The sequence below is a fragment of the Diceros bicornis genome, chromosome 8 (assembly GCF_020826845.1).
Source record: "Diceros bicornis minor isolate mBicDic1 chromosome 8, mDicBic1.mat.cur, whole genome shotgun sequence".
NCBI lineage: Eukaryota > Metazoa > Chordata > Mammalia > Perissodactyla > Rhinocerotidae > Diceros > Diceros bicornis.
In genome coordinates this window covers 15352552-15640909 of record NC_080747.1, presented here as the reverse complement: position 1 = coordinate 15640909, position 288358 = coordinate 15352552, and the positions used below count along the sequence as shown (strand labels likewise).

Genomic DNA, 288358 nt, shown 5'->3' with positions numbered 1-288358 from the left:
GAAGGGTATATTAGAGTTCTCAAGTCCTAGAAGAAGACTAACTCAGCCCGTTCTTTTTAAGTTTCTGTTGAAGTTAGAGCTTACCACAATGGCATTAACCGTTCAATTATTCATTCATTTATTTGTTAAAAACATTTGCATTAACTGAGACCTTGTACCAGGCACTGTGCTGCTTGCTTGATTAAAAATGATGACAAATCTCAGTTTCCACCTTCAAGGTCACCCATGTTTTGTTTGGGATTAGGCATTCAGGTCATTGATGAAGGCTTTTTCACAGTATGCAGGATCATGCCCCTTCAGTATCATCCTTAGATCTGGATAAGAAGGGTCTTTTTCCTGAGTCTCTTTCTTTAGAGATGCCCCCCCCACCCCAATATTACAGACAGAAACAAGTAAATATATTTAAGAACTCATGGATGCCTCTGTGACTGGGGGTCCAGTGCTCAGCCCTATTGCAGCACAACCTAGAAACCCTAAACATCTGCTTTCATGACTGGCCCACTTTAGGCCCCAGAGAAATATTTCTCCACTCCTCTGCACCTGTGTCATTTAAGTGAAAGGGACTTGCATTTGAGTTCTGTAAATGCTTGTGGTTGTCCTGCTTCTGATGTGTGAGATGAATACTGCTGCTTTTGAGTTCAGGAAGGACTTGACAGTGATTAAATAAGCAAAGACAAATTGGTTAACTGGTCAAATTCTTTATCTGAGACAGCATGAATATAATATATTTTTGCATATCAAAAATATGTCCATTTCTTGTATATCCTAATGGTCCAAAATGTATTTCATGCATGTGTGTGTATGCACATATAATACATAATATAAAAGGGATATCGTTATGCTATATATTTATATTATTAGTGTAATATTATAATCATTATACTATTGTAATTTGTTTAAAATTAAAAATTAAATGAAAATTTCAGCTTTGTTTAATTTAAAATTTGCTATTTATTAACCTTTGTATTTAGCCTTTTAATTTTATTGATATTTTAATATTTTATAATAATCTTTTTTGGAAAACATGAAATAACTAATATTTCCATTTTTAAAGCTGTTTTATTTTTAGTGAATATATATTCAGATTGTGAAAATTTTAAATACAATTCGTTAAGCTGTTAAATTATCTGTAGTTGAACACACATTATATGATCTTGATTATAGCAATGTAATTAATGATTTTACTGAAATAAAGAAAAACACAGGACATTATATACATTTCCACTGCTCTTTTTGTTCTTCCAAATACCTCCAGAGCATCAATAGAATATCTAAATATTTGCAATAATTTAATTTGTTAATTTTTAATATTTTGCTAAATTTTAGTTATAAAAACCATAGCCTTAAAGATATCAAAGAAAATAGATATTTCCATTAATACTTATTAAAGTGATATTGAGACATTCATTAATGTGGGCCTTAATTTACGCTTTTGTCCCAAGCTATGCAAATGTTACACACTTGCCTGTTCAGATTCATCTATGTTAATTTAACAAATACATTGCCTGTGTGGCATAATATATTGCCTTGGTATTGCGCCGTGGAGGACACATAATGAGGAGTAGAACAGAGACCCTCCCTTCAAAGAAGTTATTATTTTGTAACAAACAGTGGTAATTAAAAAGGCAGTTATCTGTGCAGTATGGTGATATGGAGATTAAAATACAGTGCACTGCAAGGGCGCAGAGAAGGAGGTTCAGGGCAGGCTTTCTAGTGTAAATTGTGAAATACAGACCTGAAGGACGAGTTCAAAGAGCTAAGAGAATGAGAGGAGGTGAAAATATAGTCTCCTAGATGGAAGGGAGATCATGGTAGAGCCCTGGTTGCAGAAAAGAGCTAACTCTTTCTCTAAGAGAAAATAGAAAAATATTCATTTATTTTTGGGTATATTGTACCTAAATATCTGTTTAAGTTTTTCACTCACTTTATACTGTTTCTCCAATTTGGTAGGCAAAGACGAAAACCACAAATAGTAATTTCTATAATGAAAACAATATCAATAATAATACTTGCCGTCTCTTATCTAGTACTTACTAAGTGCCAAGGCTTCGTATGTGAATATTTTTCATACCCGAACTTATTTAACCCTTACACCAATTCTAATTTTATTTATTTATTTTTTCACCCAAAGCCCCAGTAGATAGTTGTATGTCATAGTTGCATATCCTTCTAGTTGCTGTATGTGGGACGCGGCCTCAGCATGGCCGGAGAAGCGGTGCGTCGGTGCGCGCCCGGGATCCGAACCCGGGCCGCCAGCAGTGGAGCGCGCGCACTTAACCGCTAAGCCACGGGGCCGGCCCCTTACACCAATTCTAAGAGGTAGGTACTACTATTATTACCATTTTACAGATGAAGAAACCAAGTTACAAAATGATTGTTGCTTGCTTAAGATTCGGCAGCTAATGAGTCGCAGAGTCAGGATGATTTAGAACTAGGTAGTCTGGCTCCAAATAACAGCAACATCGACAATGATTTTTAAAATATTTTATAATATTTATATAATATTACATAATCTATTCACATGTTATAAATATAAATTTAATATTTTTATTATTATTAACAGGACCAGACATATGCTAAATACTTTACATTTTCTATCATGTTTAAACGTCACAATAACAATTGCTATCACCTTTCTTCAGATAACAGCATTAAGCCTTAGATAGACTAAGTAATTTATCCACAGTCACACAATTAGGAGGTCATATAGCTGGGAATCAAACCCACTTATTCTGATCAGACCCAGTCTAAACTGTCATCAAAGTGAGAACAGTTTGTAAGTATTCTTTGGAGTATGGTTGTGTGGAATTATAGAAGTTTCTTGGAAAATTCTCAAAGGACTTCTAATTTTATGACAATGTGGCGTTTTTCTTGATTTTTTTCATGAAAAATGGAAAGATAATTTCAAAACAAAATAAACCTAAGTATAGTTTCTTCCATGAGTTTTCTTTTTCATTCGATAATCCAGAATTGAGAGGCAAAATCAAGCCTAATGACACATTTTGTTACAGAATGGTGAAACTGTAGTTTTTCCCCATTCAATATGGCCACCATATGTTTTATTTTTAATGACAATGTTTCTTTCAGCTAATTCTATGAAGTCCTGATAGTCAGAAAAATCTCAATGATTTAAACCTTTTTATTATAAAATGTAGATAAACCAAAATCTGTTCGGGTCTTTCACTTCCCATATTTCATTATATTTTTCTCATTTGAATCTTGGTTTCTTTTTCATTTCCCATAAGCACAGTTACAAACCGTTCTGAGTTCCGTGAAAAAGAAGTAACAAAAACATATTTTAACAAGTTTTTGGTCAAGGGACTGAAGGTTGGTGTCTTTGGAGCCAAGTCTTAGCACATATCCCATTGTTCCTTCAGAACTGGTTTTTTTGGCTGAAAGAAATCTTACTCTAAAAACAGCCACCCTACTGTTTTGAAATTTATAAGGCCCCACCTAATCTAATTTTTCTCTGCCTCTGTCAAATCTGGATTGAATTAGACTGGGTGATCCAAAATTGTTTAAAAGGATTACAGATACACAGAAAAATACGTTATAATTTTGTTCTATTCTAGCTCATTTACAATTAACAGATGAATTGTTCAGATATAAAATAGTGAGCAGTTGATGTCTTATTCATTATGAAAGCCACATTATGAAGAAGAAATAGCGTTTATTGAGCTATCTTTGTGTGTTAAGCACTATGAAAGGTGCTTTAAATCTGCCATCTTCCTTTAGTCTTCCAAATATGTACTATATAAAGTATTACGACCTCATTAACACAAATGAGGAGTAAGGCCGAGCAAGGTTTTAAGAACCATGCCGAAGTTTACATAGCTAGTAAGTGACAGTTATATGGTTAGAATTGAAGTTAAAGTCCAAAGTCTGAGCTATCAGAATTGATGAAAAGTTTCTGATATTTGTAACCACATTTTCCTCATGTTTGGAACGGTCTGTTTCACCCATCAATCTTCCACGAATTGACTATTATGCTAATACAATAAGAATTTTTTAAAAAAATTAATATTTGAGGCATGGAAAATGAATTAAGTGTAAAAATTGCAAATCCTGCAATAGATAGACTTCCAAAAATATTTTTGAACAAACAAATGCAGCTATTAAATGTATCTATTAAGACTAATTTTCTAATAATTTGATAAAATCAGCATCTATTAAGTATTTGTTATAAACTAGATTTATCCTATTACTATAAAGGTATTGTAATCCATAAAGCAGTATTTTACAAAATTGTTAAAGTTGGTGTTATGCAAATATTTTTTCAAATTTATATTTAAAAAAAGTATAATTAAGAAACTGTAAACCAGGGAAAGAATTAATGATTTCTACAAATTTCTATTAAGAAATGCTAATTGGATGGTTTCTGAGGACTCATAAGTAAAATAGGGATCACAGGAAGTCAAAATACCTTTATTAAAAATAAACATCAAATGATCCTCATTATCATTTGGATAATATTAATGGATTATTTAGTCGATGGTTCTCTCTCTCTCTCTTTCATTTCCATTTTCTCTTTCTTTCAGTCTTAGTCTCACTCCATCTTCAGCCTAGAATTCAACAAAGTTTATCAAGCTACCCTCAGAAACAGTAGAATGTAGGATTAGATGACAATATTGAGGAAGGATACTAAATGTCATTGATTTTTTTAGATACACATCAATCTGAAAAAACTCTTGGGTCTTCAATGTTCTGGAGAGGGGGCATCATCCTGCAACATCTTCATCGATGCCTTGTAGGAAGACAAATTTGCTGGCACAATAAATCTGAAAAAGATGGTTTATGTTTTGGAAGATTCAGAAAGATCTCAACAGGTTGGATTCTTGAACTGGAAAGTGGTAAGAGGAAATTTAATAGAGATAAATACAATCAAATTGTACTATATTTAAAAATGTCAATAGTAAAATTTGGGAAAGAAATAGATGAATACAAATTATGCGACATGAAATTTAATTGGTTGCAGACTAAGTATGAGCTAACTTCGTGACATACTGTTTAGAAACAAAGGTTATATAATTCACAGGCTGCGTTAACACCAATGGAATATCCAGATCAAGGGAATATATGCAATGACTGTGCTCTGTCCTAGTTAGATTATATTTAGAATCATGTATTTTCTTTGGATGATGCTCTTAAAGGGGGACTGTTAACCAATTACATTTGTTTAGTCGCTCAGGTATTTACTTAATAGATATTGAGTACCTTCTATGTCTCAGGCATGATGCTAGGCAGTAGGTTTAATGATGAGGGAAAAAAATATATATATATAATTAATTTCATAAACCATAATGTCTAATGTGTGGGGAGAGCAGGCATTAAACATGTAAACAAGTAAATCTATACAAATAATCCAAAGTTCTTTGTTCATATGTTACCATATAGGAAAAAGATGACTAAATGAATTATCATAGAATTGGAGGATATGTATAGATGGTATGACTTTAAATATAAGCTATACAGCATATGAAAAATTTGCCTTTTGAGATTCTGAGTATGTGCAGGGGTGGGGTGGTGCATCAAAGAAAAACATTTTCCAGAGCTGCTAAAAATAAGGTGTCATGAGAAGCCTTTGAGAAACATTTCATGGATATTCAGATGCCATGGATAAGAAAAGAGTTTTAAATGAGATCCCCCAAATTACTACTGATTGAGTTATGGGCCCTGATTTTCAACCACTTCTCACCTGGGCAGCTCTATTCAGCATGGTCCAGAGTGAATAAAACAGGAATTTCTTTTCCTGAGAAATACAAATTTGTTCAGCTTGTAAATATTAAGTGCAAAAGGGTAGTTAGGTTAACATGTCTCAGGAGTTGACATGTCAAGCCCAGATCTGAAGGATGACAAGCTATCAGATACAATTCCCGTCAAAGGAAATAGACTATTTGCAAGTACTGAGGTGGGAAAGAGCACCAATGTTAAAATCAACACATGGTCATTTTTTCCCCCTAAAAAGTCTCGTTATTAGGTTTCACAAACAACTCTTACAGGAGGAAAATTACCTTCTCATTCAAGAAAGTTACAATGTATATTGAATTACTTGGAAAGAAGTCAAACTATGATTAGTAACAGTATCGATGTCATGTGACTTCAAGGTGTTTCAGACTATTCTTTCATGTTAGGCAGAACACAACCAGCACACTTTTTTTAAACTTGATAATGTCTTTTCTCTTTAAAGCTATAGGTTTCCCCTCCATCTTTCTTTTCCTTGCAGTTTATCCCTCAGATACCCATTTTACATATCGAGTTGCTCACAGTCTGGATTTTGTTGACTGTATATTTATGATGTGGTTCAACATTTTCCTCTGATCTCTGTATTTACTTCAAATTGGCTGCTGGCTCTGGAGACTTCATCAGGCTCAAGTTCTATCCCTATGGTGAAATTATAGACGGCTTTATTCTTTCATCATAATGAGTTGGTTTTGCTATTTTGTGTTAACAGCCAGTGATATTCAACATCTAGATTCGTTAATTTATTAGGGATTATAAAATGTTGGTCTTCTAGTTCTGAAAATTAATTTTCATTTTAACAGGCATGATTTTATAAGAAAATTCTTTTATTTATCCACTATTTGTTTACTCAGTTGTATAGTTCATACAAGAAAGATAAGTGCTTGATTGGTTCATATCATTTATCCGACTGGCAAGATAACAAATTGATTCCCTGTCATCTTCAGAAAAAGGCTAGTTTTTTTTTAATCATTATGAACTAATGGATTTAAAAATATTTGATATATTTCAATTCATTGCAATTCTTATCCTTATTGAAGATCAATTTTCCTATCTGTAGCCAGTGGTGACTTCTTCAAGTTTGTTTCTGAGTCTATTGATATAACCCTAGCAGTCTTTGATAGATTCTTTGCTACTGATGTGTCAAGATGTTCCAGATGCATTATGCATTTCTTCTTTCAGACTTGAATTCAGCTAGATTTTTCCAAGAAGCATCAAATTCTTTTAATAAGATAGGATTCCAAGACTAAAATCTGGATGCAGAGATGCTCACCGCTACTGGGTTATTCATTGTTGACAGATAGGCAGATTAGGTAGGTAGGTAGGTAGGTAGATAGATAGATAGATAGATAGACAGACAGACAGACAGACAAATACATATAGATAAAAAACTCTGAGTTCAGGGCCGCCCCGTGGCTTAGCGATTAAGTGCGCGTGCTCCGCTACTGGCGGCCCAGGTTCCAATCCGGGTGCGCACTGACTCACCGCTTCTCCCGCCACGCTGAGGCCGTGTCCCACATACAGCAACTAGAAGGATGTACAACTATGACATACAACTATCTACTGGGGCTTTGTGGGTAAAAAAAGGAGGAGGATTGGCAATAGATGTTAGCTCAGAGCCGGTCTTCCTCAGCAAAAAAAAAGAGGATGATTAGCACGGATGTTAGCTCAGGGCTGACCTTCCTCACAAAAAAAACCCAAAAAAAACAAAAAAAAAACCTCTGAGTTCATACTGATATTTCCAATTCAAATTGAGGAACACAGAGTTTTCATATAATCTCTTCTATATTATACCTTTTTCTTCTTTCTTCCACATTGAGTATCCTGGTTCTAAAGGGTATAGAGAATGAAAACATTCATTTGTAATTACTGAAAACTGTTAAAAATTTTTGCATATGCTATCCTCAATCCTGCTGTTTATAATTTGTCTATAACCACATTGTCAGATCATATAGCAATTATACCCTCTAATCTTTCCCTTGTAATTCTCCTTTGTTCTCAATTCTATAAAAAAATTTATATATTTAATTATTACCACTGATCTTGGTGTAGATATCTCTCTTGTCATTATGGCTATCTGAAGCTCAATCTTGAATTGATTCTTTAGGCTAATTCAGGTTTTCTCTGAATTATTACGTGCTAATCACAGTTTATTTGTGCTTTTTATTCAGTTTTGCTGAATATAAACTCTTTGGTTCACATTTTCTTTCATTAAATATATTAAAAATTTTACACTATTTTCCTTTGTCATAAGTGTTGTGGTCAAGAATTCTGATGATCTAATTTTCTTTCCCTTATATATCATGTGCTGTTATTATCTTATTGTCCAAAGGATTTTTTTTTAACATCCAGAAATTTTACCAGAATATATATTGGTGTTAATTTCTCTGAGTTGATACAGAGTACATGCTTTCTATATGTAGTTGTATCTCTCTTTTTTCTTAATTTTAGGAAAGTTTTCTTGAATTATAGCTTTTAATATTTCTTTTGTTGTCTTGCTTTGTTTTTTATTCTTAGGGGACTTCCATTGCTTGCAAGTTGTATCTTCTTTGCCTTTTTCAATATTTGCTTTCTCTTGAATCCTTTTAGTTACTTTCTTCACTTATTTTTGTTTTTTAATTTTTAACTTTCCTCCTTTTAACCTTCTGTCTCTCTTGAGGCACTGTTCATTGTATTTATTAGCTCTTAATTTTCTTCTATTTTTGTGTTTATTTCTGAAATACTTTACTTTCAACTCATTTCTGAATTTTTTAAATTATAATTTATGCTATTGTTTTATATCATATCATTTTTAATGTCTTATAGCTTTTTTGATAATATATATTATAATTTTGATCTATTTTTTGGACATGTCTATCTGGTGTGCCTTCATGATATCTAGAGATATTATTTTCCTTCCTATTCTTTTTCTATCTTGTATGAGATCTACTTTTTCCACTTTGTATGAGATCCAGCTTGATAAGTCTCTGTTGCTCATCTTTCTGTGAATTTACTTTTTTCTAAACTTTTATAAGGACATATGGTTCAGCTATATTTTTCCTTTTCTGTTGTTTTCATAAAATAATGTAAAATACAGTGCTTTGATTTCTGAGATTCCTTGCCTGTTCCTCTTTTCCACTTATTTCTGGGTCATGTCTATTTTTCATCTATTTTTATCCTATCCTGCTCATTTTGCTTCCACTTTCAGCAGTATTTCTCAGTGTGAGGCCCTGTCCTGGAATGGCCCCTAGCGAGTCAGTTTCTAGGGTTCTTAAGGGATAGGCTGCTTTAGCCCCTAAAGGCCCTGAAGTAATTCAGCCTCTCTGTGCTCACCCAATCTCTGAGTGAGAAAAACTCCTCTCAGATTCAGCTGTTCTTCTCAAATACCCTGCTATGGTTTCCAGGCATAGGAGCCTTGTGACTCTTGGTCATATTCGTTTTCCCCACCATCTTATATTTTGGGTTCCATGGGGATACCTTCTCACTTGGTGTTATATATATAGATTTATAATGATATAAAATTTATAATTATAATAAATAATATATAATTTATATATATATAAATCTATATATATAAGTGGGTTTGGGGTTTCACTGTGTAGTTGTTTACTTTGTTTTTTGTGGACGTTTGAGAAAATCCAAAATCTACACTGTCACCACCGCTGCCATCTTCCTAGAACTCATCAGAATGTGTTTTTAATTATTTAGCTTGTAGCCTTGAGACCCAAGATTTAAAATTTATTTGGGGACCTTTATTGTCTTTATTATTTGTTAGAGAAAGATTCTTGGCTTTCTATTTCAGAACAACTCTCTCACACTTGAGTACTAGATGTCCTCTTTGTTAGCAAGGTGACTGTATACTATTAGTCACCAAATAATGATTTTGGACTTTGTAAACTGAATTTTTTTTTTGCTAAGGAAGATTCACCCTGAGCTAACGTCTGTTGCCAATCTGTTGCCAGTATGTGAGCCACTGCCACAGCATGGCCACTGACAGACGAGTGGTATATGTCTGCACCTGGGAACCGAACCTGGGCTGCCAAAGCAGAGTGGGCCAATCTTAACCACTAGGCCACCAGGGCTGGCCTAAGGCCTGAATTTTTGTCATGCAAAGATCTCTCCATTCGTATTTAGTAAAATTCTATTAGTTATTATCCTAATCCCAAATCTTAACTCAACTGGAGGTCTTACTATGGGATATCAATTTCTACTATAAAAGAAAAACAATAAATTGCATAATAAGCCAATTATCAGATTTAGATGGACATTTCTTATCTGAAAGCATGCATGGAGAACACCTCCAAATCCACAGTCCCTCAAGAAGACAAAATATTTTTTGGCCTAGAACAATGTATGGTTTTATGTTGCCATTAGCTATGCTGCTGTGCAGGAATATTTTGGAGTTTTGGACCACAGGAAAAGAAATGTGAATGTCAAATCAGTTCCTTCTGATTGGTTGGTCAGGCTTTGAAAGAACAGGAACAGCCAATGCCCAGAACATGTCCTGGCCCCAAGCCAATATATCCATTTTCTTACCTAACATGAGTTCCCCATTTAACAATAAGATAGCAGTAAGGACTACAGTAGATCACATTTTCTATATTAGAAACCCCTCTACTTATCAATATATCCTCCCAGATCTAAGATATAAAGGCAAGAGTTGAAAGCTCAAATGCCCTTATAAGGAAAATGCACAGGAAATATAAATGAATGAAGTGAGTAATGATAATAAAAATTTCTATTTTCACCTCAGACACACTTTGCATTGTAAAGTAAGAAAATTCTTCCTTTCCATATATAAGTATATTTTCTCACATTTCTTTTGAATCACCAAGTGCTCTCTATCATTTACTTTCCCACTTTTAATAGACGTAGATAAAATTAAATTTGTCTTTCTTCCTAACTCTCTCACATGGAAAACAGCACAAATACAATAACAGCAACAAATGGCACTTGGCACTTGACCTGATTATAATGTAAATGAGAGGCAGCTGTGGGATATTTTAAAACTGGAACATATAGGTCTCATCCAGAGGTGATACTTCCCCTCAGCTCCAGATGCTTTTAGTCGTGAACTAATATGGACCCAACATTGTTAGATACCCCACTTTTTCAAAAGAAGCGGGACATGCAGATTATTGTGTGAAATGTCCCAGGATTTAATGTTGGCGACTCGTGCAATTAACCTTTAAACATTGTGTAGGCAAATATCATGTGGGCCAAACCAAACACATCTGTAAGCAGTGGAGTACAGTGTACTACTTCTGCTTACAGAGTCCAGACTAGTTTTATTCTCCTATATTTTCACTCTTCTTATGTTTCAAGACCAGCTTACGGACTACCTTCTTTGTGAAACCTTCCTTGACTCCTTCCAGATGACATGTGTTTCACTCCTCTGTATCCTCATTAGCCCTACCCAGACTTCTGTCACAGCATCTATAACATTTTTCCGTTTATTCATTTGCCTGTCAATCTCTCATCTTAAGCTGTAAGCTCCTCCAGATGAGAGACTGTAGTGGGTTGAATGGTGGCCCCCCCAAAATTACATCTATGCCCTAAACCTTGGATCCTGTGAGTGTGACCTTATTTGGAAAAAAAGTCCTTGTAGATGTAATTAAATTAAGGATCTCGAGATGAGAGCATCCTGGATTATCTGGGTGTGCCCTAAATTCAATGACACATGTCCTTATAACAGATAGAAAAGGAAAGACACAGACAGAGAAGGTCCTGTGAAGACAGAGGCAGAGATTAGAGAGATGCAGGCATAAGCCAAGGAACGCCTGGAGCCACCAGGAGCTGGAAGAGACAAAGAAGGACCCTTTCCTATAGCCTTCAGAATGAGCATAGTGCTGCCGACACCTTGATTACTGACTTCTGACCTGCAAACTGTGATGAAAATTTTCCACTGTGTTAAGTCACTTCATTTTTGGTGGTTTGTTCCAGCAGCTCTAGGAAACCAATACAGAGACTATGCTTATAGTCTATAACTTTGTATCCCAAACCCCTGGCACAAAGTCTGGCATGCAGGTGGTGGGAGGGAAATAGACGTTAATTCTTTGGAATCAAAAGCATAAATTCTCGCTCTTTATGAGCTTATGAGTTTCCTTGCACACTTCATGCACCGTAGCAGAACGATATTATTCCATTTCTCATAAATAAGGTTCTTAAATGGACTTATTAAGGCTCAGTAATCAAACCAGTAGCAGTTTATTAGTGTTAGGAATCTTTATGTCCTTTCCTTTTAGCAGAAGTGCGTAAAGTATGCTTCTCTATAGATAAGCAAAGAGAAACAACTATTTCCTCCACATCAGATGTGCTGTGCTATGAAAACCTCTTTCTTAAGGAAAGTAATCATTATCACTGGAGGCAGAATAGCAGAGCGGGCTCTGATAACAGAAAGACTTGGATTTGAACCAAAGTGCTACTGTTTAGTAACTGTAAGACCTTGGGTAAATTACTTAACTTCTCTGAGGGAATCGGGAAGAGGGGAGACAATAAACACTGTAAGTATTAAAAGGATTAGATAGGTTAAAAGTTCTCACTGAGTATCTGGACTTAGAAGAGACTAAAAAAATGTTACCTGTCTTTTACAGATTTCCAGTATGCTGTTTTCTCTTGATTGAGGAATTAAAGGTTGGGAAAATGTATTCACTGAGCCTACTGGTTTGAATTTAAGGGCATTAAGCTGGATTTCCTATTCTTAAAATACAATCCAGATTTTCCTCCTATAATTCCTGAAAAGCTGGTTGGGGGATAGGGTGAGGAGCTGGGACTTTTAGTACCAGGAGGACCATTAAATCCTGGAATTGTTATTTCCCTTGCTGAAAAATTAAAAGAAAAAATTGAGTTCTGCCTTGGCTCTACATTTAACACTCTTGTTCTTGTTGATTGTTAGTTGATGCTTATAATCAGCACTATGACTCATAATGAGACCGTCACAGAGATGACATCATGTACCCACAACTAGAATCACATCAACGTCAAGGCTTTTTGTGAGGAAGCAGATCTTGCAAATTATGTTTATCCTTATCAACTCAGTTTTCTCAGTTGACAAAACATATTCTGCACCATGCTAGAGTTGTTGGTAATTATGTCAGCCGGCCCATCAATCTTTCTAAAAGAGAAATACACCTACCCCAAGACCTGTCGAGGACAACAGCTTTTATTCCATTCCCTGTGAACCAGGCCAAAGGCCCAGGCAAGGAGGGAGGAAGCTCACCAAAGGGAAGCATTGTTGGTTCTGCCTGTCTCAAAAATATGTGTATGGTAAATTAGGTTACATAAGTAATCTGTATTGATTAGTGGTTCTAATTGGGGATGATTTTAAATCCTAGATGACATTTGGCAATATCTGGAGACATTTTTGGTTGTCACAACTGGGGAAAGGAGAATGCTACTGGCATCTAGAGGGTAGAGGCCAGGAATACTGCTAAACATCCTGCAATGCGCAGGACAGACAGCCCCCATATCAACAAATTAAATGGCCCCAAATGCGAATAGTGCTATGGTGGAGAAACCATAGAATAGGTAAGCACAAGAGAAGTGTCTGGAAAGGGAAGATCACTTAAATTTGGGACTGAAGTAGCTATTACGGGGCATACCCATGTAGAGCTTAGAAACAAAGAGACTAAAGTAAAATTTTGTGAAGAGAAGTAGAGATATGTATCTTCAAAATAACATGCAAACAAAAATGTGGCATGATTTTGAGCAATCAATGGAGGGTAAGAAAAGAGAGCTATTTGACCTGATACCAGGGATGTATTTCTCACAGAGGCACTGTGGTTGTTAGACTGAGGCTGCAGTAAGCAAATGTCAACTGTAGCACCATCCTTTGTTCTATAGTACACAATGCTGAATGAGTCACACAAATGTAAACTTTGTTGGCTTTCATGGGATAAAGGACTGAATTTTGGTTACTGAGCATTATCAGACCTTGTCAATTAAGACATAAAGGTACAACAGATGGAGATAAACGTAGAAGGAAGCAAGAGAAAGACGAAAGAGAAACTTGCTAATATCCTTATCAAACATTATATTCAGTCAAGAAATATTACCTAGATTTATAAAACAATTCATAAAGGTTTGAGACTATCATTTAAATGTAAGAATTTCACTAAAATAATAAAATTTTAACAATCAGAAGTTTGGAGTGAAAAAGGAGGTTAAATCTCCAATTTTTAGAACTGGAAGTTAAGAAACAACATATTAAATATAATATCAAAAAAGAGTAGTAAAGATACAATTTAGGATTAGGAAAGAAACTTCAGGAGAACAAACACAAAAAAATTGTTAAGAGCAATTGTAGCTAAGAAATGGGATGTTGGGTGGCATGTATATAGTAGTTGTGTTGGTATTGGGGGGTTAGATAAGAGATTATTGCTTTTTATCATAGGTCTTTCCATGCAATTTTATTTAACCGTGTGCAAGTATTATTTTGCTAATTTTTATTAAAGAATTAATAAAAATGCAATAAATTTAGCTGGAAAGTTTGGATTTAAAACCCTATGGGTTATCTTTGATATCTCAGCCATTTTTCTTAAATGCCTCTACAGCTATTCACAGTTAATTCCAGTTAATTTACATAATCTGAAGTTAATTTACATAACAATTGACTTTATAGTTATTGTTCATGTAGTGTTTCATATAGGGGAAATATTTGTTTGCATTTATTATTTCTATATATTTTTAATAACCATGGGAAATGTGGATAGGGCACTTGAAAAATAGACTCTGAGATTTGTGTTTTGGAAGTTTGCTGGCTAGCACTAGGGATCAATATCTATGTGGGAATGAGGAAGCAGGATTGGGCAGGAGGATATGGTGAGCTGCAAGGCAGTCACAACAAAGCCCTTAGCTGATTCTACAGGGAGTTTTGGAGATGAAAAGGCCTTTCGAAGTTGTCCCAGATAGAGGCAAGAGGGCCTGGGCTGTATTCTCCCATATTGAGTAGAATTGCCTGGAGGCTTGACCAAGGTGAGGAGGCATTCTTTAGCTGAGGACAATGTCCCAGAAGTCAGCTGAGAGCTGTAAACCACTGACACTTCCAGCAGCTGAACAAATCTACGTTTTAGTCCTGAAGGCAGCATGTCTGATGAGTGTACCACTATATTCACTAAAATCTTCATTTTATAGATGTGGAAATGGAAAGACGCTTTATGATTTTAGACATGCTGACCTCCCCTCACCAACATATGTCAGAATACACATTTTATAATCTGGCCATGTCAATTTTCCTCTAATCCCTACATAGGCAGGCCATGGTCTCTCTTTCCTATGTTCCTTAGAGTGTGCTATACTTTCCATCTGAGACATCATTCTCTCTTTCCTTCTACAAGATGATCTGTAGATGATCCTTCAACAATCCTAGGAAAAGCACCAGATTTGTTTTGGTGTCTTTCTGTTTAGTATTCTGCACAATGCTGTAAAGTCCACTGTGAAAGATCTTATCAAACTGTAGCATATATATATATATACATAGTTTTAATTTTGGTCTCTCTCACTAGATTTTGAAGCCCCTGGAATTTGAGACTTTCCTTCTTGGCCATTATTGTTTGTCAAGCATCAAATTCACTGCTTTACCTCTAGTAGGTGCTCAACAAACACAAACTGCTAATTTCTTGGGAGACAAATGGAAGGCTTGTTTCAAATTCCAAGTCTGGTTCTTTATATTTTATACTTCTAATTTTAGGATCTCAGACATGACTTTGTGTCTTTGTTTCCAGGTTTGCCCTACTTACCTCATAGGTCAGGCATAAAAAAAAAAAAATGCTGTTCAGATAATGATGTACACGTACTTTACAAGCCAAGGTATAATAGACATATTATGTTTTTCTACTATGATTGTGACACCACCAATTGTCAACTCAATCTCAAGAAATACCAATTTCATCACAATAAAATTGGTTGGTTCTCAACCACAAGCTTACATTCACCTCTCTTGACTCATCAACATGACTCACTGAGCAGTGACTTATGCCCTTTTCCCAATAAGATGCCCGGTACCAAAACAAGACCACCGCAATTGAATGTTTATCTTCCAATACAGTGTGTATAAGCATCCACATGATTGTGACTTTTCAGAATACTATCCCAGTCAATGAAAGAGATTTTCCTCTAAGTTTACTGCTTGACATCTGACTCATGACCAAACTAAAATTTTAAGCAACAGGAAAATATATATCATTGCTCTGTGTGTATCTCAGGGTTTGGGGTTTTTTTGTTTTGCTTTTGTTTCTTTTTTTTTGTTTTTTGAGGTTATCTGGCAGAGCCCAGAAAAATACTTTCCTCCTGACCGTCAACTAGAAGGAGAAACAACCCCTGGGCTTATCATGAATACATTTAAATACCTCTATGATCCTTTCCTGCTACTAGAGGGATATAGACCATCAATCAACAAAAAACAAAAATGGCATCCGGATGTTTATTTCATGAAAAATATATAGACATAATCCTCAAATGTAATCTACTAACTTTATAAAGTATTCATCTAAATGGACATTAGTGAATAATCCTTGAAAGCCTAAACTTTAACATCTGTCTTTCTCTAAATAAAATATGAAAATTATTTTCCACTTGAGAGTATTTGGAATACAGATACTGCCCGGTATGAAAATGTCTTAAGTGATGGCTTTGTAGTTCCTTTGGAGAGCTTCGTAAAAGTTTCTGTGCTTATCTGAAATTACAAAACTTTTTTTTAGAATTTTTTTAGAAAATTTATATGTTCTTGAGTTTTCTGGTTCTAGATAACTAGGTAAAAGACACCATTTACCAAATTAAACCAATCTTGAAAAACAAGAGAAAAACTAGGAAATGAGGAAGATTTATTGAGGATATCAAACCTAGAGTTGAAAATAACTGTGACTAACATGCTCGTGATAATAGAAAAAAAGATGAAGAATTTAATAAAAAAATCTGGAATCTATAAAAAATAAACAAAACCAAATTCTAAATGTTAAAAATAAAATCTGTTGAGCATATTTGCCTCAGCTGAAGAAAAGACTAAGAGATAGTGAACTGGAAGATAAGTTAGTAAAAAATCAAAAACAAAACAACTATCACCACCACAAAAACTCAGACAGGTTAAAGCCTGGAAGAAAAATATGGCAGAAAAGTGAATACTGATTTGTGGGTCGTGGTAAAAGAATCTAACATTAAAGTAATTGATAAATATTGATAAAAAGAAACTATGTGGCAGAAACAATTTTTGAAAAGAAAATGGCCAAAAATTTTGCAAAACTTACAAAGGACATGAAGCTGTTGATTCACAAAGTTCTACAAACTCCATGCAATATCAATACAAAGATAAATCACATCTAGATACATCATAGTAAATTTTTTGGCAATCACAAAGAAAGGATAAATGAGAAAAAATAGATACTTTTCTTTCAAAGAGGCATAAAACACACACACACACACACACACGCACACACGCACACACACACAAACTTGTCAGATGGCTTCTTAACCAAAACGTTGGAAGCCAGAAAGCAGTGGTATGGTAGCTTCAACATATTATCAATAAACAGTAGAGCATGATGTTTAATATGCCAGGTTTGGGAGTTAAAGAGTACTGTGTTCACATCCTAACCGTGCTGCTCTCTAGTTGAGGGACCTTCAACAAATTTTTTAACCTCTCTGAACCTCGCATTGTACATGTGTAACATGGGAAAATTAATGATATATCCTTCTTAAGCTTGTTATTGAGACTAAATGAGGTAATATGTACAATGTGTTTAGTATAGTGCATGATGTTTTGTTATATTTATTTAGTTATTGTGGTAAAATATATATAACATAAAATTTACCATTTTGACCATTTTTAAATGTAAAGCTCAGTAGTATTAAATACTTTCACATTGTTGTGCAACCAATGTCCAGAATTATTTTCGTCTTCCCAAACTGAAACTCCATACCCTTTAAACACTAATTCTCCTTACCCCCTCACCCTAGCCCCTGACAACTACCATTCTACTCTATGTCTCTACGAATTTGACTACTCTAGGGACTTCCTATATAATATCATACAATATTTGTCTTTTTGTGACTTGCCTTATTTCACTTACTATAATTTCTTCAAGGTTCATCCATGTTGTAGCATATATTGGAATTTCCTTACTTTTTAAGGCTGAATAATATTCCATTCTATGTCTATAACATATTTTGTTTATCCATTCATCCATCAATGGGCACTTGGGTTGTTTCCACATTTTTGCTATTGTGATTAATGCTGCTATGAACATTGGTGTATAAATATCTGTGTGAATCCATGCTTTGAACTCTTTTGGCTATATACCCAGAAGCAGAATTGCTGGATTGTATGGTAATTCTATGTTTAATTTTTTGAGGAGCTGTTATTATTATATTTTTCATTACTACTCATAAGTGCCACTCTTTTATTCATTAGGTTGAAAGGACCATGATGAAAAGTATAAGATTTATCACATTACAATGGATTCTCAGCTCCTGGTCTATAGTATGTATCCAATAAATACTTGCTGAGTGAATGTGTCAGTGTCATTGTAGGCCAGTAGACTGTGTACTGAAGGTATGGGTAGTACATGGAGGTTCAAGTCCATGCAATCACACAGCCCAGCTTTGTGGCCTGGATTCTGGGCCCCTTAGTCGCTTAACTTTCTGAGCTTCACTGTTCTTTCACGTATGAAATGAAAGAGGAGAAAATCTCTGTTGTGGGAAACAAATGAGTAAATTTCTATGAAGACAACCTGAAGTGCTTTGAAGAAACTATAATATTCGAGTCAATTTTTAGCCATTATTCATCTGAAAACAGCTGTGCTAGCATTTTCCCAAAACACAGGTATTGCGGTTTAACATTCCTCAAACATTATTTTTGTAAAGTATGTTTTAAAATTACTTTTTGTAAAAATAATAAATCCTGGTTCTATTCAGTTACACATTTAAGCACTTTAAAGTATTCTTGAGAAATCGAAATATTATTTTTTGATTACAAATTTTTCTGAACATCAGTGTTGACATTATGTTAATTATGTGAAAATGCTGGGCAAAAATCCTCATGACAATATGGTTTGAAAAAATACATGAGAAGATGAATAATGAAGAAAGATAATTCCTTGTCACTGCATAAGTAGTATAAAGTCCAACTTGTCTCCTCATTGTTAAGTTTGGGAACCCTGTAATGCAGAGTGCTAACTAGGGACAAGGCATTCTGTGGGTCCTTGGCAGTACTAGTGCTCTTAGCTGTAGGTAAAAGGAACTTAATTTTAATGATTTTAGGTGAAAAATTGGGGGACAGTGATATGCTGACTCCCAGAACGCAAGTAAGGGATGAACTACAAGAAGGTCAGGAATAAATGTAGACTTCAGGAACAATTGGAATCAGGGGCCGAAATGCTGCCAGATCTCTCTCTCTCTGTTCCTCACCACTGCTTTTTTGAGAAGTCTGTCGTCTTTATGCTCTTTCAGATTTGTTTCTCCTCATGAAGGGACATATGACTGCCAACAGCATATTCCTTGACTTTGCCTACAGGAGAGAGGCTGATTCTATTTTAGTTTTTAATTAATAGACTTAAATTTTTAGAGCAGATTTAAATTTACACAAAAATGAACAGAAAGTACAGAGAGTTCACATTTACCCCCTCACCAACCCACCCTCCCCATTTCTCCTATTATTAACATCTTATATTAATATGGTACATATTAATTTGCACTAATTAATTTTTTATAATTGATCAGCCAATATTGATATATTATGATTAATGAAAGCTCATAGTTTACATTAGGGTTTGCTCTTTGGGTTGTACATTCTCTAGGTTTTGGCAAATGTATAATGACATATTTCTGCCATTAGAGTGCCATATACAATAGTTCCTCCTCCCTAAAAATACCCTCTGTTCCACCCACTTATCCCTCTCTCCCTGCCCCCCAAACAGCAGACAGTCACTGATCTTTTTACTGTTTTCGTAGTCTTGCCTTTTCCAGAATGTCGTGTGGTTGGAATCACACAGTTTGCAGCCTTTTCAGATTGGCTTCTTTCACTTAGCAATATGCATTTAAGGTTCCTCTGTGTCTTTTTATGGTTTGATATCTCATTTCTTTTTATCGCTGAATAATATTCCATTGTATGGATGTACCACCATTTTTTTTTCCCATTCACCTATTGAAGGACATCTTGGTTGCTCCCAAGCTTTGGCACTTATGAATAAAGCTACCACAAACATTGGCGTGCAGGTTTTTGTGTGGACATAAATTTTCAACTGATTGTTCATTATACTTTTCTTTTTTTTTAATTTTGGGAAAGTATTCTGAGTGGGCTGTCTTGGGTTAAGGTCTTGTCCCTGGATTCACTGAGTTGAATCATTGGTCTCATTATGAGAAAGAATTCATTGGGTTCATTTGTTGAGTCAGGAGGGAAACTGACAGCTACTGCTCTAGCTATAAGAATGAGGAGCAAGGACTGCTCTTAGGAGAGGAGAGAGATGACCCACATGTGCACTGCAACCCCTTGTACATTTTACACCTTAATCCTCACAACAGCCCATTTTAACAAATGAAGAAACTCACTAAGGCTTAGAGAATTTAAGTAAAAGTGACTTGAATTGTAAATGTCAGTAACTGGTGGGTGGAAGATTGAATCAAAGTGTATGCATTTTCAAAATCCATACTCTTACCTCCAAACCTACTAGAATCCAGCTTCATATAATTTCAGAATATTATAATATTGAACTCAGAGTTGAGGCTCAAATTTGGAATTAACTCTTATAATATACAATCTTTCATATGAAATTTTTGCCTGCTGCCTGTCATCTTCAAAGACACAAAAGTTTATTCAGTTAGGAATCAATACTTGGCAAGGATTAAGCTTAGTTGCTATCACCAAAGGCATCCTCATCATTATAGTTTTGATCTTCTTCCCATTCATATAGATGCTAAAAGTTGATTGGCTCAATCACTAGTGTAAAACCTAGAGGTTTTACTTACACAACTATTTTAAAGTCGCAGAATAAAGAAGAGATATACCAATATAATTAGGTCTAATGGCAGAAAATTAGTGATACTATCTTTAATCATAATTAAGCCGTTATAATTCATCCTGCTTATCTATTGTTGAGTAATAAACCACTCCAAAATTTAGCAACTGAAAATTGACATCTATGTTGCTCACAATTTTGTGGGTCAAGAATATTGAAAGGACCCAGCTGGGCAGTTTATCTCTGACCCATGTTGTGTCAGCCTGGGGCATCTCGGCCTGGAGGGTCAAATGCAAAGATGGCTTCCTCACTCACATCTGGTGCCTTATTCTTCCTTGATCTCTTTCTCCACTTGGTAGATCATCTTCTAGTGTCTTTCCATCCGTCTCGAGCTTCTCACAACGTGGTGTCCCAGGGTAGCCACACTTCTGACATAGAAGCCAGAATTCAAGAGGCAGGAGCAAAAGCTGCCAGACCAGTTAAGATCTATGCTTGGAACTGACAGAATAGTCCCACATCTGTCCCATTCTATTGGTCAAAGCACTTACAGGGCCTCTTTACACCCTCACCTCATAAAGGGGTACATCCCTCCTGATGGGAAATGACAGGTCACATTTCAGGAGAGCATGTGGGGTGGGAGAAAATATTGTGACCACCTCTGGAAAATATAATCTGCCACACTTCTACAAAAAACCTCCCCTCTTTACTGCCTATCTATAGCCACATGATTCCTAGAGCCTGTAGAAACTTAGTAAGCTCAGAGATTAACCTCAGCTATAGAATCTTAGAAGAATTCGTTGATCCCGTGAATGCACCTGGGAATACACGATATGTTGTGTCAGGTCAAGCTTAAGTTAGTTAACTCAGAAAAAGCTATGACTGATGAAACCATATTTGTAGGTATCATTAACTGGGCACTTCCTTTCCACTAAAATTCCACTAGAAACATTACACATATTTATTTTTAATTTAATCTTCATGACAATGTTCAGAAATAAGAACTTAAACTCTCCTTTCACAGGTGAGGAAGTTAAAGCTGTCGGAGTTTAAATAACTTTAGGACGGATCTGAGTTGTGAATCCAGGTCTACCTAACACCGAAGCATATATTCTATACTTTCCCTTATAAACCTGCGTGTATGTGAATGTGTACACGCGTGTGTATGTGTATGTTTGTGTGTGGAGGGGAACCACATACATGAGCTTGTGGGGTTTGGCAGCAGCCCTCCCCAACTCACACGTAGTTCTAACTGACCTGCTACATCAAACCCCCGCCCTTGACGTAAAATCCCAAATCTCAAGTAATCAGTGTCCATCCAGGAGAGGAAAAATTGTGAATCTGTGAGTCCTTAGGGCCTTCCCACTCCAACAGCACCCTCCTTCAAATATATACATTTACACAAATTTTAATGGCCCCAAGTCATTTTTTCTTATGAATTTTTTGAGTGTCCTGACCTTCATGACATCTGGGTGCTCAGAAATAGCAAAACTACCCAACTCACTGTTCTAGCTACCTAACTATGCCACAAATACAAGGAGAGCCTCAGATAAAATGGAATTCAAAGTGTTGGGGTGGGGGAAAGGTGGAATCACTAGCTAGTAAACCAAAGGGCAGGGAATATTGGACAGTGCAGTCTGCCTTGGTCCAGGCTTAGCTTGGACGAAGCTCAGGGCCTATTACAATCCACCTCAATCCAATTTGAATATTCTTCCTTTATTTGGCCAGAAAAATCTCTCTACAAGAATGATTAGCAAATTCTGTTATGCATGCCATCTATACAAGTTTAATGTCTGGTACTCTGTCACCATTATTTCTATACTATGTACCATACAATTTATATTTTTACTTTCCACACTCTGCTCATTCACCCCATCTCTCCATTTCCTATATAAAAATTATAAATGGTTTATTTAACAAAATTTAAACAGTTATTCATTACGATAATTTAGCTTACTCTAAAGGCCTATGAAATATGTCCATGTTGGATCTATTTAATGCAATTTCCACTATCAGCTTAATTCAACTTTCTTGTCTTCCTAATAGCCAGAGGTTGCTCAGAATCTTATTCTTTTCCATGAAAATATCTTGATGCTCAGGTGTTATAAAAACAGCAAAAATAAGGAGCATAATTTGTTAGACAACAGAGAAGTGGAAAGTTTTCTGATGTCATAATGCTAAGTAATAATAATAATGTTTATAAAACATTATTTTCTAAGTAGTAATAATGTTCATAAAATAAAACACCCCAAAAACATGTATTATTCCTATTATTAAATCTATCTATAAAGGTAAAATTGTATATAGGTAAAATATTGAAAATTTGTTGAAACAATATTTTACATGATTACTTATAATTGCATAATTTTAACTGCAGAGTATTGAATAAAGACAATGATGTTTTTAGCATATTTGACTTGCTTTATATTTCTAGGATATGAAAATAGCCCAAAGGAACTTTTACTTCCATTTTCCCTAGTTGACAAATGAAAATTGAAGGTTAGTAAAGGAGAACAGCTTCTAGGAAGAAAGGTATTCTAGCAAATCAGAACAGCAGCCTCCTCCAAAAACTCAGGCCCAGAGGCAACTCCAACACAGCCAATAAGCCTGCACCTGGAGCCACGAAGGGAGCCAGATGCTGCAGAGGTAATGTCTCCTACAGCGAGTGCCTGGCTCTGTGGCTGGCTTCCAAAGAGAAGGATTTTTAAGAGCAGAGGTAAGTTGTGCCTTTTTTCTTACCGATCAGCAATGACGGGATATTGTGATTAGAAGTTCAGAATACTGCCAGAAAAGAACAAAATAATCTTCTCACTCGATCAATTTCTGTTTTGTGGGGTTTCCTCATTTGTTAATTATTGTGATCACCTTTGTTGGGACTTCATTTTTTCTGACTGCATTCTAGGAAGTCTTCACATTTTCATTAATGAGCATGTTGTGACAGGAATTAGTAAAAAGAAAAACCAACCAAAGGAGATAGAATTAAACCCCTTGTGATAATGTCACTTTGTGAGATCATGTGGTTAAAACATAAACCTTACCTTAAATTTCGACCTAAACACACTTATGATACAAAGTTCTCAGCATTGTGAATTCAGGAACACAGAGGTGTCCAGGTCTTCGAGGATGCCTCTGCTATTATTGATTTAAAGAATTAATGGAAATCTAAAGTCTGTAGTGCAGTGTATTCTTTCTACTTTGCCTCAGGCAACTCTGAGCTGGGCAGAAAGGAAGGTCTCAGTCTCCCAATGCTGGAGCTACTAGAAGCAAAGAGATGTTGTTGAAAATTTTGGGCTTAAATATTCCTGGGCAACTTAAACTCAGAATTTCTCCTTTATCAATGAGGGAGAATACACCATCTTCGTGTAGTTGTATTAAGAATTCATTAAAGGGTGTAAGTAAAGCCCTTTACACATGGTAGGCCCTTATTAGCTTCTCTGAATTGAGGGCATACAGTAGGTAAGTTTTGATTTTTCTCTGTTATGGATTATAGGGCAGATGGGATGTGCAATTTAGGGTAAATTCATGAGAAAATATTATTGGGAAGGCAAGGATCTTTGGTACGACTTTTTAAGTTGTCAATACAATTTTATGATAGTCCAACTTGCAATGTATAGAGAGTGGGTGGGTGGAGAATAGAAAGGAAAGTAAGATGGTGAAGCTAATGTTCTTTAGTCTTTTTATTCTCCAGAGTGCCTAGCACACTCCTTTGTATCTGATATTTAAACAATAATTATCTATTGATTGAGTTTCATATGACCCACTTTTATGGACTGAATTGTGTCTTGTACCACCCCCCCCTCAAATTCATGTATTGAAGTTCTAACCCCCAATGTGACTATATTTGGAAATAGGCCCTTTAAGGAGATAACGTCAAATAAAGTCATAAGGGTGGGGTCCTAATCCAATGAGACTGGTGTCCTTATATGTTGTCGAAGAGATACCAGGAGTAGACGTGCACAGAGAAAAGACCATGTGAAGACACAGCGAGGACAGACAACTACAAACCAAGGAGAGAAGCCTCAGAAGAAAACAACCCTGCCCGTACCTTGATATTGGACTTCCAGCTTCCAGAAAACTGTGAGAAAAAAAAAATTCTGTTGTTTAAACCACACAGTCTGTGATAGTTTGTTATGGCAGCCCAAGGTGACTAACACACCCACCCAAAAGCATCACCAACTGTAGATGTTGAAAATCAAGAGTTCTCTCTATTTTGTCTTCAGAATTTCCTTTTCCTTATGAAAGGCTCGTCAAATGAGCAATTTCTGTTATTAGGAGCAATTGAGTGGGCAAAGATGGTTGTATCAACACAATGCCCCCTAACTGTAACAAGAGGAGCATCAAAAAACCTACGTCAAGATTACAAACCGCCTTTCCCACTTAGACTTGTATAAAAGGAGCCCTGCTTTGACTCTACCATGTGATGAGGAATTGAAGGGGCTAAAAACACATGTCCATTTTATAGCCAAAACTCCCCTCCTACAACATGCTTCAAGAACATGGAATCCTAGGATTCCAAGCTACAAAGCTTTTATACTCTCTGCCATGGCCTCTCTTGGACTCTTTCCCAGATCAATCCTAAGGGAAGCCCATTCTGCCAATTTATGCACCCCTAGGCCACAGAGGTGGCTGAGAATGAAGTGGGCTCTTTTGCTTTGATATGTGGATGACGCTTTGGAGATTTGGTTGTAATGTCCACTTGCATGTCTACATAGCCCATTGTGCTATGGGATGAACTTGGAGATGGGAAGAGAGGCAAGATACACTGGAGGTCAGGGGCCAGAGGCCAGAACTCCAAGGAGTTTGAAATTCTCAATTTGAGTCCAGCCTTCTAGGTCATTTTAAAAGCATGCATGTCAATATAGGAGGACAGATATTATTTGTTTAATGGAATATATGTTATAAATATTTAGACATATGATACGTGGCTCTCCATTTGTACTTTGCCTCTGGCCCTTGGAATGTTAGGGGAGACCTAGTCTCCGTGTTTCATGGACAGAGAGAGGGACGGAGACATTCATCTTTAGGTACAGATGATATTCTACTTCCCCCAGTCAATAGTATTCAAACTGCACTTCTGAGCCCTGGGTTTCTGTGCAGGTGCCTGATGTAGGCGTTGGCTCAGTGATAATGGGTGAGGATAGAGGATGAGTCTTGGGCATCTTCCTCCAGCAAGTTTCATCTTTTTTAGGCTTAAGGATTTCATATATGTGAAGGACTAACCTAAAAAAAAAACCAACAACCCAGTGTGCATTTATAGTTTTGATAGAAAACACTTGCAGGTACCCTGCAAAGTGTAAAGCATATCCTATTTCATTTAAACCAACACAACAATTATATGAGACAGGCGTCAATGCTCTTACTATTTTATAGATGAGGAAACCGAATCTCAGAGAAGTCAGTGAAGTTGCCCAAGATTCCACGGCCAGTAATTGATGGAGAGCCAGAAAATAAATTCTACGCTTAGAACTCTAGTCCATCCTATTTCCATGACTCCATGCCATCACTCAACTCGGGCTGTGTTCACAAGTTTCCTCTAAGTAGTTTCCAAATCTTCACTGAAGATTCCTAAGAGAGTACAAGATTTTATGCATGTATATATGTCATATATATACACACAAGATTATATGTGTATATATATTACATGTAATTTTATGTATATATATCACATATATAATTATATATGATATATATACACACATATATCTGTATTTATAATCATAAAATTCACAGACCTTAACATTTTGAAAAACTTAACACACAACTGGATTCTTAAATATATGCAAATTATTATTCAGTCGATTATGCAATCCATCCAGAAAGTAGTAGTTATACCATAACTTATAATTAATATCAGACTGCCTACACAGAATAAAATTAAGTTTGTACTCTGACTAATTTTCATTGCAGCACTGTCACTAAGGAATTTAAATAACTTCAACAGTAGGTTTTGTAATACTCTTCTATTGCAAGGGGTTGATAGAAGCATCTGGTCTTTAAGGTGGTTTCACTGGACTTGGGGAAAATCAATATTAAAATATCCCAAAACAATATTTTAAGTGCTATAACAACAAAAATAATTCTTATAACAGTGATAGATTTGTTTTTGAAATTCACTGGATTATTTTGACAAACATTATTATTTTGTAAGCTTTCCTCACATTATTATATGATGGATAAGAAATTATAATAATATTCTTAAATCACATGGAATAAGTATTCAGAAAGCAAGCAAGAAAGAGCTTGCTGTTAGAATCAAAATATGCTTTTGAGATAAAGCTTAGAAAATTAACACAAATCCCATATTTTTATTACTCTGAAGCGGTGTCAATAGGACTCGGACATGGATGTTTGAGCTGGGCCGGCACTGGCGCCTGTTTTTCACAGTCACTATCAGCTCCCTTTTTATACCAATTATAACCCTTGAAACAAAGTTTTAAAAAATACAACAAAAAACAAATTATTCTGAGGTGAAAGTGGGTCTTGAAGAATCCAAAACTTGAATGAAGTGGATAAAGTTTCAATCTAATTTGTTACAAAACTAATATATTCCATTCTCGTAGAATGAGCTTATGCTCAGCAACAAATTCAGACTTCAGTGGTTGACGGTGGTCAGCAATAAGGACCATTGATACACAGAATTAATGCACTCAGCATCTGAGAGGGTCCACAAATTACAAGCTGTGATCTTTTCAGAAATTACCTAACCTGCTGTAGTAGGCTGAATAAAAGTTGCTCAAAGATACCAGTTCCTAATTCATGGAAAGTGTAATTGATACCTAATAAGGAAAAATGGTCTTTACAGATACGATTAAGTTAAGCATCTTGAGATGGGGAGTTTATCCTGGATTTTCCCTGTGGGCAGTAAATGTAATCACCAGAGTCCTTATAAGAGAGAGGCAAAGGGAGATTTGATAGAGACAGAGAGGAGAGGACACACACACGCACACAAAGGAGAAGGCAATGTGAACATGGAGGCAGCGATAGTAATGATGCAGCCACAAGGCAAGGAATGCCAAAGAGCCACCAGAAGCTGGAATAGTTAAGGAACGATTCTCTCCTTGAGCCTGGGGAGGGAGTGCAACTCTAATGACGCCTTAATTTTGGCCCAATGATACTGCTTTTGACTTATGGCCTCGAAAACGATGAGAGAATAAAATTGTGTTGTTTTAAGCCACTTAATTTGTGGCTATTTGTTGTAGCAGCCAAAGGAATCAGATACCCCTGTTGTTGCTTTGGTTTCTTCAGCTGTAAATCTGGGGTAACCATAGTATTTATTTAACAGAATTTTTAGGATCCATGTAATGCATGCAGAATAGTGCCCTGCACTTAGTAAGCACAATGCAAATGTTAGTGGGATCTCTCAATCACAATCTCTCTCTCTCTACTTATCTGTATCTATTCTGTATCTATATCTGGTTATATTAGATACAGCTGCACCTCATCTATACCTACCTATATCATCTATCTATACTACCTGGAATTTTCAATGATTATCCATTTTTGTTCTACATCTCAGGCTAAGGTTATGAATAACAATAAAAACTATTAAAAATGAGAAAATGATGGGGCCGGCCCCGTGGCATAGCGGTTAATTGCGTGCGCTCTGCTGCTGGCTGCCCGGGTTCGGATCCCGGGTGCTCACTGACACACCGCTTGTCCGGCCATGCTGAGGCGGCGTCCCACATAAAGTGGAGGAAGATGGGCACAGATGTTAGCTCAGGGCCAGTCTTCCTCAGCAAAATGAGGAGGATTGGCATGGATGTTAACTCAGGGCTGATCTTCCTCACAAAAAAAAAAAAAAGAGAGAGAAAAAGATATTTCCACCAATTGACACTAAACAAAGAAACCCTAAAAAACAGGAAGTTTACATTATTTAAAGCTTTTCTCTACTAACTGTTTGATGTATAAGTCTATGAAATAAAAAATAGCACAACACAAATTTGCTTTCATGTTTGTCAATAAAAAAGATAGCTTGGAAGGGTAAAGAAAATCCTAAACATGTTAATTTTCTCTATGAGATATTAATTCTAATTTTTAACTTGTTACCCATCTTTAGTAGAAGTAACTTCCCAATCAAAAAACTTTGAACTCTAGAGTATAGTATCTTGGTAAGCAAGAAAGGATTTTCATCATTGCTTTTCCGTGGAGCACACAGAAGATGGGCAAATCATTGGACTAAAATCTAGGAAGAAGGCCTTTCTTATTTGGCTTTCCTTTGACAAACTATGGCTTTCGGGCTTCATGTCTCTGGAATTTAGTTTTTTATTCCATAGCATGGATAAAACTACCGGATGATCCCAGAGTGACATTCTCTTGCCTCTTTTAAACATCCATCAAACAGTCTATTTAGTTTAGTATTGTATCTTTCCTTGTAGAATTAGTATAATGATTCATTTCTAATGTATCCACTCAACTGTAAGCTCCAAGGGGATGGAGGCCATATCTTATCATCTATGTATTTGCCCTTCTCGCCATCATCTTAGACTGCCCCATGTCCTTCCCCAACTCCTGAACTCACTGAATGCCTAGCAAAGGACCTGGCACAACCGTATACTCACCTACAAACAGACACAAACACACACACACACAAACACATAGAGCTTTGTTTCTTTCCTTGACTGTGAGAGTGAATGCTTAAATAAAAAAATAAATAGGTTAGACAAAATTATCCTTAAGTTCCACCCTCTGAGATTCTTAATCATTTTAGATCTTTTGTACTTTCCACTAGTTTTCTCTACTTGGTCATTAGTATATTCAGAACAATCCTACATAAACAAGATGGTGAGGTGAATTAACATATTGCAAAGATAATCATTGGCATTTTGCAAAAAGCAAATATTAAATTAAATGCATTGAGGGCACTTAGGCTGAATGTATTGATTTGTTTGCTTTGTGGACTGCACTAACAGTAATTTACTGAATTTTCAGGGCAGACTGAGTAACGGCCAATTGACAATGAAGAGAAATAAAATACTTCTAACTATTCTGGTTCTCTTGGGCAGTGGTATGGAAGGGCCAAGACTATTCTTCCTAAGTTTACTTCTCTTTTTTTATAACTAATATTATTAGTATTTGCCAAAAGGCTAATCTTTTGAGGGTCACATGTCTGTAATTGTATTGTAATCGCCTGTTGGCTTGAATATCTCCTCTAAGATTCTATTAGTTATTGATGATAATCACTGGGCCTTCCTTTTTTAGGGTCTAGAAGAGTACCCAGAAATGAACAGGCACACAACAAATATTTCTTGAATATATAAATGAGGGAAAAACTCATTACAATCTAAAATTAAGGGTAGTTCCTTCTAGAGAAGTTGTGTGTGTGGGACCAATGCAGCAGTTAAAGTTACTTTGAGTGACCTTATTACTAATACCTTTTACACCTTTTTTATTGGATTCTCTATACAAATAGATCCTGCCCACATAATTATGTTGACTCCTCAGAGCTTCAGTAGCAACGATCCTAATATATCATCAGTTTTTACAAAAGACTTTGTAGGACAGAATATCACAAGTCCCTGTGTAGACTCAGAACTCCCATCTCAAAAGGTATAATGCACATTCCGCTTCAAAATTGAATCTTCTGGGCTAACTGTTCACTATGGCCTATGTTCAGGTTGTGCTGTAAAAAGAAACAGAGAATCTGAGCTAAAGCTGATAAAAAACAAGCTCTGGCATGACTCCGAATGTGCATTTCAGTAAGAGAAAGCTCTTCAAATGAAGGCTGAAATCTTGCATCTAGGGATGAATGTGGCGTTTTCATATAGTCCAAAGCAGATTTACAAATTTAATTTAAAGTCGGTACAATAAAATTAGAAAAATAAAGGAGATAAAAATGTGTATAATTCTGTCATTCAACCAAGCATCATTTACCATGAGAAAGCAATGTAGCATAGTGGGAAGACCTTGGAGTTCAACTAAACATGGTTTTCTATTCTTTTCTAGCTATACAACATTGGGTATATCATTCATTTTCTAGTATTGGCTTTGTTTTCCTATCAATAAATGTGTGCAAATATCTATATATCTGAATTGTTTTAAGAATTATATAGAATAATATAAATAAAAATCTTTGGGAAATGCCTGGCATATAGTAATTACTCAAACAGTGGAGCTCATTGGCACAGGTATTACAGTTTGCTATGATTTTTTCTTGTCTCTGTCCCCATGACTATACACTTTTAGTGATTGCAATCATAGTTCATACATGTCCTCGATTCCCTTATATTGCTACTTGTTTTTCATTTATTGTTTCATGGTAGAGCTTAGTTTTTTTGTTTTACTTTTTACCTAATCTTACAAATTATCATTTTTAATTATTTAAAATACTGTCTCTAGCGAACATGGCCTCTTGATGGACATGTAGGCTTCCTGAAACAGGTCTTCAGAAGTGACTTCTTGAACAAGGGGCACTAAGCCTTGACTAGAAATGGCTGTTTGTTCTTTCCATCTGCACTTGATGAGGAAGTTGTGGCCTCTTTTTTCACTGATGTGGATTTTACCATCATTATCCATGCCTCTAACCTGCGGCCTTGATTACTATAATACTCTGGACTTTGGGCTACTTTTGAGCTTCGGCTGGTGAGGAATGCAGCAATCTATTTGCTTGTGGGTAGCCACTACAGGAAGCATATTGTACCAGGGTTCCATCGTAAAAGGCAATGAAGCCACAGCAAGGCTGAGTATATTTGAGGAATCACTTGAATATTTAATAAGTCTAAATGGAAAAGATGTTTTTTTTCTTTTTTTCCTCTTGCACTGTTTTCCTTTCAGTGGTTGAACAAAAGACACTTGATGAAAACATCTTAGTTGAATATTATCATTTGCAACACCATAGGCATTATATAGCAGAAAAGTTAGATCCACAGCAGGGCTTAAAGGCGCCTGTTTCTAAGCACAGTGCAAATGGCTGTTAAGAAGCCAAGGCCACCATAAAGGAACGTACCTTCTTGCCTTCCAATGATGGCAGCATCTTCATGGAGAGTGATCAAGCAAAACACAAAAAAGTGTCCAGCGATGGGGGCGGGGAGCTAACTTGCTACATAAACAGGCAGGAAATAAAGCAAAAGTCATGTCATGGCATTATCAAAGCCATCTGGTATGCAAGGTGTGAGAAAAGATAGTCGTGATGATATTCATACAAAAGGAAAAGAAAAAACAATTACCTCACTTCAAGCACTCTTTAGATACACCTACACATATATGGAATATATATAGTATCGGTTTCCATACAATACAAACACATACCCACACACACCCCACACACAAATATATATTTATTTTATTTCTCTCAATTGACACCCTATTTATCCTTTTGTGTCCTTAGCCATTATTGCATTATCCAAGTACCTTACTTATCTGGAAATATCTCACCAAATCTTATTTCCTAATTATATGTTCTTTTCTGCTAAAATGGAAATATGATTATATCAGCCGCCTAGTTTCTGCATATCCTTTTGTAGTTAGTGATGCTCTGCTGTTGTTTGTGACTGGAACTGACTAAGAGGAAATGTGGATTTAGTGCATCCTTCAGGTCATTAACTCACAAGTTACAAGGGCAACTTTTACTGAATTAAGTTTAGTCCACTTTCAAAAACCTGTGGGTAAATAATTCTAATTATAGTTAGTTATGAGCAGACCCTGCTGTCATGAAGATTGACAGAAAACACTGGAAATAGAGGTTTAGGATTGGAGTCCTAGCTCAGCCACTGGTTGGCTGTAAAGCCTGCGGCCTGGAGGCAGAATTCCATAGTGGTTAAACAATGGTTTTGGTGTCAGATTAATCACAAAGTCAGGTTTCACTGCTCACTAGCTGTGAAACTTTGAACACATTACACAACTCTAAATCTTAATTTTCTTTTCATTAAAGGGATGACATTAATTATAACAACCTCAGAGATTTGTTGTACCTATTCAATAAAATAATTTCATTCATGGGTATACTAAGCATTCAATCATTTTAGCTATTATTGTTCATATCATTGTGTGTGAAATGAGACGGGTGTATCCTCTTACCTTCTTGTCTCCTTTAATGTCAATATGGTACTCAATAGATCATGAAAAAAAAATTAAGCTCACTGTTGTTTGAAATTGAGCAATTGATGTCCTTAAGTCATTAATTTCTTTTTATTTATTTATTAACTCAACCAATGATTACTGAGTGCCTGCCATGGGCTGGACACTATGTAAAGAACTGATGTTCTAAAGATGAACATGTCAATGTCTCTGTCTATAGGAAGCAGGTCTATGATCTAGGGAAAGATCTATAGGAGAAAATTAATTACAATAACGTATTTTGATAGAGAAATGCACCTTTTCTCTAATGTGGTTTAATTCGGTCTTGGGAGTGGTTAGGGAGAGGAAGTGAAGAAGTCTTGAAAAGGAGGTAAAATCTCATCTAAATTTCAGATGAAAAACTTGTTATAACTCAGAGAGTTAACTAGAAGTTAACTAGTCCACAGAACTTATTTTAGAACTGAGGCTGAGAGAGGTGACATGACATGGCTCTTAGTGGAAGAACTGGGAAGCCAGGGCTCCTTCTTCAACTTCAGAACTTTTGCATAAAGTCATGTTTTCCAAGCCACATGCTGTGCTGTTGCCTATAGATCTCAGGGTTAGAAATTGGGCCATGACCTTCAAACCTGCGTTCTGGAAAACAAGGCCCCTAAATCAAGGAGCCAGCCCATCTGGGGAATGTTGAAAACCCTATAATTTCCACCCATCCCTACAGCAACATTTCCCTTTCATTTGATAGTAAAGTGGTAATTAAAATAAAATGCAATGCAGTGCACAAAAGAGGGCAAAGACGAAACATGAGAGACTCCCAATGAAACAGGGAGGAAGCATATGGTCAAGGTAATTAACTTATTTCTGTTAACTGAGGGAACATAATTGAGAGCTGCATATACCAATCTGTATATTTCTGACTTTTGTAAAAACTCACCTAATAGCCAGCTCTGACTTTCAATAAATGTGTCAGAAATATAGATCATTGTCCCACCCTACTTTAACTTTGACAATTTCTTTAGCCTAGCTTCATATCAAGCCTTTCATTTACAGATCCACCCCCCAATCCAATTGGGCATCATTCTAAGGCAAAATTTAATTAATTTTTTTGATGGTTAAGTCCAATGTGTGTTTTTTTCACATCACCAAGCAATTCTGCAATTCTTATCGAACGCTGACCAGGTGTCCCACAAATTTAACTCAATTCTGACACTATCTACCTAGAGATAGTATCAGATCCCATAGGTTAAGGGCTCAGGCCCACAAGACTGCCCCAAATTCAGATGTCAATCACAACTTCAGGTTACCTGTGCTTCTGATCAACTGAATATAAATTGGGGGTTCCCGTGACCTCCCCTTTGGGTTCCATTAATTTCCTAGAGAGGCTGACAGTACTCAGGAAACCTGTTCAGATTACTGGTTTATTTACAAAGGATATTAAAGGACATAAATGAACAGCCAGATGAGGGAATACATAGGGAGAAGTCTGGAAGGATCCAAACACAGAAGCTTCTGTCTTTGTGAGTTTGGGGTGTGCCATCCTCCTGGCACGTGGATGCATCTGGTCCACCAACCTGGAAGCTCATCAAATACTGTTGTTTAAGAGTTTTTATAGAACTTAATCTGCAGCCTCTTCCCCTTCCCCCTCCCAAAGGTGGGTGAGTGAGGCTGAACTTTCCAACCTTCTAATCACTTGGTTATTCTGGTGACCAGCCCCATCCAGAGGCTATCTAGGGGCCCCACCCTAAGTCACTTCTGTAGCAGAAGCTCAAAAGGGGCTCCTAATGAATAGCAAAAACCACTCCTATCACTCAAGAAATTCCAACGGTTTGAGGAGATTTGCGCCAGGACCAAATATATTTCTTATTATACCACAGTAAGGAATTTGGTTTAAAATGTTTATTCATTTTTCCAAGTCCATAGTAGCAAATTCCTTTTTCCAATTTATCAAGTCCCCTCAAACCAAGGTTTTTGTTTTGTTTTTTTACTCAAGTGCTTTATCCATTGTTGGAGTTACCAGCTACATAGTACATTATTCATGAATGGGTGGGGAGTATGTTATAACATCTCTTTATTCTAAGAAATCCCACCCCTTTGATGAGTTATTTCAATCAAACTTACACCAAAAAGAAGAAGAAGAAAAATCCCAATTCCCAATTTATTTTTTACTCTCCTCGGGTAGGTAAGAATTAGGACATAATTGTGCATGCTCAGGACTATATAGACTGTTGTGAATTATGGGTTGTCCCAATGTAATAAAAATTTAGTGACGTTTTGTCCTACATTGTCGATTAAGTAAACTTCTGGCCTACTGACTAAAGTTTGATTTATGTTGCCTTCCTCTTATATTTTACAAAAGTGAGAAATTACAGAGCTATCTTAGTGTTTCAAAAGATTAATTGTCCATAACGCCAATTTGGTTTGCATGAAGTCTGAACAGCTGTAATTATGCTTACCTTCCCTAGTGAATATACCTAAGAAAATATTTGTAGGTTACAAGTTCCATCATGTAACATTTAAGAGGCCAAATTAAATACAATGAAACCTGCTTATTTCCCTCTTTTCCTGAGTGCTCTCCTACATTTCACATTCAAATTTCAAAGCCTTTGCAAAGTTTCCAAACTGCTCGGTTGCCAACATTTAACTTTTTTTTTTTCTTCTCAACTTCTTTGAAAAATGATAAGTTTTCTTGTCCTCTGGGTAATTATTTTTTGATTAATATCTTCCTTTCCAATTGCATGCAGTCAGCTAATAAAAAGACACAAGGAAAAGTAAGATAAATTTGAATTTCAATTTCTCCTTTTAATCATAGCCTTTGAACTGACCTCAATGATATGTTATCTGAGGTTATCCATTTCTTCATTAAAACCATAATATTGTAATCATCCTAAGGTAGCCCAGTTGAAAATACTAGCTTGAAGTCAATGCTAGAAGGACAGAATTTTCATGCCAACTCATTAGTGAGTACTTTAAATACTCACATACATATTACTCCCTATTTGAGAAAATTATTTTTTATTTTATTTTTTGGGGGAGGAAGATCAGCCCTGAGCTAACATCTGCCAATCCTCCTCTTTTTGCTGAGGAAGACTGGCTCTGGGCCAACATCCATGCCCATCTTCCTCCACTCCATAGGGGACGCCGCCACAGCATGGCCTGACAAGTGGTGCGTCAGCATGCGCTGGGGATCCGAACCGGCGAACCCCGGGCCGCCGCAGCGGAGCGCGCGCACTTAACCGCTTGCGCCGCTGGGCCAGCCCCGACAAAATTATTTTTTAGTTAAGTGTTCTTAATTATCAGAGAAGGGTCTTGGGAATCCATATCATTTTTAAAAACTTTATTCTAATGTCCATAGAAATGGAGAGAAAATGCCAAAACATTCTGCATTCAGTTCCATAAGCAGCTGTGCTCAAAATATACTTCAAAATTTTGTAAGAGTTTTGCTACTTAGTGTTCTTAAAACTGCTCTCTTCTCGAGGCCTGTATTCTACAAAGTAAGCTCCTTTTAGCTCTGTGGGTGCAAAGGGAAGAAGAGGTTTAAAAAGAACAGGAAAATGGAAATGTAGGCTTCTGAATGTTTCTAGCTTAATAGACACCAATATTAGGCATTTGCCAGAGTAAGCCGAAAAGTTTAAAAGTACCTTAGCTATTAATACAGAAAAGTTAGGAGACAAGAGGTCTCAGCAATAGTAAATAGGAGGCAATCTCAGAGAGAAGTACATGCCACAGAGTCAGAAACACAGCATTTGGATTCCAGTTTTTCACTTATTGTGTGACTTTGAGCAAGTTGCTCAAACTCTCTGACCTTTATTTGTCTGATTTTTTTAAATAAATATAATAATATTGTAGTAAATACTTTAGAGTAAACTTCAGTCCACAATGACAGCTTTTCTCCTAGAACCACCCATGCTACCTCCCCCAGCGTTAGGTCTAGAGTTTGATACCTGTGTTTGAACAATATGATCTTGTCTCCCCTGGGAATATAGAGTGCATCACCTGTCCCAACCTAAGCCAATCCACTTTTATTCCTGAGAGGTTGGAATTTAGTCTAAGGCACTAAAGTTAGTCCGGCTTGACTGTTGGAATGAGGTGGTATAAGGCAGTCATCTTTTGCCATGTGTACAGGGAAGCAAAGAAAGCCATCTAAAGAAAGAAATCACACAAGCAGTCAATTCACACAGAAATCACACAATCACACAATTCAATAAGAGGTGGTTGTGAGATACCCAAAGAGACCAGAATAGAGGATGCTTGGGTGCTAGATGATTTTCTGTGTCTTAGTTGCAATCCTTTGTGTATGTTGCTGCCCTTCAATTCCGTGAGACATGACTGTATTCATGAAATAAATTCTCCCTTTATCCCTAGGTTGGCTCAAATTGACTTTGTTTCCCAGCAAACAAAAGAGTTTTTACTAAGAAAAATACCAACCTTATGATATAACTGTAAGACTTAAATTAGATAATTATAAAGTGTCATGCAATGCAATATTTGGCATAGAGTTTTAACAGCCACACATTTTTTGAATGCCTACTAGTGCCAGGTAATCATGTAAGTTATCTAGATCATTCCACACAATATGTTGCCAGATGAGGTGCTCATATTCCCATTTTATAGATGAGAAAACTAAGGTCTGAATAGATTTCATGACCTATTCATAGCCATAAGTCCATGTGTTGATTCAAAACATATTCATATGCTGCCAACAAAAGGAGATATATATCAATTACTTGAGATACTATGACGAAGGAGATAGAAATCACCTCTGCCTTCAAGTTTCAGTGAGGAACAGAAAGAGTAGGTTTTAAATAAGAGCTTCGTAATACTCACAAATTTAAGTCGTTTTCAGGCCTTCAAAACCTGCTTTTTCCTTTTGGTGAGAAGCTTCTATGGAGAACACAAGTCTCTTGAATTCTGGACTTTCCATATTAATAATACACCACAAGGCATTTCAATAATTTCTTTAATTTTATTAATTTTGTTTGGTTGGTTATTTTTTTGGGCCGAAAGATATATGATAAAAATTATAGTTGATTTTCCACTACTCCAAGCACTTTTAAGAAAGAAATCCTTTCCATGTCCCTTACGTTAACAAAAGCTAACGTTAATTGAGTTGTTGCTATGTGTCAAACATTGTTATAAGCACTTCACATACAGGTTGTATTTAATTCTCTTAATACATCTATGTGGTATTTTTTCAGTTTCCTGATAATTCAGTAGTGGAAACTACACCACAGAAGGCACATGGCTTGTCAATGTCAGAGAGTTAGTGGTAGGATTGAGATTTGAACCCGGGCAGTGTGCTAGTAGTGCCCACTCTCTTAACCACTGATCTATATTCCCTTGAAAAAATAACACATTAATTATACTACTGAATATAGCAGTTATCGTATATTGAATATATATTATGTGCCCAATTATTGCTAAGCTGATATCTATTATTTTATCTAGGTTCCAGCAACATAACAAAATTAAAGTTCTATCACTGAAAATAATTTTAAAAGAAACTCCATACAACAAAACTTACCTTAGATCTTGTCATCCCTCCATTATTTCAACTTACATTTAATACATTTAAGTTCTATTGAAATGGCACTTTAATTTTAGTAAAATATGACATCCTATTTCTAACAAAAAAAAGTTAAAAATTGGTTTTAATAAGATTCCAGAATATAAATTAGATAATATTCCAATATATTTTAAACCAAAAGGTTATCCAAAAACTTTAGACAATAAATTTCATTTACCCCATGGTATGATATTTTCTAGCCTGCTATGGTAGACAGATGGCCCTGATATCTATGCCCAGCTTCATGTTCCAGGTGATGTAGGTTAAACTTCATAATCTCTCCAGGCCTCCATTCTGTCATCTATAAATTAGTGGGAGTTAATGTAATGACCACCAGTTTTTACTTTGTATCATGATTCTATTCAACTGTCATTGGCTATCTGTAGCACTGGGTTTTGAAGGATTTTGAGCTGTACAATATTCAGAAGAAAAATGTGCCATGATTAACCGTAAGGCAGAGGAGAAAAGAGAGGCTGTATAACTACAGGGCATTTGCAGAATATGTCTGTTTTACTTAAGGTAGGTGAATTTCAGTAATAAAGAGACCCCAAAGTATATATTGGCTCAAAAACAGTAGAAGATTTTTTCTCAGTCTCATGACAGTATGGGACAAGGGAACAAGTTGATGTGATGTCCCCACCCATGCAATCATACAGTGACTCAGGCTAGTGGACATTATTTCAGTTTTAGCCAAAATGGAGAAGAGCTATAGAGGGTCACCATATGGGAAATTTTTATGATCCAGGTCTGAAAATGTCATCCATCACTTCTCACTTTCTACTATCAAGGTTTCATTTCACCCGGCCAAATCTAATTGAAAGGGAGGTTGGACTCGTAGTTTCTCTGTGTCCTTAGTGAGAAAACGAAAATATGGATTTTGGTGATTAGTTGTCAGTCTCTTCCACAACATCTAAAACACCTTTCAATTCTAATATTCAACTTGGCTCCCATTTCACACATGCTAATTTGTCTATTATGTTACAGATTCAAGTCCCAGCTCTGCTTGGTGAATTTGAGGATTAGTTGCTTATCTCTAAATTGACAGTAATAACTGGAAATTTACCAGTTATTTAGCTTGGTTGGTAAGCATAGGGCATTAATAAGACCTGGATAAATGTTTCAATATTGGTGTTACTTGGTTAGCTTTGTTCTAGTGAAGTAGTTTTCTAACTCGTTTTCGTTGGAATATAAACTTTAGAGTGTAGAGACTGCATCTGTCTTGTTGTTCAATTTATACCCAGTAACTACAACAGTGCCTGGCACATAGAAGATACTTAATGAGTATGCATTGAATGAATGAACACTTAGATCATAGAACTATTATCATATGTGAGGAGTTCATGGGAAGTTTCCTTTAAAACTGTTACCTACGAAGCACTAAACAGACATATAGTATTATTATTATTATCAATAAGCTAGAAAATCTCTAACCCTCACATTCCACTACTCCCCTTCAGAACTACAACTGGGTGTCTATGAGGCAATTTAACATAAAAAACCAATGAGGGCCAAAAATGGGACTAATAACAATAATCATTAACGCTGAACAGTAAGAAAGGCCACTATACATCCCAGTGAGATTGTAACTGTCGAGACTTCTCTCAGTTCACTCAGGATTCCGTCTGGATGGTGACTCGTTCAGTCTCACAAGCATACCAGTTTGGATGATAAATTACATGATTACTCTAGTAATAAGATTTTTGTTTGTTTGTTTATTTATTTTTCGGTGAGGAAGATTGGCCCTGAGCTAACATCTGTGCCCCTCTTCCTCTATTTTGTATGTGGGATGCTGCAACAGCATGGCTTGATGAGTGGTGTAGGTCTGTGCCCAGGATCCGAATCAGCGAACCCTGGACCGCTGAAGCGGAGCAGACAAACTTAGCCACTGTGCCACCGGGCTGGCCCTGATTTTTGTTTATTTTTACTTTTGAATGATAATGTGGTTGAATCCTTCCTGATTTCTTTTGGACAGGTCTAATTTCATTGAAGCTTGTGGCTCTATGATAATTTGAATGGCTGGTTCAAAATAAAAAGTCTATTTCTATAAATCTTTCCCTGTTTCATAAAATATTGTGTTATTTTAAGCATTTGTTAATTGTCTAAATTGACTACTCCAGTTAAGAAGTAAAGTAAAATTCATTAGAATATAGTAATAAGCAGTATGTTAAAATTTACTTGGCAACAGATTTCCCAAGCATAATTGTATCTGGTAGCAGCTACAGCTGAAATTTCAAACGCAATTCATTATAACCAATGAATTGGCAATAGAGTTCCCAAGCATAATTGGGCATAACCAGTAATAACTATGAATTGTAAATAGATTTCCCAAGCATAATTGGGAATAACTAATAATAACTAAGGAATTGGCAATAGATTTCCTAAGCACAATTGTATCTGGTACCAGCTACCAATGAATGTCACAGCTGAAATTTCAAAGACAATAAATAACTCCAGTGTTTTAGGTCAGATGACATAATTCTTAACTGAATATTCTCTCATTTTGTTGAATACTTTTTGGCAAAATTTAAAGATAAATAAAAATCTCCTAATTGCAATGACTTGAGAACTAGGTTTTTTAATTAGTAGGATTACTTCTGGCTTAGGATCTAGTCCTTATAGCAATTAAAAATCAATTATCTATCCTTTCTCCTTCACCACGTAAAAACTATATTCCTACCATTATTGTTACTCCATCCCTTCCTCCTATGACTATTCAAATGAAAGACTTCTATGACTCCATAATTCACAGGTACACCTACTATCACACTATCATTTTCTCTCTTGGCAAAGTCCACTCTGGCTTCTTATATCTCCCCAACTGTCAGTAGCCTCCTTTCTCTTACACCTTTGCCTAAAGACTTAGTAGCCACAGCACTTAGTTTTAAACAAACAAAAAAGTTCTTTAAATGCATTAATAGCTATTACGTGCCAGACTTACTGCTAAGTGTTTTCATGTGCAGTGTCTCATTGGTTTGCTGTTATAATCTTGGGGGATGAGTATTGTGCTTTGCTCCTGGAAGTATACACATCTGGTCTTTTCCAAAAGAATAAACATCTTTGAGGCCAGTAACCATACGTTTAGCCTAGGATGAATCTTGGTATATGGTAGCTGCTTAATAAATAACTGTTGATCAAAAATCTTAAATCAGGAGCATATGCATATGCAATATCTTTTAGGTATCTATCGCTGCAGAACAATATTATAGTTTTAGTCGCTTAAAACAACAACATAAAACATTTAGTGGCTTACAACAACATCTTACAGTTTGTGTGGGTTAGGAATGCTGGCTTGTCTTAGCACAGTCCTCTACTTCAGGTTCTCACACAGCTGCAATCAGTGCGTTAGCTAGTGCTGCAGTCTCATCTGAGCTTGACTGGGGAATGATTTACTTCTCCAAGCTCGCATAGTTGCTGGCGACATTCAGTTTCTAGCAGGTTGTTGGACCGAGGGCCTCAGTTTCTTACTGGCTGCCGGCCAGAGGCCTCCATCAGTTTCTCGACATGTGAGTCTTCCCAGAAGGGTCACTTGCTTACTCACATCCAGCAAGGGAGAATCAGAAAGGTGGGTGTTACAACTTATGCGACGTAATCACCTACATATAATCACATACATCTCCTCCCTGTTGCCTATTCTATTGGTTAGAAGCAAGTCACCAGCTCTGTGTCCACTCTGGGGAAGGGGATTATGCAGGGCTATGACAACCAGAAGGTGGGGGTCGTGGAGGTCACCCAGAGTCTTTCCTCATACAATTTTTCCACCAAGTTTTCTAAAAGGAAACTTGTTTGATAATGACATAGCATTTATCAAAAAACCCATATTGACAATATGAGTAAGAGGAAGTTTTAAAATCTGGTCAGCGAGAATTTAACATATGGTTGGTTTGAGTTGAGTGTAGGGGGCTGTCTGTGAGGTTAAGTTTGCTCTGCAGAAATCGGCTATTTTCTTTCCATACCCTTTACAGTACTTGGGCACACTATTAAAATATTCATACAGCTTACATAACTGCATCTAGAAATTATGTATTTGATATCATATATTCAGCCACATTTTATTTTTGCCCTTTCTTTTAAAAGCATTTTTGGCAACACAAGCTCACCTGCCCCGCAAGCTTCAGAGCACACCAGTACTGTGGCTTACCAGGTAGCAATCTAGATGCTGAATTCATTTTAAGTAATAGCAGGATAGGTTCAAAGGAGTACATATTATTGAGTGGAATTCAAATTATTTTGCCTTAATCTTTATGGGAATTCTCAACTGTTTTCATATTTTAAATTCCAGCTGATGAAATTTCTTATGGAGTAATATTAAAAATCATAAAATAACACATACAGATGCACATGACTTCTCATTTATATTCCTTTATTCTCCTAAATATGACATTTTTATGTTTAGTAAAATATCCTTACATGTGTAGGCACAGTTTTACTGAAGCAGAAAATTCATTTTGAGTTGCAGTAAAATTCTTCCCTTCCTATCTCTCTTCGTAGCTTCCTTTCAATATTGCTAACAGCAAGATATTTGTAGTTAAATAAATGTGAGTGCCAATTCCAGCTCCTTCACTTACTAGTTGTCTGATCTTGAAAATTCACATAATCATTTGAGCATCTATTTCCTCATCTGCAAAGAAAAAAAAGAAAGAAAGAAAAGAAAAGGATAATTATACCTGCCTCACAGGGTGGTGGTGGGGATTAAATAAGATTGAATATCTAAAGTGCTTAATGCGGTTCCCAGCACGAGGTTGGCACACAGTCCATGTTAGTTTCTTCTCTCTGTCTTACACTGGTATATCACTTTTACAGTTTAAAAATGGAGACTCCATTGGAATTGTTTCTCCAAATCAAGTCCAGGCTTCCATAAAGATATGTCTCTTCCGGAAACTGAGATGACGTCCATGACTGCACCAATTTGGTACATGGGCCATAAGCTCTATTAAATGCTTCTCAATGTGTTTTTGATAAATCAATTCTAAACTTTCAAATGGTTCATTGCACGGTTTTGTTTTAATTTTTGTTTAGCAATTTCCTTTCTGTCTAAATGAAATTTGAGTTACCGGGTGCCTACATTTAAGGAGGTTTGCCCAGTTATAGATTTCTTCCATTATACTTATGTGATAATAAGCCCTTGAAATATAATGCCAGAGTATTTGGTAAAGTATTTTGGTTTATATCTCCATCAAACATTTTTGAACATCTGCTATGTACAGTTCACTGTGGAGGCTACAAAGGAAAATAAAGGCAATTTTAAGAACAATAATATTATCGTTAATCAACACTGAGCACTTACGTGTTAGGCACTCTTCTCAGTAATGTATTATTTACTCATTTAAACCTCACATCATCATTTAAGGTGGGCACCATTTTATATATGTGAAAACTGAGGTTCAGAGAGGTCACCATAGTTTGATGTGGGTCAGCTAATAATGGATAAAGCCAGAATTCAAACCCAGGATGTCTAACTCTAGAGTCTTTTTTCCATCAATGGACAAAGGCTTACATCTAGAATGTCGTGATTTAGTATATTTCAAATATCTTTTAACCCATTTGAGAAGCCATTTTAATAATTTTTAATTGCAAAAATTTCCTCTCCACTCTCAAGCATTAGTTTAGTATCTACAAAATAGAAGAGACTTTGTGAAACTATCATTAGAAAGTCATGTTGAGTGCTCCTGTGTGACCACCTCAGTGACCCTGGCAAACCCTTTTCCGGTGCTCTTTAGTCATAATGCTCTTTACTCGTTAATTAATCCACTGAACACTCAGGTCTTTACTGAGGTGCTGAGAGAGGCCTTGTTGGTGAGGATCAGCCATTGGTCCACATTTCTAAGTTGTGCTAAACAAATCTTTCGAAGGTTCTGAGTGTGGAGTGGGCATGGGTAGTGGCTTAGGTCATTTGCTTCTTCCCCACTTGCTATAGACTGAATGTTTATGTCCCTCCAAAATCCATGTGTTGAAACCTAAGCCTCAATGTGATGGTATTTAGAGGTAGGGCCTTTGGGAGGATGATTAGGTCATGAGGATGGAGCCCTCATGAATGGGATTAGTGCCCTTACAAAAGAGACCCCAGGAAGCTCCCTTGCCCCTTCCACCATGTAGGGACACAGGGAGAAGATGGTCATCTATGCACCAGAAGAAGAGCCCTCACCAGACACTGAATCTGCCCCGCCTTGATCTTGGACTTCTCAGTGTCCAAAACTGTGAGAAACAGAGGTTTGTTGTCTCAGCCACCCAGTTTATGGTATTTTTGTTATAGCAGCCAGAACAGACTGAGTGAGACACTCAACATCAAGGCCAGTGGGAGGCATCAACCTGCCATTTGGGCCTGCTCTGCAGACTCAATCTTTCCCTTGGGAGTGTTATTCCAAGGTGACACCTAAGGAATGGGGAGCCTGAAATGCATCTACCACCCTTGCCTTTATGAGAAGGCCAACTCCTTTGTATTATATCGTAATTGGTTCCATACATTCATGAGGAAAAAGGGTACTATTTATTTGCCTTCTTAGAGACCCCCTCTATAAGGTCTGGCTGTGAACCGTTTGAAAAAGTATAGTTCGTCATTCCTGAAAAGGACAACTTTACCTGTTCTGGAGCCGATAAGCATAAACTCCACATCTTCTAAGCTTTTCTTCAAGAAAAATATTTATTAAAATAATAACTGACATTTATTGACTACCTATGTATGTAGCATACATTCCTTAACTCATTGAATCCTTATTGCAAACCTGTGTTTTGTGTCTTCTTATTAACTCATTTTACAGGCAAAGGAAAAGAATAACAGAGAGGTCAAGTAACTTGCCCACATTCTCACCACTAATTATAGAGCCAAAATTTGAACTCAGAGATTTTGTTTCCAGACATGCTCATTTAATCTTATACCAGGTAAGTGTCCTGAATACTTTCCTGATACATACTGTACTATTTCTAGTGATATAAATGTAAAATAGGGGCACGGATGTATTTTTTTTGTGTGTGTGTGTGTGTGAGGAAGATCAGCCCTTAGCTAACATCTGCCAATCCTCCTCTTTTTTGCTGAGGAAGACTGGCCCTGGGCTAACATCCAAGCCCATGTTCCTCCACTTTATATGGGACGCCGCCACAGCATGGCTTGCCAAGAAGTGCGTCAGTGTGCGCCCGGGATCCGAACCGGCGAACACCGGGCTGCAGCAGCGAAGCGCGCGCACTTAACAGCTTGCGCCACTGGGCCGGCCCCTGGATGTATTTTTGAAATAGTTATTTATAAAATTTGGTTTTGTTGAAAATACCAGAATGAGAGACTCTTAATCCATTTTGGCAGCTCCTCCTTGTCTAGGCTGGTAGAGTCCTGTCAGATACTGTTCTCTCTCATGTTTCTTGTTTACTGGCCAAGAAGGCTTTGCAGACAAGCTACTTGGGTGGAACCCAGAAATACAGTAGCAGACTTACTGGTAATAAAAGTACCTTAATAGGTGAAACAAGAAACTCTAGCCAAAGAGACACCTCCAAGACATCTAGCCTCTGTAAGGGCTAGCCAAGATGAACAGATGATGTAATCTGTGCTATGACTTCCAGCCCTCCAAGCCAGGGCTGCTTTGGACTAGTTTGTGAGAAAAAGTCTTGGTCTCAGGTTCACTCAGAGAGAAGGGCAGCCATGCCCAACTTATTTTGTGCGTACTTGAGAAGTAATGTTGATGAAAAATACTGAATTTGATTTGTCAAAGACTGATAGGCTAGGGACAATTAAAGCAATTACAAGGTGGCAACGATATTTAATGTTCAGTTATTTTCCAAAAGTGTTTTTTAAAAAGATCTTCTATTTGGTGAAACTACAAAATATCCTTTACATTTAACATCCTATATTTTCTATAAGCCCTGCGTTATTGAATTATCAAGAAGATATTTTCTAGCTGTTCCCTATTTCAAGGTGGTGAATATTTTGAATAAGAATCATGCTAGGCTCTTCTGTCATAATATAAAGATAAATATATTTTAGTTCCTGCTCTTAAGTGTTTAAAATTTAGCTAGCAGGATAATAAATCAATTACAAAAATAGTTAAGATTTATTGAAGGCTTACTTTGCACCATGAAATGTTTAAGCACTTCACATTATTAAATCACATAGTTTGTAACAAATTACTACAAATTGGGTGACTTAAAATAACAGAAACTTATTGTCTCACAGTTCTGGAAGGCAGAAGTCTGAAATCAAGATGTCAGCAGAGTCATACACCCTCTAGAGGCTCTAGGGGAGGATCCTTTCTTGCCTCTTCTAGCTTTCGGTGACTGCCAGCATGCCTTGTGTCTGCATCACTCCAGTCTCTGCCTCTTGTCTTCACATGGCCTTCTCTTCTTCTGTCTGTGTTTTTTCTTCTGTATCTTAGAAGGATACTTATCATTAGATTTAGGGCTTACCCAGATAATACGGGATTATCTCATTCTAAGGTTCTTAATTTGATTACATCTGCAAAGACTGTTTATTCAAATATGGTCACATTCAGAGGTTCTCAGGGTTAGGACGCAGACAAAACTTCTTAAGGGCCACTGTTCAATGCATTCCACCAAGCATTCTGGCTGCAGTGCCCTTGCTATGACTCGATGTAAGTAAATATATTGAAAGACACAGTAAGATACTTCTCAGTGGGATAGAGCAGTAGAGAAAGCACAAATACTGGCATTAAGCAGAAAGGAGTATGAACTTTGTCTTTATCATAACTACAGTCTGTTTCTCCTTGGGCAGGTTACTTATTAGATCTGAGTTTTGGTTTTGTGATCTATAAAATGTGCTTTATTATATGTTTTTCCACATCATTTTGCGAAAGTTAAAAAAAAAAAAGCCTAAATAAAATCATCAGTTTTGTCATTGAGTGGGTGGATACAAAATGTTAGTGTTCCTTTACTGCCCATGAACAAAAAAATGGGAAAAGTGGGAAAAAAAGGAAGAATTCATCTTTAGGTGAGACTCAAGAATAGAATTTAGAGGAGGTCACAGTCAAAATATGTATTGATGGATTGGTTGATTTTCTACAGATGAGGGCAGGCAAAGTGCTCTCCAGAAAAGGTGAAAGAGAATTTATTTTGGAAAAAAAAGAGTATTTTTACAGGAACATCATAGAAAATAATTTCAGTCCAGAAAAATAGGTTGCTGCAGTACCAAGAAGGACCTTAGGATAAGGAACTTTATAGAAATCTGAAGAATTTATTATAAAGGTAGGAGACAAAAATATTAACATATTAAGGTGTTTTCCAGCAAAAGCATTTTGTATACTAGAATTCATATGCATGATATAGAAAGAACAATTATATATAAATGCATGAAAGGCAAACAATCTGACAGAAAATGAGCAGAAAATTTAAAGAAGCACTTCATAGAAGTAAAAATTCATATAGTCAGTGAATCTATGATGACACATGATATATGATAATGATATTGTTACAGAAGGAATATGCAGCCCTATTAGCAATCAGGATGTGCAAGTAAAACCACATGATTAGACTAACAAAAATTAAAAACAGGATGGGGCCGGCCTGGTGGCACAAGCTGTTAAGTGCGCGCGCTCTGCTGCAGCGGCCCAGGGTTCGCTGGTTCGGATCCCAGGTGTACACCGAAGCACTGCTTGTCAAGCGATGCTGTGGCGGTGTCCCATATAAAGTGGAGGAAGATGGGCATGGATGTTAGCCGAGGGCCAGTCTTCCTCAACAACAACAAAAAAAAGAGGAGGATTGGCAGATGTTAGCTATGGGCTGATCTTCCTTACACACACACACACAAAATTAGAAATGGGAAAATACCCAGGAGTAACAAGAACTCTCATACTCTGATTATGGAAGTATAAATTGAAATATTTTGTAATATTTTGGAAATATTTTGGCATTCTCTAGGACCCAGTTTTCCACTCTTAGGAAAAAATATATATATATTTACATCAGGATACGTATATGAGACTGATCTTAGGAGCATTGTTAATAATATTTCCAAACTTGAAAAAACCCAAATTATCATCAAAAGTAAAAAGGTCAAATAAACCATGTTGAATAAGCAATGGACTACGATATAGTAATGAAAATGACTGAAGTACAAATGCATACATCAACATGGGTGTATCTCAGCAACATGCTGAGTGAAAGAATCATGCCACAAAAGAATACATACAATGTGATTCTATTTATATAAATCTCAACTGCAAGAAAGCTAAACTGTCTTTTTAAGATGGATATATGAATGAGAAAATTACAAAGAAAAACAAGCAATCCAGAAGATTTTAATACATATTTCAGAATAGTAGCTGCTTATAAGAGAGGGAGGGGAATATAACTAAGCTGAGGAAACTATGACTTTCAAGGTATTGGCAAAATTGTTTTTTCTAAAAACTCAGCAGTATTGTTTATGTGGTCACTTGTATCTACTTGTTAAACTTTGTTTATATATGTATGTGTGTGTGTATTATGTATGTTTTAGCAATTCTTTTGTATGTATATCTGACAATTTTTAACATGATGAAAAAAAGATAATCTCTTTGACATACTAGATTTTAAACTTGAGTTAGGTAGTAATTAGGTTCAATGAGAGATTCGGTCACTTGCCTAATGTCAATTAAGAAGGAGTGAGATGCTTGCCAGAACTGTGTCTTGAATTAGAAAAAAAAAAAAAAATAGCAGTCAAAGAGGATGACATAGGAGGCATCTAAGAACTTACCTCCTACCATGAACACACTGAATCTATAGCTACATGTGGATCAATTTCTATTGAAAGAAATCCAGAAACTAGGTGAGCTACACATCAGGTGAACTAGAAAATACCTGCATCAAAATGGGTAGGAAAGGCTGAGACACATTCTTGCCGTAAACCCTACCCCTGGCACAGTGACATACAACAGGAAGGGGACCTCATAACTCCCAGCCTCTCCCTGAAAAACAAAGGATTTGGATCCAACATCTAGTGCCCCAACTTTCAAGACTTCTACCTAAGAGATCAGCCCCCGAAACACCTAGTTCTGAAAATTAATCAGATTTGCTTCCACAAGACCCACAAGACTAGAGCAAATAAAGAAACAGTTCTTAATGGGCTCAGAAGGACTTGCTGTATTTGTCCTCCTGGGGCTCAATGCAGAGGGAGCACCAGAAAGGCTCATCTCCCAGTCTTTCCTTGAGAAAGGCCTATTTGCATACTTTCAAGGCCTGAGGGTCAGGATTCTAATTTAGCACACAACTAGGGCCTGGCTGTGAACCCTCTTGGAGACCCTCTGGCAAGGCTGGTAGGCATTGTCTCTGTGTTCTCCCTATGGCCCACTCCAGGTTGCCAGGGAGTAGAAGGAAAGAAATAACAAAGATCAGAGCTGATATAAACGAAATAGAGACTAAAAAGACAATAGAAAATATCAATGAAATTAAGAGCTGTTTTTTTGAAAAGATAAACAAAACAGACAAACCTTCAGCTAGACTTACCAAGAAAAAGCAAGATGACTCAAATAAATAAAATTAGAAATAAAAGAGGAGACATTACAACTTATACCAGACAGATACTAAGGTCATAAGAGACTGCTACAAACAATTATACATCAACAAATTGGGCAACCTAGAAGAAATGGATAAATTCCTAGAAATATACAACTGACCAAGACTGAATCATGAAGAAAGAGAAGATTTAAATAGACCAATTATTAGTAAGGAGATTGAATCAGTAATCAAATATCTCCCAATAAAGAAAAGTATAGAACAGGATAGCTTCACTGGTGTATTAAAACAAACATTTAAAAAAGCCTTCTCAAACTTTCCAAAAGTTTGAAGAGGAGGGAACACTTCTAAACTCATTTTATGAGGCTAGCATTTTTACCCAGATACCAAACCAGACAAGGATACTACAAGAAAAGAAAATTACAGGCCAATATCCCTGATAAACAAAGATGCAAAAATCCTTCTTAACAAAATATTAGCAAACTTAATTCAACGATACAGTAAAAGGATCATACCAAATCCCAAAAGTGGGATTTATTCCGGGAATGCAAGGAAGGTTCAACATCTGTAAGTCAATCAATATGATACACTACTTTAACAAAATGAAGAATAAAAATCATATGATTGTCTCAATAGATGCAGGAAAAGCTTTTGAGAAAATTCAACATCCATACTTGATAAAAACTCTCAACAAACTGGGGTGGGTATAGAAGGAAAGTACCTCAACATAGTAAAAGCCATATATGACAAGCCCACAGCTAACATCATACTCAATGGTGAAAAGCTGACTAACAGCTTTTCCTCTAAGATCAGGAACAAGACATTGATACCTACTGTCACCAGTTTTATTCAACATAGCACTGGAAGTCTTTGCCAGAGTAATTAGTCAAAAAAAAAGAAATAAAAAGTATCCACGTGGGAAAAGAAAAAGTAAAATTGTTTCTATTTGCAGATGACATGATACATATAGAAAACCCTAAAGATGCCACCAAAAAACTGTTAGAACTAATAAACAAATTTAGTAAAGTTTTAGAATTACAAAATCAATATACAAAAATCAGTTGCGTTGTTATACACTAATAACAAATTATCAGAAAGAGAAATTCAGAAAATAATTCCATTTACAATTGCATCAAAAAGAATAAAATACATAGGAATAAATTTAACCAAGGAGGTGTAAGATCTGTACACCGAAAACTATAAAACACTGAAGAATGAAATTGAAGAAGACACAAATAAATAGAAAGATATTCTGTGCTCATGGATTAAAAGAATTAATATTGTTACAATGTCCATACTACCTAAAGCGATCTACAGATTATATGCAATCCCTATCAAAATTACAATGGCATTTTTCACAGAAATAGAAAAACAACTCTAAAATTTTTTTGGAACTACAAAAGACCCCTAATAGCCAAGGCAGTCTTGAGAAAGAAGAAAGCTGGAGGCATCATGCTTCCTGATTTTAAGCTATATTACAAAGCTTTTGGAATCAAAACAGTATGGTACTGGCATAAAAATAAACACAAATGCCAATGGAATAGAATTCAGAGCCCAGAAATAAATGCTCACATACACAATTAACTAATATTTGACAAGGAAACCAAGAATACTCAATGGGGGAAGGATAGTCTCCTTAATAAATTGTAGGGGAAAGTTGTATAACCACATGTAGAAGATGATATTGGACCCTTACACCACTCACAGAAATTAACTTGAAATGGATTATAGACATAAACGTAAAAACTGAAACCATAAAACTCCTAGGAAAAAATGGAGAAGAAGCTCCTTAACATATGTCTTGGCAACAATGTTTTGGATATGACACCAAAAGCAAAGCAACAAAAGGAAAAATTAAAAAGTGGAACTACAGCAAACTACAAAGCTTCTACAGAGCGAAACAGTCAAAAAAATTAAAACACAACCTATGGAATAGGAGAAAATATTTGCAAATCATTTACATGATAAGGGACTAGTATCCAATTATATAAAGAACTCATACCACTCAATAGCAAAAAACCAACAATCCAATTGAAAAATAAGCAGGGGAACTGAATAGACAATTTTCCACAGAAGACATACAAATGGGCAACAGGCACAATAAAAGGTTCTTGACAGCATTAATCATTAGGGGAATGTAAACCAAAACTCCAGTGAGAGATCACCTCACACCTGTCAGAATGGCTGTCATCAAAAAGATAAGAGATAATAAGTGTTGGTGAGGATGCTGAGAAAACGGACCACTTGTGCACTGTTGGTAGGAATGTAAATTGGTGCAGTCACTATGGAAAACAGTACGGAGGTTCCTTAAAAAATCAAAAGTAGAACTACCATATGATCCAGCAATCCCACTTCTTGGTATATATCCAAAGGAAATGAAAATAGGGTATCGCAGAGATATCTGTACTCTCATGTTCATTGCAGCATTATTAACACCCCAAATAAGGAAACAACCTATGTGTCCATCAATGGATGAATGGATAAAGAAGATATGGTATATTTATATATATAATTCATGAGAAAGAAGGAAATCCTGCCATTTACAATAAAATGGATGGACCATGAGGACACTATGCTGATATAATAAGACAGACAGAGAAAGACAAATTCTCCGTGATATCACTTATACGTGGGATCTAAAAAAAAAAAAAAAAAAAAACCCATGGTCAAACTCACAGAAACGTAGGATATAAGGTGATTGCAAAGGCCGGGTGTGGGGGAATAGGGAGGGATTGGTAAAAGGGTACAAACTTTCAGCTATAAGATGAATAAGGTCGAAGATTTGATGTAAAACATCGTGAGTATAACAATGACACTGTATTGTGTAATTGAAATTAGCTGGAGAGTAGAACTTGAATGTCCTCACAAAAAAATAAATAAATAAATAAATAAATAAATATGTGAAGTGATGGATGTGTTAATTAACTAGATGAGCAGAACCCTTTCACAGTGTATACCTATATTAAATCACCATGATATACAATTTAAATATCTTACAATTTTACATGTCAGTTATACCTCAATAAAGCTGAAATTTAAAAAGTAGGCGAGGAACTTTATCAATTTGATGTATTTTAAATGATATATTCATTTTCCTTTTGATGTATGTGAATTTCTCTGATTATTATAAATAACGTCACTTTTATGTGTATCGTGAAAATTTTTTCTCCTTCTCCTCCTTCCTCTTTCCTCTTGCTCCTCCTCCTCTTTTTCCTTCTCACCCTCCTCCTCCTCTTTCTTCTTCTTCTTTAGTGAATTGTGTGCACTTGACGTTTTTCTTCCTATGCTATGCAAAACAAAAACAAAAATAATAAAGAAATCCTCTCCTTTCTCGACCAGAGATTAAAGGAAATCAAATCGAAGCAACTTATCCTACAACTAGCATGGCATTTGTTCACAAGGGTATACGTGCAGGGAAATGAATGAAAGTCCCTGAAATTTTATAAGGCGTGAGTCAGATTCAGGAAAATATTTAAGTAACACTTAAACTACTTAAGGCTTGCTAGGCATGGAATATTTCACGAAAAAACTTTCAGTATTACCCTTCTAACATTATATCTATTAGCATGATTAGATTTTACTCCATCCTAGAATTTGCTTTCTGTGGTATGTCTGGTTATTTGTTTGACAGGAAATTTTTGGCAGTGTATTGAAAGTTTAATAGCCAAATATGTAGGAGAGTGAGAGATTTTCCGTCTGTTGATTGAGAAAGCCAAAGGGAGGAAAAAGCCATTGCACAATTCTAGAACAGTGTGGATTATTCAGAATATTTCACAAGGTGGCTTCCATCATATCTGATATACACAAGAGTGGGTGCATTCATATCTACAGAAAAACTAATATTTTCTTTTTTTTTCCTTCTAAAAGATTCTCTTTTGTTGCTGTTTTGTTTAGATGAGGTTAACTGTTATCTTTTGGTGATCAGAGAAGTAAACAGTCAATGAAGAGTCACAAGAAGAGCATTGACCTGGATATAAGATACACCAAATGTGGGAATGTAGGGTGGCGGATGCGTTTCGGGAAAAGGGAATGGCTGGACCTGTTGACCTTGACTAAAGAGTACAATAGATCTTCTTTCTTCAGTAAACTAGTAGGAAAAAGTTAAGATCTACGGCAAAAAGGAAAGAATATTTTAAAAATTTCATCTCTGCATTTAAATAGTTATTTAAAGAGACCACAATGTAAAATAGTTACAGAGCTAATGTAGGATGGGATGACTTCAGCTTTTTATTTATAAATAAGGGAGCTGTGTTTGATGATACCAATGCCTTCCCCTCAAGTTATAAATCACTACATTTCAATTTCTTTGCAGTTTAACACCCAACACTTCCTTTTGCCTCATAAATATTGCTACAGATTTTAGGTACTCCTGCAGCACAAAATAAATTGAAATTAACTTTAATTAATGTCCATATCGAGAAATTATTGGAAGAAGTGAATCACGACTGTAATAAAAAAGTAAGCCTTGAATCATTTTCCAAAAAAAGGCTTAACATGTACAATTTTAATATTGATAATATGACATTGCTCAAGAATGAATTCTCTGAACAACTGGCAGATGTGATAAGGCAGTTTGGAAAGAAAGGAGAACTTAATACGAAAAATTACATTCAAGGCAAAATTTATAGAACAATAAGAGACCACTCACCTGATAAATATGATATTTCTAACATAGAAAGCAGAATCTGAAATGACTTTTTGAAGTTATATAAAACAGCCAAAAAAAAAAGAGAGAGAGAGAGATGCATATGATAATGTCAATTTCAAAGAATCTAACTCTTAGATGAAAATATTCAGTGTTACAGGAGTGTGGGAAGTATGGAGGGACAGATGTAGCCAAAGGACAACAGTAAGATGACAGAGGTTAAGTCCCAGTCTGGCCTTGTGATGGACAAATGTGAATTTTGTTTTTATTTTTGTAACTTCTCAGAATCCACCCCTCTATCCTGACTTACTCTGAGTAGATTTTTGTGGAATCATTGCCTCCTATGGCATGTATTAATGGGGAAGGACATTTGTAGGTGGACATCCTCCTCTAGGGCTGTAAAGGAATCAGAACACACTCTTCCCTCCTTGTCACAGCTACAGACAGTCGTATAACCCAAGGACCAATGAGAAATGCTCTCCATGGACTTTGAAAGCTGAGAAAGTTATACACAGTCCTGAAATGGGAAGCGGCATTATGGAGCTCGAAAGAGATGACCTACATGGACCTGACTTATAAAATACTGGACCAAATATTAATTATGTTTCAAGAATCATGGCATCTGGTGCTTTATCTTTTAAGGCTAATGGCTGTGCACACTTCATGGCAAAAGTGAAATAAATTATAAATGATCTCTAGCCATTTAAGTCAATGTGGGAACAGGTAGAAAATTGTATTGATTTTATGTCACTGATGTCAATTTCTACACTGGTAAATAAATGGTCATTTGCTTTCAGAGCAAGTAGATACAAAAAGTGGATCAAAGCTGGGGTTAATCATTTTCTCCTCAGGAAGAAATCTTTAGTCCATATCCCACCACCCAAGGAACAGCCCAAACAGACAGACTATGCAATCCAGATCAGCATCGTGGAGCCGTGAGAGGGAGAGAGTCTGAATTGAGAGCTGAAAATCACCAGCTTTTTGAAAACTATGCCTATAGTATTTACTGGTATTTTTGTAGAGGTTATCAGAAATGCTACTTGTAACCATCAGTTATCAGGGGGAGATTAGAATTCAGATTCAATTCACTGTATAAACATTCTCTTTTCTGACTGACTTACTCTTAAATTTCTCACTTCTCTGGACCACTTATTTAAATTGTAAAATATGAGGAGCCGGCCTGGTGGCGCAAGCGGTTAAGTGCGCACGCTCCAATGCCGTGACCCCGGGTTCGCCGGTTCGGATCCCGGGCGCGCACCGACGCACCGCTTGGCAAGCCACGCTGTGGCAGCGGCCCATATAAAGTGGAGGAAGGTGGGCAGGGATGTTAGCCCAGGGCCAGTCTTCCTCAGCAAAAAAAGAGGAGGATTGGCAGATGTTAGCACAGGGCTGATCTTCCTCACAAAATAAATAAATAAATTGTAAAATATGAGATTTTCATCTAGACTGACCTAAATACAACTTTCGATAATGAATTCTTCTGATTCTACTATTATTTATAACTCTAAAAATGATTAGTCTCTAATGTCTCTTTTTGTGACACACCAAAAACTTCTAAAGAGATCCCGTATGAAAATATGAGTAACAAATTGATGCTTCCAATTTAAACACTTTCTTTAAAGTGGTGAATTTGTTCAGTTGGTTTTGATCAACATATTAATTTCTTCTTTTCCATCATCACTCATGGACCTCATAAATATCAGCACATTTTCTTATATTTACATCATTAGACATCAAACATCCATTCACTTTATTTTTCATACAAAAATTGATTAATATTTCTTACTTTTAAATTTCAGGAAGACATATCTTACCTTACCAGAGTCTGAAAGAATTACACAATTAGGTCAAGTTGAGCCTTAGCTGGAGGTAGGCAGACTGATCTTTGCTCTCTCTCCTGTTTTGATTATCATGCAAATAGGCAGATACGTATTTTTCCTCTTCACCTTTGAGGAGACCAAGTTGGAGGCGATCCACAGCAGAGAGCGAAATTGTAGGCAATAGAGCATGCCATCTGGTAGGAATATGCTGGAAAATCTTCAGCTTTCTCATTTCAACAAAAGTAAAAGTAAAAGTCTATTAATTCAGCTTCTTGCTTGGCTGAGAAATAAATTCCACAAGTCTCAAATCGCATCTGGTTTACTACATGTCTGGCTCTAATATGTGCAATGAAAGCCAGACAATTTGGATGAAAATATTGTCCCTCTCTGAGCTTTTAGAAATTGGAGGGAATAATAGTGTTTTTCATTTCTTAAATTCAGGCTCCCTCCCTCTCCTGGCTCCATGATGCTGATCTGAATTGCACAGTTTGTCTGTTTGGGCTGTTCCTTGGGTGGTGGGATATGGACTAAAGATGTCTTCCTGAGGAAGAAAGGGTAATGATGGGAAAGATGGCTTCCCAAATCAACACACCTGTCTGTGGGACCCTATGCTAAGACCATCGTGATACCAACTCTCTGTGCTTTGCACTGGCAATATCTTTGAATCTTCTCCTTTGGGCATATGGCTGCCTTTAGAAGCTGTCATGGCACCTAATTATTGTAAAATTTTGACTATACTCTCCTTCCTATTCTCTTTTCTATATCCCTACAAATACATTATAAGTGTTTTTAGGACAGGAGTCATGCTAACAGTTATTTTATGCTCCCTACAGTGCCTCATACTGTCTTAACTGTACAAGAAGCATTTTATAACTATTTTGTTGATCAAATAAATGTGATCCTATTGGTCTTTTCCTCATGGACACAAGATAGCTGCCACAGCAGTAGGCATCAAATCCATATTCAAAACAGGAAAAAGGGGTAATGGTTGATCATGCCAGCCTTATCCATCGCTTTCACCAGGAATAACAAAGCCTTTCTGAAAGCTCCTCATCAATAGATGGCCACTTAGGTATCATTGGCCAGAATTAGGTCACATGGCTATCCTGTAAAGGAGAATAGGAATGTGCTTATTTTTCCAGCCTCTGTAGTGGAGGTAGAAAAATGAGTTTAGAAATGAGTGTTGGGTGTTCGTTTAGCCAATCTACATTTCCTTCAACATGCATGAAAAGCAGTTAGTGTATAGTAAAGACTCAATAAATTGTAGCTGCTCCTAGTTACTAATATGAGGAAAGAAATTTATTCACTTCATAGAAATTAACAAAATATGATTCCATAGCCTCAAAGAGATAGAAAAATTTATATAATTTAACTATAGACAGTACTTAAAGAATTTTAAATTTTATAGTACCTATTTTTTATTATATCTAGAGAAAACACACCATGTGAGTGAACTCATAATGTTTCATTCATTAAGGTTTCTAAAAATTATAATATCTCAGCAGTACTAAGTTAGTATAATAAACTAAAATAATTCATATCTTAAATTGGAATTTAGAAGAACATCTAAAGAGAAATAAAAAGAATTGCTTGTGATCTTTATAGGAACTAATCTGATACTCACCAGAGTCAAAAATGCAAACCAGGCATTGTCGATCTTTACTCAAGACTATCACCTGTAAAGGCAAGCTTTTTTAATCCCCAAGCGCTGCTTGCCCTGGAATCTAAACCATTTCATGTGGGAGTGGTGGAGGCTTCTCCGGGAACATGAGCCATCCTAATCAGGGGTTAGAGACAACCCAGGAAAGAATAAATCAAGAGATTCAAGAGATAAAGCCCAGAGCCAGCCCAGAGGAGGAAAGCATTTGCCAAAATACCAAGCCAAAAGTGAATGAAATATATCTTGTAGCACCACTAGAGTGTGGAGCAAAAACCGTGCTCTACTGCAGCCAGACATATGTATCAGGAATACTGGCATGGTTGTTTACTAGCTACGGCAATTTGGACAAGTTGCTTAATTTCTTAGAATCCTAATTTTCTTAACATATAACAGGGAAAAATAGGACATAACTTTTAGATTGTGGTGAGAATTAGAGAAAATATAGGTAAAATATTTTACAGATTATTTATCAGATGTAGTTATTTGTCCTATTTTTGGATTGTCCTCAAAACAGGGACTCAAGCAAGACTTGTAGTTTATACGGGAGACAGATCCAGAGGGAAAAATGGAGAAACTGAAACCAGGGAGAATGAGATGATGAGAGGGAAGGAAGAAAATCCAATACGACGATGCATTGTAACGTTTATCGCTGTGAGCAACAGGGACTAGACCTGGTTGGGACTGCCTAGGGAGCAAACAGAATGCTCTCAGAATGGATGACTTAAAGGGCAGGAAGCTAAAGCATTCATCCAGCCTTCTCTATTGGTTGAATGTTGCCCTGAATGATTAACCCCTTCATAACCCCAGGATGTACTTGTGCTTGTGGGCTCAGTGAGTTGAGCAGACAGCAGGCTCCTTTTAAGCAGAACTTCCAAGGCAGAAAGCAAAAAGAAGTGGGTATGTGGTTGAAGCTAGATGCTGTCAGGGCCCCATAAGTCTGAGCTCCCAGGAAACAACAGTGGGCTGTTGCTGCAGCTGAAATCAGAGGGAGACCGTAGGAGATGTAACGAGGATACTAGAGGTATCTGCTACAGTTTTCAATAAAGTTGGTTACCATAGTGGTGAAAAGAAAGGACATGGACCAGTTTTCAGCAGTCATATCACAAGGACACAATTCAGAAATTAAGAGTTAGAAGAATTGAGACAAACAGCAAATATCAAGGTGTTTGGCAAGTAATAACTTTGGACAACGTGTTGAGCAGAGCCTGTAGTTTTTTTTTGGTGAGGAAGATTAGCCCTGAGCTAACATCTGTTGCCAATCCTCCTCTTTTTGCTAAGGAAGATTGGCTCTGAGCTAACATCTGTGCCCATATTCCTTGATGAGCGGTGTGTAGGTCGGTGCCGGGGATCAAACCTGCAAACCCCTGGCCCCTGAAGCTGAGCGTGTAAACTTAGCCACCATGCCACCTGGCTGGCCCCCATAGGTTTTAACTGATATAATCTGCCTCTGTTGTGGCAGTATTTTTATCTTCCTAAAGTGTCAGTATTAGTGAGTTACTACTTCACATAGTTATTGAGAATTGAGTTGTTTCAGTGACCTATCGCTAGTAGTATGCATTGAAATGTACTATCCCGCCAATCTCTCAACCCATTTCCATTTGGAAATGTGAATGGTTTCATTTTTCTTGGAGCAAGGGTTTAGGACTATTCTATTCAACTGTTCTCACCTTCTTTTCCACAAGTTCAGTATATAGATCTACATCTAAACCGTATCCCAAACATCTCCACTTTATTCCTCTGTCAATATCACCCCCCAAAGACCAAGGCTTCTTTGGTATGGACTGCTTTCACTGTGGGTAACCTGCCATTCTTTCTCTACAAAGACTACGGTGATATCTTAAAACCACAACAGATTGTTTAAACTCTACAAAGCCTTTGCATTGAACATTGAGTAAAATCCAATTTCATTTTCCTGGCATATAGAACTCTGTATTACTTGTCCCCTGATTACCTCTGATTTTATTTTTTACCATTCTTCTTATCACCTACAACAATGCAGCCAGAAGGTCCTTCTTTCTGCTCTTCTAACTCCCTAAGGTCATTTTGATATTGAGCATTTTCCACTTCCTCCTTTTTTTCTTCGTGGCATGCCTTTGTCTAACCATTCCTCTTTATCATTCACATTTCGGGGCTTCCTTGGCCACCGAAACAAAAGCTGCCACTCTGTCTGCCTATCACATCACGTTATTTTAATTTCCTACATAGCACTAATCGCTATTCTAAGTTTTTTCTTGCTTTTTTATTTCTTTGTTTATTTTCCAATTTCTCTTACTAGGATGTAACTATGTGACGTAAACTATACAAGTGCAGGGATTATTGTCTTGCTCAAGGCTGTGTCCCCAGTAACTAGAATAGTTCCTGGAACATCTTATCTGTTCAATAACTATTTGTTAAATGAATGTAGTGGTCAATGGATATATTTTGAAAAGCTTTGCTGAAGAGGTGTGGTCCTTAGTCCCCAAACCTAGACTCTCTGCAACATAATTTTAAGGGTCCTGAAGATTTGCCCCAAGGAACGGGGAGGAATTTATTCATTTCTCAGTTCCTTCTAGGAATCCAGACGATCCTTAAATTTAGGGACAATCCCTCCCCCTCCTCTCTTTTCAGTGACTTGCATACTCTCTAGGGAGCCTGTAGTGCAATGTTACTATGGTCCTTCAACTGATGCTCACACATCTATTATTTTTACCAGTCTTTGATAAGATGAGTATAGAAATTGAGGTACACATTTAAAAACTTTTGTAGCAATGTGACATTGTAACACCCAAGTGTGTGAACATTTTTCTCATAATTATTTTATTGATATTTTTGAAAAAGGAGTATCAGTTTGTGATGAACTAGGGGAAAATAAAAGCTTGTCCTTCATTACAAATGGTTGGAGTTTCTATAAAGCCAGAGTAGAGAGGAAACCCAGAGAAGATTCATGAAGGCCAGTGCCAGCTCACAACCATGACAGCCAGAATCTTTAGATAATTATCTAGTGTAAGGTTTCTCACATTTGAGAGCATAGAACTCGGTTAGATAAAAGCAAATGTTCCTAGACTCTTAATATATCCCTAAATGACTTATAATATAATACTTGAATTTGCAAACAAAACATAAACTCTCATGTTTATAGTTCTTATGCAACTGTAGAACCAAAATAATTTTAAAATCAAATTACAAAACTAATAAAAATCCAAGTAATTAACATTCATGTGTGTAACTTGTTCCACTGAAACTAAATTGATACTTTTTTTGGAATATGATACAAATTACTATGATGCAGATTCTAGCACTAAGTACAGAAATTTCTAGAGCAGGGGCCCACAAACTTTTTCTGCAAAGGGTGAAACAGCAAATATGTTAGATTTTGTTGGCCACATGGTTTCTTTTGCAACGGCTCAACTCTCCTGCTGTAGCATGAGAGTAGCCACAGACACAGTGTAAATGAATGAGCATGACTGTGTCTCAATAAAACTTTATTTACAAAATTAGCCAGTGGCAGGCCATATTTTTCTGACCTGGTTCTAGAGTATATTGGTGAGAGCACATCTTCTTAGGAATAAAATAATATTTGGTACTTGGGAATACCCTCTATTCAGTGGGGACTGGACTTGAGTTCATTCAGTTCATTCTGAACTTTAGGTAATAGCAGACAGTGAATAAGAAACTGAAAAGAGTAATAAGGGTCTCCTACAAGCAAATAACATCCAGACCAAATGATGTGAAAGTAAAAACAGGGAGCCAATTGAAAAAACCTGAATAATATGAACAAAATAAAAAGAAATATTTAGGTAGCAGTAGGGAGCTGTTCTTAGTTATATCTGGCTATATATTTTCCCCACAGTCTTAGTGAAGAAAACTGGAAATTTGCATTAGATTTCTCAGCTGCTCAGTAATAATAATAAATAACAATGATTAATATGTAGTGAGAGTTTATTAGGTGCCAGACATGCTTCTGAATTGGGCTACTAATTTAAGTCATCTGGTTCTACTGCCTGTGCCATTGGTGGGCAGAATCGAGAGTTTCATTTAACTGTATCAAACTGGAGATCCTGGTCAGCCGTTGGATAAACAAGTCTAGAGTTTCTGAAAGGTGTCCTGGCTGTAGTTATGGATTTGAGAGGCATAAGCACATGGATGGTACTATGAACATGAGATCACACAGGGAAATATTGTAGATAGACAAAAAGAGTTTGGCACCAAGGCCTGGGACGCTAACGCTAGTTGAGTTCCAGGATCAAGGCATAAGCCATGGGGTCACCTAATTCCCCTCTACAAACCATAAAGGATTACAAAACTATACGAGATTAGAGCACTTGATAAGCCACGGATTTTGCAGAGAATCCAAAAATAAAGGTTTTTTGGATTTGCATAGAAAGAAATAATTATCACCGAAGCCCACAGGTTACTGTAGATCCAATTATATATTAGAAACACACTCATTTTAAAATATAAAATGAAAAAATGCAGTTTGGACTAAGGACATTTTCTGGAAAAAAAATCAATTTTCCAAAAATTCTATCTATTTTAAGGGAAGTAATCTTGAAGTGTCTGCATCATCATGGTATAATTAGCACCCCAGGTTATATTTATTTAATCCGTTGAAAGTCTAAAGAAGCACATTTCTATCTGGCAACACTGTGATGAATAATACTCCTAATGGAGTTAAAAATCGAAACTAATTGGTTTATGTGATTGTTATTAAGTCCAATTTAAGTTAGTTAATGGAATTTTATGTGGCAAGGGAATAGAGTTGATCTTTGCAGATGATGTTTTACTTTGAAATAAGTTGTTGTCACCCTATTGAATCCATGGATCTAAATAAACTTCAAGTGATAATGTTCCCCGGCACCCCTTGGGCCAAGGGTTAATTTTAGAGAAAATGTAGCAAGACAATTCATAATACCCCTAATATAGTGGTGTTTCTACCTAGAATATTTTCATACCTAATCTTCATTTTAAGCAGCCTCCATATAAGACCAAGGCATTTAAATCAGTGTGACATTTCCATAGAGTATAAATCCATAGCACAGTTGCTTAAATAGATTCCAATGCCACCCAATGAAGAAAAAAAAGATCTTTCATGAGAACCAGACTTGGTAGGAATTCCAGAAAACCTAGTTAAGTAAACAATGTACAACTTCAACAGTCTTCTACATTGTTATTTTTCAAGTATGATTGTTTCTATTTTTTTTTAATTTTTTGTTAAATGCAGTAATATTGTATAAATTTCAGGTGTACATCATTATACTTCTAGTTCTGCATAGATTACATCATGTTCACCACCCAAATACTAATTACAACCCATCACCACACACATGTGCCGAATTATCCCTTTCACCCTCCTCCCTCCCCACTTCCCCTCTGGTAACCACGAATCCAATCTCTGTCTCTATGTGTTTGTTTATTGTTGTTATTATCTACTATTTAATGAAGGAAATCATACGGTATTTGACCTTCTCCCTCTGACTTATTTCACTTTGTATTATACCCTCAATGACCATCCATGTTGTCACAAATGGCTGGATTTCATCCTTTCTTATGGCTGAGTAGTATTCCATTGTGTATATATACCACAGCTTCTTTATCCATTCATCCTTTGATGGGCACTTAGGTTGCTTCCAAGTCTTGGCTATTGTGAATAACGCTGCCATGAACACAGGAGTTCATGTATCTTTACGCATTGGTGTTTTCAAGTTCTTTGGATAAATACCCAGCAGTGGAATAGCTGGATCATATGGTAGTTTTATCCTTGATTTTTTGAGGAATCTCCATACTATTTTCCATAGTGGCTGCACCAGTTTGTACTCCCACCAGCAGTGTATGAGAGTTCCCTTCTCTCCACATCCTCTCCAACACATGCTGTTTCCTGTCGTGTTAATTATAGCCACTCTGACGGGCGTGAGGTGATATCTCATTGTAGTTTTGATTTGCATTTCCCTGATGGTTAATGATTTTGAACATCTTTTCATGTGTCTGTTGGCCATCTGTATATCTTCTTTGGAGAAATGTCTGTTCAGGTCTTTTGCCCATTGTTTAATTGGGTTGTTAGTTTTTTTGTTGTTGAGTTGCATGAGTTCTTTATATATTTTGGAGATTAAGCCCTTATCAGATGTATGGTTTGCAAATATCTTCTCCCAATTGTTAGGTTGTCTTTTCGCTTTGTTGATGGTTTCCTTTGCTGTGCAGAAGATTTTTAGTTTGGTGTAGTCCCATTAGTTTATTTTTTCTGTTGTTTCTCTTGCCCGGTCAGATATGGTGCTTGAAAATATGTTGCTAAGACCAATGTCGAAGAGCTTACTGTCTATGTTTTCTTCTAGAAGTTTCATAGTTTCAGGTCTTACATTCAAGTCTTTAATCCATTTGGAGTTAATTTTTGTGTATGGTTAAGGTAAGGGTCTACTTTCATTTTTTTGCATGTGGCTATCCAGTTTTCCCAACACCATTTGTTGAAGAGACTTTCTTTTCCCCATTGTATGTTCTTGGCTCCTTTGTCAAAGATTAGCTGTCCATAAATGTGTGGGTTTATTTCTGAGCTTTCGATTCTATTCCATTGATCTGTGTGTCTGTTTTTGTGCCAGTATCATGCTGTTTTGGTTACTATAGCTTTGTAGTATATTTTGAAGTCAGGGAGTGTGATACCTCCAGCTTTGTTCTTTTTTCTCAGGATTCCTTTAGCTATTCGGGGTCTTTTGTTGTTCCACATAAATTTAAGGATTCTTTCCTCTATTTCTGTGAAAAATGTTGTTGGAACTTTGATAGGGATTGCATTGAATCTATAGATTGCTTTAGGAAGTATGGACATCTTAACTATGTTAATTCTTCCAATCCAAGAGCACAGAATTTCTTTCCATTTCTTTGTGTCTTCTTCAATTTCTTTCAGCAATGTTTTATAGTTTTCGGTGTACAGATCTTTCACCTCTTTGGTTAAGTTTATTCCTACGTATTTTATTCTTTTTCTTGCAATTGTAAATGGGATTGTATTCTTAATTTCTCTTTCTGCTACTTCATTGTTAGTGTATAGAAATGCAACTGATTTTTGTATGTTGATTTTGTATCCTGCAACTTTACCATATTCGTTTATTACAATTAAAAAAATTTTTGGTGGATTCTTTAAGGTTTTCCATATATAATATCATGTCATCTGCAAATAGTGACAGTTTCACTTCTTCCTTTCCAATTTGGATCCCTTTTATTTCTTTCTCTTGCTTGATTGCTCTGGCTAGGACTTCCAGTACTATGTTAAATAGGAGTGGTGAGAGTGGGCATCCTTGCCCACAGAACAGGAACCTCTGGTTCCTGTTCTTAGAGGGATAGCTTTCAGTTTTTCACCATTGAGGATGACATTAGCTGTGGGTTTCTCATATATGGCCTTTATTATGTTGAGGTACTTTCCTTCTATACCCATTTTATTCAGAGTTTTTATCATAAATGGATGCTGTATCTTGTCAAATGCTTTCTCTGCATCTATTGAGATGATCATGTGATTTTTATTCTTCATTTTATTAATGTGGTGTATCACGTTGATTGATTTGCGAATGTTAAACCATCCCTGCATACCTGAAATAAATCCCACTTGATCATGGTGTATAATCTTTTTAACGTATTGTTGTATGCGATTTGCTAGTATTTTGTTGAGGAATTTTGCAACGATGTTCATCAGTGATATTGGCCTGTAATTTTCTTTTTTTGTGTTGTCCTTGTCTGGTTTTGTTATAAGGGTAATGTCAGCTTCGTAGAATGAGTTAGGGAACTTCCCTCCCTCCTCAATTTTTTGGAAGAGTTTGAGAAGAATAGGTATTAAGTTTTCTTTGAATGTTTGGTAGAATTCACCAGGTAAGCCGTCTGGTCCTGGACTTTTATTTTTGGGGAGGTTTGTGATTACTGTTTCGATCTCCTTACTGGTGATTGGTCTATTCAAATTCTCTACTTCTTCTTGATCCAGTTTTGGAAGGTTGTATGATTCTAAGAATTTATCCATTTCTTCCAGATTGTCGAATTGGTTGGCATATAGCTTTTCATAGTATTTTATTATAATCTTTTGTATTTCTGAGGTGTCTGTTGTAATTTCTCCTCTTTCATTTCTGATTTTACTTATTTCTGCCTTCTCTCTCTTTTTCTTGGTGAGTCTAGCTAAAGGTTTGTCAATTTTGTTGATCTTTTCAAAGAACCAGCTCTTGGTTTTATTATTTTTTTCTATTGTTTTTTTGGTCTCTATTTCATTTATTTCTGCTCTGATTTTTATTATTTCTCTTCTACTGATTTGGGGCTTTGTTTGTTCTTCTTTTTCCAGTTCCTTTAGGTGCATTGTTAGATTGTTTATTTGAGATTTTTCTTGTTTGTTGAGATAGGCCTGTATTGCTCTAAACTTCCCTCTTAGAATCAATTTTGCTGTATCCCATAAATTTGGCATGTTGTATTTTCATTTTCATTTGTCTCCAGGTATTTTTTGATTTCTTCTTTGATTTCTTCGTTGACCCAGTCATTGTTCAGTAGCATTTTGTTTAATCTCCACGTATTTGTGGCTTTTCTGATTTTCTTCCTATAGCTGATTTCTAGTTTCATACCATTGTGGTCAGAAAAGATGCTTGGTATTATTTCAATCTTCTTAAATTTACGGAGACTTGCTTTGTGGCCTAATATGTGATCAATCCTGGAGAATGTTCCATGTGCATCGGAAAAGAATGTGTATTCTTCGGTTGTTGGATGGAATGCTCTGTATATATCTACCAGGTCCATCTGTTCTAGTGTGTCGTTTAAGGCCAATCTTTCCTTATTGATCTTCTGTTTGGATGATCTATCCGTTGGTGTAAGTGGAGTGTTAAAGTCCCCTACTATTATAGTGTTACTGTCTATTTCTGTTTTTATATCTGTTAATAATTGCTTTATATATTTAGGTGCACCTACATTAGGTGTGTAGATATTTACAAGTGTTATATCGTCTTGTTGGATTGTTCCCTTGATCATTATGTAATGCCCTTCTTTGTCTCTTTCTACAGTTTTTGTTTTAAAGTCTATTTTGTCTGATATGAGTACTGCTACCCCAGCTTTCTTTTCATAGTCATTTGCGTGGATTATCTTTTTCCATCCCTTCACTTTCAGTTTGTGAGTGTCTTTAGGTCTGAAGTGTGTCTCTTCTATGTAGCATATATATGGGTCTTGTTTTTTTATCCAATCAGCCACCCTATGCCTTTTAATTGGAGCATTTAGTCCATTGACGTTTAAAGTAGCTATTGATAAGTATGTACTTACTGCCATTTTTTAACTTTTTTTTTTTTCTTAGTGTTTTAGTAGCCCTTCTCTGTTCCTTTCTTCTTCTATACAGAATTGATGGTCTCTTTAGTTTGACCTCTGTCTGAAAGCTCTACTCTTTAACTCCCCTCCTCCCTCCGTTTATGTTTTTGATATCATATCTAATCTCTTTTTTGTGCATTTGTATCCATTACGTTCTTATCATGGAAATAAATAATTTTTCCTATTTGTGGTCTTCTCTTTTCCCCTTAAATCAGTCCCTTTAACATTTCTTGTAGCATTGGTTTCTTGGTGACAAACTCCTTTAATTTTTGCTTGTCTGGGAAATTTTTGATTTCTCCTTCCATTTTGAATGATAACCTTGCTGGGTAGAGTATTCTTGGCTGTAAGTTTTTTCCTTTTAGCACTTTAAATATATCGTGCCACTCTCTTCTAGCCTGTAAGGTTTCTGCTGAGAAGTCAGCTGATAGCTTTATGGGGTTTCCTTTATATGTAACTTGACATTCTCTTGCGGCTTTTAGGATTCTCTCTTTATCTTTAATTCTGGACATTTTGATTATGATATGTCTTGTTGTGGGCCTCTTTGGGTTTATCTTGTTTGGGGCTCTCTGTGCTTCCTGTACCTAGATGTCTGTTTCCTTCCTTAGGCTAGGGAAGTTTTCATCTATTATTTCTTGAAATAGATTCTCTGCCCCTTTGTCTCGCTCTTCTCCTTCCAGGACACCTATAACACAGATGTTAGTGCGCTTGATGTTGTCCCGGAGGTCCCTTAGACTGTCCTCACTCTTTTTAATTCTTTTCTCTTTTACCTGTTCACCTTGGGTAATTTCTTCTAGTCTTTCATCCAGCTCACAGATCCGTTCTTCTGTATCCTCTACTCTGCTTTTGAGTCCCTCTAGTGAATTTTTCATTTCCAGTATTGTATTCTTCATTTCTTATTGGTTCTTTTTTATATCTTCCATTTCTTTGTTGACATTCTCACTGAGTTCATCTATTCTTCTCCCCAGATCAGTGAGCATCCTTAACACTCTTTGTTTGAACTCTCTGTCAGGTAGGTTGCTCATTTCTATTTCACTTAGTTCTTTTTCTGGGGTTTTGTCCTGTTCCCTTACTTGGAATGTATTCCTTTGCGTCCTCATTTTGCCTCTTTCCCTGTGCTTGTGTCTACGTATTAGGTAGGTCAGCTACATCTCCTGCTCTTGGATAGGTGACCTTATGTAAGTGATGGCTTAGGAGGCCTGCAGTGTGCTTCCTTCCGTTCTCAATATTCCAGGGGTGACCCCTACGTGTGCTACATGTGTCCTTCTGTTGTGGCCTGTTTGCTCTCCCTGTAGGCACCCAGGGAGGCTGAGTTTACTCATGGCCAGCTGTTGTAATGCTCAGCTGCTTGTAGTTGTTGTGGGCCCTTCAGTCTCTTTATCAGGTGTGGGGAGCCCCAGCACAGTTGGCTGCAAGTTCTAATACCACATTTGTGCTGCAGTATTTCTTTTAAGTGAGTGGGCCCTCAGCGTGGCAGGTTGTTAGGCTCAGGGCCTTACAATTGCTGTAAGCCTCTAGCCTATTAGGTCTCTTGTCAGCTCTCTGAGGATTGCAGTTGGGTGGGGCTGGCCTCAGGCACAGGAGCACCCAATTTTTTCAGGCTTTGGAAGGTGGGGCAAACCCCTATGTGGGTCTTTGAGAAGCACAAGTCTTCTGCAGCTGACAAGCCCTGCTGCCCACAGATCCACACGTCAACACAGTCCTGCCCCGTGTGTGCACCCCGACTTCCCAATGTGGAGCCAGTCTCTCCACAGCGGGAGCCCTACACACTCCACCACCGCCCCACACTCTCCACCCGCTCCTTGTGCACCCTCTGCCCTAATAAAGTCAGCTCAGTTCCCAGGCTGCAGAGAATCCAGTCACCAATCTATGCAGGCCCACAAGTTGCCTGAGGGCTTGTTGGGTGGGGCCAGTCTCTAGGGTGGGCTGCCTGCCCTGGCTGAGCTGGATTAAATTGGTGCTCTAGCAGGTGGGGCAGACCCTGGGCTAGCAGGCCTCAGAAAGAACTCCAATGGCGTCTGTGTCAGCACGCCCACACCAGGCCACAACAATGGCCACCGCCAATGTCCCAGTCCCTGGAGAGGTCTCGCCTCCCACCGAGATGCACTCAGGGCCCACTAGGTGAGTCTCTTTTCACCACAGCACTGTGCATCTTTCTTTCTGGTGATCTTAGGTTGCTTTCTGAAACAGGTGAGTTTGCGCGCGGGCCCTTTAAGAGCCGGTTTTAGTTTCTTTGTGAACCGGGTTTTCTGGGGGTGCTCCGCAATGATTTAGTAGCAGGCAAAGTCAGATATTATGCCGCTGGTGTCGATTGTGCTGGGTCCACAAAATGCCTACAGCGGGGGCGCTCCCCGGCTCAGGGCCCCGCTCCTCCAGGGAGGCTGCGTACCTGTGAGCTGCTCCTGGCGGCCGTGACGCTGGCGGCTTGTGAAGGCGGCGTTTTTCCTCTCCAGAAGGGAGTCTCTGCCTCTTCCACCTCAATTAGGATTGTCCGTTGTTGTAGGAGTTCCTCTTATCTAGTTTTCAGTTCTGTCTCAGGGGTAATTTTTCCATGAATAGTTGTAAATTGGCTGTGTCCACTGGAGGAGGTGAGTTCCGAGTCTGCCTACGCCGCCATCTTGACTTCCGCCTCCTCAAGTATGATTGTTTCTTAACTGGCCTGCAAAGTATAGCCTGGCTGAAAATTGAAATTGATATTCACATAGATAGACCATAAGTTGGTAATTTTTTTTAACCTATGTATAATAGAGTTCTCTCAAATTTTTTATATGTCGTCAGTTATCCTATATGATAAAGAGGAGTTGAGAAATTTCAAAATGGCAATCAAGTTCACTTCCTATCACTTGCCATTTCAATTTTGGCTCATCACTTTCCAGATTCTTTAAAGAAAGCACCAGGAAAGATATTGAAATGGAAAATGGAAGTCCTGCCATTTCCTAATTAGCGTCTGGATGAATTCTTTTCCCATATAATTCTTTCCCAAAGAACCTAAATTGAAACATTTGGGATGCACAAGCTTTAGCTAATCATCAGATCGACATGAATAAATCTGTATGTGTGGGTCACATGTAAGTGTCATTTGGAGGTATGAATTTGCCATATATGAAAAACATCACACACAATAAGATGGACAAAGTAAGAGTAAAGGTCTTCTATGTATGTCACCACACTCTCCATAGTGTTTGAGCTTTCGTCACTCTTTGGGAAGTCATAATTTATGTCTCAGGCATCCTGCATACCAGATTTCATAGCCATTTGGGTAATAGTATTAAATGATTTTGTTCTCCTGCATCCCATAACTGCTCTTCACAACAACTTTACGTGACATTTACCTCACAGGTTTCAGTGCTGGAAGAACAAAAGAGATGTGTTATAGACAGTGGCCCTAATTGCTTAAGTGCCTGTGCCAGATCCCATTGTGCTCTTGAGTCATGAAAAAATCAAGTTTCTTGATTCTAAGACCAGTGACAAGGGAAGGAAAAATGTACCTGATTGAAATTTCTTCCACATATACAATATGCCATTGTAAACCCTTTCTATACAATAACTCACGTTTACCATAGTGGTGGGTTCTACTTAGTATTCTTCTTGTTTACAGATAAGGAAACTCACAGTCCCAGAGGCTAACTGTCATGGCCAAGATTACACAGCTAATAGTTCCATTCTGAGATTTAATCACTGTCCTTTTCAACACACTATACTACTATTAGGTCATGGAGGAAAGAACTTGTCCATTTTTACAGGGAGTAAGAGTTTTAAAATGATTGATGCAGTTGATACCCTCAATGATAGGGGGAAAAAAGGAACCAATTTTTCACAGTGCTTTACTCACTAGAGCAGAATTCAGAAAACCAGAATATTTAGGAATTACGATGCCTAGCATAATTGAATTTTCTTGATTTCTGAGACTTAGCCATATGGTTTCTAAGCATTTTGACAATCTGTCTAACCAACGTATTGATCTCCTTACCTTACTAATCTTGGTGGTATTTTTATTTACAAAACTTAACTATGTCCTGATAAACATTAATAATTATAACACAGGACTGTAAATACAGAAATGGTGCTGGGTGTTTGCTGATCTTATTCCAAGACCAGGGTCTCACACTTGGTAGATGTTTAATAGATGTCTATTAATGTTAAAGATGCTTTCAGAACATCCTTTAAAAGTCATGCATTTCTTCTGTCTTTTAAAAGAACAAATTAATCTTGGAGAAATGAAAGGATCTGTATTCAAGACATTTAAGTTATTATTGAAGCTATGGCTATATTAATGTTTTATTGTTGTTGTTAGTGCCCTCTGACTCCTAGCAGCCCTGTGTACAGCAGAGTGGAACCCTGCCTGGTCTTTTTGTGCCATCCTCTCACCTTCCAGCACTATATCAGACAATGCTCCACTGCTATTTGTAGGGTTTTCATGGCCAGTTTTTTCAGAAGTGGGTAGCCAGGTCCTTCTTCCTAGTCTGTCTTAGTCTGTAAACTCCACTGAAACCTGTCCACCATGAGTGACCCTGCTGGTATTTGAAATACCTGTGGTATAGATTTTGGCATCACAGCAACATGCTACTGCCACAGTATGACAACTGACAGACGGATGGGGTGGTTCGCTGACCGGAAAATGAACCCTGAGCCACAGTGGTGAGAGCTCTGGATCTTAACCACTAGACCACCAGCACTGGCTTAACTCTTTGTAGTGGATTATAAACTAGACACCCTAAAACACATTCTCTATTTCTAAAATCCTCTGTGGTTTCATGCTGCTTAGTGGATAACATATAAGAAATGCACAAGGTTTTTCACAAATTTGTGTCAATCTTCTCTTCTATTACTACCTTCTCCCATCCTGGCCTCCCATGCCACCCTGACATGACTTACACTCTCCAGAACAGATCACACATCTTCTACCTTCACGCCTTTACTTATGCTAGTCCCACAGCTTAAACTGCCTTCTCTCTATCACTACATTTCCATGTTTTCCTCATCCTTCATCATTGCACTCAAAAGCTGCTACTATCAAGAACTTTCAGGCCACCTAATACACTAATGTTTTCTTTTCTTAAACCACTATGACATTAGGAGTTCCTTTTGTTATCTCACATTTTATTTCAATATGTATCTCTCTTATCTAATTAAAAGTTACCTGTTTATAGAAACTAACACCTCACAAAGTTTCTGTAAACATTTGTGTGTGTAATATGATATGCCACCTACTATAATCACTGAAAATTTTCACCTTACAGGTGCTGACGATCTAAATGAGAAATGAAAGCTCATAAAATGTTTTCCATTAATTTGATTGTTTAATATTTGTATAATGTTCTTACTATACAATTTCTTTCCCTCAGATTTTGGAGACAAAGACTCGTTGTCTTCCAGCATTGAATGTTCCTGTGGAGAGAAGTCTGAAGCCAGCTTGGTCATCTACTTCGTGGGTAATTGGCTTTTTCTGCTCAAATGCCTAAAGAAAACTTGCTTTGTACTTGAAGTTCAACAACTTAAACAGGATGCATGTTAGTGCTGGTAGTTTCCTATCACATTTTACTGAGATACTGTCTGTTCTTTGTATCTACTGATTTAGTTCTGTATTCAATTCAGGGAAATGTTCTTCTATGAAAGGTTTGAAAACACATACTCTTTCTTTGTTTCTTTTTAGTTTTTTCTCTATTTCAAGTATATATATTTTTCTTATCTAATTGGTTTAGTCTTTTTTTGTCTTTTTCTCCTGCATTACTTATGATCATCCCAAGTTTGTTGTTGTTGTTGTAATTTGGTTTTTCAGCTAGCTCTGTTTGGTTCCTTGCTGATTACAATTTATGTATCAATTCAGTAATAATGTTGTTTTCTTCATCAGGTTTTCAATATATCATTTCATCTTTTGTTGTTAGTTTATCTGCATGTCTTTCAGACTTTGGTTTATTAATTTCAGATAGTAATTATATTTGTTCTAAGATGTAATGGTTATGAAGAATTTTCTTTTGTTCCTTTGTTTATTTTTCCTTTTAGATTTGATTATTTGTCCTTGAAATGCTGTGTTGTTGCAATTCCTCCTTGTTTTATCTTAGCTAAGTCTGTGTAGTTGCTATGCCATTTTCTTTGTCATTTTGCTCACTCCTGGGCAGCTCAGTGACTCCTTGAATACTGGATTTTTCCTCTCCTTATCCAGGACTAGTTTGTTTTCCCTACCAAAGAGTAGTTTGAGGGTTAGGTATTTGATGTTCTGTCCATTCTTCTGTAACTTAGTGACATGGGGAAGGGGGATTGTCCAAAATAATGGGCGTGCAGTGTTTTTGCCTAACTGCTCTGTTTTTTTAATGATTGCTTACATGTCTTCTATCAAGATTCATTTCTCCTGGTTGTAAAGTATAATCCATTCTCATCGCATAATGACCATTGTGCTTTGGATTATTCCTGTAATTCCCCAATTCAGAGTAGAGCTGGAGCCTTGAGTTTCTTTCTTTCACCAATTTTTCCAGTGACTGTATCCACTACTCACTAGTAAGAACAGAGGGAATTTAAGGATATCCACTTAGATTCCTTCCTTCAAAATGTTGGAGTTATGGTGAAAATTCTCAGGATCTGTCAGCTTATTCGTAAGGCATCTAAGATTAACAGCTATGCTGAGGTATACAGACAATTTAAACTACTACATAAATTTCTGTTTCATTCCATGACCTCTAATTTCTGAAGCATTACCTGGTTTTCTTTTCCGTGTTTGTTTGCTGATGGTAAATTTCTCTTCCCTTCTATTATATATTTTTTCAGTCATTATATTAGATTCTTGGTTGGGGGAGGGGAATTCTCTTAATCAGCTTGTTCTGCTATCTTAATCCTGAAGTCCTTGTTCATCTCTTTTCAGATGACTTTTCTACTGCCTTTATAAAGGCCCAAACTCTGAGCTTATTTCTGGCTTAAACAACCATCACTTATAATTGCTATCTTAATGCCCCCCAACATGAAGCTTTACAAAAGGTGACTTTCTTTTTGGGAGTGCCATCACTAACACTAGCTCTATCTTAGGCACTGTTAGAATAGAGAAATTTGAACTATCTACAAGAAGCATGTTATTTTGCTAAGGAAAAATAAATAACAAAACTTAGATGTCAAGTTTTGTTATAATAAAGACAATAAACACAGATGGAAATAAACAATGATATTTGAAGGAGTAAAGAAGACTTCAAGGAAATAGGAATTCAAATCCCTCGGATATTTTTAAAAGTGGATAAATTTGAATAGGATTTTTAAGGAGTAATGGGATTTGGACTTTTGAGTGTAGGAGGAAATGGTATCTGAGCAAAGAAGAGAAGAGAGAAAGCCTGGGCTATATTTGGATGCTTCATATTAATCAGTTTGGCTCTAATATAAGGTACAAGAAAAGAGAGAATGTGAAGTGATATTTTAAAAACACAGAATTTGTGGGGACTCTGAGTGACAACTTTGGTGACTTTATGACTTGAACCTTTAGCTTTGGAAGATACCTCCCATGGTAGATTTCATGTCTCCTAGTTGAAACATTTAGATTCCCTTCTTCCTGTTGAGAAAAATAAGCTTTTCCAGCAAGCGAACCTCATCTTATTGAGTTCAGATTCTAGCAGGCTGACATTAGTAACAAGAGATTAGAGGTGCGAACTTCCTCAATTTATGTTAACAAGGTGCTAAATGCAAAGACCAATTATGGCTACCCGTGAATGTCAACTTCCTGTCGCCTGAATATCCAGTGAATGAGCTTGATCAGAGTATAGCCCTTGTCCTGTGGTATTTATAGGATTCTCAGCTGAAACTTATTGGATTCCTGGAAGTGTGGGTTGTAGATTCCTCAGGGTATTGAGGAATTTTGTGGGTTTGCTATAAATGCCCCAGATGTTCTCCGGAACACCTGGCAATAAATTCCAGCCTGTTTGACTTCCCATTTCCTCTGATGCAGGGTTATTAAATATGAAATATTGGATGCTGAAATTCACATAAAACAGCCTAATTAGTAATAAGAGGACGTGAGAGCAAGGGCACACGTGGTAAGAAAGGGATCATGGAGGGGCTAAGGATAGGGATCTATAATTGCAAAAACACAGGGAACTCAATCCCTTCCAATGTTTCAACTCCTTGCCTAGCCTAACAATTCCCTTCTGCTGACCTTCTCCCATTGTGCAGGCTATTCTCTCTTCTCACAAAGCTTTTCGTTGTTTTTTAAAAATAAACAGTTTATTGTAGGATAGTATTAGATTTACAGAAAAATTGTGAAGATAGTATAGAGAGTTCCCATATACCCCTCGCTCAAATACTGACTTATAAGAAAATACTAGGATACAGACCCAATTCACTATAGGGTGGTAAGGTTTTTTGTTTTTACTTTTTTCCCCCAATTCCTGTTCCTACCTTAACCATACTCAACGTTATGCCCTAATTTAAGTTTTCAAAAATTCTGATAGAATAAGCTTGCTAAAATGGTCTTATGACTCTGGTCCGTATATGTTGCTTTTTGTGCCTACAACAGAGTTACTCAAAGCATGGTCAATGGACCTCTTCTGGTCTACAAAATGTTTGTAACCAATCCTCAAAGCAATAAGAAACTTGTGTCAGAACTTAAATCATCTACATTGCTGAGTTTCTTGTAGCAAGACATTTTTTAGGAAGGAAGCCATGCATTGATTTGCATTCTGGTGCCATCCTCTGGTGTAGTCTCATTGTCTTGTCTATCTGAAAGATTCCTACTCATTCTTCAAAACCAACTATCTGCATTACTTCCCCTGAGAAGCCTCTACAACCACATGGAATTTTTTTTCCTCCCTAACTCTAGTCTTTCTTTAGATCTTGGACAACCACCAGGTGGTCAGTACCTTGAACAAAGTCCTAAAACATTATTAAAGAATTAGGCACACAGAGGAGGGTTCACAATCTGTGTTGAATTCCATAAAACTCAGTTATATTGAGTTAAATTGAAAAATTGATGATCTGCCATAACCAGATCATGAAGAAAAAAGGTTTAATTCATATTGTGATTTAGGATTAAAAAAAAAAGTAGTGAATATTGATGCGACGGAAACTATGGAAACTATTGATGTGAATGCAAAATAGCATTAAATGAATAGAAACTTGCCCAAATCCTCAACTTTTTAGCAACATTTTTATGTTGATCTTCTATTACCAATCCTTGGTGCTTACTGCCTATTACTTATAATGACAATGTCATAATACTCTTTGTTTCTTGCCTAGTGTATTTGTCAGCAAATAGAAAAGCTTTTATTTATTTAATCTAGAAAAGGCTCTTTGAAATAAGAGAGTATTACACTAATGGGAAATAGAATTCGTTTCCTAGGTTCTAAACATGTACCCTTTATCAACAATAAATCGACACAAAAAAGTACTCTTCAGGGGATTAAATATGCATCCATCACTGTAAGCAAATAGAAGAACTGTGAGTTCTAATCTTAGGATCTAGAGCAGTGGTTCTCAGCCAAGGATGATTTTGCCCCATAGGTGATATTTTGCAAAATTTGGAGACCTTTTTGTTTTTTGTCACAACAAGGGCGGGGGTGCATGTTATAGCCATCTAGCATGCATGGGTGAGGAAAGCTGCTAAACATACAATACACAAAACAGACTTCACAACAAACAATTACCTGCTCTAAAATGTCAACAGTGTCAAGGTTGTAAAACCATGGTCTAGAAGACACCAGATGCACATTAAGTGGTCAACAGATTTTTGTTGGAAAAATATGAATCTACTCATGAGGGAAGCTGAAGTCAGACATGTTATACATGTCAGAGAACACAGAAGGGTACTTAATTCAAATTGAGTGTTTATAAAAACTTTCTAGAAGAAATAATCCCTGAGATAAATTTCAGTAAAAAGTTAAATATTGATCAGGAGAAAAAAGTTGAAATGGGTTTTATAGGAAGGGTGAACTGCATTCAAAAATGCATGAAAACATTAAATAGATTAGTATCTGAAGGAAACTTTATGCAGTTTGGTATTAATTAAAGGTGAGGTGGGGAGAGGGTAGAGATGAGGGTAGAAGGTAGTGAGGTAGATTCTAGGTCATTAGAGATCTTGGACCACCCAGAAGGGAATCCCCAGAGATGAATAAGATGGTTGAGAGGTTTTTACTTAAGAATTTTACAATCTGAAATGTAAAACCTACATGTAAAATAATAAATTTTAATGCCGTGCTTTAAGTGTTGTGATAGAGATACATACAGGGTGAGAAGACAGCATATAGGACAGGGAAATAACCAAAATAGAGAGGGGCTGGAAAGGCTTTCTCGGTGAGATGACACGGTTACATTTAAGCTGAATCCTAAAGGATGAGTCACAGCAAGCTAGATGAGAGTGGAAAGTGATAAGCAGTTTATTCCAGACAAAAAGAAAGGTGCACAGAGCAGCTGGGAGAGAGAGTCTGGAAAATGTCATATTTCAAGTAGTCCAGTATAGGTACTGCGTATTACAGGAGATGAAGAAAGTGATGAGAGACAAGTTTGGAAAAGAGGAAGTAGGAGTCAGAAGATTATGAAGTTTCCTCTATGGCAATGCTGAAGGCTGGACTGGCCATGGAATGCCATTGAAGGAAATAAAGCAAAAGAGTAACCCCATCAAATTTATTCCTTAGGAAAATCTCTCTCTAGAAAGTGTGGCTGGAGGGCTTGGAGTCAAGGAGGTCAGTTAGGAGACCTTGAGGGCCATCTAAGCAAGAGGAGCTGGTGGCCCCACTGAGACCTTCTAACTTACGTGGACAAGTTATTTGCTGATCACTTTCAAAACGTGAAGGGGATAAAATATCTATGCAAAAAATATTTTTAAGTTGTTCCCAAAAGCATATAAGCATTCTAGAAAATGTGGACGTACAAGTGAATCAAATATGGATACTGACCTCCAGAAGTTACTAGGGAGACAGAACATGTATATATTAATTGATACGTAAGGTAAGTAATGATGCATTCTATGAAAAGGATGCAGGTACATTGCAATGAGAATTCAGAGCAGGCAGAGGATGACTTCTATGTAGAGAATCAGAAAGGATACTGTGATAGTGATGGCAATAGAGCAGGCTACTAATATTGTAACAATTTATGTTAAAATAATAGGTGACAATCATTAAGCATTTATTAAGTGTTAAGTGCTGCATGGACATTATTTATCTCCGTTAACACTTAGAATGATCCTAAGTGTTAAACACGGCCATCATCTTTACTTTACAGATGAGGAAACTGGGGTATAAAGAGGTTAAAGGATTTGCTGAAGATCACTAAACTGTTAAATGGCAAAATCAGGAGTTAATCCAGATGTGGATGAAACAAATCACATTTAGAAAAGTTGAGAAAGAAGAAACAGACTCCCCCTGTGGAGGAAAGATCATCGTTATGGGCACTGAAGTAGGGCATCCCAGACTACTTATGGAAAAAATAGAATGGTTTATTTTGCCAGAAGCCTACACTGCATAAAGGATGTTCAAATAAGCAGATATTTCCAAGCCATGTGGACAAACACGCCCCTAAGAATCTTTCATAATTTAGATTTTTCACTTAACACCATACCCTAAGTAAACTGTACGACTGAGGTGAAGTATAGACAGCCTTCCATTGCTTTGTTTCAACTCTCTGAGGTGGGCCATCTTGAATGGTTCAGGGCAATTATTTGATCACACATTTCCTAATTGACAAAAAATGTTAATAGTATCTTCAAAATCCCTCACTCCCTAGTGGAACATGCATGGAACAGATGCCAAAGACAGCTTGGAAACTTCCAAAAGGGTTGGAAACAGCAATTACTATTAGTCCCTTATCTGCTTCATCCAGGTTTGGCATCCCAAGCAGCCATTATGCTTGCCAAGGGGCTCAGGTGGCATTCTGAAGGGACTACTTACTTAGAACACCATGCAGTGGTTTGTTTTCCCTTCAAATTCCACGACAAAAATAGAGACCACGTATAAGGAAATTTATCCCCCAACTGGAAAAAAAAAAAGAAAAGAAAAGAATTACTTCAAGGAAATGTTATCTTTTAATAGTTTACGGTAAAGTTCATACTCAAGATTGGACATCAGTCAAAAAGATTCTAGCAAAATTTTGTGCAGCTGCCCACCATCTTCTAATATGTCTGGCTGAATATTTCCTCTGCCTTAAAAAAAGTGAGGCTGATGGAATGTTCTGGATAAAATCATGACATTTGGAACCCCAGCCTTCTTCAGAGCCACAGCTCCCTCCTCATCCAGAGCCCTCTGAGCCCTGACCTCTGCAGAACTTTCACTCTCTTGCTTATTTCGGCCACTATCTGCTCTGCTGAAGTCCTACTCATTTTTCTTACCCTATATCCTCTCCTCTAAACTGTCTTCCCCAACTCTATTTCAGGCTAACATTTAACTTTTTCCCTCAGTTACACCTTTCATAAACACTTCAATTTCAGCCCTTATTCTAAAGTCTAACTTGCAGGCAAACTGCAAAAGACAGAAAAACAAACACTTTGTACATCTCAATTTTAACACCTATAATACTGTATTCTGATGATCTTTTGTGTCATTCTCACCAACTGGATTTTGAGCTCTTCAAAAGCTGGTACCAGGTCACGTTTACCAATATTCTTCTAATCCTGGCACAGCATCTGACGCATACAGACAATGAATCAACAAAACTTAAATAAATGAAAAAAAAAAAACACAAGACTTTTCTTAAAAAAAAAAGTTTCTATACTTAACAGATGCCCCCATATTTGGGGGAAAATTTTATTTTCTCTATTTCTTAGCAGAATGTGGGCTGTGGGTGAGACCTGGGATCAAATCCTGACTCCTTCACTTTGTAGTTGTCTTACTTTTGCAAGTTAATTCAGCATTGTAAAATATGAACATTAATAATGACCACCTTGTGGAGTTCTTACAAGAAATAAATGAGATAATGAATGTAAGGGCCTCATTCTGGTGCCTAGTATAAACTGAACTCAATTAATATTAGTTATTAACATAATTGTTGTAATTGATAATCAGGTAAGTCTCTTAATTCTCTCTAAGGTGTATTGGGCTCACAGAGGCCAAAAAGCCTTCGGGTTATTGCTTTTCTCTCTTCCTCCACCTGAAGTGACGAAACCTGACCCTTTAAAATTACAAATTGTTCTCCCCTTTTAGGTCTCCAGTAAATTCTTTCTTGATTATCACAATCCACTATTTAGACTTGAATGTGTACAAGGACCAAAACTCAACACTCCAGTTGTGAGCAGTATGATGTTCTCATGGCAACTCAGAATAGTCAAGAATTGTGATCAGGATGAAGCTGTGGGCAGGATGAATGGCCTTGGTGTGGTATGGTTTCTGGAACTAAAGAAAAAGGCAGGAAAACAGGGAGCCTGTGAGGAGCATGGTGAGCCTCGTCTTGATTCAGACCTAAGACAGCATCTGGATCCTGTAGCCAGGTGTGTGGTCGCTAACAATAGAGAAGTCTAGTGGAAGGTCCTTACCCTAGAGAGGTATGGGTTTTTGTTTTTGTTTTTGTTTTTAAATTTAGTGAAAATTATTGAATGAAAACTAATTCAAATTATTCCCATATATTGCCCAGATTTAACAATTGTAAGGTTTTGTCGTATGTTTCGTCTATCCCTTTTGTCATTTCTTTTACCTTGTGTACTGATGTATTTTAAAGCAAATCACAGACATTATGTCATTTCACCTCTATATATTTCAGTAAGAGTATCTAAAAAGTGAGCATTTTCTTACAAATCATATTATCAAAAATAAGTATGATTAGCAGTATTCTCCATTTCTGTTTAATACTCAGTCCATATTCACATTTCCTAAATTATATCAAAATGTGTTTTTATAGTTGCTTTGTTTATATCAGGATCCAATCAAGATCTAACATTATACTTGGAATATCCCTAACATTTTTTTTCATGTCATTGACTTATTGCAAACACACTGTGAGTTGTCCCTTAAAATGAAAGTTAGCTTTAGAGGCTTGATTAGATTTGTGTTTTGTTTTGTGAATAGCTTGTAAGTGATAGATCACATCAAGACACACACCATGTCTATTTATCTCACTTTTAGTGAAGCTGAAATGTTCAGTAGGTTCAGATTGTGACAGCCTGATGAGTCCATTATACAAAAGAGTTGGTGGGGAGGACTGGTCCTTCTCCACAGATAGTGTTCAAGGCACTGACTTGGAGCCTTGCAGGCTCTGGTAAGGATTTTGGGTTTTATTCTAACAGCTTTAGGAAGCTATTGGAAATTTTTGAGGAGATTAGGGATCTGCTCTAATGTGTTTTGTTGTTTTAATCCTTCTACTTCTTGCAACTGGTCTAAGGAGGCCAGTGAGGAGGCTAGAGTACTCTGTTAGGTAAAGAAGATGGTAACTTAGACCATGGACACAGTGGGGAGTGGTTGACACATTTGAACATAGACCCAATAAGTATTGCTAATAGATAAGATGTGGAGTATGAGTGAAAGGGAGGAGAAAATGTCAGAAAAATAAATTCAGCAAGGTTGTATGCACAGAAACACAAGGAAATCCTCTTTCCTCCATAATATGTGTGCATTGTATTAAGGTGGAGGAGATTTATTTCCCATTTATAATTTTTTATAGGATTTAGTAACTTTCTACTTCACTTTTTAGGAGGGAGATTGTGGTAGGCAAAATTGTAAGGTGCCCTCAAGATTTCTTGTTCCTTGGTGTACATATTCTGCACAATATCTAAGACCAGCAATGTGATGGAATTCACTCTTGTGATTAGGTTATGTTATGTAGCAGAATTGACTATAAGAAAGGGAAGTATTCTGGGTGGATGTGAAAGGGATGCAGGCGCTAACTGAAGGGACTTCCAATGGCTAAAGCTGAAATAATTTGAGTAACAAAATAAATAAATAAATAAATATTGTATTGTAAACCAAAGTGTTAAATAAATTCTGTGAGTTCATACTGATATAAACAAATGACTGAACAAATAAATAAATAGGAGAGAAGAAACAAATATTCTGTGTATAAGATTTCCAAATATCTTACGTCGATATTCTACATTTACAGAAGTAGGATATAACTCTCCACCCTTTAAGTGTACAGTGCACATTGTGACCTACTTCCAGAGTACAGTATGGAAAGGGGGAAACGACAGAGTAACTTTACTGACAGTAACTACTTTAAGCCACTTGACTGAGTTAATATCAACAGTGATAAGTCATATTGACAGCATGTGCCCTTGATAGAATGTGACAAGAAGGGCACTTTATCTTGGTGATCTTCTGCCTATAAACACATTACCCCAATCTAATGAGAAAAACATGAGCCAAATCCTAATTGAGGGGCATTATACAAAATACTTGACTAGTAATCCTCAAAACTGTCAAGCTCCTCACAAATTTGGAAACCTGGAAAACTATTACAGCCAAGAGAAAACTTAGAAGATTAAATGTAACGCGGCATATGGGATGGGATTCTGGAACAGAAAAAGGACATTAAGAAAATCTGAGGAAATCTGATTAAATATGGAGTTTAGTTAATAACAGTATATCAACTTGGTTTATTAATTGTGGAAAATATACCATATTAATGAAAGATGTTAATAATTAGAGAACCTGAGTGTGTGGTATATGGGAACTCTCCATATTATCTTTACAATAATTCTGTAAATCTAAAACTATTCTTAAATAAAAAGCTTATTTAAAATCTAGGTCTAGAGCTCAGAGACAGAAATGTCAGAGATTCAAAGCACAAGACATATTTGCTGTACCCTTGCTGACTTGAAATTGGAGGGGCCACGTGGCAAGGAATGAGGGTGGCCTCTAGGAACTGAGTGTAGCCCCTGGCTGACAGCCAGCAAGAAAATGGGAACCTCAGTCTTACAACCACAAGGAACTGAATTCTTCCAACAAGAATGGGATTAGAAGTGGATTTTCTCCAGAACCTCCAGATAAGACCTCAGTCTGTCCAAGACCTTGATTTCAGCCTGATGACCTGAGGTAGACTGACATACAGAATTTTGAGATAATAAATAGGTGTTGTTTTAAGTCTCTAAGTTTGTGGTTATTTGCTATGCAGCAGTAGAAAACTAATACAGAGAGAGGATGAGAAACACACCCATCTTCTTTCCACGCACACCTACCATATGTGGACTTCTTGCGCAGGTGAGTGGGAGAGAAGGACACAGGTAAGTTTGACTCAGCTCATTTCTCACTCTTTTGGGTCAGCCTTCTGCTGAGAGGGTAAATTCTGGTCTTTTCTCCTTGATATGTGAGCTAACCAGGGCTGGGTCTGCCCCTGCAAGGAGGTGTCTGCTGTTGTGGGGTTAAGTTAGAGAAAGGGAGAGAGAAACTCTGAATACATGACGGCAGTTACAAGCCATGTTTTTCTCAATATCTACTTTTTGGTAATAGAGTTGATACTCTGATCAGAATCCTTACAGCTCCCATGTCTTAATTCTCAATTGTTTCTGAACTAGAGAAGGCAAGACAGGCTTGTTTATTAAGGCATTGTTTTCAGGAAGTCAAAAAGAAAAAACTCTTTTTTTAAAAAAGATATGATTCTCATTATAACTATCAAGGAAGGTGGGGTCAGGCTGTTGAGGACTATGAGTACCAGCATGAAGCATTTTGATTTAATGAAACAGAATCTTTTTCTTAAACAAGGATGTGACATGTTGAGAGTGAGGTTTCAAACCAATCAGTTTTACAGTACTATGTAATAGTACCACCCTCTGGGGTGGGGGGAGGGTAGTAGGGATGAAGTGTGTGGAAACAATTATGTATATGCAAATATTATATAAAATGACTTACCTTTGAGCTTCATATAAAAACTAATCTCAGCTCAAACTGGGACTTGCTTAATCGGCAACAAGAAAGAATGGCACGAAACATAAAACTGATTCCTTAAAAGCTTGAGACAGGCATGTGTGCTTATGAAAGTTGAATTTTTGCCAACTAGCTTATAAAAAACAAAATGTCATCTCACTACTCTTAGCACTTGCAGCTGTATTTTTATTTCTATTCCTGGGAAATGATTTTTGAAGAATTTTTCATAATAGTCAAATTCAGCAAACTATATCTAAGTGTCATTTTAGAGGCCTCAAGTTATTAAACACAGTGGTCATATAATCCCTCAAAAAGGTACATTTATCCTGAATATCTGGCTCCTCTCATCTAAAGTGTGAAAGTTGGCTTATTATGTTAAACAATGTGAATTTTTTAGTTACTTTAAGCCATGAAGCCCCGTTGGTGAAAGTTTGGACTCTGACACTTAAAAGCTAATAAGGAAAGTACTGCTCTGAATTTGCTCTCTTAGAGAATTAAAACATTTTAGATGCCATTTCAGTCATGGATATCCCTCTAGGGCCATGGTCACTCAGATGTGCCACAGAATTGCAAACACAAATCTGGCTGGTATCAGCAATTAGATTCCAGATTCCATGTAGATGATGGGTGGAGACTGATAGTCCAAGGAAACCGAAACATTTCCAAGTCCCAACCACACTCCACAGAACTACGCCTACAGGTTTCCCGGCTTGCTCTGTACCCTCCCACAATGCAGTGCGATGCTGCTCACACTTCTCCCTAAGGTAAACTGACATATTACAATATTCTTGATTCTCTTTCACTGTGAGCCTCAGGTTTCTGAAAACTTCTCCAGGCTGGAATAGCAGCTGGCTTTTAGCTAACATGTAGCCTCCAGACAATATAGGATAGTAGTTAAATGGATAGAATATAGCGTTACATTTCCAGGTTTCAAATCCTGCTTCCACCATGTAATATGTCTATGACCTTAAAACACTTAATTTATTTCTGGAGGCCTCATTTTCATCATCTGTTGACTGGGGCAAGTGAAATGGAGTTAATAGAGAAATATCTTCTCCCTCAACAAGTTATTCTTGGGAACTTAACACATCACTGGATGATGTATGTATTAGTAAGATTTTTCAGAGAAACAAAACCAACAATATATATAGATATAGAAAGAGATTTATTATCAGGAATTGGGTCACATGATTATGGAGGCTAACAAGTCCCAAGATCTGTAGGGTGAGTCAGAAAGCTGGAGACCCAGGAGAGCCGATGGTTTGGCTCCAGTTGGAATCTGAAGGCCTGAGAAGCAGAAGAGCTGATGATGTAGTTCCTAACCAAACGTGAGTGGGCTTGAGATCCAGGAAGAGCTGAGATTTCAGTTTGAGTCTGCAGGTAGGAAAAAATGTTGATGTTCAAGGTGAAAGGCAGTCAGGTAAGAGGAAATCTCTGTTACTCAGGGGAGTGTCAGCTTTTTTGCTCTATTCAGGCCTTCAACTGATTGGATGAGGCCCACCCACATTAGGGAGGGCAATCTGCTTTACTCAGTCCAATTTAAATGTTAATATCATCCAAAAACAACCTCACAGACACACCCAGAATAATGTTTGACCAAATATCTGGACATCCTGTGGCCCAGTCAATTTGACATGTAAAATTAACCATCATGATCTATGTAAGGCACACATTCTATTGCTGGGAATGTGCTTTAATAATGCTAATCATTCTTTTTCATTAACTGTTAACTGGACTGCATAATTTATTTCTAATATTTCCCAGATGAGCATTCACAGTCACATTTTTTTTTTAAGATTTTATTTATTTATTTTTTCCCCCCAAAGCCCCAGTAGACAGTTGTAGGTCATAGCTGCACATCCTTCTAGTTGCTGTATGTGGGACACAGCCTCAGCATGGCCGGAGAAGCGGTGCGTCAGTGCGTGCCCGGGATCCGAACCCGGGCCGCCAGCAGCGGAGCTCGCGCATCCAACCGCTAAGCCACGGGGCTGGCCCCACAGTCACATTTTATACTTGAGAAATACAGATATTTACAATGGATAAATAGCTTTTCTAAGATCACACCGCTATTATGTAGCAGAGCTAGAATTCAGAATTCAGAACTTTCTGGCTGCAAAACCTGTGTTCTTACAACTAAATCACATTGCCCATCTTTCTTTTTAAATAAAGAGCAAACTGAGAAGGCAAAAACCAGAGCCCAAAATCTCCCTCCAATTCCTATAGGTTCTGGTGCAGTTCCATGCCAGTGTACACGTTTATATATAACCATGTGTGAAACATCTATGCCATTTTTCTGAGAAGTTGAGTAGGTGGCATGTATTTCAACAGCTCATCTCCACCAAATGAGAGCTATAATATATATTTAAAGATGATGTCAGCCTTTCTAAATATAATTTTCAACTGTGCTGGGAAAAATATAAACTGCAGCACTGTAATAATCAACATATAAATAGCTCCCACATCTTTGCCATGCAAATTTGGATGATATTACGGAAGAGGGCTATCAAAAGGGGCCTTCTGTTACCACACTTTCTGCTACCCAGTGAGCAGCTGGGATTGATGACATTTTTAGTTAAAGCCAGTTTGGAAAAGCTTTTATCCCATGGAGATAAGCTAAAGCCTCAAAATAAAACAATCCCAAACTGCCAATGTTTGATTGGTTTGAAGTTGGAACAGTGGTATTAAATGCTTGGTTTTCTCACAGTTTTAGATAAAAAGTACACAGCTTTCCATTGCCCTTTGACTGCTGACAAACTGAACCTCCAGTTCTTTTCGTTGTGGGCATTTCCTCCACCTGGCGGGGTTCAGGATGTCCGACATCTCACCTCCAGGGCTGAGAATGATGTCTTATGCAGCCTGAGCACCCATCAGGCCTGCTCGACTGATGGTCCCTCTGAAGGATAGGCTAAACACCACAACCCTGGGAAAAGGTAGATTCAATGGTGATCTCATCACTACCAAAAGCCCATTGGGGTTCCTTTTGAAGAAGTAGAGAGATTCCCACACATCCCTGCCTCAGTTGTAGGACAGGACTCTGTGGAAATCATTTCTTTTGGAATGTTGCTAATTCCAGGTAAAGACAAGCAGGTATTTACATGGCAGAGGTCACAGGTAGTTCTTGGCCATCTTTGGCCCCGAGACAGATTTTTTGGGGGCAGAACAGTGTTGTGATTTTTTTCTAACTTGGAAACTTTTAGATGGTGCTGATGCTTCATATTCCTCCAGGTTCTACATCCTCTTATTGTCTCATGTGCAGTCAGGCTCACACCTTATGTTACCTGCCTGCCTCCTGCAGGCATTTGAGTTTGGGTCTTTCTTATATGAGACTTGTGCTATTGAACACACTGCAGATGAGGTATTAATCAAAACTATGTAAACAATAAGTGATCTAGATGTAGAGCTTCTCATTTGATCAAGGAAGGCATAAACACAGGTGCAGTGGAAGAAGGAGCCCCTCTAAGACGGGCAGATATGTAAGGATCTGCTCTGTGGGATGAACCACAACTCTGCCCTTAGCTGTTTCAGTTTATTACTCAGTCTTATGGAATGTAGAATTCCATGTCTTTAACTCAAACTCTTTTTTGCTTTGGTCTGAGCTCTGTGCTTTTAGACATGTTGCTTTTCTTTTCTGCCGTAGATTTTGCTTTCAATATTTTTTTTTTTTCCAAAAATAACCACAGTATAATTCCTCCTATCACCATATGCATATCCCTTTGAAATGCAACTTTGCCACTCCTCCTATCACAACCTGGCTATATTTCTCTACCTCTTAAATCTGAGTAAGTCTGTGTGACACGCTTTGGCTAATAGGGCATTAGAGAATTTAACATCAGCATGGACTGGAAACGTACTTGCTCATTGAGGCTTTACCTCTCTTGCTATATTTGAAATCTTGAAACCACAACATGAAAGAGCCCAAGCTAGCCTTTCAGAGCAGTCATCTGGCGGAGAACTGAGGGTCCTGACCAAAACCTAGCAATGACCAGACATGTGAGGTAAGCCTTTGAAGACCATCTAGCACCAAATGTCAGTTGACTGCAGAGATCAGCTGAATTAACTCACATAAGCTGCTCTTTGGACACACAAAATTCTGCAACATAAGAGAAGCTTGTTGTTTTAAGCCATTAATTTTTGGAGTGGTTTGTTATGTAGCAAAAGTTATCTGACACATGCAAAATGAGATTAATAATAACCACCTTGCAGTGTTACTGTGGGGATTATAAATAATATGTATAAGAGACTGGCCCAGGGAAAGTTTCCCATACATGAGAGCTATATTATTCATTAATTATTAATCTGAATGAGATCCTGAGCCCCTTAATGTTAACTCAAATTGAGTTCTGCTTTTATTTTCTTGTTCTTTAAAATCAGTCTTGACTCCTGATAGTTCTTGATGCTGATGAATTGGTTTTAGTGTTGCTCAAAATGGCAGTATATACCCCTTTGATAATTCATCTCCATCAAGAAGCTCAGAGAAAACTCCTCAAACCATAGCCCTGACCTTCTGAAAGTAAAATTAACAAAAAAGTTAAGCAGCAGTGATTCTCATCATGTCAGAAACTGAAACTCCATCTTGAGTGTTAAGGCTCAATAAATTAATTTGTTATAGTTGAAGAAACCCTTGGACAGTGTCTATTTTATTCAAGCTATTCATGGACATTGCTGTGCATAAAGGTGGATGAATGTGCATAGTTCTTACCCACCAAGTTGTTACTGGAGCATGTTTATGCAAATATAACTATCCTATAAAACAAATTGTATAGGATGCTCTAACAGAGCATATGAATACATCACAATAAGAAAACAGGAGGGGAGGTTAAGACCAAGATAAGAGATCTTACCATGGTAAAGATAGGATTGAATATGTTTCTTGAGTGCATTAAGCAAGACTTTTTTAGGTTCATGTTTTTAAAGATCTAAATAAAATTGGCTCAAAAAGTAAAAATAAAAACATAAAGTCAGTGTTTCACATGCCTGAAAAATCTAAGGTATCTTTGACTTCAAAGCATGGCCAGATCTACAGGCTCAAAGATATTATCAGGACTTGCTATCTCTCAGCTTTCTCCTCTGTTTCTCTCTTTGTTGGCCCCATTCACTCTCAGGTAGAATGGTTTCCAGAGACATACTGAGTCTCAAATCCAAGTTTATAACAAAGTGGTTGTTTCTTAAAAATTCGAATAAAATGAATTTTAGGTCTGACTCTCATTAGCCCGAATTGGATCATATATTCATCCATGAACCAGCCACTGAAAATGAGAATGGGGTTAGTCCCTCTGTGCCCCAGAGTCAGAGAGTGGGAGTGGGGAAGATGTGCTTACCAGAAGATGAAGAAGAGAGGATGGTGAGCCCTCAACTTCTAAAACAGAAAATATTCATTTTGGCACAAGAGAATTTTTACTCTAGAGCAGCAGCTGGGTGGTTGAGTCAGGGCACTTTCTCTGATAGTTCAATGGATTGACACTTGGAATCAGAAAAGAGCAGATCATTATTACTGTTTTTTCTTCGTATTCAATCTCATTCAAGAAGCTAAGGCAGCCATTTTGATGTGTTTGATTTCGTTTCAGAGAGGAAAAAGCAGATTTGAAGGACCATTGTGTGTGTTGTTAATCTTGTGCATTATATTTCAATAGTGCATTTCTCTCATTTCCCCAAACAAAGACATGACAATCCCTGGAGTCTTAGCAACTCAGTGGTTACACCTACTCAATTATGTATTTGGCTCACTTGCAGAATGAAGTAATCAGATGAAGCCTGGTACAGACTGGTTTCAAGTAGAACAAATATGAGTGAACTCATCCAAAAACAGGCCTGAGGAAAAAAAATTATCTCTTACTTTTATTGCTAACTCAAAACGAGCCAGAATTTGAACAGTGCCACTTCATATTCCACAACGGAATAGGAGTTGGGATACAAACAACCAAGTTGAGGCAGAATTCAGAAGGTAAAAACAAGATGTGACTGGGGCAGGACCCAAGAAAAAAGTAGAAAACAGAAGTAGACGAGGAGCCAGAAAGGACCCCCAAATGAAGCAATCAATCATTCAGGAAACACACACAGGTGCTGGGAGTCTAGCAAAGTTTAGAGGATTAGGCAGGACTGAGGACAGAAGGCCTCACCAATGGGGCACATTTCAAAATGACGGTGTTTAGGGCCCAGCCAACTTCCTGTTTTGTAGTTGTTTTTGTGTTGGTGCTGATGTCACAGGTTGGATCAGACTGTGACTATGGCAGGAGGTGAGCTGTATTAGAGAAAGATGAACAACAGAGATGGAATATAGTGGAAATATTCCCCTTCTCACTGCCATTGACCTGTTTCTCCACATCAGACACACACACACCTCTCCCCCACCCCACCCCATGCATACACTCAAATCTCCTGCTTAATATCTACTTGTTTTTCAAAACTCAGCTGAACCATCACATTCTCCAAGAAGGCTTCCATGGCTAACCCTTTCTTATTATGAGTTCCCATGATATTCTCCCATCATATTATTTACTAATTGTATTTTATTTAACTGTTCATCTGTCTGCTTCCAGAAGCCAGGGACCATAAATCAATCACCATTGTATCCACCGGATCTAGAATAGTGCTCATTCAGTGTTGATTTTAATAAATCACGAAGTTTAAGCTGAGTTCATCTCAAATAGTAACACCAGAGTGATACCACTTGTGCAATGACTGAAAAAGAGTACAATGCCATTACTTTCCAGGCTTTTCCTTGTGCAAAGTGAAACTTATACCCTTGGAACCTTAGGTACAGATTCCAAAATATTTTAATATATAAGTTTATATTATTTATGGGCAGATATTTTTTGAAATGAGTTCTCAAACACAAAGACTATATCAACAATTGAATACACTGTTTTGTATTTTTTAGATTAGATAATAAAATAATTTCCCAGGCATGATCTCATTTTTGTTTGGAAGCAAATTATGGGAAGACAGAGTTCTATGACATTAAACAAATCATGTCACCTCATATATAAAACAAGAGGGTGCATTCCTGCTCTATATTTCTATGGAGACACATGATCTTCATGATTCTTCACAGGCTTAGACAATTAAATAAACATGTATATTTTTTAAAGATTAAATGTTACATAATATATTATTGGTGAGCTCAGCTTTTATTTATAAATTTGTCCTTAATCTCTGATCACACTGGAGTCTTCCAAAGGATTATTCAAAATAAACACTCCTTTCTCTATTGCAGTAGTTCACACATTTTAATGTGTGATGAGAACATTTGGCTATGGTCGGAGATTTCAGAACTTTCATCCTAGTGATTCTGAATCAGTTGATTGGGTGTTGAGCCCAGGAATCTGAATTTTTAGAAAGCATCCCAGGTGATATTGATTCAGGTCATCTGTCACAGACCATATCTTCAGTACCACTTTGTTTCCATTCTTCCTGTCTTCTGTATATATGTCTCTTAGTCTCCCTTGACTGTCTTTCAAGTCTATCACACATTAGTGGCTGGGACTTAAATAATACTCAGGAGATATTGACTAGAAAGGAGGAATGCATGAGTTAGAGAACGAATGAATGTGTGAATGAATGAATGAACATCTATATGTCTCTCCAAGGAGTACTTATGGCTGTTTTTTTATCACTCCACATATTTAGGGACTGTCTAGCCTCAGGTCTAGGCCAGCACTAGCATAAACTTGCTGAAGAAACACCCCAGCTGAGAGTGTTGTTAATAAGTCCAAGAGAGAAGAAGACATATCAGGAAGCAGGTAAGAAAGAGAGGGGCCCACAGAAGACTGTTAGCAGAGGCTGATGTCCTAACACATAATAGACAAGAGCTGCCATTTGGAAGGAGCCCGTGGGAGACAGCTGGTTCTTTGCGTGAGCCAATTTAGTTTCCAGTTAACAAAGTTACTGGCCATAAAAGAAATTATTTTCTGGGTTAAACTGGTTCAATTTGAATGTCTAGTTGGATGAGCTGCTGGTTATCTATAGTGGCTAGGAATCATGGCATGGAAACAAATCGTAGGTAATAATAATACAACTAAGCTGGTCTTACAAAAAACTTTGCATTAAAACAAAGAGAAATTAATATTTAGATTTTACATATGTTATGGCATAAAAAAGTGATAATACTAGGACATTAGGAATGATGCTTGTTGCTGAGCTGTGCCTTGGGTGTGTGGGTGTTACTAGAAGCCTCTGTGGGTTGCACCCCCAAACTGTCTTAGACTCATTTCCACTGGTTGTTCATGGTTGTGTTACAGCACCTAATGGGTCTTGATCCAAGAGGATACCTGCTTTCTTTCCTGGTGTCACTACAGGTCCATCTTCAAGTTGGCTCTTCCTGACAGTGGAGGGCTGTTGGTTTTAGCAAGTGGCCTTCATTTTCCCCACCAGTGTTGAAGCCACCTGGTTTCTTTGCAGCTGACCTCTGAGCTCAGCTTTCTCCTTTTGACGTGGTTTCTGTCCATTACTGCTCCCTCCAAAGGGAGAAATCAAGGAGATCTTTTGAACAAAATAAAAGACCCTTCCACTCTCACTATCATTCAATCTGAACACTTCAGAAGCATCCTCGATCCTCTTTTTGCTTCACTCTCATTTACCAAGGCTTGCCTCTTAAAGTTGCTTCTTCATTTCATTCCCACTATTTTCACCTTGGTGCTAGCCTTGATTAACCCATTCCTGAGCAATAGGCAATTGCAGTAGCTTCCCCATAGGTTTGCCTGGCTCTACCCACACTGATGAATCCTCTTCCCTAATTCCAGAACACATTTTCAAAAACATTACTTTCCTCTCATCGACATTGTCATTGGAAATTTTCAGGTGAATTCTACCATGCTCAACTAAGTTGATTTTGACCAAAATTTACTGAACATCCATTACTTCCCAGACATTATTTTGGGACACATGGGAGATATGCAGGTGGATTATGGACTTAGCAGTAGAAACAAACTCATAAAGAGATGGTTAATGTGCAATGGGTAAATATAATGGCAGGGGTAGAGCTAGAGGTTGAGGAAAGACTTCCAGAAGAAGAGACGCTGCGATGAGTCTGAAAGGATAAATAGAAAATGGCACAGTGAAGAGAGCAAGGACATTTAGCAGTGGGTGCAGTGTGAACAGAAGCATGGAAGAGAGAATGGACAGAGTTCTGGAGGTAGTTTGAGGCTGAAGCAGATATTTCGATATTGGGCAGGGATGGGAAAGAGGTATAACCAGAGAAGGGTCAGATCATGGAAGATTCTGTCTGTCAGGTTAAGGAGGATAATTTTAGCATTATTAGAAGTTAGTCTTTACCAAGCAGTTCTCAAGTTAGTTCTCATATCCACAGGATGGGTGGCAAGAGGGAGTGATATTTATTACTGTGAAGATGATATATAAAGTCATAAGATAAATATGACCTTTTTAGATGACAAATAATTCACAATATTATTTTTATGTTGCAGTAAACAGATGTTTGTGGTATATATTACAAAATTTGTTCAAATTTCTTTAAAAACAAAAATTTTTAAAAATTCAGGCTTTCAGTAGGTTATGTTAGGTTAGATCCTATTATCTCCTAATCATTTGCTCTCTTGTGCTTTCAAGGATATGTAAGAAGAGGCTCAGAGCTATTGGAATTAATAGTTCCAATAAAAATGCTACTGGTCACTCTCTCTGGGGGTAATAAGCCTAATGTAGGCACATGAGTAGGAGTCAGAGTTGTTCCTGACTCTATAGCAATGCAAGTTTCTTGTATGCAATCATGCACATTTTTCTAGTTGCAAGGTTTATTACAGTCATCACATCCCCAAATAATAAGTGATTAAAAAAAATCAAAGGATAGATAGGTCATAGTTAGATAAAAAACAAAGATAAATAATAATCGATAGTTGGATGGATAGACTGATAAAAGGTAGAGGGTATGAATGAAAGAGGAGTTCAGAAATACAGTACCAACTTTTGCTAGTCTTTCTTTTTCATGTGCCTTTGCATATCTCTTTTACCGTTACAGCTTTTCTTGGCCTAAAAAAGAGATAGACTCAATTCTTATACCTCTCTGAATCCTTCAGAAAAAAAACAATAAATTCTCTGGAATTTTTAGTGATTATTTTATGCATCACAAATTTGTTTCTTCTCACAGACAGTCTTGATTGTGATTATATTTTCATTCACCGTAATGCACCCCTTCACCCAAGTTGAAAGACCATTGAGAACAGAAATATTATCTTACCCTTCACAGCCCAAACATAGCCTGGTACTGCATCTTGCCAGAGGCAGTGAGTAGTGGACTTCATGTGTAAATCATGGACTTTTCAGTTCAGTTCAATGATATGTACGGCATATACTGTGCTAAGTTCTGGTGATGTAAGACGTCCAGAAAACAGTTCTGGATCTTAAGGCGCTTGCTGATTTCATTTAAGAATAGCCTTTAATAGTTTCCGTAATTTTATTTTGACATTCCCACTGACGACTTGATATTCTCTAGAAATTCTTTTTATAGGGGTCCTGGTTTCCTCAAGAGTGAGGTATAGATGATAATATCCATAGCAGAGTGAAGCTGTTTACATTTAGCAATAAATCATATGAGAATTCTTCAAACAGGGAAGAAATTAGTACATTTCAAAGGTATTGGATCATTTCCCTCTAATATCTTGAAGTACAACTCTAACTTTTAAGTAAATGATATAACGAGTGATATAATTACTGTGGTCACATTTTAATTATATTACTGATGTAATCCAGATTGAATTCTGGGAGATGTTCAATTAAATATAATAGACATTGATGCTTATTCATTAACAGCTAATGTCTGTATTCTAAGGGATGCATAGGCAGCAGATCCTGTATATTTTGCGTTATCGTGCCGTATATTAAAAAAACATGCTTGAGCCCATATTTTGATCTGGAAAATTTCTAGGATAACTGAATTAATTATTCTAATTATGTAATTAGAATAATTTACAATTGTAGCAGGTTATTTTTTTTAGCTCTTCAAAGTGCACAAAGTTCACATCCATTATTCAACGATATTTATAAGGATATTTATACATAGCTAAAATGCTGTTTTATAAGTAGCATATGGATTGTTTTGACTGACTGATGCTGATATTAAAACATAAGGACATGGAGGGGCTGGCCGGGTGGCGTAACAGTTAAATGAGCATGCTCTGCTTTGGTGGCCCAGGGTTTGCCGGTTAGGATCCCAGGCACGCACCTATGCACCGCTTGTCAAGCTATGCTGTGGCAGCGTCCCATATAAAGCAGAGGAAGAAGAGACTCGGATGTTAACCCAGAGCGGATCTTCCTCAACAAAAAGAGGATTGGCATCAGATGTTAGCTCAGGGCTAATCTTCCTCACAAAATAAATAAATAAATAAAAATAAGGACATGGAGGGGCCGGCCTCGTGGCATAGTGGTTAAGTTCACGGTCTCCGCTTCAGCGGCCCGGGCTTCGCCAGTTTGGACCCCAGGGGCGGACCTACTCACCATGCATACAAAATAGAGGAAGATTGGCACAGATGTTAGCTCAGCAACAATCTTCCTCATGCAAAAAGAGGAAGATGGGCAATGTATGTTAGTTCAGGGCCAATCTTCCTCACAAAAAAAATAATAATAGAATAAGGACATGGAGTAGTTGAGAACCAGAATAATATGCTATGAAATCACCAGCATACGAGAAGAGGAAATGGATCTGTATGCCTTGGAAATCCACGTCCAGAGAACACTAGACACATCCAGCATCGCTATCTACAACTCTGCTGAATCTGAACTGGACCATGTAACCCTACTCTCTGCCCACCTTCAACCAATTTGATCTAACCAAGGCGTTCACTCAGCTAGCTTGAATAGTTAAATGGGATGGTTAAGTTTCTTCTATAAAGAATTTCAGAAAATTGAAATTGGAGCACTGAGAGACAAAGGTTAAGTAAGTATGGGTAGTTCCTGAATGATCCAGGGTAGAGAACGTTTACAACCATGTGCACAGTAAGTACAAGAAACTGATCAAAAGTTCATAGAAACCGAAAGAACTACAGATAACTCAAGGTGGCCCCTGAGAAAGAGAAAAGCAATGGCAGACTTTGCCAGTTGATTTCTCAGGTACCTGTCTCCCTTCTATTTTCCCATTCTGGCAGAGCAGTTTCTTACTGTATAGATTGATGATGCCAGATACTCACTTCCTCAGCCTCTGTTGTATCTAGAGAGTAGGCATGTGGCCCAATAATGGCCAACAAACCCCAAGAAAAGATAAGAGGAACTTCCTGGAAAGATTTCACTCTGGTTAAACGAGACATAAGAAAAGAAACTGCTCTTCTTGCCCTCGAGTGGTGTTAGGTAAGGACATCATGCCTAGAACTATAGCACCCATTTTGTGGTGACAATCCAAAGGACCACAGCATACACACTGAAGATAGTAAAGTGGAAGCAAGAAAAGAGCTCTGGTCTCTGGTGATTTTATTATGTTTTGAATTAATCCATCTACAACTGACGTATCTTTAGATTTCTTGATATGTATGATAAAAGACATCCTTATTTTTCTAGCCATAGTACTTGGGCCTACAACATCTTAACAGCCGTTAAGTGTTTCAATTCATAAATAGTCTTATGTCCTGACCTTTAAATCTCAAGTCAATCAATCTCCATGCAGCCTAAGCTGACCTTAGCATAAGTCTTCTGTGATTTGCTCTTGTATTCTCTCAAAACAAGCTCCTCCTCCCTCTTTTTTTTTAACTTCTTCACATGTGTTTCTACTCCTTGCAAATACATTCGCCTTGACAAAAGCTTTCAGTAATGTATTCTTGAAGTTAAGAGCTTTGACTAAATTCACAACAGAGTTCAGTGGTGGTGCAACTGTAACCAGAATACAGGTTAGCCATGTGGGCTTCTCTGGTTATGTACCACATGCTATTTCAAAGATGGTTGGAAAATAGAGATGTCATTCATTGATGAACTATTCAATGCTATATAAGAAATGATATACTAACCATTGTAAGAATAACTTCAATGCACATGGTGGCATCATTTAACCCACCATAAAATGGCAGCATAATACCCACTGAAAAAGGGTGCATGTGTTCAAAGAAGGAGATCAGAATGGAACCTGAATATATTCAATAACTATTTGAACTTTTTTGCAGGGAAGTCATTTAATACTTATCCATTTAGATCCCTTTAAAAGGCAGCTTCTCTCCCCAAAGCCTCTCTATTATGAACCTACAATCTCCAGATTGCCAACTCCATTGTCCATAGAGCAGAGCGTGCTTGGAAAAACCTGCCAGATAAGCAAGTTCTCACAAGCCTGGGGAGAGATTAAGTATTGTTATGTGTAGTTACTTCCAGAGATGCCTTTGCTTCTCCCGCTTCACTGCTGCTGTGAAGTTGACAATCCTGGAAATGCGTTTTGAGACAGGGAGTTTTCAAAGTGACAGGCTTAAAAAATACAATTCACCTTTTGCCCTCCCCCTCCCAGCTGCAGGATACCAGGCCTCCTCAGAATTCAGTTTTCTAACTCTGAATATGCACCGAGATCTTAAATAAATAGGCTAAGCTATCCTCAGCTTTCCAGTTGCAGTTTCTGGTCGAAATTCCCCCCTTTAAATGCAGAAGAGTAAATGAGAGTGTTTATGATTTCAACAACAGGAAAGCTATCTTTCATATCTCCTAGCTATACACTCTAATCTCAATTTTCTTATAAATTCAGAGAAATAATTAATAGCAGACTTGAATTGACTCCAGAATTTCATCTTACCTAAGCTGTGGCTAACTCAAACAGAGAGGAAATCAAGTGGAATCAAATGCATGGGAAGGGAAATCTGTCTTGATTGCTTCCCAATTTCATGGCCAGAAAGACCCGGGCAGCTCGGTGTAATGGAAAAGATAGGAGATCCAAGTTCTCATTTTGCCCCTGATACCAAGCAGTTTTATGACATTGGGCCTTAAACTCTCTGTCTCTTAATATGTAAAATTAGTATTTTAGACTCCGTAGTCTAGAGTTCTTGGTGTTCTATTCCTTGATAAAATGTAATTCAATTTTTTTAAGGGAGAGGATAGAAAATTTGGACTCAGAAAACCTAGATTTGAAACGTTATTCCAAATTCCTCATGTATATCCTCTAGATACAAAAGTTAACTGCTCAGAACCTCAATTTCCCCTCTGTAGAATGGAAGTGATAATATCAGTACTGCAATTATGTTAGAAAGACGCAAGGACATCACTTACGGAATTATATTTATTGAGTTATAAAGCATTTTATAAAAACTTTCTATCCCAATAACCAGCATAATTAGTAGTTTTTAAGAAAAAGCATATGAAATATAATTACTTTCAAAGAAGCTGTTCACTCAGCTTTTTTATCTAACTTGCTGCTTGAAGCTGGAATGTCTAGTTTTTACTTACTAATTCCCAATCTGCATAATGAAAGGGACATGTGCAAAGGGATCATGAAGTCTAATAGAATTGTGGCACCTTCGGCCGCACCACAAATCATCCCCAAAGAAACATACAATCTAGATAAAATGTAAGATCACTAGGCAAATGGAGCTTCAAGCCCCCAGCCTACTTTTCCAACATGATGTCATGACTTAAACTCCCTTTATAGAGAAATGAGAGAAATCCTGGAGCTATCGTTGTAATTCATTGTGCTCATTTTGACTATTTAAGGCGTATTGTTGATCCTGCCAGTTATCAGATATCCAAAGGCAGTCTACGTTAACAGAAGTAGGTGACTGCGCATATATTCCTTAGAATATACAAATTCTTCCCTCTAATCCAATTCCTTTCCTTCACTGGAAATAAAGGAAGGCCCTCCTTTCTCTAGTCCCTTGAAGTTTTTTATGCATAAGTCATTGTAGCAGTCATCATATGATAACATAGCTATACGCTTATAGATATAAGGTCTCCACTAGGCTTTGTGAGACTCAGTCTTTATCTTCTCTGTATCAGTGAATGACTTGCAGAGTGCCTGGTTATGGTGGATGTAAAGAAAGATTTGATGAATGAATGAATGAAATTCCAGCTAGAGGTTTTTTTTCTTTATCCAAAGTTCAAATTAATTCTCTAAAAGAGGAAATATTCCTCCTACAAGAAGTCTTACTTTGAGTTTCTAGTAATCTTTTCATATCAGTGCACATGAATTTCAGATAATTTCCTGAGAGTCATGGTGAACAGGGAGTATGAGGACTGAGGAGTATATTGGAGAAAGCAACCATCGTTAAGAGAGTGGAGGCCCCCAGCAACACTCATCAACTCCTTTATCTCCCATCTGTTTTGTCCACATAACGCAGCTCTGAATTGTATCAGGTACAATTGCACAGGCTCTTGACTGAGCAAGAAGAAATATCTGCAGCTCCCATTTACAAAACTCTCACTATGTGTTGGGACCTGTGCTAGGCATTTTATGTGAATTACCCTATCTACTCCTCATAACAACCCTAAAAGGTAGCAACTTTAAAAATTCTGTTTTCCAGATGAGGAAACTGAGGCATGAAGAAGTTTTTTCCGAAGGTCACTCCTCTGTTTAAGTGGCAAAATCAGGATTTGAGAGAGTCTGGTTCTCCTAACCGCAAGCCTTTCTCGTTGGAACCCAGAAAAAGCATCTGAACACTGTGCCCACTGCTCCATGCTCAATGTTTGGATTAGTGATGCTGCTGCCAGGAACGTAACAGGAGCTGGTACAGGAACACCTCTGCATAGCTCTGGTCTAAAGTTCAGGCTGCGGGCAGATTGCAGCAGGTTGGAGATGGGACTTGCAGAGAATGTTTGTGTGTCCCACATGTTTGGCAAGCAGACACCCTCTGCTCTCTCAAACTTGGCTGAAAAGACAGAATGCCCTGGCTTTGGATAACTCCAAATTTGCACGTACTGTTGATATTGATGTTCTTTCATCTGGATGGGAATGACACACATCTTTTGTCCGGATCTGGCAGACCTACGAGAGCAGAGTTGACTCTCCCTGAATGCAATGTAACCGCCAACTTCACAGACACCCCTAAGCTGTCTAAGTAATATAAATGCCCTTCTTTCCTTTGTCTCCACAATTATTCATAAAAATATTGAATAAGTTGAAATGCAATGTGATTTATGAGGCAGCTGAACTCCAAATAGTTCTGAATCCTCCTATCCCCCGGGAAGAATGGGAGGGAGAACATAAGCCAGCTGGGGTAACAGGCAAGCATTCCATGCCAAAGTTGGGGTTCCCAGGGGCCTTAACTACCAACACAGTTCAGAGCCACAAAAGGCAGAAGAGAGTCCAAGATAAAGCTTATCAAAGGGAGTTGAGAGTGAAATGCCAGAGATAACAAGTGCACCCTGAGTCCAACGAGGCAGAAGAAAAAACGAATGTTAAATGTAAGCACCGCATAGCACACATTTACCATGTGACATATTCTGTCCTAAGTATTTTTTGTGAATTACTTCACTTAATCTATGGTAGCCACTGTCATCCTTTATCAATGATGGGGCAGCAGATGCTGTGGCGTGTTGAGGATCTCCATCAAAGAAGCAAAGCAGAGAGGTGCCTGTAGGAAGGTTCATATCAAGTCACAGAACTTCACTGCCCATAAAACAGGAGTGACCCAGGAGTCTGTGCACACACTGATTTGAGATTAGTCTAAGGATGAGCCCTACATGTGGGAAAAGAATGAAAGGAAATTGCCAAAGACAACCTCATTCATCGATGGAAAGTACCAGTTAGTGGATCTCTTTAACTGGCTTTAGGGTGGAGGCAGAAAAACAAAAAGATTATGCTAAGGCATAACTAAGTCAGTCCAATTCAATATCAGGGAAAAAAAGTACAAAATATAGATTCTAGGCATTCATAAATGGGATAATAGCTTTTTATTGTTTATTTTTGAAATAAGAACCCGTGTCCCCTGAAATGCTTTTTGCCATGAGATTATTGGCTCAAAGAGATGGCTTATCTTTTAGTTATTTTCACATTCTGTGAATGAGGGAATACATTAAATGAGATTTGTAATTCTCTTCTGAGGAAAATGAAAATCTTATTTGTTTTATTTATTTAAAATAATTCCAAAGTTTTAATTTTATGTATTGTGTTTGGCATGTGTTGTTATATTTAGACCCTGCACAAATTGTTAGAGACAGGCAGAATAATGGCCCCTAAAGATGCCCAAGTCTTAATTCCTGGAACCTGTAAATATGTAACAATACATGGCAAAGGGGAATTAAGGTTGCTAATCAGCTGATCTTAACAAAGGGAGATTATCCTGGATTATCTGGGTGTGACCAATATAATCACAGGGTCCTTAAAAGTAGAAGAGAGAAATAGAAGAGAGGACTTAGAGAAAGAGATGTGATAGTGGAAATGAAGTCAGAATGGTGCTATGTGAGAGACTCAACCTGCTATTGTTGGCTTTGAAGATGGAGGAAAGGGGCCAGGAGCCAAGGAATGTGGGCTTCCTGTAAAGTTAGAACAAGCAAGGAAACAGATTCATCTCTAGAGCCTCCAGAAAGGAATGTAACCTGATGACACCTTGATTTTGGCCCAGTGAGACCTGTGTCAGACTTCTGACCTATAAAACACTGAGGTGATAAATTTGTATAGTTTTGAGCTGCTAAATTTATGGTAGTTTGTTGCAGCAGCAATAGAAAATTAATAGAAGGTAGAATCTTTTCTAAAGATATTTCTTTTTTTATTTTTCTTCATAAAAAATCATGATCTTGCATTTAAAATTCTGAGACATTATTCTCATCCTCTAATAAGAGGTTACTACCTATCTGGAGGTAATGGAGGTAATAACCACTGGACAAGCCATGTGACACTGGGGTCTCCCTTTTGAAGATTAGAAAGAATAGGAATACTAACAATGACTCTCTCCTTAACCAAACTAGACAGGCTCCTCTGAGCCCCCTTTTTGACTAGGCCTCATCTTTGGGCCCTATCTTCAGCCTAACTAGTCCACTTGTAGCAAGAATCCTACCAAGTCAGTTTAACAAGAATCCCCCCACCTTTGATATCTGATCTCTGACCTGTCTTCAGTAAGTATCCTGTTAAAGTGGTTTAGCAAGAATCTCCTTACTCTCCATGTCTCCTTTTAGCAATTTTCTCACTCTGCTCCTTGGCTATAAATCCTCACTTGTTCTTATTGTATTTGGAATTGAATTTGGCTCTATAGTGAAGTATTTTTTGACCCTATTGCAATAGTTACTGAGTAAAATCTGTCTTTACCACTTTAACTAGTGTCTGGCTCTGGTTCTCATGAATAATAATACCCAGCAACATGTCACACGTTCTTGATAGAATGCAGGTGACATATTTCAGTTTTTGACTATATCTGTGCAACACCAGAGCAAAAAGTTGAAAGTGAAGCACTAATGCAATTATATGTTTATTTTTTGTCTAATGTCTCCAACTGCTTTTTAATTTATTTGAAAAAGTTGACCAGTCATTTCAGCATCATGTGGGCCACAAGTTAGCTATTCAATCATATTGTTTAACTACTATTTTTTTATGTGCTCAATAATAAATAAAATTTTAATACTTAAGTAGTCATTTCAGTTTCCATTATGAGCAATCTATTCAATTTAAAGAGAATGTGATGTTTTAATCAATCAATAGTTGTCTATGGAACTCTAGCGCTTAGAAGAAATCCAAAGCTTCATTCAGTCCAACACCCTATCCTGCCTCCTGACATGACAGTTGTAGTCACCTGGGCCAAGAGTTAGTTAAATCACTTTTATGAGTCTTGAGGGTGACTGTTGCCCCACGTTATCCTATCTATTTGTCTCTGTCTTCCTGCATTTCTTATATGTGAACAGCTGATAACCTTCAATTTATTTCACAGGAGAAATGGGAGGTAATTAAATGGCTAAATTAAATTGCTCATATTCTAAGACAGTTGCTCTATGTCACAAGAAATTATTACATCTTGTTTTTTAAGTTAAAAAATGAGTCAAATATTATTTTAAAATATTAGAATGATCATATATGTAACTACAGTCATGCGCCACATAACAATGTTTCGGTCAACAACAGACTAAATATGATCTTATGATCCCTAAGATCAGTACCATAGAGCCTAGGTGTGTGGTAGGCTATACCATCTAGGTTTGTGTAAGTACATTCTATGATGTTCGCACAAGAACGAAATTGCCTAACAACGCATATCTCAGAACGTATCCCCATTGTTAAGTGACACATGACTGTATATTGAATCCCGTGGCACTTCAAGGAAGGGCTGTTCATTATTAGACTGTGGACATTTAAATGGTTTCATAAAAGATGTGACATATGAGTTAGTCCCTGAAGGATGGCTAATATTTGACAAGCAGGATAGGAGTGTGGCTTGCTAAGTGGAGAGAGCAGCATAAGTAAGACAGGCACAAGGCAAAGTGCATTTTGGTGGTTCAGGGAGTAGACCGATTTAGCACAAATGTAGAGCATGTGTATGAGAAGCCCTTAAGAAAGGACTAGAAACTGTTTTATGACCAGAGATTAGAAGATAATTTAGAGAGTGATGAGAAGTCATTTTAATATTTTGAGCTTCCCTTAATTAATCTGTCAGTGTTGGGTAAGATGGTTAGGAGAATGGAGAGTTTGTAGATAAGGAGGGCTGTTGGAAAGCTGTCGGGATGATCCACAAGAGAGGTAATAAGTGCCTGAGCCTGGATTGAGGCTGAAGGGATGGATGGGGTGGCACATATTCCATAGGTATGGCGGCATCCCCAGTGCTGGGGTCCCAGTGACCTGAGTGGACTCAGAGTATAGGAAAGGCTGTTGATAGCTTCCTTTGTTCAACTTTTTGTGACAGAAAGATTGTGATATTCAGAGAAATAGAGGTCAGGCAGAAGAGTTATTCTGGATGCTAGGAGGATGAGGTCAGTTTTTGATATATTGAGTTAAAGATGCCAGCAAGATTTTTGGGAGGAGATGATCAGCAACCAGCTAGAAATGGTTGCCTGGCAGAGAATGTAAGGCAGAGCTGTCATTGTAGAAAACGTCAGAGAACTCATGGGAATGAGATTCCAGAGGGAGAGAGTTTAGAGGAAGATAAGAAAAGAGGGTCCAAATAGAACCCAGGGAACGACCTACAGTAAGTAGGAGGATTCAGGAAGGAGTGAGTTTATAAAGGAAAGGAATGGTACAAGTGATGAATGCTGGAGAAAGGTCAAGAATGATGAGAATGTCCAAGATTGTAACAATATTTTATCCCTATAAAGCAGCAGTTCTGGGAAAGTGGTAGGGTGGAACACATTTTGCAAGGGGCCCACCAGTGAGTGCGCATAAAAATGCAGACAGAGTGAAGGAAAAATACATTTTCAATAATTTAAGAGGGCTATATGGAAGAGGAACAGGAACATGGTAGGAATGACGATGTTGTATGTGCTAAATCTGTACAGTGATTTCTGCTATATGACAACAATAATGAAAGAGACACAAATATTAAAATTGGGTGACCAATTACATTTACGAATTAATGCATGCACAAACCAATCTTAGGACCCTATAATAAAATTTTTAATATATCCAGATCCAAGTTTGTGTGTCTTTAATTTTATTCTGAATATTTATCAAGTTCTTTTCCTAAATGGTAGAAGTACATGTAAATATTTTCCTTGTGAAGCCTTTAAAGTTTTTAATATAATTGGGATAGCAGTCCCCAGAGTATTATCTAACTTCCAATTCTGTCATTTTGGGAGGGTTTGACCCACTACTTATCTACACTAAGACCTGAAATTTATCCCCACAAAGAAAAAAGTTCAACTCCTTAGGAAGTTGGAGGCTCCAACAGGTAATTCATGTCACCAACAGAAACTTAAGTTCTCTGCTAGATAGACCAAATCGCCTTTGGAAGGCTTGGGGACCAGAGCTCCAGGTCTGGAAAAACCACAGAAATTTGGGCTGAAGACTAAAATATCAGGCAAGAATGATGAAAAAGCCTAGTTGGTGATCTGTGCCTTTCTTGCTCCTTTCGAAGAACCTAAGATATACGACGACATCAAAGTTCAGAATAGACTATTGATGAAGGGAAAAAATGGGCAGGAAAATGTGTGATATAGAGGAAGCCCCCGATGTTAGTAGAAAAGACAAGTGGGTGATCCCAGAGGTGAATTATCTAAAATTCCTTATGCCAACTCCAGCGATGAAAATAATTTTTGGCAGTACGTGTATCGGAAAGAAGAGCTAATAGCCTCATGATGATTATTATAGCATGTCCATGTATAGCTTGGTGTATACAAAACAAAATAAAACAAAAATGGGTTCTTCGGGCTGCAAGTTCTAAGTTTTACCATTGATTTGTAGTCTCAAATCAGGTCAAATAGCTTATCCTTTATTCTATTTCCTTTTAATCAAAGTGCTCCGATTTTCATAATTTGTTGGATTTTTCTGTAGTTTTTCTTTATTCCACCGAACACAATGACTCCCTTCCTCCGAATACTCTGTGTGTTTTATTATAAGAGCATGTATCTTTTTACTTATCTGTTCACTTTTTTAGTCCCTGTGCAAAACCAAATTCCTCTAGAGCATGGGTCATGCCTCCAGCTTGGCGGGGCTCGGTACACATTTACAGAATAATCTAAATAGAACCAAAGAGCAACTTCCCAAAGCAATTTCTAGACACAGAAAAAGTTGTGGGTTATTTTCCCTCTGACTTTCACAAAAATAAAGGGCTAATATCACCAGCGGGCAAATTTTATAAAATGACTCTCCAAAGTGCTTCAACAAAACCTGCCAGCACAACTCAAGCCCAAACTTCCCCCATTCCTGCTTTATAGCAAAGCGCCTCACAGGGACAGGCTGCCAGTCACGTCGATGAGAGCCAAATTGTTTAGTGGACTTGGGAAGTGGACAGATGTTCTCCTGGGATGATGGAGACAGGCACCGCCACATACATTTTCACTTGACGTGTTAACTAATATTCCTAGTCAATTATTCAGAGGCGACCAGCAGTTAATGCATGCAAAGGCAGGAGCTCAAATCATCACTCATGGCTCCCACACAGCCCCAAACTCCTGCCAAAGTGCTAAATTCCTCTCAGGCTCTGAAAGACATGGAGTTCATTTTGTGTGCCCTTGGATGCGCTCCTTGAAGATTATATTAGAATATCTAAAGCTGATTACAAAATGGTCATTGTGGATGAATAAATGAGAGAAAATAAAACAAACACTGAGGATATATGCCTCAAAATACGGAACCGGAAAGAATGGGTTTTAAATATGAGAATGCATTTGAGGTCTCCAAGGTAATTACCCTGAGGCACTGGAACAGTGCAATAAAAACAATAGCAGCTGGGCCACACCAGTGATATACTGTGATAACTGCTATTAAGCTCATTTGCAAAAGAAATATGGTGTAATAAGATCTATCATTTTTAACGGAAAATAGAAAAACATAAAAAGACAATGTCCATTTTATTCAGAGAGATGACAGCAAAGTCAACGACTAGAACCCTTACTTCCAGGCATCAAGTGCACAATGCCATCGTATCTCTGACATTACTCTGGGCTTTCAGCAATGCAACCTTGGACCTGGTCCCTGGAAAATAAGAAGATAAAGGGATGTAAACATTGTTTCCAAGAAGCTTGTAATATCAGTCGTTTTAAAAGTAGTATTCTATTTCTGTGGAAAATTGTGCCACATGAAAAATATATAATAGCCGTTTCTATAATAAAGGCTTTTAGAGAAATGCATTGACGTGGCAGAATATAAATTGTGTCTGTCAATGTCCAGTCACTAAAACATAAATAATCTGAGTTTTTCCCAAAATAGGTAATATAATAGCGGTAATTGGTTAGGTGATGTTGAGAAACCAAACAGGAGACTGAAAGCCACCCAGAGATGAACACCAGCAGGAAGCAGCTCCCACTCTTGGAGTGGGAGGGAGTGGGAGTTGTGGTGCCACCATGAACTGAGGACACCCTGTGGAAGCTGGATCCGTGGTGGGCAGCTACCCCATGGAAGCTGAGACTGTGGAATGAGGAAGCGAGGGAAGCAAGAACTGGAACCAACGAGAAGACAGAGCCACCGCATTAAAAACTGTCTGCAGGGAGAAGTGGGAGAAATATCTTGTTTCTCCCTTCCTCCCACCCTCAAGTCTCCTGTCAGTGCTTCCCCATTGGTAAACCCAGCCAGGAGCCAGCTAACAAAGGATCCTGGGACGCAGAGACTGGAAGCATGAGGTCTGTTCCAGGACAGAGCGGAGCAGAGAGGGTAAGGAATGGAAGTGAGAGCAAACTGGAAAATGATCAGTACTGTTTCCAAAGCCCAGCCTTGGTATTCCTCCCGTAATCTCTCCTCTAAATGACTGCAGTAGTCTACTGCAGTCTCCCTTAATCCACTCTGACCTCACGCTAATCTCTTTTCTATAGTACTGCAGAGAACAATCTCTTCACATTCCCCCATCTCATCATGGAACACTCTGGTCCCTTTAAAACTCTTCAGTGTCCTCTGCTCTTGAGAGAAAGACAAAACTCCTCATATGACCCACAAAGTCCTTCATTAACTGGCGGGGCTACCTCTCCAGACTCATCCCATCTCATCCCATCCTGTCTGTGCTACAGTGGTTCTGGTCTTGACTTGTATTCTTTGCTTCATTCAATCATTCAGCAAAACTTTATCAAGAGTCGACTTTCTGCCAGGCATTTTTCTGCACTCCAGAGAAAGAGCAGTTAATAAAAACAGATCAGTATATACTTACCTGGAGTATGTTTTTTAGAGTATGAGTATGAAGGGGCGGGCAGTAAGTAAAGACCTGAATATAGAGTATTTAAGGTGGTTAACAGTGCTATGAAGAACACATTTATGTTACCACATTAGGATGTCCTCCCTAATTATGTGATATTTGGGCAGAGACCTAAAGGAAGTAAGGGAGCACATCCCGTGCTATAACTGTATATGCTGTATACAGGGGAAGAGCTTACTGGGCAGAGGAAACAGCAAATGCAAAGTCCCTGAGGAATAAGCATAAAAGTCTGGAACTTTCTATGTCACTACTTCAGAAGAGGATTTCATACTTTCCACTCATCCTGTATTGATCAAATTCTTAAAAAAAAAATATGCATTTCTAAGATAAAGTTTCCTGCATAAATTGAAGTTATATATTCATTGGTATAGTGAGGTGATAAACAGTTACCTCAACTATTTGACTGTATACTCTCTGAGGGTAGTGACTGGGTTTCCCTTAGGAAACAGGTGTTGCTGCCTAAAAGCTCAAAATACAGCAGCTTCAAAAGACTAAAAGGATTTCTCCTGCATATAATAGTTATGGCTAATCTGGCAGCTCCATGATGTCAGGGACCCAGAGCCTCTCTATATTATTTCTCTGGTGCCCCTAGAGTATTTCTGCATTGTGCAAGATATTTCATCATTACATTCACAATCCAGGCAACAGAAGATGGCAAGATGGGCAGGCGCAGGAGGGCAAACATGCCTTCTCCCTACAAGGTCATGACCCAGAAATTGCACACATCACTTCCCTCACATTCCATGAGGCAAACCTAATCACATGACCACACTAGCTAGAAGGGAGGCTGGCTAGGCACGTGCCCCAGTAAAAATACAATGTCCGTGAAGGAAGGGAGGGGCGGATATTGGAAGATACCAGGCAGTACCTGCTACAACAAGTAAGAGAAACAAGGGAGACAGAGGCCTAAGATGCACATGAGAGCCAGCATGCTTGTAGAGAACTTAACTGAGTGACTTAGCTGGAACAGGTCATCTAATTTGACCAGAAGCATTTAGGGTCGTGGTTGGATGACAGAGCAGAACCTAAAAAAACAGCAACAACAAAAATCAAAACCCTGTAAAATATCTAAAGAGAAAGCTGAAGGTGTTTGTGAAGTGCTATATTATACAGTCAAGCCACAGCTTAATTTGGTGTAGGGGGCTTGGGTCAAGTTCAAACATCAGATCCTAAGGTGAAAATCACTTTAGTGCTGAAATTATCATTATATTTCCTCAGAGAAATGTCACACTGTTGACCAAAAAACCATGTATCGATATATTTAACAATTTCCTTCCTATGTTGTGAACAGGTTGCTGTTTTTTTATTGACACCAGATGAGTAGCTGCCTTGTGTTTAACAGTCATTCTGTATGAAAAACTCTTGCTTTACCTTTAAACATTAAAGTCCATGTTAGAGCCATAAAATAGAACTGAAACCACCAACTGCAGGTTCACATAACTTATTAGGCTCACCCTGAGACATGCATTCATAGAGTAGAATGCTAAGCAGGATGGTCTACCGGGGGAGTCCACAAACTTTTTCTGTAAAGGGCCTGATAGTAACTATTTTAGGCTTTGTGAGTCATATGGTCTTTGTTGTAACTATTCAACTCTGCTAGCACTAAAGCAGCCATAGACAATATGTACATGAATGAGCATGGCTGTTTCCTAACAAAACTTTATTTACAAAAACAGGTGGCAGCTGGTTTTGGCCCAAGACCCTTAGTTGGCTAACCTTTGGTCTAAACTGTTGCTGTAATCTCTTTTGGCGGGGGGGGGGGGGGGGGTGAGAGAGCGTATTTTCTTTTTTACTTTTCAGAAATTAAGTGAGTGCACAATGCTGCTCTCCTTAGCAGAAACTCTTAGACCCGTAGCATTGTTTGCTGTCTTGTTAACTATGCAGCATAAACAATTCAGGAAGCAGAAATGGCAACAGATGGCAGGATCATCAGTGAGGACTTCATAGAGGAGGCAGAGTTGAGCTAAACCATAAAGGATGCTGTTTATTTAGAATCACTAAGAGCTCTATACATATTAGATCATTCTATCTTCCAACTCTTCTATGTGGTTTCATAACCACAGAGAAGTTAAGACACTTTCTAAGGGTCCCAGCGCTAGCAGGAAATGGAGTCAAACCAAGATTTCAACTCAGGTGCCCCTCATTCGTCATGCTATTAGACTTCTGCATTTGAATGGCTTGGGGAGGCTGGGAGTCGAGATTATTGCTCTGTAGATATCAGGAGCTCTATCTCCTCTGCACCTCAATCCATCTCATTAATACTTAGGTCATTTTCAGAGATGTTGCCCTTACTTCCTCATTGTGTGGTCATAAAGCTAATAAGGAAATAAAATATTTCGAGGATTTTTACAGCATTGTGCCAGGGGGGATACCACTAGGGTTTGGAAAAGAGGCATTTGCCTTCAATAATATCACAAAGCATGATGCCTGCAACAACTCCAAGTCTGAACTAGGTCAAATTCATATCAATTTATTCCATATTTAATGACCTTCTGAAATACAAGTTGCATGATTTCAAATATTTACCACCAAGCAGAAACAAATTAACAATTTTTTTTGCTTTCTATTATCCTGCTTTCTCTGAACAACAGCAGTGGCTCACCAAGACAGTAAAGGATCACATACTCCATGGCTGTACCCACCACATTAAAGGCCGGTATAAACAGTAGATTTTAATTAGAGTTTGGAAAGAGCATTTCTGTTTAAGTAAAATAAAAACACAGGTGGTTTAGTGAGTTCACTCTGAGTCTAAACCCCAAAGCGCTATTTAAGGAGCAAAGTGGTCAAAGGATTTCATTTTTCTGGTCAGCGATACCCCAGGTAGAAACAACAACCCTACCATGCCTGACAGCATGGGGTGGTCATGCGCATTTGGCTCTGGGCCAGCTCTCATATGCTTTAATATTCTCTAACTGTAGAAAAAAGCTCTCCAGTAAAATTCAGGGCAGTTTTCAAGCATAATATTGTGCATGCCTTAATTTTTCCTGCTATCTTAAAATTTTGTTAAGATCATGATGTTCTTTGGCCTCTGCCTACTGCAACCTCCTCCTGCCCCTAATCACTACCACCATTAGAGGAATACCATTGTCCCTTTGTGTACCTCTTGTTAGAGCCTCTTCCGTTATCTTGTTTTTGGTTCTTTCTATTCTCCATTAACAACCAAAGCAATAGTTATCTTCAGAGTATGCATCTGGCTAGGAAATCATCCCAAACTCAAACTAGTGACTGTTGCTGACAATCACTCATCAGTGTCATCACTGAATATCTAATTTGGTTTCTTTTTGAATGCTGGTTGGACAACTAATACATAATGGGTGAAAATCTAGGCTGAAGTGACATTCTGTTTATAAGTGCCTTGGGACTGAATCAAGGGCTGCTGTTTGTCAATGGCAGGCAGTAATAAAGAAACACAGGCTTTAGAACTGGGCTGCTTAGGTTCACATCCCAGTTTAGCCACTTTCTAGTGCTGGGAATTGATAAAAGTACTTAACCTTTCTGTTGCTCAATGTCCTCATCTGTAAAATGGGAGTGATGATATAGTATCTACATCAGAGAAGTACTTTGAAGACTATATGAGTTAAAATATACTAGACATTTAGAACCAAGGCTGGCATGTAGTTAGTGCTATAATAGCATCTTCTATTATTATTTTGATGAAATGTGCCAAAGGTTGAGAGCCTGTGCTATATTAAGTACTTAACACACATTATCTCATTTACTCTCCAGTCAACTCTTGAGGGTTGTGTATTTGAGAAAACAGATCTCAGAGATTTATAGCTCAGAGTTTTACAGTGGTAAAATGAAGAAGCCTATCTAAGTCCTAAATTCATAATACAATAGCAGAATGAAAGGATTTAAGGCTACTTTTCTCATTGAATGTAAATAAGGGGGGATGTCTTCTAAAGCACATCCATCTACAAATGTTGTAATATATATTTGCATATGGTCATACTTCCTAAACACAATAAATGTTTGCAAAACTATTTATATTTAAATACACCATCTCCTTTAAAATCATCAAGAATACTTTATACCTTAGGACAGATGGTAACTTGGGTTAGAAGCACATTTCAGAAGCAGTGATCTTGCAGCCAGCATCTTCTCATTACCCTTGCCCATTTATATGACTATTTTTAGAAATTTAAAGGTGCAGTTGCCTTAACGATATTTTTATGTTTCCTGGGAATTATCTCTAATATTTCTCAGAATACTCACTCTTAAAGAAATGTATGGCATATTATGGAGGTTGTTTGGGCTTCTTTGTGGCATTTCTATCTTGTTTAATTTCCTTTCCAGGTTATTGATTTCGTAGTGCATTTTACTGCATCATCACAAGCTTTTACGTGGCACCGTTACAGAATATTTTTAAAAGAATTTAAATTATGATAACAGTGAATAATGTAAGTTCAGAACTTGAGTCACCAAAGCATTTGTAGAAGTTCCAATACAGATAAATAATTGTGTGGGCCAAGTAATACCAACAGGAATTATTGGTATTTCTCTTGAACATGTAAGTGGCACATCTTATGACAATGTTAAAAAATACAGTATATTATTTACTTGAATTGTAAACTTGGAAATTATGTGATTCTTGATGAATTTTGAAGATTTGGGGAGCATCACATAATTTCACATTGGGCATGTAAAATTATATCTTTACATTATATCATAAGATTACATTTCAAATTCATGTAAAATGCTTGTATACCATTTACCACTGGAGCAAAGAGCTTTCTCGTCCCTGTTTCGCCATATCCTCTTTGAGTTAGCCCCAAGATTCTTCTGCTGTGTTACTCATTGCATTGATTTCATTTTAAGTATTGTGGCATTCAGGGCAAGATGTCCCGGTTGATGTAAGGCATTTAGCACTTCTGGCTTCTGCGCAAAAATATGAGTGACCCCAGACATTGTGATGACCAAAATGTCTTCACTCATTTCATAAAGCCCGGTAGAGAGTTAAAATCACACTCCCTTTCAAAGTTACTGGACGCAAAAAAGCCTTCTCTCTCTCTGCCAGCCCATTGACCACAGTGCACATTTCCTGTTTTCTGAGAGCATGCTCGCTCTGATCTACTCTACCTTCCAACACAAGGAGGGCAGGAGAAAATGAAGTGACAGGAAACAGAAGTAACCATCTAAGGGATGAATTCCAGAACCTGGGAAAAAATTCAGAGAGGAATCTGGAGGACAGATCAAACCACATGAACAGTAATAGAGAGTAAAATTAGTAATAACTTAAACTGATGATTTTCTGCATACCAGGCATTACATAGAATGTCTTATATGAATTATTTTGTGCCTTTATCCTCACAACAACCCTGTGTGGTGGATACAAGTAATACCCTAGTTATATAGATCAGCGAATGATTACATAGTGTTTGGTGTGAGTTAGTTACTGCTCAGTTTTGTTGATTTAAGAGAGAAGGTACAGAAATAACTTAAGGAAGGAAATATATTACAGGACAAAAGAGAAAAAAAGAAGACCTTGCCCTTTAAAGATTCCTACATATTGTGGGATGTCAGAATATAGTGTTGAGTTGATTTTGTGCCTTGGGGAAGTGGATATTAGTAAAAATTTATTTAAATCTCTTAAGTATTTTCAAAAAGGAAATACAAGAGGTCAACCAAGAAGTGGGAAAACGAAGCTAGAGAATGCTGTTCTTACAGCTGCGGAAAGCTGCTTAAAATAGTTGTACTTGGAAAGCAAAACCCATCTTAGCAGGTCTGGAGGTTAAACAGATAGGCCGTCTAATAAATAGCCAGACGACAAAGTTGATACTCAAAATGTTTCTCAACAGGCTCAAACAATGAGTCAAAACAAACACATGGCAACATATCAACTGCAGAGTCCATTGTTTTGTTTCAGAAATTGAACTGTGTAACTATAGAATAATGAAGTCCCTGTTTGAAAACAGAACATGTAGTCACAATCTTGGGGATTTAACTGTAGTCTGTGGTTGCAAAAAAAGACATTTGAGACAAATTGAAGCTACATTAATAGAAGCAGAGGATCCAGACCACAGGAAGCACATTTTTATTATACTCTGCTATAGACCACATAAAACAATCACAGTGGTAAAATCCTTGTGAGATTTTGGATTGCTACTAAACAGGACATGTGATGGGTGCTGGTAGCTATATATGTGTAGTGGTTTTTTTTCGGCTGTGGCTGTCATATCTAATGCACAGCATATGTGCCCGCCCACCTGGATTAGAGTCCATGAAACACACTGGTAAGGGATCCTGGACCTCAAGCCCGCTGAGCTCATATGCTTCTTGGAAGTTGCCTTGAGGCAGTACTTGCAACAGGTACTACAGATTGACTGGGCTTGTTATAAAACGTGTTGCATTTTCACAGCCAGGATCTATTAGGTGAAACCGTGTAACAATTTTATTTATTGTTATTTGGGTTAGAGATTTGTCTTAGACAGTTTAATAATAATTATTATGACTACTAGTTGTTAAAATATTCTTTAAAATGTTATTATGCCTATCTGGCTTTTCTAAAAACATATTACATTCAGTAATATTTAGTAGTTCCACTCTAATCACAAGTTTCTGAAAACCACTACGATAAGAGAATTGAGGAAGTTGAAGAAAGTAAGAGATGAAGAGATTCATAACTAATGGGGAAAAAAATCAATAAAACAGAAGCGAACAAACATGCAAATACACATGCATACACACATAAACACACACCCCTGGGCGTGTGTGTGTGTGTGGTATATTCCCACTAGATCCCTGTGGTGACATGACTTTGCACTGTTTTCACTTAGCTCAACCGAACTACTTTTCCCATAAATCCCTTCTCTGTGTGGTTCCAAGTTAGAGACGGCTACAAGAGAGGTTTACGTGAGGTTAGGAGACGGATGAAAGAAGGTGCGGTTTTATACTTGGAAGGCAGGCACGGAGTGCTCAGCCCAGGACACCTTTTGCACACATCTTCGCTGATTGGCTGGATCACCTGGTCGGTGGGGGCAGCCCCCGGCCCACAGCTCCTCCCACTCCCAGCAAGCCTCTCCCTTAGACTTCCTCAAATCCTGGGTCAGATGCATGATGAGCTCCATGGCACAAGGGGACAGATTCTCCCGTACCATCACCTGTACCATTGAGGTTGGAGATAGCGAGAGACAGATGTGGGCTCCTGTTTGTCCTCAGGTGTTTCTGATCGTCTTTGCTCTCCTCCACTTGAGCTCTTCTTTCCATCTGCTGGCCCAGCTAACCCATGGATTGTCCACGCCCACCCAACACCAAACACAAAGGCAACAGTCTTGTATAGACTTCTTAACCAGCCCCCCACAATTGTGTACCGTCTAGTCTCTGAAAAAATACCTTATTCTTTATCACTCATAGTGATTTTGCTTTTCTGTTTGAAACCCGACTGACACGATAACTAAAACACTAATGGTGAGATTACGTCTTTTGTTGGCATTGGTTTAAACACAAGTTGCAAGTTACTTAGCATTTATAGCCTCAATTTCCTTATCTATAAAATGGAGATGATGATATCTCCCTTAAAAGTTAATATAAGGATTAAATGAGATAATGTAGATAATCAGTTTATCTCAGTACCAGGCATGCAGTATGACTTCAATTAATAATAATGGTTGTTGTCACTTATGGGTTTTGTCATTTGTCAGGTTATGATGTTAATGTCATTTAATTTCCCAGAGCTTAATTTACCTTGTGGTTGTTTTTAAATTAAGAGATGATGTACCAAATTGCCTAGCCCAGTCCCTGACCTATCAAAATTACTCAATGTTGTTAAATAAATCTGGTTGGAAAGTAAGTAAAGTAGATCTGGTTGTCTGTCCAAAAGTCCAATGCTTTCTTCTGTTATGCTTAAGAATGTTGATCTCCCATCTCTTGATATGGTCTCAGGACAAAGGACAAAGGCATTGCCCTTTTAAGTCCCTCTTATTTGTACCTGCTCCCTCTATCTCAGCCATGGGACAGTATAGTTCAAAGGTGAATTTACCTCCTCTCTCCTCCTTTCTTCTTCCATCAAGAATTGCCAAAGCCTCCACTCGAGGCTGTCTGCTGTTAGCTTCCTCTCCTTGTCCCAATTTCCACTTTTTTTTTTCCACTTAGTTATTCTGAAGAAGCAAAGCCCACATTTTAGGTATAAAGGAAACAAAATTCTCATATTTGCCAAAAAAAATTTCCAGAATTATATGTTTTATCCACATGAAGGGAAATTTGTGGTTGAGAAGGCAGTACTATGTCATTAAGAGTTTGTTTTAATGGGAAGTAGGCAAAACACACATGCCAACAATATTTGAAGAGAAAGGAGATATTTCTGTGTTCTATGATTTGATTCATGTTGTTTATTTTCTTTTAAATACTTGTTGTCTTGGTTTATTTGAGTTCTTCTTCATGGTCAGCTGTTTTTTGGGATGAATTTTAAAACTGATTAGTTTGTGCTATTTTCTTTTCATATTTAAACAAATTCATAATCCATGTCACTTTATATTTTTAGTTTCAGTTTAGGTTTATCCTTGATGTTTTCCTTTCTCATCTGGCCCATTGGTGTTCCATTTCTGGTTTCTACACACCTGATAGCCTGGTTAAAGCTCATGCCCGTGTTTATGCTCTTACACATAATAGAGAATGATTATCAAGCTGAATTCTTCTGCTTCCACTTCAAGTCCATTTCCTTTTTTATCTATGAATTTCCTGTGGTTTGGTTGAATATACTGAGAACTTTCTAGATTCTTTTATCTTCTTGGTTTTCTCTTCTCTTCTCACTAAATAGTTGCTCCAAAGTTTTCTCCTGTTTCAATTTGCATTCTTCTGTCCTCAGAATGTTACTAGTCTAGACATGGCTTCCCTCTTCTTTCTTTTCACGATGTACACTCTTACATTTTTGTTAACATTTATTGCCAACTCTCTCACTCTCCTAGCATCATCCTCTATGATTTCTCCCTCATGCCTGTTATCAGTGTAGTGCCATATCTATAAATGTTGGTTCTTAGAAGGCTATTGGCTTCATAATCCAGTCACTTACATCCACTCCACCTATTTTCCTTCTAAAACTTCTCAGCAATCATGCAGTAGCCCTGTAAACAAGCGAGGAAAAGGCTGGAGCTTCAGATAACTAGAGTCACTTTTTCCACCTAATAAATCCCTAAAAGTACAGAAATGCTATATCCCCTTTCATTGATACTCTTCACTTCTGTTATATTTCATATTTCTATTCTCAATAGTTCAAGTAAATATGTTTTCTTTCAACAGCAATATCCTTGCACCCTATATTTTTAAAGTGTGCTTGTGTCATATCAAGATTCCTATAGTAACATTTCCTGTGTTCAATACATTACAATTTTGTTTTCAAATTCTGTTGCATTTGCTTGCTTGATTTAGAAAACTGATGACCAATTTGCTTTCAATAACCAAGATTAGAAATAGTGCAATTCTTTTTCTCTGTTACTTGAACTCTTAAAAATATCAATAGATTCCTCACTTAAGTTAAAAGGTTAAGGTTTCAAGAGGTCAAAGAAAACTCTGACATTTGTGTTCAAAATTTTGATTTTATGTGCAAATATATAGCTTTCAGGGAAGAAGTTCAATAGCATTCATCAAATTCTCGAATTGTTATAAGTTTAATACTCAACACACCCAATTGTTATGTACCAGGTATTGTTGAAATGCCAGCATCAATTATTTTATTTAATGACCACAACTATGCCTTTAGATAGGTATTATTACCCCATTTTATAGATGAAGACGTGGAAGGCCAGGAAAGTTGAATAAATTTCCCAATACTAAAAAGCTAGTAAGTGGTAGATCTGAGATTTGAATGTAGCCTCATCATAGAGCCCACACCTGGTAAACACTATTTGGTCCACGTCTCCATAAAATTCTCAAAAATACTGCCGAGAATTTACTTTAGAGTAATATAGATAATAAATACAGTATAGTATAGCATAGTATAAATTCAAGAAACTGCCTAGAAATTGTAATGGTTTCTAAAACACTTTCTAAAAATAGTGTGCTACAGTATGAAAGGAAGGGAAGATTTGTTATAATAAAACTTCTAATTTAAAATGAGGTATATGTGGCATCATTATCTCATTCATAAAAGAAAGCCTGTGTTTTGGCTTATACTGCCATGAACTCTCTCTTTGACCTTGATGATGTCAGTTAACCACCATAGTCTTCAGTGTCTTAACTCTAAATTTACTTGGTAAATCTAGACGGTTTTCCAAACCATGCACTTAAACCTATTAGCTTTTTGTTGCAATAGTTTCAAGTGATAAATGAATGAATATTTTTATGTTAATAATATGTTTGTTTTAACTTTGTGTATTTGAAAGAAAAAACCCTATGAATAGTGGTGGAGCATTGTCTGATGTAGCGCCGGAAGGTGAGAGTATGGAGCAAAAAGACTGGGAAGGGTTCAAGGAGTTGAAATTGAGTCAATGGCACTAACAATATGATGAAGCCTCCATAAAAATCCCTGAAGTATAGGGTTCAGAGAGCTTCCAGGTTGGTGAACACGTCTATATGCCACGAATTTGGTGCACTTGGGACCCCTCTGGACCTTGCCCTACGTATCTCTTCATCTGTATCCTTTATCATATAATAAACTGGTATGAGTAACTAAATGTTTCCCTCAGTTCTGTGAGCTGTCCTTTCAAATGACTGAACCTGAAGAGGGGAACTTGGGAACCTCTAATTTATAGCCAGTTAGTCAGAAGCACAAGCGACAACCTGGACTTGCAACTGGTGTCTGAGGTCGAGGGGGAGCAGTCTTATGGGGTTGAGCCCTTAAACTGTGGGGTCTATGCTAACTCTGGTTAGTGTTAGAATTGAATTGACTTGTAGGACATCCATCTGGTGTGGCAGATAATTGCTTTGTGGGGGAAAAAACAACACATCTGGTGTCAGACTGTTGTGAGTGTGGTAGTAATGTGAGAGTAAAGGAAAACAATGAGTTTTTCCTAAACACTGTCCATCTTTGTTATGAAAAAATCTGTCTAAAGTATAATAAACACTGCAATAGATTGTATTATTGTGTGCATTTGTTCAACATAACCCTGTAAGTCCTCCTTTTCCCTTCACCTGGTAAGAGAATTAGACATTCCTGTCTCTTGTCATGTGCTGAAACATGTTTTCTATTGGAGAAATACAAGCCCATGTCTCATTGACTTTGGGCATCATCATGTGACACCCTTTAGCCAATATAATATAAAAAGAATTCAATTGTGCCATGTCCAAGAAGAAGCACTATGAAAAATCGTGAGTTTCCACCAGAACCCTCTTTTATCCTTCCACCACAAGAATGGGCAAGTTTAATAAAAGGGCTGTTTCTTTAACCTGGATAGTACAAAGCGTAAACTCATAGAACAGAACAGAAGCCAACTCTACACATACCAAGAAATGGATCTTTGTTTTCTATGTCTTTGAAATATTAAGGGATTGTTTATTACACAGCATAACCCACAACAAGCTGACTAACCCAGTTCATTATCCTACTTTATTAGAGAAAAGAACTTAAATTTAATGCAGTTATTCTTTTCTAAAGCTATCTTTGTTATCCGGAAATCATCTTATGTATATTCTCCCTAAATCAGCCTGCCTAGGAATTTGGGTCATACCCGTAAGTAATATCTATTTCTGGGTCAGTTGCTCACAGCAATTATTTATAAAGTGAAAAAGCATTGATTTAATGCTGTCTTTACTACTCTCCTGCTTTGTGAACTTGGGACAATTTCTTAACCTCTTTGAGCCTGTTGTTTTTTTTTTTTTTTGAAAAATGGTTATGGTACACACTTCCTAGAGTCATTTTGAAGATAATGTCATGATCACATTATGCAGATGAGGAAACCGAGCCTCAGTTCTGTCGTTTATATTATTTAGGATATTTTAATACCATAAAAGCAACAAGGCCTGTAGAAGTGAGGAAATTTGCCTTTCTAGCCTTTGTAGTTTAGTTTGCTTTATTAATAATAACAAAAAATTATAATTTATTGAGGTCTTACTATGTGCCAGGCACAGTTCTAAGTGCTTTATAAGCTTAACTATTTTAATCCTAACAAACAACAACTACCATGGTTACTTAGGTCAAACTAAATTGCTAAGAAAACTTTATCCAAAAGAGACTTTCAAGACTGGGATACAGATTTGCTTGGAATAAAAAGTTACATGTAAATACAGAAACAATCTTTGCTAACAAGCCTAAAAAAACCTCAAGATCCAGGTAAAATATATGGCAAGTTTTTGGTTTGAGGTTTCAAAATTCTATCTGGATATAGTTATGATGATTTTTGTACTAGAGTAAGTGGCTTCCACATTTGCTCATATATGTATAATTTATTTAGATGGGTGTCAGAATTTTTATATACTTTTCTCAAATCTGTCTTTCCCTAGTAAGACAGTAACTAATGATAAAATCTTTGGTCAGGTTGAAATTTTCCATGTGGTAGGGATTAGTATCTGGCCAGTAACAATGTCACACAGTAGTGTGACATTTAGGAGCTATCATTGCTCATGAATTCAAAGATTTTCTTGCTGAGAAAATGTCACAATCTCTACACATATGGCTGAGTATATAAGGTAAATTAACAACTCTCACAAAAAGGTATCTGAATTGAAATATCACTTTATAGCAGACTGAAGTATAAGCATCTGCAAGCATAATGTGAAGATAAGAGTATCGCCCCAAAAAATTTTATGGAAAAGTAATGTGATGGAAAACCTATATGTTTATCTCTCATAAGGATCATAATGCTAAAGCTAATTAATATAGTTTATATTGTTGAATTTATTTAGCATTCATGTTTTGAATATTCATATAATATGAATAAGTTCCTATACTGTATATGATTTAATCACCATAATATTCCACTGGCATTATTTGTGTAACTCTTTTTACAATTTATAAAGCACATATATGTATACATGTGGGTGCATATAAGTGTGTATGTATATACATTTAACCATGTTAGTTGCTTATAGCATTTTTATAATGTGAATTTTAATATAATTAACATCATCATCTACTTTTTCCAGATGAAGAAATTAAAGTTCAGAAAGGATATGTGGCTTTCCCAGGGTCACCAGAACACATTTATGAAATTAAGATTATTATGGCCCAATTACTTATAGGCTACATGGAAGAAATAAATTATGGTGTTTCTCATTTTATATACATTTTATTGTTCAAAAGAGAGACAGCCTTTACCATCATGAAGGTATGAATTTGGAATCAAGCCACTAGGGCTTACATCATGGATCTATTACTACATGTGCTTCCGACAACATTTACAGGCCCTTTAGGGAAGAGAAGTTCTCATTCTCCTTCTTCTTCCTCCCTACTGAAGTAGTTGAAATGGATGAGACTTTTCTTCTTGCCTAAGGAGTAGTAGTGATAGTAATGATGTCAAAAAGAGCATGATGTCATAGACAACTAATGTCATCAGAATGCCCATGATGAACTAAATTATTATTCACATATTACCTTGAACCATCACAAAACCCTTCTAATTAGATATTATTATGAATATATATAGAGAAAAGTAAGTACATCAAGTTGGTATAACATGACCAAAGTCATACAGCAAATTAATAATGAAGCTACATGAATCCATCTTACTTCATCACCCTCCTCCCTTCCTTCTATGACAAAACTAACAAAATTTTTCATCCAGGAGAAATCTCTATTAGAAAGTGTTTGTTTGTTTTTCCACTCTGTAAGACACAATTTATGAAAATTGCACTGGCCGAAAAACATGAACCATGTATTTTCTGATTCTATTTAAAAATATATAGACAAAAATTGCTTCCCTTTCAAGGGAAAAGCTGCACAATTTAAGTAGAGGCAGTTCTCCTACAGAGTGAGTTTTCAAAGAGCAAATAGGGTAATTGCAATTTCATTAATAAGAAAACATTGTTTGCATTGCACAGACTATTACTAGTTGTGATATAATCAAGATCTGGATTCAGGGAACATGGGAGTAATATTTTTATCTTCCCATGAGAACAACATAGGAACACAGAGGTATTTTTGAGCTTATTATTCTGTTAGCATTTTCTTTTTTTTCCTTTTAGAAGCTTTAATATAGTTTTGCTTTTGTTTTATCTTTGGTGATTGTGACCAGTGCAACAACCAAAACTACAAGGTTGAGGTAAAAGACAAAAGCAAAACTAAGAATATATGGAAGATTGAAGAACAAAGGAAAGAATATTATTTATTGGATAAATTTTGCTTAATCAAATTATTATTTTTCCATACCATAACAAAAGATGATTAAATATGTGACATATGCCTTTGTTATTAAGAATTCAAAACTCCCTAAACAATTTCCTTTTATTCTCTCTTAAAATATATTTTTCTCTCATGCAATTTTGCTTAGAAATAGCTATGAAAAAAAGTAAGATGTCTAATGTGCATGCTTATATATAGTTCATTTCTCTTGATGCTGTTTTTTTTAAAATTTTCCATGAATATATCATGTTAAAATCTTTTAAAATATAAAAAAATCTAGATGGAAAACTCAATTTGAGTATAATGAGTCTCATGCAGGCTTTCAGTGTGTTGTGTCGTATATTAGTAAGCCCCTCCCATAATGTTTATTCTTCTTTGCTTTTTAATACCTTTTCAAAAAGTTGTCTTAGCCTTAATTTTTAAAATTGCTCTCAAAATCCCAGATGCAGTTTTCACCCATTGTCTAGAGCAAAAAACATTTCTTCTTGAGCCAGCCCAGTGGTGTAGCGGTTAAGTTCACACGCTCCGTTGCAGTGGCCAAGGGTTCACACATTTGGATTCTGGGCATGGACCGCCACACTGCTTGTGAAGCCATGCTGTGGCCGTGTCCCATATAAAGTAGAAGAAGATAGGCATGGATGTTAGCCCAGGGGCCAATCTTCCTCAGCAAAAAGAGAAGGATTGGCAACGGATGTTAGCTCAGGGCTAATCTTCCTCACAAAAAAAAAAAAATTCTTCTTTCTCAAATATATACCAACTACATCTTATCTTTAGCATGGAAGCATTGACATTCTATTCAATTTTAATAGATACTTTTTTTTAATAAGAAGAAATGAAAAATATCTTCTGTATTAGTCAGGGTTTTCTGGAGAAACAGAATCAATAGTATATATATATATTTATAGATTTATTATAAGGAATTGGCTCATGCAATTATGGAGACTGACAAGCCCCAGGATCTGCAGTCAGCAAGCTGGAGACTCACGAGAGATGATGGCGTAGTTCCAGTCTGAAGGTTATAGGAGGAGGCTCATGACGCAGGAAGAGCTGATGTTTCAGTTCAAGTCCAAATGCAAGAAAAAACTGACATGCCAGTTGGAAGGCAGTCGAGTAGAAGGAATTCTCTCTTACTAGTGAAAGGTCAGGCTTTTTGCTCTATTTAGGCCTTTAACTGATTAGATGAGGATCATCTGTATTAGGGAGGGCAATCTGCTTTACTCAGTCCACAGACTCAAATATTAATCTCTTCCAGAAACAGCTGACACACCCAGGATAATATTTGACAAAATGTGGGGGCACCCTGTGGTCTAGTCAAGTTGACACATAAATTAACGTCACACTTTCCTTGAAATCTTTCTCTTAAAAGTATTTTTCAAGACTGTTATCTGGAAGAGTTAAATACACTCTGATGACACTTCACCACTACCAGTGATCTCCCATTCTCCTCCCATTCCCAATAATTTATCTTACAGAGGGGTTTAGACAGATACCCTGAATTTGAATCTGGACTTCACAAGGTAACCGTTAACACATTGCTTAACCTCTGTAAGCCTCATCAGCTTGTCTGGGAAATGGGATATTAATTATATCTAGCTCATGAATTGTTGTGAAGATTAAGTGAGAATGGCAACATCCTCCCCTCCCCCACCATTACCACCACACACAAATACTTTCTCTCGATTCCTTCACCCTACTTTTAAAAATCTTTTTCCTTGGAACTTATCAATCTATTTTTCCATGATATATTGCTGTGTAACAAATCACCCCAAAAGTTAGAAACTTGAAACAACAATTGATGTATCATTTGTCATGGTTTTGTGGACTGCCTAGGGCCCAGCTATGCCGCTCTTCTGTGCGCAGTGGTGATGGTCCAGGGGGCTTATGCAGCTACGTTTGGGTGGGCTCAGTTAGGGGTTGAATGTGAAAGACCACCTCACTGGTCTGTCACTTGGTATTGGCTGCACTTGGGATGCTTTAGTTATCCTTCATGTTACCCTTCTTCCTCCAGAAATTTAGACCTGCTTCCAGTTTAAAACATGGCATCTGGGTTCCTAGAGAGCAAAGGTGGAACCTATCAGGTCTATTTATAGACTATTCCTGTTACTGCCACAGCCTCACTTTCACCTCACGCTATTTTTCAAAGTCAGTCACATGGTCAGTCCAGATACAAAGGTAAATAGACTCCACCTCATGATGGGATGAGTAGCATGTACCAATGGAGAGATCAGGGATTCTTGATGGCCATTTTTAAAGGCATTCTCCCATACTATCTTACACACTTGTATTAGTTTGCTAGGGCAAGCTAATAACAAAGTGCTACAAATGAGTGGCTTAAAAACAGAAATTTATTGTCTCACAGTTCTGGAGGTTAGACGTCAGAGGTCAAGGTATTGGTAGCGTTGGTTAATTCTGAGGGCAATGAGAGAAAATGTGTTCCGTGTGTCTCACGTAGCTTCTAGTAGTTTTCCGGCCGTCTTTGGTGTTCCTTGGCTTGTAGAAACAGCCTAAAGTCTCCACTGTCATCCTCACATGGCATTCTGTGTGTGTGCGTGTCTGTCTCCAAATTTTCCATTTTTAAGTACACCAGTCATATTGGATGACAGCCCACCCTAATGAGCTTATTTTAACTTGAGAATCTCTGTAAAGACTCTATCTCCGAAAAAGGTCACATTCAGAGGTAGTGGGGCTTAGGATTTCAAAATATGAATGTTAGGAAGACACAATTCAGCCCATAACGATATTGCAATTTCCTTAATCTATTATAGGCTACGTCTATTGTTTCCTGCTATTGTCCCTCACTCTAATACTCTTTGATGGCAAGGACCTTTATTTTTTTGTTTGATTGTTGATGTATCCCACGTTCCTACAACAGTACTTGACATAGAGTAAGCATTCAATACATATTTGTTGAAAGAAAAATGAGTGATGTTTATAAAAATGTTAGCATATGTTATATACTAAGTATTATACTATGCTATGAAAAATACTAACAAATATTAGCTCTTATCATTGTAATACATGTATTGATCTTAAGAAGATATCTTTGAATATTCTTTTCCAAAACATTCAGAAGTGACTATATATTACTGTGAAACTATTAAACATGCAAGAATGTGAAAATCTATATAAATGCATTGCTTCAGATTAGGTTAATTAGTAAAATATTTATTTATTCTGATGATTATGCTATAGTTAAATAAATTTTAGGGAGACATCTTCAGAAACAATTTTATAAAAATACCTATTTGTTCATATTTATTACCTAGATTGATTCACCAAACACAGTTCAGAATGTCTTTCGTTGTTTCCTGAATTTAAATGTGTCCATAAATATAGAATGGTGATATTTCCAAATATATTATCTTACACGTCATTCCAAAAAGTGAGTTTTTTATGTGTCTTTGATTTATTTTAGGAAATGGTACCATTATGGGAAGAAAAAACAACTATGGGTCACTAACAGGGTTTGAAAGTACTTACGTTTATCTTAGACTTCCTGCTTCCTTCTTTTAAGGGTAAAATTGCAATAGCAATCTTCTAGGATACCTACACCTAGAATTAAAATCTAGAAGAAATATTCTTTCTATTTCTGGAAAGAATACTTTTCTGTTCTCATACAGAGGAGCTACCATAAGATTAGTAGTTAAAAGCGAGGTTCTCTCACTGTAATAATATTTCAGTCACTGGCCTACAGAGTAATAGTAAAGGTAAAACTGCCCCCGATTAACACCATATGCTACCATTCAGATCCATAAGCGCTGGTGACGAATTGTTCGGTTTAGATTAATGTTTCTGTCTCTGAAAGAATGGTAAGCAATTCACCCATTAGCCATTGTGTCCAAAAAGGCCTTCAGTCGATCTGCCTCCAATCCAGGCATTCAAGGTCCCTAGAGGTTGCCAAGTCATAGGGGTGTGCAGAATAAATTAAAGTTAAAATATTGTCCAAAAGAGACCATATGTTTGAGCAGACTGCATTTGCCTTGGCAGGGGAATGTAAGTGTTAAGACAAATCATGTCCAACTTGTCATAAAACTGAATTAGGACCGGAAGGAAGATAAAAATTTTAGTCAAGGGAGCTGGGAAGCTTAACAGATATCCTCTGAAATTAGCAGACATAAGACTGGTGGCCAAAACACTCTTAATCATTCAATTTTTAACCCTGAGAGACAGAGGTAAAAAATCTTGAGTGTAAAATTAAGTGTTTTCTAGTTTTCTCATAACCATATCACATGAAGAACTTAAATAAAGCCCAATATTAATACCCAAGTGGCCCACATTCTAGAATCTGGATGAACATTATTTATTAGCAAACAAAAAGAGCGTTCTAGATTAATACTTTTTCATATTTATTGAACCTCTATTGTGTGCCTCATAATAAATAAAACAAGAAACCATTCCTATTTTCAGAGAACTTATATTCTTCTGTGGAGAGAGAAAAAGATAATATGAAATGTTTAAAATATGAAGCATGGTAGAATGTGATTGGTGCTAGAGAGAAAAATAAGACAGGCAACGATTGCGAGAGGAGACTACAAATACGTTGGTTGGAAAGGCTTCAATGAGAATGTGAGGAGGTGAAGGTGTAAGCTATATATACAGATAGATAGATAGATGTCTGAGAGAGATTGTTCTGAAAAGAGGAAACAGTGAGCAAAGAGATGATTGCAATAATCCAAGAGAGTGATGTATGTAATTTAGGAAAGGGTGACTGTGACAAAAGTGTTGATAAGTGGTTATATTCTGGATGTATTTTAAATGCAGAGCTACAAGATTTGTGGATAGGTTAAATGTAAAATTTGAAGGAGGAGAGTCAAGAACAGGCCTAAATTTTAGCCTATGGTTTAACTATTAACTGAGATGAGGAAGAACTGCAGCAGAGCAAGTTTGGGAAGAAAAAATTAGAAACTCAAGTGTACGTGTTAGATTTCAAGTACATATTAGAAATTCACATGGAGAAATTTTAGTAAGCAGTTGGCAATATGTTTGGAATTAGGAGAGAGTTCTGGGATGGATAGATGACAAGTAGGTAGTTTGATAGGTAGGTAGATACACAGATAGACAGACAGATAGATGGTATTAAAACCATGAAACTAGATATCACCATGGAGAGTGTAAGACTTTAAAGCAGATATATTCAAAGATCAAGACCTGAGGAAGTAATGACCAGCAATACAGAAGAGAAACCAAGAATGTGAGGCCCTGGAAAGCCAATAAAGAAATAGAGTTCCACTGTATCAAATGCTAGGGATACATCAAGTAAGCTGAATGTTAAAAACTGATCACCAGCTTTAGTAGGTGACCTTGCAAAGAATAATTTTGGAGGAATGGTGGGAGCAAAAGCCTGTTTGGAGTGATTTCAAGAGAGATTGGGAAAGGCAAATTGGAAATATCAGTATAATTAACTCTGTTGAGAATTTGTACTGCAAGAAGAGAAATGAGGCAAAAGCTGGAATGGTGAGTCAAGACAAGAAAGATTTCTTAAGATGAGAGAATGACAGTATGTTTGGATATGAATAACTCAGCAGAGAAGAATTTATGATGTGGGGAGAGGGGTGAATTACTGGAGTCACGTATTTGTGTTTGTGAGAGGGAGTTAGTCTCGTGTAAAAGCAAATGTAATTAATCCCTAGTCCCAGGCTGTGAAGGAAAGTTTCTGGGTACAGAGGCAGGTTGGTGGGTAAATGTGGTGGTGGGAGCTTGTAGATGTTTTCTTTTGATTCCTACAATTGCCTAAGTGACATAAGAAAGTTCATCATCTGTGAATGATGATGGAGGAGGAGGTATTAGAGGTTTGAGGAGAAGGAGAAGGTAGGAAATAGTGTCTAAAAAATATGAACGCAGAATGGACTTTGGAAATGGGAAATGATTGCTGGACAGCAATAAGGGCCAAGATCTGGGATCACGAATGCAAAAGTAGACCAGTTATTATGTGCTTGCGTTTTCTTCAGCCTTGTTCATCTGAGTAGGTCAGGACAGAGTAGATGTTAATTAGAATTAACCAAGATGATTGTTTTACTAAGCAAGGAAAACAGAGTGATGATGTAATGGCATTGAATGTTTATGAAAAATAGATTATAATCAACAATTTTTGAATTTTCAAAGTGTCTTCTTGAGCCTCTGTTTTGATTGGAATGACTCAACCTAGTTCTGATTAGATGGCCCCTTTAGACCAAGATACACCATATCTAACCATTTCTCTGAAATAGGCATGTCTACAAATATATCCCCCAGGTCACCGGTACTAAAGTGGATTACAATAGGTGTCCATCCATGAGAGTAAAATTAAGTAAATGTTAAGATACCTTAAGGGTTCAATTACTTAGTAATATCCTAGACCTTTTGAACATTGCACTTTGTATATACCCTTTCTCTTAGGGTCCAAGACTCCATCTAAACTCTTGTCCATGTATAAAGAATAGACCTTTGGCCAGAAAGGCTGTTGCATATGGCATCTGGATTGACATTTCACATCAGTAAGAGTTCAATCATTTAATTCATATTTCAGACTTTTCCATTGACTGCAAAATGTTCTTTGTAGTCTATCCAAACTATTCTCAATTCAACATCATGTCCGGTCTGATTATATCTAGTTTCAATCTAGTATAGTCCCTTTTGATAGTTTGTTACTAAGTTAAATGCTATTTCCTCACTTTATATGGAAAGAATAATCAATATTCCTTGAGGATACAAAATATTTTCTTTTTGTTTGAGGAAGATAAGCCCTGAGCTAACATGCATGCCAATCCTCCTCTTTTTGCTGAGGAGGACTGGCCCTGAGCTAACATCTATTGCCAATCCTCCTCCTTTTTTTTTTTTTTCCCTTTTTCTCCCCAAGCCCCAGTAGACAGTTGTGTGCGCGCCCAGGATCCGAACCCAGGCAACCAGTAGCAGAGCACACGCACTGAACTGCTAAGCCACGGGGCTAGCCCCAGGGATACAAAATATTGAGAGACCCATCTCAGCTGTTCATTTTTGTCATAAGACTTTTCCCAGAAATGACCAAGGGCCATATCTTAGAGGTAATAACTTCCTTCTCATAGGTCTCATCTTTCTAGAGAGATCTATGTTACTCAATATAATTACTGACACTTTAAAGTAATTTCCTGGCAGGCACAAAGAGAGGCAGGGCCATTGTGACTTGTTACTGGCACAATCAGCCTTGAAAATCCAATAGTTATGAAATGTGTAAAAATCTGCATTCTTGAAATATATTAGATAAAAATTTCCCATAATGACTAGATGATATGGGATGTTTAGTGAGATCACAGTTCCAGTAAATCAAGAATACCATCTGAAGAGAATGATACTGGGGAGTTATCTAGGGTGATACTAGGGTGAAGTCATCTGAACACATGCTTTTTAAATATATGGGAAATCTATTGTTACAGTTGTGAGATCCATAGAGGTCGCCTCGTGGCCCGCTTTGGGTGAAGTATGTACTAGTTCCTCTGTGATATGGCTTACTCTACTATTCCCAGTGCCTTGCCTCTTGCTGGCCATTGTAAAGTACAACTTAGAATAAAAGCAATTGGAAAGCATAAGTGAGCCAAATAAAGCCAAACAAATAAATGTTCAAAAGCAAACAAGATATTTAGTCTGATCTTGCTTTCTTTGTTGAGGGACCCCTTGTTGAAGAGTTGGAGTCCTTATGGTTGGCCACCCAGTGTGGATGAAACCCAGTGTGGATGTCTTGTTATTGTTCACCTTTATTCCTACCCCTAAAGATGAGAAGCCATCTCTGCCAGGATCTTCAAGATCAGAAAGTACGGAATAGTGTGAAGGTTAAGATTGGGTAGATAACTCAACAACCCCATGGTTAAACTGCCTACGGCTTTGTACTCTGGAATTGTATGCCATCAAATCCTTAAGAAACATCCAGAACCATACAAAATTATGAGGATTTGAAGGATAATAAGTAATTATCCAATCCATTCCCTACTTTACAGAAGAAGAAACTGAAGCCCGGAGAATTGAACTTACTTAAGTTCTCATAACTAACTTGGATCAGAGCCAGAGTCACACCACAGCATATTCCATTACGTCACAATAATCATTTTTATCAGCTATTCCTATTAATATTTTAGGTTAATGGAAAGTGCCATTTTTACTCCAGAAAACCTTATAGAAAGGATATCAGATGTGGAAGTAGAGACAGGGATATTCATTGCAATCAGAAACAGTTAAAATATCTAATAGTTAGTGATTAGATTCTACATCCAAACTAATGGAATACTAAAGTCATTAAAAGTCACTTTGCAGATGAATATTTAATAACATGATTATTGCTAAGTGAAAAACAATATATTCAGATAGCAAAATAGTAAATACAATATGGTATAAATTTGCCAGGTAAATGGATAGGTAACGGGGATGATGTACCCAAGTGTCACAGTGGATTTACCTGAGATCTTTTACCACATTCCTATGCCATTTTGTTTTATTTCCTCCCTATTTTTTATAATGAATATTTTTTACTTAAATTACCAGTAATATGCTATTTTTAAAACATCATTTTTAAAGTGTAATTATGGCATACACTGTGATTAAGTTATTTTCTTCTAACTGGAAGAGGTATTTGCAGATTCATTATTGGGCACCTCTCAAGCCAGATATATGTTTCCTAAATCTGAAAACATGAGAGCTTTCATTTCCTTTCTTGGCTTTCTACCAAAAACCTTCACTGATTAGACGAAGGGAGAGTAAAACACATTTTCAGAATCAGAATTTGACTTTTAAAAGTGAGATTCAAGCCCTGTGAATGCATAATCGTCAAAAAGTCACGAAGGAAACAATCAACTTCCCGATACGTGGATGTCTAATTTTGGAAAAAATGCTACAATCACTATATAATTCTCATCTGCAGTAGTAGAAATTGTCAAAGAAAAACCTAATATATGAAAAGTACCTAAATTTTCCAAAAAAAATCTAAATAAAAAATACCTATATAAGAATCAAAGATTTTGATTCCTAATAATACTTTGTATAGGTATAAAGAAAAAGCAGTGAGGACAAAATGTAGACCTTAACATATTAAAAACACAGCACCAACCTATTGTGAGGGAAATTAATTGGTGGGGAAAAAAATGCATCTCTTTCAGATCTTATACCATAGCCATGAAATGTAAAGAGTGATTGCATCTAACTGAAGGCCCCATAAGCTGTGAACGTCATTTGAATAGGAAATGTGCAAACATAAAAAGGTGCCTTTGTGTCCCTAAATTGTAATTCAGCATGTGTTATTAAAAGATGTAAATACAAATTTATGCTTCACAGAATATTCGAAGTAAAATTCTAAAGCACCTAAACTAATCTACCCAGATAAAAAAAGAAGTCTTTAATTTCTGGCAAAATAATATATATTAACTGTAGATGTTCAGCAAGTCATATAGCCTCTTAAAATGTCAATTTTTATGAGGACACACAAATAGTATACTCGTAAACATTCATAGCCTTGCAGATATTATACTCTGACAGTCATACTCCTTCATTTGACAAACATTCGTTGAGCTTTTGTCATGTGCTGGGTATTATTCTAGGCACTAAGCAACTGTAAACAAGACAAAATTTTTGCCCTCAAGGAATTTCATTCTATTGAAAGACATACATCGTTAACTGAAGTGTTATCATCATTTATCTATCTAAATATAATAAAGAGCATCTGTATTGTATCTAAAAACTGTTCTGTATAGTGTATGGATCAAAAAAATAATAATATGGATATGACTGTTTACCCAGAAAAAATTTCATTCTAATTCTAATTGTGCATATCTTGGAACACCTTTCAGAATATAGGAAAACTCAAGTATGCACCAAAGGCTTGTACATGATTTCATAATTGGCATGACCTTAGGCATTAAATTAACATGTTAAGAGCAACACTACTGCTGTGGGAAGTTTTTGAATAGTATAAATAAAATATCCATGGTATTGCAGAAACAAGGAGCCCTTTTCAGATTTTTCTCTAACAGAGAACACATTTCTGGACAAATAGATATTTTAAATTACCAAACCTACTTGTAAAGTGCTGTACCATCTTACATGTATATCAACTAGTTGTGACAATTCTAATTGATCCACTTACTCCCAACACATTGTTTTGTTGAAGGGTGTGTACTGGTATCTCATTGGGCTGTTAATGACCTTTTGCCAGATTCAAGTGATAGTAAGCATATTTTCAAGTGTCGATTGCCATTCTTATAGGTTTCTTTGTGGCATGTCCAAATTTATTGCTCATTTTTCTGTTGGTTTGTTCGTCTTTTTATTATTGAGTTGTAGGAGTTATGTACATATTCTGGATACCCGTTCTTGGTCAGATATATATTCTGCAGATATTTTCTCTGAATCTGTGGCAATTCTGTAATTTTTATTGATGATATCTTTTTCTGAGCAAACATTTTAAAATTTATTATTAATTTTTGATGAGGTCTTAATTTATCAATTTGTTTTTTCACTATACTTGTTTTTGTCTCTGGTCTGAGAAACCTTTGCATAGCCTCAAATCAGAAAGAAATTCTCTAATGGTTTCCTCCAAAATCTTTAAGGTTTTAGCTTTTATGTTTAGATCTGTGACACATCTTGAATTAATTTTTGTTTATTTTGTGATGGACAGGGCAAGTTATAATATCTCTTTATTCCAGTATAATTTGTTGAAAAGACTAAACAAAATCGGATTTTGTTGTCACCTTCTTAGAAAATCAAATAACTGGGCATGGGTCTTTTCTGGGATCTCTATTCTGTTCTACTGATCTATCTGCTGATCCTTATTCCACTACCACATTTCTTGATTATGTAGCTTTACAGTAACTCTCAAAGACCTGTGGTTTAAGTTCTCCAACTTTTACAAGAATGCTTTGGATATTCTAGATACTTTGCATTTTCACATGGAGTTTTGGAATCAACTTGTCAATTAAAAAAATATCCTGCTGGAATTATATTTGGGACTGCATTTAATCTATAAATTAATTTGTGGAGAGTTGAAGTATTAACCATACTAAGACTTCCAATCCATGAAGTTGTTTATTTCTCAAGCTAATTTTTAAAACATGTCAACATTCTACAGGAATATTAACTTTGTTTTTTAATGACATCAGTAATTCCTTGACAGCCTCATATCTAGTTAGTCCCCTCCATATATTTGAACACAGGGATCATGAAACATGTAGACTGAGTCTTCACTCTAGATGCCCTCTTCGATTTTTCATAGGCCACACTGCTCTCAATTTCCTTACAACTATTTTCTCCACAGGTATATGCTACCTCCATTAAAATTTGACACCTCTGCCCTATGTTTTGATTTCACAGCAGAACTCACAATTCTATAACATTATAACACAATTTTACCTCCTTGCTGTTCCTTCTACTTGTAATGCTATTCTACCACTTTTCAAACTTGCAAAATCCTGTACATCCTTTAAGGTGAAATTGAAATATTCTTTCTTTGGTATAGGGTTTCCTAAACAATTCAAACAACATTAATGACAATTACATGGGTTACTTAAGCATTTTTTCTCTCTCTACTCTATAACATGGCATATTTTTTGATTACATCTTGACAATTGTCTGTAATTGTCTATGAAAATTTAGTATGCAAGAAATATACATATATATTTTTACATTTTATCATATCACAAAATATTTCAAATATATAGAAAAATGAAGAGAATATAATATTTACTCTATACCAGTCGTTCTCAATCAGAGTTGAATTTCCCCCCGAGAGCAAAATGTTTGGCAACATTTTGGTTGCCACAACTAGGGGGCGGAGGGGTGGGAGGTTTGCTACTGGTATCTAGTGGGTAGAGACCAGAGAGACTGCTAAACACCTAAATACTATCCTACAATGCACAGGACTGCTCCCACAGCAAAGAATACGGACCAAAATACCAATTGGAGAGGTTGAGAAACTCTCCTCTATACTCACAGTTCAACTGGATAAGATGTTACCATTTTGCCAAATCCAAATCTCACCCCCCACTTAAATAATAAAATATTACAAATATATCTGAAGTATTCATTTACTCAATCTCATTCTTCACCTTCCCTCTTTAGAGAGAACCACTATCTTAAAATTGATGTACAAGTAACCCCACATATTTGTATATTTTATTTTCTATGTATCAAAAACTATGGCCTGTTTTGTATATTTTTGTTTTTATATATCAAATATCATACTGTCAAATATCTTGGTCATTCGTTTTAATAGCTGTATAACCCCCATTGTATGCCTGTGCCATTATTTATTATCCATCGGTATTTTTGTTGTTGTTAGTGCTGTGGAACTGATTCTGAATCCTAGTGACTCTGTGTACAGCAGAGCAGAACCCTGCCCGGTCTTTTGGCACCATCCTCTCACCTTCCAGTGCTATGTCAGACAACGGTTTGCTGCTATTCATAGGGTTTTCATGGCCAATTTTTTTGGAAGTGGATGGTCAGGTCCTTCTTCCTAGTCCATCTTAGCCTGAAAGCTCCGCGGAAACCTGTCCACCAAGGGTGACGCTGCTGGTATTTGAAATACTGATGACATAGCTTTCAGCATCACAGCAACACACAACCACCACAGTATGATAACTGACAGACGAGTGGTGTGGTTCCTTGACCGGAAACGAACCCGAGCTGCAGCCGTGAGAGCACCGAATCTTAACCACTAGACCAGCAGGGCTGGCTATTCATTGGTATACTAATGGTCATTTTGTTGTTTTAAATTATTCCCCATGGCAAATAGTGCTGTGATAAACTTTATTGTTATACATTTCTCCTTGTGTATAGTGTACTAGGTTGAATAGTGTCCCCCAATTGTCCACCTAGAACCTCAGAATGTGACTTTATTTGGAAACAATTTGGCAGATGTATTCACATAAAGATGAGCTCATAATGGATTAGGGATGGCCCAAATCAATAACTGTGTCCTCATAAGAAGAGGGAAATTCAGACCCACAAAAGGGAGAATGCCATATGATAGATAGGCAAAGACTGGAGTGGTGCATCTACAAACAAAAGAATGCTGAGTATTGCCCATAGCCATCAGAAGATCTAGAAGAGCATGGAATGAATTGTCCCTCAGTCTTCACAAGAAACCAATTCTGCTACACCTTGAGTTCAGACTCCTAGTCTCCAGAGCTGTGCAAGAATCATTTTTGTCATTTTAAGCCACCCAATTTATGGTGGTTTGTTACAGTAGCCTTAGAAAACTAAAACATGCAGATGTGTGATACTTTCTCTTAGTAATTAAACCAAGTAGAATTCCCAGGTTATAGGGTCTTTACATCGATAAATTATTAGAGTTTATGAGATTTTTTTTCTTCATACTCTATCCTACATTGGCATCATCAGACTCTTTAATTTTTATAAATCTGATGGGCGGAACAGTATTTCATTGTTTTCATTCACCTTTCTATGATTATTAGTGAAGTCATGTACCTTTACATAATTTTTTATTCATTCAATTATATTATTTTGTGAATTATCTATTTATATGATTTACCCATTTTGTGTTTGTGGGGGGATGGTGTTTGCCTTTAAAAAGAAAATAACGTGTAGGGGTATAATGTTTTCTGGACACTAAATCTTTGTCTAATATACATTGCAAATATCTTCTCAAAGCTTATGGCTTATCTTTCAAATTTGCGTATATTGTCTTTTTAGCAGAAGTTATTTATTTTATTTATAGGTCTTATTTTTACGAGTGGTTCTTAGTTTCTATAAAATAACTCATTCCAACTAATACCATAAAGCTATTCTCCTACTTGTTATTCTAAAACTCTGAAAGTGTCATTTTAATATTTATGCTTTTAATATATGTGGAATTTATTTTTTCCATGGTATGACATAGAGATCTACTTTCCATAAAAAAAATCAAATGTTCTTTTCACCATTAGTGAGCAATATATCTGCTCTTCATTTAGTTGTAATGCAACCTCTGCCCTATAAATAGCTTGTGTGTATGTATGTGTGTGCATGTAGGTCTGAGTGTTCTGTTCTGTTCCAGTGACGCATTTGTCTGTTATTGCCTCTTTATCATGTGGTCTTAATTACCATACTTTTAAAATGGTTTTGATTATATGAGAGGTCCAATTGCCCAACTTTCTTCTTCATTAAATACATCTTTGATATTCTTAGCCTTTTACGGTTCCACAGGAATTTTAGGATCAACTTGTCAGGTTCCACAACAAAGCCTAGAGGGGTTTCAATTTAAATGGCATTGATTTTAGAAATTAATTTAGTGTTATCTGACATCTTTATGGTGTTGAATCTTATTTTTCAGAAACATTAGTCTAGCTTACCTTTTTATTCTTAATTTAGGTTAATAAATTTTAAAATTTATTTGTAATATTCCTGTACTCTTATTTGTTTAGATTTATTTATGCATTTTATGGTAGTTCTTGCTATTTTGTGTTATAATTTATTCCTATTTTCATTGACTATAAATGGTGCATGAGAACACTGATTGTATACTTATGTGTCCCCAGCGTTCTTATTGTCATCTTATTATTTGCATAATTTATAGATATTCTTGGAGTTTTTTATGGATTAGATCATATTTCTTGAAAATAAATAATAATTTTAGCTCTTCTTTTCCAATTGTTATACAATTTTTGCATTGTCTAGGGGGTTCTGATAAATGTTCAGTAGTAAGGATGATGGTGAGCATAGTTGCTTTCTGCATAATTTTAATAGGACCACTACCAAAATGTCGTATGGAAGCACGATATTTCTAAAGACTCAGTGAATGCCTTTAACAAAATATTCTTTTTAATTTACAGTTTGCTAAATTTTTCATGATAAATTAATGATGAACTTTATAAAACTTTTTCAAATAATAGGCAATCAAGGAGTAGTCACGCAAACCATACCCAATAATTTATAAATACTGTTACCAGCAGGTGACAAGTTGTGCTCCATTATAAAAAGTGTGTTTCCGACATTTATTTACTTAATCTTTTTTACATTAAGCTTTGAATTTCTTCAAATGTGACATTAAACATGTGTCACCAATTTTCAACCTAATACAGTACATAAAGTGTTTATAAGAACTGTATGTGTTTTTGAGTGTTTATGTACTTAATCAAAGTATTTTATGTTCTTTTGAGCAGATATTTATTTAATCAAGGGTTTAAATGTTTTAGGAAGTGTAAATGGCTGAACCATATGTAAGATTTCAGAGGTATCCCGGAAAGAAAGCAAATGAAACATTAGACGAGAGATGAAATAGATTATGAAATTAAAATGAAACTCTATGGGATAAATACTGGCAGAAAACTCAAGAGAAGAAAGACTGTATACAAGAAACCACAAAACATAGACACTGTAATGTAAGATATGCAAGGTATTAAGGAACAGAAGTTAACACTTAAAATCAGTGCAATAATATTTTTATTAGCAGCTCTTAAGATTGACTAGACTGGCACAGGTTATGCTGAATAGAGCCAGTTACTTTATGTTACACATCAAGCACTGGAATGTTTTGGGAGCTCTATTATCCAACTTTATATGTTTCTAAGCATTGCCAAGAGTGTATCACTTTTTAAAAAATATCTCTAGTTCCAAGAAGTCTGTTCCTATATTCCATACTCCCTATGGTCCTGGGGAAACCAAATTGAGCGTGGTCACGTCATGATAGCATGAGAAGCACAGAGGGAGTGGGAGTGAATAAAGGAACAGCAAATACCCTTTTGCATCTCATAGTCACTCCAAGGCTTCACTCATTGGAATGGTGGGGAAAATCTCTTTACTATTTAAGTTGTTCTCTCTCTGTATGTAAGCCCACCATCTCTCTAAGTCTCACCCGCCTCTTTCATGTCTCTTCCTTTGACTGTCTGTCTCTGACTATGTATCTCTGTCTCAGTTTCCAACTCTCTCTCCTATATACACAGAAGTAAATGATAGAAATTGACTTATTTGTCTTAAAGAATAGACCTAGCAATATTAAAACGTGTGTTTCAAAACTCCTGTTGCCTAGGCTAATTAAAATTACTCAATTATTCAAAAGTAGTTGTGTTCACCATACAAAAAGTAGAAATTTAAATTTTCTTATCTTTAACTAAGAAATAAGTTAAAAGAACCCCAAACTCATTCACTTCTAATTGAAATCATTTTCATAGCATTTACCTCATCCATAATATTTGAACATGTTTTCTCGTTTGCTGAACTTCTACCCAAAGAATTAAAAATCAATTTAAAATTAAGTAATTTTTATGTCACATCGTTGTATGATAATTAAGCACTGAACTGATGTTAAAGAAAAAACATACACACATAAATTTTGGAAATATAATTTTATTCATTGTAGTAATTAGTAGTTATGAGCAATAGAGAATTTTTTGTGATATTCTAAGATTAAAATCTAGGAAATTAAGTATAACTACTCAAGAAATCACATTCTCCTGTATTTGTGAATTTAAATTTCATATTTGACACCTCTCTGCAGGAAGAATTATTCACTTTTTTAAAAAATCAACATTTTCCAAAGCTGATTGTGTATAAGAATATGGAGATGACTGGCATGAAGGAAGGAAGGAAAGTCAATATTTTCTCTTAGGTGCCATGTGTGCCTGGCACTTCTGCTTGTATTACCCCATTCAATCCTCAAACCCCACTGGGTATTGACTGTGATTAACTTATTTTGAAAATAAGGATAAAAAGCTTACATTAGATTAAATATGTTGATAAAGTTCATAAAACTAACATTTGAATCCTAGTCTAATGGGTTCCAATTTAACAGCTTTTCCATTGGGCCATTTGGACAATCACTACAAGCAACAGGTTTATTAGACAAAAGCCAATTATTCATCCAATACAAAACCCGCTCTGGGATATAATCCTGAAATGGAAGATGTTAACAGACAGAACAAGGGAAAATCCCTGGTACTTGAAGTGTAGAATATTTACCCAGCCGTGTGGCTATCTCATATTTCATTCAGGAACAATCCTGACTTAAAAGAAAACTGAAGCTTGGGTGGAGGAAGCATGTTGATAGGTGATAAGGAGGGGCAGCTATGGGGACAGAGGTTATATCAGATACTTTTGTCAACAATATTTACTGAGTAAAAACTATGAACCAGGTACTGTGCTAGGCCTTGGAAGGGAATTCCCTCATTTAATCATACGAGATATAAACTATGAATTAGAGAAGTTAAATAATTTTTTCAAGAACCCACGACTGCCAAGGCATGAAATTCACCCCTCAAATATCAACCAGTTTTTGGTGAAACAAAATTTCAGATGGAAGATCTTATCTCTGTGATTATATATGTGTGTGTGTGTGTGTGTGTGTGTATATAAAATATACTGATAATATACAGATATATATATATCTGTATGTCATTCATATATATACACACATACACATATATTTATACACACAAATACACACATATATATATTCTCATAATAAAACAATTCTCAATTATCTATTCCCTAATTTTCAATCCAAAGTTTTTGTTTTCCTACAATTTTCATATAATATCTCTTAAATGATGATGACATAAAATATAGTCATTTCTTATCTCCGGAAAGAGTTTATCTCAAAATCTATAAATCAGGCTTTACTTGAAGTTGTTTTCTATCTACTCACAAGACAGACCATGAAAATACATAGAGGTTTTGGGTGAAAGAAAAAGAAATGTTTAGGGGCTCAACTACTAGGAGATTCACCCTCAACACACCCTCCACCAAAACAAGAACAAAGCAGTCACAGCAATAGCAATACTCCCCTTATTTATTAAAAAAGGATGTAAAAATTATAGTCACAAACTCTTGAGAAAAAAATGCTTCATCATGGCCTAAGCAGAATTTATTTATGTATTTTTTATTGTTTAATCAGAAAGTAAATCTTTTAAACAGTTAATTCAGGAATTAGAAAAGGGACAGAAAGTGATCACAAAAAAAGTAAAATAAATGAAGTTACTATAATAAAAAGAAAAATGTAAGAATTTGAAAAATAGAGAAGGGAAAAAGAATACAAAGAGCTAGTTCTTTGAAAATCGACAATATATAAAATGGAAAAGGCCGGGATTTCAAGAGAGGAAGAACACAACTATTGAAAATTAGAACTAGACAGGAAATATAAATATAAGAGACTAAGGACTAAGTTTGTACAGGATAATACTTTGTACAACTATTTGCTTCTAGAAAGTTTTATGAAGTGAACACTTTTTTTGGAAAATAAACCCATCTCTTACTAAGCTGAGTCAAAAAGAGATTTAAAAACCTAAATAGATAAAAACTATTTTGTTTTATCTAGAAGAAAATGCAAAAATTATCATGGAAATGTCTTCAAAATATTGCAGACTAAAAATTTACAAGTGAGATATTTTAAATTTTCATTTAAAAAGTTTAATTTAAATGCTCTATGAACTGTGATAATTAAGCATGATGGAATATTGCAATAATTTATTTTACGAAGAACATTTACACCTGACAAAGGAAACACCAAAGGAAAAATATAAAATATTATTTATGGACATAAATGAAAAATATGAATGAAATACTAAAATATTGATTTCAACAGGATATTTAAAAAATGATCCACCTTGAAAAAAGACCTTTTATCTCATTATGGACATGAATAATCTGACAAATCCTATTGACAGTTTGGTAACAACACAACAAGAATTCCATAGAATATAATGTCTCCCTCATGGTAGCTACTAGAAAACTGACAAAAAGATAGCATTCTTCTTAACATGGAAAAGCAAAAGCGAACATTTTACTTGCTGATTGAAAACAACAGATGTCACAATTAGAGCTAGGAACAAAATTGTCATTATAATTTTGCACTTTCTTATAACTTTTAACAAATGCAAAAGATAATAGTTGTCAGGGGAAGAATTATCATTTTTAACATTTGCAGGTAACGTATTTTTATATAAACACTATTAAAGAGAATAAAAATAAAAGAGTATTGAGTAAAATCACTTGATATAAAGAAAATGTATTACGTAGACACCATTTCGCATCTAAAAATAGCTTTAACCAAATTGGAAATAGTCGATTGCAGTTTCCTGAGCATTTACCTTTTGTCAAACACTGTCCTACGTACTTTGAATATATTATGTAATTCAATTGTTATTCCCATTTTTAAATAAGGAAAATGAGGCTCAGAGACATTAAGAAACCTGCCCAAGATTCCGAATGTAGAAAGTTGAAGAGCCAGGATTTGAACCGAGTTTTGTCTGACTCCAAAATCTATTTTATTAAATATATTAAAAAATGGTATGAAACTACATATTATTAAATTATGGTGTTATGGACATCATTATCTTCCCCCAAAACTTACATGTTGAAGTCCTAATACTCTAGTACCTCAGAATGTGACTGTATTTGAAGACAGGATCTTTAAAGAGGTAATTAAGCTAAAATGAGGTAGTTAGGGTGGGCCTTAATTCAATATGGCAGGCGTCCTTATAGAAAGAGGAGATTGGGACATGGACATGCACAGAGGGAAGACCACATGGGACACAGAGACCCTGGGAGAAGACAGCCATCTACCAGCCAAGGACAGAGATCTCAGAAGAAGCCAAGGTTGCCAACACGTTGATCTCAGACTTATAGCCACCAGAACTGTGAGAAAATAAATTTTTGTTGTTTAAGCCACCTAGTCTATTTTACTTTGTTATGGCAGCCCTAGCAAACTGATATATAAGGTGTAGGGTTATTAGAATTGCAAACAATGACTCCTGAACGAGATCAAAAAAAGAACCATCACAAGTGGGTTTCTTATTTTGGAGTAAAAATCAAGTTTGGGCCTCACCTCAAAGCAAGTAAGAAAACATAATCCTATTGATTAAAGAATTGGATACAAAAAGTACAAATATTTCTAAAAGTATACATTTTTTTTACTTCTACATGCCTAGAAGGTTAATTATTGAAACATTGCAAGAAAGAATTGATCAATTTGCAAATAGAATAACTCTGATTGTCATAAGCCAACACAAACTACATTAACAGGCATAGAAAATATAAGAAACCATTGCCCTTATTAAGAGTAACTGGGAAACTGTTGTTTCATATCTATGTCTGTGTGCATATCCATGCCTATATCTATAGACACACTCCTATGTGTATCTATGTTCTAGATTGTAATGTGAAGCTTATTTCTTAAGTGGATGGCAGCTGCAGGAGTCTGAAAAACACTGTCCTGTACTGATGAGGGTGTGGTGAAGTAGAACACCCTCTTGTACTGTCTTGGAGATATCCATTACTATACAACCTGACTGGCAATTAATTTAATATTATATATAAAAAGCCTTGGAAATGTTCGTACCATTGACTCACTAATCTTCTAATAAGACTTTTTCCATAAGAATTAACTAAATATATGATCAAAAATGTATATAAGTGGGGGTCTGCACTACTCTGCTCTAAATTCTCCAATGATTCTCCATTTCTCCCAGAATGGAAGGTTGACCTCCATGTCCCTACAATGGCCTAGAAGGCCCTTGAGATTTGAGCCTATGTTTACTCTCAGAACTTGCCTCTTCTATTTTTCATTTCCCTCTTATCTCTCAGCTCCAACCATGCTGGCCTCCTTGCTGTTCTTCAAACACACTAGGCACACTTCCTCCTGTGGTGTTTGCTTAGGAGGTTCCCTCTGCCATAAACCTTCTTCTCTCTGTGTCTGTATGGCTTACTTCCTCTTTTCTACAAGTCCCTGCTCCAATGCCTACTCTTAGAAACCTATTAAAAATTGCAACACCAGGGGCCGGCCCCGTGGCGTAGCGGTTAAGTGCACACGCTCTGCTGCTGGCAGCCCGGGTTCAGATCCTGGGCACGCACCGATGCACCGCTTGTCAGGCCATGCTGTGGCGGCATCCCATATAAAGTGAAGGAAGATGGGCATAGATATTAGTCCAGGGCCAGTCTTCCTCAGCAAAAAGAGGAGGATTGGCTCGGGTGTTAGCTCAGGGCTGATATTCCTCACACACACAAATTGCAACACCAACTCCAGTATTGCTTAACCCCTTTACCCCTGCTCTAATTTTGTTCTATAACACTTATCCCTTCCTAACACACTATAAAATTTGATTATTATATTTATTCCTTATTTTATCTCTAATGTGCAAAAAATGAATCTAGACACAGCCCTTACACCCTTCACAAAAATTAACTCAGAATGGATCACAGACTAAAATGTAAAATGCAAAACTATAAAATTTCTAAAAAATAACGTAGGAGAAAACCTAGATGACTTTGGGTATGGCAATGCCTTTTTTGATATAACATCAAAGGCAAAACCCGTGAAAGAAATAATTCATAAACTGGATTTCATTAAAATAAAAAAACTTCTGCTCTGTTAAAGGCATTGTTAAGAGAATGAGAAGACAAGCCACAAACTGGGAGAAAATATTTGCAAAAGACACATCTAACAAAAGACTGTTATCCAAAATATATAAAGAACTCTTAAAACTCAACAATAAGAAAATAAACATCTTGACTAAAAAATGGACCAAAGACCTTAACAGACACCTCACCAAAGAAGGTATGCAGATGGCAAATAAGCATATGAAAACATGTTCCACATTGTTTGTCATTAGGGAAATGCAAATTAAAACAACGAGATACCACTATATACCTGTTAGAATGGTCAAAATCCAGAACACTGACAACACGAAATGCTGGTGAAAATATGGAGCAACAGGAACTCTCATTCATTGCTGGTGGGGTTGCAAAACGGTCCAGCCACTTTGGATGACAGTTTGGCAGTTTCTTACAAAACTAAACTTACTCTTTCCATAGGATTCAGCAATGGCGTTTCTTGGTATTTTAAGCAGTTAAAAACTTAGGTCCACACAAAAACCTGCACACAGATGTTTATAGTGGCTTTATTCATAATTGACAAAACGTGGAAGCAACCAAGATGTCTTTCAGTAGGTGAATGGATAAATAAATCGTGGTACATCTAGACAACGGACTATTATTCGGCGCTTAAAAGAAATTGTTATCATGCCATGAAAAGACATGGAGGAAACTTAAATGCATGTAAGTGAAAGAAGCCAATCAGATAAGGCTACATATATTATTGTAGTATGATTCCAACTATATGACATTCTGATATATGATATCACATATGATAAAGCAAAACTATAGAGACAATAAAAAGATCATTAGTTGCCAGGGATAGGGGGAAGGGAGGGATGAATAGGTGGAGCATAGTGGATTTTCAAGGCAGTGAAAATATTCTGTATGATACCATAATGATGAATACGTGTCATTATACATTTGTCCAAATCCATAGACTCTACAACACCAAGAGTGAAACCTAATGTAGTGTATGGACTTTGGGTGATTATGACGTGTCAGTGTAGGTTCATCACTTGTAACAAATGTACCACTCTCATGGGGAATGTTGATAATGGGGGAGACTATGCTTGTGTGGGGGCAGAGAGTATATGAGAAATCTCTGTACCTTCCCCTCAAGTTTTCTGTGAACCTAACATTGCTTTAAAAAAATAGTCTTAAAAAATAAAAATGACCAAAAACTATGGAATAGGCTTGAGCTTTCTTTAAACAACTCATTCTTTTACAGGAAAGGAGTGATCAGCAAAACATAGTTGAAAGCAATGATCAGAAGAAATAAACATTTTATGTTTATACCCAAAATTAAGATTCTGCAATTAGCCAATTATATATGGATTAAATATAAAGTCAAATATAGAAAAAAAAAAGGTCAAGTCATTTAAAAATTGATGAGAAAAAATATAAGATCTCAGAATGAGTAAAGGTATTTCTAAGCTTAAAATCAATAGGCAGTATCAGAGATAAATGCGTAGGGATGGTTTACCTCACTTATTTTCAACTAGGGGCCATCTTGCCTCCTCAGTGGCTATTTGGTAAGGTCTACAGACATTTTGAGTTAGCACAAATGGAATGCGGGCCTAGTGGCATGTAATGGGTAGAGGTTAGGGATGCTGCTAAACATCCTACAATGCACACGACAGCCCCCAATAACAAAGAATTATCCAGCCCAAAATGTCAATATTGCTCAGGTTGAGAAACCTTGATTTAATTCCTACCAATTTGTACTTCTCAGGAATCACCAATTTTTGAGGGAAGCTGAAAGCACATTATTCCTAACCTGAGCAAACCTGCTCAGTTTGTAATAGGGGAATTTGTTTGAATAAGCCCAAGAATAACTGTTGGCTAAGAAATGATTCTTGGGCACTTTTTTTCTTTAATTTATCTGGATAGAGACTATCGGAGGTCGTGTTGTCAGGAGATCTCTCCTAGCTTAACTGAGTTAGATGCCTTCCAAGAGTTGACATAGATTCACTTTCTGACTTTTCTCTAACATACTCTGTGATCTTAGGAGTCACCTCCTTTCTCAAGACCTCTATTTCCCTATCTGTGACAAAAGGGCATTGACTTAAGAATCAGAGTTTTAGAGCTGTGACATTTTCTGTTGGCCTCCCATGCACACGGGTTTGCACCTTCTCATCCCATGAAAGATTCCCAGGTTTCATCTTGCCTCTTTTGTCATGTTCACAAAGGAAAAGTGTTGAACATCTGACTCTTGCTGAGCCAAGCATGTCTTGTGCCCCAGTGCAGAAGGCAGAGAAAATAAACATTCGGTTATTCACACAATCCGACTTTTAATTAAAATACTTTCCATTGGCCTATTAGTATCACAGCAGTGAGGGAGGAATGAAAGACCAAAGAGACGTTTCTCTTCCTCTCTTTGTTATCTTTATAGTGCCTCAGCTGCAGGATATAACTTTTAACAACAACTTTGAGAAAAATCGCGAATGCTACGTGGTATTCACTGGCTTCTATGGTGAGAAATATGCTGATTCATTAACAGCACATGTTGGCATTTACACAGCCCTATATGTGTTTTAATGGCAGACATTTTTTTGAGAGGAAAATGTTGTATAGAGTTTTATGGTAAATAGATATTTTTATATTTGTAATTAAACAGAGTAATTATTTTTCATCTAACTAAAAACTGTGAATTACTAAGTGATACCTGTGTATTCAGTATGCATTTTCCATAATCAGTTTACAAAATAAGCTGATTTCTGTCCTACTATTTGGCCTTCATTATCTGAAATAAGTGTATTCTCTCTCTGTAACATATATATGTATATATATTACATAGAGTCTGTATTATATGTGTCTGTATCTATGTATGTGCATATATATAATAGGTAAATTTCAGCTATTTAAGTTAATTATTTTGCCCTTTCATTCTATTGTTCTCCCTTCTCTGTAGGCAGAGGAGTATAAGGTACAGAATATTACAGATAGTTCTCTGTAAATACCCCCACCATAGCACAGAAGGCTGCACTATCAAAAATTATTCTGTGGAATGAAATAAAACAACCGAGGCAAGAAACTTTTAAAAATTTGATAGAATAACGTTCTAGGCTCCCAAAATAAGATCAAACAAATAATTTGCAAGAGTTTCTAGCCTCCCACTTCACATTTAGTTTTTGTTTTTCAATTGTTTTGTTTTAGTAGCTTTATTGACATATATATAAAATAAACTGCACGTATTTAACATGCATGATTTGATATGTTTTAACATGTTTATACACAGGTGAAAACATCACCACAATCAAGATAACAAAGAAATCAATCCCCATCTAAAGTTTTCTCAGGCTTTTGTATAACCCCTTCTTCCCATACCTCCCCGCCTCCAACCTGTCCAATCTCCACACAACAGCCCATATGCTTTATGTCACTACAGATTATTTGCATTTTCTGGAATCTTGTATAAGTAGAATCATATAACATGTTCCCCTTTTTTTCCTCTGATTTCTTTCACTCAGTATAATTATTCCATCCATGTTGAATGTTTTAGTGGTTATTTCAGTAATAAAATTCTTTTTATTACTGAATAGTATTCCATTCCGCAGATACAGCACAATTTGTTTATCTATTCACTTATTGAGGGACATCATGGGAGTTTCTGGGTTTTGACAAAAATAAATAAATGTTCTATAAATATTCTCGTATTTTTATACGGATATGTGCTTTCATTTCCCTTGTGTGAACATGTAGGAGTAGAGTACCTGTGTCATGTGGTAGGCCATTTTTAATTTTTAATAAAATGCCAAACTCTTTTCCAAAGGGATTGGCTACTTTACATAGCCACCAGCAGGAGTTCCAGTTTCTCTATACCCTCACTAACACATGCTATAGTCAGGCTTTTTAATTTAAATCATTTTAATAGATGTATAGTGGTATCTCATTATGGTTTTAATTTGTATTTCCTTAGTAACTAATGATCTGAGTATATCATATGCTTATTTGCCACCTGTATATAGTCTTTGGTTCAATATATCATTGATCAGCGTACATTCAAGTCATTTGCACATTTTTGGGGGATGTTTATTTCCATATTATTGGTCTAATTGTTCTTTTATATTCTGTTTACAAGTTCATTATCAGATACATGTTTTGCCAATATTTTCTCCCAATGCGTGGCTTGTATTTTCATTCTTTTACCAGTGTTTTTTGAAGAGCAGAAGTTCTTAATGTTGATGAAGTCCAATTTATACTTTTAGGGATCGTAATTTAGTTGTCATATATAAAAAAATATTTAACTCAAGTTCATGAATATTTTCTCCTAAGTTTTTCTATAAAAGTGTTATAGTTTTAGCTTTTACGTTTAAATCTATAATCCATTAATTATACTATATGGTGTGAGGTGTGGATCAAAGTCCATTTCTTTACCTATGAACATCCCATGAAAATCCCTTTACATGTTTATGGAAAATCAATTGACCATATGTGTATTGGGCTACTTCTGGAATCTGAAATCTATTTGTTTACCTTGACACCAATACCACACTCTCTGATTACAGTAACTCTATGATTAGTCTTGATGTCAGTTAGTGTAAGTTTCCAAACTTGTTCTTTTTCAAAGCCATTTTGGCTATTCCGGATTCTTTGCATTTCCCTATGAATCTTGTAATCAGTTTATAATTTTTTATGAAAAAGCCTGCTGAAATTTTGACTGAGATAGCATTGAATCTATAGATGTGTTTGGGGAGAATTGTCATCCAAAATATTGTTTTTCTTTATTTTTTTTAATTTTTTTTTTTTGTGAGGAAGATCAGCCCTGAGCTGACATCTGTGCCAATCCTCTTTTTGCTGAGGAAGACCGGCTCTGAGCTAACATCTGTTGCCAATCCTCCTCCTTTTCCCCTCCCGCAAAGCCCCAGTAGATAGCCGGACGTCATAGTTGCACATCCTTCTAGTTGCTGCATGTGGGACGCGGCCTCAGCATGGCCGGTCAAGCGGTGCATCAGTGTGCGCCCAGGATCCGAACCCGGGCTGCCAGCAGCAGAGCGCGCGCACCCAACCACTAAGCCACGGGGCCGGCCCCAAAATATTGTTTTTCAATCAGTGAACATGATATATTATAACTTATTTAAAGTTTCTTTAGTTTATCTCATCAGTGTTTTATAATTTTCAGTGTATAGGTCTTACATGTCATTCTTTAACAATATTTTAAATGTTTTTCACATTTTCGTGTTATTTTAAATAGCATACTTTATTCAATCAATGATTGTTGCTGGTGATTTCAATTTCTGATAGTGCGGTGCTAGTATATAGAACTTTAATAGTTTTTTGTATATTTATATTATATCCTGTTAACTTGCCACGTTCACTTATTGGTTCCTGTAGCTTCTTGTTAGATGATCACATCATCTGCAAATAAAGATAATTTTAATTGTCTTTTCCAATATGGGAAGAAAGTGCCTCATTGCTTGAACTAGAACCTCCAGTACAATGAGGAATGCAAGTTGTAAGAGCCGACTTCCTTTCTTTATTCTCAATATAAAGAGTAAGCACTAAATATTTCACCATTAACTAGGATGTGAGCTGTAGAATTTTTGGAGATGCTCTTTCACAAGTCGAAATAAATCCATTCTACTCTTATTTTGCTTAGATTTTTTTTTCTATCAGGAATGGATGTTATGTTTTGTCAAATGCCTTTTAAAGTCTTAGAAATGATCATAAGTTTCTTGTTTCTTTTTTAATCTGTTTATAGGGCAAATTATATTGATTGATTTGTGAATGTTCAATTAATCTTGCATCACTGAAATAAACCCCACTTGGTCGTGATGCCTTTTCCTATATTACTGGATTTGATTTACTGAAATTTTCTTATGAAGTTTTGCACCTATGTTTATTAGAGATGTTTTCTCCCATGTCTGTAATTTTCTTTCTTTGTAACATTCTTGTCTGGTTTTTGTATAAAAGGAATGTTGGCTTCATAGAGTTAGTTGGAAAGCATTCCTATCTCTTCAATTTTTTGGAAGAGCTTGTGTAGAATTTGTATAATTTCTTCCTTAAAAGTTTCACAGAATATACTAGTGAAGCTATTTGGTCCTAGATTTTTCTTTATGGGACAGTTTATCATTATGAATTATGTATTGTCCACTATCCTTAGAATCCTACTACAGTAATGTACCATACTAATAATCAATTTATACGTCATCCCCTCTGGATGGTCCTCTCATTCCCTCTAAGTCTGGTTTATGTGCCCTTCAATGCAAGATTAAAACATTCTGTAGATACTTCTGTTATTGTAAAATACATATTCTCACACTGAAATGTGATCTTAATAACAATTTATCTATATTCTCTCCAGGAAATGAACAATGTCTAACATATAAGAAGATGTTAAAAAATTTTTTTAATGAAATGGTATAACATCTTCAGTTGTCTGTGGCTCCTCTATAAATTGAAAGACATGCTAGAGGAAAAAAACAAAACAAAGCATCACTGACATTATTATTATCTTTGCTGGTAGTAGCTGTAATGAGGTAGAAATACTACAGAACTTATAAGTTTTGGTTTAGTACTAGCTGTGGAAATAAATGAAGACCACCCAAATGTGAATAAAAAGAGGCTATTTATCCAGAGCTTACTACATCAAGGCTGTCAGCCACCACCACTTGTGTTTGGCAGAAACTCAAATGCAGGCAGAGGAGTGGGAAAGGTTTACAGTGAAAAAAGGAGGAAGGTTTCAACTATGCCCTGATTGGAGGCTGTTGACAGAAAACTTGGAGGTTGGCTAACTGGAAATGAAGCATCTTCCGTGATTGGTTTGATCATCTTTCTCTGGTTGGTCCTGAAGTGGAAGCAAGAGCAGAAAATAGGAAAGCTGGTAGTTGCTGCACAAGTCCTGACATTCTAGGCCAATTGCTGCAGAGGCTGTGGTTTGACTTCCTGGGCTGGTTGCTGCAGGGGTTTTGGGTCAGAGTTGTCTTTGTCTGCTTGGGTAGCTGTAACAAAAATATCATAGACTGGGTGCTTAAACAATAGGCGTTTATTTTTCGTAGTTCTGGAGGCTGAGGAGTCTAAGGTCGAGGAGCCAGCCGACTCAGGGTCTGGTAATGGCCCACTTCCTCATAGACAGCCAACTTCTCACTGTGTTCTCACACGGTGGAAGGAGTGAGAGAGCTCTCTGGGGTCCCATTTAAAAGAAAACTAATCCCACTCATGAGGGCTCCTCCCTCCTGACATAATTACCTCCAAAAGTCTCCACCTCCTAATGCCATCATGTTAGGGGTTAGGAATTCAGTATATGAATTTGAGGGGGACACAAACATTCAGTTCTGTGCAGAGTTCTATTGTTATATATGGTCTGACCACTGTCCGTTTGTGTTCACTCTCTCTTAGCTCAGCTACCTAGCAGATACGTGGTCGTTATGAGCATTAGATTATGTCTCAATGGCTGATGAGAAACTTGAAGCTCAGAGAGAGCAAGGGACAAACTTAAAGTTAAATATTTAATAAGTGGTAAAGAATAAGAAGCAAGAGTGTCAGATTTTTGATCTAGAGCACTTGTTCTCAAAGTGCAGTCTGGGAAAAGCAACTCAGCATCACTACGAACCTGATAGAAATGCACATTTTAGGCCCACCCCAGACCTACTGAATCTGATAATCTGGGGGTGGGTTCAGCAGCCTGTGTTAAAAAGTTCTCAAGGTGATTCTGCTGCTTCTCTTTATATGATGAGTATGAGACCACTGATCTAGAGCTAGGTTCATTACACTGTGAAACTCAAGTTAGAGAGAAAGAATTCCCTCAACCATGAATACGCTCCTATAGAAGTCAACAGTGTGATGTAAGTTATAGTGATTTGCTTCACAAGGATTAGGAATAATCACTATGTTTTAAATGTGAGATGCTCAAGTTCTTGCAAGGGATTTGATAAATTGAGCTTTATTAGGATTGACGAAATGAGGATACTTACTTCCCTAAACAACAGTTTAAGCCTGAACATGAAATAAATCAAAGGAAATTCTAGACTTGGAATCCGCAGATGCCATTAATTAGCAGATGAGGTGCTTGGCATTCAGATTTAGCAAGAATCTTAACTTGGGGGAAGTGGCACTTGATATGCTGATTTCTGGTTTTACAGACAGCTAGAAGGCTTTGCAGGTCCCAACCACATATACGCAGAAGACAATAAATGATATCAAGTCTTTCTTCTTTCTAAATGTAAAACCCCACTCCATGGACAAAATAACCTCAAAAAGACAGTGGTGCATGGAATACTTTACATATAGTTAGAGAAGAGGTGTTTTCATCGTAGAATGAACACTGTTATTACAAGAGACTAAGAAAAAAGGATTAAATCAACACATAGATACAAAAATGCAAGATTGGAATATATATAATATTCTAACAATACAATATTAAAATAGAAAAATATTCTAACGTAGGTGCACTTAATAAGTAGGGAGACTTTCAGTAAAATCAATCATACCCTATAATCAGGAAAATAGTATTAAAGCAGTAGGATGGTGATATGGCTTTGGCTCATGTAATACACACACACACATATGCATTCATATATATGTATGTGAATATGTGAATATATACTTATAATGTATATAATATATATAACATATGAATGATGTGTGTGATTATATGTGTGTGTGTGTGTGTATTCCTCTGAATATCCAAATCTAATTTTTCCCCAACAGAAAAACTTCAGATCATGGAAGCCTGTATGCCTTCATTTTAAATGGGAAAAGAATTATATTTTCATAGCCCATTCAAAAGCCCAACAAATTTTCCAGATATTGAATACTTTAACCCCTTCATTAGCAAGCCACGAAATATTTCTGCATATTAAGTATTTGAAACACCATTACTCATTTAATTTATAATATAAAAACTCTTTAATGAGTATGTTTGTGTTTAGGATGTAACAATGTTTTGCCAATATTGGAAACAAATTGCATTTTTCTTCTACATATTCACCTCTCTCAGTTCACAGACTTCATGACTTACGGGCATTTTTCTAATGATTTGGCCTCTCTAGTCTCCTTAGGTTCACTTACATTTGCATGTTATATAACAATGTGGGAAGGATGATAGAAAACATGTCACCTTGTAGACAACTTGATGTGAAAATCAACCCCAGACATTATCCTACTCAGAGGAGAGCTGGGACGGAAGATTAGCACTCTCCACACCCTCCCTCCTAACTCAGGCTTGACTCCCACATTTTCAGTGGCCCACACAAGAATATCCCTAGAGCGGGTTTCAATATTGAATTTTGTGTAAAATAATTCTACAAATCTTTATATTCCACACATAAAAATTCAAAGAACAGTATATTCTCTCAGTGAGAGAGAGAACACAAATATATATCATATACACACATATATTTTGGTATATGTTGTGGCATGTATGTATGCCTGTATGTATCTGTGTATATATATACATACATGCATGTCCGTGTGTGTGTATGTGTACATTTGTGGATATATGTATATATTCGTAAATGATCATGGTTTCTGTTTCTAAATTACATAATGAGATAGATAAATAGTAAATAAATATGTGGTTTTACCTTATATCCACAAAGGAGCTCCTTTTGTGTGCTAGACAAAGTAAGGAGTGAATGAAGGTAATACCCTTAAAAAGTTTGCAATTTAATTAGGGGAGAGAATATATAAACAGACAAGCTATATGACATAAATAATTATCAGATGAAGGGATAAGTACATAATAAAAGGCAATTAAAAGGTAATATAAATCTTATCAAACAATGCTCTGAGTACAGTAATAGATGTACGTACAGGGTATTGAGGCATTGAAGCAACACCAAGGATTGCCTTACACAATAATCGGAGGTGTTCGTGAAGGTGGACAAGGAAGGCAACGTACGGACAAAAATGAATGTGGCATGCGAAAAGGATAAAGAAAAGAAACCTCTCTAACAGAAAGGGCGGTGTACAGAAAAGACATTGATGAGGGAAAACTAGGTAAACTGGGGAAAATGGAGGCAATTCAGGGTTTCTAAAAGCATGACCTATGAGGCAGGAAATGCCAAGTGATGAGACTGGTGAGAGAGAAAGGGATCAGTTCAGAGATGGTCTTGTGTCTATTTTAACAAGCTTTGACCGTGCTCTGTAGGTGACAGGAAATCTTTAGAGAGAAGATGACAAGTTGGGAAGACAGTGCAGTGATTTCCATGAAGAGTTATGAGGTTCTGCACTGGGGTAATAGAAATAGGAGGATTGTGTAAAAAGATTAATTCAAGAAATGCTGAGTAGAGTCATTAGGACGTGACAAATGTGTGTGTGGAGAGACTGGGAAGTAGTAAAGGCCTAAATTAAACCTCCCTGATTTCTAGGAGAATGTTGACAATATAAGAGAAGGAACCAGCTTGGGAAGAGAAGGATGAGTTGATTACAAAAAAATCTAGTTTCAAATACGAATATGTGAATCAGTCAAGACAATGCCTGGTGCCCGAAAATCCAGTTTGGAAATTGAGTTATTTAGCAATGAGAGATAAAAAGCCAGAGGAGACACTCCAGTTGTTTCACTCATTTGCAGTGTGACTATGGGCAAGTCATTTAGTTTCTTTGAGCCTTACCTAGGTTTTCCCTTGTAAATTAAAGTACAATTTGCTATGCTCTTGTAAAGATCAAATGAGATAACTCCTATGAAAGTGCTCTCTAAACTCTATGTTTTTCCAAAAGTAATGCCATATCGTCATCAAATTAACCATGGCTCTGGTAGAGCTACATCCCAGATTAACCTTTGTTGGTCCAGCTAGTCTATCGATGGATACATATGACCTTTAGAACAGTTTTAGAAGGCAGGAATGACTTCAAGGGTAGACATCTTCCCTTAGAGACAGAAGGAAGATAAACACAAAGTAAAATATTGGTAAAGAAGATGGAATTTAATTAATAAGCCCATTTTGGGAATAGTAGGATACCCTCATGGGTCAGTATGTGTTCTACTTGCATAAAGACCTCGGCCTACTGTGAAAGATAGTAAAAGGACACTGGGACTCATGATTAGGGACTGAGATATAGAAATTAAGATTCTGAAACAAAGCCAAGGTACCAAGGCTTACAGTAGATATTCAGAGATAGCAGAGGCAATGAGTAAGGCAGATATTAATAAAATAACCTCATATGTCAAATACTGACAAGGTGCCTGAGCTGTTCCTGGAAAACCAATTTACTGTTATAAAAAAGGAATATTTTTGATTGTAAGCTGTTGTTTATAGCTCTCTGACACTGTCCCAGTGGAAAACATCTCGAATATCTCGTGAGAAGAGCCTGTAAATCACAGGAAGATTTAGCACGTCCTTTGGGAAATGAACAAAAAGTTAGACCTCGGTGGGAAGAGAAACCTCCATTCAGGCTAGTGATAGAAATCATGATAGAAACAAAGAGATCAGCAGCAGTAGTAAATGCAGTAGAGAGCAAGAACTGCATTTTGAAGCCATCCAACAGCAGAAGAAAGATCATTAGACAAACCACATGAAGAAGAATAACAGTGAACAGAATAAGAAGGAGTAGGGAGGGGGAGTAAGGAGAGCTAGGTAATCAAATGACTTTATGAAACATAGACTAGAGGAAAATTATAATCCACAACCTTGACTGCACCTCCCCCCATTCTCAATAAAGTGGTTCTATTACATGTATTCTGACAAGTTTTCATGAATTAATACCTTCCAGATGAGTGGAGAGGCCTCTTACTTGTTTTGAAAGCACAGGACGCAAAGAGACCAGACAGGAGATGATGAACTAAGAGAATAGATGTTGATGAATTCAGAGAATTCAGAAATCTCTCTCAATGAGGCTGCTAGACTTACTGAGTTCAGTTTGACCTGTTATTAGAAACAAGGAGTATGCTAGTCATCTGGTTCCAAGTCTCAAAGGGATTAATATGATCTTAAAGAACAAATATTAATTTGTCATATAATGTCTACAACATTGGCACTAGCAGTGACTTAGAGGTGAAAATATCTGATTGTTTTTCCTTACTACATATTTATCCTAACCCTCCTCTCACAACATTTCCCTATTATCTCCAGCCCACTGTGACCTGGGAATGCTCCTTGCTAGCAATGTGATTCTTGCATTCAATCATGTCTAGTGTATCTTGGCCTCTGCACTTGTCTAGTCAAGGATAAAAGGTTAGAAATCTTTATCTACGCCCAGATGGGGAGAAAAGCCAGTCCAAGGAGAGTGCAAGAAACCAGGTGGAAAGGAAATGATAATCAGTGATATCATAGAAGAAAACTATCTTGAATTGAACTTGCAATCCATTTATTAAAAGCATGCATGATATTCTATGCAGAATGAAAATAAAACATATATAAATGTTTTGATAAATTCAAAAACTTTTCATAAAATTTAATATCCTTTTCTAAGAAAATCAATTTATACTATAATAAGAATATACAGATATTTCCTCCACATTATTAAAGAATAAAAATGTCTTAAATCAAGGACCAAAATGATGTTTAATGGCAAAATACTAGAAGCACCTTAATCAGTAAAACAAAGAAATAAAAGGAAGACTACGATCATCATTATTTAAAATTAGTTGAATGGCATTACATTGCAATTGAAAAGAAAAAGAACAGCATAATTTATTTAAATACCGGAGTACGAATCTTAATTTTCTGCAATGCTAATAATTTCTCACCAAGAATAATATCTGTAAAGTAATGGTAGTGTTCAGAAATGTCTCAAACATATATTTTCTTTGTTATAAACTGATAATAATTTTACATTTAATGAAATAAATCAGATAAATAATAAAAAGGGAAAGTCAGAAACTAAGAAAAGAACTAACTTTATAAAACGTGGGCATTATGAAAAATATACCACCTAATTAACATAAATATTAGGCAAACAAATGGAGAGCTAATGTTCTTGAATAGGAAGATAACATAATACAAGTGTCACATTTTCTCAAAATAATTTATACATTTAACAAAATTGGAAAATATTGTGTTAAAATGAATTTTGATAAATTGATTGTAAAGCTCATTTGGGCCTATGAATATGGAAGAAAACTTAGGAAAACAGTTAAAAAGAAGAGTAACAAAAAAAGATTTGCCTAAGTTATAAAAACATGATATACAGCAACAAAAATTTAAAAGATGTTGGATTAGCAGAGAAATATGCTCTTAGCTTAATGGGACATACAAGAAAAACATTGAAGTATGAGCGAATGAATTATATAATAAAGATGGCATTCAAATTAGTAAGAATAAAAATATTATTTGATAAATGGTGTCGGGAAATGTGGCTAACCTTTCATTAAAAATAAAATTAAGTCCCTACATCACACCATATTTAAAAACAAATTCAGGATTAATCATGTATTTATTTTTGGTAATTCAATAATGTACTAAAACTATAGGAGGTTATTTGTATGATTTTGGTTGATCCTTAGGATCATAATATTAAAAAGCTTTATGTTTTGAAATTCTGTATGAAAAATACTATTAACACTATTAACAGAATTATAAAGGAAATATATATATATAATATTTATTTGAAACATGTAAGTTTAATAATAAGGCTTTTGGCAATATATTCAGCCACTCTATATCTCTATTTCCTTATCTGTAGAATGAGGCTCCTAACTGCATCTCACTCTTAGGGCTGTCATGAAGATTAATGATATGTACCAACTGTCTAGAACATTCTCAGGACAGAGCTTGCCTCCCACATGTATAGTAAGTGCAATATAGGTGTTGGCTATCATTTGAAGACCATCAGCCCCTTGGATCACTAGGGTAAGGGCATGAAGAGACATTCATAAGAAAAGTAATATACTTTTCTATAAAGCAAATATATTTATGAAACAATCAACTCACTAGCAACCAAAAATACGCGTGCTTCACCTTCAGATTAGCAAAGATTAAGATAAATTGTGATGAAGAAAGGGGTCCCTAAAGAAAGCAAGAATTGCTATTTTTTTGGAGGGCCTATCAAGACACATAACAGGGGTAAACTTTGACACAATGATGTAACTTTTTAGAATTTATCCAAAGAAAACAATTTGACAAATGCATAGCGGAATTACAATAATGAAAATTTAGAAACGACCAAAAAGAACACTCTAGGAGATTGATAAAAAAGAATTATAGTTTATGACTTATCAAAATAAATAAATGCTATTGATTCTTTAAAAAGACTGATGTATATTCACTGGCCTAGAGGAGTGTGTAAAATTAATAGTAAAGAAAAGATAATGGGGTTTTGTGGCACAATGTATAATATAAGAAAGTCTCTTCTTCTGTAAAGTGAACAGCATGGCAGTATGGGTAAAATCATTTAAAAAGCCATGATAGTTTAAAGAGGGGACTTACCAGTGATACACATACCTGAAACATTTTGTTACATTTTTAAGATCTCATGGATATTCATTTTGCCAAAATTTTTTAGTGCCAAGCCAAGGTCTTTTATTTGAATATAGCCTCAATTGGAATTCTTGTTTACTTTTGTTTTTTTTTCTCCCAGAAGCAGCATGTTAAAGTTCAGGATGCTGGGAGACAGCGAGTGACTCACTCAGATCGGTCCATTTGAGAAGAGTTAATGAAAGATATAGATTATATTCCCATTCTCAAGGACCTGCAATCCCATTTCCTGTAAAAGGATTGGGCAGCCATCATCCTCTCCTCCCACCTCCATCCCCCAACCATACCCCATATCCTCTTTCCTGAGGACCCTTCTTGTGGGAGGAGCACACATCCCTGCCCCATTGTCAGGGTGGGCCATGAGACAGGCAAGTGGAGGTGACTTTCTGCCAGTTCTGAACAAAAGCTTTAAAACCACTGCTTATTTCTGGAACCTCTCTTGTTCTTTCCCAATGCCTCAAAAATGGTATGTTTGAGATAGGGGCTGCCTTTCAGGCTGGGTCCCAGGAAAAGAAGACAAGTGGGGCAGAGCTGCAGGCACCTTCCAGCAGTTTCCATGCCATGTAAGTGAAAAACCAATTGTTGTCATCATAAGTGACTAAAATGTGGGGGTTAGTTTTTACCTCAGCATACTCTAGTGGAAGCTAATGGATGCAAGACTAGTTACAAAGGTGTGGGCAGGTTTTAAAGAAACTGAAATATGGTAATACCTCCCTGCTCAGAGGTCTGCTGGGTTTAGTGGGCTCTGAGAGAGAGAGCTGTGTGGCAAGGGCCGTGGGACATACCCTGAGGGATGCAGCCAGCTGTCCCCTCTGGCCTCCCTGACAACCTCACAGGCAGGACCTTTAGAGCTCCTAATAGATGAAGAGTTTGTATTTACTGATTAGTTGTTTGTTTTTTAATGTAACGGGCTCTGAGAATTATTGTATAGATAGTTTCCTTTTTGATCCTTGGCACTAGAAAACTTAGAGGCACGTTTGAAATTGGCCTACTCTTAGAAAGTGTGCAGGAAATTTAGGTTTTGCATTTTTATATTAGCGTCATTCGTGTCTCCATTTTGTGTCTCAGCCGTTCTTTCTTTAATTTTTTTATATGCATGTATTGTTTAAGGTAGATATAAGCTGATTGACTGTCTTAAGTATCTTTTTTTCCCAAGAGATATAAAAGAGCAAATAAACGTATGAAAAACAAAGTATGTGTTAAGTATTAAGTAGCCAGCCTTGATGGTCTAGTGGTTATGATTTGGCACTCTCATCACTGTGACCCGGGTTCATTTCCCCATTAGAGAACCACGCCACTCATCTCTCGGTTGTCATACTGTGGCAGCTACGTGTTGCTGTGATGCCGAAAGCTACACCACCAGTTATTTCAAATTCCAGCAGGGTTACCCATGGTGGACAGTTCTCAGCAGAGCTTCCAGACTAACACAGACTAGGAAGAAGGACCTGGCCACCCACTTCCAAAAAAAATTGACCATGAAAACCCTATGAATAGCAGCAGAGCATTGTCTGATATAGCGCCAGCAGGTGAGAGGATGGAGCAAAAAATCTGGGCAGGGTGCTGCTCTGCTGTACACAGGGTTGCTAGGAGTTGGAATCCACTAACAACAAATGTATTAAGTACCCACTATCTGCCATACGTGCCTAATATATACTTAATGCTTTAGAAAAAACCCTGAGATCTATATTATTACACCAATTTATCAGATGAGGATAGGACCCTCATAGATGCTAAGCAGCTTGCCCAAGGTGGCAGAAGCAGAGGACTTGGGTATACGTGATTCCAAAAGCTCTCTTTTATGGTGAGGATTCTAAATTGGCCAACTATTTACTGTGTATTTGAAGTTCATTATGTTTGAAGGTCAGTAGTGGTTATAACCTCATGTGACAGTAAATAAGAGCAATCGGGTACATTTGAACGTGTTATGTTGTATTTCTCTGTAGTCTATGCTATATTGTGCCTTTAAATTAAAAGCGTTTAACATCACATGTAACCCATCGTTAGCTCTTCACAAAACCAAAGATTCTTGGGCACCCCTAACATGCATCCCCAGTGCTTTGATCATTAAGTTTCAAAGCCATGCCAAGTTTTCCTCTGATTGCGTGGCATGCAGCCCTTAGTAGCTTTTATTTTTGTCTTTATGCAAATAAACAAATGCCTGGAACAGAAAAGCAAATCAAAGATGAAAGTTTATAAGGATGTCAAAACAACTAGTTTATTCTTGTTCCTATCACTCCTCTTTTAATTCTTCACAGATAGATATAATGACATTGAATAGGAGTAATTTAAGCAGAATATCAGAAATAACAAGCAGATAAATGGCTCTGCAGAATAAACTTACATAAAATCTTAGGAAGTCTAACACTTGATTAATCTAAACCAAATTAATAGCAAGCATTCACTGAGCTTACAGATGTCAAGCATTTCACTGAGCATTATATACATTATTTCGTTCAATCTTTTTTACAACAACAGTGCAAAGCAGCTACTATTATCATTAACATCTTACAAGTGAGGAAACAGAGTGAGAGATAAATTGTTACCTGTCCAAAATAATGCAGCTAGGAAATGGCATTGTCAGAACTGGAGCACAGACATGTCTGAATCTATATCATTATGACATCCAACTTGTCTGTACGCTGGGAAATGCCTTATTAGTACTCTTATAGGTAACCCAGAGGAAATATTATTGTCTCAGGATGGAGTAAATTAAATAATGTGCTTACTATCTCTACTTTCCCAAATTTTATTTCAAATTTTCAGTCTTCCTAAAGTGTTCAAATTTACCTTGTTCCTCTTTAGCCTTCATTTTCTTCATTTCATTTCTTTTCCAAAGCACATGATTAAATTGATACATTCTGCAATCGTTGATATATATGGAGAGACCAGGATTTCTTTAGATCCTTGATGTGCCAGTTGAAATGGAAAGTCTTCCAAATATGAAACAGTGAGTTATTTAAAAATAATTATCAATGAAAGCAGAGACAATTTATCATTCTTTGGATTTGTAAATTTTTCAATTAGTCGAATAAACACATAATTGTGTGTTCGCTGTAGGGGGTTTAGTGGTTCAGTGGTTCTTTCCCCATCATCCATTTGATTCTTTCCACATTGTGTAGCTGCCCTGCTGTTGGGTGGGATTGACTGCACTCCCAAGTCTAGAGGTGGACCCTCACTGGTATAAAACAATCAAGGCAACCTCATCTAACCTTTCCAGGGATTAGTTCAGGTTTCTTGAACTAAGACAATAAGCATCCTGTATGCTCTTTGCCATAAGAATTTGTTCAGGGGTGATTCAAGCTGCAGAAGACTGAAGGTTTTTATTAGGTGGTTGTAGAAATATATTCTCTCTCTCTCTCTCTCTCTCTGAAACCCTTAGCACTGGTTGCTGCTGTCAACCATCCTACAAACACAAGGACCAAAAAAAAAAAAAAAAAAAAATACATTGTGCAACTGATCAAAGAAGAAAAATGCTGGATCCTTGATGACATCTCTAAGCCACTGTGTCTACCAATCGTGCAGGCTGCTCTACTTCGAGAATCCCAGTTTGTAGAACCAATAAATTCCTTACTGTCTATGTTAGTTGGAGGTAGATTTTCACTTATGCTCAACTGAAAGCATCTAATTTGTATATCAGAGACTTCCACCAAAGCTGATGGCTGGAGCATGGTTATGAAGGGCAAGCTCAAATTTTGGCTGTGTTAACATGTGTGATCTTGAGAAAATGAATTAGGTTCTCTGAGTTTTAGCTTTATTATCCATAAAAGGATGCTTACTCTGGGTTATTGTGGGACTTAAACAAAATATTATATGTAAAACACCTTGAACTGCATCGGTTGCACAATAAATGGATATCATATCCAATGGAAAAAAGCAATTTCATCTGCGTTAATCTCTTCAAATTAAATCCATCTGGCTCCAGGCACTTCAATTGTTCTGGCATTCCCTTTGGTGCTACAAAGCCATATTTGGTTATGTTTTTCCTTTGTTAGTATTTTTGAAGACTAAGCTTGTTTTTTTCTCCTATAAAGCATTATTCTTTTTGAGAAGAACTTGGTCTCCCCTGTACTGTAAGTGCTCATGGCAATCAAAACAGTGTTTTTTATAGGGGGGAACTTGATATATCATTGTTTCTTCTACACAAAACATATAATGAATATGCATATTCAGAATATTCTGCATATTCAATATGCAGAATACTGCATATAAGAGTAAAGCAAGCATTGAAGAGACATTCAGAAAAATACACTATTTTCCCAGAGCTCTTTATTAACTTCAAATTTAGTAACTGTCATGCATATGAAATCCTATTTTTAACTTGAGATTTTCTGGGCATTGTAAGATCATATAGGAAAAAAAAGAAGAAAAATAAGAAATATATTTTAAGTAATTGCTCTATACTAGGCACTTATATATATCATAACATATTTAACATTTATTAACTCTCAGAATGACAACTATTTATTCATTTATACAATTATTCAACAGATAATTATTGAGCCACAGACATTGTGCAAGACCCTGATGAGCTGATTTCTATACATTGTCACCTGATTTAAGTTAAATAGGTAATTATAAGAGACCATTAGGCAGGTAAAAATTATTATTCTTCTTCACATAAAAAGACATGAAGTCATTTGGCCCAGGTAATACAGATCATAAGTGGTAACCTATTCAATGCAAGATACTTGAAGGATACAGTGGAAAACAAGACGTAATCTCCACCCTCAGTAACATAAGATTTACTCTACCCAATATATACTTGATGGATATTTGTTGAATAGTTAAATGATTTTGAACCCAGGCCTATCTTCCTCCAATTTTCATGTCATTTCACTAGGCTGCTTTCAAGTAATCCATATTTCAGCCATTAGTCTGAAAATAGTAAATCGTCTATCCTAAATGAATTATGTTTTTGGCATAGTCAAGTCCCATTCTACTAACACATTCATTTCAATTAAAAAACTCATTTTTAGGCTCCTTTTGTTTGAATATTGAATTAAAAATTTAATTTATCTGAACTTTATTTTACTGTTTTTGATTTGTAAAATACATCAGAATGTTAATCTACATCTTTCCTATAAGAATAAATTAATAAACTGAATCAAATCAAAATAAAAATGTACGCTACATAGATTTAATCAAATAAGATTAAAAGAATAAACCAGAGGTCTGTCCTAACCCATCAAGATCACTAAGAATTATTTTGGTTCAGATTAAGGATAATCAGTTATCCAAAGAAGTTTTAAGAAAATGAACAGAAAAAGGAGTAGGAATTGTCAGAGCAAATAAACAAACAACAAAACCAGTCTGGACACCATTCCAGCCCGTTGAATGGTATGGAATAATTTAACTGTCTTTTCAGACCCCAACCTCAAAAGTTTCTTATGTTTCCACTAACACTAATCTACTTTCATAATTTTTCTGGAGCTGGCACCCATTAATTTAGTCATACTTAAAGATAGTTAAATCAGTGATTCTCAACCTAGTGTCCATTGGATGCTTCAGGAGGTTGGCAGTGCTCTGGAAATACATACATGTTTATGGATATATGTGTATACAATTGTTATAAGGCTAGATTCTGTGGCTTTCTGTGGATTCCCAAATGAGTCCATGACCAAAAATAGTTAAGAAACACCAATTTGCTTTCTTACCTTATTCTTGCCTTTGTCAAGCTTCAGTATTTGCCCATGAGTTCTTGTTGTAGGTTAAACCCATGTATTCTGTATCCAGACTGCCTGAGTTCCAAATTCCTACTCTAACACTAACCAGCTATGGTACAGTGGGTATGTTACTTAAATATGTTAAATGAAGACATTAATATTACCTATCTTACTAGATTTTTAAGAAGATTAAATGATGTAATGAAAGTAAAATACCTATAACAGTGACTAAGTGAAGAAAGCACTATTTAAGAGTTACTATTACATAAGTATTATGAAAGAGTAAGAAAGTATTATGTTAGAGTAAATATTATGTCATTATTACTGTAAAAGCTCATGGTACTACCAGTCGTTAAAGTGCTCCTTCCTAACTATGCTCCCCAGAGCACTCAGAGTTGCTATAGATATTCTATGAAAACTGTGTTAAAAGGCAAATAAGTTTGAGAAACATTGCATATTTTTCTGCATAAAGATTCATAATACATATTAGTTTCTTACAGATGATAAAGATTTCTTAAAGAAACATGTTTAAATTTACTTAACTACATATTTTTTCACCACAGAAGCCTTTTTTTGAGGGAATACCTATTATTTTCCTGTGGAGTTCACAATTTAAGTAATGTTATCCTACTGGATGGTGGTCACTTCACTGCAGATAATGAGATGGTACCAAGATCTAGTTTCTTCTTCAATTAGTATCATATGAGGATGCACTTAGCCATAGTATTTGATATAGTAATTTCCAAGTTGATTGGGTCAATTACAGAGTTCTTTATTCTTGGAAAGCTGGGAAAAATAGAACAGCCTTTCTCACACACATAAACTGCCCACGCAGAAAAATTCCATTTTGAAATTGCCTGGAATTGAAGTTCTGATCATAAATTATTTAGGGGAAGAACCAAGAGTTAAAGGTAATTGACTGGCAACCTCAACATTTTCATAGATTTCCCATGGTCTCCTCAGCCAAAGAATCAGCCAGATATCAGACATTTATCAAAACCCAACATCAAAATACATGGTCAAAATTTAAGTGGACAGTGAATTCTATTGTTTTAGTTAATCCTATCTTTGAGGATATTTATATTCTATGTTTTGTCATCAGAAGGATATTTGTCATCAGAAGATTTTTAGAGATGTATAGGTTAATATGAGGCATATAAAAGAATTTTTAAAAACATACCTATATTAGTTTTCTAGGGTTTCCATAACGAATTACCACAACTTGGTGGCTTATAACAACAGAAATTTATTCTCTCCTAGTTCTGGAGGCCAGAAGTCCAGAATCAAAGTGTCAGCAGAGCCACGCTCTTCTGAAAGCTCTAGGAAAGAATCCTTCCGTGCCTCTTCCACTTTCTGGTTGTCCCAGGTGTTCCTTGGCTTGTGGCTGTGTGACTCTAATCTCTTCTTCATCTGTATGTGGCCTTCTTCTCTGTGTGTCCTTCTGTGTCCACTCCTCTTCTTATAAGGACACAAGTCTTTAGATTCAAGGCTCACCCTAGGGGCCGGCCCCATGGCATAGCGGTTAAGTGCACTCACTCCTCTGCTGGCGGCCCAGGTTCAGATCCCGGGCGCACTCCGATTCACCACTTGTCAGGCCATGCTGTGGTGGCATCCCACATAAAGTGGAGAAAGATGGGCACAGATGTTAGCCCAGGGCCAGCCTTCCTCAGCAAAAAGAGGAGGATTGGCGTGGATGTTAGCTCAGGACTGATACTCCTCACAAAAAAAAAAAAAAGGCTCACCCTAAATCCAAGATGATTTTATTCCAATATCCTTAAGTAATTTCATCTTCCAAGACTCTATTTCTTTATAGATATAAATAAGATCACACTCTCAGGTTAAGCAGTCATTGAGTGAGGAGGGAAAAGATCACTATTTAAGCAGTTATAATACCCCCTAGCATATCTGCCATTAATTTTTTCTATTTAGAGAGGCTGTGTAAGCTAACAAGTTAGGATTCTTAATTTATCTTAATAAATCTAAGATGCACATTGGTAGATAAAAAAGAAATTCAAGCTGATCTTGCACTATGAAAGAACACAGAAGACGTTTAAGAACATGAGCTTGATAACTTCAGGGAGCTATAATATTTCCAGATAATTTTGATATATTCTAAATGTACTGTACATGTGTAACACTACAGTTTACATGAAGTAAAAGGAAAGAGTTTGTTGTGATAACAACTTGAAATTTACAGAGATACTAACCTTACAACACATCAAAAAGTGCAACAATGAATTAGAAGAAGAGGATGAATTACAATGATTGGGATTTTATTTGAGAACGTGGTGAATTTAGCAACCTAAACAATCTACTCTCCTCTCTGCCTTTCACCTAAGGATGCACAACAAGCTCACTTCACTAAATAAATTTAAACTGAGGAGAAGAACATTTGTTAGATTGTTATGAGTCCAAAAATGTCATAATCAGTCATGACACACATGAAGCTGAGAAACACCAAGAAAATTAATACAATCTGCACAATTCCAATAGCAGTCCAGAAAATAGACAGTCTTCAAAAGTCCATATGCTCTTCTTAGCTGAGAAAGTTACATTGTATTTTTATTAGAATCAAAAATGCTTTTTATTAAAAAAAGTTACCTTATAAACAAATATAAATTGACTTCTATTTTAAAAACACGCTTTATGTTCACAAACAAATGTGACATTAACCAAAATTTGAAGGTGCTGAAAGAGGAAGCTTATTTCTAATACATTAAATAGCATACTGAGGTTAAAGTATCAAACAGAAGCCAAACATTAGGCAGCAAAGACTAGGTGGTCTTACAACAAATATTTGGAGTCACTGTCTACATATGAGTGACCATAGTGTTCATGCTCAGAGTACCAGATACACTAACCAAGTATCCACAATTTTAATTTTTTATGACTCTGTAGCAGCTATAGCAGCTTCTCTTTGCAGTTAGGTTGAGGTAACCAGAACTGCATCTCTCTCTTTCCCACCACTAAGAACTACAAAACTGGAAAAATTATATAAAAGCCTGCTTTTAGATAACAGACAATAGTCAATACAAGACTGACTTCCCTGAGAGAAGGGGAACAAATAAGTAAGCTTGTCTTTTTCCTGGAACACTTGTTCCATACTGCTGTGCATGGAGGGGAGAACCACACAGATCATGAAAAGGAGTTTCACAGAGCCGAGGAGAGAGAATTCAGGGAAACCAATAGGGCAGGAATTTGTGGGACAGGGCACTGGGGATGAAGGAGTTACTCAGAGAAAGAACTTCAAATATCTGCAGAAGCCTCTCTGAGTCTCTGTCTGAATTCTTAACTGCACATGCCTAGAGAAACTCCACAAGGCTGAGCAAAGCAAACAAACCAGCCAAAAACTAGCAGGGAGCTATTAGCTAAAAAAATCCGTAGAATGTATGCAGGGCTAGAAGACATTTGAATTCCAACTAGCCACAGTAGAGAGACTTCACTTAGCATCCAGATAATTCAGTAGGGATCTCAGAAGGTCACACCTTAGTAGTAAGTGAGTGAAATAACAATAAGAGATAATAATAATAATAATTATTAATAATAATAATAGTAAGAGAGTAAAACCTATGCTAGAAGCATCTGAATGGATTTTAAAATCCAACTACATAAGAATTAAGGTGATCTCAAAGTAACTTAAGAATCTACCAAAAAAAAAAAGAAAAAGAAAAACCTTTCAACACGTTTTGAAGGAACAACATAACACTCATATTCCACAACACAACAAACATAATGTCTGGCATCCAGCCAACAAATAATAACCAGCACAGAAGCAAGAAAAATGTGAACCACAGTCAGGATAAAAAGCAGTCATAGAAACAGAACTAGAAATGGCAGAGAAAATGGAACCATAAGGAAAGGACTTTAAACAGTTATTATAAATATGCTCAAGGATTAGTGGAAAACATATAGCAAGAAGAGAAATTAAAACTAAAAACCAGTAAATTTAACTTCTAGAGCTGAAAACACAATAAGTGAAATTTTTAAGAACACTCATGGAATGGGCTTGGAAGCAAATAAAACAGTACTAAAGAGAAGATCAATGAACATGAGGACAAAGAATTAGAAACTATTTTTTAAAAGAGAGAAAATGATAGAGAACAGTGAACGGAACTCAGTGGTTCATAGAAAAATATTGAGTAGTCAAATCTGCACATAACTGGAGTCCCAGCCCAAAAAAGCAGGTGAGGAACAGTGCAGAATAGTTATTTGAAGAAATAATGGCTGAATTTACTTCCAACTTTGAAGAAAACTGTAAACTCAGAGATCCAAGAAGCTAAGTAAAGCCTAAGCAGGATAAACACAAGAAAACAACACCAAGACACATTGTCATCAAATTGATGAAAACCAGTGATGAAGAGAAAACTCTGAAAAGCAGTCAGGTTTGGAGGAACATTACAAAGGAAAATAACAATCAGAATGATGGTTAACCTTTCACTGGAATAAATGTAAGCCAGAGACTTACTTAACATACTGAAAGAAAATAAATATCAACCTGAAATTTTTATATCCAGCAAAAATATACTTCATAATTCAAGGTGAAATGAAAGCCTTTCAGACAAGCACAAGCAATGGATACCATCACTAGCTGGCCTGCATTATGGAGAATGTTAAAGGAAAGTTTTCAGACTGAGCTACAATTTTGCATGTTGGAAGCTCAGATCTTCACAAATAAAAGAAGTGTACCAAAATAGTAAATATGGTGGTGGATATAACGTATTTTCTTTTGAATTTTAATACCATTAAAAAATCATTGATTGTTTAAAGCCAAATTAATGTTGATGAATTGTACAACTCATAAGATGTGTAAAAGTAAAATGTACAAAAATATTAACATGAATAGGACAGGGAAATCAATATATACTGTTGTTGGGTTTTACATTATGTCTGAAGCGGTATGATATTATTTGATGGTATATTGTGACAGTTTAAGAGTGCACATTGTAAATCTTGTGTGTGTGTAAACAATTGAGAGTAATTGGAGAAACTGTACTCCTTCACCCTTTAATAGTTAAGTATTTTCTGACAACAAGACACTCTCTTTCAAAAGCACAGTTAGTTTGTGAAAATTAGGAAATATAACATTAGAAAAATACTCTTAGCTAACCCACAGTTGATAGTCGTGTCTCATGCTTTGCAGATGTATAGCTATTTTTTCTGCCGGTTTGGGGTGTAATCTGGGATCATGTATTTCATTTAGCTGTAACGTCTCATTAATCTCCTTTAATCTAGATCATTTCCTCATCCTTTATTTTTCATCACCTTGATATTCTTTAAGATTACAGGTTGGTTATATTATGGAATGTCTTGCATTTTAAGCTTGTCTGATGTTTTCGCAGGATGAGATTCAAATAATATATTTTTGGCAGAAATGCCACGGAAGATATACTTCCTTCTCAGTGTGTAATAGCAGCAGGCACAAGATGAGTTTGTTCCCATATTGGTAATGATAACTTTGATAATGTAGTTAAGGTAGTATCAGCAGACTTTCTCCACTGTATAGATAACTGTTTCTCTCATTGTATTAATAAGTAATCTATGAAGATCACAAGACTATGTAATTATCCTTTATCTCATCAATCTTTCACCAACAAATTTTGGCATCAAGTGATGATTTTCTAATTCATCATGCCTTCTATATCAATTGGCATAATACTCTAAGAAAGAGTGTTCCGTTGTCCCATTTTTTTGGTATTCATTTATAAATATAGGCTTATGATTGTTGTTTTATACAATGACTTCTATTTATTATGACAATGCTCCAATTATCTGCTGGTGACAAATTCACTCTAATATTACTTTATCTGGAAAAGTCTTTTTTTCCACCATCGTTTTTGAAGGATATTTTCACTGGATACAGAATTCAATGTTGAGAATTTTTTTTCATATCTTTAAAGATGCCATTCCATTCTCTCTTGGCATACATTATATTCCAGAAGTCAACATAATTTTGACATTTTTGCCAGTGTTCTTGTTTCTTTTCTGAAGGAGTTGATTTTCAGAAGTCCTGACTGGGACATTCCAGAGTACCTATTGTCCATCTGATCTTGCAATGCATTCAAAGAGAGAAAATTTTCACCTGCCTCCCAGATAGGTCCTATTGAAATTGATCTCATAATGTGTGACCAGTAGAAGGAAGAATGCATATTATGATTTAACAACTTTAATTCTTTAATTCACAAAACTTTTATAAGGTGGTGGCATTCCATGAGACTTGAGTCATTGAAGGAAACAGAGTTGAATAAAACAGGGTGATTCTCCTTAGGAATACCACAGTCTTATTAAAGAGATTTAGAAGTAACGAATAAACTTCTGGTTACTGGTTCTGTATGTAAGGAGCCTGGAAGTTGCCACTCCATCCTAACAAGTATAGAGCTGAACAGACTAAAAAACAACAATTTTCTTGGATCCACAGGAAAGAGGAGGACACAGGAAAAGCCACAACCCCCAAGATTAAAGAGACAGGCAGGCAAATATAGGGAGTTGTGGCTTACTGGGACAGAGACTCACAAATAGAAACCTCCGTGAGAACCAGCCCTGGGGTAGGAAAACCCAAACTGTAATTGATAAATTGCTGGAGACTGAGTATGGACAACTCAGAGAGTTAAAAATTCTAGGGGGATCTAGTCATAGGAGGGACCCCACAATATTATGAGATTTACCTCCAGGAGCTCTACCAGATTCTCATAGTAAATTTCTGAGAAAAGTCCCCTCAGGCTTCCAACATGGGAAGGGGAAAATGAACCACTTTGAAATATTCCAGAGCACTATGTTCTTCTTAACAAGGTCTGCCCTCAGGGAAAACTAGTAAACCAGAGCCTAATCTGCTGGGATATTACCAGAGCCTAACCAAACTGGGGAAGGGGAATACCCAACTCCTGCCCACTCTAGTCATCCTGTCCAACCAAAGGAGGGAGAAAAAACGGAGAAACAGCCATGGAGTTCACAGTCCAGAGGCATAGGCTCACTAAAAGACTGAGACCTAATAGTAGAACTATAGAATGCTTCCCCTCCTCCCACATCTTACCACTAAATTACTAAAGGCCTATTTACAGCAACTCCTTTTACTCAATACATCATGTCCAGTTACTGAGAAAAAATTAGAAGCCATACCAAAGGACAAAAAACACATTCTGAAGAGACAGAGCAAGCATCAGAACCAGACAGGGCAGAGATGTTGGAATTATCGGGCCAGAAATTTAAACCAAATATCATTAATATTTTAAGAGCTTTCGTAGATAAAGTAGGCAACGTGCAAGAACAGATGAGCAATATAAGCAGAGAGATGTAAATCCTAACAAAGCACCAAAAAGAAATGCTAGAGATGAAAACATTGTAACAGAAATAAAGAATGACTTTGATGGACTTATTAGAAGACTGGATACGGCTAAGGAAAAAATCTTTGACCTAGAGGATGTATCAATAGAATTCTCAAAAACCGAAAAGCAAAGAAACAAAGACTGAAAAAAAAAAGAAGAACAGAATATCCAAGGACTGTGGGACAACTACAAAAGATATAACATACGTGTAATTGTAATACCAGCAGGAGAAGAAAGAGAGAAAGGAACAGAAATATTGAAACAATGACTGAGAATTTCTCTAAATTAATGTCAGGCACCAAACCACAGGTCTAGAAAGCTCCGAGAACACCAACCAGAATAAATGTCAATGAACTGCACCTGGGCATATTATTTTCAAATTAGAGAAAATCAAATATAAAGAAGAAATTCTGAAAGAAGCCAGAGAGAAAAAACACCTTACCCATAGAGGAACAAAGATAAGAATTTCACCTAACTTTTCCTCAGAAACCACGCAAGCAAGACGAGACTAGAGTGAAATATTTAAAGTGTTGAGAAGGAAAACAAACAAACAAACAAACAAAACCTAGAATTCTGCACCCTGGAAAATTATTCTTCAAAAGTGTAGGAGAAATAAAGACATTCTCAGACAAATAAAAACTGAGGAAATTTGTTGCCAGTAGACCTGCCTGACAAGAAATGTTGAAAGAAGTTCTTTAGAGAAAACGAAAATAAAACAGGTCAGAAACTCCGATCTACATAAAGAAAGTAAAACCATTGAGGAAGGAATAAGTGAAGGTAAAATAAAAACTTTTATTTTTCTTATTCTTAATTGATGTAACAGATAACAATTTGTTCAAGATAATAGCAACAGTATATTTGATTACGTATGCTTATGTGTATATCATATATACATATATACAGATTATGTATGCTTATATATAAGCAAAATGAATGACAGCAATGTTACAAAGGACAGGAGAACAGAATTATTACTGTTAATATAAGCAACTCACACTACTCATGAAGTGATACATTGTTATTTGAAAGTGGACTTGGATTGTTGTAAATGTATATTGCAAAGTCTATGGTAACCACTAAAAAAAACTTAAGAAAAAGATGTATAACTGATATGCTAAGAAAGGAGAGAACATAGAATAACATAAAATTCTCAATTAAAACCACAAAAGGCAGAAAAAGAGTGGAAGACAAAAATAGGAACAAAGAACAAGGGCAACAAACAGAAAAGGACAAATATGGTAGACAATAATCCAACTAGATCAATAATCACTTTGAATGTCAAAGATCTAAATGTAGCAATTAAAAGACACAGATTGTCAGAGGAGATCAAAAAATATGACCCAACTATATATTGTCTACAGGAAATCCACTTTAAATATAAAGATACATATAGATTAAAAACAAATGGATGGAGAAAAATATACCATGTTAATACTAATCAAAATAAAGCATGAGTAACCATATTAATTTCAGACAAAGCAGAATTTAAAGTAAAAAAAGTTATCAGGGATAAAGAAGGGCACTACATAATGGTAAAGGGGTCAATTCTCCAAGAAACCATAGCAATTCTTAATGTGTAACAATGGAGTATCAAACTACATGAAGCAAAAACTCATAGAACTGCAAGGAAACATAGATGAACCCAGGGACAGATCCAGCAGAAATAACAAACATGAAAATATATTGCAATTGGTCTATAATACAGATATGGAGTTAATCAAAAAGGCATTTATTTTGGGAGGTGGGATATATGCCCCCAGTGGCCTATTTTTTATTTTGGAGTAGCTCCATTTCATTAAATAATCTTTCCAAAGTTTAATTGAAAGCCACATCTTTGTAACTTTTATTCAATACGTTATTCAGCCACAAAGATAAATGTTTGAATCCAGCAGCAGATACCAACTTTTGGGTCAAACCAAAGCACTCAATACTGCATTTGCCTCATCTTTTCTAAGCATCTATCCATTTAACCTATGTGAGTACCTTAAACCCTGTCTTCTTTCAGTTGTACACTCTGTCACATACTTAACACACATGCATGCATATCAATAACTGCATCCTCACCATCATCACCAGTGAGATACCTGGTCAGTTGAGCCTTAGAATCACTTCCTGATTTCCTAATTTAATAGTAAAACTAACATTTTATTTTTGCAAAAAAAGTCCATGTTCCTGAGAAAAATTGGCAAAAAAAAATTCCTGTACATGTTTACCCAACTCAATGTTCATTTTTTACAAGGAAGAAGTTGCCTCAGATTTTCTACGAGAGTACATATTTAAGTTTCTGTAATGAAGATTAAAAGTAGCGTTTAAGCCTTAAATTGAGTTTTAATAGCAGGATGACTTCTGTGTCTAGTTGCTTAACCACTTTTAAATAAGAATTTCATGGGAAAATCTCTTTCGTATAATTTTTATGGAAACTTCTAGATAAGGAATGTTTACCAAGTGAATTCCCTTGGCCCTTTACCAGTAATATCCATTTGGTATGTATGATCTTATATGTGTTGTTAATAAATTTAATAATGGATTTCTTTAACTTCAAGATGTTAACCTTTGGCAAAGATGAATAATGTTTAAATGTGAATGTCAGGACTTTGAATAATAGTTCTTAAATCAATCCCACTTGATGCTATCTCAAACTACTTAAAATCATGTAAAGAAGCATAAAATTTTACCAATAGGTGATCTTTTACACGTTTCTAATGTAACTGAACTAAAGTGCAATGCAGATAGAGTTAGATCAAACTAATTTATTCCTTTTAAATAAATTAGAAGATATTGGTGGTTCAAATGTTAAGTAGAATGAGAAAGTATAAGATATTCTAAAATTCCTAGACTTTGCAATCCAGGAGAATTGAGCATAAATTCTGTCTCAGTCACTTAATTATAAGTGTGCAACTGAGGATCACATGTAACCTTTTAATGCCTTAAATTTCTCATTTGTATAATGTAAATAATTGTTCTTAATTCTCAAGATTACGTGAAAATTAAGAAGTATGTAATATACACAAAACAAATAACATGGATGGTTTCTAGGAGGTATTAGATGTTACTTTTCCTAAAACATTAATTTATAAAATATTTAGTACCAATAAAAGCAAATTAAACTCTGGAGGAAATAGTATTATGGAATGAATCCATTATTTACGTATGTTGTAAACTCATTATTCTTTCGACTTTTTCATAAGGTTGATTATTTTTATTCATGCTGAATGTCATGTGTATTCTTTCTTTCCTTACTTTTCAATTCATTTGTTATCATGTCAATAAAGTGTTTAGAACAGAGGAAGAAATCTGTTTTGCCAAAAGTAGCGTACACACACATAGGCACTCAAACGTATTCGCTACTTGATGAAATCAATCTGAAGTTAATTATTTTTATTTGTTTACCATTGGCAAAATACAGCTTCCTACGTTTAAGAAAAAAAAGAATAAAATTTATACTGCATGTCAAATATCTCGCGTAGAGCCACTTGATGAGTTAAGTGGAAAGGAATGAAGAACATAAGGATTGAATTTCTGTGAAAAATGTCTGGGTTTAAAAATTAAAGAAGGAAATGCTTACGGAATCACGTGCTATATCTTGCCAAACCTGAAAGTTTTGAAAAATAGCATGATCTAAAAGAAATGTGGCTTCATTCACTTCTAATGCATCAACATTTTTATGAAAACAAAGGAATAGTACTCTATAGGAATTTTCCAATTTGCCTAATTTTCTTAAATTCTGAATTTTATAATGGAAAATGACGAGGTCTTTTAAGGATAAGGATAAAGTATCTCATCTTCTCCTCCAGGTCCCAGAGTGCAATCTTGTCTTCAGCTTAGAAAGCCCCATACATGCCAGCTTATATATGAGTACCCACGACTCCCAGCACATAGATCATAGTCTATCACATAGTTGGTGATTAATTAATATTTTTGTTAAGTAAATACTATACTATGTCTTATAATATATATTCTAATAAACAAATCAGCATGATATTGAATAGGCATTTATTTTTCTTTGCCTTCTTCTGTATTCGGCACAGCAGTTTAACAACCTCATTTCCAGTGAAAAAATTCTCATTTCCAAACAGTACATATTTTAACTATCACTTATGTTATATTTTTAAATCAAACCTTTAGCATTGCATAATATTCAATATACTTAATAAATACCACTTACAGAGATCTATAGTCTAGCCTCATAAAAATTTCAATAGAAAAGCTGCATTTCATTTACAACCGATAAAATATTAAAAACATTGCAATGTCCAAAAACAGTTTCTTTGAAGTTGTAAACAGAAGAGGGTTATAAAGTTGTATGAGAAATCATCAAAATATTTACTGTAGAGTTTTCCCAATCTTCATTATTTTTATAGGCCAGAAGGTAATACTGATAGTTTTAAAGTTCTTGTAGTAGTAGTTACTCTTGTGATTGCTTTCTTGACCTATTTTTCAGGTGGTTGCCATATGTTTGGCTTCGATACATAGGTATTTTTTGATTTACCCCTCTGGCATATCAATCATCTTATAGTGGAAAAGTTTCTTTTAGAACATGCACTAGGTCCACTGAATTATCTGAAATCTATCCACAAAAAGGTAAGATACAAGGTAGAGGTGGGTAATGTGATTCAAATGAATCAAGGCAGAATTTGAGAAGCTGAGTCCAAAGAAAATTTTTTTGAAATTCACAATTAGTCCAATATACATATATCTGGGCCATTTCAGAGTAACTGTAGACATGATGCCGCTATTTTGGCATGTGTGTTTGATCTCCTTTTCTGGAACAGTTTCTCAGACTTCTTTGTATTACATGAAATTAGCATTTTTGAAGAGTATAGGCCAGTATTTTGTTTTTTCAGAATGTTCCTAGGTTTGAGTTTGTCTGGTGTTTCCTCAAGATGAGATTCAGATTATGCATACTGACAGATTATGTACATAACAAAGTTGAATTGTATCCTTCTTAGTGTATCATATAAAAAAGTACATGATATGGGTTTGGCCCATTATTGGTGAAGTTAACTTTGATAGCTCGATTAAGATGATGTTTGCCAAGTTTCTTCACTCTAACATCATTATTTTACCATTTGTAATTGATAATTAGTTTGTGGGAAAATACATTGAAATTATGTGTCTCGTTCCTTATCAAACTTTTACCACTAGCTGTAGCATATATCTCTGATTTTTTATGCAACTAATTATTCCACTGATAGTTGAAAAATGATAAATTTTCTAACTCCACCATCTTCTGCATTTATTGGTTGGCATTCCACAATAAAGAAGAGATTTCCCTCTTTCTTTCCTTCTTTCCTTCCTTCTTTCCTTCCTTCCTTCCTTCCTTCCTTCCTTCCTTCCTTCCTTCCTTCCTTCCTTCCTTCCTTCTTTCCTTCCTTCCTTCCTTCCTTCCTTCCTTCCTTCCTTCCTCTCTTTCTTTCTTTCTTTCTGGACACATGAGTTTTATAATCTATTATTTTTGTTCTTCAAATAACCCTAGGTGGGTGGTAAAAGACCATTCAAGCTATCTTCTCTGTCCTCATGACACTTCCTTAAGCACTTCCTTAAAAAAGTGATGATAAAGAGCCAAGCATTTACATATCTGTGGCAAAAAGTGTACTGAGGCAAAGGAAATTGAAAATTAAAAGGTGCTTTAGCAGGAAGATTCTTGTTATTTTCAAGGTATAATAAGAAATCAAGTGCTATTAAAAGATATCAATGAGGGAGAAAATGATATAAGTTGGGGCTGAAGATATGTACAGAAAACCAGGACCATGAAGACCAGACAAAGGAGTTGAATTTTATTCTAATTAAAGTAAGAAAGCAATGGAAGCATTTAAGCAGTTGCAAAATATGATCTAATTTATCTTTCTCAGGGATCACCCTGGCTGCTACCTAAAAGAGGTACTAAAATGGGACAAGAGTGTAAAAAAGAGAATAAAGGGGCTATTGCAGAATTTCAGAAATGTGATTGTGGTGGTTTTGACTAGAGGAGTAGCAGTGAACAGGAGAAGAATGTTAAAGTTGGGAGCTATTTGATGACTATAGCCATCATGGCTTTAGTGGACTAGATGATGTAGGGGGTGAGGGAAAGGGAGAATTAAAAATAAGTTCTAAAAGTTTGACCTCAGTTAGTAGATGGATGATTGTGCCAATAATAAAATGAAGATTAATTCTGAAGAAATAGGCCTTTTTTGGGGAAACTCAGAGATTCTATTTTGGGAAGGTTTAACTTTGAAGTACCTAAGTCCAATGTCAGGTCTTGGATACAAGAGTCTGAAGCTCACAAAAGTGTTTAGCGGCAGAACGATAAACTTGGGAAACATAACATATGCATATTATTTAAACTGGGAAACTAGATTAAGTATAAGAAAGTTATGCTGTTTCTGAAAAAATTAGTAAATATTTGTTTTGTCCATTATATTATATCTATTTGGTTGCCATGAAAGGGTCTCAGTTTTATTATTTACTTGATAAGTTGATTTTTTTTCTTTTTGGTGAAGAAGATTGTCCCTAAGCTAACATCCATGCCAATCTTTCACTATTTTTTACGTGGGATGCCGCCATAGCATGTCATGATGAGTGTTGTGTAGGTCTGTGCCCAGGAGCAAACCCTGGGCCACTGAAGCGGAGTGCATGAACTGAACCACTATGCCACTGGGCTGGCCCCAATAAGTTGATTTTTAACTAAATCAATAATAAATGATTTTGACTTTCTACTTATATATATATGATATAACTATGTAAAAATAGAGTTTTCAATAAAAACCTTTACTTGATGAAAGAAGTAATAGCTACAGTAGTCCAATCCAAATAGATAACCATCCAGCCATCTCTTCAGTATATAAGAAAATGGATAAAAATTTAAAAATGGAAAATAGAATGAAAAATTGTCACATATTTGAGTTAAGAAAGAAGATAATAAAGAGAATTTGAGAGACAAAAGTATTTGGTGAATGTATTGCTGAGAATTTTCCAGAAACAGCATGGATTTCTTGATAAAAACCAAGGATTTTAAAGTTTAGGTAGCACAATGAATCCAAAGCACATATATTTAAAAAATTTACACCTTGACACACCCAGTGAAAGTGCAAACCATGAAAGGAAAAACAATTTTTTAAGGGCAGAAATCTTACAGAGCAATGACAAGTGGACTGACAGCAGACTTTCCCACAGTCATTCAGGAGGCACAAGTTAGTGGAATACTATTTTTGTCATACTGACAAACTACACTTACTAGTGAAGTAATAAGTGCCTCCTTCCTAGTGATTGGAAGAAGGCAAATAATTCCACTATTACAACTTCTCAAATATTGTACCAAGGTCCTAGACAGAGCAACAAGAAAAATATATAAAGAAATACAAGGAATAATCAAAAGGAAGAAAGAAAATTGTACTTATTCACAGGTGACATAATTGTATACATAGAAAATCTAAAATAATCTACAAAAAAGCTATTAGAAGTAATAAAGGAATTTAGAAAGTCATTGGATAAAAAGTCAATATTCAAATATTACATTACATTTCTATATACCAACAAATGCAAATTTGAAATTAAAAAACAATATAATTAAATGCAACAATATCAAATACATAGGAAGCAATCTAATATAATATGTGCAAGATATCTATTCTGAAAACTCTAAAAATTACTGAAAGAATTTCAAACACCTGAATAAATGGAGAGATACATAAATTAATGTTTTGGAAAACTCAATATTTTTACAATGTAAATTCCAAACTGATCCGTAGATTCAATGCAATACAAATCATAATCTTAGCAGGTCCGTGTGCATGCATGCGTGTGTGTGTGTGTGTGTAAACACTTGTAAGCCTATTCTAAAATTAATGTGGAAATTAAAAGGACCAATAACAGTTAAGACAATCATAAATGAAAATATAAATTTGAAGAACCCTTTTTTTTATTTAAGACTTACTGCATGTTACAGTTATTAAGATAGTGTAGTAATGGTCCAATTATAGACAAAACATTCATGTAGCAAGATAGTTAAGAAATAGAACCAAGAAATAGTCACCTGATTTTTGACAGTGTTATTAGAATTTTTTTTTTTTTGTGAGGAAGATTAGACCTGAGCTAACATCTGCTGCCATTCCTCCTCTTTTTTGCTGAGGAAGATTGGCCCTGGGCTAACATCTGTGCCCATCTTCCTCTACTTTATATGGGATGCCGCCACAGCATGGCTTGATAAGCACTGTGTAGGTCTGTGCCTGGGATCCAAACCTTGGCCGCCAAATCAGAGTGCACGAACCTAACTGCCGTGCCACTGGGCCGGCCCCTGGAACTGATATTTTTTCACCAAAATAAACCATTAGGAAAGGGAATAGACAAGTCACAGACTATGAGAAGATTTTAGAAAATACGTATCAGACAAATGGCAGAGGTCTGTAACATATAAAGAAGTCTTATACATCATTAAGAAGAAGAAAAAAAAAAAGAACCCAATATAAAAACAGGCAACAGATTTCTACAGGCAATTCCCAAAAGAGGATATACAAATAGCCAATAAGAATTTGAAAATGTGCTCAATATCATTAGTCTTCAGAGAAATGACGATTTAACTAAACTTAAAAAGACTGACAATACCAACTGTTTTCAAATACGTGGAACAACTGGAACTTTCATACATTGCCGATGGAAGTGTAAAATGATACAAACACTTAAGAATTTACTTTCAGTAGGGGCCAGCCCGGTGGTGCAAGTGGTCAAGTGCATGTCTCCACTGCGGCAGCCCAGGGTTTGCAGGTTCGGATCCCGGTCGCGAACCGACGCACCATTTGTCAAGCCATGCTATGGTGGCGTCCCATATAAAGTAGACGAAGATGGGCATGGATGTTAGCTCGGGGCAAAACTTCCTCAGCAAAAAAAAGGAGGATTGGCATCGGATGTTAGTTTAGGGCTGATCTTCCTCACAAAAAAAAATTTACTTTCAGTAATTATTAAAGCTAAATTTACATTTTAAAATGATAGATATTAAAGCCAAATACTATAAACATTTATTACCTCACAGTTTCCATAGGTCAGGAATCTGGAAGCAGCTTAGCTGGCTGTTTCTTGCTCAGGGTCTCTCACAAGCTGCAACTGAAATGTCAGCTCATCCTGCAGTCATCTCAAAGTCTGACTGAGAGAAGACCATTCATGACGCCTGCTCACATGACTGTTGGTGGGCTTCAGAAGAACTGCTTCCAGGATTATTTGCACCACTGTGAAGGTCTTTGAAAAATCTACTTTTGACTTTTCTCAGTTTGGCCTCCTTACAGGGCTAGTTCAACTACCTGCCAGAAATAAGCAGTCTGAGAAGGAGACAGTACCCCAGGCAGAAGGCAGTCTCTTTATGTCCTAGTATTAGAAGTAACGTCACATCACTTCTACCGTATTGTTTCTTAGGAGTGAGTCAGTAAGTCCAGCCCATGCCCAATGAGAAAGAACCACACAAAGGATGATCCCCAGGACGTGGAGATCATTGGGGCCATCTTAGAAGTTGCTTACCACAACTACCAAATGACACAGAATTTTAGTCCTACGAGTCCAAGAGAAATAAGTGTATATGTCCACCAAAAGATAGGAACAAAAACATTCAAAACAGTCTTATTATAATAGCTCTTTGCTGGAAACAACCTGAATATTCATCAGCAAGAGAATAGCTAAATATGTTTTGTTATACGTATAAGATAGAAATTTGCAAAGCAATAAAAAAGAAGAAAATAATGCAACCACGTGAATGAATCTCTCAGATATTATGTTGAATGAAAGAATACAGACATAAAATAGTATATAATGTCGTGTACTAGGGATAGACAAATTCTGTGAAAGAATCAACAATAGTGGTCACCTCTGAAAGATGAGGCTAGACTGGGAATGGTCAAAAGAAAACACTTTGAGGTTCTGAGACTCTTCTATATCTTGACTTGGGTGATATTACAACTGGTGTATACATATATAAAGGATCATTTAGCTAGTTTAAAATTAGTGAACTTTACAAAATTTACTATACATATATTATAATTCATTAAAAATATTGCTACCTTGAGACTACATACTGGCATCCACAAAGATAGGTTAAAACTTATAGTAAGCCTCTGCAAGGAAGGCGTAGAATACAAATTGCTTAGTGAGTTTGTAAAATCAATGAACAGTCAAGGTTAGGCATTGTGCTAAAATAAAAAAGAAAGAAAAAGTCCCTGAAATCTTAAAACATATATAAGAACATTCCTAAAATTTCATAGCAATTCTACAAATGTACATAATATTACCAATGACGGATTTTGAATCAGAAAGAAATTTCTAAACAAATCTCTTACTTGGTAGCTGTTACTTACTTACTCTGTTATATACAACTAAATATGTGAAATGAGATATACCTTCAGAGTTGTTGATAGTTTATAGTTATTATGACGAGGAAATGAAATAATAATTGCAAAGCTAAATATATATGTCTGGAGGGCAGTGAGGATCAATACTTGATGATGATTTCTACTGGTTTGTAATTACAGGAATTTTTCTTAAACTATTTGGTGTCTATTTTCTCACATGTTAAATGAGTGCTTTGGACTTGAAAAGACATTTCTCCAAAGAAGATGTACAAATGGCCAATGACCAAATGAAAAGATACTCAGCATTATTAGTGATTAGGGAAATGTAAATCGAAACCATTTCACATTCATTAGGATGGTTTTGTACTAAACAGATAAATAATGAGAGAGAGAATGTGGAGCAAGTGGAACCCTTATACATTGGTGTTGGGAATATAAAATGCTGCAACAGCTCTGAAGAATAGTTTGATCCTAAAATTAAACATAGAATTACCATACGACCCAGGAATCCCACTTCTAAGTATATACTTCTAAGAATTGAAAACAGGTATTCAAACAAATGCTTGTATACAAATGTTCACAACATTACACCCAATAGTCAAAAGGTAGAAACAACCAAAATGTCCGCCAATAGATGAATGGATTAAGAAAATGTATATATCCATCCAACAGAATATTATTCAGCCACAAAAAAGAATGAAGCACCAATACTTGCTAATGTAGAAGAACTTCAAAACTATGCTAGGTGAAAGAAGGCTGATGCAAAAGGCTTGTGAGACAGATTTAATCACTGTTATAGTGCCTTGGGTATTGGAGGAATAATGGGTAACACTCATTGAGTACGTATTCTGTATGGAGAGCTTCATGGAAAGACAGATTCATCTACGGCTTTTTCAGATATATGATATTTGAAAAAGAATAAATTGATGACAGCAAAAGAGTTATAGTGAGCATGAGTAGGTTGTTTTGGAGAGTGACAAAATTGGCTTCACTGGAATTTATTTTTCAAAAAAAATTTTTTTGGAATCTTCCCAGCTCCAAACAGGGTTGAAGAATTCTTTCATCACATGGCATGATCAAAAGATATGTTATAATTCAGATGTTCAAAATGTAAAAAGTAGTGGTTTTTGTTTGTTTGTTTGTTTGTTTTTGTGAGGAAGATCAGCCCTGAGCTAACATCCATGCCAATCCTTCTCTTTTTGCTGAGGAAGACCAGCCCTGAGCTAACATCTATTGCCAATCCTCCTCCTTTTTTTCCCTTCTTCTCTCCAAAGCCCCAGTAGATAGTTGTATGTCGTAGTTGCACATTTTTCTAGTTTCTGTATGTGGGATGCCGCCTCAGCATGGGTGGACAAGCGGTGTGTCGGTGTGTGCCCGGAATCAGAACTCAGGCCGCCAGTAGCGGAGCGCGCGAGCTTAACTGCTAAGCCACGGGGCCGGCCCGAAAAGTAGTTTTTTTTAATAATTGAAATCATATTTCTCTCTAGCAGATCTGCCCAACAGAGCATTTTATGATAAAGATAATGTTCTATATCTAAATTTTCCAATGTGGCAGCCACTAGCCATTTGTGACTACTAAGCTCCAGAAATCCAGAAATGTGGCTATGAAAAAAGGAACCGAATTTTTAATTGTATTCAACTTTAATTTTATTTAACTCCATTTATTTGACTTTAGCTTAATTTTAATTAAATAATTTAACTAGCAACATGTGGCTAGTGGCTACCATTCTGCACAGTCCAACTCTACATCCCCCCCACTGAAAACGTTTAGATAATATCACTTTGGAGCAATTTTAATATATCTTATCTCTTCCAGTTTAAACCCATTTTAAGTCTTTCCAAATTTGTTCTCCAGACTGCTCCTGTCTTGGCCCTTCTTCTCCTGTTCTATCATCCAAGATGGCATCTGATCATTGGGATGCAGTGGGGGTGTGAGGACTGTTTGTTTTGTATTGTGGGAATGTCATCTGGTCCTTTGTCTGTGGACCTCAGCCTCTGTTCTCTTGAGTCCTTGGTTTTGTAACTAGGTCCAGTCTGTTACAAAACTAGCCGTTCTCGTCATCTGGACACCTGGTGGCGGCATTCGCGGAGGAATGGTAGTTCTCCTAATCATTTAGCAGTTGTGCTGATACTTCAACTTAATGACTGTGCATCTTGCCTCTGCTTGCATGAGTGACCTTCTTCTGAGCCCCAGGCCTATTCATATCCACTGTTTCTCACAAAATATCTGATTCCTCACTCTTGGGAATAAAGAAACTTCACCCACTCTCACTGCAGAGGCTGGTGTCCCCACTTCCCTGTGAGGAAGCCCTGGGGTCCAACGCAGGCCTTTCTCCGGCCATTGCCTGCTACTCCCAGGCCAGACAAAACAGGATTCTCCTAGAGGCTGCCAGAATCTCTGGACTAGGTCAAGAAGCAGAGAAGCAGCATTGAAGTTTTGGGAGATACTCCAAAAACTCTTGAGTTTTTGGCAAGAGAAGATCATGGTTATCTCCTCTCTACTTTCTCTCTCCTCAGCCTTAGCTATCCTCCCCAGTTTTGGAAGGACCTTGTCAGTGGTGTGGTAAATTCCTTCACTTTAAAGCTTGCATTCCCGTTAATTTTTGACTTACTCTGAGATTAATGCTCTAAGTTTTGGTGTCGATATGTAAAAACCCAGCTTTAAGAGGTCCAAGAAATGCCTTTCATTTGATTTGAAAACTTTGCAGTTGAGCTTTTATAAAAGTACAGTGTATGACTCAGGGTGCACTGCCAGATTCTTCTTCAAGGAAAGATTTGTAGCCTCAGCTGTTGGCAGCAGCCTCAGCTGCGGGAGCTGCCTTACCCTTCATGGATTGCCCTGCATTCAAGCCACTCAGGGGCTTTACACCCACAGCTCCCTAGGGGCTGACCTATCCAAGGCTTTCTCTCGCCTGCGTGGCAATTCCACTTCTCCCTCTGCCTGATCATGCTTCCTCTCACTCTTTTCCACAGGTGTGAATTCCTAATAAATTTCTCACATGCTAAACTCTGTCTCAACATCTGCTTGCAAAGAACTCAACCCGGGGCATTTAGTTTGAAGTTCAAAGCTGAGCATTGAGTTTTTTTTTCCCCCCAGGCAGTGTCTGCCTCCCTCTTATCTATGGCAATAAACCTAACCCCTTGGCCTAGTCTTAATTGCAAGATGATTCCAGGGAGAAAACATAAATTTTTTAAAAAGAAAAATACTTTCGATGATATTTCAAAATATTACCCTCCCGTACTCCTTTACTTGGCTGCATTGACCTCAGGGAATTGAGGTCAGAAATCTGACTTTTATTCAAGAAACTTCTGTGGTAATTAATGACTTTCAGGAGAAAATGAGAGTCCAAACCACAAAATGTAAATGTGTTCAGCCGTGTTTCTCACAGCCTTAGCACACCAAAATCCATATCTAAGACAAGTTTTGATAATTTCACTTAAAAATTTCCCTAATCGTGGATTAAAAATTTAACATTAACTCAGGAGCAAAATTTCAACAACCATGACATTTCTCTTCTCTAGCCCAAGGATAGTTTCCCTGGAGAAATATGGGTATGTTTTATAATTCCGTTTCATTTGCATCTTATAAGTGCCAGGACCTTTGGCTGATTTCTGCTTTCTCTGCATACAAATTGTCCAGTGTTTGGGTAATGCAGTGCTCACGAGGTATTCTATCCAGGAGGAGCTGCATAAGTAATGACACCTCATGTATCCTGCACTGCCAGGGAATGCAAGTTTTCATGTAATAAATCATCCAAATTGCCAAAGGCATATTTTCAAGTGTTAGAAATTTGTAAAACCATCTTAGATGAAAAAAATTTTTTTTAAGCATTATAGACTTTTTTCTCTGAAGCCTAGTCTGTTGCTCGTGGTTTGGTGTGGATGCAGTATTCGGAAGATGGTGATACTAAGGGTGTTGCAGACTATTTGCCCCAACCTAAGCCGTCCCAGGACTGTCTTCCTTCCACACTGGTTGGACAGCTGATACTCCTTAATGGTCTTGTTTTATGTGACTATGGCAGTTCTACTTCCTGATGAAATGTAAATCTAGTCTTAATTAATTAACTAATGTATTTATTTTGACACACACAAAGCTGCATATATTTAATGTATGCAACTTAATGAGTTTGGAGATAAGTATACACCTGTGAAACTATCACCACAATCTATGCCATTAACATATCCATCACCTCCAAAAGTTTCCTTTCACTCTCTTATTTATTATTTTTATTATTTTTTGGTATGAGAACACTTAACATACAGTCTATTCTTTTCACACATGTTTAAGTATTCAGTATAGTATGGTTAACTCTAGGCTTTATGCTGTATGGTAGATCCCTAGGACTTATTCATCTTGCATAACCAAAACTTTCTATCCTTTTACTAGTATTTCCCATTTCCCCCTTCCCCCAGACCCTGGCAATCACCATTCTACTCTCTGCTTCTCTGTGTTTGACTATTTTAGATTCCTCATATACGTGGTATCATGTAGTATTTATCCTGCTGTGTCTGGATCTTCCAGGTTCATCCATGTTATCACAAATGGCAGGATTTCCTTATTTTTTAAGGCTGAACACATTCCTTTGTGTGTGTGTGTGTGTGTGTGTGTGTGTGTGTGTGTATGTATATATATATATACATACACACTACATTTTCTTTATCCATTTATCCTTTGATGGACATTCAGGTTGCTTACACGTCTTGGCTATCATGAGTAACCAAACTGGTAAGAATAACGTGCAAAATGTGTTTTAGACCAGTGTTTCTGTCTTTCTTTGATCAGGGTATCTCTGATTTATGGCCAGCTCTATAACTGATATGTACATCATTCTAACAGCTTCTCCAATACCTTCAACTATCCCTTGCCACCAATTCCATGCCCTTATTTTAGATACTTCCTTTGCTAACTACCCCAAAGCCAAAGAAATGGGGTACTCCCAGTTACCGCTCATACACCCATATGCTTTCCAGCTTCTAAGCTATTGTTATTGTGTCTACTCTCCCATCTCTCAATTTCCATGATTTTATGAGTCAAAAAAAAATCTCTTTTCTGAAGACAGGTAAAATTTAAGGGAAGTAAAATTTGATGTTCTACCCCTCATACTTCAATTTTTTCTTACACAACTCTCTTTTGACATGTACTTTTTTACTCCCTGAATCAATGTGTTCTCATATCAGCTTTTCTCACTCTTTACTCACCACAGGGTACCCTTCTATCAATGTGAGGTTGGGAACAAGAGCAGCAGAGCAAAACAAAACAATAATAAAAACACTTAGGCGAGCAAAAATCACATCTCCAGAATAACGCACCAGGACGCTTTGGTGGTCTACGTACTTTCACATGCGTACATCTCCCACTCCTGTGTGTGTTATTTGATGTCCTTGAGCTTATGGTCAACCTTTGTTTCCATCTGTAGAGTTTTCTGCTTAACTCTGGTACTGTGTTTATCTACTCTTAGTTTTCAGCAAGGCTGGCTTCTAGATGTTTCTGATTCTACACTTTTTATCTGGGACTCTCTATTCTTATTTCTCAAATCTTTTTATACCCATTTCTAGCTCTGAACTCAAATATATACACGTTCTTTACATAAGTCTTGCTTGTAGACATGTACACTTTGTAAACTTTGTTTCTCTGAAGTTCTACCATGTAAACTAGGTTGTAGTATCCTCTAGTATCTATCTAGTAATATCCTGTAGTATTCTTTTTTGAGACTCAATTTTTTTTTCTGTTGCATGGCCTGAAAACAAGCCTTAATTCTCGCATTCTTCAAAACACTCCCAATTTTGGTTACCTGATTAGCTTTCGTTTCTTTTTTGATCACCTTAACTACATTAGGTAGATGCTATGCTGATTACTCTGGCCAGCTCCCAGTATGAGTCTCAGTCTGGTCATTTCATTTTTCTAATGTTTTTCTCTCTCATTTCGCATTCAAGTTTTTTTTCCTGTCTACACAGTTTTTGGTAGGAAATGCTGATTTTGAGTAGAATTTTAGTAGAAAAATGGCCCTTGTAAAAGTACATCATCCTTTGTTCATGACAATTTGTTTGGATTTGCTTTCAAAAATATCTCCTTTGTTTAAACTCATTCCTCATTTAATTAATCTTTTTTCTTCTTTAGACCAAAAATGGTACAAAGTAGAAATGCATGTAGGATACAAAACACTGACATTTCCTGTATTTTCATTACTGTCTGTTAAAGCCCCGGAATCAAATGATTAAATATTTTTAATCTATTTGCATTAACAAACAAGAGTCGAAGATCTATTGTGCATTAGTTATTGCACCAGGTTCTGGAGATTCAAAGATAAAACACAGCTTCTCCTCCGAAGGAAGATCACTGTGTAGAGTGGGAAGAAGCTGTGTGAAACAATCATTGCAATAGACTGTCATAACTTTACCTTAGAGATAAGAACAATTAGGTAAGTCTGCTATTGGTTAGTCATATAAATCAGAAAAGAGTGAGGATCTCCTTACTCTTTCCGAATGTCTTGCCACCTGTTTCCATCCCATTTTGCCTTTTTATTGGAGGATAACATAGTTTCTGAAGAAAAGTCGTGCTTGGTCCTAACTCAGGGACCAAAATGGGGTCATCTAAAGCAGTTTCCAAATTTCCTAACACTTTGTTCCTCTTGTCTTCCTGATCTCCATTTACTCAGTAGCAGCATCAATTCAACCATGAGCTCACAGCTTGGGTGGACAATTTACTTTACACCATCCCCAAGGCTTGCCTGATTCCAACTTGTTTTCCCATTTGTTACTTGTTGGAGGAATGTACGTGTAGTAAAATGAAAGCTCATTATACTATTTTATGATGAGAAGTAAATAATGCTTAACATGTTTCATATTCATCAGAATAATTTCCTTATGTATCCATCATTTGGCCATGGGGAATTTCTTTCACACTAAAACCTGTTCCCTGGCTTCGCAAACACTGTCTAGCTCCAGGACCCTTCTGACCTCAGCAGTCTGTTCCATTGCTGCTAAAATAGTGCTTTTCAAGGAAAAAAATATGTTCTGGTGTATTCTTTCACTGTTCCATGCATGAAGTTCTAATTATCCATAATGGAAATTATACACATATATTAGGGGGAAAAAGACATTTCTCAAGTATCATCTGCTTCTTTCCTATTGTCTTGTCAGTCTAACAAATGTTTTCTGAATATGAACTTAGTGCTAACTAGGTTCCATCAAAGATCTCATGATGTTGCCAGTTCAGGTTCATTGACCTTTTCTGTGGTGAGGTTTTGAGGCAGTTGTATATTTTAAAATCCAGCACATCACGTAGTAACCAATTTAGTATTTGTGAACCATCCAGAATGTATTTGTATCCTCCAAGATGCTTTGAAAAATAATCAACTCCACCCATCACTTTATCTCTGGTATTTTATGATCTTTTGAGATTTAGAACACTTTGTATGTGATGCACACTGCATGTTAAAAGGCAAACTCTTTGTACCAGAAGTTAGCTAGAATCTATTCTTACCAAATAACTTAGAAAATTCAGTGGTATAATGCTGACTATTCTTTGGCAGTTTTTTTCATAATGAATACATGTGAATTAGTTACCTTATTGGCAGGGCCTTAAAAGGACTGTAATTTAGAGGTTAGACATGTCTTGCACTGCAGACTTCGGAATAGCAAGCAATGAGGTGAACAGTTTATTATGAAGCTTTAAGAGAGTGTATTAAGCATTCAGAAGACTGATTCCTTTCATGCCCTTGATAATAAATTCACTTTTCTCATGCAGTGAATTCACTTGAGATTCATAGTCTCCTCATAAACGTTGTAGTAAATGTTTAACCTCAGATTTCAAATGCTTTAGTACTTTTTATGATAATAAATGTTATCCCTATGGGATTGTGAATTTGGTGATCATACCTAGCTCCAGTTAGAGAGACTTTACCGCCCACATACACTATACGGACATCTTGTTAGAGTATTTGATTACTTAAATTCATCAAGGTTACTTTTAAATTATGCATCTTGCATTTCTATGCACATAGATAGAGTTTTTCTTAGCCTCAATATGATTAACTCTTAAAGCAAATCATGGTTCAAAAAACTTTTGGAGAGCAGCCTTTGCTATGTTGCATTAAATGGGGCTGAATTTTACTGAGGAATATTTTAAAATCTAATAAATGATATGAACATTGAAGAGCATTTTGATTTGAAATAAAGTTTCTTTTCTTTTTCTTATTTTTAAAAAGAATGTCACAATCTTGGATTCTAATACAAAATCTGAAGCACTAGGTGCACTTTTGGGAAAGGTGACAAGGAAATAAAAACAAAATATGCCTGGGTAACAGTCTCACATGGTCTAAGAATCCTATGTTCTTACACCAAAAGAAATTAATACAGTCTATGGCAATCAAAAGAAATCTTTTGGAAGCTGATAATATTCTTAAAGTTTACAAAATAACTGCCCTAAAATTTAGTACATTATATAACCCAATTAATAAATAAGCAATGACAAAATGTGAGAAACAAAATTCAATTCAAAATGTATCTTGAGCGCTTAGCATAGGCAAGCACTGAGTTAAGTGTCGTATTGTGGTGGAATCAAAGATTACTATGATCCAATATCTGTCAGAATAGCCTAAGCAATAAAAACAATAGTATTTTAATGAAACACACAAAGAAAAAAAATGGCAATAAAATAAAAGTTTTTGTCTTGCTCTTGTTCTTGGTCTAATGCATATTTCCAGGGGGACTCTGTGTGTCACACCCAGTCAGGAGCATCCTGATTGCCATTCCATCCCCACATAACTGTCCATGACAGCAGGGGAAGAGAACGCTGCAGAGTCTCACACTTGGAATTAACTAATCTGGAAACGACATAACGTCACTTCTCCCTAAAAGTCACTGGCTAAAATAATCCCATGGTCCCTCTTAACCTAGTAAGAACAGGGAAATACAATCTTCTTACGAACCCAGAAGGAGAAAAAAATCCAGTGAGCATTAGTAACGTCTGCCATACACACAAGAGCCTCCATCTTGAAGGTTAATCAATACAGCCGAACGTGAACATGAAAGCAATCACGAAATGATTCATGTGAAGATGCACTTTTTAGTGATAGTAAAAGTTACAAGGAGACAGTTAATTTTGAACTTAATTGACAAAAAATATAATTTTACTGGAAAAGAAAAAGAAAAGGTAAGCATGAGATGAAAATATGCATTCCAGAAGGAAACAAAGATTACTTAAATTTTCATGCTCTTATTGTTATCTCAGGAGATGTATCTTTTTTACTTACCAAGGAAAACAATCTCCGCCACACCACAGTGCCTGTTTTGTTTAAAAGTTGGTGTCTATCTTTACTGGCATTAGTGGTCAGACTTTGAGACTTTACCTTATCAAAATGGTACTACAACTCTCATTTAGAATGCATATTAATTTCAAACAGCAGTTTGTAAATGAAACAAATATTGGGGAATCAATAAACTATAATTGGGTATTAAAAATGCAAAAATGTTAGGAGTCTCCATGACTATGATTCTATTGTGCTGTTAGTCATTTTCTGGAAATTAAAAGCTATTGAGACAGATAGTAAAGAATTTTAACATGAACTGAATCAGACTAGCCCCAAGCAATGTGTAAACTGTATGATTTTTCTCTTCAAGAGATCTACATTTTCATTTTAATATCTCTTTCTATCAGCAACAAATATAAATGTAAGACATTTGACTTCAAACACAGAATGTTCGAGTTGGAAGTGTCTAGGGATACACACTGCCTTTGACAGTCCAGAGCAGCAGAGTAAAAGAGAAAATCTGAAGTATGGTGAGCAAGATTGTGGCCAGCAACACCAAGTATCACTGAAGAGTGAAATGAAATCAGAAATGATTGCAAAAGAAATGATGGGGAGGCCCCAGGGTGTAGGGTATAAGAGTATGGGTTGAAAGCCGATTGCCTAAGTTTGGCTCTCAGTTTTACTAAACCTCTCTCTGTCTCACTTCCTTCATGTGTAAAATGAGGACAGAATGATGATCAAAAAGAGAAGTGAGGATGGCCAGTTATGTGCAAAACCACTTGCATGCTCTGGTGCTTTCAAGTTCCATAGTATAGACCCAATCTCCAGAAATCTAACTCCTTTTTCTCCCTAATGCCTAAAATGCTTCCATCTTAAGCTTAAGATTTTAATATCCATTAGGATGTAATTCTCTCTGAGCAGATAAGTCATTATCCGCCCCTGAAAATGAGTCTTTAACTTTCATAAGAGGGATTTAGATAAGAACCAAACAAAAGGACATAGGGCATAGAGAATGAGAGCAAAGTGCAGGGCAAATGCTCCTGACAATAGAAACAAGACAAAGCAAATAAGCAAACGAAATCCAACGGTATGAAGAAAAGTTGATGCAAGTTAGCAAATGAGGCTACCAACGCAAGCTTTGCTAACATTGCAGCTGTACTACAGGCCATTGGAGCAGGAGAGTTTCAACTGTGTGGTAGTAACGCATAGTGGGTATCTGCCATACATTGCTAACAAGGTCATTATTTTCAGGCAATTATATTTTCTCCACTTATACATTATTATATAAATATTATTGTTATGAATCTCCTGGTGTATAAAGGTTTTTTGCCTGCAATCATATTATTGTCTTAAGATAGATGGTTATTTTTTCCTCTTACTTTCTCATTTGTCCTCTTGAGCTGATGTATAATATAAACGTATTTCTCTACTGCACATTTTTCCTCTAAGTGATGTGGTAATTATTTTCTCTCAGGGTGAGTTTGGGGGTCTCTGTATACTTCTGTCTTCCAATCTTGATGATCCAGGCTCATGGACCCTCCATGATGGGCTCTGTAAGATCTCCCTCACATGATCCTATAGCCAGATGATTTACACCTCAGGTAATGAGCAGGCTTTGATTTGAGCTTTTATTTGGTTTGTATGATATTTCACACAACGATATTAGATGTTCATTAACCTTGATTGCAGTGAAAGAATCTTGACACCTGGGTTGCTTCATGCATTTGTGTTACCTTGCTTGACACCTGTGAACACTGGAATTTTTGACCATTTTGCCTTCTTGCCAGAAAACTTCCACATCCCAAAGGGAGAGACTGTCTATGGGGGTATTCTACACGTATCACCTATTCGTGGTTCTTCTCATGGATTAGACCATGAGTTCCACTAAAATGGGGAACATATTTACCGTATCCATCATTGAATGCTCACTTTAGCACAATATCTAGCACATAACGGAAAACTAAATAAATATTTGTTGAATAATCAAATTAATTAATCTAAGCTGATTCCTCTTTGTTTCTACTATATATCCATTCTTAGACTCTAGGCAGATGTGAATATTTTTTCCTATTTTCATCCTCACATGCTAAGTATAAATAAAAAGTAGAGAAAGAATCCTAGATATCTATGACTTTTTGTCATCATAATGCACAAAAAGCTTTTATCAGATGCTAAATTATAGTAGGAGTAATATTTTGCTTAAAAAATTTGCTAAAATGTTAATCCACATTAACCCAGTGGGTCACTTCCTAACTCATACTCTCCATGGTCACTATTACCTTTGGGATCATGGTCCAATAAAGCCTGGATAACAATCTCCTCTCCATTGCTATCTCCAAACACTAACCCCTCACTGTTCTGTTCCAGTCATGCAGATCTACTCAAAATTCCCTTGAAATGTCCAGTTCTCTCTTACCTAGCTTTTCCATATGCATTTTTTCTCAAGTGGGATTAATTTCCCCATCCATTCTCACCTAGTTAACTCCTAACCACTATTTACAACTTGGTGTAGGTAATACATTATCAGAGGAACCCCGCTTGACCTCGAAGCCTGGCTAAGATGCTGACTGCTAAATCTCCCCACTAGCACCCTGCACATACCAATTTTCACCTTGTATTGAACTTTTCTGTATATTTGTTTGCCTCCCCATTGGCCTATACATTTTCGTAGAGTAATAACAATATTAGCCATTATTATATCCCTGGCACCTAGCATGACACCTGATATTTATAGGGCCCAATATATATCAAATGACAATAGATGAGGCAGATTAATGTTCTATGTTATATTACCTCTAGAGGCACACTATCACTTAATCCAAATGTTCCTCCTGTGATTTATAAGCATTGTTAATCAATGCCGTTCTACTGGGTAAGGGCTATATGTGAAGTCAAACTGTCCCTGAGAGAATATCAAGATCTAGGCATGCAATTGGGAAAATGAAATACTGAATCTCTGCTGATATATGTGCAGGTAGATTTTGAGTGGGATTGTTCAACTGGAATGATAGATTAATTCTTCAGGTAATTCTCTTATTTTTGCAGCTTTTATATTGAACTATTATTCACATATAACATATGTAAGCTTAAGTGGTACGACGTGATGATTTGATACACATATATATTGTGAAATAATTACAACAATAATGTCAGTTAACACCTCCATCCCCTAAAATAATTACCATTTTTTAAATATGTGATGATAATGTTAAAGGCTTAATCCCTTAACAACTTTGAAGTATATAATACAGTATTGTTAATTTTAGTCACCATGTTGTACATTAGCTCCCCTGAGCTCATTCACTTACGCTGGAAGTTTGTACACTTTGACCAACATCTCATTTCCCTCACCCCCTACCCCCTGGCACCAACCATTCTACTTCATATTTTTATTAGTTTGGCTTTTTTAGATTCCATATATAAGAGAGAACATACAGTATTTGTCTATCTCTGTCTGACTTATTTCACTTAGCATAATTCCTTCAAAGTCTATTGATGTTGCTGCAAAGGTAGTATTCTTTTTTATGGCTGCATAATATTCACAAATATGTATGATATATATAATATATACATATTATAGTGAGAGTAATATTTTGCTTAAAAAATTTGCTAAAATGTTAATCAACATTAACGCAGTGAGTCACTTCCAAACTTATACTCTCCATGGTCACTATTATCTTTGGGATCATATATATATTAGGATATGGGATTATACATACATATATATATTGGGATATATATATATACACACACACAAATACACTTATATTGGGATGTGTGTGTATATATATATATATATACACATTTTCTTTGTCTATTCATCTGTTAATGGATACTCAGGTTGGTTCCATGTCTTGGCTATTGAGAATAATGCTGCAATGAACATGGGAGTGCAGATATCTCTCTGGATCGTGACTTCATTTCTTTTGGATATACACCCAGAAATGGGATTGCTGGATCTCATGGTAGTTCTAATTTTAATTTTTTGAGGATTATCCATAATGTTTTCCACAGTAACTATACCACTTTACATTCTCACCAACAGTGCACAAGGATTCCCTTTTCCCACCAATATTTGTTGGCTGTTGTCTTTTGGATAATAGCCTTCCTAAAAGGTGTAAGATGATATCTCATGTCGCTTTGGTGATTAGTGATGTTGAGCATATTTTCATGTACCATTTGGCCATTTGTATGTCTTTTTTGGAAAAATGTTATTCAAATCCTCTTCCTATTTCTTAACCAGATTTTTTATTTTTTTTGCTATTGAGTTGTACGAGTTACTTATATAGTTTGCTTATTAACCCTTTATCAGATATATGGTTTGAAAATTTTCCTTTCATTCCAAGATTACTTTTTCATTTTTCTGATTATTTCTTTTGCTGTGCAGAAGTTTTTTGGTTTGATGTAATCCCACTTGTTTATTTTTGCTTTTGTTGCTTGGGCATTTGGTGTCATATCCAAAAAGTCATTGCCAAGACCAATGTCAGAGAACTTTTTCTTGTGTTTTCTTCTAGTAGTTTTACAGTTTCAGGTCTTATATTTAAGTCTTTAATACATATCAAGTAAATTATGAGAGTAGTGTAAAATTGGGGTCCAATTTAATTCTTTTGCACGTGAATAGCCAGTTATCTCAATACGATTTATTGAAAAGACTATCCTTTCCCCATTGAATTTTTGTGATTCCCTTGTCAAATTTTAGTTGACTGTATATGTTTAGGTTTATTTCTGAGCTCTTGATTCTGTTCCATGGATATATGCATCTGTGTTTATGCCAGTACCATACTGTTTTCATTACTATAGCTCTGTAGTGAAGCTTGAAATCAGGAATTACAATGCTTCCAGCTTTGTTCATTTTTTTCTGGATTGCTTTGGATATTTGGGGTCTTTTGTGGCTCCATAAGAATTTAGGATTGCCTTTTTTTTTTTCTATTTCTGTGAAAAATGCCACTGAAATTCTGATAGAAATTGCATTGAATCTATAGATGGCTTTTGGTGGTATAGACATTTTAATAACGTTAATTCTTCCAATCAATGTATATGGGAAATCTTTCCGTTTCTTTGTGTCTTCTTCAATTTCTTTCATCAATGTCTTATAGTATTCAGTGTATAGATCTTTAATTTCTTTGGTTAAATTTATTCCTAAGTATTTTATTGTTTTTGATACTATTGTAAATGGAATTGTTCGCTTCATCTCTTTTCAGTAGTTCATCATTAGTGTATAGAAGCAAAACTGAATTTTATGTGTTGATTTTGTATCTTGAAAACTTACAGTATTTGTTTATTATTTCTAAAAGTTATTTGTTGAAGTCTTTAGACTTTTCGGTATATAAGATTTTGTTTTCTGCAATTAGAAACAACTTTACATCTTCTTTTCCAATTTAGATGCCTTTCATCCATTTCTTTTTCTTGCCAAATTTTTCTGGCTCTGACTTCTAGTACTATGATGAATAGGAATGGTGACAATGGGCACCCTTTTCTTTTACCTGATCTTAGCAGGAAAGTTTTCAACCTTTCACCATTGAGTATGATGTTAGCTCTGGGTTTGTCATACATGAACTTTATAATGTTGAGGTATATTCCTTCTAAACCCAATTTCTTGAGAGTTGCTATCATTAAAGGATGTTGAATTTTGTCAAATGCTTTTTCTACATCTATTAAGATGATTATATGATTTTTATCTTCCGTTCTATTTATGTGATACATCACATTTATTGATTTTCTAATGTTGAACCATCCTTGCATTCCAAGGACTAATTCTGCTTGATCATGGTATATTATCCTTTTATTATGCTGTTGAATTTGTTTTGCACTCCACAGGACAGGAGCCTAGGCCTGTGTCATCCAGCCTGGTGCTGAGGTGGATCAAAAGCCTGGGTCTGTTATAGTCAGCTTGGTGGTAGTTCCAGCCAAGAGCATGGGTGTATAGGTGCCCACCTGGACCCAGGATTCATGAGGGGCTGATTGGTAGCCTGGGGCCACAAGAGCTTCCTAGGGCTGTGAGAGCCCATCAAGAGCCTGGTGCCACAGGAGCCTCCTGGAGCCATAGAAGCCAACTAGTGCTGGGGTGGGCTGGGAGCCTGGGTTTGTGGGAGCTTGCTGGGGGCCTGGGACCCCAGGAGCCACCCAGGTCATGGGAGCCAGCTGGCACCATGGTGGGCTGGGAGCCTGGAATTGCTGCAGTTCTCCAGAGTCCTGGTGTCATGGGAGTCACCTGCGGTTGTGAGTGCTTGCAGATACCAGGGTAAGCTAGGAGCCTGGGTTCCTGGGATCCCACAGGGAGCTGTGTAAAGCCATGGGAGTTGAGATGGTGCTGGAGTGGACCAGTTCTGGGGTCCACAGTGAGGCTGGGCACTCACTTCACACTTCTTCCCCGTAAGGCGGTGTTTCTCTCTGCATTGGGCTGCCTGGGCTTGAGGTGAGAGGATTATGGGGGTCATGTGAATTTATCTTCTTACTCTCCTCAATGCATCTTTTCTTATTTCTGTGTTTTACCTGGGTGCTATAATCCTTCACCTGGACTCCTTAGCTCTTGTGAATGTATTTTCATCAGTGGATAGTTCTTTAAATTAATGTTTGGTGGAGGGAGGCAAGCACTAGAAACATCATTTTGCTAATGCGACTCCTCAGGTAATTCTTAAGGAAGAGAAAAATGTGAAATGTCATCAAGACTTATAAAACTATTACTGTTAGTGATGTAATTAATTGTGAGGACTGTAAAATGAAAGGATCAATATAAGCAACATACTTATTAAGAACTTAAATATAGTAGTGCTTTCTGAAGTCAAGAAAAATAAGGTTTGATGAATGTGAATTTTTTTCTGTATTCTAATATTGAAATACTTGAAGATATATTTAAGGCGAAGCATTTATGCTTTACAATGGGTAAAGACAATGTAGAACACCCATTATTTAGTTATCTTTCTTCTAACTTACGGATGGACAGCAGAGACACTGATATAACTAAATTCTCTTGGGGAATGTAAAACAATCAGTGTCTGCTTCACAATGTGATCAGCAGTGATCCCACAAGCAAGTATAAGCATCTTTGGGAGACTTGAAAACCTTGTTTATTTCACCCATTACAAATCGAAAAATATTTAAGGGGAGGGAATCTTTTCAAAATTATGCAACATGTAAGATTTATTGTCTTTCAAGACCTACACATAAGTGGATCAAATTTTTACAAATATATGAATGCAGTTTTATATTTTTTATGACTAATGAACTATGACAAAGCACTCTGAAGTAGGAGGTAAAATAGAGATAGAAAATTATAAATATTTTATGAATAAAGGGTAAATGTCATGTTTAATAATTAAGTGTAGATAAATAGTGAAGAAATAAAGACTGGAATGGAAATTAGGATACTATACTCTGATCTCTGCTAACCATTGAAAAGCTACCATACAAGTATATTTTCCATTTCTTACTTTAGTTCTCCATCTGTAACTTTGTCAAAAAAGTGTCTATGCAAAAAGCATCAGAAAACTACTCAGGGTACTAGGTCTTGGCTCATTCACCAACCGGCCCTGGGAGCCTGAGGGAACCCCTAAACTTCTCTAATCTTCCCTTACTTGAGTCCATTTAATTCAACAACTATTTATTGAGAGAGTATATGGACTAGATTCTCAGATAACACAGAACACTTGCTGTCAAGAAATTTCCGGTCTATTCAAGAGGAAGATGAGGCAATTATATGCCTACTTGTAATGAGACTTTGATCAAACTGCCCATCAACTGCCACTGCTGGTCAAGGTTTTCCTCATTGTAATGATTCATGCTCCGGACACCCAGACAGCACCAAAGCAAGCACTCAGATGGCAAACAGAATTGCTTAGAATCACTTCCATTGTCTCAGGAAAAATACTTCATCTCTCCAATTTTTAATCACCTGGTCTATAAAATAGGCATGATGATAATCATCTTGTTCACTTGTTGAAAGAACTAAAATAAGCAAGAATCTGTGTCTAAAGTACGTAGAACATTGCCTGGCACAAGGGATGGTGACTTTTATTAGTAGTATTTCTTTATAATCATCATCATCATCATCACCATCATCATCATCATCATCATTATCATTACTATTCTTTCCTCTTTCAACTAGGTGGTTGATGAAACTTGTTAATCCAAAATAATTACCAAATCATCTAACAGAATCTTGGTTCTGCCAATAACCAGCCATGTGACCTAGGGCACATTATTTACCCACTACAATTTCACTGTGTCTCAGTTTCCTTGTTTTCAAAATAAGGATAGTAATATTACTTACCTCACAGGATTGCTGGAAGGATTAAATGAGATAACACTTATTATTGACCACAGTAAGTGTTCAAGAAAGGTTTTTTTATTATTACAAATACTAATATTAAATTTGTTCCTTTCTTCCTTCCTTCATTCTTTTTTGAAAAATAATAAACAAAAAATAAATGGTGGTTATTACTGTTATTAGTAGAAGTATATCTATTAGCATGAATTGCTGAAACTTCTTAAGCAAGGGACATGGAATTAATGGTAGTGACCATCATTAAGAGAGACCATGAAAACACTTATTGTAATCTAAAGATGGGAGGGGTCGGGTGAGGTTGAGTTGTCCCTTTATTACTGATATAGAATTTTTTACCCAGTTGATGAGGATATTCTGCCAGGAAGAGTATCCCTTTCCTCAGAAATGACCCCCTAAGATGAACAAACTATAGGTAACTAAATGAGAGACCTAGAAATGTCAGTGGGAGTGGGAGGGAGCCTGAAGATTTTGAAAAGGAATAAGTGAAAAAAAAGTGACAGTTCATGCTTGATGTAAGAGAAAGTAATACTGTCGTACAGTGAGGAAATAGAAAGCATTTCTGGGAAGTAAGGATCCACTGATGATATTAGGCAGCTGTGTGGAGCCTGGGAGACTACGAAGAGTGTCAAGACCATCAACATGAATAAATTGGAGGTCACGGGATCATGCTGCTCATCAGTCAGTGTCACTGGTGATGAATGTTTCCAGGGGAAAGGTCAGTAGATGAGAGGTGACTGGAGTATTCCAGGGAACAGTGCTCTTCTGTTAAACAGGAGACTCTTGGAATACTGACACGTGATCGTTAAACCTGTCATGTCAATGAGCTAGGGCCAAGATCAAATGAAAGTGAAGACTCCAAGAGCTGTAATAAGCTAAAAATAATGGATGGAAGTTAAATGTCTTTCTTCTAAACTGTTAGATAATTCACATGAAAATCCCAGTTGCTTATTTCTTTTTTAAAAAAATAGGCACATGATATCTAAACAACTGCAAAATAAGCCAATTTCTTTTATTTTTACAATTGCTCAGATATCTCTGATGAAAGTAACTTTGAAGAACTATAACCAGTGGGTGCAATCTCAGGTCAAGAGTTCTGCTGACCAAAGACAATGCCAGGAATTAAGCAAAACTCATTTTTAAATGGGTTCATATTATTTGTATGAATTAGACTGACAATTTAAAGAGTCAGAGTAGATTTATTAACTCATTTTTAGATCAAGTGCAAATACATGTATCAGGCTAGGCATGGTGATGAGTAGAATGGGCTGGAATCACACAGACACGGTTCTAAAAATTGTTACTTGTGCAATTCTGTCCATATTACCTAATTTTTCTGGGGCATAGCTTCTAAACCTGAAAAATGAGGACAATGAACCCTATCTCAGGTATACACATTAAATAAAACAATATGTACAAAGTATCTAGTAAAGTGAGAGGCATGTGTTAGGTCATCAATAAATGACTGTGTGTTTGTATGTGTAAATGCACGTATGTCACAAAATTTGGCCTTATCTCATTTAAATCTTAATACTGAATTTATACACAAAATTCGTTCTTTCAACAAATATGTATTGAGTCTCAGGTGCTGCTGCTTAGGTGCTAGAGATATAGAAGTGATCCAAATAGTCAAAGACCCAACCTCATAGAACTTATATTCTAGTGAGGGGGAGGCAGGTGGTAAACAAATACAGACATAGTATATGTGACAGCACTAATACATCAAGGTACACGAGATGCAGAGTGCCCTCGGGGCAAAAATGAGAAGGACTGTAAATTTAGAAATATGTGGTGAGTTGTGATTTTAGAGAGAGGGACCATCAGGGAAAAGATAAGCTGTGTGTAAAGACATGAAGATGAGTGAGGGAGCCATGTGGGCAACATGAGCAGCACATTTCAGGCAGAGGGAAGAATCTGTGTAAAGGCCTTGAGTTGGGACATACAAGAACACTGTGGCTGTAACAATTGGGAGAAGATATTTGCAAACCATACATCTGATAAGGGCTTAATCACCAAAATATATAAAGAACTTATGCATCTCAACAACAAAAAAACTAGCAACCCAATTTAAAAATGGGCAAAAGAGCTGAACAGACATTTCTCCAAAGAAGATATACAGATGGCCAACAGACACATGAAGAGATGTTCAAAATCACTAACTATCAGGGAAATGCAAAGCAAAAATACAATGAGATATCACCTCACGCCCGTCAGAATGGCTATAATTAACAAGACAGGAAACAACATGTGTTGGAGAGAATGTGGAGAGAAGGGAACTCTCATACACTGCTGGTGGGAGTGCAAACTGGTGCAGCCACTATGGAAAACAGTATGGAGATTCCTCAAAAAATCAAGGATAGAACTACCATACGATCCAGCTATTCCACTGCTGGGTATTTATCCAAAGAACTTGAAAACACCAATTTGTAAAGGTGCCTGCACCCCTGTGTTCATTGCAGCATTATTCACAATAGCCAAGACTTGGAAGCAACCTAAGTGCCCATCAAGGGACGAATGGATAAAGAAGATGTGGTATATATACACAGTGGAATACTACTCAGCCATAAGAAACGATGAAATCCAGCCATTTGTGACAACATGGATGGACATTGAGGGTATAATGCCAAGTGAAATAAGTCAGAGGGAGAAGGCCAAATACCGTATGATTTCCCTCATTAGGTAGTAGATAATAACAACAGTAAACAAACACATAGAGACAGAGATTGGATTGGTGGTTACCAGAGGGGAAGGGGGGAGGGAGGAGGGTGAAAGGGATAATTCGGTACATGTGTGTGGTGATGGGTTGTAATTAGTATTTTGGTGGTGAACATGATGCAACCTATGCAGAAATAGAAGTATAATGATGTACACCTGAAATTTTTACAATGTTATAAACCAATGTTACTGCAATAAACAAAAAATTAAAAAAAAAAAAAACATTGTGGCTGAAGCAGAATGAGCAAGTGACTATGGTAGAGGGTGAGTTTAGAGACTAGCAGGGGTTGGATCACATTGGGCCTTGGAGGCCTTTTGAGGGACTTTGCTTGGTACTCTGAGGGAGATGGGAAACCATTGAAAGTTACTAGTAAAGGAGTGATGAGGCTTGAGTTAATGTTCCAGTTACTTTTTAAAATAGGTCTCCAGGAATCTCTATTTTAAATTCCCACAGTGAAGAAGCTGCTATTCTTGCCCCCATTCATGCAAGGAAGTGGGGGTTCAGAGAGGTTCGGTGGTTGACCGAGGCCACATGGCCAGTTAGTGGCTGAGGTGGGTTTCCAGTCCAGGCAGCTTCTGGCACACAGCCTGAGCTTTTTTTTTTTCTTTTCAGTCATGTCCACTCTATTCCTTACTGTGTCTAATCTATACCTTTCTTCTGTAATAATATTTTATGTTCGTTTCTTCTGTTTTGCAGTCTCTATTTTCAACACATTTCCTCATTTTGAGCATCTCAGTGTGAAGTGCTTATTTATTTATTTTAGATTAGAAGCTTAACCAGTTCTATCCTTTAATGAAACATTCCTTAGGAAGGTTCAATTTTCCTTGGGCTGTCTGTTCTTTTATTTATTCCAGATTATGCTTTTCCTTGGTCTTTCTTATGTCATTTCCATTTACTTTCCTCTTTTCCTTCTTTCCCTTCCTCCATTCCTATTTTCTTTTCACCTTCTTAACTTACTTCTTTCCGTCTTTCCATCCTTATATTTTTTCCTTCCTACCTCCCACTCCTCGTTCTCCCTTCCTTCCTTCTTGATTTCCTAACTTCTTTATTTGCTAACTTCTTATCTCTTTTTTTCTGAAGTAAATTGGGTTTTTCTCATGCATTAAGTCATTTTCCTATAATATTTTTGGTCATATCCCTCTCTCCCCTTTTTTTCCTGTTTATTCATCCTAAGTCAGAGCCCATCTAATTTGTGTGGCTCACCACACCAAAGGATGGTCTCCAGCAACAAGGCCTTGGAAGCTTATGAGAAATGCACCACCTCAGCTCTGCCCCAGGATCTGTATTTTAGCTGGGTGCACAGGTGATCCACAGACATATTAATGGTCTGAGAAGCACTTTTCTTCCATAATGTGAGGCCCACGGCATAGGACCTGTCAGTCTTACTCACTGTCCACTGACCTTTTGGGTAGAATCCTTTTTTTTTTTCATATTTATAGCTGCAGGAAAATTCAATTGCTGAGTTAATCCTATAGCCGTCATCAAGACGAATTATCTGAAGTCACCAAGATAGTAAGGTAGGAGACCCTAGCCTCTGCTTCCCACAAAGATCAACAATTAGACAGCTATCCACGAATAAAAATAGCTCTGGGAGAGCTCAAGGGTCCACTTTTGGTGACACAGTGAACCAAGAACCTGCGAATATCATAAAAAAGGAAGGAAGAACAGCTTCATTTTGCCTACATCATTCTATCCCCCAGGTCAGCACTGCTGTGTGCCAAGAGAAAACTCCACAGTTCAAAAGAGTTTCCTTCATAAGGAAAGGGAGAGTGAGGTGAGCAATCAGCTTCCCCACCCTTTGGGGATACATGAAGGATACACTTCAGTTTAACTTTAGCCAGGGACCAGCCAAGTGAAGACTTCTAGAGATGGCCAGGAACAAGGGAGAAGGACAAGGGGCTACCAGTAACAGCCACGTAGTGGGAGTGACTGTGGTTGCAAGTGGCCAGCTCTGCAGAAGACACCAGCAGCTTTCTCTGCTGAAGAAACCAACAGCCAGCACAGCTGCTGCAGAGCTCCTGCAGGTTTCACCACTGAGGTCTTTGCTCAATAGGTTTTCACATTCAAAGAAGCCAGCTGCCTAAGTCCCTCCCTGTTCCCTTCCTCACCCCCTCACTCTCCACCCCCCACCAGAGCCTGGAATCCAGGCAGGCAGCAAATCCCAGCCTCTGGGGCTGCATGAGTGCAAGACACCAGCCTAAACAGCCCATGGCTGACCCCCACCACCGTATATGAGCTCAGGTCTACAGTAGATAAACAAGAGATAAAGAGGAGGGAATCAAAATATACCACTATGGGAAATCATTAATTCACAAAGGAAGACAGCAAAAGAGAAAGAAGTTAACAAGGGAACTACAAAATAGCCAGAAAACAGTTAATGAGATTGCATTAATAATATCTTACCTATCAATAATTATTCTCAATGTAAATGGTTTAAATTCTCCAATCAAAGACAGAGAGTAACTGAATGCGTGGGGAAAAAAAAACAAGACCCAACCATACGCTGCCTACAAGACACTTCAACTTTAAGGACACACATAGACTCAAAGTGAAGGAACGGAAAGAGATATTACACACAAATGGAAACCAAAAGAGAGCAGGTGTAGCTATACCTGTATCAGACAAAATAGACTTTAAGTCAAAAACAGTAACAAGAGACAAAGAAGGTCATTATATAATAATAAAGGGATGAATTCATCACAAGGATGTAACAATTGTAAGTTTATATGCACCCAACATCAGAGCACCTAAATATATGAAGCAAATACTAACAGATCTGCAGGGAGAAATAGACAAATTATAATAATAGGAGAGGACTTCATATTATATTCCCCACTTTCAACAATGGATAGATCATCCAGAGAGAAAATTAAGATGGAAACATTGGGCACAAACTATGCTTTAGAACAAATAGACCTAACAGACATATTCAGAATATTCTATCCAACAGCAGCAGAATACACATTCTTAAGCACACATGAAACATCCTCTAGATCATATATTAGGTCACAAAAGTAGCCTTAGCAACTTTTAAAATATTGAAATCATACCAAGTATCTTTTCTGACCACAATGTAATGAAACCAGAAATTAATAACGGGAAGAGGATACATTACAACTAACACCACAGAAACACACAGGATCGTAAAAGATGACTATGAACAATTATACACTAACAAATTAGACAACTTAGAAGATATTCCTAGAAACATAAAACCTACCAAGACTGAATCATAAAGAAATAGAAAATCTGAACAGACCCAATAATGAGTAAGATGATTGAATCAGTAATCAAAAACTTCCCAAAAAAGAAGAGCCCAGAACCAGATGGCTTCATGAGTGAATTCTACCAAACATTTAAGGAATTATCACCAGGCCTTCCCAAAGTCTTCCAAAAATTTGAAGAGGAGGGAAGATTCCCAAACTCATTTTAAGAGGCCAGCATTACCCTGATACCAAAGCCAAATAAGGACATTACAAGGACAGGAAACTACAGGCCAATATCCCTGAGGAATATAAATGTAAATTTTCTTAACAAAATACTAGCAAAATACCTGAATTCAACAACACAATAAAAGGATCATACACCTTGATCAAGTGGGATTTATGCCTGGGATGCAAAGATGGCTTAAGATACACAAATCAATAAATGTGACATGCTACATGAATAGAATGAAAGATAAAACTCATATGATCATCTCGATAGGTGCAGAAGCATTTGACAAAATTCAACAAACTTTCATGACAAAAACTATCAACAAAATGGGTAATAGAAGGAATATACCTCAACATAATAAAAGCCATATATGACAAAATCACAGCTAACATCATACTTAATATGAAAAGTTGAAAGCTTTCCTGCTAAGATCAGGTACAAAAAAAGGATTCCCACTATCACCATTCCTGTTCATTATAGTACTGGAAGTCATAGCCAGAACAATTAGGCAAGAAAAAGAAATAAAAGGTATCTAAATCAGAAAAGAAGAAGTTTCTAATTGCAGAAGACACAATCTTATATACAGAAAATCCTAAAGACTCCACCAAATAACTTTTAGAACCATCAAGTTTCAGGATACAAAATCAACATGCAAAAATCAATTTTGTTTCTATACACCAACAATGAACTATCTGAAAAGACATAAAGAAAACAATTCCATTAACAATAGCACCAAAAACAATAAGAAAGTAGAGCCAGCTCCGATGGCCTAGTGGTTAAAGTTCAGCACACTCCACTTCGGCGGCCCGAGGTTCAGTTCCTGGGTGTGGAACTACATCACTCGTCTGTCAGTAGCCATGCTGTGGCAGTAGCTCACATAGAAGAACTAGAAGGACTTGCAACTAGAACACACAAATGTGTACTGGGGCTTTGGGGAGGCAAAAAAAAAAAAGAGAGAGAGGAAGATTGGCAACAGATATTAGCTCAGTGTGAATCTTTCCCAGAAAAAAATAAAGGAATAGCCTTCGTCTCTCTTTCCCTAGAAGAACTGATCCCGCAGCAAGGAAGGTCCTTTCCTCTCATTGACACTTAAAAAAAAAAAAAAAGAAAAAACAATAAAAAACTTAGGAATAAATTTAACCAAAGGAGTGAAAGATCTATGCACTCAATACTATAAGACATTGGTGAAAGAAATTGAAGTCACAAATAAATGGAAAGATTTCCCATGTACATTGATTGGAAGAATTAATATTGTTAAAATGTCCATAATATCCAAAGCCGTCTATAGATTCAATGCAATTCCTATCAAAATTCCAATGGCATTTTTCACAGAACTAGAAAAAACTATCCTGAAATTTGTATGGAACCACAAAAGATCCTGAATCACCAAAGCAATCTTGAGAAAGAAGAACAAAGCTGGAGGCCTCACACTTCCTGATTTCAAACTGTATCACAAAGCTGCAATAATCAAAAGAGTATGGTACTGACATAAAACAGACACACTGACCAACGAAACAGAATTAGAGCCCAAAAATAAACCCATGAGTATACAGTCAACTAATATTTGACAAAAGAGGCAAGAATACTCAATGGGGAAAGGATAGCCTCTAATAAACGGTGTTGGAAAACTGTGTATTCACGTGCAAAAGAATGAAATTGGACCCCTATCTTACACCAGTCACAAAAATTAACTCAAAATGGATTAAGGATTTAAACATAAGACTTGAAACTGTAAAACTCCTAGAAGAAAACATAGGGAAAAAGCTCCTTGACATTGTCCTTGGCAATATTTTTTGTATATGACACCAAAAGCACAAGCAACAAAAGCTAAAATAAACAAGTGAGATTACATCTAACTAATAAGCTTCTGCACAGCCAAAGAAAAAGGTAACAAAATGACAAAGCAACCTATGGGATGGGAGAAAATATTTGCAAATCGTATATCTGATAAGTGGTTAATATCCGAAATATATAAGAAACTCATCTAACTCAATAGCAAAAAAGAAATAATTGGATTAAAAACTGAGTAAAGGACCTGAATAGACATTTTTCAAAAAACACATACAAATGGCCAATAAGTGCATGAAAAGGTGCTCAACATCACTAACCTCAGGGAAACGCAAATCACAGTAAAATATCACCTCACACCTATTGGAAAACACAAGTGATAACAAGTGTTGGCAGGGTTGTGGAGAAAAAGGAAACTTGCGCACTGTTGGTGGGAATATAAATTAGTATACTCACTATGGAAAACAGTATGGAGATTTCTCGAAAAATAAAAATAGAACTACCATATGATCCAGCAATCCCACTTCTGGGTATTTATCCACAGGAAATGAAAACAGGATTTCAAAAAAATATTTGTTCCACCACGTTCATTGCAGCATTATTCATAATAACCAAGATAAAAAACAACCTAAATTTCCATCAGCAGATGAATGGATAAAGAAAATGTGGTATATTTATATGCAATGGAATACTATTCATCCACAGAAAAGAAGGAAATCCTGCCATTTGTGACAATATGGATGAACCTTGAGAGCATTATGCTAAGTGAAATAAATTAGACAGAGAGACAAATACTACATAATCTCACTTGTGTGTGGAATCTAAAAACCCAAATTCATAGAAGCAGTGAGTAGAATGATGGTTGCCAGTGTCCAGGATGTGGGAGAAATGAGATATTGGTCAAAGGATAAAAACTTTCAGTTATAAGAGGAATAAACGCTGAGGATCTAACACACAGCACGGGGATTATAGTTAACAATACTGTACTGTGTAGTTGGATGCTATGAGAGTAAATCTTAAATGTTCTCACCAAAACAACAACAACAAAATGGTAGTTATGTGAGGCGAAGGATGTGTTAAATAACCTTATCGTGGTAAACATTTCTCAATATATACATGTATCAAATCATCACATTGTATACTTTGAATATACACAGTGTAATACGTCCACTACATCTCAATACAGCTAGAAAAAAAGAGAAGAAATTTGTCTAAGGAAGCCTTGCTAAATAAAAGTCAGACCATTTTCTCCCCGCATTCCCTTGTTCTGTACACATAGACACATAAATTTCATAAGTTACAATCCACAGCTTGCAATACTTCTAGAATGCTTTAGTTTTTGCTTTGTTCATTTTTTTCTGGAAATGTACATTTCATGGACGCAATGAGCCACCGGTAGTTCCTACCTTTAATGCTCCTTCATGTCCTGGTTTTGTTTTTTAAATGGAAGTCATTAAATACTCTTAGATCGAGAAGTACTGATGGAAAGGAAGAATACTGTACTCTATCCTTCTCAAAAAGTATATCCAGTTCTTCAGTCTCTGAGACAATTGCAGAAAATGAAAGAGAAATAACGTCTCCTTCCCTCCTTCTAGTCCAATGTGTTTACTCTATTTCTGATGGCAAAACATGCATTGGAAACCAGCTGTGCTTCTTAGGTCACTGCTATAATTAGAAAATCTTTCCAGATTCTGGCAAAATCTAACTCTGAGAATTAGTTTTCAACGTTCTCATGAGACTCAGAGAAGTTAAAATACCTGCCCAAATTACTAAGTGATAGAGCCAGGAGACAAAATGATTGTACACACACACACATACACACACACACACACAGAGTGAGTCCCAATCTAATGTCTTTCTACCAACATGCTGTACATTTTTAAAGCAAAATCTGAGGAATGTCAACATGAGTACTGTCCAAAGGCGTTACCATCACTCTCCATTTCACATTTCACTGCCATTTTTACAGCTGTTGTGGTCCCACGTCTTCTAATTACATTCCCAGATCTCAGTCACCACAAATATCTACAGATCACCTTCTTTTCCTAAATCATGGCCTCTGTGTGGTTAAAACTGGTATCCTCCGCCTTGAGCCCCAGCTGTTTGCACCCTGCTGTGACAGACTGTGTGCAAGTGGGTGCTGGACAGCAGCAGCCTCAGTAGAAAGAAAAGACCAGCATATGTGTCTGCTATTGAACTCTTTGATTGCTTTTTTCCTGTGTTGAATACGAGCACAGAGAATATCTCTCTTTCCAAAATATTTGCATATCTTACTTTTATCTCATTGTGTGGGAGTCCTAGACTTATAGCATATGGAGCAGCATCCAGCTTATAAAGTCAGAAATGTTTTTGTTTAATCTAAAATAATTTAATTGTACTTATTTTATGTAAATTTTAAAGCCACAATAATATTATTCATAGATTTGAGTCCAATTGCTCTGTGTTTTCCGGGCCACCATTACCTGCGTTTTGCCATGCGGTAATTTACTATGAGTCCTGTAAGTCTTATAGATCCTGAAACATTCAAGGGCTGGAAATAGCAAATGAGAACTTGGGGGGCATTATATCAGCCAAGTCATTATTTTACTTGGAAAATTTAACTCAGTCAAACCAAATAGTAATATAAGATGAAACCCATGTGTATTCAACTGCCAAAAAGTCTATTTATTTTAAACGGCTTTTATTTCCTCTAATAACTCTCCTGGAATATTACTTATAGCATATTCACTTTTTTAATTGTAGCATTTTTAGTTTTGAACGCCCTGAAGATATCTATAACTAATTAGTCCCCTGAGCATATTGATTAAATTCATTTACATTTCATAGTTCCAGAGAAATAAAAAAGTATTTGTGAAAAGTTATTCTAGAATACTGCACAAAGAAAATGAAAAAGCAGTTAAAATAACCAAACACTTAATGTACGCTCTTATTGCCAATCAATTTTAATGTATTCTGGGATAAATCATCCTTGTTCTCAAAACTGTGCCCACAGATATTTTTCTCCCTTTAGTAATTGCCTTTTATTGTCCCAGCAATTTAACGTGGTAAATATGTTAGTATTACTAACTTATCCTAGGCTTGCCCCTGATGCCAGAAATGTTTTAAAAAATATCTGGTCTGCAAAAGCTCATTCTCAGACCTGCTTATAAATTGTGAAGTGCTATGGGTCAATTCCACAAGCATTTAATGTTAATTAATTAATCTAGCAATAATTATGCAGTGGGAATTATATGCCAGGCACGTTTGTTACACTCTAGAGAGTCAGAAATGAAATGGCAGTCAATCTGAGCTCATTGACATTGGAATGAGATAGGAATTTTGATGGCATTGAGATGGTAAGGCATACATATTACTACCATGCATACACCATAGATCTGGGTCCTGTGGTGTGTATAGAGAAGTGTTTTTTATATATATATATATATATTTTTTTTTTTTTTTCCCTACGAGTAGCTTACAACACTGTAGGGTAAATTAAGTTTGCACCTCAGCTGAAGAAGATTGGATTTTTCCCCTAGTAGATCCTATATCCCTACTGGAGGAGAAGGAAGCCATATTTCCAGGACCTAACCAATAAATGGGTGTATTTTGTGTTGTTTTTGCATCAGAGTGTCAGTTATTTTTTTAGGGAATTCTGAACAAGTAGGCTTAATAGTAAATATAATAGTAAATGGCTTAAAGAGGGAAAAATCATATTAGTTTGTTGGCTTTATCTTTTTCAGAAAACTACTTATGCTATTCTGGTTGCGGTTGTCCATAGGAGAAATTTATTCCCTTGCTGGAAACTTCTCTCTTTAAAGGGGTTTGGTATTTCTGGTATCAATCATCAGCAAAAGATTTGGAGGATGCATTCATTTCCTATTGCTGCTGTGACAAACTACCACAAACAGCGTCCTAAAATAACAGAAATTTATTATCTTACAGTTCTAGAGGTAAGATGACTGAGTGGGTCTCACTGGGCTAAAATCAAGGTGTCAGCAGGGCTGCGTTTCTTCTGAAGGTTCTAAGGGATAATCTGGTCCTTGTCTTTTACAACTTCTCGAGATCAGCCGCATTTCTTAGTTTGTGGCAATTTCCAAGACAGCACAGCATTTTCAAATTTCTCTCTGACTCTGATCTCTTCTCTGCCTCCTTCTTCTATTTTAAAAGACCCTCTTGTGATTAGATTGAGCCCACCTAGATGATATAAGATAATCTCCTTATCTTTAAGTCAGCTAAGGAGTAAACTTAATTACATTGCAAACTTAGTTCCCCATTGCAATACAACAACGTATTCAGAGGTTCTGGAGATTAGGACAAGAACATCTTTCAGAGGCCCTAATTCTGCCCACCACAGAGATTTGACCAAGAACCTCTGGGTCTCCTTCTCTTGGTTATGAATTTCAACTGGTTTTGGCAGACTCTCAGTACATCTATATAACCACTTTTGCTGGGTAGGGGATGATCTAACAGCCAAGTGAAAGTGTCCTTACATGGATCACTAAGTGAAGAGGCATCAGATTTGTCTTGATACTTTCTCGGACTATTTACTTTTTGTCTTTCTGATCCTTAGCAAAATCTTGTCTACCTCCTTCCTCGTTGTGCTGGTCATGTTTGCAGGCAGTAAAAGAAAAGTTGTGAGTCCAAATTTGGGCCTTAGGAAAACAGCAGCACCTTGAAGCCTAAGTGGTATTAATTTTCCAAGGAAAAGGTCGTTCTTGGAGAACAAACTTTGAGTCTGTAAGATAGTGACATTAATTTACTCCTACCATTGTTCATCACTTATCAGTATTGGAAGATGTTGGCTTGATTTTTTATTATGGCAGTTTTCTTTACACAGGGCAGTCCGAAATTAATCAAATGTGATGTAGCAAGTAACTAACTTAGTATAGGAGGCCCCATAAAGCTGTGATTTCAAAGGACCATATAGTGAGGGTAATGAAGCTTTGTGGCAAGAAAGATACCCAGTGTGGAAATTTCTAATGTTTCTCCCTTCAGCTCTACTCATGGAAATCCCTGCCTGATGTACTAACATAACTACAATTGTCAATTGGGTCATTGTTCCCAATTCTTCACTCTCTTCCATATTAGAATTGTACATCCACGGCCTTTGTCATATGGCTATGGAGTGCTTCCTGGTGTGGGCATAGTATATGTGGCTGCCCTGATGATGTTGGACATGGCCATTTTACTTACTTTGGCTGATGGCATGTGGGTGGGAATGGCAGTGTGTGGGCTATGTGCCTATACCTTAAGAGGCCCTGCTTGTTTCTGCTTACTCTCCTGGGCTCCTGCATTTTCCGTGAGCCATACATGCTTTAGGCAGCCTGTGGTCCAAGGAGAATGAGTGACACGTGGACAGACCTGAGCTCTAACCACAGCCTGCAGCCCAGCTGAGCCAATCCTTTGCAGACATGTAGTTATGTGAGCAAGAAAAATAAACGTTTGCTTCATTAGTCAGCGAGACCTTGAGGTTATTTGTTATATACTATTATGGGAGGCCGTATCTGATTACTACAATACCCAAAATTAGACTAAAAAGATTTCTGTTGATTGTATCATCATGTTCTTGATCATAGGAATCAAAATGAGTCATTCTTGTCTCCACTATTTTCCTTAACTTTCACACATAATCAGTCAGCCAGGTCCTATAAATAACTCCATACTTGTCTCTTCCTCACTAACCATCTGCAAATGTTTCAGTTCAGGTCAGTATCATTTCTCTCCTTGATAACAGTAGCAGCCTCCTAGCTAGACTGCCTCCACCTCAAGCATTCCAATCCATTCTTCACAGTGATCTAGAATAACCTTCCCAAAATACAAGTCTATGAGTGCCAGACGCCTGAATGAAATTTGTAGCTGTCTCTCTATTCACTGAACAATGAAGGTTGAACACATTGCTGTGACATGCTCAGCCCTTCATTACCTGATTTCTGCTTATTGACTACCATGTCGTTCTCCCACATATATCCTGTGCCCAAGGCCAATCATAGCATCAGAAGTCCCTTGATACGTTGCATGTCAACCTCATTCTTATCTTTCTTTGAAGAAAAAATTCCCTTTGTTAGCAATGTCCTTACTTTATGCATTCACAATTAGCAATTAGGCATGCTCTAAGACTCAGAACAAAAGTCCTTGTATTAGTAAAATATTTCCTCACTCTGTCTCTCTAGGAAAAATCTGACACTCCAGTCTTGGTTCTTGTAGTTCCTTGCACGGATCATGACTATAGTACTTATATTATTGTATTAAAACTGACAGCATATCTTGAGCCACTATAAAATACTTCCCTTGTTCTTCTTCATGGTCCTGGTGACTCGAAGAGTGCCTGACAGATTACTTTATGCCTTCATTCCCTCATTTTTTCAAAAAATACTAATGAAGACCCTATATGATAGGTGAGGCTTTAGGCATTGTGGGTAAAGCAGTGAAGGAAATTAACAAAGTATCTTCCATAACTACTGTCCAAGCACAGTAGCAAACGTATTACATATATTACCTGATTTAATTCTCTCCAATACTCTGGAAGTTATATAGCATCCTTACTTTACACGTCAAGACTTTCAAGCTCAGAGAGTCTAAGAAGCAGCTGGAGATTAGTGATTTCTCACTTCATATAATTCTTTTTCTCTGATTTTTTTTGGACCTAGTATGGACCTATAACTGAGCTCTGTGGATGCCGCAGTGACCTCAAAAGACAGGTTTCAGTTTTTGTTGTTGTAGAATAAATCCAGGTCATAATGAGCTGAGATAGCCATTTTACCTTTGCTCTCAATTTTATGGGAAAGGAATTCAGATGATTCATCTCTTATCCACATGGTGACAGTTACGGCTGGAATATCCACTTCCAAATGGCTCATTCACTCATGCTTGGTGTATAAGTTCACCTTGGTACCTCTATTCTCTCCTCTCCTCTCCTTTCGTCTGCTCTTCTCTCCTCTCTGCTTCCTTCATTCTTTCTCTCCCCGTTTTTCACCCTCTGTGGTATTTCAAACTCAAGGCCTATCATCATTGCTTAAGCTTCTCAAGAGCATGATCGTTTCTGGGTAGTAGTCCATAAAACTGATTTCTTTCTGTCATGCATATCTCGACTTCAATTTTAAGTCTTCAGAGAGGTCTTCCATGAACAACTAATCTAGGACAAGTCAGTCACTATCAATTCTATCACTCAGCCTTAATTCTCTGCAGAGGACTTATAGATATCTTATATATTTATTCATTCATTTATTCCCCATCTTTTTCATTTATTTATTCATTCATTTATTCAATAAATATTTATTAAGCACCTACAATATATCAACCACTGTTATAGAAGTTTAGCCATCATCAGAGAGAAAGAAAAAGAAGCCCCTAAGATCCTTGATGGCATGGCAAGCCCCCACTAGGATGTGTACTCCATAAGAGAACAAATCTAGTCTATCTTACTCACCATTGTATATCCAGAGCCTAGAAAAATGCCTGACATGTAATAGATGCTCAATAAATATTTTTAACTGACCAAATGAACAAAATTACTAGGATGGGGCTACTATGAAAAGGGACAGGAGGAATCTTAGGGTGGCATGAGAGACACAACGGAAGAAGTCATTATCATTTGAAGATCACAGGAGAGCTCCTTGCAGAAGTGATATTGAAGCTGAGAATCAGAGGATGAGTTGAAGTTAGAGGCAACAGCAACATCAATGGATACAGGCCTTACACCAGAGTGATCTGCATCCCAGTGATAGAAATTAGATCTGAGATTCAGAGGAAAAGGAAAAATAATGGGAAGGAATATGCAATTTTCTCTTTTGGGGGGGATTGAAGCTAGGATATATATTCATTTTTCTATTAAAATCATTGTAACTTTATTTCAAAATCCCAGCTACTGAAACCATATCTTATAATTATGTAGTAAGATGGTTTTGTTAACCATCACAGTACATTGACTTTTCAATGAATGTTTTAAACTGATGTTCTCAAATGTTAAACCAGTTTTTGAATTAAATTGAATAGTTATTTTAAAGGCACATCTAGTAATCCTCTTTTAATCACACATTCAACACATATTGGAATTTTACTTAGGATCTTCAACAGCTCTTTAATATTACCTGGAGGGTGTGTGTTTCAAATCCCTCTTTACCTCCAAGCTTCTTTTATCAATTACTATCTATCCACGGCCTCTTTATTTGATTCTCATAAGTCCTGCATGGTCTCACTTGTTCTAAGATTTCAATTTTCTCCCTGTCCTTGGGATGTCTTTTGTTTTGAAAATATGACTATCACTCTGACTCTGCTCTTTCAGGGTGATAGAGGAAAATGGTATTTTAAGATTTATCAGCATTTGGTTTTGACTCATAACATCTCACTACACTAAGTTAGTTTCAGAAATAAGTTCATCTATAAATTATGAAGCCACCAGGAAATATATCACATTTATAAATTTGATAAGTACTCAAACACTTAGATGTATTCATGAGAATGTTAATACTTAATAGCACAACAAACAAATCAGAGTTAAAACCAGAAGTTTATATGTTGTTATGTGTGATGTCATCAAATCTGTCCTTCTAGTACTCCATTAGGTGGAGTCATTAAACCTATTCTCCAGATGTTTCGTTTTATAACAAGGGTATTATAGTAAGTAGCTCTGGACTTTCACTGCCCCCTTATGCCCGTGGAGGATGAGGGATCTGGCAGAATGTAGAGAGAAGAAACTAGGTAGGCAGAGCTCAACCCACTACCCATTCAACTTTAGAGTTTGGCTTCCAATTTGGGAATTCTGGTCCATTTTTCCCCCAATGGTAAGTTTACTGGTAAAGGCTCACCTCTTGGGGGGGTGTGCTACCTGAGACAAGGGAAGCCCTGTTTCTGGGGAGCAGCATTCTGTTACCACACAGTGAGCCATGCTCTCCAGCAGCTCTGTCAATTCTGTGAATGATATTTTTATCTCCATATGATAAACTCCTTTATATATCTCTTGACTGGTTCAGAAATTGGATGGGAGATAGTAATATCATTTATTGAGACCCTTCAAATATCAACATTGTAGGACTAACGTAGGAAGTGTATGCGGGAGTGTGGTGCTAAAGTTCCACAGTAATGGGATCCTTGTTCTTGTTTTACCATTTAAAGTTGGGTGTTCTCAGGCAAATCATTTAAACTCCCTGAGTCTCCATTTTTCAGTCACTAAACTGAGGGTAATGGGCTAGATTAGTGTTTTTTCAAACTCTAAGGTACCCACAATCCCAAGAGGGGAAGTGGAGGAGGGCCGAGTGGAAGAAAAGCAACTTTGGAAGTCCCACATCTGCTTTAACAAGGGTGGCCCTATTTCTAGCAAATATTGAGATTCCCAATAGGACTTTGCAGCTAAATATTTGAAAACCATTCCACTAGATCATTTCTGTTATTTCTTCAATCTCTGACAGTGTCATCGCACAGGTGATGACCTGGTATAACAGGAATTAATCAGGCTTGGAACAAAGACAGACTAAGTTTAGATCTTGGCTCTAACATACACAATGACATTGGATAAGATTTAAAAACAGAGTTGTTGGGTGGATTGATGGATGGATGGATAGATACGTAGACAGATAGAGATATGGCATTGTTGTTTACGGTAAATGGAGTAGCACGTGGGAAATTCCTGAAACCAAGGAGAGTATTCAATAATTGCTGGGTCCTTCCTAGTCTCCTCATTCCATCTTTCAAAGGGAGAACCTGTTCAATAATAACATTAAATATTTACGCAGTTTTAAACCATTTTTACACACGCCTTGTCTCATTTGATTCACATGATTCTCTAGTATAAATCCACATTAATTTCCTCCTTTTTAAAGTGAGGAAAACAGCACAGTGGTCTCCTCAAGGTTATGTAGTTAATAAATGGCAGGCTTGGGGTTTGAACCTGGGCTCTCCTAATGCTGAATCTGTGTTAGTGCCCCTGGACTAATAACCCAGCTCTGAATGAGTCATACATATTCAGTTTCGCCTATCATCATCAGTTTTTCTGGTTCAACTCACTCATGCGACTCCTGTAAAATGAAATTGGCAATTGTTTATGGCATCGGCAGTGGGTTATTATGTCAGCTCATCTACTGAGGCAGCCATTGTGAAATAACATGTGCAATGACCCCTCGGTGTGAAGTCTAGCACCTATGTCATACTTGTCATTGTTCAGCATTCATATCTACCCTGCACTCCTTAAATACACTTTGCAAGTATTCACATCAAGGTGTTTGCTCTCAAAGCAATTCCATTTCCAAGTTTAGGAAAATTGCTGACTGATAAGCACACCTTTCTATATGTAAACACAATACTTGATTTTTGCCCCAGGTGAAATACTTTTGAAAATAACATTTCAAAGAGAGTTTTGGATAGTCAAGTTGTTACAATCTCTTAAAGGATGCTGTGTAGAGATCACTTTTGTTGATTTGGTTACAATCAGCCAAACTCCACAGTAAATATAACCCAATGCTGCCATTTTTTCCTAATTTCTGCCCATGTAACAGTAGCTGCTTTCTAGGTGAAAAACCAAGCAATCAATGAAGCTCTGCCTTCTGTAATGAGATTTTTATTTCAGGTCTGCTACAAATATAGTTCTTAAAGATTCTTTGAAGTTATCCCAAGTTCCAGCTAATTTCCCTCACCTGTCTTACTCTTTCTATGCTTCTCTCTCAAGCCACTCATGCAAAACAACTAATTAACAGATAAACAACAATAAAAACAAATAAACAAGAAAAACAGTAGCACATTCCCATAGGGCTAGCAGGAAAATGAATGAGGATTACATATGACCTTTTATCTCTCAAACTTGTGATATTCCTTGATGCTTCTCTTCCTTGCATACCCCACATCCAGTCCTAAATTAAGTCCTGTCATCTTAACCTTAAAAAGATATCCAGAATTTGATCCTGTCTGTCCTATTCATTGGCCACACCCACCATCACTCATTATTTCAATGGTCACCTAACTGACCTTTCTGCATTTGTCTTTGTCAACAGTCTCATCCCAACACAACAGACTAGGTGATTCTCTTATAATGTAAACCAGATATTGTCTTTCTTTTGCTCTGAACACTGCAATGACTGCACCTCTCACTCCGTCCAATAGCCCGAATCCTTACAATAGTCTATGAGGCCTTATAAATTTTGGCCCCTTTATACCTTTCTCACTACTCTCCCCCTTATTTCTTCTGCTCCAGGTACACTGATCTTGTTCCATACAAGCAGCTGGCCCCAAGCTCCTCCTGCCTAGGGCCTTTGCACTACAAGTGGACTTGACTTGGAAAGCTCTTCTCTGAGATCTCAGTGTGGCCCTATCCCTCCTCTCCTACAGGTCTTTAATCAAATGTTACCATTCCAGTGAGGCTGTCTCTGACCACTCTAACGTTGCACGTTGGCACTCTTCATCTTCTGTTTCTACTTTTTTTTTCTTCTAAGCCCTTGTTACCGCTAGCATATTACGTATTTTGTTCATTACTCTTGTTTATTTTCTGGCTTTCCCATCTAGAAGATAAGTTGCATAAAGACAGGACTGTGGCTTGTATTGCTCAGCGCCTTATCTGCAACACCTAAACCAGTGCCTGGTGCTTGGTAGGTATCCATTCGGCATTTGTTGAATAAGTGGCTCTCCCTCACATTCACTTGGCAGGTTGAGCCCTGATCAGTAGAAAGAAGCTGGGTCTCCTGGTACTGCATCATCTTCAGGATCTACACCTTGGTCACATGATTTCTAGCAACATTAGCTAGACTTTTTCGTGACTTTGCACAAGCCAATCAACTTTACTCTCCTTTTTTGGAAAATGAGGAAATTCAAATGCAAGTGATGGTGAAATTTAAATGAGGTGGTGTGTATGAAAAAAAGGTTTTAAAGTTTGGTGTAAATATTTAGGTTGTTATCATTGTACGCAATTTTATTGTATTAGCTATTTATGATAACTTTCTGACACAGTGGTGTGGATGATCCCCCCAAGGACATTCTAGAGGAACTCATTTAATCATAACCTAGGAGAATGCATAAGCTCCAGTGGTTATAAAAGAGGATTTCAAAGTGGAAAATGAGTTCAAAGTAGGATATTCTGAGAAGTAGCATGGAAAGAATTTTGATCGTCGTTCAGGTTACTTTTTGCTAATCTTGCTGATGTTAATGAACTTATTTCTCTTCTTCCACCACTCTTCATTTCCACCTCCTGCAGCACTCAATAACTATTTACTTTCACGTTTCAGCTGAAAAGTTGCTTCCTTCACAATGTCCTCCCTAACTTCCGCTCAGATTATATTGGATTTATTTTTTTGTGTGCTTCTATAGGACATCAAACTTTATCATTCTAATATTCCAGAAATGCAAAACTGTATTCAATGTATGTCTTCTCCACTGTAAGCAATGTAAGGACATGAACCATATGTTTTGTTCCCACTCTATTACTAGCACCTAGCACAATATCTGTTATACGTTACGTATTCCATAATTTTTTTGAATGAACACCAATGCATTTTTAGAAAAATTAAAATGTTGGTAATATATCTCAACTTTGAATCATTATAACACAATTCATCCTGAAGGACATCACAGTCTCCATAAGGACATTATTTTTTTATGTTTCCTTAGACTTTTTGTATCTATGGCTATCAACTATATTCTTATCATCTATTTGCCTTATCAATTTCCTGTTATCCACCATATATTTAGTAAGCATCTACTACAATAATATTTTTGAGCACATTATGTACTACATGCTGTTTTAATTTATTTAATTTTACATATTTTTGTTTTTATGTTGCATGTATTAACTTATTTGATATAGCTGACCCAATCTATGTGTAGGTTCTCTTGCAATCCTCTGCATTTTATAGAAGAAGAATCTAAGCCACAGGAAAGTCAAATATCTTGCCTCAGGCCATGCAAGTAGGAAATGCAGGGCCAGAATCTTAACTTAGGGAGTGAATTTTCAGAACTTATATTCTACCAGGAACGTAGTGATATGAGTAAGCAAGTTCCCCAGACATGAAGGAAATAAGTGTTAGTGTCATGGAAAGGCAACTAAATTGATAAGTTTGATATAATTGATATTGATAACTGGACTGCCCACTGCATATAATTAAAGTCTTGGCACTCAGTATATTCTCAAAAAAATGTTAGTTTAAGGAATAATGCTTTGGTTTTAGCACGTAGCTTATCCAGATTATTCATACCCACCCCCCCCACTCCCTAAGAAACTCATTGTACATAGTTGAGTAGGCTTTACGTCTTGTTGACTAAAATAATAGATATACATATTATATAATTATATATATAATTTTATATATAACATTTCTTAAGGAAATGTATATACATATATGTATATATACATAATATTTCTATTATATATATATTTCTTCAAGAAATTTTTAAGTTGCAAAAAACTTATTTATTCAACTCACATTCACTTACATTACTTTTCTGGATAATTTCATCTGTATGAATGACTTAGTTCACAAGGGTTTCGTAACTCTGTGTGTAGTGTCTCCAAAGTATCTCAAGGGAGTTGTTAAATTTCTATAATCAAAAACGTAAATGCAGCATGAAGAGTCTGTATTTCATAGAAGTACGGAGCTAGAAAGAACTTTAAAATACAGATGTTCTCTTCTTAGCTGAGAGAATAGAGATACAGATAGGTTAAGTGACCTCACCAGCATCACACAAAACACTGATTCCCAGAGGAGTGCTCCAACCATGTTACTTCTCCATTAATTCTCCTGTGAATCATTTTATGGCTTGAAGACTCCCTATGCCATAAAAGTTTATTGGCCATGTGTCAGGGACTTTGCTAGGTGCTGGAGTTATAACGATTTATGAGACATAGCCTGTGCCCTGAAGGACATCACAGTCTAATGGTAAAGGTAGGCACAAAACATGCTATAGAATCTAATAGGTGAGATGCATACAGAAGAGGGACGCATAAGCCAACCTCGAGAGGGAAGGGCAGAGGCATTAGAGAGAGTGACTTCTAACCTGAATCTTAAAGACTAAGTAGGGGTAGAAGTTTTCCAGGAGACTGAAGGAGTGGGAGGAGGAGGAGGCCTATGCATAGGAAAGGATTAGGTAGGCAGACATAAACATAAGCAAAAGCAGTGTGATATGTCGGGGATAGGTTGAGGTGTAGAGAAAATACAAGCAATTCGTTGCTGCTGGAATATGAAAGGTAAATAGGAGGATATCAGGAAGCGAGCCTGCATGAGTAGGACCAAACCTTAAAAAGCCTAGTAAGCCATATTTAGAAAATGAAGAATGGCTGGAGAATTTTCAATAGGAATGTCACAGTTGGCTTTCTATTTATGGAATCCTGGTGCCAGCATGATCTAAGGAGTCAAGAATGAAAACAGAGAGATTAGCTAGGAAGTTGGTGCAATAATCCAGTTTTGAGATTTTGAGGACATGAACTAAGGCAGAGAGCTTGAGATGAGGGCAAAAGAATATATATACAGATATATGGATATATCTATCTATAGATATCTATAAATATGGATAGCTATAGATGTACATTTAGACAGATATACATATATAGATATTGATATATACATAATGTGAAATATATATTTATTTCATATATATATTTGATGTGAAATGTTTAGGACTTGGTAAATAATTGAATGTGGTGGCTGAAGGTAAAAGAAAAGTGAAGATGACAGCTAAGCTCTTGAGAGATGATGTAGAGGTGACCAACTAAAATAGGTAGTATAGAATTAAATGGAGATTTAATTGTGACATGGTCTCTATAGAGAGACAAAGGGAGATTCACAAGAAGAGATCCAGCAGAGTTTGATGTGGATCTGTGAAGGTGGCTTGAGTAATACATATGAATGTGATTAGCATGAAACTATGTGATTGGATGCACTCATCTTAGGAAAGCTTATAGAGTAAGAAAAGCATAGTAGGTAGAGGAAGAGGAGGGCACTGCCAAGACAGAAAAGATGTCTTCAGAGCTTTGAAGAGAGACAAGAGAGAATGATGTCATAGGGCCAAAGAGAATAAAGCATTTCAAGAAGGAAGGAGTTGCCAATCAAATATAGAATAAAGCTTAAAGAAGAAAACAATAGAAAATGCCTTAAATTTGAGAATTGAGGTTATTGGTAATGTGTGTGGCAACAATTTCAGTAGATTCTTATGATTCATTATGGAGTGAATGGGAAGCAAGAAAATGGAGATAAAACTGTAGATGACTCTTTTGACATCACAGATTATAATGACTTGGGAAGGAAACTAGCTTGAGAGTAATGTGATTCAAGGATGAGATAGTTAGGCCAGCAGATATTTACAGGCTGAGGGAATGGTTTGAATAGAGAAGGAGAGGCTGAAGGTAGAAGAGCTAGTGGGTAGAGCATTGATGGAACAATATCCCAAAGGAGTCAGGGATTGATGAGTCAGAGATTGGCTAAGAGTAGAAGAGGGAATCTCATTCTCTGGAATTACAAAAAAGGAAGTAAGTATAAACAGTAATGAAGTTGAGGATCAGACAGAGGAGAGGAAAATTGAGAGAGCTTGCATGATTATTTTCTAAGTGAACCAAGGAATTATCCAGTTTCTCTCTGTGTGATATTGACTTAACACTGCTAAGCTTCCATGAAGACAGTAGAAGAAAAGAGAAGTCAAAGGGTTGGTGGCGTCAGTACTTTAATTAGAAAGTTTATCAAATTTGAGAGCGTGAGATGCTAGGAAGGACAAGATTTAGTGGTCAGAGAGTACGTTGTTGGATTATATGATTTCTGTTATAATGCCATTCTGCCTGAAAAAAGGCCTAGGACATGTTGCAGGGAGAAAATAATTAAGTAGAGCATAGAAGAAATCCAATAAATGGAGGAAGTCCAGGAATTTGGAACCTGGTTGTTGGATGGATCTTGTTCATAATTATTGATGTCTCCTAGATATACGATGCATTGGGGATAAAGAGTAAAACTAAACTAGGCACAGTTTAGTTTTCATACTCTTCAGTATGAGTTTGTTTGTGAGAAGAAGGTGACATATAATAGGAATGCTAAAAGCCAGGTGAATTATCCATAATGGGTTTGGTAAAACGAACCTTCTCCATTAGCGAGTGCCTTAGAGGAAGCAATGTCCTCAGGCACAACCAGGACTAAGAGAATGCAAGGCAGTAGAGAAAAAGGTCCATGAAGAAGGTGAGGAAACAGGTAGATTTTCCCTTTTTCCAGAAGAAATAGTTGAAAGTAATCAGAAATGAGGTCAGAATCGAAGGACTCAGGATGGAGGAAATATAGACAAGTAAAAGAATGAGAAAGGTCACAAGAAGAATGATATTTTTGGTTACTCCAAAGATGTAGAAAAATCCTTCACCCAAAATTTAGTTCAGATATCAATCCTAATAATGTCATACACGCACCAAGTAGTTATTCAAGGTTGATTATTCACATAATGAGATATTCTGGGAGAGGAGAGGTGGGCTCCCAAGCTGATCCAAGAATGGCTTGAGAGAGCAGGGAAAGGAGACTAACTTGGGGTTTTACAGTGGTTAGGGGATGAGGCTGGGGTGAGGATTCCCATGTGCTAGCTGGGATTTATGGGATTTGATTTTCTCATTGGCACTAAAGGAGAAAGAAAGTAGGCTTTCTTATCAGCTTCCCCAGATGTGGGGTAGAAGAGGAAAGGGGAGTAGTGGAGCTTGAAAGCTATCAGCAAACATCAAATACAGAGTTAGACTCTTCATTTACAAAGAGATTAGTTTTTCTTCAGTGACCAAGGATTATATGAGTAAGAGACATGGTTAGAAATGCCAGAATTAAGGCATTTATGTTCATTAAGCTTACACTATTCACATATAGATTCCAGTGACCAGGAGCATTGAAAACAGGAAATCAAGGTGGCAAAGGGCAAGCAGTTTAGGGCTCAAGGAAAGATTTCCATCCCAAAGGGGCAGTGGAGTACTCAACCCAGAAACTAAAGCCTGAATGTACCGAACCAGCCAACGGAAGAGACAATTGGGTGGATTTAAGGTTACAAATGCCAAAGCTCTGCTGATCATGAGTTTACAAGTGCTCAGGAATTTGGCTGGACTAAGCCTGCAGGTGAAGGTTATTATTGACTGCAGCTGGGAGACACTAGAGTCATGTCAAGTTTTCAAGATTTTACAGCCTGTTGGTAGGAAGGAAAAAAAAAATTCCTCTAAATCAATAAATGGCACATCTTACCTGTAGGAGACAACAAAGGCTGTGGTTGGAATGAAGCCTAGACTTATCAAATTCTAAGACATCATGCCGAGCTTATAAACCCACGTGTTACCCTCTTGGTTAATCCAAAGAGGAGAGGGAAGAGATATTTCAGCTCTCTAGGTCAAGCAGCCTGTCCAAGAAGGCTTGAGAAGAGGATAAAGATTCTTACAGGTTTTTGTGACAAGACTACCTGGACGTAATTGAAATTCTGCTATTCAAAGAGAGCTGAGATAATAGTACAAGTGGAGTTTAGACTTCTACTAAATTCTTTAGTTTTTCCCAGAAGTCACAACCCTGATCCGTTCAACTCTTGCTTTCATTTAGCAGTTCTCTCTCTAAACTGACATTCCGTAACACAGGGATACTTAGCAAACATATTTACCACATGGTTGAAAAGAATTCCCACCAGAAATACACTGTCAAAGGCATCATCGCTGAAACCAAGCACTTTACAGAGTCATGGAATCTCAGTAATTTATTTGATAGTCTATTGTGCACATTTATACCTCAAATATTTCAGCCTTAACAGTAAATCTAATAGTGTTACTATAGTCAGGAAGGAAAATGAATGCTGATTAGCATGGCTTTTCAATTAACGAAACCAGTGTCATAACAGAAGGCAGAGGAGCTTGAAAATATGACAATATTTTCTGGAAGCTAAATGATACATAAAATATTTCATTTATCATCTTTGAATAGCCAAGTGTAGGAACTTCTAGGGAACATATTCTTCAAAATAGGATGTTTTGAATTTCTCTTCTTTTAGCACAGTGGTTAAAATCAGACACTGGAACCGAAAGGCATGGATTCAAATCCTAGTTCTAACAATTACCAGATCTGTCATCCATAACAACATTAAGAAGAAAAAATTAATTGGACTTGCCTCATAGGGTTATTGGGTGGATTAAAGGGGTCAATATTCATAACATGCTGAGAGCAGGGCTTAGATCATAGCAACATTGTACAAACAGCATTAGATATGTGAGCTATTATTATTCTTGGGAGTTGATTCCCATGGGTCATTTCTCTCACCTTTCTGTCTGAGGACTGATAATTAGAGTTTCACACTTTTCATTGTTTACTCATGTGCTGAAATCAGGACAAAAGCTATACTGTGAGTACTATAAATCCTCTCAATTGTTGCCATATTACTGTAGTTTTAATTCTTCAGTTAATTCTCCAAATTGGCTCAAATTCTCTATCATCTTTGTCATTATCACCTAATTCCATAATTAATTCTTGACAGAATTTAGGTCCCAGTGCTATTTTCCTTCTAAAACAGTCAGGAATTGGAAAGCAGCAGTGTAATTGCCTTGGCAGCATTTTACTTGGTTTTGTGAATCTTGTTTTGGATATATTCTAGGAAGAAGGATCCAAGATTTGTAGAATTCAAAATCCCATCTTGGCACAATTGCATTTGACTTTGCACAGATTGTTATAAAGAGGTGAGGCAGTTTGCTCAGCAGGTGAGAAAATTTTTCTGTTAGCCATTATGGCTGTCACGGTTTGGGGAAGCAATTTAGGAAACCCCTTTCATAATACTTAAAAGATTTCCTTGACTTTCGCTAAAAGAATAGGGGGCATTAGTGAAATTAATTGAGTCAAAGCAAAGTTGTAACCAATGTAATCATCATTTTGGAGATACTACATTATTCATTCAGTCAATCATTAATTCAACAAAAATTTATTGGATGTTTTCTATGTGCCTATCTCTGTTTTGGTCCTGAAATAAAACGGTGAATAAAACTTGGGCCTGATATCCATATGCCGTAGACTAATAGATTTTAAAAATATGGCTTTAAATATTAATTCTAAATCTACAATCTATGACTGTAATTGAGAAAAAATCACTCCTATTGCTATCGCTTCTAATCAGTCCCAATATTCTTGTATACATAATAAAATGAATGTACTTAAATTGGATTTTAAAGGCATAAATTTGGAAATAAAGATGATTTCTGGGGGAAATCTCCTTAAGTACTGATATATTCCTATGGTCAATTGTTTGGTCTCAGTGCCATGTGTAAGAGAGATCAATATTCTCATTTTACTTAGTGGCTCATAACTGTTCTAGAATGAAAGCTCCTATAGGGACCATTTTTTATTTTTCTTTATATTCTCAGTGCCTAGCAGAACATCTAGAATAGTGGTTCTTAACTCTGGCATGTACCATTAACTCATCTTCTATATAGTCTTCATAATATGGTTGTCTGGACCCACTGTAGGCCTACTGATGAAGAATCTTTGAGGATACAGACGTGTCTATTTTTAAAATAGTCCAAAGAGGTTTCAGATCCTCATTTACGGTTGAAGGTTGAGTCCCACCAGCATAGAATTATAAACTGAATGGATGAATGAATGAGTGAATGAATGAATGAATGAAAATGGCATCACAAATATGTACAAAAAATCACATTAGCTTGTTTTCTCGATTTGTGCAACCAAATTCAAAGCTTTTCTACAACAGAATTGAATCAATTATTTAAATAAACTCTTTATGCTCACCTTCCATTCTCAATCATCTAATTCATCCGTAATTTATCTTCTTTCCATTTACCTCTGTACTTCCATAGGAGAGCAGACTGTATACATTAGAGAATAGGAAGTTTTCTTGAGGCTGTCTCACAAATTAGGGGAAAAGTTCACAAGATGTGAGCCAGTTGTTGATCTTTCAGGCAAGTAGGATGAGTGGGGAAAAAATCACTGAAATCTGGGATCTGAAGGTCAAAATCATCCTGGAAGTAAGTCAGAGATGCTGAGAGTAAAGAGCAGCTGGTGTTCAGTTAGTGACCCACAAGTTGCAAGGGAAATTAATTCAAAACAAACACTTACAGCAATATTTTAAGCCAGAATTCTCTTTTCAATATCTATTAACTTTTTGTAGGAGAGTTAACCTTTAAATATAGGATCTTAAGGAAGAGTTAGTAGCATTATGAATTATGTAGATTTACACAATTTTAAATAAAGTCATGATTCCTTTGCAAACTTTTGTGTGTTTAGGACATGCCTAAGATATTTTTTTTTAAATGCTAGTAATATTAAGAAAACATATGGATAAGAATAAGCTTTGCCAACAATTTTAAGCTCTGAATAATAGCTATGCAAGAAGTGATTAATTACTAAGTGTTTAATACTAATTCAATTAACTCCATTCATTTTCCACACCACACTGTCTCTAATTAGCTGATTTGCCATTAAAAACAGCACATTTGTGACGAGAATTGTACAGGAAAAGAAAAAGAACATGCTGTCATTTGAATTCAAATGCTAATTTACAACTAGAGCCTAGGGAAAGAAATACATTTTGTTTACAAAAAAATAAAAAAGAAAGAACGACAAACAAAAAAAATCACTGCTAGACACCAGTAAACATATATTCATCTAACTACAAATATCTTCTAGAGTGTAAAGCTTTTAGACTGGATTGTAAGTGTAGGAACAACATTTCAGGAATTGATTTTACAATTTAATCAAATTTAATATAATTGTAATGTTTTACAAAGCATTCTTTCTTCCAATGTTTTTATCGCAGAATACAAACAGGTTAATCTAACTGCTCCTGACACCACTAATTCCCAAGATTGGATCATTTGATTTTCAGAATAGGTGAGAATCAGATTTCCAGTAGAAAGAATCCTCATTATAGTGGAACTTAATTGAATACTTGACCTCAACCTTATCGGCAAAGTTATTAATGGACCAGCTTTTATGCAAATTGACATTGCTTTGCTATCTTCTTTCCATTTATATAAGGGCATTGTGCATTGAATGCCTGGAAAAATGAGTTACAATTAAACGATAGCAAGGAATATTTTAGACATTTAGGGCTTAACTTTCTGAATGCTGGATCATTTAATATCATAGCCAATATGCTTTCTCTATTATAATGTTCTCAATGCAGCAACATGTTCATTAAATATCATTGTGAAAGCATGTATCATTGTTTTATAATCTCTGAAGATAGATGACATTTTAGTGGTACAAATATGAGCTGTTATCTGCTAAAAGAAAAGCAAAACAGAATTCAGAATTTATTTGGAAGAGTTAAAATAGCAGACAATATATTCCTATCTAATTTTGATCAAGAAATTAAAATATATAAAGTTTTATACTATACTATATCAACAGGATAATATTTATTAGCCTGTCACTTTGGTTTTCAATTGTGTTATTAAAAATGCTTTCATTAAAGATTCATATTTTCATAAAGAACAAAAGTTATATTAGTGAAATATCAACTATCAATTTATTTCAATTAACATAAGCATCAACAATATTTAACTGTAAAAACAGATATAAAAACACCTTCATTTAAAAATTGCTAGTCTTTGAAAATACTCCTCCAAGAAAAACAGTTACCGGCTCTTATAACTGTTCAGATTATCTAGAGGCAAGATCAGAGGCTATAGTACAGAAGATGAAGAAGATAGTACAGATGAAGGTGAACTATAACCAACTGTCTGATGAAGATTCAATCACTCTCTCACCTGGTTTCCTAGATGCTGAAAAATGGTACTTAGTTCATGGCCTAGCCATCAGAAGGCAAAGAAAAATCTGGAGATGAGTGATAGCTTGATTTTAGCATCAACTCTCCCACCTTTTGCAGCTCTTTTCCTCCTTTTTTCTGATTTCAAGATGCCATATGTCACTAAAGTCCCTTCTTTCCTGTCACCACCATGGTAGCATATAAGGCCTTATGTGATCCAGCTGCCCCGATGGGAATAGAGTTGAATTTGCCAAGATCTGCTTTGGGCTGATCATGAGTACTGGGGCAAGATAGGGTAATATGTCAATGACAATTGAGATTGGTGCACTGGCAAAGCCACTAACAGTTTTACATGAGAAATCATTCCTAAGCCCCATGACAATTCATTGAACCTGGGCCCACTGCAGTTGAATTTAGAACCCAGATAGTTCATGAGTGAGTTAAATCAGTAACAACACTGCATTTGGCATCATGAGAGTTAAATGTTTCTCACATACCTCTGTGTTGTATAGCATAGTGGTTTACAGGAAAAGCTTTGGAATCAGACATATCTGAATCTGACCACCAGTTTCAACACTTATGGAGCATGTGAACTTGGGCAAACACATAAAGTGATTAAACATCTGTTTTCTCATCTCTAAAATGGGAGTATGATAGTACTTTTCAGGGAGGATTGTCGAGTGGATTACGTGAAATAATGGCTATGTTAATTATAATATTATTATAGTCATCAACAGTACTGTGCAATAACAGTTAGTGCTCATCAGGTAGTCCTCCACATTTCCAGCTTCCATTGCAATTTATTGGGACCACATGATTGCTACTGGCAAATGAAATATGAGAGACAATAATGTGAGTCACTTCCAGATTGAGGCAATTAAGAGATAGGTTCTCCCCTTATATCTTTCTCATTCCTTACCACAGTGACCTTAACACCACAAGTTCCAGGTCATATAGCTACAGGATGGAGGAGGTCCAACAATCTAGATGGAATTTGACATAAGTGGGAAATAAACCTCAGACATGTGTGAGTTATTTTATTTTATTTTTACCATAACATAGACTAGCCTAAACTGACTAATATAGATCTTTTGAGATACAAATGGCAAGTCTAATTGCTCCCATTTTGTAATAGGAGAAACTAAGGCTCAAAAATTTAAAACAGTTTCCCTAAGGTTTCAGAGATAATTAGTGATATTACCAGGATTAGATTTCAAATCTTTCCATCCCATGCAATTTTTACCATGAAAGGTGAGGGACTAGAGAACTTAGATCCTAATCACCATAATCAGAGAACATTTGTAATGAAGATCTGAATCTATGAAATGCCTCCAATCAGCTGGCACTGTGTTAACAATCTCTAGATTCATTCCTCATCAAAATAGGTGCTTATAGACTAAGAATAGCACTGTATATTAAGCTCTTGGTATTCCTTGTAAGAAAGGTATGTTTATTATGGTAGATGTCATTTGATGGTAGGTTAATTATTAAAATATCATCTGCTTCACAGGAAAAAACATTCCCTGGATTGATTTTTCATGCATGTAGTGTTTCACAGGCTAAGATTGTCACCTTGAAATTGCAGCGATGTTGAACGTGGATCAATTTTTCCTTTCAGAAAGACAATTCAGTAATTCAGGGCAAATGAACTAAATTTGCTTATCTTATTCCTAGCGGAAATGTGGCTTTTTGAATCCTCACTCCTTTTGTTGAATCCAAATGGATCTAATACTCATTTTAAAGTGATGAATTAATTAACAAATGAATTAAACTGAGCACCAAAATTTTTACTGAGTTGACTGATCTCATTGATGGCATCCCCATCCCTCAACCCCCACTCACCAACCTCCATTGCTCACATTCTGAATACTTTCTGCTGTTAACAGTTCTTTTTCTTTCTTTCTTTTTTTTTTTTTTTGGACAAATTGGTATTCATTATGTTTTCTTCGGAAAAAATGCATTCACGTGTTTTAAAGTTCTGAAAAGCATCTTTAGCTGGTTTTATTTTCTTTCTCAATACGTATTCAGAGCCTGTTCTAATATAGTTCATACAAAAGCATTTGCTTTTTTGTGCCAATTCCAAAGAGCAATAATGTTTTTAAAGAGAAAACTTTGCTTTTAACAATTTCAGCTGAGTTTTTACCAGTTCTTGAGTAAATGAATCACACAATGAGTGCTGGATATTTCAACAAACATAGGATCTACTTTTGGCTCTTCCAATCATGCTATTTAAAAATAGAAAATTCACTTGCTTTCACTGAGTTTTAATTTAAAAGCCAGTACTGTGGGAAGACAAAGATCTCTAGGGTGACTTCCATTTCTAACTGTGCATTGGTGTATGCATGGAGTTTAATTTCATCTTCTTTTACCTGGATTTGTACAATATATTCCTAACTAATCCTCTGTATCTAATGTCTTATCCACTCCCCACCAAGTAGTTCTCTTCTCTGCCATCACTCATCTTTCAAGAGCTTCATTAAGATATAATTTACATACTATAAAATTTCCCCTTTGCAACTGTACAATTCAATAATTGCTAACAAATTTATGGAGTTATTTAACAATCATCACAATTTAGAAGATTTCCATAAACCCCAAAATCTCTCTTGTGCCTGTTTACATTTAATCCTGACTCTTGCAACCAATCCCACACAAAGACTGATTTGCTGTGTTTATAAATTTGCATTTTCAGGGCCTTTCTTAAAAATTCAATTATAAAATATGTAATCTTTTGTGTCTGGCTTCTTTCGCTTTGGATAATGGCTTAAGTTTCTACCATATTATAGTATGTGTTAGTGGTTTATTCCTTTTTATTGATTAATAGTATTGCTTTACATGATATTACCACATTTTGTCTATCCATTTGCCAGCTGGTGGGATTTTGGATTGTTTCCAAATTTTGGCTGCTATGAATAATGTCGCTGTGAACATTCGCGTACATGTCATTTGGAGAACATAGGTTTTCTTTTCTCTTGGGTAGATTATTAGGAGTGGAATAGCTTGGTCTTATGGAAACGTTTAACTATTTAAGAAATTACCAAATGATTTTCCAAAGTGGTTGTATTATTTTACATTTCAGTCAGCAATGTATGAAGGATTCAGTTTTCCACAACCTAGCCAAATTTTGGTATATTCTCTCTTTTTGATTATAGCCATTCTAGTTGGTGTACAGCGACATCTCGCTGTGTTTTTAATTTGCATCTCTCTAATAGTTAACATTGTTGAGCACTTTTATATGCTTATTATCTTTTGCTAGTGAAGTCTTTTGTGAAAAAGAATTTCCCCATTTCAATTGGGTTGTTGGTCTACTTATGATTGAGGGAGTTCTTTATATATTATGGATACAAGTCCTTTGTCAGATATATGACACAAATATTTTCTTTTGGTCTGTGGATTTTCTAAAAAGTATTTTTGATACACAAAATTTTCAAATTTTGATGCAGTCCAACTTATTGATTTTTTTCTTTTATGAACATTGTCATTTCTTAGAACTCATTGCCACCTTAAGGTCATGAAGATTTTACCCTATATTTTATTTTTAGAGTTTTATAATTTTAGCTCTTACATTTAGATATCTGATTAATTTTGAGTTAATTTTTTTTTATATAGTGTAGGTTAAAGGTCTAAGTTCCTCTCCTCTTCATTCTCCTCATGGCATAGGGATTTACAATTGTCTTAGCCTCATTTGGACCCACAATTATGTTCCATTAATCTATATATCTATCTTTGTGCCAATACACTATCTCAGTTGCTGTGGCTTTGTAGTCTGCCTCAGAGTAGATAGCGTGCATTCTCCAACTTTCTTCTTTTTCAAGTCTTATAGCTTTCTTGCTTCTTTGAATTTCTATATAAAGTTTAGGATCTACTTATCAATTTCTACAAAAAAAAGTCTAATGGGATTTTGAAAGGGATCGAATGGAATGTATAGATTAATCTGGGGAGAATCATCATTTAACAATATCGAGCCTTCCAATCCATGAAAATGAAATACCTTTCCATTATTTTAGATCATCTTAATCTCTCTCAGCTACGTATTTTAGTTTTCAGTGTGTGAGTCTTGAAATTCCTTTTTTCTTCTATTGTAACTAAGCATTTTATTATTTTTGGTGTTGTTGTAATAAGAATTGTTTTGATAATCTCCTTTTCAGGTTTTATATTGCAAGTGTGTAGAAGGAAAATTCATTTTTGGACATTGATCTTATATCCTAGAATTTCCTAAACTTCTTTACTTATTTATATTTCTAGTAACCATTTTCATCCCTATGGATTCCTTAGGATTTTCTTCACAGAGTACCAATATCATAAAGACATTTTACTTCTCCCTTTCTAATCTTAACGCTTCACTCTCTCTCTCCTTCTCTTAGTTATTGCCTTAGACACTAGTTAGAACCTCCAGTCCAATGTTGAGTAGAATTGGCAAAACCAAACAACCTCACCTTATTGCAAATACATTAAAAAAAATATTGTTTTTCAATATTAACTTTGATGTTGTTGTGAATTTTTCAAAGATGCTCTTTAACAGATTGAGTAACTGCACTTCTATTCCAATTTTTGCAGGGAGATTTTATCATGAATTGGTGTTATAATGTTTAAAATACTTTTTATACATCTGTTGAAATAATCATATGATTTTTGTCCTTTATTTTACTAATGTGATATATAATATTAGTTGATTTTTGTTCATTAAACCAACCTAGCATTCAGCGGATAAGCCTAGCTTGACCGTGGTGTATAATCCTTTTATTGACTGCTGGATTCGGTGTGCTGATATCTTGTTATGGATTTTTTTGTGCATATATTCATAATGGATATTGGTATGTAGTATTCTTTTCTTGTGAATATTTTGTCTAACTTTGGCATCAGGGTAACACTGGACTCAGTTTGAGTTGGGTAGTATGCCCTCCTCTTCTCTCTTCTGTAGGAGTTTGTGAAGGATTGGTACTATGGATTCTTTAAGTATTTGATAGAATTTTCCAGTGCAGTCATCTGGGCCTGGGCTTTTTTATTGAGGGAAGATTTTTACTAAGTTATTCCATCTGCTGAATAAATTTTATTTATTATATAAATAAAAAAATAAATCTACTAATAAATTTTTAGTTTCAGTTTTTGTATTTCTCCATGCCTAAATTTCAATTTAATACTTAATTTTAAATTATAATTTTTTAGCATATCTACTTTTGATTTATTATTGTCATGCTTTCCTTTAAATCCTAAAATGTGCTTTTCTTTGCTTTTTTGAACATATTTATAGTTGTTTTGAAGGCTTGTCTGCTAAATGCAACACCTGAGATCCCTCAGGACTAGTTTGTATTGACCGTTTTTTCCTGATTTGAGTCATACTTCCCTGTCTCTTTGTATATCTCAAAGTTTTTGTTGAAAACTGGATATTTTAGATAAACTAGCAACTCTGAATTCTGACTTTTTCCCCATAATAATTGTTGGTGGTTTTTGTTTGTTTATTTCATTTTCTTTTTTTTTAATTTAGTAGTTGCTGGGATTAAATCTATGAAGTCTGTCTCCCTTCAGTGTGCAGCCGTTGATGTCTTTGCTCAGTTCCTTTTTCTTATTTTTAAAAGGTCACCCAGTGTTTGCATATCTTAGTCACCAACTAATAACTGGACAGAAGTTATGCTCAGTCACCTCAAGCTAGTAAGATTTTTGTACTCTGCATATGAGATAGATCTGCATGTGTAGGAAAGTACATTCAAATTCAGGTTGTTTTCATGTTTACTCCAGATTTTACTTTCCACTGAACCCTTTTTAGTTTTCTATGTGCAAAATCTTCAGATTTGGTCAGGACTGTGTGGTTGACTTGGGTCCTCTTTGCTTCAGCCTCAGTCAGGCCTCAGCACATTCCTGTATACTTGATCCAGCAACTACCACATCAGGGGCATAGAGCCATTGGTCCTTTCTGACTGGAAGTGGGCATTGCCACCACTACAAATCGAGAGAGCCCCCTTTGATGGCAGCACAAGGTGTTGTGCTTTATGGCTTGCCCTACTCTGGCAGAACTTTCATGTCTACTGACTTGTGAGAGGTGTGAGTGGGTTAGGGAATAGCCTTGAGTCTGAATGTCACAGATTCCTACTCTTCTGATGCTAAGTTCAGCAGTTTTTTAAGCAAAAATTCTTCCTATATTATTGTATGCCTTTGAGTCGATTAATTTTCAAATCACTGAAAAGGTGTGTTTTTGGCTTTACTTCATTGTGTGTGTGTGTCTGCATGCATGAATGTGTTCTGCAATTTTTTTCCAGATTTATGGGGAGAGAATTTGCCAATCTTCTCACTTGGCCATAGTATGAAGCCACTTATTTTTGTGTTGTATATCTGATCATGTTTCTCTGCTTAATACATGTTAATAGCCTCTTTTTTTTTCTTGGAATAAGAGCATTCACAGCCATAATATTTCATACCTCATCTAATGCACTCCTGTAGCAATATTACACCCCATGCTCCCTCCTTCTCTTCACGGGTTAGCACACTGGCCTTATTTGGGTCACTGTGTCCCCTCCCACCACAGTACATTCACAGTTGATGTTTCCTGCCTGAAACGCTTTCTCTCTCTCTCCCCCACTCCACAATTAACTCTCTTTCCCTTCATATCTTTGCTCAATCATCACTTTCTGATCTTTTCAACTAGATTAATTGTCCTATTAAATATTTTTGAGCAACAGATAATTCTACTTATTAGCATTTACCACACAAATTTCCCCTTTATTTATTGCAGGCTGAGAAATAATCTGTTTTGCTTTCCATCATATTCTCAGTGCCTGACAAGGTGCCTGGCGTTCATTAAAACAAACAGCTGAGGGATCATTTTCTTCCACACTTGTTAAAAATGGGGTCTGATTATCCTGAGCTGGTAAATAAAGTTTGACACATACTTTTTTTACATCTGCTATGAACCAGGCACCTCGGCAGGCACGAAGGATATAAAGATAAATTGGATGTGTTAATGTCATTTTTACACGTTAATGCAATTGGGCATTTTCTGAATTAATATTATTACAGTCAAAATATCATCCCTTGGGCTCGGTCAGATAATACTTCTTTCCACAATTTTAACTTGACATAGGTAAGGTAGTTTATGCAAAAAAGTATCATGAGGCACAATAAATTAATGTTTTGAAGTCAAATTTCAATATTCTGCAGTGTTCTTGTACTTAATATATAAATTTATTTCTCATCCCTGGTTGTAAAAGAGATATAAGCACAGGAAAATTATACTAGTTTTATATTGTAAATATTTAAACAACATTATGTTAAAAGTAATCCAATCAATGACAGAAGTCTACAGGTATAATTTTCCTGTAAAATTGTATTTTATATCACTCACTTTTAAGAAACATTGAAACAGGGTGTTTTTTTAATATTTTTCTCTCAGAAGAAAAAGGAATAAAAAAATGGAATGAGAAAGAGAAAAGGGAAATGGAAGGGGGTAAGGAAAAAGAATTGCTATATAAATAGATTCTGTGGATAAATGTATTATTGTTCCCAATTATCTATTTCCCTTTCTTTATGAGAGCATGATTCCTGCCTGCTCATTGCTGCCTGATTCGCAGTGCCATCCTGGGGAGCAGTATCTTCCTTTGCCCCATTGGCAGCCCTGGCCGTATGTCTTGCTCTGCTCAGTGGATTATAATTGAAAGTGATGTTTATCCATAGCATGTTTTTGCCAGATCTCTTGCTCTTCTTCTTTGCCACAATAATAGCATGTCCTAGATAGGGGCCCTTCCTTTAGCCCAAATTCTGAAATGAGAAAGCCTGTGGAGCAGAGCCCATAAAACCCACAGCCGCTATTGGAAATGAGAAACCAGCTACAGTTCTTGAAAGCCACAAAGAGTTTGGGGTTATGGCAACCTTATCTGGAAACTGAGGACCAAAATAGGCCTTATAAATTGTTGAGAGTTTTTTGAGGAAAACTACAAATAATTCTGTGTTCTTGCTTTTTAAATGTCATTTTATTCCAGTGAAAATAAACCATGTTTACCTGGTGCACATTTCCATCTGTTGGTGCTTCCTGGATGTTGTATACATGTCACACAAAACTACAGAACAAGAACAGCGAAGCAAGTGAAAACAACAGCCAGCACAAAGAATCAATGATCTTTTAACCCAGGAGCCGTTGAAGGTAGTTTTCCAAAGTAGTTTTGATAATAAGAGTGATACTGCACAGGCATTATCCCAGACTTGGAGTTGAGCTTCCTGCACTCTAGCTTCCAAAATGTGAAGGGCAACAGTGTTGGAATTTCAAAAGAACAAGGGGAAAGATACTGATTCTGAGAATTCATAGCAGGCTAGATACCTAAAAACAGTTAAATTTGGGTCTTAGGATTGCTTTTTCAGAACAACTTACTGCAAATTTAAGAGCAAGACACATTCTTAGCTCACCTCTCAATTTACCTGAGAGTCTTATTTTACAATTTCACATATTGTAATTTTATTTTAACTGGAGGCTGTTCCTCAGTTTTTAATAATGAAAGGGTGTGATCTGAGAAGTCATCATGTCCCATGAAAGCTATTTCCATAAACCCCTTTTCCCAAATGAGGAATGTCAAAGGAGAAGGTACACAGGGCTTGATGTGTTTCAAGGCTTTTGTTCCTCTTTCAGTGGAAAAATGGTGATAGAATGGGAAGAAAAAACAAAAGCTGTGAAAGCCAGGTTGAGTTTTGTTACTGACCACTGCCCAGGCAGAGTTTTCACAAAGATTTGGGAAGAGGCCAGACACTTAGGTGAATACATGTGCACTTTGCCTACGAGAGTATATACAGGTCTTTACTTGACTGGGACTTACCTGTAAGCTAAGGAAGTTCATTGTGCACACTTTCTACTTGCATCTCATACATCCTTTCAGGAGTCATTTTTCTCCTTCTTACCCTGTATGATCACGGAATATAGGCGTCCTAGGAACAGAAAATGCCTTTGTCATTCATTCATTTACTTCACACTGCATTTTTATTTTGTTTTGTTTTTCCTAATTTTTTTCTTTTTCTGTGATTCTATTCTGAGATAAGAAAAAAAGTAGTTCACAGTCTAATGGAGAGATGTTCAGTAAATACAAAATTATAATAAAATGTGGAAAATGCTGTGCTAGGAGTGTAGGTGGGGTACAGAAGAGCCGTGCTTACTTTAGCCTGTTGACAGGATAAGTGGTTAAAATGTGAGCTAGTCTTAGCAGACAACTGAAGTTGGTAGGAGAAAGAGGGAAAAAGAAAGTCCCTTGTTCCCTGTAATAAAGATCTGAGAGGGCAAAGGGCTCGACTGGAAACTGCAAATCATTCCACTGAGCCAGAAACTAGCACATTGAATTTACCCTTTTTGTGTGTGATTTAAATCTTTCACTTATCAAACTATTTTGGAATTTCCACTGAGGTGCATTTCTTCATTTCTCTTGTTCATTTAATATAAGAACCGATTCCTTGGGTTGGGTGAAATAGTGGTGAAATATACAGACAGGTGCTCACTTTTTCTTTTTTACTGTCATTTGTTATTTTGTTTTCTTATTAAGTAGTCCCAAGAGTGGCTAACGTTCAACGTATATGTTTTCTGAAGATACACTACACTGACAATCGTTAGCTTTTCCTTCAGACAACTCCACTGTTTAAATAACTTATCTCCATTCCCTGCACCAACACCTCAGCTTAGCTCCCTGCCTCATGACTCATTTTCAATCATCCCCTAGCTTGTTTTTCAAACTTCAATCTCTCTATCAACTTATTCAAAGCCAACTTTACCATGTCATTCCTCGCTCAAAGAGTCTCCCTTTACTCACTCTTTCTACCTGGCAGCCTCTCCTGGCCTGCTAGTCCTTCTTAATCAACCTCTTACTTACCTTTTTTCTCCATTTTCCATTTCTCTCCAAAAAGCCATATTCTTTTGCCAGTCTCTGTCCTCTTGGCTTCATTCATATATCTTACCTTGACTTTTTCTTTCCCATCTCTTTCCAGACAATTTCTACTCATCTTTCAAGACTGTTTAATTCATTCATCCTCATAAAATCTTTCTCATGAAGACAGAGAACACCACTCCCTGCTGAAGGATCGTTCTCTGAATTCTTATTGTGCTTTCAACCAATTCCATGAAACTTATTGCTGAAAAAAATTGCTGTTTTGTATAGATCAAGTCTGTCTTTTAAATGTTGGTACTGTCTTCTCAACTAGATTGTAATATCCTTAGGGCTGGGAACTAGTGGCCCATACAGTTCTGCATTCAGCACCTTGCCTCCACTCTACTGAGAGCATAGTGAACACCAGCAAATGCTGGTTATTTGAGAACCAGCAAAAGCACTTTTATTTTCCATTCCTAGCTTAATTAATGACTTCAAATTTGTTTTTCAAGTAATTTATTAAATGAGTCACCTTTGAAAGTTGCATTAAATCTATTTGTTTTATGATACATACAAACACAAAATAAACACATTTAAAATGTGAGATTTACAACGTGTCTTGATTTCAAGAATTTGAATTATTTTGTTCTTTTAAAACCCATACATATTCACGTATTTCAGTCTTTTTATATTTTTATGGCATCAGCAGTGGTATCATATAAGAAATTTAAAAGATAGCCTTGATTATGTGTCTGTGTGTGTGTTTCTTATATTGTCTGGATATTGAGTAAATCCGGCCTCACTAGCATTACCCAGAACTAGCTGGAGGAAATATACTGAAACTGGAACTGCTCCATGTTTTAATTCTTAGACTTGTTTGAACCACCATTTTGATCAATTTCCATTCAATAAACCTACCACTGCAACTGGTCACTGACCCTCTACCACTGGTCAACTGGTCTGGTTTTCTGGGGTTTTTTTGACTTAGTATTTCAAAACAAAAGATTCAGAACTGACTAAATAGGTATCAAATTAATTATTTCATTGGCCTGTTTTCTCCAATGTGGCTGACAAATCTAGCCCTGCATATCATTCATCTCCTCATCCTTTTATACAAGTCTTTATGATGGGGAGATGCCAACAAACTCCCATCAAATGAAAAATTCCTTTCACTTCGGGAGATAAAACAGTACGGTAGAAATAGTGTAAATCTGGACTAGAAGACTCCTAGGTTTGACTCCTAGGTAGGCCACTTACTTTAGTGTGGACTTGACCAAAACTCTCTGAGCCTGTTTTCTTCCTTGTAAAGAGGATTGCACTTAGAATTTTGATAATTCATTGAGAAAATTTGTCAAAGTTAATAGCACAGTATCTTGCACATAATAGTTACTTGAAACGGCGTTTTAGTTGAGAGACACATTCCAAGGTTGAGAGGACACGTTCTGGAGTTTTGCAAACCTGGATTTCTGGTTGAATGAACTTGAGGAAGTAAAAGCCTTCTTGATGTTTCATTTCATCAGTAAAATGAGGAATGTACACCTATATAAAAGCATTTTGGCTTAAAGTAAATAATTTATGTAAAATATTGGCAAAAATACTTGATATAGTATAGGGACTCAAAAAATGTTAGCTAAAACAAAACACAGTGCAGATTTGAAAGAACGCTCTTGAGTAGCCAATGCTTGTGTTATAGATTTTATTTATTTATGTTTATCATAAAATAAAGATAGATACAGAAAACTATGTGATTCAAACATATAGATTGACTTTTTTTTTTTTTTTTTGACCTGTCTTTTCAGTCTCTCTATTTTCTTACAGTTTATCTGTTGAGGAACCTACATCAATTAACCTGTAGAGTTTCCCATAGAGTGGATTTTGCTGTTTGCATTACCATGGTGCAGTCTAATATGGTTCTCCGTTTCTCTCAATCTCTCTCTCTCTCTCCTGTAAAAAGACAACTGGATCCAAAGGCTTGACTAAACTCAGAGGTTCTCCCTTTCACGTGACTATAGGTGATGACTCTCAAGGCTATAAAAGACATATAATATTCGGTGCCTCGTTTTTTTATCATTCTAGCATCTGTTAATGCTTAATGTCAATATTTGTTTGCTCACTGATATTTGAATAACGGTGAAATTCTAATTTGCTTATTCATTTAGTAGTCAGAAACTTTTATTTATTTATTTATTTGTGAGGAAGATCAGCCCTGAGCTAATATCCATGCCAATCCTCCCCTTTTTTTTTTTTTTTTTGTGAGGAGATCAGCCCTGTGTTAACATCTGCCAATCCTCCTCTTTTTTTTTTTTTGCTGAGGAAGACTGGCCCTGGGCTAACATCCGTGCCCATCTTCCTCCACTTTATATGGGATGCCACCACAGCATGGCTTGCCAAGCAGTGTGTCGGTGCGCTCCCAGGATCAGAACCGGTGAAACCCGGGCCGCAGCAGCGGAGCGTGCACACTTAACGGCTTGCGCCACTGGGCCAGCCCCGGAAAAATTTTTTTAATTAAACTATTTATTTTGAGGTAACAATAGGTTCACATGCTATGAAATGAGAGAGCGATACCATATACCCCTTATCCAGCTTCCCCCCATGGCAACATCTTGCAAAACTATAGTATATTATCATAACCAGGATCTTGACCTCGATACAGTCGAGATAGTGAACATTTCTATCACCACCACGATTCCTCATATTGACTTTTTAAAACCTTACCCACTTTCCTCCCACCACCACACACTATTTAACCTCTGGTAACCACTAATCTCTTCTCTATTTCTATAATTTTGTCACTTCAAGATTATCATACAAATGGAATGGGAAAGTGTGTAACCCTTTTGGACTGGCTTTTTTAACTTGGCACAATTATCTGAAGATTCATCCAGTTGTTGCATGTGTCAACAATTTGCTCTTTTTTATTGCTGAGTAATATATCACTACGTGCCATGGATGTTGTTTAACCATTCACTCGTTGAAGGAGATCTGTGTTATTTCCAGATTTGGTGTTATTAATACAACTGCTATGTATATTTGTACACAGGTTTTTGGGTGAACTTAAGTTCTCACTTCTTTGGAAAAAAATGCCCAGGAGTGCAATTGCTGTCATGTGGTGGTTCACATATTTATTTTTTTGAGACACCACCAAACTGTTGCCAGAGTGACTATGCCATTTTATATTCCCACCAGCAACATATGAGTGATCCAGTTTCTCTGTATCCTCCCTGCCATTTGATTATTTCACTATTTTTAAGTTTCAGCTATTCCGATAGGTAGTCTAATAGATACTTCATTGTGGTTTTAATTTGCCTTCTCCTACTGGCTGATGATATTGAACTTATTTTCATGTGCTTATTTGCCAAATGCACATCCTCTTCAATGAAATCTCTCTTATTTTTACCTATTTTCTAGGTATTTGAACAATAGGTATTTTCTACCTATTTGAACTTTTAATTTTTTTGCGGTTGAATTTTGAGAATTCTCTATATACTCTAGTTACTCATCTTTTGTTGGATATGTGCTTTGCAAATATATTCTCCCAGATCATAGCTCTCTTTTCATCTTCCTAACAGGGCCTTTCACAAAGCAAAAGTTTTTAATTTTGATTGAGTACAATTTAACAATTTTTTTTTTGTGAGTAGATCAGCCCTGTGCTAACATCTGCCAATCCTCCTCTTTTTTTTTTTTTCTTTTACTGAGGAAGACTGGCCCTGGGCTAACATCCGTGCCCATCTTCCTCCACTTTATATGGGACGCCGCCACAGTATGGCTTGCCAAGCAGTGCGTCGGTGCACGCCTGGGATCCGAACCGGCAAACCCCGGGCCCACGCAGCAGAGTGCGCACACTTAACCACTTGGGCCACCAGGCCGGCCCCTAATTTAGCAATTTTTTTATGGGTCATACTTTGGTAACAAGTCTAAGAAATCTTTGCCTACCTCTAGATTCTCAAGATTTTCTCTATTTTTTTGCTTAAAGTTTTATAACTTTCCATGTTTTTAAATGCATGATCTGTTCTGAGTTAATTTTGTATAAGATGTGAGAATTTAGTCAAGATTTTTTTTTTGCTTGTGAATTTCTACTTGCTCCAGAATCATTTGTTAAAAATGTTGTAATTCTTCCATTGAATTACATTTGCATCTTTGTCAAATTTCAATTGGGCATATTTGTGTTAGTGTATTTTTAGGTTCTCTATCCCGTTCCATTAATCTATGTGTCTGTCTCTTCAGCAATACTATAGTCTTGATTACTGTAGGTTTATAATAAGTTTAAAAGCAAGTGGACTAATTCCTCCCACTTTATTCTTTTACAAAATTGTTTTAGCTATTCTAGTCCCTTTGTCTTTCCACATAAATTTTAGAATAGTCATGTCTATATCTGCAAAAATTCTTGCTAGATTTTACTAGAAATTGTGTTAAACTTGTATAGCAATTTGAGAAGAATTGAAATCTTTACTACGTTGAGTCTTCTAATCTGTGAACCCAATATGTCTTTCTACTTATTTGAATCTTCTTTGATTTCTCCCACCAGCGTTTTGTAGTTTTTAGCATACAAATCCTGTACATTTTTGGGTAGGTTTACACTTGAGTACTTCATTTTTTGGGTAATTATGACAGCATTGTATGTTTATTTTGATGTCCACAAGTTTATTGCTAGTATATAGAAATATAATTAACTTTTATGCATTTATCTTGTATCCTACAGCCTTGCTAAAATGACTTAGTTCTAAAAATTTTTTGTTTGTTTATTTCTTTTGTTTATCTGTAGATAATTAGGGATTTTCTATATAGAGAATCATGTCATCTGCAAACAGGGCAGTTTTATTTCTTCTTTTCTGATCTGTAGGCCTTTTATTTAGTTGGGCTTAAAGGCCTTCCTTTTAGTTGCTTATTGCACTGGCTAGAACTTCCAGAATTGTGTTGAATAAAACTATTGAGAGTAGATATCCTTCTTTATGCTTGATCTTATGGAAAATCATTCAATCTTTCATCATTAGGTATGATGTTAGCTGTAGGATTTCTGTACATATTCTTTATCAAGTTGAGGATTTCTCCTCTAGTCCTATTTTCCTGAGAGTTTTTATCATAAATGAATATTGAATTTTGTCAAATGACTTTTCTGCATAGATTGATATGATCATGTGATTTTTCTTATTTAGCCTGTTAATATGGGTTATGCTGATTGATTTTTGAATGTTGAACCAGACTTGGATTGCTGGAGTAAACCTCACTTGATATTAGTGTATAATTCTTTTTATATATTGCTGAGTTCTATTTGTTAATAATTTGTTAAAGATTTTTGCATCTATATTCAAGAGGGTATTAGTCTAGTTTTCTTCTTTTTGTAGTATCTTTATCTAATTTTACCATAAAGGTAATACTAGCTTTATAAAATAAATTATAAGATTTTCCCTCCTTTTCTATTTTCTTTGACCGAATTAGTATTAGTTCTTCTTTAAAATTTGATGGAATTCTACACTGAAATCATCTGGACTTGGGGATTTTTTTTTTGAGAGAGAAGGAAGTTTCTAATTATGATTTCAGTTTCTTTAAGAGTTGTAGGGCTACTCAAGTTATCTATTTTATATTGGGTGAGTTGTGGTCGTGTGTTTTGTTTTAGAAATTGGTCCATTTCATCCAAGTTGTCAAATTTACGTCTATAGAATTGTCCAAAGCATTCCTTTACTATCATTTTGATGTCAGCAAGTTTCTTAAGTAATATCTCTTTTCATTTTCTTGTATTTTTAATTTGTGCCTTCTCTAATTTTTTCTTTGTCAGTTCTTGCTAGAGGTTTGTCTATTTCATCAATCTTTTCAAAGAAACTACTCTTTGTTTCATTGAACTTATCTTATTTCCCTTTATTTTCTAGTTTTTTACATAACCAATTGTCTTTTGAAGTCATCTTCTAAAAGTGACTGATTACTTTTATTATAGTATTATGAATTCATGAGTTAATGATATTTGATGAGTTTCAATTCATTGCAATCATTGTTATTTTAATGTTCAAATTGTCCCAACTTTTACTTAATAGGAGTGTCTCTAAGTTGACTCTTTGACACGACTGTTTTGGCACTTCCTGATAGTCTTATAAGCTCTCTGGTATGATAGGCTATTTCAGGCACGTCCTGCACATTTCCTGACCCAGATCTAGAACCAACCTTTTCTGTAAGAAATCTTAATTCTTTTTAGTGAGATATGATATTTTAAAACCACAATCTGGGTTCTAAGGATGTTCATTGCTGCTTTGTTGATCTTTTTTTCCTAAGCCTTTTAATGAGCAGAGTTAGGGAGAAAAAATATATCTATACATAAAAAATATGTTATATATTATGTAATATTATAAACAAAAAGTATGTAGTTACAAAGACAAAATATCTCATGAGTTTATGCTTAAAATTATTTTTCACTTTTATTTTGAAATAATTTCAAACATACGGATATTTGTAAGAACAGCACAAAGATCTCTCATATAACCTTCACTTAGATTCCCCAGTTAACATTTTATCACTATTGTCTTATAATTCTGATTGTGTGTGTACGTGTGTGTGTATTTGAGGGTAAATTGCTAACATCGTGCTCACTGCTACTAATAGATCCAGTTTGCATTTCCTAAGAACAAGCATATTATCCTATGCAAACACAGTATACCTATTAAAATCTGGAAATTAACCCTGACACAATGCCACCTTCTAAGCCATAGATCCCATTCACATTTTGTCCCTATCCAAAGAATGTCCTTTATAGTTAAACAAAAACAAACATACAAAAACTTCCGCCTTTCAGCCCCTTTATATTCTGATCAGGATCCCATTCAAGATTATACTTGGCATTTTGTTGTCATGTCCACTTAATCACCTTGAATCTAGAAGAGTTGCTACTTTGTTTCTCCACCTTCGTGTTTTTGATGAATACAGGGCAGCTTTTTTGTGGAATGTCCTTCAATTTAGGTTTTACAGCTATTTCCTCATACATAGATTCAGGTTAGGCATTTTTGGCAGAAACACCATATAATGGATGTTCTGTTCTTCTCAGCAAACTGTATCAGGAGTCATGTGTTATTTATTTGTCTCATCATTGGTAATATTAACATTCAGCCCTTAGTAAGATGGTGTCTGCCAGGCTTCTCCACTATAAAGTGAATTAATAAATATTTTGTTCCCCTGGATCCCACCACTGCTAGAATTGCCACAACTCCCCTGTCCAAATTACTTGATTGTCATTATAACATCAACATGTCAGCTTCCTTCACACTCCAATGCACAGAAACTTCCTGCACATACTTGAAAATTAAAAAATTAAATGTAAAATTTGATACTTTCTCTGCTATACCTCATGAAACCAATGATCATATTTTTAAATTATATATCTTACAATATCTAGGATAGTGTCTTACTTCTAATAGATGTCTAATTGTACATATTGATTCATTTAATTGGCACACTTGCGATCTTGAAGTGCAAGGACCTTGATTTCCTAATGAAACAATTTATATCTACCTTACTCTTTCCACTGTGTATTTGACATTAAAATATTTACTACTTGATTAATTTCCGTTTTTATCAAAGAGTGATGCAGATTTTAACAATAGGCCCATTTTCTGACTTGATTCCTCAGCATTTCACTACACTTTTTCAAGTTTTTTCAGCCTCCTATCTCCATTCCAACACACTATGCTTTCCCTGTCTCATCATAAGTTGTCATTTTATTCACAATCTCTTTTATTCATTTAGTTAATTGGAATGAATTGGGTTCAAATCTAAGTTGTCAATTATTAGTTACATTATCTTAGGCACATTGATTCACCCACACATAAGTCTCAGCTTCCTTCTCTGTAAAATGATTAGAGAAAAAAAAAGTATTGTTGACTACCCATAGTACAGAGTATAATAGATAAAAAAGTAGCAGTTATACAGTACTTCCTCCATCAGGAAGTTTATACTTCCACTGCAGAATTGGCATTCATATAAGAAACCAATGCTTACCACCTCCAAAAACATTTCAGTCGTCGTGTAGAAGTGAGATGGCCTATTATATCAGCAGGAATACAAATCCAACATTTTAATTTGCAAAAGACAAGTGTCATCGTTTCTGCTGGTAACATTAATGTATTTATGAGTACAACAACTAAACTGAACAACAGCAGCAAGAAAAAGAGTGATAAAATTAACAATAAAAATAAAACAGTGAGAAAGGAGGTACAAGGCATGTTTCTTTGAGATGGGAATCAGATACAATGGGGAAATGTATAGAAATAGACAAGAGAAATTCAGAGAGTCAAGAAATTTTGGGGTCATATAAATATTAAAAGATGAAAATTATAGAATTTAGTAGCATGCATAGGTATTTAGCAGAAAACTGGAGAAAACCACAGCTTTAAATACAATTTCTGTATTCCATAGTAGAAGTGAACTTTTTGCCCACATGTCCTACTGCAAAATACAAAATTTGTAGGATATTAATAAGTTTACAATAAAATATGATTCTTTGGGAAAATAAAGTAGGAAAATAATAATTTTAACAAAACTGAATTGCTTTTTTCTGCAAGACTTCTTAGAGTCTTAAATATAACAGTATGTATTGCATAGACTGTCAGGAGAGGTACACAATATGTGGATTTTTCCAAATTTGAAACCCTTTATTTTGAAATATCTCAGGGGACCTGTGTTCATTAGAACATTTTTTTTTTAATTCATTGCTTTTGCAGATTTAAATGAGACTTGAGAATTTTAAGCAATTTTTGTAAAGGTCTCCGGCATTAAAACACACACAGACACACAGACACACACACTTTATTGCTGATGCAGAAAAACATGGGGCGAGAACGAAATGGATCCCATAAAAGCAGATCAGTATAGAATCTTGACAGAGGAAAATCTCTTAATCTTTCCAGGTTAATAGATTTAGCTAATAAATAACTAGTATAGATTTGAAATAATCATTGGAAACACAAACTATATAATACTTATAGTTTTCAACATGTAAATCTTGTTAAGGCATAGTAAATTCTATGCAATACTATGATTTTAGACATTCTGAATTAATACGTCCACTGGTTCTGTATAGCTGCAATATTTTTTAAAGCCAGAATATTTCATAAATTACTTTGTAGACTTGTAGATATTTTAATTAAAATTATTGTTCCCAGATTAGAAAAGCAGATAAACATAGGGTAGTATCTGTGGTAGATTGATAGTATGATTGGCCTCAATTTTTCAACTGCTCTTGTAACTATCCCCTCTGCTAAGTAAATTTTGTTACACGCAAGTTCTGGCTCTGGGTTCAACCATGTGATTTCTTTTGGCCAATGAGATAGTAGCAAATGTGACAAAGTAGACAATGAGGAGCTGAGTGATTGGGCTTGCTCACTCTTGCTTCGCTGCCATGGCCAGGAGAATATTGCTGGGCTAGCCTACAGAGAACAGAGCTGAGTCACTCCAATCATTCCATTCAAGGCCATTGTCGACCAGCCAATAGTCAGCCATCCCCTGGACATGTGAGTGAGCTCAGCCAAGATCAGAAGAGCCTCATGGCCAATCTCTAGCTAAGAACAGACACATGAGCAAGCTCAGAAAAGATCAGCTTTCCCAGACTGGATGAACTAAACCCTGCCAATTTATTTGTGTGACGCTGAGGAGTGAGGAGTTTTTGGTCACTTTATACATGATATTTCTTTGGAAATATATAATCAATCAACTGTATAATTCATCATTTGAACCAGGACACATTGACAAATAAAAGGAGATGCTATGTACGATGGTAAATAAGCCCTGTCCCACAGACATCTGGATGTACATTTGGCTTACTTACAAGCAATCTCTGAGTCCTTTGAAAATGAGTACTTCAGTGAAAGTCAAAGATGCTGTATCTCAGTAACTGATTTCCTAGGGTATGGACAATACTAAATAAATATAGTTCATATATGGTGGCTGTTGGTGATATAACTTAAGGGTAACTTAAGGTAATATTAAAACAGAGATCAGACAACTATGTAAATTCATGAAATGGGCCAATAGTAAAAATAAATAAATGACTTAAAGAATGAAAAAAATGACTGCTGATATTTGGCCTCAGTGTGAAAGATAATAGGAAAGAGTTTGTCCTAAGCTAAATTTGACAATATATACCCTGTTGTAAGTAGTTACTTAGCTTCTATTGCTTGTTTCCAGGTAGAATATAAACAGTGTTGCTAGACATTTCATTAGAATCCAGAAATTCAGAGTTTACATGAAAAGAGTTGTGAGTTTTTTAATTCTAAATATTTCAAGTAAAAAATAAATAAAAACTGCCCTGTGTAGTCCACACACTAAGCATATCTGCAAGTCAAATTTGGCTCATTGGCTACCATTTTGTGACTTCATACCTCTTACCAAAAGAAATGGGTAAGTAAAAAGGTCTGTAAATGTAAACTTCTAAAAACCAACGGATTTCACTTTGGTGTTGGTTGGAACAATATGGTACTGAATTAAAAATAGTACCTCCTATTGAGTTTCTGCAATGTTACTGTTCTTAGGTTTTGATTAGCATAAGTGCTAAAGAGTATAGGTACAGATATTCAAGAATAAGATACGACTCCTTATATTACTCATCTATTACTATGAGACAACATTAGCACAAATTTTATGATTTCAAAAAAACACACATTCATTATCTCATGGTTTCTATAAACCGGGAGTCCTACCACAGCTTAGTGTGTTCTCTATAATACTGCAATCAAGACATTTGCCAGGGCTGAGACTTGACTGGAGAAGGACCCACTTCCAAGCGTACTCAAATTGTTGACAGAATTCAGTTCCTTGCATGTGTAAGACTGAGGGTTTCAGGTTCTTGCTGGCTGTCAGACAGAGGCTGTCCTAGCTCTAGAACTGCTCACAGTTCCTTAGCACACAGGGTTTCTCAAGATGGCCACTTGCTTCTTCAAATCCAGCAGAGGAGAGAGAGAGACTTCAGGAAGATAGATGCTACAATACTAAGTACATAATCATGTACACCTAATTACATGTATCCTGTCATCTTTGCTGTGTTCTGTTGGTTAGAGACAAGTCACAGGTCATGCCACTCTCAAGATGAGGGAACCACACAAGGGCTTGAACATTAGAAAGTGAGGATCGTGAGTGTTATCCTAGAGATTATCTACCACACTCTCTCAAACAAGAATGAGGCTTATTAAGGTAATATATTCTTTTTAAAAGCCACCAAACCAGACTTTCATTTACTTAATGGCACCATAGTTCAGAGAAAATAATGGCATGGTGATTGGATAGCTGCTTCAATATGTGGGCTTTTGTACAGATGGGCCACTGTTGGCTTCATATTAACTCTTTCAGGTTTTCTACACGAAGTTTTTAGTGATGTGTTTCAACAATTCTTGACTGTGTGCTATGACTTACACATATTTTTAGTGTAAGGAAAATTTTACTACATTCATAATCCCTATAAATTTCTTTCTTTTATAGACCCTCTTAAAAATGTAATATTTTTGTGTAATATTATCTACCACGGCAACTAAAAACCAAAAAGGCACCTAGTTTTGACCTGGCTACCAGGTGGTCCCACAAAGCATACTGAATGGCAGGAAACTATGAGAGCGCAATATCTATCTCATTAACCAGCTGCCATGATTTTGAAGATTAGATGTAAAAAGGGTGAGATATTTAAATAGCAGTCTACACTTCAGAATATATTGAAATTGCATGCCCTGCTAATTAACCACTGATGGAAGTAACCACTGGCTCCCATTGAAAACTGTAGTAAACTGTTGTCTGCTGGAATGAAATACAAATGTGGTCTATTGGTTCCTGTAACTTCTTCCACTGCAAAATTAACCTTCCATTCTATCTTTCGTTTATAAGGTGAAAACTCATTACTTTAAAAAATTCATGGGAAACACACAAACCTCTTTGGGAATTACTTGACTCTTAAAAACTAAACCAAAATACATAGGTAATAAAAGCAAGCCTTGTTGCTATAGAAAAATTGCTCGAATAAGAATTTTGGTGTATTATTGTTTTTCAGGGAACAAATTATAGAGGCTAAAATTGGAACCTAAGTGAATAGTTATTTCATGTTGCTGTAAGTGAACTGTAAGAGTTCTCCATTTCAAAGTCACTTGACATAAAACTTACACATTCCAGACTTCTGAAACTTTCCACCTACTTATATCGCTGCCACTTACACATATCGTTAATCCATCAATAACTCTCAGGGTTGCAACAGCTGAATGGAAAAATGGCGAATGTTCCCCCATTTCATAAATCTCAAAGTGCTTGTGATTCTTAAAAATACTGAATATATTTTTATTTGCAGTTTCAAAATGATTGAAATACTTTAGAAACAGATACTCTTAACTGGTGAGTGATTTAGTCTGGAGTTAGAATTAATATACCATATTTTCTCATTTTTGGACAGAGAACTATTTACTAAAAGCACTTCAAGCAAGAGGAATTAATACACTTTTTATGTTGACTTTCCACCTCGATATTAAAAAGCAGAGCATTTATTGGGGAAAATATGATTTCACATTTACTCTAGATGGTTTTGTATATTGAAAGTTTCATGGAGAAGAAAATATTGAAGTTTTAAAGTTATAGAGGTTTATTTTACCCTAGTACATATTGAGTAGTTTATATCACAAAGATTGGGTTAATAATTTATTCAATAAACCTGCCCAAAAAGTGAGAATCCCAAAAGAGAAATAAAGCAAGTTCCGTTAGACCGACAATATGAAAATGGAGATTTACTTGAAAATCAAAATTAATTTTAAGTTATATTAATTCATAGTTCCTGAAGGTGTACCATATAATACTATTCGAACAATTAAGAACAAATATTCTGTGGCTAGAGAAAATTATAAGGAGAAGAATAAAAAAAGAACCTTGCAACGAAGTTAGAGAAAAACCACATCTCTGAAGAAGAGATACAGTAAAGGACCTTGATTTTATTATCACTCTTTTGAAGGGATGAGCAAATAAATACAGAATGGAAAAAAAGAGCCATTAGAAAGAAAAGGGAACAATGGCAAACCACGTCAATTGAAATGACTCCACTACAATTTGAAGAGGATAAGGAATGCAAAGAAAGTAAAGAGAACTAGGACGTCTAGGAAAGTCTCTGGTATGAGTTGCTATTAAAAAAGTAAAATAAATACCAAAGAAAATAAATAAATGTACCCCATGGTGTGGGCCCTTGACAATAAAGGCATTTTCCCCAGGGAATGTTCCAAGAGCTCCTGCTCTAACTATAATTGTCTGCTAATTAAAAGCTCTTGCTCTCATGTCGTCGTCTCTAAGTTCCTTAACTTTTGCTGCTGTACTGAGATAGCTTGTTCAGTCTCATTGTTTGGAGCCCAAGTAGATATAAAGGCCCTTTCGCTTGCTACATCCGCATATTTTTAACATTCGCGTCTCTAGTGTGAAACTCTTGAACAATTCACCTGGCAAACATAGGCTCTTGAAAACCTTACATTTGAAAATAAGTGAAAATTGTCAGGAACCAACTTATTAGGACCCTCTATACAGTTATCCAGAGGCTTTTTTCATAAAAGGAAAAAGAGACACTCAATGGATAAGACAGTAGAGCTTTTTAATTAAGTAATTAAGTAATTTAGTGGCATTGTCAGATTGGTCTGGCAATAAAATGTCTGTAGTTTTCAAACCATCTACCATCATGATTGACACTTGGAAATGGCTTCATTGGGCACTTCATTTGTTTCCAAAAGAGGTCATTTTACACACACACATTTGTGTACCATGCTTTTGATAATAAACAATACACAGAGCACATTTCCCGTGCCATTCCTATAGACAACACGTAGCTGTGTGGAGTATTTTAAACTCAGTATGAGAATTTTATATGGGAGAGTTTTAACACATTTACATTGGTCATCATGTCAGATATATTGGTCTTAATTTTGTCATCTTATTTTATTTATTTTATTTGTTTTATGCTTCCTTTATGTCTTACCAATTTTTGTTACTTGTTCAATTTTTTTCCCTGCAGAAATTTGAAAGATACAAATCCTATTCTCTTTTATACTAATGCTCTCTCTTACCTTAATTCTGTTTGCATATATACTAAAATAGCTAGTATATATTAAGCCCTAACTATGTGGTGGGCACCAGAGTAAATGTTTTCTCACAGTAAATCCTCTATTCGCTGATCCTATAACATAGGTAGTTCTTCTTCCCCTGCTTTCCAAATGCAGGACGTGAAGCTAAGTAACATCTGCAGATCGAGAAAGCATAAGAAAGAACAATAGGAGCGGAATTCAGGTCTGTTGGGCCTGAGAACTTGTGTTCTTAACATTATGATGCAATATGTCTCCCTAGTTATCAATGTAGAACGACTACAAAAACACTAGTAGAGAACATGGAGACACACAACCGGGGATGCAGAAGGGAACAAGGATGGTGGGTGAATGTTGTCTTTTCTCTCCTAGCTTGAAATAGTATTTTATCACGTATGTTTTTTACATATATATTTTAACTATTTCTCGATTTGTCATTTGTTTTACTTCATTTCATTGTGTTTTCTTTCATTACAATTGTAGTAATTCTAACCCACTTTATTTTTAATTTCAATTTTTCATAATATTTTCAAATGATATTCCACATTACGTTATTTTTAAAATAGTCACCTATAATTTCTTTTCTAACATTTATTTTTCCATTTTTAAGTGAAATATTGAAGATCTTTAACATTTGCATTACTATATCATGTAAGATAAAGATTAACTTTAAAAACATGAATTACTATGTGATTTTTACAAAATAATGTATCTAATGCACAATATACATATGATATTATACATATAATATATATACACATATATATATACATACCATGGATCTACTTCTTGAGTCTACAAAGACTATTCTATTCATTTGTTCTATTGATTTCTGTGTCAATAATCTGGAACTCCTATCCTACTAATTTTAATTATGTTAGCTTTATAGTACCTTTTAATAATGATTGAAAAGTCTTCATTATTCTCCATTTAAAAAGTTTTCCTGGATATTCTAGATGTACTCTACTAGATGTACTCTAGAACAGTAATTTGGAAAATCGCTTTAGAAATATTATTATAAATAACACTTTTAGTGTAACTTTGGACATTATTTTCAGAAACATTGAAAAACATATTTGACATGTTAATAGGAATTGTATCAAACTTAAAGATTAATTTAGAAAGAATATATGACTACGATTTACTGTTCTATAATAAGAATTATTATTGAATTCAAAATGGCTAGTTGGAATCAATGAATATTATCATTTTTCTCATTTGCACTATTGATGTTATTAATTTCATGATATCAAATCCCCTTTACATGCTTCAAGATAAAACTGTGTAGTCTACTTTTCTTTCACTGTACAAATATCTTTGATTTATCATCATGCTATTTAATATTTGTATCTGTATCTGTGATGTTGTCTAATTTATTTATTTTTATTGTATTTGGAAAAGTTTTGTCACTGCTGTTATCTAGAATAAAAAATAAATTGGGGCAAATGTTTTTAAAGACAAAGTAGAGAATCTATGAGGAACTGTAACAGTGGCTCTAAAATAGATTAGGGGATGAAAAAAAGCCTGTCAGAGTATGTGATATTTAAGACGTGACTTTAAAAATGCATAGAACCCATGCAGGCAAGAGATAGAGACCACGAAAGAAACCTCCTGGCAAAAAATTCAGCATGTATAGAAAACTTGAGGAAGCCAAAACCTTGTCAAATTCAAGAAAATGCTAATAAGCCAGTAGTGTCAGAGCATAGGAGATAAGGCCTCAGGATCACTATAAATTTAGTGTCAGAAAGAGGAGTGGGATCCTGAAAAGCATAGTGGAGGGAAGTAGTCAAAGCCTTAGGATGAGTATCAGGGAACTGTCACGAAGGAAGTTTCCCACGCTGTTGAGAACTATTTCCATAGGGATGTTTTAGATGTGCTAGGGATGTTTGATTTAAACAAGAACTTACATTGGGTGATGTACTATGGTTGATTGATCTAGCATCTCAATAAGGATGTAAAGGAGCATGATTTTTCCACCTCCTTGCTCTGCTGTCCACAGTGTCAATTTCATGTTAAGGCAGGCTCCCCTTTTGCCAGTGGAAAACAGAGTTACATGAGTTCACGTTCCTTAAAAGAGATTTTCTCTTTTTTTTTTGATCTTTCCCAGAAGTCTCCCACAAACATCTCCTTATGTTCCATTGGCTACAATTGGGTCATCTGCTCATTTCTGCATGAGCAAGAGAAGTGGGAATACTTTTTGACCAATGGTGATGATGCTGAGGGTGAGATCAGCATCTCCTAGGGCATGTGGCTAGGTGGGAAAGGGTTATGTGCCTAGAATAGTTAAGATTCTGTTAGAAAGCAGGAAGAGAATAAGAGACGCTTTATGGGCAACTTTATAGGCAAAATGTGCACAACAAAATTAATGTAATGTGAAGACTGAAAAGTGTACATTTAATTGAGAAACGAGGTCATTGTGAACATAAGTTTTAGTAGATAGGGCGTCGGATTGAAATGGGTGGAAGAGAGAATGGGAAGTGAGGAAATAGAGTCTGCGAATTAATGAGATTTTCAACAAATTTTGTGAAGGATACAACAGTGAGGTAGAAGTGGAAGAAAGGCGGCGTAGGAAGAGCGACCCAGAGGGCCGGAAAGACAGGCGGAGAAGGGATCTAGACCGTATGCGGGAGATTCGGCCACTGGCGGGATGCGTGACTACTTTCCATTGCAGTGTTTCTATGCGAGTAGGGACTGAGATGAAAAACTATTTTGAATCTGTGTGGGAACATGCAGGTATTCCTGTGTGGCGCAAGTATGTTATTCTATGAAATATAAGATAGGATCATTAGCTGAGAATGAAAAAGGCAAAGGAGCTCAGAGATTTGAAGAAAGCAGAGAAAAGATCAAACCGTCAATGAGAAAGTAGAAAAAATTTCTTGCCAGGTAAAGCAGATAAGGAATCCAGATGGTGTTGAATAAGCAGTTGGGATTTTATGATATGGCTTTCCATTTTTTGAGCATTTGGTTTTGTTTTCTTTTTTTTCTTTCAGAGAGTGGAGGTATGTTATCAAGAAAATATGTTGTGTGTGTAGGTGTGTGTTTTTAATAATTGTACATGTGTGTACCATTGAGTGGTTTCTAAATCTCAAAAAATATTTTTCACTTTCTTAGATACGCCAGCCAACTAGGCTAGACATACATATTTTTTTTCCTCAAAATAGTCTCCTTAAAATTCTAATTTGAAGAGCATAATTTTGAAACAACAATTTTATTTTTCTGTGGATTTTTTTTTCGTGTTAATAATATGATTTTTGATTTCTCTAGGTTTAGGTTTCTATTTGTTCATTTTACTTGGCACAAGATGTCTTTTCACTCTGCTTATATTGTTCTTTCTTTACTTTAGGAAAGCCTTAATCTACTATATTCAATTTTTTCTATTCGATTAATCATTAATTTGACTTACTAGATACATGTTATTATGGGAGAAGTTATGAGAGAGTAGAAACAAACACCGTCACTGACTGTCGTCCAAGTCCCACCGTTCTTCTTTATACATGACTAAAGTCCGTGCTCTAAACCAGTGGTTCGCAAAATTTGGTGTGTATCAGAACCACTTGGAGGACTTGTTAAAAGACAATGGCTTGGGGCCGGCCCCGTGGCTTAGCGGTTGGGTGTGCACGCTCCGCTGCTGGCAGCCCCAGTTTGGATCCCGGGCGCACACCAACGCACCGCTTCTCCGGCCATGCTGAGGCCGTGTCCCACATACAGCAACTAGAAGGATGTGCAACTATCACATACAACTATCTACTGGGGCTCTGGGGAAAAATAGGAGGAGGATTGGCAATAGATGTTAGCTCAGAGCCAGTCTTTCTCAGAAAAAAGAGGAGGATTAGCACGGATGTTAGCTCAGGGCTGATCTTCCTCACACACACACAAAAAAGACAATGGCTTGATCTCATCCACACTTTCTGATTCAGTAGGTTTCATATTGAGGCTGAGAATTTGCATTTCTAACAAGCCCCCAGGGGGCACTGACCCTGCGTCTTTAGGGACCACATTTTGAGAACAAGTGCACTAAACCATTAAATTGTTTTGCTTCATCGAATTAGAGTAAAGTGATAAGGAGAGGAACTATGATGGCAGCATCAAAAAAATTGTACTGAGTAAATTCCAAAGGGTTTATTCGTTCTTCTGCATTTGGGATGTGGTTATTTGAGGGAAGCTTTACAGAGTGAGTAAGATTTCAGCTAAATCTTGAGGAAGATGAATGGCTTTCTAACTTTGCAGATTACTACAAATTGAAATGGTCCACCCTGGAAGGTGGGGAGATCCCTGTCTAGGGTGATGTTGAAGAAGAGATGGGATGAGCCACTGGTATGTATGTTATTTGTAGAGCATAATCAAGTATCAGACATGTTGGACCAAACGTCGTTTGAGGCCCTTTTCAATGTTGCTGTGCACTGGTTTGAAGAAACAGGAGAACAAAAGACTTAAGCAAATGGGCTAGAGTCAGACAGGACAGGGTTCAAATCTCAACTCCACAACTGATTGGCTGTGTAAGGTTCAGAAAAGTATTTAATTGCTCTCAATCTCCTTTTGTTACTTTGCTAAGGCTGCCATAACAAGGTACCACAAACTAGAAACTTAAACAACAGAAGTTTATTTATCACAGTTCTGGAGGCTAGAAGTCTGAAATCAAGGTGTTGTCAGAGCCATGCTCCCTCTGAGGTAAGGGAAGAATCCGTCCAAGGCTTCTCTCCTAGCTTCTGGTAGATCCTTGGCTGTGGTAGCCAACATGGTGTTTTCCCTTTATGTCTGTCTATGTCCGAATTTCTCCAGTCATATTGGATTAGGGGCCCACTCGACTCCAGTATGACTTCATCTAAACTAATTACATCTGCAATGACTCCATTTCCAAATAAGTCCACAATCTAAAGTTGGGGTTAAGGCTTCAACATTTGAATTTTGGGGGGACGCAATTCAACTTATAACACTCCTCTTCCTTTCCTGTAAAAGAGGCTTAAAGTTATCTAATTAATAGTATTGTTGTGGAAATTAAATGAGAAAATGTGTATAAAGTTTTATTTCATAGTAGCTTTTCAATACATTGTATTATTATTGATATTATTATTAAAATGTATCCATTCTTGTCTAATATCCTTGAAATAGTCATCTTTCTCCTGCCTAACATCTGCATTAAAGTTGCATGGTCATCTATAATTCCTCCTAATATATTAAAGATATAAAAGTTTCAAAAAGATATACTAGGAAAAAAAATAATTGTTTGCCTTTATTCATTTGTGATGTATTGTCTCCTGTTTGTGGAAAGGATTGGATACGTCTGAGCCGTTTGTATTGAAGCAGGGCACCTCCAGGGCAAAAGGCTACTGTCTTCTTATACTAGACCAGCACTTGCTTCTTTTTTCTTCCTCTTATTTTATTTACTTATTTAATTTTTGCCCTGTTTGCTGGCAAAGACATCCCAGATGATGAGACTGCGCTGGGCCTGTGACCACCAGGAATGGAATCAATGCTGGGAACACTAGGCAGCTTGCCGGTGGTAATGACTTTCAGTCACAATTTGTGCAAGGCCGAGCACCATGCTTCAGCTTGTTAGTCCATTACCGATTTCCCTGCTCTCTCAGTCTATTACCAATTTAACTCCCCAAAGTTTCCTTTCGCTCTCTCCCTTTTGCTCTGACTCGCTTATTCAATTACAGTAACTTTGGTCAGGGCCTGAATGGAAGTTAGGTGCAGCACAAGGCAAAATTGAGTTGCTGTTCTCATACCACTTTCGTCTGCTGGGATTTGGACTGAAAAAGTGTTTAACCATTCCGTGGCCATGCATTTTTATCATACAAGTGTAATATTTTGGTCAGCTTTCTAAGGCACTTAGCGTTATATTTCCTACTCAACAAAGGCACAGGCAGAAGAATGATGTAGAGAACACTGGGTGTTTGTTTCTAAGAGTTATACCAAACGTCCCCTCCTTACCCACTACCACCTATAATGAGGGAGGTAAGACTAATTTGACCCCAAAGAGAAAAAAAATATTACCTAAATCAAGATGGAGGCACGTTTTTATATACATACATTTTTATTACAGTTAAGGGAAAAGATCAGTCCAAGTGTTTATCCAGAAAATAATTACCTTATTAAGCATCCTTAATGTATGTACATAAGTGCTAATCTTTCCTCCAAACACTGCAAGTTTATGTATTATTCATATGCTCAGATAAGAAAACAGAGATTTAGCGAATTCAAGTGACTAACCTACAGTTACATCATTGTTAAATAGAAGAGCTGGGATTTCATCTGAACTCCCGGGTGGGTTTCCTGGAGCCTCTGCTCTAGATAGAGTCTGCTAGTATAATCTAACATCTATACTTCTGGCCACATTGTAGATCCACAGAACACACAGTATATTTAGTTTTACATAATCCCAGTGCATTCCAGGCAGGGCAAAGATGCCATCAGTAAAGATCTACAGTGCTTTCCTTGGTGTCTGCCACTAAACTCACCCTCCTGTCTGGACAAACTGGAGAAAGGCAGGTTCAGGTGAGATCACTGGATTCTATGTTACTGTGCAATCAAGCTAAGGAGGCAAGCATCTATTATAGCTTCCAATTTCACACTTCCCATAGAGCCCAGAATAGCCAAGTCAACTTTAACCTGTTTCCAGCTCAGCTACCCTGCCTCCCACAGTTGACTGGAAACATATTTATGTTTATTTAATTTTATACACACACACACACACACAAACACACACACACACACACATACACATATATATACATATATACATTATATCTATTATATCTATAATAATAAATTGATGTTTTTGGCCACCAGACTTTTAGTCATATTCTATTCATATTCTATCCTAAATCTGGGCATTCTGGGAGACCAAATACTAGAACATCTGTGTCTTATATTTTATCTTGAAAATTGTTATCAATTTTTATCATGATGGCATTTGATTGTGTCCTATCCTCCTCTATTTTTTCTGCATATATCACAGTTGAAATTACTGCACCTCAGCTAAATAATGATCTGGGTGATGGGCAGGAAGTGGATTATCACAGCTCTCCTTTTCCTTATGAAATTTAGCACAGTTATATGCTTATAAAATTTATCCAACATGAATTGAATTTACATAAACATTTCTACTTATATGACTCAGTGTTTTTTCATACACATTTTACTATTTGCTTTTCCTAGTTAGTGGTGAAACAAAGCCAGAACAGGCTACAGAGGGTATCAGGGTCCATGGATGATGAGGGGCTCACGGCACCAGTTGTGTTTTGCCAGCGGGCAGTGGAGCTGGAGCATCCTAGGAAGACTGAGACCAATAGGGACTCCAACGAGTGAGGAAAGGTGAGCTACCTGGTTTCCTTCCTCATTCTTTCTAAACAGGTGCTCCACGAGCGACTTAAGCCCTGAGGCTCTAAGAGGACTCTATTTTACCTAACAAGTTTCCTTCCTTCCTACACATCTAGCATGATGCTACCTAAGTATCACCATCGAGTGAATTGAGATAATAATTACTGTAATCATTTTCTGAATTATGCAACTAAAATGAGGAATCTCAATTAAGGAGTTGAGGAAAGCTAGAGCACATTTCTATTAATCTTTTACTCTCAAAAAAAAAATGTAGGGAAGAGATCATTTGAGCAGCAAATATTGACCTCCAATTTAGGGCAGGTGGAGAGTGGCACAGATGAGAATTCATTTCTTCCAATCTACGCTAGCTTTTTGAGAATCTTACTCCTAGGGCGGCTAGTTAGTAGGTCCTCTCATTCCATACTATCTTTTCTCCCCTTAAATAAAGAAATGCCCACATAGATATGGTTATATAAATTTGGCCAATAAAGGTGATGCATCAGGCCCATTGGTCACTGTCAGGAATTCTGGGATTATTGTAAAATAATATAAATATATTTAAAGAAAAAAGGGAACTTGATAAGTAAATTCTTTACAGCTGAAAAATTGTCATAAAATAACATTGGCCTTTTTTTTTTTTGAAGTCCAGATTGATATGTCCCCAGAACAAGCCGTTTTAAAGGGCTTTCTTATTCTAAGCAGTAACAGTTGTGATAGTTATGGCTATTCCTTTCTTTCATCACAGTAAATTTATAGATTTTATTAGGTGAATTGTGATAAATAATGAAACAATAGAAACAATTGATCTTCGATCTGGAGAAGTAAGGCAGAGTTTCAATTTGAGTTTCTAAATCATCTTTATTAGCCATATAACCTTGGACAAGTCCCTGAATTCCTTTAAGCTTCAGTTTCTAGAACTGTAAAATACTAACCCTCAGTCTCAAGGGTTATGGTAAAAATCAAGAAATGAGACATAAACGAGTCTTTTGTACGTTCTAAAGAAACAGTTACAAGGTCCACCAAGATTTGCTGATTAATGTGGGAATATTTTATTTTATTTGTATTTTGTGCTTTACAGACATTTTATCCAGTTCTCATAACACCACCATGAAACAAGCTGAGAAATATTAAATGACTTGCCTGAGGCCAGAAAATGAATACATCATTGAGCCTGGACTCCTCTTGTCTGCCTAATTCTAAAGCCCAATTCTTGTAGTCACTATATTCTGTAACTCTTTTCGCTGTCTATTTTTTTAATGCCGCCATTGAGTTAACTTTTGCAAATTATTTGCATTTTAAAGTAGACTGTGAGGACCACCAATTGAAATACAGATGAGTAATGAAGGCAGAATCTTGGAACCAGAAAGTTCTGTCAAAGTCATCTAGATGAACTCCTGGCCTTATGTAAAGCTCACCAAACCATTGCAGACACATTGTCAGGGGTGGAATTAACTGCTCTGCTAACGCCTCCTCTGCTTAACCGTGCTTGCTACCCCCACAGTTCCTCCTTACATCATTTGAATTTCCTCCAGCTGCAATTTATGCCCTTCTTCTCTTATTCTTGCCTCATCAGAGAGGGAGAACAGCTGGTCACCATCGTCCATATAATCACACTCGGGATAATGAAGGTGGTTATTGAGTCACTCTTCAACAATTCCAGTCCAGGTCTTGCTACACAGACCTATTTACTGGGGAACTGACAATGATGGCAAGTAGGGGAAAATACATTTAAAACATATTCACACCTAGTAAAATGTTGAATAGGAAAACTGATGTAGGAGTGAATATAGTTCCTCATTATTTTACCACAGCTCATGTTCTGCAATTGTTTTAAATCTGAAGCCCATTCCATAATGGCTAATGATATGATTTTTCATACAATCTGAATCTGGCTTTATCTGAGTTTGAGATAATTAAGTCAGGAAATCCAAGGTGGAAAAAAAAGTTTGAACAGGGGCCAGCAGGATATTTGATCCAAGGCACATGTGTCTGAAATTAAATTTGGGAGTTAGACTGTGCTGTCCTTAAATCACGACAGCAAATGAAGGGGAACCTTCTGTGTGCTAAGAAAAGGGAATATGTAGGCTGCTGCCTTACGGGAATTGCAGGGAACAGGGATAATTCCCAGAAACGACCCAGATTGACTCAACGGCTGTTTGGCGCTCTAGAGTGAGGGAATGAGAATGGAAGGCTCCCTGTAATTACCTTGTCCAAGTTCCTGAGAGATCACCTGTGTGCCCAGTGGATTTGGGCAGGTACAGCTGCTGGAATATGTAGGGACTAAGGCATTGCCTAAATGAGAGTGATTTTTAACTGAGAGCAAGCTCTCCAGTTAGAAATCAGTTAGGTGTATATTGTTTCACTCATTATAGCTTTCTTTTGTGATACTTTAAAAAAGTTTCTGCATCTAAGGGTCCCTCATTTGAAAAGTAATATTCTCCATTAACAAGTCAGCTCATGGAATCCTGAAAGCATGATTCTGAAAGAATAGGAATGACATTTAGGTTCCATTTGTGGCTCCAGACAAGGTGGAAGAATGGTCAAACCATTCACTCATTCATTTATTCTTTCACCCAATCATCCATCAGTAAAACAGAGGTAAAAACAGTGTCCACCTCATAGGGATAAGCATTAAATGAGCTGACACACGAAGAGTTTATAATAGTGCATGGTGCATAGCAACAACTCAGTAGATGTTGTCTGTTATTACCCATAAGAGAGAAAGAGACATTGGCCTTGAGAAGAACGTCCATGAGCACACAAAACTAGTGTATAATGTTCTAGACTAGCCAACAGCTTAGTGGTTAGCTTCTTAAAAGGAATAGGAGTTTTCGGATATAAGGTGATAGTAACTATTCAGTGCTGGTTAGAGCACATCAGAAATATTTTGCTTTTCTGGACATAACACTTTAAAAAGCATATTGATGAATTAGATTGTGTCCCTAGAAAGAAATCAAATGGAAAATAGGTTTCAAACTAATTTAAATGGGAGCAATTTTAGAGAATTTATGTGCTTAATTTAGAGAGGAGTTAGGCTGAAATAAGCTATTGCTCTTGCATGAGTGTCTATAGAATACGAAATCTTTCCAGAAAATAAAGTCAGGACCACATGGAGTGGAAGTCTCAAGGAAAATTTCATTCATTGAATAAAATTTTTTGTAATAAAGGAGTATGACCAAAATATGATTGAGCTGTCTCAAGTAGTATATGGGTTACTAAAGTGTGGAGGGTAGACATATATTGAGAAGCATAGTTGGAGATTGGTGTATAAACCTCTCCAGGACCTTTTTACACTCAAAATTTTATAGTTTGATTAAGTGCATTCTTAACCTTGACATTACTAATTAATGATGTTTCTAGGACCAGATGGATAGAAGACACAGTCACCAAAACAGTTTCTGAAGTCTATCTATCTGAGGGGAAGCAAAATGCTTTACCCAAACCAAATTTTAAAAGTACAAAATAAAAATGATCTTCCTGTGATTGTCTCTTTTAAGTACGAGGAAAACAGTTGTTCCTTAATTCACCAATGGAGCTTCCAGACATTTTACTTTGCAGAGTCCCACTAGCATTGTAACCAGATAGTGAAAGTCAGCTGTGAGACCAGAGGAGGTCCACTTCCTGTAGGGGCATGTTGTTGACTGCTATGGATGCCATAATGAAGGAAGGCAATCAGAGTTTCTGACGCAATGCAAGAATAGCTAGGACAACCCTTTGTAAAACAACTGTTGGATGCACTGATCAGAGTTAGTCATCTGTAGCCAACATCCTTATGAAGAATTCAATTCATGACTGTCCAATGTGATTGGATAAAATCCAAATTTCTGACCGTGATCTATGGGATCTTGAGCTTGCCTGCTTATACAGTCTCATCTACTACTTTCCCTTCCATCATGTTCCAGACACAGTGACTTTTTGCTGTGTCTTGATCAAGCCAAGCTCATCTCTTGGTACGTTTGGGTTGTTTTCTCTGTCTGTTCTTCACCCAGACCTTTGCATGGTTGTCATCTTATGATCATTTAAATTACAACTTGATATTCTTCCCTGACCATGGATCTAAATGTATTATGTTGACTTCCTCCATCCTTCAACATTACTCTCTATCCTATTACTCCATTTTATTTTTTCATAGAATTTAAGCATATTTTTTAACTTCTGCAATCCAAGAACCTAGAACGCTGTTTGGCACATATATGCACTCATTACATATTAATTTATCTCAGGTATATATTTATGTGTTTGTTATTTTCCCCCTCCCCATTAGAATATACTTTTCATGAGGACAGAGACCTCTTTTGTTCATGTTCACTCTGGCTTTCCCAATGCTAGAACAGTGCTTAGAAGAAAATGACACCTTGATAATTATTTTTTTAAGGAGCAAATCTTGTTTGTGGTGGGCATTCACAGGTGAAGAACTGAAAGGTGCTTTAGGATGGTAGATGGTGTGATTTTGCTTTTGTTTAAGTGGCTTTTATTATTACCCATGTAAGATGGGAAGCTTTGAATTTACAGAGTTGGAATTAGATTCATCATTCCATGCTCATGATAATGAGGAACAAACTATGCAAGTCAGCGTTAACTACTCCAGTCCACGGAGGTGTCTTTCTTCTTTGAACTATTTTAGCACAACTATTCCAAAGAAGACTTGGTCTTCTGAAGGTAAAACTGGAGGCTATGTTTGAGGTCAGTGTTAGAGGAACAGTTAAAAATATCAAGAAGTTCTTGAAATGCTAGACAGGAGTCTCAAGGGGATGTGGGTGAAGAGAGTAATGTTAGAGGCAAGCATGTGTTAGTAGCAATGTCTTCGGTGAGGTGTAACAGAAACCTGCCAAGACCTGCAGCAACAGGAAGCAAGTAGAACTCAAAGAAGTAAAAGGAGAGACCAAATTGATTTGGGCAGATAAGGGCTTCTGGAATGACCCAGAAGCTGCTTTACCAGTTCCTCTTTGTCTACCTAAAAGGAGCCAGATGTTTCTGACATATAGACTATTATCTAATTATATGTGGTCATTTATTTTACAAAACTTACTCTTCTAAATATTAAATAGGTACAAAATCAGAGTGAAAAATAGTTACAGAAAACAAAAATTATATGTAGTATATGTACACATAATCCCATGTCATATTTCATATTATTATCACAGTTTATTATTATTTGTAAAAAATATTTCTTTCTTGCCAATATCCACCATTAGATTGTAATAATGTCAGGGACATATTTTAATCACCATTTATTCCTTGATTAATTATTTAATGTCAATTCAGCAAATATTTCTTGGGCATGTTCTATGACAGTCACCATGATAGGTCCTAGGTAAAAATGGTCTCTGCCCCATGGAATTTAGGTTCTTCTTGAAGGAAGCAGACATTAAATATATAGGATGATAGTAGATATTGATGAGTGCCTCATAGAAAATAAATAGCCCTGAAGTGATAGTGACTGGGGATGGGAGGATGGTGCCACTCAAGATAGGATTGAGGTTTGGCCCCAGTGGAATTTAAGTTGAAACTTGAAGGCTGAAAAGGAACCAGAATGAATGCTCCAATGGTAGAGCCAACAAATAGACTATAAGGCACAGATGAGCTTGGCCTGGTTAAGCAACTGCAAGGAGAAGTTCACGAGGCTGCAACCTAGTGAGCAAACAAGAGAGCAGTAGCAGATGATGGTAGAGAGATGGGCAAAGGAAAACTCATGCTGAGTTCTTGTAGGCTCTCGTTAGGAAGTTTGGATTTTATTCTAAGTACATTGTAAGCTTTTTAGCAGAGGATAAATTTTATCTGGTTTACATTTTTCAAAAGATTGCTGTAGTTGAAATAGAATAGAGTATAGGAAGGTAAGATGGAAAGATCAGTTTGGGAGACCGTATTGGAGGTGACCAGGTGAGAGACAGGGTGGTTTTAACCATGGATATGCAGAGAAGATGAAGATAGTACTTGTAAAATATGCTGAGAGTTTAGATATAGGGTAGAGAGAGCTAACTACTAGGTTTTTGGCTTGAGCATCTGGTTTGATAGTGATATCATTTACTTACATGAAAATGACTGAGCTGAGTGAGAAATAGGTTGGGACGATGAGAGTAGTCAGTAACACTATTAATAAATTTCAGAGGTCACTCTATGTAGCATATCTGCTATATGTGTATAAAGCTCAGAACAAGTTTGTGCCAGAAATATTGAGAGTCACAAGCATATAATTGATATTTAAAGCCATTGACTTGGAGGTGATTACCCAGAAAGAAGGTGTAGAGAGAGAAGAGAGTAAAATCTGGGATCCATCTTGGGAATATCAAATATTTAGAGGTCAGACAAGAATAAGGAATTTACAAAAAATTCCTGCCATGAATTATCACTGGGATGAAAGGAAAGCTATGAGAATGTAGTACTACAGAAATTGAGAGAATATTTCAAATAATGGGGGTAATTATTTCTGTTGAATAATGCTAAAAAGTGTAGAAAGACTGAGGATAAATGTGCATTTTATTTTATTTTTATAATTTTATTTATTTATTTTCCTCCAAAGCCCCGGTAGATAGTTGTATGCCATAGTTGCACGTCCTTCTAGTTGCTGTATGTGGGACGCGGCCATGAGCCCGGAGAAGCGGTGTGTCGGTGTGCGCCCGGGATCTGAACCGGGGCCGCCAGCAGCGGAGCGCGCGTACTTAACTGCTAAGCCACGGGGCCGGCCCTAAATATGCATTTTATTTGTTAGTTTGGAGGTCATTGTTGTCTTGGTAAGTACATTTCCATAGATCAATGAACACCTAGAAATGTCTGAATCAAAGTACTGAACACTAAAGACAGATAATCCCCAAAGTGGTTAGAAAGAAAGGACAGATTTACTTGCAAATGAAGGATGATTAATTATACTCACAGCTGAATTCTCAGAAGCAGCATTAGAAGCCTGAATTCAAAGAATAATATCTACCAAGTTAGTAGAGAATTCCATTCTGGTGAAACTATCACTTAAGAGTGAGGGCTAACCACCTCACACACATTAGGATGGCTACTGTAAAAAATAAAAAAAAATTAACAAATTTTGGGGAAGATGGGGGAAAACGAACATTTGTGCACTGTTGGTGGGAATGTAAAACAGTGCAGTCACTAAGGAAAACGGTATGGTTGTTCCTCAAAATATTAAGAATAGAATTAGCATATGATCCAGCAATTTCACTTCTGGGTATGCACCCAAAAGAATTGAAAGCAAGAACTAGGATAGATATTTGTACATCCACGTTCATAACAGCATTATTTGCAAAAGCCAAAAGTTGGAAGCAATCCAGGGTCCATTGACGGATGAATGGATAAATAAAATGTCATAATATATACCACATTTTGTTTACCCATTCTGTTATATGTTATTTTACCATGATTAAAAATTTTAAAAATAATTTTGACCTTTCTGAACTTCTAAAGGTTCTCTGGGATCCCCAGGAATCATCAGGTCATATTTTAAGAACTGTCAGTATAAAGTAATCTTAACATGAAATATTATAGATATAATGTTTACACTAATAATTATGTAACACAATCATGTGCAAAGGACTCTTCTATGTGTTTTCAACCTATTATCCCTTTAAATCTTCACAGAAACCTGATAATCTAAGTACCACTGTTTTCCTCCCACAACCATTTTACTGTCATAAACTCCTCTTTGGTGAAGACAGTTTACATTGTGTGATGTAAAGTAGCCTGCCTGACTGCCTGTAAAGAAAACTGAGAGAATCTTGCCTAACCCTCTTGAGCTAACTGGCCTCAAAATCTCTCATAATCGTTCACACATTCTCTTTAGCAGTGTTTAAAAATTTAATTTGTTCCTTTTCCTTAATCTGCTGTAGCACTGGTTCAGACTGATGTTGGCATGGCATCAGGGTCTTGGTTACTTGCTGGCATTACTCCTTCCATTGCTCTAAGAATTCACCACTTCTCTGTAATCGCATTGAGTCTTCACTCCTCCCCTGCTCAAGGGTTTCCTGTAGTATTACTACTCCAACAGTCACACTGAGAAGGCTGAAGGAAACAACCACACACCATCTCTATATTAGGATACTCGAAAGAGTAGCCTGGTCTCTTACTGTCTTTTTTTTTTTTTGGCTAATGTTTACAAAATGCTTATTTATTTCCCTGTTTCATTTTTTAATGTACCTTCGGGGGTTTTAAGGGTTGGGTGTGACAACAATTTAGGGTGATATTTAAACATCCTCCACTTGATTATGAGATGAATGTGAACACTGCCATGTCTATTCTAGCAGGAAAACAGCAAAATATACAAGCTAGATATTTTATAAATACTTAAGGATGGACTCTTTCTGCAGTTTTAGCGCAGTGCCTTACAAATGTGGAGATTTAAAAACATTAAGGAACTAGCGCTATACATACTGAAAAAGTCTTGGTCAAATTTGCTCGAAATATTGTCCTCAACCCACTGTATCAGAACCTTCTGCATGGACATCATCAATTTCTCAAAAATAGAAATTTCTGGACTGTAAGCCGCCAGAGATACAGATTAAATAGATCTTAGGTGAAGTTCATAAACTTGTATTTTTAAAAGTCTCCTCATTTCATTCTTAGGTAGAATATACTTTGAGTATGACTGATCTAAAGGATAATATCTCTGTAGGTCATAATGACACTAGGAACTCTGGCTTGGCATTCTATGTCCCAGGCAGTATTCTAAGTGTTCGAAAATGAGTTCTTGTTAGGTGGCAGAATCAGGTGAATCCAGGCAGACTACCTCCAGAGTCTGCTCTTAACCACTATGCCATATTTTCTCTAGCCTTATATAAAATACCTAAATTATCAGATACTTGCAATGGAACAAGCCAGAGCATCGAAGCGCATCTTCTTGCACTGTCTCTTCTAGTATTTTAAGTCAAACTGTCTGCCAGATTCCCTGAGTTGAATCTCAAGCACTTAATAAACATATGTTGATTAACAAATCACTTGGAATTGTGCAAGATCTTTCTAAATTATTTCTAAAATATTGGCTATGGGGAAGTTTAATAGTAGAGGAAAAATATCCCAAAAACCAGGGCCCATCAAGCTGGAGAGTTAATTTCACAAACATCAGAAGGAATTGTGACCACCCTGGTGATTTGGGGACCCAGAAGGGAGATATTAACTGTGGCTATGGTAAACCTTCCCACCTCTCTGGTCCTCCAAAGGAGAGATACATGAACCACCTCACTCCTGGCCGAATTCAGGATAATGGAGCCACAGTGGTTTTGCCAGGGAAGAACACTTTCACTAAAGGGAAAACATATTGAAATGTTGAAATGCTTTTAGGGATGTGAGCTAAAGAAAAATAAAACAATAAAACAAATTTGTCAAATAAACAAAATAACAACCACTACCACTCTTAAAGTACTAATTTATAAAATATGGGATCACTATATATACATGGTCAGTCTCTATCTTTCTCCTTAAAGAAGCAGCCTGTCATTATAATAGATTAATAGCAAAATCATAGTTGGCCAAAGAAACCTGATTATTGTAGGGGCTCACTCACATTTTCTAATCTGCATTATATTCTATTATAGTAGCAAGCAATTGAGTTATGGGGCTTAGGGCAGGCACAGACCACTGATAAGCCTACACGAACATTTGGAGATTGATAGTCTTCAAACAGAATTAAGCAATTATTCTATTAAATAATTAAAAATATCCCTTAGCTATAATTAAACATAAAGCATTTTAGTTATAACCGAAAATAGTAAGGACAATGGCATTTACACCAAAACTATGCAATCTAAGGCTAGTCTACTAGAGTACAAGTTCTAGAACCAGACTGCCATAGTTTATATCCAGTTTCTACCATCTTTTAAATGTGTGGCCTTGAGGAAGTCACTCAACCTCTCTGTGTTTCTGTAAAATCTAGGTAATAATGTTACCTACCTCATAGGGTTATGGTGAGGATTAAATTAATCAATACAAGTAATGCTCTTAAATGGTGCTTGACATATAGCAAGAATGATATGTGGTCATTATTATTGTATTACCCATCAGAAAGATCTTAGCAACTCCATCAAAGACTTCACTTCAAAAAAGGTGTAGGCTACACCTTCTGTAAGAATTCAGAAGAGGGAAGCAATCACTGTAGGCCTCAGTAATAACAGTCTCCACTCTAAACCTTGGTATAACCATCTACAAAATGGAGATGGAAGTGCCTACCCTTCCAGTATCTCAGAACTATGGTGATACTTAAAGGAAATGATGTTTAGGAAGAGTTTTTTGAATTTATGAAGCACAATAGCTATGCAATCCAGTAGTATTGTTATTATTACCATTTTATGAGAAGGCTTAAAGAGATGGCAGGCCTTAAAGAAGGAGCTACATAAAGAGTGTTTCTACTGCCGGTGGAGGCAAGATGCCCAAACACACCCCAGTCATCTTTGCACTTCATCAGTGGACAGTCTGAGGTTCACTCCTTTTTTGTTTTTTTATGGATTCACTTTTTTCTTTGTGTAATTCTTTTTATTTTTGTAATTCACTCCTTTTTTTAATGATAAAAATAAAAAGAGAGAGAGAGAGAACTCAGCCACCTAAATATGAATTCAAAATTCTTTTCACTTATTCTACTGCCAGCATTCAGGATATGAAACTGTTTTCTGCTGGATTACTGAGCTATCTGTCAAATCCCTTAGGATTGTGGGAACTAGTCCCTCATTTCATTAGTAGCCTCTGAGTGTTCTAGTGTAATAGATTGTCCTTGTAATAATCTAGTCCCTATATTCTTCCCTTCCTGAAATGTCTTAAATGTCAAAGGAAAATGATATTTTAATATCATTTCCTCAAATGATATAAGAGAATGATACTATATATATGATACACATGATACACATATATAGTCATCAATATCACCATCACCATTATCATTAAAAGCTTATCTTTTTATGAAAACTCCCATTGTTTCTTTTGGTGTAAGATTTTATTTGCCATAAACTTTCTCCGGTTGGACACTGGCGTTCCCTTTTTTTCTTATATCATCAGTTTTCTGATTAAAAACATTAGATTGTTTTATTAAATTAAAATTTCAAACACAGATTTTATGATTATTAATTGAAAGCCCTTTCCAGACTTATAGATGCTGCAATGCATTTGAGCAAGAGTGAACAACTGAGATTAAACCCCAGGTAGAGATTGTTTTGAATTGAAACTTTTGTAACTCCCCTGGTACTGATTTATTAAACCATCCACAAGATTTGAATACATTATGTTTAATAACCTCAATAGCTATTTAAAAGAATGTTACCTTACTCTTCTGAGAAGAAAGTTTGGAACATTATGTGGGTATCATTGCTTTCTGGGGCTCTGTTCTGTACTCAATTTCTAAGTTGGATCATCAGAAAAAAAAAAAAGAAGAAAATGTTGCATTATTTTAAAGGCTTTTAACAATCTATTAGGCAGGGAGCCAAAGTTTTCCAGTCCCGGAACTATTCCAGGGAAGTAGGTTGGATACTTTAGAAGGTGAAATTTACCACATTAGCACACTGTGTTTGGACAGTTGGGGACAGCAAACAGGCTTCAGAATCAGAAAAACTAGATTTAGTTCCAAACTCTGCATCAGTCTTTGTTCTCAGTGACCAGGGGCTTTCTAATCTCTTAACCAGGGTAATAAAAGATTCTGACATCATAGAGTTGTTTTGAGGTTAAAGGAGGAAATGTATGTCAAAATGTCTTCTAAACTCTAAAACAATTTTAAAAAGACTTTATTTTCCTGGGTACAAAAGGCGTCAGGAAACCGAACCGCCCCGCTTCTGGAGACTATGTGAAATTGTGTGTGCGTTTCTCACATGGTGAGGCACAATATGTCTATAAGGGTTAAGAGCTCCATCTCTGGAGTTTTGAAAGACCCAGATATTGCACTTTGGGAATTCCGGTTTTATGCCAAAATCTCCCACGGGAACCCCCAGCTAGCTTTGGAGATCATTTACTCTCTGGGATTTCTGCTTTTGCTTCACTTTGGGTCTCATGTTTTTTTCAAACATGCCTGCTCAGTAATGCAATAAATGCGATTTAAAAAATATTTCATTTTCAAACCCTTTATTGATTTTATTGAGATGGTCATTTAGGGCGTATAGACCATCATGCTGCTGGAAATACAAGTCTGCTGTATAAATCAGAACTCAATAATATAACACCTGCTTGTGCAGAGATTTATAAATATTTACATCCATGTAATTTTAAATAAGGTCAGTATTTCGCTATTCAGTAGCTGATAATTGGCTTTACTGAATGTCACACATGTTCAAGGAAATATACTTTCCCTTAGTGTGCTACTGTTATGTTCTGAATCGTGATCTCTGGTCTCTTTCTGTTTCCTTCACTCCTTTATTCCAAAGTAAAGTCTTCAAGCCTAAAATGTTTATCTTCTAACCACCTTCAAAAATTCAGTTATATTTTACCATAGAAAACTATGCACAATTGGTTGAATAAAAACTGGGAGTGCAAACCGGGAAGAGAGGGTTCAAAACGAGTTTGTCACATTTGGTAACATTCTCATTGCTGTCACATTCTCATTGCTTTTCCGCTCTGTATGTATAAGCTACTTTGCTAATTATGGGAACGGCTTTATATATTTTATGTCTTTGAGTGTCTTTATGCATATTTTATCAGAATTTAATTATCTCTGATTTAAATATTTGATACAAAGATGAATGCTACATTTTTTAAGTTTGGTTTGTATTATAACTTGGGGTAAAAGTAAAATTCCACGAAATTGTATTCCTAAATGTTTATAACTGATATGCAAAATAACATTAGAGATTCAATTTACAAGAACACCTTTCATAAACCCATCCATCCTCCTATTCAATAGAGTGAAGAACACCTTTATGGACCACCAAAAAGACTGTACATTTTTCATCTCACACCTCACCTTCCTGTCATGTCATTCACACAAGAATCACAGCAGACATGGGCTAATGAAAAAAATCTGAAACACATTCACTCTTCTGTTTTCCAATAAAATTAATGGGCACCGAATGACAATTTTCCATGTCCCTGATCTTTATCATGCCAAGAGTTAGCGCATGTCATTGTCAATGTCGCTTTTTTAAACTCCTTTTCTCAACTGGGCAGATATGTTGGCTGATGATGACGAGAAAAATAATTTCCAATAAATGAGATGCCTGTTGGAGGAGGAATAGATATCATGGACACGTGGGTTCTGAGGGTCTCTTTGGCAAAGCTGTTAGTTGACTTCCAAAATTATCTCTGCATTTTACAGTCGTTCAGCAAATCTCTTCTCACAATAAATAGATCCCCTGTGCCACTTAAAAAGGCCATGGCATTCATTTCATTCCATTTCACAGAACAGGAGCTTGTTGATTAGATGAAAAAGAAGTTAGCCCTGCAATCGGTTGTTTTTTACCCTCCATTTATAAGACGATTGGAAATTTCATAGTAATGATCTCTTTGTACATTTTTTCTGATATTACTTTTAAAGTCTCTTGGGTAGCAACTTTTTTTTTCCCTCCAGGAAATTAGGTTGGGGTAGTTATTTACTATACATCACATACACATGCTTTGTTTGAAATTTGCTACAAACACCACCTCCCTAGATTTCTTTTCTTTACTTTTTTTTAACCCCTTTGGCTGTTTGCCTACAATAAATGGCCTTCAACTCCCTAATGGATGTTTTTTCTAGTCTGCTGCCACTAGAGCTTTCTGTCATCCTGAAGCTATCAGGAAAATCCAAACTAGAAAATTTTATTTTATCCAGCCTATCATAGTCTCTGTGTCTGGACCCAGCAGATTTTTTTTTTTTTTTTTTTTTTTGTGAGTGTATATATAGGACTTTAACTCCATTTTGAACAGAAATCCAAGAACAGGCTTCTGAGAAAATCCCTGACAAATGTTTCTGGTTGGAAGAATTGATAGTTTGCCTCTAACAAGAAGAGTTTACCTCCAGATCTTTTCAAGATGCTATCTTGTCATACTAAACAGTCATGACAGTGTGTTAAAGAATACTGGCCCTAAACCAATAACTAGGTGACATGGCTCATTCCTCTGCTGACCTGCTGTGGCTGCTAATAGCCTAACAGCAGCTACTGGTGCGAAGGATAAACCATGAAGACAGAAAAAAATCTAACACTCATGATCCCTTCATTTAAAAACTGTCAGGAGTGGTATGGGACCAAATTTCCTAAGACTAACCAGCCGCTCTGTACATATAATTAACTTTGTTCACTTAAAAGTTACATATTATACTGTATCATAATATACATGATATGATATGATACAATATATGATATGATATATATGGGAATAAGTCCTGTAGGATTACTTCTTTATTTTTTGTGAGGAAGATCAGCCCTGAGCTAACATCCATGCCAATCCTCCTCCTTTTTTTTCCCCTTTTCTCCCCAAACCCCCAGTAGATAGTTGTATGTCATAGTTGCACATCCTTCTAGTTGCTGTATGTGGGACACCGCCTCAGCATGGCCGGACAAGCGGTGCGTTGGTGTACACCCGAGATCCGAACCTGGGCCACCAGTAGCGGAGCACGTGCATTTAACTGCTAAGCCACAGGGCCAGCCCCCTGAAAGATTACTTCTGATCCTGACTTTCTTAGTGTAAACATATTTCCTCTCCTTTATGTTACAGCATAGTAAATCAATTTAATAGAAAAAAAGTTCAATGTTCTTCAAACACAAGAAATAGACTTGCCATCTATACTTTTTTCATAAATGTGACATCTTTTGCCCTCCCCAACAAAAGTAAAGGTGATTTGGGGTACAACAAAGCATTGCTATTTGTTCAAATTGTAAAATGGACTGGTAAAAAGATTGAGGGGTTGATGAAACTACAAACTTATATTGGTTTTCATAAATACTTCAACACTCCAAAAAATTATAGATTGTATTGGATCAGCAAAATCTATTGGTTTACTGGAGTTTAATATTGTATAATACACCTTCATATGCTGCACCCTAATTTTGACCATAACTTTCTCTTCAGGGCACAATGCTTCCCTTTACTTAGAATCTATTAGTTAGGTGTATATGTGTGTGTGTGTGTGTGTGTAAGTGTGTGTGTGTGTATGTTTTCTGTAAGCATGGATGAACACCAAGGGAAAATTAAGCAGTCATAATGAGCATGGACAATTTTTATTTACTATTCTACAATGGAGAAAGATATATTCAATTCTAACAATAATCATAAATTTCAGACATATTTGCACATATTTTAATGCATTTGTTTGATCATCTTTGTTGAAAATTCAAGAGAAAAAATCTCAATATTTAGGGTTAAACTATCAAAATTTTCTAATCAGATATGTCATTCATTTTCAACTTCCTCCTCATAACTGACAGGCTCACAGGAGGACTGCTGCCACCATTACTTGAAGGAAGGCTGCTTACAAGGGTGTTTTCCTTGTCTTCTCTGCTCAAAGGAAACTTCAAATGCAGATTCCTCCTCCAAAATCATTTTAACTAGTAGAGTACTCAGTGTGTCTGAAATGCCTATTTTGGTCCCTGCCAGGAAGATTCCATCAACTTCTATCTGTGTCACTTACCCTCTTCTGTTGACTTAGCATTTCCTGAAATACGGTCCTCCCTGACCTAGTACTCCAGGAAACACCAATTTAGCATGGTAAATTACCATTTTCACTGCTGCCTCAGCGTTTCAGGCAAAGACTATTTTTTCCCTTAGTCCCTTCTGTCAGAGAGCTTTAGTTTTGAGGTGGATTTGGAAGTTCAGGACTATTACAGAACATAATGACAGGATGCCCTCAAGTGGTAACATTTACTCTACCCAGAAAGCTCTAAGTGGTTTACAACATGAAGGCACAATCCATCCTGTGGCCTCCTTAATAGAGGTAGATAGCATCCTGACAGCTTAATAAACGGGGTAGCATGTGCAAGTTGAGAGAAAGAGATGGAGAAGATATTAAATGTACTTAAAAGGAGATAACATGTATTTAACCAAAAGGATTTCTCTGAAAGTCCAAATTACCATTCCTTAAAATATTGATTGGAATTCTTCCTAACTGTCTACTATTGGATATTAGCAGCATCCAACTGGTATGGAGATTGTTTAGATATATTCACTAAGACCATTGACCTCAAAATATAGCATATTTCATGAAGACTTAGGTTCTACTAATTAATGACTCAGAACTTCCTTTTTCTCATCTGTAAAATCATGATGGAATACATGTACCAGATTAAAATAAATATATGAATACCATGTAGAATGGTGTCTGTTAAAAAGAAGGGACTCAAGGAAGGATAGTTTTAATCCCATTCCATTTCTCACATTTCTCATCATCAATGACAACATAGCCAAGAAGGCTCACTCAGAATTCAGATTAAAAAACTATTTGGAAAGAGCCAGAAGGACTGAAATGATGGACTGACACTATGTGATGACATGTAATAAATCCCTTAGAACCTCAAGCTGAACATTTTCCATATTCAACTTGTTGTTTTTCTAGGCTCCAAATCTCTGCCTTTTATGCTGAAGTCTTCTGTATTTTATTCTGGTAAGTGGATCTATTCTGGTTAAAACATTCAGTTACTCAAGTTTGCAATCTCAGAGTCATCCTTAAATCATTCTTTTTATTTCCCACTTGAATTATTTGGTTTTCTGAATGCTTCTTCAATATGTCACCTTCTTTCTAACACCATCATGACAGCTTTAGTTCTGGTCTTCAGCATTTTTCACCTAACTGGTCTTTCCTACATCAATCTTTTCTTCTTACTGTAACTGCTACAAGATAACTTTCCAAAATACAAATATGGCCATTATTCTCCAGGTAAGACCACTCGATAATTTTTTAACGTCTAACAGAAAAAAAATCCACTCCTTTACAAATTATAGAAGGTCTTTTAAGTTTTAAATGATGTTTCTAGCACTTTTTCTTTCTTTTTTCCTCTGTACCTGATGAAATCTCATTTTCTTCCATTCCTCTGTTCCTTGGACAGGCTGTTTTCCATACTAGAATGCTCCACCCCCAACTTATCCACTTCAAAAGATTCATGTATCCTTTCACTCTATTCTGCTCAAATTTTACCTCTCCTTTGAAACTTTCTCTACTTCTCCAATTATTCTTTTCTAATTTTTTGTTTGTTTCTGTAATATTTGGTATACAGCTTTTATCTAACCATATTATTAATTCATGATTGCACAGTTATTTCATTCTTTTGACTATGTACCATTTAAATGTACACACTAGATCTTACTTGTATGTGTTTGCCTCAACGTTATTGTATTTGACAAATAGGGAATCCTAGAAAAAATACTTAATGTATCTATGATTGACTGGATAAATGCCAAACACTAAACATTTTTTAAAAAATGTTCCAATGTATAAACATAGTATTAGGAAAAGTGAATTTATTTGGCTACTAATTCAATATAAATCCAAAAGATAAATACTTCTGTATTAAATCAGGAGTTAGAGAATGGAGTTTAGAGTGGCCCAAACAGCTGAGAGGTAAGGGATAAGACCTTGGATGGGAGGGCTACACCGAGAATCAACCCCAAATGTGTGTGAATTCCACAATCCTTGGCTAATCCTTGAACAACCCACAAGTGAGACGCCAAGAAGCAAGGCAGAGGGTAGCAACTGGAAAGCTGAGGTAACTGAGGAAAGATCTTTGCTGCTGCCCACTGCAGGAAAAACAGGGTTTCAGTCAAGCCAATTAGATTTTAAAAAGGCAATATTCTTTAGAAGTTAACAATGGTCCAAATCACTATAAAGTATTTTCCTTAATTTCCAGCATATAATCACAAATTACTAGACCTGGGGGACAAAAAAAAACAGGAAAAGATGAATCATAGTTAACAAAATAGTCAATATAAATGATCTCAAGATGATCTGGATGCTAGAATTATGAAATAAGGACTTTAAAGTAGTCATTATGATATATTCACAGTTTTAAAAGAAAACATAGTTACAATTAATTAACAGGTGGAGACTTTCAGCAAGTAAATGGAAACTGTAAATAATAACCATATACAAATCCTAGAACTGAAAATGAAATATCTGAAATTGGAAAAAAAATATTAGGTATGCTTAACAGCCGACTGGAGAAGACACAAGAAATGGTCAATTAATTTGAAAATTTGTGAATACAAATTATACAATCTGAAGAATAGAGATATAAAACAGTATTAGAGGAGCCAGCCCGGTGGTTTAGGGGTTAAGTTGGCGTGCTCTGCTTTGGCAGCCCAGGGTTCATGGGTTCAGATCCTGGGCACGGACCTACACACTGCTCATCAAGCCGTGCTGTAGCACCGTCCCACATACAAAATGGAAGAAGATTGGCACAGATGTTAGCTCAGGGACAATCTTCCTCAAGCAAAAAATAAAAGAGGAAGATTGTCAACAGATGTTAGCTCAAAGTCAACTTTCCTCACCAAAAAAAAGTATTAGAAAAAAAACCAGAACAGGGTCTGAATAGGACAGTATCAAGTAGTCTGGTGTATGTATTACATAACCGGAGTTCTAGGAAAAGAAGAAAAGAGAAAAGAAGAGAGGAGAGAAAAATGAAGAAGAGAAAATCTATAGTCATGTAAGAATATGTTCTTGTCTTTAGGAAATGTTGTCAACTATTTAGGGATTGCATTAGTTTGTTGGGGCTGCCATAACGAAGTACCACAAACGTACTGGCTTCAACAAGAGAAATTTATTGTTTGCAGTTCTGGAGGTTGGAAGTCCAAGATTAAGGTATCAGCAGAACCATATTCCCTCTGAAGGCTCCAGGAAAGCACCTGTTTCAGGCCTCTTTCCTAGCTCCTGGTAGATTTTGACTTGTGCCAGCATAACTCCAGTCTTCTCATGGTGTTGTCCCTGTGTGCATACCTGTGTCTAATTTTTCCCCTTTTTATAAGGATAACGATCATATTGGATTAGGGCTCACTTTAATGACCTCCTTTTAACTTGGTTACCTCTATAAAGATTATTTCCAAATATGGTCACAGTCTGCGACTGGGGTTAGGACTTCAACATATCTTTTGGAGGGAACACAGTTCAACCTGCAATAGTGATAAAGAATTATTATGATGCCTAAATTGATATTAAAAGCTTCAGAAAAAAATATGCAGACAAGCATACACACACGTGTTTGTGTGAGAATACATACATACATATATATATATATGTAGAGAGAGAGAGAGAGAATGAAGAAGAGAAAAGAGGAAGAGGAGGAGATGAAACCAAAGGGGAAAAATGTAAACAATTAAGGAATCTGGATTTAGGGTATACGGAAGTTTCCTGTACTATTTTAAAATTGTCTCAAAAATAAGAAGTGACAAAATATTAAACACTGTATATCTCCTTGGAAGTCCCACTGGAGTGAAAGGCAGTATCATTTTGTCTTCCTTAAAAAGGCAAGAGGAGGGTTAGGAAGTATCAGGCTCTGCATGCCTCCTGGCTTCAGCATCCCTGCCCTTCCTACAGTGGGAACCAATTTTCTCTCTTCAGCAGTCTCAGCCCCATTGCAGCCTCAAGAACAAACAATTATTCCGAACAAAAAATATTCAATTAGAACTAAATGGACACTCTGGGACTTAGCATTAACTATCTATTGTCTTCCATCAATCAGTAAGCCTGGGTCAAGTTATAATACCTCATCTGAGCTTGTCCCCCCATCCTAGAACATGTCTAATTCCTCCTTGTCTTCTAAGCCGATCTATAAATGAAATCCCATCTTCATATATTCAGCCCTAAAAAGAAAGGAACTTGATCTTGAAGGTTCATCCTAGTGAATAAAGAATTTGTCTTCATATTTCCCCAATAATCATTATCTATTTTAACTAGCCCTACTTCTGAGACTCCTTATTCTGGTTTGGATTGACCTGATGTTTAACATTTTATTGAACTATACAGAAACAGAATTGGTCAATTTATGCTTGGAATACTATATCTTTGTTTTATCCCTGGAACTAGATTTCTCACATCATTGTACTCCACTGGTGTCCCTCTCATCTGGACTCCTGAAGGTGGCCCCATGACTTGGAATATCTCAGTAATTGCACCCAGGTAAATTTTTCCCTTCCACCACATCTGTCTCATAACCCCAACTTTCCTTTCAGAAATCCATCCAGGATAAAATGGTACATAACAAATATAAGGTGTCTACCAGGCTATTTTTTATTGAGTGAGGCTATACACGCATACATAAAGCTTAGAGGGAAATTAATAAATGTAAAGAGTAAGGTAGCATGCATGAAATGTGCACAGGGCATGGCACATACTAGGTGATCCTGCATGTGTATTTAATGACTGTGGAATTACTGGACCCATGATCAGGAAACCATTAAGTTTCCTCCTAAATATCAAATCCTATCTGGTGATAGTAGCTGTTGGCGATATTGTGCTGGGAGGGATTCTGTGCCTTAAGGGCTCAACTAAATGGATCAGTTAGCAAGATATGCCAGGATGTGGGAAACCTGGCTGCACAAGTTCTTCATTTTTGCCTTCCTTATTCCAGCTTCTAATCTTGCACAAAAAGAATAGTAGGATGTCTTTGATATAAATGTGGACTAGATGACCCCCAAGGTACCAATCCTATTGTTATATGTTTCTCTGTTTATTCATGACATATATTGAAGGGAAGAGTACAGGGCTTATAATTTATTGATGCTTAGTCTATGCCAGGCACTGTGTTAGATACATTAATAACTTGTATTATAATTTTTTATAACATCCTTATAAGTAATATTATTAAACCAATGGCATATGTGATATTAATGAGGCGCAGAAACGTTAAATAATTTCTCTTTAGTCTTTCAATCAATTAATGAAGAAATTTGACCCTATAACAATAGAGACCACTTCGCTTTTTACTCAGGTGGTGTGACGGTTAATCTTGTGTGTCAACTTGGCTGGGCCATCATGCCCAGATAGTTGGTCAAATGCAATTTGGGATGTTTCTGTGGTGATATTTTGGATGAGATTTACATTTAAATAAGTGGATTTTGAGTAAAACAGATCACCCTTCAAAATGTGAGTGGGCCTCATCCAATCAGTTAAAGGCCTGACTAGGACAAAAGGCTGACCTTCTCTGAGCAAGAGGGAATTCTGCCAACAGACCACCTTCAGACTTTCTGCAGCATCAACTCTTTGTGGTTCACCAGCAGACTGCCTTTGGACTTGAACTGCAACTCTTTTCTGTGTCTCCAGCCTGCCTCCTTCATCAGATTTTGGACTCATCAAGCCTCCACAATCACATGAGCCAATTGCTTAAAATAAATCTCTTTCTGTATTTATATATACACATCCTATTGGGTCTGTTTCTCTGGAGAAGCCTCACTAATACAGGTGGGTATTTTCTGGTTATTGTATCATTAAATGACTCTAGCTCTGCACTCATTTCAGACACTATATGTACTCACACATCATTAAATTTGAGATCATATGAGAAAAAAGAAGAAAAACAAACAAGAAACAAACTTGTTCTGGCTATCTATTGCTGTGTGACAACTTATTAGTGGCTTAAAACAACAGCCATCATTACGTTATCTTTCACGCTGTCTTGGATTCTGTGGATCAGGAAATGAGCAAGAACTTGGGCAGTTCTCGTGTGGGTTCTCATGAAGTTACAGTCAAACTGTGGCTGGAGCTGGAACATCAGGTGACTGGAACAGCTGGGACTCTCTGGGGATGTGGGTGAGTATGTGTATGTGTGTGAGCACGTGTGTGCATGCATGCATGTGTATGTGTGTGTATCTGTGTGTGTGTGGTCTCAAGGTCTCTATATGTAGGCTCTCCATTTGGGCTACTTTCAGCTTCCTCACAGCTTGGCAGCCCCCTAGCTGTCATTGTGTTTACATGGCATCTAAAGATTTCAAGTGTGAGTATTCCAGTGATCAAAGCTGGATCCATATCAAATATTATGATCTGGATTCAGAAGTCACATATTATGTCCTGTTGAACTCAAATGGTTGAAACAATCACAAAAGTACACCCAGTTGTTAGGAGAGGAAACATATATCCCTATCTCAATGAGAGGAGTGTCAAGAATGTTTGCAGGCATATTTTAAAACTTCCATACTGTTCCCTCATCCCTTCCTTCACTCATTTCTTAAGAAATGTAGCCAAGGTCTGTCTCTAAAGCTAGTAAGAAAATCACAACCCCTAACCCGATCAGTACCGGTTATGCAATTGGTACATACTAGTTGCAGAATGTACTAGTCAAGAAGCTGTTGTGTTCTTAGCACCTTGTAGGTTATGTTAACGTAATAAATGGGAAACAGTATAAAACTGGTTCCTTGACTCAAGAGCTTGACATTTAATTGTAAAGTATATAGTCTCCCTTTTCTTTCTGAAACTTTATCTATTTTTTGAAAGTCTTAATAGCTATGGGTGGCATAGTGGTTATTTGGTTACTATGTTCATGATTCTGCACTAAATCTGTTCTCGCCAAAGAGAATTCCAAAAATTTTCTATGTCTGTGGTCTTATTAATTTTTCTTCAGTGTAAAAGAATGAGGTTATATTAACTTCAAGATATCAAGCAATTACTTGGCTTCCCACTCAATGGCACATTCCAGAAGGTAACTTTAACAACTTGAAACTTCTACTCCACAGCTGAATGACAAAACAAATTCTGAGGATTTTTTTTTTGCGGTAATTTCAACCTGAATAAACTATATTTTTGGTGATATGAAAAAGTTAGTCATGCAAAGACTGAAAAGCTATCAGTGACTTTGCACCCTGTGAATAAAAGAAGTAGTCTGCTGGTTAGCTGTTGGAAATCAATGTGTTAGTATATTTGCCTTCTTCTGTTTTCCATAAATCAGAGATCAGCAAATGCTTGAGGCATCAATGCCATTCCTGTGTTAAAGAGTGCCTATAAGGCTTTAAGGAATAGATTAGAGGGAAAAAAGCACTGAAAAAACTAAAAATCAAAAATAGATAGATAAATTAATGAATAAATAAGTGGAGTTAAATTAAGAGAAGGCAGAACAGAAAGGGGAAAGAATCAGAAAAATAAAAGGAAGGATGTAGGAAATGAGCGAAGGAAGGCAGGGGAGACGTAAAAAGAAGAGAAAAAAACAAAATGGATGAGTGGATGGAGGGGCATAAGATAGAGTGTTACCAAAGACTCTATTCTTTCCATTTAAGTCTTGTGTTCTTTAAGAGTTATAAGAAAGAAATGGTAATATTGCAGGCATGTGTACTAGGTCATAACGTGATGCTATTGTCTAGGTTTTGTTTAGAATTATGTGGGTTTTTTTTTCAGATATGATGATTGGATTTACTCCAAATGAACACAAATCTTGTGAAATATTATCTAGAATACCACTAGATCAATGGGAGTTGGCAATCACATCCAAATAAGTATATATAAACTCTAGAAGGTAAAACTCCTCCAAAGGAATGGACTGTAGCTAAACAAGGCACTTCTAGGAAATGCAGCTGAACTACTTGAAGGGATAATTCATCTATCATAAAATATGAACATAGTTTACAAAGATGTTTCAGTGAAGAATTTTCTCTTCTCTGAAGTGAGCATAGAATGCATTTGTGTTTTAGACAGAGGACTCTTAAGATAGAAGGATAGGAAGGATCCCAAGAAGACATTTATCTCCAAGGCCTAATCAAAATATTCCTTTTTATAGCTCTTTATATGGCTCATATTCCTTTATACAGCTTGAGAGTGAGGAAGTCCTGGGGGCTACAGTCTCAGAGGTGCCCCTATACTTTTGTGGGTTTGATTGCCAAGTATCCCACTAAGTTCTCATTGTAAAGAGTCAAGAAAGACCCCCTTATGTCTCTGGCAGGGGTAAGGGAAAAGAAATATCATGAAACACTCTCAGTATATTCTCCAAAACAAAGAGAAAAAGAGCTTACCAGCCTTATCTCGTCTGGGGAAAGGCATTTCTCCCACTATAGACCCCTCTAGCCTTTCTATATCACCAAAGGGGGGAAAAAGTTATATCAATAGAAAAACACCTGTGGAAGTGACAGTCCCTTGACACAGACCCAGTAATCATAAGATTATAGAACAATTCTCCTCCCTACATCTTACTACCACACCAATAGGGTTCTAGTATAATAACAGTGGATTAGAAATGAACAAGCTTCAAGACATAGATTCTATTTAAGAAGGAGCTCTTAAGGAAACCTGAAAACAACAAGGGAGGACACACGAGAAAAATAAGCAACGGCAATCGAAGAAACTGAAGTCTCTGGCACCTACAGTTACAGCAAACCTTACACACAACCTAACTCCTACCCAAATTAACATATATCCACTCACTGAAGACCTATTCTTATACCCTTTACAGCATGTCCAGCTTTCAACAAAAAAATCACAAGGCATAACAAGCTCCATCCCCAAAAAAGAATCTTAAGAGTCAAAGCAAGTATCTCAAATACGACAGAGATGCTGAAATTATCAGACAGGGAACATAAAGTAGCTATAGTTAATATGTTAATGGCACTAATGATAAAAGTAGATCACATGCAAAACTGATGGGTAATATAAGCAGAGAGATGGAAATTGAAAGAATCAAAGTGAAATGGTAGAAATCAAAAACACTAACACAAATGAAGAATGCCTTGGATGGACTCATCAGGAGACTGGGTATGGTTGAGGAAAAGATCAGTGAGCTTGAAGTTAGGCCAATTGAAACTTCATGGACTGAAATGGGAAGAAAAAAAGAGTGAAAAGCATCCATGAACCATAGGACGATTTCAAAATGTGTTAACATTTGCATAATTGGAACACTATAAAGCAGAAAAAGTATTTGAAGCAATAATGGCAAAGAATTTTCTAAAACTAATAACACACATCAAAGCAAATCTCAGAGAATAGCAAGCAGGAAAAATACTAACACCATAAAAACAAACAAAACACAAATGAATAACCCAAACACACATACACCTAGGCGTATCATATTCCACCTGCAGAAAACCAAAGGCAAAGAGAAAATAATGAAAGAAGTCAGAGAGCAGGGAAAAACACTTTACCTACAGACAACCAAGGGTAGGAATTATAGCTGACTTCCTGTCAGAATCCATACAAATAAGAAAAAAATGGAGTGACGTGTAAAATGATGAAAGGAAGAAACAACAATCTTGAATTTTACATTCAGGGAAATTACGCTTTAAAAGTGAAGGGAAAATAAAGACATTCTTTGACAAATCAAAACTGAAGGAATTCATCAGACCTGCTACCAGCAGATCTGTCCTATCAGGAAGGTTAAAAGAAGTTCTTCAGGAAAAGTTATAGAGGTCAGAAACTTGTAGCTACAAAAAGGAAAGAAGGTCACCAGTAAAGGAATAGATGAAGGTAAAATAAAAAATTTTTGTTCTTCTTAACTGTTCTATAAGATAACTGTTTAACCTAATAATAATAACAATGTATTGGGTGACATCATATGGATAAATAAAGTGAATGACAGCAATTTCACAAGATACAGGAGAGAGGAACTGGAAATACTCTGTTATAAGGTACCTGCATTACACGTGAAGTGGTATAGTGTTATTTGAAGGCGAACTTGAATTAGTTGAAAATGTATATTTGAAACTCTTAAACAATCAGTAAAAAATATTTAAAAATAAATAAAATTGATATGCTAAAAGAGAAGATAAAATAGAACTATATAAAATTTTCAATTAATACCAGGGAAGACAGAAGAATAAAGGAAAATATTCCCTTGTATATCGGCTGGACTTTGTTGCCATGCCACCTACTTTTATAAATAAAGTTTATTTTCAACACAGTTACACTCACTCATTAGCATATTGCTCATTTTGCCTTCTTGTTACAATAAAGTGTTGAAGTTGCAACAAGACCATATGGCCTGCAAAGGCTAAAAGTTATCAGGACTTATCCAAATAAGATGGTAGACTTTGGATAATAGCCATGTTCAAACTTAGTCAGTTGCTCCAATAATATTCTTCATAGCTATTTATTTCAGGATTCAATGCAGAATCTTTCACTAATTTAATTGTCATTTTTCTTTAGTCTTCTCTAGTGTTTTTCTTAATCTTGACAAAGCCTAAGAGTATAGACCAGGCATTTCGTAGAATTACCTTCAATTTGGGTTTTGATTCATTTCTGCATTTTAGGAGGAATATCAGAAGTGATATGTCCTTCTTGGTGTATCACATCACATGATGTTGGTTTTTCCCAATATTGGAGATATTAACTATTGTCCACCATGAAGTTTCTACTTTTCTTTTGCATGTAATAGGTAATTTGCGAGGAGATATGATATTAGGTAATATCTTCTAACTCATCAAAAATGTATCCACTATTTTTAGCATCCAGTAATCATTTTCTTGCTCCATCATTTCTTCTATGGTTTTTTATTTGATATTCTACTGTAAGGAAGAGCTTTGCTCTCTCTCTGTATTAATAGATTGATATAACTATAGCCTCAAGGATTTTTATTTTATTCAATGAGCTCTCTGTGTATATGTTAGTGTCTGTAAGCAGACATATAAGTATATTTGGCTAATTCTCTCTCTCTGTATATATACATATTTCTATATGTATATGCATATATATGTGTACACATATGTTTATAAAATATGAATTCACTCTGAGATTTCCAATTCCAATACAATACCGCAGGATATATTTAGTCTTACCCATTTTATGTCTAGAACTTCCTTAATCAATAGTAAGAAATTTGTGTCCTGCTATCTTTAATACATTTACTCACTTCTCAAGCCAAAAATAAATAAAAAGTAGTTTCTGAATTTCTGATCTGCATCACTGTAAAAAGAAAACATACTAACCAGAGTTCAAAAATTGTTTATAGCCTCTTTTCTATAGAAGTAAAATTTACGTATAATAATACACACAAATCTTAAGTATACAATTAGATGGGTTTTGACAAATGTGCACTCCAGTGTAACCTACACCATGGTCAAGATATAGAACCTTTCCACCCCCAAGGAAGTTCCATTATGCTCCTTTGCAGCCAACAAATCCCCTGAAGCAAATGCTTTTCTGATCTTTTTTCATCAGTTTTGCCTGTTTTAGAACTTCATACAGTATATATTTTTCTGTGTCTGTTTTTTTTTTGCTAATCATAATGTTCAAGATTCATGCCTATTGTAGCAAGTGTCAGTAATTTGTTCCTTTTTATTGCTCAGTATTATTCTATCATATATGTATTCTACACTTGATCTGTTCTCCTTGGAATAACAACTAATTGTGTGGTTGTCCTGAGAAGCCCTTTCTATGTCCAGAATCAAAGAGAAGAACCTCTCCATCCAGTTTCCACCACAATTGGTCTTGGTTTTTCTTGTAGCATCCAAGAATATATGAGGAAGAGGCAAGGAAAGCAGATTTATAGCCTACTCCATAGTTCATTCTCATTTGACAGCGCCTGTCACTTGGCTTGTCCTCTATTCTAGTCCAAAATCCAATATCAGTTCAGGAACAAAATTGTTACCACACACACAAAAAATGGATGTTTCCAGAAAAAGCAATTTACTGTTCAGAAAAACCACAGGAACTCAGTTTGCTCAGTACAGGCTTAAATCTTTGAGAATTCTCTTCTGGGCATGCCCTATCAACATTGCTATTTTCTAACTTTTATCACACTTTCATGAGAGAATAAATGATGTCCCTTGCAAGAGGGTTTAGCACTGTGTTAAAGGTAAACAAGTTAAAAGTGTTTACTTTTTTAAAGCACAGTTTGTCTGGAATTTTAGTGTGCTAATACAGATTATGAATCTCCATGGAGGAGTGTGGCAGAATTCTGTCCAAGCTTATTTTAATGTATAAATGACTTTTCTCCTAATTGGAAGAAGGGCAGATGTTTTCACAGGCAAGTGTTCTACAGAATCCCCTTGTACAAAGTCTGCCGTAATCCACTCATGTGATAGTGTTTAATTATTCCCATTCTTTCAGGAATAAGATTACTTTCTGAGTGTCCTGATAAATCCTCCCAGCCCCTATTTTTTTCAGTCTTCTGAGACCCTCACACTTCATTCAATCAACCAATGTCAGCATTCTAAGCTCTGCTTATAGAAAACCATTTGCTCGTCTATGTCATAGCCATAGATAATTGTCCCTTTATTTAGCTGAAACTTTCTTTATTGAGCTTTTATTATTCTCCTCCCTCCACCCAGGTTTTCATCCATATCTTAATAGCTTCTTTTTTCTTTTCTCTCTCAAAGGTTTATTGACTGAGTGTCCTTTCCGGCTCACCACACTGTAATCCAGATGTCCAATGAAGTCACTTCACTTTTAGAGATTTAAATAAAATTAGGTTGTGATATCATCTCAGGAAATTTTGAAAATTTCATTCTCTTCCCTAATATTTCTTTGAATATCTAGTGAATCTGAATTTCCTGTTTCTGCTAAGCTCCAGATCTCACTTCTGCCTCATTTCCTAAAATTCTTCTCTCTGTTCTGAAAGACAGAAATATGTGATAGATGCTTTTCCTTGATTTCACCAATCTGCTGTTTAAGTGTTCAAGTTTGAGTTCTATCATTTTCCAATTTAATGATTTTCCTAGACTTTATGCTTTTAAGTTCACCACATATCTTCTAGATTTTCTAGAACTTGATAATATTTTTAAAACATAAAATACAACAATTTAGATTAATGGCAAGTTGTCTCCTAAAATTCAAACACACTGGAACAAGAGTCCATGGTTTCTCATCCGTTATTGTTACGGTGGTATGATAATTGCTTCTTCTAAACTTATAATATCTAGAATTTATTTCAATTTGATTAATGAAATGTAGGGTAAATCTATTTAATCTACGTTATTATTGTCAATAAATATTATATAACAATAAATAAATAATATCAACAATTATTAAAATTTGAATGATAAACATCATTAAAAGAATGATTTCTGGTTGGTAATATTAACAAGAAGAAAAGTAACAAACCAATTGGTAGTATTTTTTTCTTTTCCAGCACCTATTTGCTTCCTGCCTTTTCTTTGTGGTCTTAAATTGAAGCATGAAACAATCATTTGATAGAGCACCATGGTTAAATTATGATTCGGAAAAGCTCTTACTCACACAGCAGTTTTTATGAGTATCTTAATTGTAGAGCTAATGCAAGCTATAGATTTATGCTGATTAAATCCAGATGGCTCACTCTCTTGATCCTTAAAAGTTTAAATTGTCAGTTACTGATTCTCCTTTTCCTACTGTATATTTTTAGTAACAATATCTCTCTTCCTTATTTTGAAAAGATATTCCACTCTTTGTATTACATTTGGCCTAAATTTTCTGCATGTTAATGTTTGAGTTAATGATTTTTTAAACTCATAGAAAAAGGACAGAAGGTATATTTTAAATATTCAAAATCTCCCTGACTATCAAAATCTCTCATATTCACGAAAAGTAAGACTGTCTTTCCTTCGTGATTTAAACCAACCATTTAATTTGAAGAATAAGAAAATCAACTTGCAGAACAATGCAACTTTCTCTGTTTTCATGTTGACAGCATTTAATAAAGTTGTTTGAAAGTAAAGTCTCATGGCTTTAGA

At 36.4% G+C, this 288358-nt stretch overlaps 1 long non-coding RNA gene across 2 annotated transcripts; it reads left to right on the top strand.

The window, feature by feature from the left end:
• The first annotated feature begins 69143 nt into the window (after positions 1–69143).
• LOC131409504 (uncharacterized) lies at positions 69144–280198 on the top strand. 2 transcript variants are annotated; one of them, XR_009220944.1, is made up of 4 exons: positions 69144–69175; positions 72400–72486; positions 278826–278918; positions 280062–280198. It is a non-coding gene; the product is annotated as an uncharacterized LOC131409504 (long non-coding RNA). The 2 variants fall into 2 exon arrangements; XR_009220945.1 differs by lacking the exons at positions 278826–278918; positions 280062–280198 and adding an exon at positions 91432–91526.
• Positions 280199–288358: the final 8160 nt, after the last annotated feature.